This window comes from Haliotis rubra, unplaced genomic scaffold, assembly GCF_003918875.1.
Source record: "Haliotis rubra isolate DU_JTF1 unplaced genomic scaffold, ASM391887v1 Scf481, whole genome shotgun sequence".
Taxonomy (NCBI): Eukaryota; Metazoa; Mollusca; class Gastropoda; order Lepetellida; family Haliotidae; genus Haliotis; species Haliotis rubra.
Window position 1 is genome coordinate 49,284 of NW_025767170.1, and position 288,358 is coordinate 337,641.

The 288,358-nt window shown below is 40.7% G+C and overlaps 6 protein-coding genes and 5 long non-coding RNA genes across 13 annotated transcripts; 6 read left to right on the forward strand and 5 right to left on the reverse strand.

Moving 5' to 3' along the window:
- Positions 1 to 8,943: 8,943 nt before the first annotated feature.
- On the reverse strand, positions 8,944 to 28,185 carry LOC124291098 (threonine synthase-like 1). Its single transcript, XM_046727997.1, has 10 exons — positions 28,060 to 28,185; positions 26,269 to 26,409; positions 22,224 to 22,998; positions 18,540 to 18,644; positions 15,936 to 16,040; positions 15,015 to 15,117; positions 14,754 to 14,919; positions 14,090 to 14,341; positions 10,909 to 10,999; positions 8,944 to 10,043 (listed from the first exon to the last, which is right to left on the reverse strand). Exons 1-10 carry the CDS (start codon positions 28,183 to 28,185, stop codon positions 9,715 to 9,717), a joined length of 2,193 nt encoding a protein of 730 aa, XP_046583953.1. The 3' UTR covers positions 8,944 to 9,714.
- An 11,949-nt stretch (positions 28,186 to 40,134) lies between these two features.
- Positions 40,135 to 51,432, reverse strand: LOC124291103 (DNA/RNA-binding protein KIN17-like). Of its 2 annotated transcripts, none has more exons than XM_046728003.1 (11): positions 51,353 to 51,432; positions 50,163 to 50,299; positions 49,891 to 49,985; positions 48,360 to 48,526; positions 46,954 to 47,187; positions 46,417 to 46,468; positions 45,558 to 45,702; positions 43,993 to 44,115; positions 42,256 to 42,355; positions 41,204 to 41,304; positions 40,135 to 40,799 (listed from the first exon to the last, which is right to left on the reverse strand). In XM_046728003.1, exons 2-11 carry the CDS (start codon positions 50,280 to 50,282, stop codon positions 40,734 to 40,736), a joined length of 1,203 nt encoding a protein of 400 aa, XP_046583959.1. In that variant the 5' UTR covers positions 50,283 to 50,299; positions 51,353 to 51,432; the 3' UTR covers positions 40,135 to 40,733. The 2 variants fall into 2 exon arrangements, with proteins under 2 accessions (XP_046583959.1, XP_046583960.1); XM_046728004.1 differs by lacking the exon at positions 51,353 to 51,432 and adding an exon at positions 51,316 to 51,334.
- A 213-nt stretch (positions 51,433 to 51,645) lies between these two features.
- Positions 51,646 to 63,141, forward strand: LOC124291102 (gem-associated protein 2-like). The gene is made up of 8 exons (XM_046728002.1): positions 51,646 to 51,839; positions 53,239 to 53,326; positions 54,404 to 54,493; positions 55,425 to 55,487; positions 57,235 to 57,447; positions 58,291 to 58,359; positions 60,377 to 60,487; positions 61,676 to 63,141. The coding sequence occupies exons 1-8, from the start codon at positions 51,712 to 51,714 to the stop codon at positions 61,760 to 61,762; spliced, it is 849 nt and encodes a 282-aa protein (XP_046583958.1). The 5' UTR covers positions 51,646 to 51,711; the 3' UTR covers positions 61,763 to 63,141.
- A 1,115-nt stretch (positions 63,142 to 64,256) lies between these two features.
- Positions 64,257 to 81,311, forward strand: LOC124291093. Its single transcript, XR_006902140.1, has 3 exons — positions 64,257 to 64,326; positions 80,224 to 80,398; positions 80,854 to 81,311. It is a non-coding gene; the product is annotated as an uncharacterized LOC124291093 (long non-coding RNA).
- Positions 72,840 to 204,305, reverse strand: LOC124291092 (TBC1 domain family member 30-like). The gene is given in 12 exon segments (XM_046727994.1): positions 72,840 to 78,745; positions 79,602 to 79,617; positions 79,619 to 79,791; positions 80,239 to 80,464; positions 80,877 to 80,982; positions 81,393 to 81,564; positions 81,944 to 82,112; positions 82,833 to 83,018; positions 87,460 to 87,585; positions 98,273 to 98,400; positions 161,354 to 161,518; positions 203,792 to 204,305. Coding segments are annotated over 12 exon segments (3,045 nt in total). The 5' UTR covers positions 204,213 to 204,305; the 3' UTR covers positions 72,840 to 77,588.
- Positions 169,032 to 185,573, reverse strand: LOC124291094. Its single transcript, XR_006902141.1, has 3 exons — positions 185,481 to 185,573; positions 179,816 to 179,821; positions 169,032 to 169,042 (listed from the first exon to the last, which is right to left on the reverse strand). It is a non-coding gene; the product is annotated as an uncharacterized LOC124291094 (long non-coding RNA).
- A 14,637-nt stretch (positions 204,306 to 218,942) lies between the features above and the next one.
- Positions 218,943 to 226,351, forward strand: LOC124291099. The gene is made up of 7 exons (XM_046727999.1): positions 218,943 to 218,979; positions 219,458 to 219,634; positions 220,140 to 220,319; positions 221,410 to 221,626; positions 223,160 to 223,581; positions 224,906 to 225,269; positions 225,902 to 226,351. Exons 1-7 carry the CDS (start codon positions 218,943 to 218,945, stop codon positions 226,323 to 226,325), a joined length of 1,821 nt encoding a protein of 606 aa, XP_046583955.1. The 3' UTR covers positions 226,326 to 226,351.
- A 9,802-nt stretch (positions 226,352 to 236,153) lies between these two features.
- Positions 236,154 to 239,089, reverse strand: LOC124291104. The gene is made up of 2 exons (XR_006902142.1): positions 237,858 to 239,089; positions 236,154 to 236,590 (listed from the first exon to the last, which is right to left on the reverse strand). It is a non-coding gene; the product is annotated as an uncharacterized LOC124291104 (long non-coding RNA).
- Positions 239,090 to 240,177: 1,088 nt separating this feature from the next.
- LOC124291106 lies at positions 240,178 to 267,764 on the forward strand. 2 transcript variants are annotated; one of them, XR_006902143.1, is made up of 8 exons: positions 240,178 to 240,360; positions 240,611 to 240,643; positions 241,240 to 241,297; positions 241,956 to 242,106; positions 266,452 to 266,538; positions 266,776 to 266,907; positions 267,092 to 267,173; positions 267,323 to 267,764. XR_006902143.1 is itself a non-coding variant. In XM_046728010.1 (5 exons), exons 1-3 carry the CDS (start codon positions 265,949 to 265,951, stop codon positions 266,844 to 266,846), a joined length of 579 nt encoding a protein of 192 aa, XP_046583966.1. In that variant the 5' UTR covers positions 265,940 to 265,948; the 3' UTR covers positions 266,847 to 266,907; positions 267,092 to 267,173; positions 267,323 to 267,764. The 2 variants fall into 2 exon arrangements, 1 of the variants encoding a protein (XP_046583966.1); XM_046728010.1 differs by lacking the exons at positions 240,178 to 240,360; positions 240,611 to 240,643; positions 241,240 to 241,297; positions 241,956 to 242,106 and adding an exon at positions 265,940 to 266,358 and having other exon boundaries at positions 266,441 to 266,538.
- Positions 258,004 to 278,960, forward strand: LOC124291108. The gene is made up of 3 exons (XR_006902145.1): positions 258,004 to 258,014; positions 270,648 to 270,652; positions 278,884 to 278,960. It is a non-coding gene; the product is annotated as an uncharacterized LOC124291108 (long non-coding RNA).
- LOC124291107 lies at positions 276,932 to 278,610 on the forward strand. Its single transcript, XR_006902144.1, has 3 exons — positions 276,932 to 277,677; positions 277,782 to 277,991; positions 278,106 to 278,610. It is a non-coding gene; the product is annotated as an uncharacterized LOC124291107 (long non-coding RNA).
- Positions 278,961 to 288,358: the final 9,398 nt, after the last annotated feature.

Sequence of the window (288,358 nt, forward strand, 5' to 3'; positions counted from 1 at the left end):
GCAACCTAAAACTATTAGATTCTGTCCAACACCAAGGTCTAAGACTTTTAAAAAATATATTTTTATTCATTTTAGTGAGGCATATACAGAAATATACTCATGCCAATAATGGTTGTCACCCCCTCCCCTACCCCAACCCCACACAAACTCCACACCCCACCACACCTCTCCAATTAAAAAAATTGAAGGGGTGACAACCATTATTGGCATGAGTATATATAAATATGATACAATGGAATGGATCTGTTGAGATAATATACAATATAATATAATGTAACGAATACAATAAGTAGTGCATGGTACACATATAAGAAAAAACATGGTCAAGCTAAGGGTATGACTTCAATTCCTTGGGCCATTTCTTATGGAACTTTGCTATGTTGTTATTTTTCCTGGCTAGGTATCTTTCGACTGATATAAGATTTTAAGCCCATTTAGGAAATTGTCGACAGTCGGTTTTCTGTTGATAATACTGGATAGGTATATAAACCTTTTTTCCAGCAAGAATAATACTGTTTATAAAAGGGTAGCCAGTGTTGATTCCCAACAATATTGGAAAGTCCGTAAATGTGATACTAATATTTATATTGACAGTATTATTAAAGGAGAATACGAGACAACTGCAATAATTTGCTGGGTGAAAGATAAAGTCATCAGAAACATGTATCCCGAGTGTTATTTCAAAAATACGCTTTATTATGTTTTTATCGCGAAAACAGTTTCTGTTATATATTCCGCTGGAACTCACGTGACCTTTCCGCTAGTGTCGTCATATGTGACAAGCGTCCGCCATGTTGCCAAAGAACAAGCTCTACAGTAATACAAATCATGTTGTTTCTGTCGTTTTTGTAAATGGTACAATGGTGTATTTCGTTGCCAGGGATGCACGGAATCATCGAACAATGGAAAGAGCCACCATTTCTTCCGTTTTCCAAGTACAGAGACAGATTTAGGCAGGAGAAATGCTCCGATCATTGCGAGTCGGACGCATATGAAAGAGACATGGGATATGGAAGTTTCCAAAGCTAGGCTGAAGAAGGAAGAAGTACCCACGAGATTCATTTATACTCCATCATTCACCGTTACAACTTACTGTCAGTTGTATTTTTTAACAAAAATTAGATGGAAGTCCGATTTCCAGTCCAAATGCCCCCGCTACAATTGCCCCAACAAATTTAGTCAAATTGCCCCGAAGTTTTGGTCAAATTGCCCCAGAGGATAGTCAAAATGCCCCAGGGGGTAGTCAAAATGCCCCAATTTATTTAAATGATTAAAAATAGGCCATAAATGCATAAATTTGTCAACTTTGATATTATGTTCTTCATATAAAAGTATATACATAGTTAAAAGTTTACTAATGGAACATTTATCAGAAATATTACTTCCTAATTACTTTTATATGAAGAATATAATATCAAAGTTGACAAAAACTATGCATTTACGGCATATATTAAATCATTTTAAATAAATTTGACCAAATTAGAATGAATAACTAAATTTGCTAGGGCATTTCGTACAACTGGTACCCAGATATATATTATCAAAATTAGTGAGAAATTTCACATGAGCTTGAAAATGTTTCGCTATAACGTTCTTTTCGGTTTGGAGCCCTAAATGTGCAGTCTATCTGAAACATTGCCGAATACAACGGCAAATCATGAAGTACTTGTTGCTTCCATTGTTTTCCGTTTTGTCCAATTACGTCGGCATCAGACTCGCTATTTGTCAGTAGTGTGTGCCGTGAAAGTTGTTCTGTATTCTCATTGGCTGACAAGATGTTATTCTAAGGCTATGACCGAGTACCATAACTATTGCCATAACCAAACACTGGGGAAACATACATCGTCCTGACTAGTATTTTTTATAATTCACCAGTTTTCGGGGAATAACCTATCTGCGTCGCGAATATTATCTCTGCTCGACCAGGCTTGGATCTTGTTTGGAGACTTGATACGTTATTAATGAGAACTAGGATCCTAATTTTTTTTCAGCAAAATATTTCCAGAGTTATTTTTGTAGCAACTAATTTCTCTTTTCCCCCGTCTGAAGGATACTTATTTTGTTTTTAAATCCCTGACACTGGGAACTGCGATCACATTTCAACAAAATATAATTCTTCGGGACTGGTCATATATTTATAGGGGTGGGTTTGCTGGTTGGAAATGTATCACATTTTGCTGACAAATAGTATTCTTTTTAAATGATATGGTCTATTTTTAAATTTATTTTGACCTCGAGCGGTGCCTCCGTTTCGCTTGATTTTTTCTTCTTCATCTTTACTGGAAGATTGTCTTGCAAGATGTAAATCTGATTGTATTGATACGGTCTAACATCCATTTCAGAAATGACATAAGAAACATCTTTTACTGCTTCAGAATCCATGGACACTGTTAAGTTGTGAGGCAAAATCAAAGAGGAAGCCATCAGCAACAGGCACATATGACGTTATGTCACGTGATATCCCGTCTGTTCATTAACTGTCGGGTGTTTCCGTAATAGGCGGAAATACGAGTACGTTTTTGTGTGTTTATAGTGCTATTTTACAAACTCTTTGCTCAATTTTAATCACGGAAGATGACTTTTAGAATATCCTTTTCAACATATCAAAAGTTTTGTGTTCGTTCGTATTCTCCTTTAATATATAATCTTAAATCGTTCCAAAATGTCTGAATGTCACATGAAGTATACACATGTACAATATTTTCTGATTCATTTTCACAGAATGTACAAAGGTCATTGTCGATTATTTTCATCTTCATTAGTTCTCTTCTTGTGTAAACAACTTTGTGAATAAATCTGTGCCTGAAGTCTAAGAGTTTGATGTCATTCGTACACTTTCTATAATTTAAGAAAATAGTATCCCAAGGTAAAGTAATATTTGTCAAAATTTCCCATTTTCTGCAGACTTCATGTAAAATATCGGTTTTGATCGGTTTATCATAGAATATTCTATAACCTTTAGAGGGTGTGGGAAGTAGTAATATCGCTTCGTTAATACCAAGATTTTGATTTTCAAGGTTATGATTACTTATGGTATCTTTCCAAGAGATGGGGATAGTACTCAAAATTCAAAATCTAAAAATGTACTTTTAACTGAGTATCTAGTTTAAAATTCATTAAATGATATTCCGCCAGGGTTACATATATCTTTAATCTCAGTCACACCCTTATTGAACCAGTCATGGAGAAATTGGGTCCCCTTGACGAAAGCCTCTTGAATAAGGGGGGAAATCTGATAAATGGCCATTTTGAATGACACATGAAGTGGCATTACTTGTTCAGAGAGAAATCCATTTTAACATATATGACCCGAATCCAAACTTTTTCATAACAGAATAAATAAATGGTTTTGAAACAGTATCAAAGGCCTTTTCAAAGTCAATTAATAGCAGGAGTCCTTTAATATTTTGTTTTCTTGTTTCAAAATGATGCCATAAAGAAGTCTAATGTTTTCACTAATCTCCCTGGGATAAAACCAACTAAGATTTTGTCTTGGATCTTTTAGAACTTCTGTTGACAGTCTTTACGTCGAGGCAGATGAGCCATCTCGTACACAACGCCGTATAAAATTATCCTTACAATATATTACAAAACTATACTGTAACGAATCTAACCCTGCACTTAACTGTGTCTTCAATCCCCTCTATGAGGATTTATACTATAAGAAACCTTCTCTTGTTCCGCCTCTTGGGCTCAGAATTAAACATTCATTTCTGCTGCCGGCATTGAGCTGGAAAATATAGCTCCTTCCCGTCTTCTTTCTTATCTTCAATTAGTGAGGCCAGAAGTTGCCACAATGACCTAACACTGACAACATTTAAAAATCAGATACTAATAAATTACAATATAAACAGGAATATAATGAATTAAAAAGTAACTATAATACATACAAATCCTTTACATATGGATCCAAGGATGGTGGCGCAGTGGCTTCTGCCACTGTGGTTGGACCCAGAACGATCTCTGATTTTCACAGCAGAAACCAATGCTATATAAAAGCGTTTAAATATATTAAAAAACATCCTAAATATGAGCAATATATAATATTTTCAGACTCTCTTTCTTGTCTTCAGGCTATAAAAATCTCTCTGCAAACATCAATTATTAATCGATATAATTGAATTATATAATGAGGTTGCTACTGGCCAATACGACACCGTCCTCTGTTGGTTACCCAGCCATGTTGGAATCTTTGGTAACACAGTGGCCGATTCGGCTGCTAAGGCAGCACTCAACAAATCTGTGACGCCTCTTCTTATTCCATACTCCGATTACAAAGCAACCATTAGATCGTACATCCGTGATCTGATGCAGAAGTGGGACACTCAAGTAGCTATAACTAAACTACATGAAATAAAACCGTTTATTAGTTACACCTACTTTGGTTGTCAGTCCAGATTTGAAGAGGTCATTAAGCGACGATGTCGTTTTGGCCATACTAGATATACTCAGGAATACCTGTTAAAAGGTGAAGATCCTCCGTTGTATCCCTTGTGATGAAAGAATCACGGTCTAGCACGTCCTGCTTGACTGTTGTTTTTTCCATCACAAGAGATAAATATTTCAGTGCCAAAACAATTAGGGGTTTTAAATAATGTTGATTATCATTTAATAATTGAATTTTAAAGGAAATAGAATTATTAGATAAATTTTGAATAAAATGTTGTAAAAATAGATAAATGGTATTTCAAACATGGTAGTATAAATTAGCAACTGCAATTGTTAGGGGCTGTATCCTCAAAGGGGGTTAAAGTATCGTAAAATTATTGTCCTCCTGAGAGGGTACGTAAGTCCCAAACTTTCAAAGCTAAATTTAAGCTTATTAGATTTTTAAACGTAGTATTTTTGTTCTTTTAAACTTCGGCTAAATGTTTCCTACAATCGCCCGCGGCCGAAGGGATGGCGTAAATCCAACTAGGGTCCATGCAGGTAGCAAAGGCACTGTAAGTCGTCATGGTCCCTAATATGGTGATCTACCTTCAGTTGTTGGTGATCTATAGCCCATTTATACTGTCTTGTCCTAATTTGAAATCCAATTTTAGAGAGAGATGCTAATTTTATTTCTTGATACTGTGATATTCTAGTTGGTTTTACTGTCCTTCGTTGACAGGTTTGCTGTTTGGATAGTTTAAGTGGCAGTTTTTACTAATTTATCCGAATATGATCTGATCTGGTCAATATCATAAATAGAACTGTCAAAAGAATAATTCATCATGACACTGTATTAAAGATCTGCCTGTCAACCTTTGTCAGCTTTATCATTTGCATCAATGGGTAGGGTGTCCTCGTGCACAGCCATGGGTGACACTTTCGTGCTTGTGAATATTTCGCTCATATGATGGTGCATGCGTGTGTATGTTGTACCGGCTGTTGTACCACAACTTAAGTCATCGTGCACCGACCATGAGAACCCATCAAGTAATGGATCAGCAATGGATAAATCCAGAGCAGAGGGGACGTACCATTTGTCTTTTGGTTTGACGCGGTCGGGGATCAACCCGCGACCTTCCGCTCTCCGGGCGGACGCTCTAACCACTACACCACGGAGGCGGTCACAGACCAAGAGAACTCATCAAGTAATGGATCAGCAATGGATAAATCCAGAGCAGAGAACGTACCATTTGCTGGGTGCCAATACATGTTGGTACCATTAAATGGTGAGGCTGGGTAGCCAAATGGTTAAAGCGCTCGCACGTCACGCCGAAGACCCGGGTCGATTCAATACATGGGTACATTGCGTGAAGCCCATTTCTGGTGTCCCCGCCGCGATATTGCTGGAATATTGCTAAAAGCGGCGTAAAACCCAACTCACTCGCTCACTCACTCACCAGCATTAATTAGACACAGATTATGTCTATGATGCAGATCATCCGGAACTTTGCCTTTGTGATTTTGATCAACTGCACACAATATGTGTTGTGACCATAAAGATCTGCCATGCGCAAGAACGACTAAGGATATTGAGTGATAAGATCATCTTAATCCTTTTCTGAGGTGCAGTTGATAGTGGATTATAAAGAAAACGCATTGTGATAGTAATGTGTAAAGATTTGCCTACTGCACCCACTGATTGGTATTTAGAGCGACAGCCTTATCTATCGTCACTTGCTATCATAGAATGCTGGCACCTGTGCTTTTAGTATATTGTGCGTGTGAATTAAACATGTTATACTGACGGAAGTTAGGTATAGTTTTCTGAAGACTAAAGCGAGGTGATTAAATTCCTGTGATGAAAGTTTCACTTCATCAAAATTATTTCGACAATTCCATTGTAAGGTTGCGGTATTGGCCACCATGGAGCAATAACCGTTCCTTCCTTGGCGAATGGCTCCTGGAGCGTGGTCTTGTGGAGTAGACACCTCCATGTCCTCAAATACACCAGACCTTTTTTAACCTAGAAATAGGATCTTTAGGACCCTTAGTGAGATGACCTGATCTGATTTTTTTTTTAGATTTTTCCTTTTAGCTGGTTTTGGAGTAGCTGCGAGCTTGTGGTTTCTAATGCAGTTGCCGAATCAGCAGATGGTGAAATTACAGGTGAATCGATTGTGGTCCAGGTAAAACCGTTATACAGGACACAGGTTGGAGAACAGGTCGTAGAAGTGGTCGTGAAACACCTGCAGAGCAAGATCTGAGAGCTATATATGAGATGTTTCGTTCATGTTTTAGTTTTACGATTTTAGATTCGCCTTTCCAAGTAGGACAGTCTTTGGAAGATGAAACATGGTTACCACCACAATTCACACAACAAGGAGCCATTTCTGACTCATCACTGTCTGTACAGTTCCCGACCCGTCAAGGTCCGGGTTAGAATGAACCTTCACTAACCCATGCTTGTCTCCCGTGAAGATCCGGGTTAGAATGAACCTTCAGTAACCCATGCTTGTCTCCCGTGAAGATCCGGGGTAGAATGAACCTTCAGTAACCCATGCTTGTCTCCCGTGAAGATCCGGGTTAGAATGAACCTTCAGTAACCCATGCTTGTCGTACGAGGCGATTAACGGGATCGGGTGTTCAGGTTCACTGGCTTGGTTGACACATGTCATCGGTTCCCAATAGCGCAGATCGATGCTTATGCTGTTGATCACTGGTATGTCTGGTCCAGACTCGATTATTTACAGACCGCCGCCATATAGCTGGAATATTGCTGAGTGCGGCGTAAAACTAAACCCACTCACTCACTGTACAATTCACACCACAAGGATGACAAGAAACCTGCTTATCACATGCTCTCGAGACACAACCTCAACACTGCCACCTGTAGCATCTCAGTCGATTAGGGATGTACTTATCAACCTTGATGCTATAATATCCAAAAGATTGATTCAGGAAGTTTTGGGAGGTCTGTTTATTACAATGAGGCCTAGTCATGAAAACAAACGGTTACATGCAGGGCTGAAAGGAATCATGGAATGATAGAGGACATAAAATGTGGAAGGTAAAAATGTTGCACAGAACCACATCCCTCATTCTAAATGACCATTCACGTGGTTGGTCAGCGCAAGCTGTGGCAGGATCCAGTGTATATTTCATAACCGAGTGAAATATCTAGCTCTGCAAAACCAGATATGTTTTGTTTGTGACTTATATATACAGCAACTGATGAACACAAGGGTTTAATTCATTATTCCCAGGTTTTCGCCCACAGTGCATGCGAAGAAAGATGGAAATGACTAAGGGAACACTTGTACTTTTCTGTGTTCCCAAGCTTGTTCCCACAGTACGTGTATACCAGGCCTATGAGCACCACCCCCCACGCCCAGCCCCAGCCCCACACTATCAGGTGGTCGGTCACTAAAACAGATAAAAGTCGTCTTGAAACACTTACGGGTTTTCCTGCTGTTCCGTGTATGTAAACTGCCACGTGCTGGATGACAAAGACAACTGAGCATGGTCAACATCACGATTTGATTTTTATGAATAAAATTTTGATATGATCATGGCAAACACCTCACGACTTACGGATGTGACATAAAAGGGGCCACATTTGTCATTTACTTGTAATCGAGCTGCTGTATCTAGTTTCATTGACTTGAAAGGTAGGAAGTAAGTATTGATCAAGGTTCTCAGAGAACATATTGATCGAGCAGTTTCAATAATGAGTTTGAAATCTATTCTTTTGGATAATTCGGATACATTTAGTTTTGTGCAAATAAAATAGACTTGTTGCGATTGAATGATACAATATCACACTGATGTTCAGATATGTATTTATACATTTCATGAAATTTTCAATATGTTACCAAATTTTCAATATGTTATGTTCGTAAAATAGAAAGTCATAAACATGTAAGGAAATGGAATGTAGTGTTCTTAGTGTGCCATTCGTAATCATAGCCCTGTATCACAAACGATTCCGTATTTGGTTTCTTAATTCTCAACCATTCACCCAGCCACTCACTCACTAGCCAACCTACCGAAAATCCATTCGCCAATGCGACAACCCACCCACACATCCACCTACCCGACCCGACAACCCACCAACTTAATCGCCCGATAACCCAACCTACCAATCCCTCACTCACACCAACCCACAAACTCAATCACCTACCCGATAACCCACCCATTCCCCACCAATCCCTCACTCATTCACCCGATAACCGTCAAACCACCCACTCATCCACCTACCCGACAACCCACCCATTCCCCACTTATCCACCCGACAACCCACCCACTCAATCACTCATTCGCCCGATAACCCAACCCACCCATCCCTCACTCACTCATCAACCCACCCACTCATCCACCTACCCGACAACCCACCCATTTCCCTTATCCAGACAGACAACCCACCCACTCATTCGCCCGATAACCCAACCCGTCAACCCACCCACTCATCCACCTACCCGACAACCTACCCATCCCTCACTCACCCACCCGGCAACCGACCCATCCCTCACTGATCCACCCGATACGACCCACCCACTCCTCACTCATCCACCCGACAACAAACCCACTCATTCATTAAACCTGATTACCACATCCGTTCGTCGTCCACAATCAGTATTTTTATTTTGCCCATACAGGGGTACGTATCGTCCCCTCAGGGAACGTTCCAAAGTCTGACTTCCCCATTCCCCACGATAACCAATAAAACTTCAAACGGCACCAAATTTCCATTGACCGTGGCACCAATAGCATAACACCAGAGCATTCAAGAGTCAAACATTAAAGTGATTATCCACATATACTTAGTGGTCATTTGAACCATTCTGGTAAGTGCCAAACCGATATTTGGATATCACAAAATACAAACGGTATAGCACGTGTGAGCACGCGATGGTGGGTCAGTCCATCCGATACACTACCCACGATGTCCTCACTTACTACGGAAGTGTCATTCCGAATCCGTCTTGCCCGTTCATTAACCATATTCCCTGGAGCTTCCAGCATAGACTAGATCCCCCGCAACCTATACCTGTCGTAAAGTCGACACAACTATTCGGTTGGTCAAACAAACAGTGAGTGAGAATAGTTTTACGCCGCTTTTAGCAATATTCCAGCAATATCACGGCAGGGGACACAATAAATGGGCTTCACATATTGTACCCATATGGGGAATCGAACCCGGGTCTTCTGCGTGACAAGCGAACGCTTTAACCACTAGGCTACCCAATCGATCCCCGCCAAGCTGGTACAATGCTAAACACCACCCCCTCAAACAGAAGGTAATGCTGAACATCACATGGTGCGTAGGCAACGTCCTAATATGGATTAGCTCTTTAAATGTTCTATAAAATTCCTGATGTGCCTTTTGACACTTTCATAATCAGCTGAAGACGTTTCCCTGTGGACAACAGGTTTTGTTGTCATGTCTTCCAAGTCCCGATGCATGGCAGGCCTTGGTTTCAACTCAAGTGACTTCCGAATAAGTCCCGACACTGATGCATCCTCTGATGACGTCATCTGTCCTATGAAAGGGAGAACGCTGTCAGCGAACTTGGCATAGTGGGCTGTTCCCGAGATGAGCACGGGACAAGATCTGTCCCCGAGTCTATCTGCCACCGACTTGGCCACTGCCGTGTGGGGGTCGAGGAGATACCCTGAAATAGATATAGGTAGTGTTTGGTAGACCAGGCAAACCTGTTTTACGTTTAATAACACAGGGAATAATTAATGTTTAACGTTTTGACAGCTAGGGCATGTTAGATGTATAAGGTCCAAACTCGGACAGCGTTGAAGGCTAACTCACTCAACCAACCAACCAACCAACCACCCACCCACACATCCAATCACCTTGTCACTCTTATTGATAGCGGACAGTCGTTTCAACTACAGCTTGTTCAGCTTGGCCTGAGCAACTCTACATATGCATGACCCGGGAGGTCAAATGGCACAAACGGCAGGTCGAGTTAACTTCATTAAGTAGGGGAGCAGAGAATGTTACTAACGTCGCTGCTGCTGCTCGATGCCTATAAGTACGAATCGGAAACATTAAACCATCTGTAGCTTCTTTTTAAAAGAAAGTTAAGACATTGCTGACGATTTCTCGACACATGTGATGTCAAACGGCGACCTTGTCTCGGCTGTTCGGACATGTTGACAATCAACTTACAAAGGTGCACCCCTTCACAATAATAGACTCAACCAGTTGTGACACGGCCACGCAATACATTAGTATTCACTTGATCAGGTCAAGCTGAACAAGCTGTATGAAGCTTCCAATGCTCACCGTGCGTCGTGTCAATTTCAAGCACATGTATTTCGTGCAGCACGTGCACTACAGTCGCTCCGCCTCACGGTGGACGGGACAGCCTATGATGAAGCGGCATTAGCCAGGTTATAAAAGTTGGTCCGACAGTAGAGCTCGCAGGTGGGTACACCTCAGTATCATAAACGGTGATTCAAATGTTGCACTTACTCACTCACTCACTCACTCACCATGGCTCCCTCAATTTCAAAACGTACCTGTGTCTTTGTATGTTTTTAGTACCGTTTGTTGGCAAGTCTGTTCATCACAGGAACCTGCAACGAAGGAGCTCTGAATACGTCTAAGAACCTGAAACATATGACAACCTGTGCTTTAACATGTAAAAAGAATAAACAGAGTCCATCGACATTCTGTCCAGAAACGTTATGACTAAAAATATTACAGTGTAAATTGTAGACGTTAAAATTAATATCTGTCCTGAATAACTAAAACAACAATTATGCTCCCTAGCTATTTACCGCTGTCATATAGTTGGAATACTGCCGAGTACGGCGTTGAACAACAAACAAACAAACAAAAACATACAATTATCCTCCCTACGCGATTACTATCTTATAACTAGTTGTGGTGGAGTAGTATGTGGTTAGAGTATTCGCTCGTCCGACGCCGACGACCCGTGTTTGATTGCCCCATGACAGACATATTTTATTCATCAGTAATAACTGGCCCATGTTACAATTGTTGTTACAACATTTTTGTTGTCACGCGGTAAGAAAATAGAAAATTATATTTAAACATGGGTACAATGTGATAGTCCATTTCTAGTGCCCCTCACTGTGATATTGCTGGAATATTGCTAAAAACGATGTAATGCCATACTTACTTACTCACTCATCTTTAAACACGAAATTTCAGTTCTTTAATCAGCGATTATGTATGAGCATATGTCTAATTTAAAAATGAGAGAATGTTGTGTAACGCCGCAGGCAACATTCCACTAACTAGTCCGTCTTCACAGAAGAAGATACAAGTAACATCCCGGATAAAGGCACCAGTACCTACACATCAATGCCTGGCATTGTAGTGAACGAAGCGGGAGTGATAAAACTGCTACTTGGTTTGAACACACACAAAGCGACAGGCCCCGATTCTATCCCGTCATTCATCCTGAAGGCAACAGCTACTGCCCCAATCTTAACATCGATATGCCAGTACTCTCTTGACACAGGCGAAGTTACACCAGACTGGCGCGATGTCTGGGTAGCCCCCATATTCAAGAAAGGTGAAAAGCACAAAGCAGAAAATTACAGGCCAGTCTCATTAGTGGTGAGTGAGTGAGTGAGTTCAGTTTTACGCCGCTTTTTAGCAATATCCAGTAATATCACGGCGGGGGACACCGGAAATAGGCTTCACACATTGTACCCGTGACGAGCGAACGCTTTAACCACTAACCACTAGGCTACCCACCGCCCCACCAGTCTCATTAACATCAATCAGCATAATGAAACACATCGACAGTCTTAATATGCTAAAAGACAATCAACATGGCGTCAGAAACAAACGCTCATGTGAGACTCAGCTAATTGAAACCACACAAGGAATAACAAGCAGCTTAGCAAAGGGAAAACAAGTAGATGTTATCCTAGTGGAGCTCGCGAAGGCGTTCGAATAAAGTAACACACAAGAGACTACTATACAAACTAAGATACTACGGGTGAGAGATAGAACCAACACCCGGATCCAATCATTCCTCGGAGGGAGGAAGCAGAAGGTCATCCTTGAAAGTGCCAAATCCAACCAGGCACGGGTGATATCTGGAGTACCTCAAGGGACAGTCCTGGGACCTCTCCTTTTCCTCGCATTCATAAACGACCACCCGGAATCATGAAAACACACTGACGCTCGCCTATTCGCCGACGATAGTCAAATCAACAGCACTAAGAACAGCAGGAAACTACAAGAAGATCTATCAGCCCTGGAAGAATGAGAGAATGCCTGGCAGATGAGCTTCAACGCCTCCTAGTGCTCCGTATTACACATACGACCAAACAACAGAAAACGACTTGTACCTTTCGACTACCAGCTACATGGAGTCACACTTGCCACAGACACATCAAGCAAGTACTTGGGCGTCACAGTATCAAACGACCTAAAATGGTAAGAGCACATCTCCAAGACCATCAGCAAAGGAAACAGGACTATTGGTTTCCTCCACAGGAACTTCCGAGACTGCAACAAGGCAGTTAAAGCGGCAACCTACACCACCATTGTCAGACCAGCCCTGGAATATGCGTCCACTGTATGGGATCCCTACTGCCTCAATGAAATCAATTCACTAGAAGCAGTCCAGAAGAGGGCAGCAGGATATGTCTTCAATGACTACCACAGCAAGACACCTGGCTGTGTCACCCAAATGTTAAGGGACATACACTGGGATAGCCTCCAGCACCGACAATATATATACAGCCTCTGTATGCTATACAAGATCCAGCATGGTCAAATCGGTATCAACAAAGGCCTGTACCTGAGACGAAATGACTCCAGGACGAGAGGCGTGAACAGGTTATACCAAGAAAGATCAACACACTGTATACCACAACTCATTCTTCCCAAGAACAACCAGTACAGTTGACAGAAGCAGAGACCATCACCAAGGTCCAGTCTGGCCTCACGAGTGCCAGCAAGGAGCTGGTCCAGCCATGATCTCTAATACACCTATACATGTACATAGTTTTAACCCAACTGCCTATTGACTGACTTTCTTAACTTGTTTTTAAACTTACGATGGACAGTTGGGTCATCCAAAGCGCACACTAAATCGCAGAACCAATTACGTTCTATGAAGAACCCGGTTCTTACCTTGGAAGAAGAAGAGGAAGAAGAACTAAGTTTTGACCAGGGTAACCACAGAGTGTAATAATTAATATCGGTCCACGCCGTCGGATTTTAGGACAAACTGTACCTTATATTATTTCGTATACGGAATATTGGTATGACAGATACAGAGTTACTGAGTAAGATATTCTTCCGCTCTCAGTAACATTCCAACAATACCATTCCGAGGAACATCAGAAGATGGCCTGCCATATGTGGAATCAAACTAGAGTTTTCAGTCCTAACCACTAGACTTTCTCTTAATGCCTCAACAGACAGACTTCCACATTTTACTTTTGTTTGTTTGTTATTTAACGCCGCACTCTGCAATATACCAGCTATATGACGGCGGTCTGTATATATTGGACCAAACAACCCAGTGATCAACAACAAGAGCATCGATCTCCGTAACTGGGATACAATTACATGTGTCAACCATGTCAGCGAGCCCGACCACCCGATCCCGTTAGTCGCCTCTTACGACATGCATGGGTTGGTGGAGACCAATTCTAACACAAATCTTCACGGGTTACTTATTTTACTTCCCAGGGAGTGTTTACCTACCTCGTCTGACACTGAAAACCTCCCCTGCCTGTCAAGATCTGCATAGAGCTGGCTCACAGCAGCGCCATCGTTGTCGTGTGCGTGGTACAGGAGGCGCTCAAGGTTAGACGACTTCAGAATGTCGATAGCTGGGGATGCTGTGCGGAGAAGTGTTCGTGATGTCAGATCGTAGTTGCCTGTGTTTAGGAAGTCGGTGAGGACGTTGTTGCTGTTGGAGGCGCAGATGAGGCGTCGAACTGGAACTCCCATTTCCTGAAATATGTCATGATGTTGATCACTGGATGGTCTGGTCCCGACTGTATTATTTACAGGCCGCCACCATATAGCTGGAATATTGCTGAGGGTGGCGCTACACAAACAAAACAAAACATTTGACTATTCCTAAACTTGAGGGAACTGTATACTCTCTATAACTATTAGAACGTTCATTTAATTTCGATTAGATATAGCGGGTTTGTCCCAAGGCGAAAAAATCCAAACGTTAAAGGATTACTTACCAACACCATATTACGTCCTGAATTGACTATTTATACAGGAAAAAAATGTAAGATCTTAGTTCCTCACATTTTGTCCTTTCGGAATGAAATTTCAGCAAACTGAGATTTACGTCTCCAAAGGTGAAACTGCAACTGCATTGAACTGTGAATATGTAGCCCTGCCTTACCTTGGCGTAATAGGCTGCGAGAATATTCCCAAAGTTCCCCGTTGGGATACAGACATCGATTTCATCACCAAGGGAGATTACTCTCATTTTGACAAGGTCGAGGTAACCGGAGATGTGATATACGATTTGAGGAAGCAGGCGACCCCAGTTCAAACTGTTGGCGGCACTGAAACATATTTCATCGTTTAATTTGTATTAAGGGAACTCTGGATTCTGTTGATAACTGTTAAACATGCAGGCCACCACAAAGAAAGTACCAACCTCAGTTTGCAAGAATGGTCACGTTGCAGCGCATCTGCGAATTCTTCATCCTGAAAGATCTGTTTAACTGTTGTCTGGCAGAAGTCGAAGTCACTGTCAACTCCTTTGGAAATACAATACGGATTTTTAGATTCCTTTCAAAGTTCTTAAACGCATCTGCTTATGCCCGCATGGTATAAATGACATATGGCACTATGATGAATACCAAGCGATGTTTTTGCGAACAGTACTCCACAACAAATATAATGTACATTTTTGTATCTCTCGACCCTTTCCATTGAATCTTCATCTCTTAAACTCATACTACTAAATTAATCTGATGATTGTCTTATCCTATATTATGACGTATTCTTAGCTAAGGTCTACAAATGAAGAACCGGCAAAATACGTGATGTATTGAAAAACATTATTACACTCTGAATTGTAGCATGCTAAATTATTCGCATTATAATTTTGGTCCGGTCACCTGCTACTAGCTACATTTTATGTTGGAACACATCTAATGCATTTTTGAAAATATAGAATAGCTCGTAAGACATGATTCTGCTTGATACATTTGTGTTTACACTTTTAAGCCGCCAAACAGATCCACTTTCTGAAAGGCAATGTACATTAAAAGATTCTCCTTCTTGACTGACTGACTGAGTTTGGTTTTACGCCGCTTTTAGCAATATTCCAGCAACATCACGGCGGGGGACACCAGAAATGGGCTTCACACATTATACCCATGTGGGGATTCGAACCCGGGTCTTCGGCGTGACGAGCCAACGCTTTAACCACTAGGCTACCCCACCGCCCCTCTCCTTTTTGAAAGATGGGTATCATGACTGCACATGATTGCTGTTCAAGTCACAATATGACAGAAATATTGCCTGTGCGTAGTTAAACTATTACTCTCATCCCAACGTATGTACCGTGTACCTATCACTCTGAGGTTGTCTCCCGCCATGGTGGTCATCTGGTGTTGCTGAAGTTGGCTGATTCCACGGGAAGGGTACATGACAACCACGCCCACTCCAGACCCACCTGTCATAAGAACAACAAAAATGGTTCTCTTTAATAAAACTTAGTACGTTCACAGATTTGGGAACCAACCAGGCCAAAAGTGTAGGTCGCTGCGGTTTGTCATACAACTGCACAACACGAACAACCAACCGTTGTCGTTTATTGCGAAACGAATGTATGCTGCAATATGATTGGTTGAAAAACGTTCTATCCATAGAACTCTCCCCGTTGTTCATCACACCAACTTCTAAATGCCACTCAAAGAAGAAACTATATGGACAGACAAATAACGTTGATATCAGACACCGATCTGGCCAACCAAATAGAAGCGACAAAACCCTCTCCACATTCATATTTAAGAAAATCTCTGCCAAAAGCAGAGCCGATTATACAATTGTGACTATATAATGAGCAGATATTTGTTTCAGCAGTATTACAGCTGTATGATGTTGGAGGTGAGCTTCATAGAGTTACAGATGTTAGAGTATATTTGTTTCAGCAGTATTACAGCTGTATGATGTTGGAGGTGAGCTTCATAGAGTTACAGATGTTAGAGTATATTTGTTTCAGCAGTATTACAGCTGTATGATGTTGGAGGTGAGCTTCGTAGAGTTACAGATGTTAGAGTATATTTGTTTCAGCAGTTACAGCTGTATGATGTGTATTACAGCTGTATGATGTTGGAGCTGAGCTTCATAGAGTTACAGATGTTAGAGTATATTTGTTTCAGCAGTATTACAGCTGTATGATGTTGGAGGTGAGCTTCATAGAGTTACAGATGTTAGAGTATATTTGTTTCAGCAGTATTACAGCTGTATTAGCTTCATAGAGTTACAGCTGAGATATTTGTTTCAGCATGATGAGTTACAGATGTTAGAGCTATTTGTTTCAGAGTGTATGATGTATTACAGCTGGATGTTGGAGATGTTAGAGTATATTTGTTTCAGCAGTATTACAGCTGTATGATGTTGGAGGTGAGCTTCATAGAGTTACAGATGTTAGAGGTAGTGGACAGACGATGCGTAATCGGTTACACAGATGGAACCTGCATGGAACAAGGAACCCAACGTCCCCATGTTACCCCAACGTTGGGCCATTGGCATTAGGCAAACTTTGTTGTCCTTTATTGGATCAGTGTATGCCTGACTTGACAGGTGCAACTGAGTGTGGCGTGGGCGGAAAGAGCGTTTTCAAGCCGTGCATGTTAGCCAGGACGATCTTTCTTAGGGTGGCTCAATAATGGTGTTGGGTGGGATCGCTGTGACTGGCAGAATACCTTTACATGTTATACACGGACATGTCACTTGGGCTGTACCACCGTATATATTGGTACTGAGTACCTCTAATAGGAGCACCTTAGTATGGCCAACAGTCAGACCAGACTTGTCGCCCAACGAACATGGCTCAAAGAATATGCTGACCTGCAATATTCCAGCCATATCACTGCGGGGGACTCTAGAAATGGGTTTCACACACTGTACCCATGTGGGGGTTCGAATCCGGGTCTTCGGCGCGACGAGCCAACGCCTTATCCACTAGGCTACCCCAATGACCCGCCATGCAGGAAGAATGAGATGGGTTGAACCACTAGGCTACCTCAATGACCCACCATGCAGGAAGAATGAGATGGGATGAACCACTAGGCTACCCCAATGACCCGCCATGCAGGAAGAATGAGATGGGATGAACCACTAGGCTACCCCAATGACCCGCCATGCAGGAAGAATGAGATGGGAACCGCTAGGCTACCACTGAGATGGGATGAACCACTAGGCTACCCCAATGACCCACCATGCAGGAAGAATGAATTGGGATGAACCACTCAATGACCCAGCCATGCAGGAAGAATGAGATGGGATGAACCACTAGGCTACCCCAATGACCCGCCATGCAGGAAGAATGAGACGGGATGAACCACTAGGCTACCCCAATGACCCGCCATGCAGGAAGAATGAGATGGGATGAACCACTAGGCTACCCCAATGACCCGCCATGCAGGAAGAATGAGATGGGATGAACCACTAGGCTACCCCAATGACCCGCCATGCAGGAAGAATGAGATGGGATGAACCACTAGGCTACCCCAATGACCCGCCATGCAATGGAAGAATGACCCGTCATGCAGGATGAACCACTAGGCTACCCCAATGACCCGCCATGCAGGAAGAATGAGATGGGATGGGATGAACCACTAGGCTGAACCAAGCTGACATCGGACGTTTGATTAGAACTGTCTCGTCGAATTAGGGATTGTCTTGAGAACAGAGGCGAATTCATGCGACATTAATGAGTTTGGTGTTTCATTCAAATTGATGTGATGGACAGTGGGAGATTTGGCCAATCATCTTACAAACTCTATGGTCATCTGACGTTCACCGGCTAATGCAAATCTGAAAGTCCCTGATACACCGTTCAATTATTTAACGCATTAAAGATATAAAATATTAGTAATTGTGTCACTATATATTGAACATCCAGTACATTAATAAAGAACTTTAGTACGTTATAGAGTGTACTCACCAGCATGTCTACTGAATCCGTCCAACACCGCACCCCCTGTGTCCCCCGAGGTTGCCACCACGATCAGGTAACTGCAATAAAAATGTGTGTCTGAGGTTCTATTTACTCTTTATCTTGATTTAAAAATATCAATAATTCTTTTCGTGCTTTCTAAAATGTTTTTGACTACCTCAATAAATAGATTTATTATTTATTATTATAATAAATGTATAGATATTCCAAAATGTAGTTTCATCGATGTCATATTTTTTATTTGAACACATCTACAAAACATTTGACATTATCATTTCGCAGTTTAGATATCATTAAATATGGTATAAAATGTCAGGAATTACATTTCAGGTAACACAAATTCATGTACTGATATCAAACAAACGCTTACCCAATAAACAAGTTACATTAAAATTCTTTTTGCAATAACTATTCCTCGTTCATATTCGTTTTCGAGAGACGGAAATTAGATATGTTTGGGTGAATGCTTCGTACGCTGTACCCATATTTTAAGCCTTGAATCTGAGTAACTTATTGCAAAGTTCACCTGAGGCGACCTTCTTCTGGACATGTCTACAGATCATAATTTTAATAAGACTGAACAAATCAAAAGTAACACCGTGTAACCAAGATGCCACTTGCAGGTAGCGGATGCTGCTATGTATCGAAAGGTCAAGGTCATTTACATCAAGATAGATACAAACATTGAAACCCTTTGTTTGTGTCTCCCATTGAAACCCATTTTTACACAATGTGTCTCTCATCTTCACCTAGAGTGAGACGACTGACTTTGTGTGCTGGCGAGTAGGTGCCTGACTCTGAGGGCGTGGGTTCGAATCCCAGATGAGACTCAACCCAACAAAGTACTATAATCTGTACTTTACTAAGAGAGTATAATACCAATTATAACATATGTTACATTTCACGCTGACTTGACGGATGGGTCTCCAACAACAAACTGTATTGTGTATAGAAACAAATATGTGTTAAACATAGCTAGAGATATGGATTATAAGCACTGTTTTCTAATATAACATTGACGGAAAGTATCAAAAGCAATTTTGAGGTCATCATATCCTGACATTTTCATTTCTGATTGTTATGTAACCAAGCGGACATCAATAATTACAATGCCTGAGCTTTTCACTCGTTAATTATTCTGTGTACATGTGTTGAGAGGTTTGTGTTCACGAAGCTAATACAAAAAAGTACGTTTATAACGAACACGTATATTTTATAGTCGAAACGCGTATAGACCCGTGAAGATCCGGGTTAGAATTGATCTTCAGTAACCCATGCTTGTCGTAAGAGACGACTAACGGGATCGGTTGATCAGGCTCGCTGCCTTGGTTGACACATGTCATCGTATCCCAATTGCGTAGATCGATGCTCATGCTGTTGATCACTGGATTGTCTGGTCCAGACTTGATTATTTACAGACCGCTGCCATATAGCTGGAATATTGCTGAGTGCGGAGTAAAACTAAACTCACTCACGAAACGCGTATTACCGTTACAGTACACTAAAATTAGTGCTACTTTAGAGATCGTTATAACCGTAGTTTATTGTATATTATATCTTAAGCCACGTGCCGCCATATAGCTGGGTTATTGCTGAGTGCGGCATAAAACTCCAACGTTGCTCATGAAATCAATCATTGGTTTCGTTCGTTAATTTTTACAACACGATATTTAAAACTTTTGTGTTTTGAAAATGCGAACTAAGAGTACTATTATTTCAACCGCATCTGCTGCATATTGAAAGAATCAAGTACAAATTCGGCCATGCATGTTGTTAGTTATTGTGGAATATCACCTCAGTTCACCTCATTCAGGTGAGTGAGTGAGTAAATGAGTTTTAGTTTTACGCCGCTTTTAGCAATATCACGGTGGGCACACCATAAATGGGCTTCACACATTGTAGTCATTTGGTGAATCGAACCAGGGTCTTGCGTGACGGGCGAACGCTTTAACCGCTAGGCTACCCCTCCGCCCCGTTTCCTTCAAGATGACGTAAAGTGGGTGAGTATGGTTTTCTACGGGTTTTAGTCTTACACTTGCCGTATCATTTCTGGGTACACCAGTAATGGGATCATATAAAGTACCCGAGTTGGGATTCAAACTCGGGTCACAGCTTCTTTGCACTTACAAAAACTGTTTCCAACACGAAATTCCTTTTCAGATGCGGCGTTCAGCAAAACTCACTCACTCGCAGATTGAGGAGGGAACGCTTTAACATCTAGGCTAACCCATCGGAATTCTAGGTGTTTGGAAGGTGCAGGGTAACTTCCTTTTGTATATCCCGATAGACATGAAACTGTAACCTGCACCGAGCAAACCCAAGACCTCGACCCATTTAATTGTGTTTATATACATGGTTACGATAATCGATAGTCTTAGTTTTGTTTGACAAATGTTTACATATGTACACAAAGACATCCGATCACTGATCAATCAAAGATCCATACTGTCATATTTTCTCATATATTTCGGTCATTAACAAAAGTAAAACAACAGTTTTTCTAATGCAAAGAGATTGTTGTGATTGTCATTGTTGTGTTGTACTTTAGAGCAAACTTTTGAGCAATGTGCTATTACTATTTTAGGGTATTGATGTATTCTATCTGATATTATTTGTGTACTTTCCGTATAACATTGATATTCTAGCTCACGTATGCTTCTACATTTTGACACGCTGGCGTTAAATAACCCCTTAGCTTAAAGGTACAGTGTAGCTGAAAGTGTGGCAAGGTCACGTTAAATAAAACCCCATTCACTAATACAAGATACAGTTTCGCTGAAAGTCTCACAAGGTCACGTTAAATAAAACCCCATTCACTAACACAAAGCTACAGTTTGGCTGAAAGTCTCACAAGGTCACGTTAAATAAAACCCTATTCACTAACACAAAGCTACAGTTTGGCTGAAAGTCTCACAAGGTCACGTTAAATAAAACCCCATTCACTAACACAAAGCTACAGTTTGGCTGAAAGTCTTACAAGGTCACGTTAAATAAAACCCCATTCACTAACACAAAGCTACAGTTTGGCTGAAAGTCTCACAAGGTCACGTTAAATAAAACCCCATTCACTAACACAAAGCTACAGTTTGGCTGAAAGTCTTACAAGGTCACGTTAAATAAAACTCCATTCACTAACACAAAGCTACAGTTTGGCTGAAAGTCTTACAAGGTCACGTTAAATAAAATCCCATTCACTAACACAAAGCTACAGTTTGGTGAAAGTCTCACAAGGTCACGTTAAATAAAACTCCATTCACTAACACAAAGCTACAGTTTGGCGGAAAGTCTCACAAGATCACGTTAAATAAAACCCCATTCACTAACACAAGCTACAGTGTAGCTGAAAGTCTCACAAGGTCACGTTAAATAAAAACCCATTCACTAACACAAAGCTACAGTTTGGCTGAAAGTCTTACAAGGTCACGTTAAATAAAACCCCATTCACTAACACAAAGCTACAGTTTGGTTGAGAGTCTCACAAGGTGACATAAAGTAATAACTCACTCCTCATTCACTCACTCAAACATAAATATTGTAGCTCACTCACTCACTCACTCAAAGATAAATATTGCAGCTCACTCACTAACTCAAAGATAAATATTGTAGCTCACTCACTAACTCAGAGGTACAGGTCGAGTACTCACGTGTTGCGTTCACCGAAACGTCTTTCACTCTCCATGGCTGCTGTGAAGAACATCGGCATGAGCTGTAGAGCACCATCTTTAAAAGATCCCGTAGGCCCATGAAACAGTTCCAGAATGTACTGATTCCCCGTTAGGTGGCGCACTGGGAAAATATCCTCGGAAGCAAAGGATTCGCAATGGTAAGCATCATTTACGAAATTCTGTAGTAACCTTGGCGAGAGATCAAAAGGATGAATGAGTTGTTCAAGGATACCTAGCGCCCTCTCTCTGTAGTCGCAATGCACCAATCTGTCAAGCTGGCCATTTGTAAATCTTGGCAAGTCTCCCGCCATTGTGTAGAGGCCGCCATCTTCCGCTAGCCCTTTGAGAACCGTGTGGAAAAACGGAACACGGGGTTTGGTGGTGGAGCCTCTGGTCGACACGTAGCCTTTGTCGTAGACAAAACTATTATACTTGGTTTTTATTTTGTTAGCAATGCTTTCTGGGGTCTCTCCTTCCTCGCAAACAACCCTGACGTCATAATGTTTTTCATAGAATTGACGTCGGTATTTGAGTATTTCCTCCATACTAGCACCGTCACCTTGACCTACGATTCTGTTGACCTTCATCATGTTTAACCTGTTGATGATTTCCTTATTTGAGCAGTCAAGGAAGAATACTGTCCCTGATTTGGCTATATGTGTCATGGCGTCAGCATGCATGGGGTTCGAACCTGTGAGGGAGACGATCTGGCCCTTACCGTCGAACTTCAACAACGCTTTACCTTCTTCTTCCAGAAACCTATCACCTCCAACCTTGGACAGCTAGATATGCAAGTTGAAAAAACATACTTACAAACTTCATTCATACTGTTTGAATTTTAAAAGTTTATGGTGCTATTTGTTTGTTTGTTTGTTTGTTTGACGCTGCATTCATCTACGTTCCAGCTATATGACGGAGGTCTGTAAATAGTCGTGGTTGGATCCAGTGCTTGAAGTCATGAGGATCAATTGACGCTACTGGGTGAGTGAGTGAGTTTAGTTTTACGCCGCTTTTAGCAATATTCCAGCAATATCACGGCAGGGGACGACGCTACTGGGATTCGATGACAACGCCAACCAAGTCAGCGAGTTTGAACACCCGATAGTTTTAGCCGCCTCCTGTGACAAGCACCGGTTGCATAGACAAATCCCATAGCTTCTTATGGGGGTATATTAGTGTTAGATACATAAGAACAGCAATTCTTTGGACTTCCCCCTAACATAAAGAAGGCATGCCGGGATTAAACTGAAATAGTGTTCAGAACCCCGCACCCAAAATCCACATCACATCTGACTCCCTCAAGCAGGTCATCCATGATATAACGGAGATAAGTTGAACTTGACTAACTTGGGGTAGACTAGTGGTTAAAACATTCGACTCCTCACATGGGTACAAATTGTGAAGCCTATTTCTGGTGCCCCCGCCGTGATATTGCTAGAATATTGCTAACAGCGGCGAAACACTAAACTCACTCACTCAACTCAACTCAGTAGCCGACATGAGTTATCAGCGTTTTACTGACTACTCTGGGCATCATTTCAGTCATATCACGGGAATTCAGCTTTATGTGAAATGAAATCCCGAAGGGACGTTTGCATAGAGTCTTTTGACATTTTGATGAACTCCCTGAGCATGAATGTAATCTAATGTCTAATTCGTACGCACGATAAGCGAATTCCACCTGCGACAACTGGGGCATCCGTGCCGGGATTACAGTCTTATCTGTGATAGAACATGCATACAGGTATTGGTGACAAGGTGGCTAGACGCCGTTCAGAAGGGCAGATTCAGCCGTGGTTGTCGTCGCATGCTACAACATCGCCAATCGATGCGAAGTCAAATATTAACTCACTAACACATTTGGAAAATTGTGATATATTTTAAATTGTGGTTATAACCATAGCAGTAGATAAAAAATGAACAATAAAAAGACGCCGGATTGTGATGACGTCATCATATCACATAGAACGTTATAGGAACGAGATTATAATTTGTGAGTGAGTGAGTGAGTTAACATTTAAAGTTACATAGGCAGTATTTCCGCGTGACTATCTAATTTGTAAGCATGCCTACTGTTTCTTAGCTGGTCCAGATCGTTAAACTGATTGAACCTGCTAGGACTGAAAACGTTGCCTGGGATTTTTTCTCGTAACTTTAACTGTGGTTTAGGAACACAGTGATTCTCTGACCTACTTAGCATTACCTGTCTCTAAGTATTTAAAGGCGCAATCTCACACCACACACAAAGCCATTTCTCTCAATAATACTATCAGCCGTCGGGGAAGCTACCATATCATTTATTCCAAAACAAATAACGTATTTAGATTACAATATTAAATTAAAAAGTTTGAATGAATTAAATCGACTCTCGCCCCCTCTACCGGCCGAACATTATTTCAAGCGAACCCCATAGAGTTATGTCCCTTAGAGCGCTCTTTACGAACGCACAACTTGTGATTGAAGGTTCCACTACACTAAATTAGAATCACATGCTCCCTGAGCGAGCACCGTATGTAAACAACTGAAGAGACAGAGACATGAGACAGCTGTGATTGGATGAAATAGTGTGAGATGTTTATGCTTTTTAAAAGCACATCCATCCAGTAATTAAAACTGACCACAATTTTAGGAATTTAGTGCTGTCATTTTTTTTTTCACCATCACTTATGCTTATTGTGTGTACAGATATTTTCCAGTAGGTGACATTTGGTGCGGAACTGGGGTTGATGTGTTCCGCTTCCTGTGCTGGGAAAATGAGCCGGACAATTTGACCAGAAATTGTGTTTTATTGTAGTTTAAAGGCCTGACTGTACCCATGTATACCTAGAATGGCTGTTGATAGCCTGGATAATTTAAAAAAAATAAAAGGTTAGTATAGAAGTCTATGGGAAAACATTTGGTGTTGTGTAACCTGTAACCAGTTCGGCAAAACACCGACAACACCGCGTGCGAGATTTTTCGATGTACGGAGCAGTTGGTTACATACCATATATGGCAAGTGTCCTCTGTTTGGAAGCTAGAAGTTTCAATTATCGATTTCGGCAATTAAAGGATAATGAGTCTTTTATTGCATCAATAGGAAGCTACTAAACTGAGTGCATATGCCCCAATATAAATCATATAGGCCACAATATTGTCGAAAATGTGTGACACTGTGCCTTTAAAGTGGAAGGTAAGGGGCAGTCGTGGCCAATTTGGTATAGCTCATTCAGCCTACGTGGCCTGCTATCTCGAGTCGTGTTGTCTATATCACACAAACAGGTCATGATTTCCTAAATTACATAGAGATCGTGTCTCGACTTAAAACATGTAGAGAATGAGTCCCAACTAGTTTCGCTACAATCTCGTGAAGATCCGGGTTAAAACTGGTATTCAGTAACCCAGGCTTGTCGTAAGAGGCGACTAACGGGGTCGGGTGGTCATGCTCGCTGACTTGGTTGACACATGTCATCGTACCCCAATTGCGTAGATCGATACTCATGATATTGATCACTGAAATATTCCAGCTATATGCCGGCGGTCTGAAAATAATCGAGTCTGGACTAGACAATCCAGTGATCAACATCATGAGCATCGATCTACGCAATTGGGATACGATGACATGTGTGAACCAGTCATCGAGCCTGACCACGATCCCGCCTCGTCGCCTCTTATAAGGCCCATTTGACTTCCGTGCGCTGTACACGTGTTCAGTTCAAAATCAGGATTAAACAAAACAGTGCACCTTAGCCCATTGTATTCACGGTGGAAAGGGGAACTTTGTGTATAACTGACTGAGTTTGGTTTTACGCCGCTTTTAGCAATATTCAAGCAACATCACGGCGGGGGACACCAGAAATGGGCTTCACACATTGTACCTATGTGGGGATTCGAACCCGGGTCTTCGGCGTGAACTTTGTGTATAAGAAGTCGTGAAGTACACATGATGTAGAAATGAGATCGCAGGCCTATTTCCCCAAACCTGTCTCAAGGCTGCAACTATAGTAAGTCTATGTTAAAGTATTAGATCGTCCTAGATCGCTTCGTGAAATCAACGGGACCCTGAGACTCACCTTGTCTGCCACCGTCATGTTCCAGTAGGGTTCTAAGTGGTCATCGTCAATGTCCACCACTGGACGGTTCATCATGGCGCCGAGCAGCCGGGCCACAGTTGTCTTCCCTGATCCAGGACTCCCAATAAGGAGCACGTTGGTCTGTCCAGAGAAAGGAGAGAGTGAGTGAGTGAGTGAGTGAGTGAGTGAGTGAGTGAGTGAGTGAGTGAGTGAGTGAGTGAGTGAGTGAGTGAGTGAGTGAGTGAGTGAGTGAGTGAGTGAGTGCATGTGGGAATTGAACCCGGGTCTTCGGCGTGACGAGTGATCGCTTTAAACACTAGTTTACCCCACCGCCCCGAGGCTATAAGAGAGAAGATCTGATTCAGATGGAATCACATAATAGTTTATTTGTTTTTGCTTGTTTGTTGTTTAACGCCACACTGCACATTATTCAGTTCGAATAATTCCGTTAATATTCGTCTTCATTCTGTGATTGCATTCATTTAAGATGCAGAAATGTGTGTGCGGTTGAGCCCTGCGAAAATGTTCACAATTGTGTATCGGTCCCTGTGGTGATCTAATTGCATTTTGTCTTTTTCACACTGAATATCAGTTCAAGCTCGTTCTGCTTAAATTCATGCAGAAATAATGATCTGAAGAGACCGATCTGTACTCAGACAATGACAATCGATATTTTCAACGATAGCGCTTATTCAGTATACATATACGATACTGTGTACAGAATCTCCTGTACCCACTGCAGCCAACTCACAGCTGGGTTTTATGAGCGTATTGATAATCAATGTTTCCTAACGCGAAATCTAGCATAATATTTGCGTGATGGATTTGTGAAAAGCCTGTGATTGAATGAAGGAGCGTGGGGTAAAACCGTGTTGGAAGGCTTGCCGGTTGTTTCTGAGCGCGTCAGCTTAAAGTTTGAGCAAAATGACCAATCCCCTTCGGATTCAGGGTTAAAGGCGGCCCCCTGTAACCCATGCTGGTCATGACAGACAACAAAAAGGTTCGGATGGTCAGGCTTGCCGACTTGGTTGATTGCGTGCTGTTCGCATCGTAACGATGAGGCCATGCTCATTATGTCAACCTCTGGTTTGTCTGGTTCGTCCTCAATTGACGACAGGCACCGGTCTAACTAGTATACGCAGACTGATTAGAACAGGTCTGTAGTTTCTCGGGGCGGTGGGGTAGCTTAGTGGTTAAAGTGTTCGCTCGTCACGCCGAGCACCCGGGTTCGATTCCCCACATGGGCACAATTTATTAAACCCATTTCTGGTGTCCCCTGCCGTTATATTGCTAAAAGCGGCGTAAAACTAAACTCACTCACGCACTGTAGTTTCTGGAGGAGAGTTGTACCAAAGTCAAAGTCAATCGACTACAATCCATGAGTCAATAGCGCACATACAGCCCACCAACACAGATACTAGAAGGGTTTGCCCAAATAACATACATCATAATTTTATTTTACTGTTTCTAATTTGATAAACAAAAGTTTACAAAAAAAATCTCAATAATCGTTGGTTTGATTGTTTTGTTTCCAGCTGACGGGGATGTGAAAATAATCGAGCCGGGATCACACACTGCAGTATCGTGCTCAGCCAATTGGGGCAATATTTGTTCTCAATGTTATTATAAAGCATATCTAAGTTCCGCGAGTCCAAGCAAAGACACGTTATTTACAGGAATGGGACGTCAATATAACATTAACATAGATTTCCTCATCCCATGCGTAAAGCTAATAAAACTTAATAAAAGTCGTTTTTATATTCTCTATGATCTCGATACAACACTACTCACAGTCGAGTTGACAAATTCTCCATTCTTCCAATCGACGTCAGTTTGCAAGTGTCGACACACGTTACTCCTGATATGCCATGATGATCTGTATCGAAGCAGAGCCTTTGTCAGACGTGATATTATCATGATATGATCCTGAATTTGTAGAAATTAAAACACTACGACAGAAGGGTCAGTGTAAACAGACTAACACAGTGTGACGTTGTGAAGGTCAACTTGCTGTATACTAGAAACAGCTGTCACCTTCTGGTCACGTGATACGTGACAGCAGGACATATTTAAGACGGCGGTGAGCACGTGTGCGGGATGACTAAATGCGATAATAGCTGAAAGTGAAGAATTTATTATTCATTGATGAGATTAACTGACTTTGTGTCAGGTAGACCTGTATAAGATTCCTGGGATATGTACTACAGTACTCAAAAGGTTAGTTAAACAAGTGAGGGGACGCAACTACACATACCTTTTAGGGGTGACTATTGAGGGGGACGCAACTACTGCGATAGCGATAGTCTATTGCAACATACTATTACGATAGCTATAGCCTATTGCGACCAACTATTGCAATACTATTGCAATAGTTTTTTCTCTCCTTGAATTGTTTCATTTAAAGTCATTTCCCAAATGAATGTATAGTTTATATGAAATAAAAACAAGTTGAAGTAGTTTCAGTCTCTATTAATAGCTGACTAGAAACTCGAAACCCAGATCAAGTAAACAGTTAAAACACTCAATAAAGCTGCAAGTCTGCACCCAAACATCCTTTATCAGCGGAAGTCAATTACCAAACTATCGATAGTCACACATGCTATCGATGCATCGATAGTTTTTTCGTTTCTACCATCAATTAATTGCTATCGGAGACTCAGCAATTGCAATACATCGATAGTTCGATGCATCGTTACCAGGCGAGTAGCAAGCCATTTCTTTTCGTGTAAGCCCATAGGTTGCAAAGCTTTATATTTAGATAGTATTGAGGGCTTGCCCAATGTTCATTTTGTATGGCGTTTGATGATTTCAATAACTTCAAAGTTTTGCAGGTATTTGTTGGCAAGAATTAGAAGAAATTTTTCGTGTGCAAAAATCATGTGTAAGCCCGGGCTTTATTTTAAAATGGTAGCTACGCTCCTGGTTACAGCCCTAATTCCTTTACATATGACTGAAGTCAATCTCAGGTGTCCTTTGACGTGTTTTGCTATTCAGTATCATTGTAGGCCCTGGGATGTTTTTCTATATACAGGAAACCTGAATTAATTATTTGTTTATACTGCTTCACAACTCAAGTCTGCTTTCTAAAGCGGATGGGCAGAATAATTATATATGATGTTCATGGAGAATGGTCAGCAAATATTTTTGCTCGATTTTTGTTGTTTTTGTTACTATTGTTGTTTTGACAGTATTTCCATGAACATTTTCTAGAATATTAGTATCTGTATATTATTTTTGTACCGCAAAGGTTTTCTATTTGTAAGCTTGAGGGTGAGGCTATAAAAGCTGGCATAAAGTACCTCTGTAAGGTGCAGGCTTTACACCATCTTTTATCTTCTGGCGAGTGTATATATACATGGCTGGGTGACTTATTGGCACTCTGCCTGAATGGCGGGATGATAAATTATAGCTTCCGGACTAGTTCATGTCTCTGCTGTATAATTACATCACGCTCTCATACTGTAATCTCAGCTTGTAGCAGCCGTCAATTGTGTTAATGTCTACCAGAAATTCATTACTCATAACATTCATAGCCAATATAATAGTCCTTGGTAGTTGACCTTCACACCACTGCGTCCCTGATCCAAGACAACACCACTACCTCTGCGTCCCTTCATTGTTATCCATTTCTATAATTTATATTCTACCAACAAAAATATGGAAATAATGGTAACGATAATAAAGGTGTAACGACAAATGTCTATAGAATTCATTTCGTGCGTGTAGATCAATATCACCATGTGTACGCCATGTTGCGTGATACATGCACGACACCGTGATTGCACGCCGTTGATTAAATTGTGAACGGTTGTCCTCTGTATTGATGCATTTTTCAAAACGTGAAAAACGTAGTTGTCGGACATTGGTCCAAATGCACTTGCATGATTGTGTCATAAATACCAATGTCAGACAGAGCAAGCATGCAGTAACCAAAAAGTCACCATGAATATGCCAAGACTTACGCAAGTGCAACGAGACAGCGCAATCGGTATGATCAATATAGGGGCTTCACAACGTCAGCTGGCAAGAAGCTTCAACTACAGCCAGGCCGCCACCAGCAAACTGATAAACCGCTACCAGCAAACAGGCCAGACCCAAGATCGCCAAGATCGGGAAGACCAAGTCACGACGCCGGCCGAAGACCGCTACATCCGGCAGATCCACTTCCGGAATAGATTCGTCAACTGCGGCGACAGCACTAGGATACGCCATCAACAGTCGAACAGTCCTTCGACGACTTGGTATGGCTGGTATACGAGCCTACCGCCCCTTCCATGGAATGGCATTGACCCGTCTACACCGTCCACGCAGACTGCAATGGGCACGAACTGTACGTCGATGGCAGGGACGTGACTGGGAGAGAGAGCTCTTTACAGATGAAAGTCGGTTCAGAAACGATGGCAGAGTTCGAGTTTTTTCGACGTAGAGGAGAGCGACTGGCGCCAAACTGCGTTCAAGAAGTTCATCCCTTCGATGGAGAAAGCGTCATGGTATGGGGCGTCATTTGTGGCCACAGATCAACAAGACTGGTTATCATCCGAAGAAATCTGAATGCCCAGCCATACAGGGATGAAGTGTTGAGACCTTTTGTGGTGCCCTTTATTCCACAACAGCCAAGACGAGTCATATTGCCGCACGACAACGCAAGGCTTCGCACCGCCCGAATTGTTCGAGAATACCTGCACAAGGTTAGCGTCAACGTATTGCCTTGGTCAGCACGTTCTAGAGACATGAATCCCACTGAACATTTCTGGGATCATCTTGATCGTCAGCTGAGACAGCGTGTATCTCCTCCAGCGAACCGACAGGAAGTTGAACAGACTCTTGGACTTATGGAACAGGATTCCTACTGACGTCATCGGCCGACTGACGACGTCAATGAGGTGACGTGAGTTGGCGTGTATGGGTGCTCAACGTGGTCACACTCGCTATTGATGACTCCTGTTATCATAAATCTCACATACGTCTTTGCTTCTAATTTTTTGATCAAGTAAAATCGGGGATAACTTTCTTTAGCCTGGTAGGTTACGTGTGATACAGCCTCACACTATGTTGTTTGGCCCCACTGACCAGAACTTCCAACAGCTGGCACAAGCACTGAGTGGTTGAACATTGTCCATGATTAGTTCCATGGGGCGACGATGCCCATTTCTCGCGTGTGCATGCATTGACAGTGATTTGTGCAGGTAGAATAAAGTACGGGAAGCGTGGGTGAAGATTCCTCCAGTCCAAATTGGCAGTTCTGGACTCTCATCGGGGCCATAGAAGATATTAAGAACAGTTGACCATCGTCTTAACATTCGATCAATTCTAGTGTGCCAGGATGAACAATGACCTGTGCCAAGTGTGAACAATGTAGTATGATCTGTTGACTATTTGCATAGTGCATAAGGGGCGGTAGGGTAGCCTAGTGGTTAAAGCGTTCGCTAGTCACGCCGAAAACCCGGGTTCGAATCCCCACATGGGTACAATGTGTGAAGCCCTTTTCTGGTGTCCCCCGCCGTGATGTTGCTGGAATATTGCTAAAAGCGGCGTAAAACCAAAGTCAGTCAGTATAATGCATAAAGTATATAACCACTTTCGCGTTTCTTTTTTTCGCTATTTCTTTTATGTATTTATTTTTGTCTTGCGAAGTATAGTTTAATACATACTGTGGCGTGACGTGTATTAGGGGATTGTTTAATTTATGCACATAACTTCACATGCCCACAAAGTCAGTAGGCAATCAAAGCAAAGCATCAAAACGATCTTCACGGGAACTGCCAATCGCGGTAAGAAGCGAGACCACAACACTGTAACAGTACTAGAGACTGTAACAAACAGGAACAGGGTTAGTTTGTTGTTTTATTACCCACGTGGTCAACGTATGGGTAGTTGCATACTAATCTCTTATTACCCGCGTGGTCAACGTATTGGTAGTTGCATACTAATCTCGTACGTCACACGAGGGTCGTATCGCGTTGACCTGTGTCGTAACGACTTGACCTGAGATTCTAACGATTTGATTGGATAACCGATGACCTCTCAATTAGGTCATATTCTGACGTAACTATTTTTTCATCCATGACAAACACGTGAATTCATTCATTCTACAACTTAAATGCATTGTGGGAATGTAAACATTGCGAACGTTGCCGTGTCGCTGTTTAATTGTGAGTCGAACTGAGACATTATATCCGTCGAAAAACATAAACGCAATGTTTCCACCAGTGATGTTAGCCGAATGAAGCAACTGCAAACCAAGAAACGGGGTGCTACGGAGTAGTTTACTGTAGGAGGCTGTACGAGGCGATGACAACTGACATGCATCGTGACGTCGGTTACCAAGGCAGTGACGTCATTACAGTGACGTCATGCAAATATTGTACTACAGTACAAAACTCTTCCGCAACCTCTTAATGAAACCGGTTTCGGTTTGAAACCAAAATATTAACAAAAATACGCTATTTTGTCAGTTTAATGCATGTAATACGTGGGTAATAAATAAAATACCACACTCGGTCTCATTACATACGAATTATACGAAACGAGTGTCCTTCCTATTTACATACGAATTATACGAAACTCGTGACCTTCCTATGTTATCTGACCTCGCTTTCGCTCGGTCAGATACCATAGGAAGGACACTCGTTTCGTATAATTCGTATGTAATGAGACCTCGTGTAGTATTCTCTATTTACGCCGCACTCAGCAATATTCCAGCTATATGACAGCGGTCTGTAAATAATCGAGTCTGGACCACACAATCCAGTGATCAACAGCATAAACATTGATCTGCGCAATTGGGATACGATGACATGTGTCAACCAAGTCAGGAGCCTGACCACCCGATCCCGTCAGTCGCCTCTTACGACAAGCATGGGTTGTTGAAGATCAATTCTGACCCGGATCTTCACGGGGTTTATTTACATAGAAAACTTTAATAGATTTCAAGCGATACAATGTCGATTTTTTGCGGAAACCAGACTGAATGGCGTAATGGCATCAAAGAATAAGAATTCTAAAATACTGATCCATTGTTTGCCATACGTGCTTCAAGCCCATGGGCTTACAAACAAAGTAAGTGATATCGACCTGTTAGCGCAAAGATCGTTTTAATCCCGGCCTTGTGTAGGTCTAGGAACTTGTTTACCAAGACGATGAGAAGCGACATGACGTTTTTCCTTGGTATTGGGTTACGTTCCATAAGTGAGTTATGGTCTTTCAAATCCACCATTGTGACAGAGCGTTTTACAGGTGAATATTTAATGCACTATCGAACAGCAGATGGGGTGTATACATGCAGCACAAAGTAAGACAATGTGTTAAGGGCTGACAATGGAATTGTCTTTTTACGAATAAGCACTATTACATGTTCGACAGAAAAACCCTAAATACCTACTGTGGTGTGACGTATATCAGGTGGTCGTATTATTTATGTACGTAACTTGACACACACACTCACGCACACGCACGCACACACACACACACACACACAGAGCCAATCAACAGAGTGTAGTATCAAAACAAACTTCACAGGACCTGAAAATCGCGGTAAGAGTGAGTGAGTTTAGTTTTACGCCGCACTCAGCAATATTCCAGCTATATGGCGGCGGTCTGTAAATTATCGAGTCTGGAGCAGATAATCTAGTGATCACCATCATGAGAATCAATCAATGACATGGGTCAACCAAGTCAGCGAGCCTGACCACCTGATCCCGTTAGTCGCCTCTTACGACAAGCATAGTCGCCTTTTGTGGCAAGCATGGGTTGCTGAAGACCTATTCTACCCCGGATCTTCACGGGTCGTAGGTTTAAGTAATAATAACATAACAAAAACAAAACAGTAATCATAAAACCAAGAACTTGGAAGGAAAAAGTGTTATCAATTAAGTTGTTTAAATATACTGTTCCGAGAAGACCCCCTTACTGGCTGATTTCTTTTCTTAAAAATTCATATTTTTCGGAACAGTTTTCTTGTCTTTAGCTGGTGGATGACATTTTGAATTACTTCAGTAGATATCGTAGCTTCAAGTACAAATGTCACGACTGTATATGTCTTCATCTCAAAAGATCTAAGAAATGGCTTTACAAATTGGACTTTATTAAAAGGTGTGATAACGGCATCTTCTTTCTTCCCGACCGATTTAGCAGGACGGATGATAACTTATCTTGTCTTGCAAGACCGAAACATGAGTCTCATTAACCTATTCAGACAATGACCTACTTTTCAGCCAATCCGAATTTTCTCGTGTGAACGTGAAAAGAGGCACCACAAACACCTGTGGTTACACTGAATTTCAATTCCTTGTTTCATAAGAAAATGGTATTTACAAGTTAATTTTAATTTTAAACTTCAATAACATCGTATTTCTATATGTTATGGCGAGGTGTAGACAGCATGACCTTAATTAAGACGTCACAGACTGCCCCTGTTTGATGAGGTCGTAAAATTATTCACAAGTCATCTGGCTCATACGTGTTCTTTGCGCTTATTCAGTGTGGTTTTGTAACGCACAATGTGAATGATATAATATTAAGTCCGTACGAGACCGCCAAACGTTTCTGGCGGCAGAGCCTCATTTTGAGATGTACACGATTTCCAGAATTCCGTTTGTCAGAGCACGCTGTACCACAGAGCACGCTGCACGACGTGTTTGCAAGGATTATAAGCAGCGTAGTGTTGCAATATACAAGTGCTTAGATGTATCAAATAATACTGAATAATATTTATGTATCCAGTGAATTGGTCTAAAAATTCTGGACTGGTTATTGTACTAAGTTGCGCAATAGGACGGAACCCAGTCGACAGGAAACGAGACTGTTGTGTAATCCTTGTTTTGACTTGGTTGCATAACGTAGCCATGTGGTTTAGACATATGGCATTGTTCTTTATTTCTCTCGGAAGGACAGTTTCTGTTGGTTTATGGTGATCTACAATGCAGATGAATGTTTGCCGACCACACGTCATCGATTACGTGACGTCACAATCAAATGACATCACTAATCTCTCTGCCATTGAAGCCCATTACTGCACGTCTCGCACTCAAGATGCAGACAATAACTGTTTTAATAACAAAACAAAAATTGGAAGAATGATTTTTGATGATAAATGGAAACTTATCCTTGTGTCATTTGATATCGGTAAAGCTTAAATATGTTGATTTGACCCGAGTGTCTGTTGATCCATTGTCGTAAGAGCCGATTGATCGGTTGGTGAGACTCGCTGACCTTGTTGACACATGTCATCGTATCCCACTTGCGTAGATCGATGTTCCTGCTGTTGATCACTAGATTGTCTGGCCCAGACTCGAGTACTATGTACAAACCGCCCCCATAGAGTTGGAAAATTGCTGAGTACGGAGTTAAACAACAAACAAACAATTAAACAAGTGTTTGCCACTAACATGGCAATGTTCTCCGTCGCTAAAGAAAAATGAAATATAACATATTTACTACTTTTTATCTTTTTGCCTCATAGAAGATTACCTTTTGTGTGATGTAGTTTTTTAGTGATGGTCAACTTGGTAGATATTTCAGGAATATAGTAGATTTGAATGTATAGATGCAGATGCACACGCCACTGTCAGTATCAGTGTGTATAAGGGCTGGGACAGGCCCAAATTGATTCATAGTTTCTACCCGGGTACCCCACCCCCTATTACCCTACCCTACCCCGATACCTGTTATGTTAATTCCTGACATCAAATTTGTAAGAAATGGCAATATATTCCTCAACTCGGAGGCTAAAATTGGGTGCAACATTTTATGAGATATCGCATTTACATGATTTTGAAAAGGGGTCAAAGTGTCATGGTGACCTTGAAGATAGGGTCAAAGTCACCCACGTCGACTGGTGTCTGCGTAATCCCCCAATGTGGACTCACCAAATTTGAAGACATTGGGTACAACATTGCATGAGATATCTCGTTAAGTCCCCAGTCGCGGCGGGGGACAACAAACAGAACAGAAATATTTGGAATGGGGCAAAATTGTCTTACTGGCTGCCATTGGATGTCGTACACATTTATTTGTCGTTTGACAATTACGGTCTCCATATTTGTGCCGGGAGATTCAACACTGCTCACGTACTCACTTGCAGCTGCTTCACTATGATTTACGTCAGATTTACACTATAACTTACGTTAATGGTCAAATATTATTCTGCAGGCACATATATTAGTACGACATATGTGAATATAAAACGATCATGTGGTATTATATATTATTATTATAATTTTGTATTTATATAGCGCCGATCTCCAGCTTGGCTGCTCACAGGCGCTTTGTTTTTCCCTCGATCACCGGATGTCAATCTCAACGGCACTTCGTATTAGGGCATCATGTTTTTTTTATGTTTCGCGTACCCACCAAATTCTGAACATGGGTCGGTCGGTCGAGGGAAAAAAACAAAAACCAACAAACTAAAGACAAAATTATCCGAATAATGTTCTTGATTCTCATTTATTGTAATTCTTATTACAATTTCTCGCGTACTCTGGACTTGTGGCAGCGACTGATTAAAACATTTTAGTTAAGCATTTTATATGACGAGGCGACACGTTTTAGGTTGGAGTCGGCGGTGTTGGAATGGAAAAAAAAGTTGTTTTTTTTTTTGCTTGGTTGTTTTATTGTTTATTTATTTTTTATTTTATTTTTTGGGTGTGTTTGGGGTTTGGGGTTTTTTGTGTTTTTTGTTTTGTTTTGTTTGTTTTTATTTGGGGGGCTTGTCTGGCAATAATATTAGAAGGGTCGGTCCGACGATGAGAAACACAAAAAATGAAAATGCTGCCCTTATCAATCTCAATTCCCGGGGAGCATACAACTCTTGCAGCCACTAACCGGATTAACTTAATGTGGCTTTCCCATCCTTACAAGGTACCCATTCGCAGTTGGGTGGACTGGGACACATAGTCACAGTACTTTGTCCAAGTTTACTGCATGTTGCTGTACTGGGTGTTTGCACGTATTCATGTGGTCACCATCTGGTCATTTACCAACGGATTCGTGGGTTCTTTTAAGTGCACAGGGTTGTGTACTGTACAGTAGGGGTTGTGACAACACTGAAAGAGTCTGCACACAACGCTGACGCCAAGGTTTTTACACAGGTGGGCTCGATCCCGGCACCTCAAGCTCGCTGGATTACTAGCCCGGCGCCTTAGACAGCTCGCCCACCAGGCCAAATGTTAAAATGAAGGAGGGTGCCTTTTTCAGCCTGTGTTAATGTCCAGCACTAAATACTTCAAAACTGCATGATTTAGATCACAAGGGTGAATTGGAGTCTAACATTGTATACTAGGCACATAAAGAAACTGTGCATACAAAAATTTAAAATCTAAATTTATCAAACCTGTGTAGACACATAAGGATTTAAACTCAGAGATTAGTGACATGTATCCAACATGTATGCACGTGCCATGTTCCGTGACGTCAGTGGGTTCGTCCTTGAGACGTGCAATACGTTGTTGCACGTGCATTCGGGAAAGAGAAACAGAGCAAATGAATGCCACACAATACTGTCACTTTGGAAAGCTCAACCCCTGCCCTTGCGATCGTTCAAAAAATTAAACGGCTATTGAAACGCATAGCATGGCAAGGCTCACGTCTGCACAACGTCATGAGGCCATTGGGATGGTCCGTGGGGGAATGTCTCAACGACAAGTGGCTGCACATGTCCACTGCCACCGGAACACCATTTCTGCACTGGTAAGACGCTACCACAACACAAATGACGTCATCGATCGGCCACGTTCTGGACGCCCACGTGTAACAACGCCGTGACAGGACATATTGATAAGGGTGACCCATCTTCGCCACAGGTTTCAGACTGCAGTGATGACTGCCCGAACCATCCCAGGACTTCGCCGTATCCACCCCAACACAGTTCGACAACGTTTACGTCATCACGGGACCAGACCACGACGTCCCGCCATACGGCCTATCCTGACACAACGTCATCGACAAGCTCGCCGAATGTGGTGCCGAAATCATGTCCGCAGACCCTTGTTTTGGTGGAGAAATGTTATTTTTACAGATGAGTCCAGGTTTAACATTTCCCATAGTGATGGACGTCAACGTGCCTATAGACGCGTGGGAGAACGTTATGCACAGGCCTGTGTCTTGAGAGGGAATCGCTTTGGTGGTGGTTCCGTGATGATTTGGGGTGGAATAACAGCACGCCAAAGAACTCCTTTGGTGATTGTTCAGGGCAACTTAACTGGTGTGGGCTACAGGGAACAGATTCTTCGACCTGTGGCAATTCCTTTTTCTGCAACGTCCTGGCCCTGGGTTAACATTCCAACAGGACAATGCCCGCCCTCATACGGCAAGGGTTGCTATGGATTTCTTGCAACACCACAACGTTGCCTTACTGCCTTGGCCTGCAAATTCACCGGATCTCTCTCCGATAGAGCATGTTTGGGACGAGATGGATCGACGTCTACGCCGTCTTCCTCATCCGCCAGATAACGTCCTTGACCTTGCAACAGAACTTGAGAGAAGGGCGTGACATCCCACAAGCCTTCCTTGCACGTTTGATCGGCTCTGTGCATCGTCGATGCACTGCTGTTCTCAATGCCGATGGTGATACCCGTTATTGAGCTTGTGACATGGTCGTATGTCCCCTGTCCCGCTTGTGGACTCGTGACGTCATTGTGATTGACTTTTCAACTGAAATTCTCCCGACTTGTTATGGTCTCATGATCCCTCCATTAAAGTTTATATGTACCTTTGACATTGTTATCGTACTTATCAACTGGGATAATATTCTGACAATGCACAGTTTCTTTATGTGCCTAGTATATTTAAGAATATTTCGCTCATATGACGTGTGTGTATGTGGTGCTGCTTGTACTAGGCCAGACTGAAGCTGGTTTTATAGTGCTAGCCCACTGAGATACCATGCCGCAGTTAAGCATGAATACCCCACTCAGACACATTATACTGACTCCGAGCCGACCAGTCCTCGTTTTACCCATTAATGCCGAGCGCCAGGCAGGGAACAACAAGTACCATATTTTGACATCTTTTGGCATGATGTGGCAAGGGATTGAACCGTGACCTTTCTCTGGGCAGATGCTCTAAACACCACACCACGGGAGGCGGTTTTGATCATAGAGGAGAGGATGTAGGAATCAGAATTGTGTAAGTGATTGTGTAAAACGCTATTAGCCTGTTTGTGGGTAGGGAATTCACAGGCTTTGATCCCTTCATCCAAAACCCCAGTTGTCCTACTGACAAAATAAAGAAACATACATTCATAGGATTGAAACATACCTGCAGGGTGAAAAATGTAATAATGCTCGAAATAAAGTTCCATAAAACATATGCACTCTGAAATTAAACAAAGCAATACTGGAGACTACTGGAACATTGTCTTTATTCCTCATCTTTAACCCCCCACCCCCAACTCCTCTTTATACTCTCACACAGAATCACATATCTCCATATTTACAGCTAAATGATGTTCTATAGCAATCTGATACAAGGTATGAAGTCATAGAGGAATAAATATGGACAAATATTGTGACAGGCACTATGAACTCTTTCACAGAAAGTCTCCACTGGAATAGTGACATTGACCAACACATGCCATTGAGTACCGTATATTACCGTTTATAAGCCGACCCCATGGATAAGACGACCCCCAAACTTGACCCTTAAAATCAGTGTCAAAATGGTGTTTCGTGCATAAGCCGATCCCCTGCGATGGGGTCCTAATCGCGGCAAACACAGACCACAGACAACTGGCAGTTACCAATAATTATAACTTTGGTCCACATTATTCAAAGAATTCACAATCATATATATTGCATCTACTCACGGATCGAAACGACAGTTGACAGAAAATGCATAATATATTTTGTTTCTCTAAATATGATATTTATTGTAGCAACTTTTTATACACAATTGTCCAGTAAACTGCTGTACAGTTTATCTTTCAATCACAATCTTCTTTTCCTCCAGGAAATACTCACATGCCTCGTTCAACATGTTAAAGTCATCAACACTTAGCCATGATGATGACTTATGTTTTAGTAGATGTAAAATGATTTTACTCCTCTTCCAACATTTCAATACAATTACAAGGAAATGTTGAGAGAGGAAGATAGAGATAAAACTGTTGAATATCCTGAATCCCGCTTGTCCTGTCAGAATTCCAGATACTCTTGTGCCAGCACAGGTATGTTGTTCTGGTATTTTTCTTTGAATGTGTCAAAGGGCTGATAAGTATGTCAGCAATGTTATCCAAAGTTTGCTGGATACAGATACCCAACAGCCTATGGCACTAAGATTAGTCTCCCTTTGGACAGTGCACGGAGGGATCAGATCAGAGATGTTCAAGATCCCTGCCACTGTGAATCAAGCTGTCACTCAGAAACTGTCGACCTTGACCTCTAGATCAGCAATTTCTGAACATCCAAACCAAGACACTGATCTTTGGGATTCCTTCTTTCCCAGCTACAAAGCAACGGATGAGCCTATGGTCACGTGTGTAACTTGCTTATGTCTTCATACTGTACGCCTTCAACAACACGACCTGTTATCAAGCCCTGAAACCATGGAAACAGAGGGGTTACGTATGATTACAGGTTCCTACATATCAATATCACACACATGCACAGCTGACCAGGACAATATCAACCGCCATGTCATGAAAATATCGCCTGCAACTAAATTACCCATGTAAATATGCTACTAAACATATACCACTTAAAGGGCATCTGATTTTTTCATAGGATTACAGCTAATCTTTCATGGCTGGTGGGTACTTCAATCTGCATGATTTAGATTATGTTTACGATAATGTTGCAAGTATATAGCCAAGGCACAAAATCACAATTGTGAATCAGTCATTCAACCCTTGATCTGGAACATCTAAAGGATGCTGTCACATAGTCAACCTAAAGCTTCCCCAAATCAACCTTCAAATGGTGTGATAGGTGTGTCAACTTACTGAGTTTATTTTGATGGTGCAACAGAATTTCTTGGTATCAATGTCTTCCAGTACCGCCCTCTCTCCTCGGTATGCTCCATTCACAACCATCACTTCTTTGCCTGAATCACAGCCGATAATGATGCACTTTCAGTCAAAGTCAAGAGATGAAAAGGTCAAGGTCAATAGATGATGCTTCATAGATTATCAGCTCATTGAATAAGAACTAATTTCAGAAGATGCAATGTGTGAAGCCCCTTGTTACTGTCAGAATAGTGAGTGAGTGAGTTTAGTTTTACGCTGCACTTAGCAATATTCCAGCTACATGGAGGTGTTCTGTAAATAATCGAGTCTGGACCAGACAATCCAGTGATCAACAGCACGAGCATCGATCTGTGCAATTGGGAACCGATGACATGTGTCAACCAAGTCAGTGAGCCTGACCACCCGATCCTGTTAGTCGCCTCTTACTGAAAAGCAAGCCTAATCCAGATCTTCACGGGACAATTTCTAGAGTATGTTTTAAAACCTTACTCAATTACTCCTAAACTTAATATCATTTTCAGTAAAGTTGAGTATTATCACATATAAAACTATTATAAGCTAGGTTTACCTGACAGAACAGAATGTTACTACACTTAACCTCATAGACAAGTGGATAAAGACCGGTATAACTGCCTTTACATGGATGATGAGGACATATCCTGCCCTAGAATAACCTTCGAAGAGAACACTATTTAGGGGAACAATTACATTACCTGTAGCAGGTATGACTGTCTCAGGAGAACACTTTTAGAGTTAACTACATTACCTATAGCAGGTATGACTGTCTCAGGAGAACACTTTTAGAGTTAACGACATTACCTATAGCAGGTATGACTGTCTCAGGAGAACACTTTTAGAGTTAACGACATTACCTATAGCAGGTATGACTGTCTCAGGAGAACACTTTTAGAGTTAACGACATTACCTATAGCAGGTATGACTGTCTCAGGAGAACACTTTTAGAGTTAACGTTACCTATAGCAGGTATGACTGTCTCAGGAGAACACTTTTAGAGTTAACGACATTACCTATAGCAGGTATGACTGTTTCAACATGGGTCTGGTCCACCTTGATGGTGTCACCTGAATCCAGTGTCTTGACGATCCCTGTGTACAAGTCCTTTACTTCCTGGAACATTAAAAATCAACATTGGATGGTACTGACATTTCAAAGAAACGCAAGTCTAGCTTTTTGCCAAATTTTTCAATAGAAGACAACCAAAATTATGTTCAGTCATTTATTCTATAGAAAACACTGTCAATTTAACTGCTGAAAGTTGCTGTTGACATTGACTTGCAATAAGTTCAAATTGATCACAGTCCTTCAAATGGATATACCCTTGAACGCGAAAAGTGACAGTCTCTTTAGTAGCGTGTATAGCCACCTTTAGCTTGCACACAGGCCGTGCAACGTCACCTCATTGAGTTCACTAGAGTCTGAAAGAATGCCTGAGGCAAGTGGTTCCACTCAAACACCAATCCCTATTCCAATTGTGCAAGTGTGAGTGGCTGTCTACCTGCAGCAATCCTCCGTCCAATTTCGTTCCCAGAATGTTCAATGGGAGCCATATCCAGGGAAAGAGATGGCCATGGAAGAACGTTAATGTTGTTCTGAGACAGATAATCCATCGACACCCTTGCTGTGTGAGGGCTGTAAACGTAGCTGGCGTTGTTGACAGGTCAAACTTGGCCCCACATATGGCCGTCGGCAGTGGATTCCAGCAGCCCGAAGACGACGCCTAATTGTATCGCTGGACACTGCTCCCCTTGACCCATGAACTAAGGCTGCTGTAACTGTTGCTGCTTCAGTTCGGTTCCTTAGATGAGTGACCCGGATGAACCGATCTTGCGCATAAATTGCAACTTGTGGCTGTCCAGTACGGGGACAATCAGCAGCAACCCGGTTTGCTGATTACGTTGAGCAAGCCGTGTAATGTGGTAAGATGACAGCCCAATTGTCTAGCTACAGCGGTTGCAGAGCTACCTCCGTGCAACTTTCCAATGGCCATTCCCCTCTGCTCAGTCGTTGGTCTACGCATCGTTTGTGTGGCGTGTACACCTCTTAGCGTCAATACTGAACTTTTTTTTACACAAACCTTTATAAAGGATACCTCAGAGTGAAATGCATGATTTCCATCCAGAACCGTAAATGCACGTGCTAAAATTATGGTTTTGCTGCACTGTGGGTGTGTTTGTGCGATTGTCTCATATGGACGTCAAATTGCATGACATCATCTCATCTGGGTTCATTCACGTCACTTTACCATGAACGTTCCATAGACATGAACGCTTACTTTTATGAGATTTCATTTTTTCGAAAGTTGCGTTTCTTTTGCTGTTCAGTATATTTCATCAAATTCTGACTGGCTTCAAAAAGGAGCACGAGCACTGAAAACGAACCGCTTGCTGGTTAAATTTTGTGAAAAAAACATACATTATCCCTCAGCTACAAGCTACTGAAGTTATACAGCTGTTGCACAACTGACTGACTGAACGCCGCTCAATATTCCAAACATCTTAAATAAAAATGGCATTGTTGCAGCAAAAGATAGGAAATGGTTTGTGCAGATACAGTTTATTATCCCTCAGCTACAAGTCTTTAACGGCTGATGTTATACATCACGCTGTTCCTGAAGTGGTTTAGTTTTACATTGAGTAATAAAGGATTTTTTCACCGCAGTTATTTTCTAGATGTCATTTATGTCAAAATACTGTTCAGCATACAAGATGTATTCTATCAGCAGCAAACTAAAACACTTCTCTTACTTTTACATAAGCCTTCTTCTTGTAGAACTTGTCCCCCAGTTTCTTGGACACAATTTTGACAACAATACCCTTCTGGAGCCAGTAGTCCTTCCGGTTGACCTTCTCCTTCTTCTTCTCCTCGAACTGGGGACAAAACAGACACAACTTCAACATCTGAGGCTAGAGTTATCAAAAACTAGGTCCCCTGTGGTATTTACACATATCTCACTACCTTGAGTTTGTTTGTTTGTGTTTTTGTTTGTTTTAACTAGTGTTGGGAATTGGTTAAAATCTCATAATTGATGATTGGTTCATTACTACCGTTTAATCATCGAAAATAATTAGTTAGTGTCATTTATTAGCACATTAAAATAAGGGGTTTCTTCTGGGGGTCCAAAATTTCACATCTTTAGGATGACTAATGTTAGAAACATAAATTTCTGGAATCTTTAAGATAAATTCAATCATGACTTGAATATTGCTAAAAGCGTTAAAATGAAAACCATCCATGTGAAAATATTGTCAATGAAACCAAGTGTTCCAGAATTGTTTGTGTTCGACATTTTATGATTTGCTTTTAAGTCACTACGACCAATCTTCTTCCACTCAGCAATAGTTCAAGCAATATGAAAGCAATATGATGGCAGTAAATGTTCGAGTCTGGATCAGACCATCCAGTGATTAACATCATGAGCATTGAAATATACATCTGATATACAATGACATGCATTACCCAAGACAACAAGCCTAATCCTCTACTTTCATTAACTGCTTTAAACCAATTCTAGATAAATCTTCACTTGTGACCACGTAAGTATTGCAATCTAATTACATATGTTCAGATATCAGGAAAACAGAACTTGTAAAACATCAGGTAAAGTTAAAATATATCGCTTAATATGATGCAGTGACCAAAATGTTAGGCAAGCAATAACAGTAGTGTTCACTGAAGCTTAAAAGCTTGTTACCATTTTCATTTCGGTGATCAAAATTACCTGCTTTTGATTTAAATTCTGGAACAAAGTCCACATGTGATAGGTACTGGTAATTTATTATAGGAAGGGGAGGCCAGTGAGATTAAGGGGACTATGAAAAAACAATACATTTTCACCATTTATTTATTATATACAGGTGGTCTGTGTCTGGGTGGGGTTGATGTTGAACAATTGTAATCTAAACGGGAGGACGGTTGAGAAAAACACAGTCCTTAGACTAATCTCATGGCACTGTCGTCACTCTAAGAAATTACTAGTCCCTTGGGTTATTATGGTTGTGAGTGCATTTCCAGCTAAACAAAACATGTCTGTTGTGTACCGGTTGGTCGGTTGGTTGGTTTGTTGTTTAACCCCACACTCAGCAATATTCCAGCTATATGGCGGCAGTCTGTAAATAATTGTGCCTGGGACAGACAATCCAATGATCAACATAATGAGTATTGATCTACGCAACTGGGATATGATGACATGTGTCTACCAAGTCAGCGAGCCCGACCATCCGATCCCGCTAATGGCCTTGTATGACTATCATGGGTTGCTGAAGATCGATTCTGGCCCGGATCTTCACGGATCTGTTGTGTACTGACTGACCTCCATGATTTCACCCAGTGCACTTTTCCGCTTCTGTCCCCTCATCTCTGCCCCCGTGTCAATCTTCCCCTCCCGCCGAGAACTCTCCCCCTTCTCAAACACTGACTTGCTGTCCACTTTCTTCAGAGGGTTATCCTGGGGCTTCCTGAATCACAGAACCAACACCAACATCAGGACATGACAAATCATTAGGGGCTCTAAATGAGCTTCACACATTGTACCCATGAGGTGAATCGAACCCGGGTTTCAGTGTGATGTGAGAATGCTGTAACCTAGGCTACCCCACTGCCCTGCATGCAAACGGTACCTGATATACATATCGGAGGAACAACGACCACTTCTGCATTATTTACAGGTCACCACGTAGCAGTGATTGATATCATAAGCTATAGCCGAAGCCGCCGGTGCACAACGAAACAACCAAAATCTTTAATAAAAGGCATTATTCCAGTAAACAAATGTGACAAAATGTGCAATATCAAGAAATCTTCAATATGAAATTTGGCATTATTCCAGGACAAAAACATGTAGTTCTTTTGGGGTGTTTTGGCAAAATGTGACTTTAAAATGTAGCAGAACATACAGTTGAATCTTTAACATTTGTCTTTGAATCAAGCTTGTAGGGACTCTTACCCAAAACTGTGAACATATTGTTAATGAAAACAAGATTCCAACTTGTTATCAAGAGAAATCGAGATTGCAATTTTACCAACCAATCTCTGATTGCATTAATCGGATCACCACTACTGAGAACCAGTTATTTTCATCTTACAACTCCTCATGATGGTGTGACTAAATTTTATGATGATGCCCGAATACCTAGGAGATTCCACCAGTCATACGAACATAGTGAACTTACTTGAACATTGCCTCTTCTTTCTTCTTAGCTCCGGAGTCGAGACAGAAAGTAACTGAAGTGAAACAAACAGCCATGTTTATCAAATCTGCTACTTTCGGTAGATAGACAGTCTGTAACTTCAGCTACTGGAAGGACTGTTATGTTTCACCTGCGTATTCAGTGAATCAATCAGCATCCATGTATGAATATTCTTGAATATTTTAAAATGGAGTGTTTGTACTTGAGTTCGGGTGTAATTATCAAACTAAGATATACAAAAAGCCCAATTCACTGGTGTTCCCCATCGTATTATTGCTGGAATATTGCTAAAAGCGACATAAAACAGAACTCACTCACTCACTCATTCTAACATGTCCCTGGGGACATATTATGGTGAATATGGTAAGAGTTTAAAAAAGTATTTATAATGCTAGTGTTGATTGAGAATTCAGATATGACATATGTAAGTCACAGGTTACTTTGGGTCTTCTAGTCTTTGGGTATTGCTTGATGTCTACCTTTAAACAGCTCGGATATCCAAGTGACACAGTAACCTACCCTTTTCTTCTTCGTCCTCTCGTTTCAGTTCCGTGAACTCAGGATTGTGGGACTTGGTCTCCGACTGAGATGCTCTTGAAATCTGTTGCTGGATAAATCTGGCCGTTCTTTCCTCATCGTCCATGTCCATCTTTTCCTTTGCCTTGACTGATTCCTGCCGCTTGATGGTCTCAGGGTCTCGGTCAATGTACTGGACAAACCAGCCCTTCTCTGTGTAGTCCACCACACACTCACCTACAACAGACAGGGCAGAGGTAGAAACTCACACTAGTCCTAAAGTACTTGCCAGACTGACCCATAGTTGACAAATCATGAATACTAGTAGAAACTGGCCATTTTAAGGGTTTTACAGTGTCATTATTATAATAGTTGGTTGGTCGTTGTGTAATGTCGCGCTCAGCAATATTCCAGCTACTAGTATATGGCAGTGGTCTGCAAATATTGGAGTCTGGACCAAAACATCTAGTGATCAACAGCATGAGCATCAATCTATGCAATTGGGAATACGATAACATGTGTCCCGATCCAGTTAGTCCCCTCTTACGAAACACATGGGTTGCTGAAGATCAATTCTAACCCAGATCTTCACGGGTTCATACTTGTAGTAATATTTCCAATCTTCAGTGTAATCATCAGATAAATTTCTTCTCCATCAGTTTTATGTTTTACCTATATCTCCAAAAAGAATTCAGTAATAAGCATTGATTTATGGCTCGTGCCCCCAAGTTCGGTCTCTGTCTCATGATGTAATTACACAGACAGGCAGGTGTGATACTTGTACACATGACATGTTATGATTTCTGTTGATTGCAAAATGTTATTCACAAAACAATGAGCATGTATTTTCAAAACCCAACATCTCTATATAAACACACACAATGAGCCGTGAGGGCATCGGCAAAATGAACCAGCCAATGAAAGACTTTGTTACACTTGAGTGCACACCCACCGATTCTGACTGAGTTCGGTATCCCGGGTGCTTTGTTTCGAGGGAAGTAAACCCAAGTACAAAATATTGCACTTTTGATTTGCGATTATACGCTTATAATCTTGTTTATATGTTTTTTCATAATCAGCAATGTATATTATATGTCATGAATAAGTGATAATTGTGTTTTAATTATGTTTGATTTTTTGGTTGCATGTGACCTTTAAGGGAATGGAAGGGATTCAAGTTTCCACTTAACTGTTCAGAAGAGAAGAATGAGTAAGCAAAAAAGCATGAGTCAGGATAAGGAAAAATAATGTCATAAACACAAACCAAAAAGTAAACATATTAATGATATACAAAGCTGGTTCTACTGGTTTAAAAGATTTAGACTGATTGGTATATAGTGGCATATCAACATGATCAATGTAGAATTTAGGTCCAAATACTCAGATATACAGAAAGGAAGGAGACTCACCTTCTTTCCCCAACCACTTGACAAACTCGGTGAGGGTTTCCCACATCGTGGAGTTCATATGGACATGTTCCCGATCTGCGATGTATTCCTGGTACACTATATTAGCATGGACTCGCTTGGTTCCAAATCTCCGCCGCAATAATTCCAAGTACCCATCCTGAAAATCTCTGGAAGAAAAATAACATACATGAAAATAGGATGGCACTAACCAGGATCCTATCAGTACAGAAACCTCACCTTATTTAAGGAAATTTATCAAAACTTTATTCTGTTACACCAAAATTAAAATCCACCCACATATTTTTAGTGAATTTCATGAAAATGTAGTGGTGTAACAATACAACAATACAGTATTGTTTGGCGATACAAGGTTTACAATTTAATACAATATTTACAGCTCCTGCATCACAATACATTACGTTACAAGTTATACTGACATGAAAACATGAAAACTACCGTAACACAAGCTATTCAAGATTATGTTTATACCGATTTCTAGTATTTTCCCATAAGCTATAAAAAGCAGAATCTGCATGAGAGCCCCAATGTAATATGTTTCACCCCTTTAACATTGTTTAACATCCAATTTTCGCTGTTGGAAATTTATAAATGAATTGTTTGGGCTTGAGATTCAACTGCGAAAATGGAGAGAAGTTTTGATCCAAATATACTGTATCAGGATAGAAACTGTGTTGCTCCCATATTACTAGGATACATATAGTATTGTGACCTTACAGCCCTGGTAAAACGACTCTCAGAAATAGAAAGTTGTAACAAGTAATATAATATTCAAAATAGCCATCTGACAAAACCTACTTTAACAATAATAAACAGATAATCAAAAGCACTTTATATTTGTGAATGTAATTTTCATTGCACACTACATATAGCAACCAATCACCATGTTTTAATAGTGTAGGAAGTCAGCAGGCAGTAAAACTCTATACATATCTTTTGATGGTTACCTTTCTTAATACAGATGAAAATATAAATACCGGTAACTAATGAATGTATTGTTATGCAAAAACTTGATTTAATTTGAACATAACACTGGACCATACGGCAAGTAAAACATTGGTCCCATGTAATTTGTGTCTAGTTTCAGACCTCAGACCCAGAGTTTTACATGGACGCAAGATTCCTGCGTATTGGACGCAGAAATTTGGTGAAGTACCCCCAAACTAAAATCCTGTGTGTCCTTGTGGACGCAATATAATTTTTTTCTGGGAAAGAACTTTCTGAGTTTGTAATGATATCCCATATTAAAATATAAACATTCTATTTACAAGCATTATTCTAATGACATTGAAAGTAACACATATCTTAACATAATCATTATCAAATGGGAAGCATTCATTATCACTGATTTAATGCAAATTGATGGATCCCCAATTTTGGAAATGGACTCTCAAAAAACTATGCCCTGAGTCCCAAGGACTCCCAGTTTCGAAGAGCTATGTAAAACCCTGCAGACCTGTGGAACTGTCTGCCTCAGTACTGACTTGAGTACTTAATGTGTGTGTGAACTTACTTTGAAAATGTATCAAGGTATTTGTCTGGGTTCTCAGCAAACAACAGCAGCTGTCTCTGATGGGACTCGGACATCATGTGGCACTTAAAGCCATTCTGGAATGAAAGTGTACAAAACATAGAATCCACACTGACAAAGTTATAACATCGAGACTGAGTATGCTCAATCCACTTAGGAGAGAGTAATCATGAATAACAAATATAAACAAACACAAAGAACCTGGCATAATCTAGTGATTAAATAAAGTGACGAACAACAGCATGTCATCTCACCTCATCACGGCACTGTTTCTGACACATCTGGCAATACCATCGCAGTTTCTGAAGTCCTTTGGCTTTGATACGATTGGCTATTGCTTTGGGAGTTAAAAAACCTCCTTTCTCCTTCCCCATTCTGCTTGATTATATTTCTGGAACAAAATAACATCAATAACATTATGTCAGTTATTATGATTATATAAATATATCTTAGAAAACTCTATCTTTGAACTGTTAACATGGTTAATTTGGTTGGTTTGTTGTTTCACGCCACACTCAGCAATATTCCAGCTACATGGCAGCGGGCTGTAAATAATCGAGTCTGGACCAGACAATCAATCAGTCATCAGCATCATGAGGGATAGGGTGACATGTGTCGATCTGATCCCATTGTTAATTGGGATGAAGACCAATTCCAAACCAGATCTGCACAGGTGACATGTAAGTCAATATACCCGTCATGATCACACAACAGAGAGCCTGCTTCACAACCCTGATCCCATTGTTACAGATGGTGGCCAAGCATGGGTTACTGAAACTTGACAAAGTACTGTGACTATTCCCAACCAGATCTGTACAGGGAATGCCACACTAACTCGGGTGCTAACATGGCTCCCAGGGAGGTGATGACATTGATATTGACATCCAGTGAACGAGGGAAAACAAAGCGGGATGATCACATATCAACAGATGTTAGTATGTATGTATGTATGTAGACTTCATGCTATATGTATGTAGATAAATGTATGTATGATGATGTATGCCACTGTATCAGATCTGTTCACAGCACTTGAATGATGAAACCTGTTTTCAGCCACTTGATTTCCATGAATGAATAAACCAGTGTGGTACAAAATATTAACTTTTTTCGTGCATCTTGGCATTAAAACTCCAAAAGTAGATAATCGAAACTCAATTCATAACACAACTTAAATGGGATGTGATGAATTCGTGGACAACAACCAGAGGCCAGGTTTTTTATAAGTAAATGACAAAGTGACGGGGACACTGATGAAAACTGATTATCGTATCACAGTGATCATGGTGATTCACACCATTGGATCAGCGAAATGTTCTGGAGGATAGATCGCAAAGATTTCCTATATAGTATCTATACCAGTGTAATTGAAGATTTATTTAGTAAGTGTGTTCAGAAAGTTCAAACTACCTTTCGTGGTCATTCACTTTCACATCAGTATACTTACAAAGTGGCAAAATAATCAAACAAATGTAACTTTATATCGCTTTCTGTTCTCTTTACACCGGAAATACTTTTTCCGGAAGCGTTTGAACGAAGTACAAAAGATACACTGGGTTGTTCCTACGAACTGCAACGCAACACAATTAACAGCAGTATTTCTCGTTAAACCTGATTGTTTTCAATTATTCTTTGTGTCTTAAAGAGAGCTGTGATAAACTGATAATTGTCTACCTTCATTACCGTCTACGTTGTACCATTTATATGAAACACGTTTTCGAGTGCGAGTTCAACTTTTTGAAACCGGAACACGTTTTCTGGACGGACGAAAATTGAAATTTGGTAGACCCAGACATAGATGTGAAGATGCAGACAGAGAGTGATATTGCCGACAATGACATCATTCCGCAAGCGTTTACCGTTGATGATAATGATGACAATTTTGATTTGAACATACCCCCAACTACGGGAAACGAATATCTCAGACGGGTCAGGTAAGATTTAACACCAAATTTTCTTCTCTGCTGTTGTGTGTTAATCCAATTATCAGAATAATTTGCCCCGCAATCATTTGCAGGACCAACATTTCCTGTTCCAATTCTGGAACAAGGCCACAAGGGATGTGTTTTTGAACAAATAGTGCTCCATGACGGTTTTTTTGCAATAGAGCTCACTCTAATATTCTAAACTGTGATTACAGGGACTGTAAACATGGTAAACGTGGTAAAGAAAACCCTAGACACATGATTTATACACAGTGGGATACACTATCAGCTCTGAGGCAACTAGACAAACTTCTTGTTCCCCAAGTTAGTATTTAGTTAGGTCTTCACACAAGAAGCGTAAATAGAGACGGGCAACAGAGAGAAAAATGACTGGTCAGTCTTCCTATATGCGAAGCGAGCAATTGTGGGCAATGTACATCCCTCGCCTCAGTTTGAAAAAATATTTTTAATGTCAAAATAAAATATCGCCACCATGAAAGATAGACACCCATTTCCTCACAGGGTTGTGCTTTAAGATTTCCAACCTCATACTGATAATTAATCATGTTAAATGTATTTCATTCAACATTTTAAGCACCACTCATGGCATATCAAATCGTCCTTTGCCTCCATTACCCCTACCAGCTTCTGGTTCAACGTAATATTGCGCATAAATGAACCATTCCAGGACTTCAATGTTACTGGGGCAGTGGTGTAGTCTAGTGGTTAAAGCATCCGCTGATCACGCTGAAGACCAGGTTTGATTCCCCACATGTGTTCCCCGGTGTGATATTGCTGGAATATTGCTAAAAGCAGCGTAAAACTAAACTCACACACTCACTGATATACAGTATACTACAGTTACAACAAACTCAAAGTTTTAGTTTGTTATCACTGCAGTTTGTCATGTGCATTTGAACATGTAAAACATGTGGTCCAAATATCAACTTGTTGAATATGTCAGTTCATTATGAGCGTGTTTGTTATAAACATAGTTTATTGTATATTACATGTGCACAATGGATCAGGCTCAAATCACATTTGGATTATGAGGATATTTTTCAGATGTACAAGTAATTAATGCGTTTATACACACACCACAAGTAACTAGCAGTGTTTGTTAAGTTTCAATGTTTGACTGACTGACTGACTGACTGAGTTTGGTTTTACGCCGCTTTTAGCAATATTCCAGCAACATCACGGCGGGGGACACCAGAAATGGGCTTCACACATTGTACCCATGTGTTCAATGTTTGGATATCTGGTTAGTGACTGATACTGGCTTTTAAGTGACAGTATTATTGTATCTGGTTCAGTTTTATCCATGAATCAGTTTTGGCAAAATCAGGCCTATTACCATAATTACAATGAGTATGTCATGTTCATGTGTATAAAACCTATTTTTCAGACAAGAGGCTCGGGAATGTTCCCAAGTGGTAGTGGCCCCTATTGATGGCAAGGCATTTAGCAGTAAACAGACAGTCAAGTATAAAGAGGTAAATCACATGATTTCTTTTGCTTGAAGCAGACATACCCTGTAGAAGACACATCTCTGCTGTCTCTTGTGACTGTAACATTTTACATGTGGGATTACACTTTCTCAGTAAAGTACAGATTATCCCATCCAGGATTCGAACCCACACTATCAGCCAGACACCTAATAACCAGTGTTTTAATCCACTCTGCCACTGCCGCTTCCACCAAAATGGAGGCCTGAAAACCGGCAGTCTAGGTCCCATACTTTGTGTACCCTTCTGACAAGTGTCAATTGGCATGTGACTAGTATCCCTTGGTGAGTGAGTGAGTGAGTATGGTTTTACGCTGCTTTTAGCAATATTCCAGCAATATCACTTCAGGAAACACCAGAAATGGGTTTCACACATTGTACCCATGTGGGGATCGAACCTGTGTCTTTGGCATGATGAGCAAACGCTTTAACCACTAGGCTACCGCTCAGCCTCCGTCATCCCTTGGTGCTGAGTGAAGCACTTGACACTATTTCAATCAATCTGATGGCATATTTGAAACATTGTGAGACTCAAACATTTTTGCCCAAGTTTTAATGTTAGTGTATCTGAAACTGGAAGTAGTCTTATTCTGCACACTCCTAGGAAATGTAATCGGAGGAATCACAGGTTGCCCTGTGTGTGTGAGGCAGAGCTCTTTACCGTAGTCATTTCCAGGAATGTATGGTCAAGGGTTTAAAGTCCAGACACACCCTCAATATGTGTAATAATGGTAACCAGTTGGTTTGTTTCAGACTTTCCTCGCATGCCCGGACAAACCTTGTTATAAATAACTGAAATATGTTTCCAGAGCTTAAGTCAAAGACCATTCAATATTTCTTTATCAATTTTGTACAGATATCAGCCTAGCCTAGTCCCTTTTGCCATTTGGGTGTTTTTTGCAGATCATGCTTATCAGATTTGTTTCTGGTGTCCATGACAAAAATTTGGATAGTTTGAGATGAAAGTAGAGCTGTTCAATATTTGTTTGCCCAGATATTAGTCTAGCTAGAGCTGTCTGCTGTTGATGAAGTTCTTAATGTGTTTGATATTTGCTCCGGTTCCCAGCCATCCAGCTGTATCCCTGCTCCTCGGGGACTGGCACCCTCACCAGCCTGGGAGAAGATGCAAGTTGCTGACTTTGCAGAACTGAGACAGGTGAGGTAGCCCTTCATATGTCAGATCAAACTGTATACACTACGCACAAAATAATCACTGTTTCTATGGATATATCAGGACCTCAGACAGTGTATGAAATAAGCCAAAACCCCAGCCAAACATCAGGGCTGGTAACTTCAAAATGTTACCAGTCCAAAATGGATTTAACCAGACCAGACACCAAGATATGACTCAGATGTATATAACATCTAAATTTTTACCAGACCATTGGGCTGGCTAGCAAGAGCAAATCTAGACCTCACTTTTCATGCTCCGTCTGGGGTTACCAGTCCAAAATGGATTTAACCAGACCAGACACTATATTTCATACACTGCCTCAGAGGCTGACATTTGGAACCTTGTCAACAAATTTTTGTAAAAGTTCCAAGTTTGAATAAGACAGTTCACATTCATGCTGTTATAGTTCAACTACTGTCATGTCTTTGTGGAGGTGATTTGTATTTAAGATGAGGATGAGGCTTCAGTTCAATGTCTTACATTCCTTAATTAAAGTTCAATGTTACAATATCTCTGAAATTAAGACAATAAGAACTTTTTATCTGACATCCAAGCCTGAAATAAATAATGTCCTTTCTTCATATTTTGGGTTCCATGATGTCCACCACTGGTTTGTGTGATCCAGGGGCATGGGGTAGCCTAGTGGTTAAAGCGCCACTTGTCATGCTGAAGACCCGGGTTCGATTCCCACATGGGTACAATGTGTGAAGCCCATTCTTGGCACCACCTGCTGGAATATTGCTGAAACCAGCGTAAAACCATACTCACTCACTCACTCTTTGTTCCAGATTTGATTATTTTCAGGCTGCGATCCAACAGCAGGATTATTGTTGTCTGCTTTGATCAACATTAATCAGCTCAACTTATTGATTGCTCAACTTTTATGGAAGTATTCTTGTATTTTCTCTTCCAGAAATTGCTTAGATTCCGAGCTATGTTAAATTCCGGAGAATTAAATGTGAAGAAACCAACCCTGGTAAGTTTAGATAAAATGTAGTGTTAGGAATCGGAAACCAAATCCACTATCGATTATCAGAGTACTTGTGGTGAACGATTATTGATTATAATCGAAATATATACATTATTTTAGTATTCACCCACGAGTTATCACTGTGGGAGGAGCGAATGTGCCTCACTCTCACCTTCTTAGGTAGTGGAAGTGAAGAATACCTTCCCCACTATATCCTTTAGTTATTTTAGTTAGTTACCTATAGACATCTATAGAGGTTTAGCTTATCCTTCATTATATATTATTGATATTTAGTGCGTTTTTCTACAGTTTATTCACGGGGCCCCGTGTTTGTTTCACACTCCGCCTTTAATATGATTATGCAGCCATGTTTATTATATTCACATTAGTTCGCGGTACTAATTTATCCAATTCTACCTTTTATTAATATTTGCTTTCGTTTAGCTTGCTTTACAGCGAATGGAGTCGATGCGTATGCAGAGTGTAATGATACGGAACCCTAAAAGAGTGGTGGAGAGGTGTGGGGCAATAAAGACATCCATCGTGGTTAACAATTTCCCGCCGAGAAGTTACAGTCATCATACGGATGTATCAAAGATTGACACAGCTTTACCAGCGCAGATATCGCGATGTTGAGCCAACACTCCAGCAGGCGTCGCGCACCCAGGGCTGGCGTGACCTCTTCAGTTACTAGGACTTTCTCAGCGAATTGTTCCAGCCCGATATTCTCATCAAATCATCCCGGCGTCAATGGCAGAGATACCATGCGGCGCATATCTACACTGATGTCGGGACCCGATTTTCCGGTGGACCCTCCATTAACACCGCAGATGATTTCCAGTAGAAGACATGATCAAAACAATGGAGGACCAATATCGCTGAAGGCTCCAAGCGTGAACTCAGCGTAGCAGCCGGGGCGATGTCAATCAACCACCTTGGCCAGAAGGACCTAGATGTACAGCGGCAACCAGGCGAAAAGGACCCTAGATGTACAGCCCGGCAGCGGAAAGAATTGAAAAATTCAGATGTACAGCCAGCGAAGGACTTAGATAATCATATATACATTTTTTATGTAATCACCAATTTTAAGGGTTTTCCCCAGTTTTTTTCTAATTAATGTTTTATTATAACTAATTCTGTCATGCAATGAAATGCATGCATGCAAGTAAGACACTGGAATTGTAATTAAACAATAAAAGTGGTTACAATTTTACAGTGTGCACAGCTTTACCCTGTTGAGCGCATGTTTGTTCTTGAATATTCATCAAATTAAATGGTTAGTATGCTTGTTTTACAAAACAACAAAATTCCGATTAATCAAAAATATATTTTCACAATCGATAATCATTTTTCATCCTTCTTTCGGTCGATTTTCGTGTTTTTTTTCGATCATCGGAACACCACTAATAAATATTCTGCTGTTGTTGGTAATTGTGATTCTTACTGTGGCAGTAAGTGAACCTTTGCACACAGTGGACCAATGAAGATCTGGGTTAGAATTGATCTTCAGTAACCCATGCTTGTCAGAAGAGGTGACTGACAGGATTGTATGGTCAGGCTTGCTGACTTGGTTGACACATGTCATCATATCCCAATAACATAGATCGATGCTCATGTCGTTGATCACTGGATTGTGTGGTCCAGACTCAATTATTTCAGACAGCCACCATAGAGCTGGATTATTGCTGAGTGTGGTGTTAAGCTTAACTCACTCACTGTGCATATTTATCTTATATGAAGGTCCTTCTTGCAGCCCTCATCTAATGATGCAGAGAGCTGGTGCCGCTTGTGTTTCGATCGACTGAAAATCAGATCAGTTTTGAGTAGCAGCCAGGAGGAGGGCATGGAAGCCATGGTTGAAGGAGAGATGCCAGCGGGAGTCTACAAGGACCAGCCTGCAGCACCATCGCAGACCTCTATGCAAGGGACACCACCCTTGCTCAGCATCGTCCTCTACATGGATCAGGTGAGGTCATGTTATTTTTTTCCAAACAAATTTTTATGATCTTGTGAAACAACTGAAAGACACTAGGCCTTGAAGCAAAACCTTGCAATAGGGCCTGTAAGTATCGAGAGGCACTACTTTCGGTACTACGCTGGTTCCCGACTCCCTTTACGAGGCCAATTTGCGATATGCGAGACGGGGACCAGCTTACTTCCGGTTCCAGATTCCTGGTGACAAGCATATATTCAAGAACCCGTTTTCATTTTTTATATATTTTTTGGGTGTGATACCGCTGAACTGAGGCCTGTCATAATGTCAGCCTTTGTTGTGATCAGGTCATTTGCTAACAAAAGCACATTCCCTGGTGTGAAAGGGGATTAAGGATATGTTTCGTTTTGTTTATTGTTTTACGCAGAACTTAAATATTCCAGCTATATGGCAGCAGTCTGTAAATAATTGAATCTGAACCAGACAATCCTGTGATCAACAGCATGAGCATCGATCTATGCATTGAGTGGTTTAAGGAACATGATGAATTTGCCCTCTGTCCCTCAATATCAGTTCTCAAAGTCTCATTAAAGTCTGGCATTAAAGAAATCTTACATAACGATATGCAAACATTGGAGTGAGTGAGTTTAGTTTTACGCCGCACTCAGCAATATTCCAGCTATATGGCGGCAGGTAAACATAACAAATTCAGGAGGGTAAATGTGATCTGGTATTGACAGAGATCCAGATATATCAGAGACAAATTCCGATGTACTAATGAATTTAAAATTCTGATGTATCTCAATTCATTGACTTGGTGTTCATTGCTTGGCTCACCATGTTGACTCACCATGTTGACTCACCTTGCTGTTTCAGACCACGGTGATCAAAGTATTAGAATTCCATGTGAACTGGCTTGAGGCTACCGGCTTCACCACACACCAGGTATGTGTGCACTTCTTACATGAGTAAATATGGCTTTATACCATTATAATTTTAGCAATATTCCAGCAATATCACGGTAAGGGACACAAGAAATGGGCTTTTACCTTCATTCATCCCATACAGGAATCAAACACAGGTATTAAAGAGTGAGTGAGTTAGTTTTACGCCGCACTCAGCAATATTCCAGCTATATGGCCGCGGTCTGTAAATAATCGAGTCTGGACCAGACAATCCAGTGATCAAGAGCATGAGCATTAGTGGTGGTCCGATTAATTGAAATAATTGAAGATTGGTCGCAGTGACTATACGACCAAGCAATCGATCATGTTTTCTCATAATCGAACACAAACAATTCTGGAACACTTGTTTTCATAAACAATATATTTCATAAGGTTGGTTTTGTCTGTTACATTTCATAAGCACTACAAGCTCGTTCCAAGTTATGATTGAATATATCTTAAAGACTCTAAGAAATGTATGTTCCTTACATACTTGTCATCCTTTAAAGATATGACATTTTGCACCAAAAAAACCCAAAGAACTACTTGTTTTTCTCCTTATTTGAGCATTAACAAAAATAACCAGGAACATTTCATAAATGACGCTAACCAATTATTTTCAATCATTGATCAGTTGTAATGAACCAATCATCAATTATGAGATTTTAACCAATTCCCAACACTAATGAGCATCGATCTGTGCAATTGGAAACCGATGACATGTGTCAACCAAGCCAGCAAGCGGGACCACCCGATCTCTTACGACAAGCATGGGTTACTGAAGGTTCATTCTAACCCGGACCTTCACGGGTCACGGGTCTTAAGAGCGACGAATGAACACTTTAACCACTACTCCATATGTACCTACCCACAGTCTGTTTCTTGTCATATGAGATCAACTCTATGCTCAAGAAGCTCTTAAATAAATACATAAATATTGTGTAGTTCTATTCTACATTTATGTCCTGGAAAGAGGAAAACACTTTATATCCTGATACTTCTTGTTACACTGCATGGCTGTCTTCATTATGTGGATGGAAGTGCATGCATGTCCCAATCAGTAATCTTTAACATGTTGTTAAGCCCCCATTTAACTCACCCCACTCCTCGTAAAAGCTGACTTGTCAGATGTATTGCTGGCTTTCCCAATGGTGTGGTACGTCGTCATAATGTCAACCACTGGTTGAAAGGTTAAGACTGATGACTAAACCTTTATAAAGATTTGAACTATTGGGAACTTGATAGAGGGGACAAAAGTATTTGTATTCAGTTAGGGAAAACAGTTTGATGCATGGTAATTTGGACCTTCCAATCAATCTTAAAAAGAAATTTCAATTAAGGCCAAACCAATTTTATTTCTTGATTTACGGATCCCTAGTTGTATTTTTTCACGAATAAGAAAAAAAATAAATTAATTTTCCCTGCACAAAAAAATAAAATCCTCATCTCTGTATTGGCCAAAATTGTTCACATACCCCCAAAAAAATTTGATTGTTTTTTTTCTGCCCCATACACACTTCATAAATTGCCAAAAATAAAATACTTTTAGTATTTAAAAGGAATATTACTTTGACTGGTGATTTTTATTGTTATTTTTTTCCCTCCTGCCTTTAGGTTTTCTGAGGACAAAAATCCGTAAAACAAGAAATAAAATTGGTCTGGCCTAATCAGATCAAAGTGACGATGCATTAATGTTGAGACACAATCAAGCATGCCCTTTTTGTCAGGATTTCAAAGAGCATCATGGTAGGTGGTGTAGCATAGTGCTTCAAGTGTTCGCTCACCATACCGAAGTCCCAGGTTCTATTCCCCACATTGGTACAATTTTTGAAGCCCATTTTCTAGTGTCCCCTGCCGAGATATTGTTGGAATATTACTAAAAGTGGCATAAAATTCACTCACTTTCTGGTATATTATATAGTCAGGTGAGCTGCAGAACCTTGTGGCTCTTTTCAATAATTACTCTGATGTTCCCACCTATATTATATTCACCACACAGCTGTAACATACTGTTCCAGGGTCGATGGTTCTACGCCTTGCTGGCTAGTCTACAGAAGCCCTTGCTGCCCGAGGCGTGCTCTGTCATCAGGGACTTGGCTCGGCTCTGCTCCAACCTCAGAGCTACTCTGGTATGTATTTTGTAAACCAGTGGATGTTTTGGGTAGGGCTGTAACGATGCAATTGTTGAGTCTGGGTTTCCAGTTTCTTGTCAGTTATTAAATGAGATTTAAACTACTTTAACTTGTTTTTATTTCATGTACACTATACATTAATTTGGGAAATGACTTCAAATGAGACATGTCAAGGAGAAAAGAAATTATTGTAATAGTCACAATAGGCTATTGCAATAGTCACAATAGGCTATCACATTAGTATGTTGCAATAGACTTTCGCTATCACAATAGTTGTTTCCCCCTCAATAGTCACCCGTAGTTTCGGGTCAATACAGATCCTTCTGGTCTTCTGAAGAGCTGATTAATTTCTGTGACATCGTACCCATTGATCTACTGCAATCGATCTTTGTCATAAGAGGCGACTAAAGCGGAGATGCCAACCACTCTGATTTTGGAGGAGTTACTCTGATTTTCCAATACAAAATCCACTCTCCGATTTGTCTATAAAAACCTCCGATTTTTAGAAAATACAGATATGTTTATAAATTTAGAATGTTTGAAAGAATTTTAGTAAAAAGCCATTTAAATATGTTCATTTGAGTTCAGTATTATCTGGTTAAGTATGCCCAGAAATTGCATATTTCCAAGCTAAATCTAAAGATTTTCATAGGGGAAGACCCCCAGACCCCCACTGTCAAAAGGGGGTCCAAGCCCATTCTCATGCTTACCCCCAACTCGCACCTTCAGGGCTCAGGAGTTGCTTTTAGTAAGGCATGACTCCAGTCATTTGATTCAAGGTTGGCATCTCTGCTAACAGGATAGGGAGGTATGGCTCACTAGCTTGGTTGATGCATGTCATCCCAACTGTGTCGATCCATGCTTGTGAGTGAGTGATTGAGTATTGTTTAGTTTTTAGCAATATTCCAGCTAAAATGATCATTTTTATGGAGAAGCATGTACAATGTGAATGATCTCCCTAAACTTTATGTACAAACTGAAGGAAACAACACACACAATACCCCAACCCCTGCGTGTTATGTACAAAATTAACGACTCCAATTGCTTAGATCAATGTTCATGATGTTAATCACTGGATTGTCTGGTCCAGACTTGTCGATTGTCATCATATTGCATGAATATTGCTTATTCTTGCTTACCTACAATGTTCAACCAGTCACTTACTCTCTAATTTTTCATTTTCAGGTCAGTCAAGAAGACCCAAAGTTGCTGGAACTTAATTTGCTGATATGTCTTGTGGCCAAATACTTCGAACAAAATGACCTGGCATAGACTGTCGAATACTGAACTGGACAGGAGTACCATATTTACTACAAGGTTGACATAACGACCTACCAGAGACTGTTTTTGTTGAAACTAAACAGAACTAAAAGTATATTTACAACATCCTTGACAAAACGTTGACAAAATGAGTATTTTTGTTGAAACTGGACACAAGTACAACTATATTTACTTCATGGTTGACGAAACAACCCACCAGAGGTTGTTTTGTTGAATTTTGACATTAGTAAATGTATGTTTACAACATCTTTGACAAACGACCTACCAGAGACAGATTCTGTGTAACCTGGACGGACATATACACGTTTACAAGATGGTTGTATGCTGGTTTGAACGCCCATTGCTGTCAGTGATGACTGAGATGAGCAAATCGAAGTAATGTAATATAGATCTTTAAGATCATAGGCCTTATGTTACCTTTTTGAAGTGCCATAATGGATACCTTGATTCAGAGGTTAATTTTGTGTTGTATCTCAGCTGACCATCGCTGTACACTTGTGTTCACGTCCATGTTATATCATTTACTGGAGGTTATTGTGTAACTGTAGTGTTTCAGCTTTAAGGATGCCCACTGGTCCATAATAGGAAGGCATGACGTCGTATCCCAGTTGTGTATATCCATGCTCATGCTGTTGATCACTGGATTGTCTTGTCCAGACTCAATTATTTACTGACCACCACCATATAGCTAGAATATTGCTGAGTGCCGCGTTAAACAAATCAACCTCAATATTGCTGAGAAAATATTAAAATTGTTATGATTTATTTGAGTTTCCAAATGGAAAAGTTTGCGTGCATTTTGTTAAGTTTCACACTTTTTAATTCATGCATAAGATTCACAATGTTCTATCCTGGCATACAAGCACCAGTCTCATTATGACAGGTGGACTTCAGCTGGACTTCAGCTGTCATTAGAAAACTCCCATACATAATTGTTTCCAATCCAAATTGAGAGTGTCTAATGTCATTGATTGTCCAATCAAATTCAAGTATTTCATGTAGTCATGGTAGAATTCCTCCCTGGTACAATTCCCCCAGCGGACATCCCAGAGCAACACTCAGTCACAGAGAATCATTGGTTAAAAAAGATCCAGGTTGAATTACTTTTTGTTGTTGTTTTTTTACCTTATCAAATAAGGACTTAAGAAGTAGTTGCTGTAGATGTGCTTAAATGTTGATGTCAAATGTTGATCATGATGTCAGCTATTTTCATAATAACCATTGTACAAGGCAGACACTGTATTTCATGTGTTTGGTTATCTGGTGCATAAAGAGTTGCTTCCCTTTACTATGTACGGGGCCTGGCCTTGAGCGAGATGTGGAGCATTTCAAATTGTTGTGTCTGTTTTTGAATAAAGTGCTCAGATATATTGTTTGTCTGGAGTTTCCTTGTAGGGTTAGAGTGAACCTCAACAATTGATAGTGGTCGGAAAAGTTGACCATGTGGATGACGTGGTGACTGACTGACTCGTCTTTGTACCCTGACCTCATTGTTCAGTCACTTGATTGTCTGGTCCACACTTTGTTTTCAGACACTCGTTGTATAACTGGAATATTGCCGACTGTGGTGTCACCCTAGCGCCTCTGCCAAAGCACATCACGATGTATCGATTCTTCCTGTAATATGCAGATCATTCAACAAAATATTTTTGTTTTGTCCATTTCACTTGAAACTATCTACACATTAGATACAGCAGAGACGATATAATAAATGATAATAATATAACCTATATAAAATAATGTCATTTAACTGTTAAGTTTCCTCTAGGAAATGTAATAAAACGGGGGGAAACTATTTGCATTCGTGGGATGGGGGTGTTATTCCTGCTCGACTCGGTCATACCATAATAGAAGCATAGCCATGTTGCTTTGTACTTAACATATGGGACATGCTGCTTCTGCAACCGAATCATTTTCCCCCGCTTTAAATCGTCTGACTACAATTTTCTTCTAAGGGACCGTTCATAATTTATGGTGTGTGTTATGTATGTATGATTTTAGGGGGGTGTCACCCATTTTGTTCTTGGGGAAATCAACAATTTTGTACACGTGTACTGGGGGGTTGTGGCTGTCATCAATTTTGTACATATATTTATTTAAAAATTAGGCATACAAAATATGGGAAGCTGGGGGAGGGGGGTCATTGATTTTGTACATGACATGCAGAGAGGACTCACTTACTTTGTACATAAATTTTAGGGGGGTCAATCACATTGTACATGCTTCTCCATAAAAATCATCACTCCCCCCAAACCATAAATTATGAACGGTCCCTAAACAGTATTTGGCAGTCCAGAACCCCATCATTTAACGATGTTTCTATGTGGTGGTATTTCTTCCACATAGTTACTATGCTTCCATGATTCCAACGATGCCAATGTCCCTTTTAAATCCAGTTACCGAGCTAAGACGTTAACATAAAAAAGACGTGGTCCTATAATGGCAGCCACGGGCGGGTAGCACGGACCTTCCGTGCACGGCGTGACGTCACACATCCGGTAGCTGTACGCCTCTCCAGATGGAAGAAATCACAGTACACAAGTCAGGCTGTCATCGTGAGTTTGGAATGCTATTGTTTTAATGTTTGATATTTCAGTAATGTAATGTAAATGTCCATTTCCTGTCCGTTGGGCTCAGGGAACATAAACAAACATAGAGGGTCCCATGTCCCCCTCGTGACCAGTGAACTGTTTGAAAAATGGCGATTTTGTAAGGGCTGCTATCAGATGTACAGCAACACACTGACACGTATTTGCGGTATAACTGTAAATGTCACGTGCACATCATGTAAAACTATTGCACTAAATTAATAACAGGTTGTGATTTGAATAATCATTTTCTAAATCCATGTACAATATATTTGTTCCCAATCCCAAATATCATCACACCAAGTAAATGTGAGTCCTAATTGGTCAGGCGATTTGGAAGGCCATGGAATCACTGTTTTCTGCAGATACTGAATAGCGGCTTCTGCTCTGTGAGACATTGTTACTTTCTCTGGCAGTCAATGCTCGGAAGTGAAACCTTAACCTTTCGTCTCTGTATACATAGTTTTGTTAATTAATCAGAGGTAATGAAATGAACTTTTCCACACATGAAATCGCCAAAAGACATTAGCTGATTTTTTTAAGGTAAAAAATGACTTTTACAGTTTTACCCAATTCTCTTCCAACAGAGGTTACTCAAGTCATATCTTCCCTCCTCTGTGGGTTGAGAATGAGTTTTACCATGTTTCAATTTTCTCGTACTTGGCTGGTTTCTCTGATGTCAAAACAAATGTATAACTAAAGTTCATGAATGGTGACTTTAAAAAGCTTATGAAAAGGCCACGATCATTCTTTCCCTCTTATCATATAGGCCGCCTCCGTGGTGTAGTGGTTAGAGCGTCCGCCCGGAGAGCGGAAGGTCGTGGGTTCGATCCCCGACCGCGTCATACCAAAAGACGTTAAAATATGGTACTTGTTGGTCCCTGCCCGGCGCTCGTCATTAATGGGTACAACAAGGACTGATCGGTTCGGAGTCAGTATAATGTGTCTGAGTGGGGTATTCATGCTTTACTGCGGCATGGTATCTCAGTGGGCTAGCACTATAAAACCAGCTTAAGACTGGGCTAGTACAAGCAGCCGCACATACACATACACACGCATGCACGTCGTCATATGAGCAAAATATTCTCAAGCACGACGTTAAACCCAATTTCACCTCACCTCTTATCATATAAAGTTTGTCGTCACCTACGATGTCCAGTCTCAATGTCCGATCCTGAAAAACACGCTGTTTTTGAATACTTTTCTTGCTGAGTTTCTCTTTTAACAATATATAATACGCCATTTTGTTTTTGACTTACGACATTAAAGCTCATTTACGGGTGCAAATACTTACCGTACTTTTTATTGTAAATTAAAGGTATCGTAAGACTACGAAAGTTTCGTGAAACGCCCATAAAATCGTAAGATTGTGCTGCGAGAAAAGTTATATTTATGAGATCTTAGGCTGGGCCCCTTTTCACAAAGCTCTCGTAAGCCTAAGACCTCGTAACTTTTCTCGTAGCATTCGTACCTCCTATAGCCTACTGTAACATTGACTTAGGACAGCCCAAAGACGTATATATACGTCTTTGGACAGTCGTAGCGCTACGATAGATTTGTGAAACGGGGCCCTGACTGGTTTGTCTTGGCGGCGTGACGTCATATCTGGCGATGCTGACGTCATAGTCTCTGTCCCCGACCTTGGCCAGTGTACTTGCACCTGCTGTTGTTGACACGAGGAAAGCAACTTGTTTACAGACATCAGCTTGGAGCGGCTGAAAGAGTTGAGAAACGATGTATATGAAGTAAGATCGTTTCCATATCCAAATGCATTCTCTCTGCAGTCCTGTAATTGTAATAGTCATCTTGCTGTGTTTATATTTCCACTGTCATCGGTTCCCAACTGCGCAGATCGATGCTCATGCTGTTGATCAATGGATTGTCTGGTCAAGACTCGATTATTTACAGACCGGCGCCATATAGCTGGAATATTGCTGGGTGCAGCGTAAAACTAAACTCACTCACTCACTCACTCACTTTCCACTGAAATCCCGTATGCACACATTTATATTTGTATTTGCCTGATTTAACCTTGATCACGTGACCTTTGCCATGCCGCTAGGTTGCGGGCTCGGCAGCTGAAGAGAGTCTGGACCAGACAATCTAGTGACTGACATCACTATTTGCTGTCCTGGTAATGTGAAATGTGATCACACTTGCGCTGATTAATATATTTTAGTTTATTGTGCAAATACTATGCGTAATATACAACTGAATAATTGATATAAAACCTTAGCGATCACAGCTAAAAATCTATCTGCGTGGGTTGCCTCGATCAAGTTGCATGTACACGCATGCAGACTTACATTTGAGGGGAGATTATGATATTAAAAATTATCTTCGCCAAAGAAACCGCAAGCATACATGTTTATTTTAAGGGTCAAAAGTTGCTTTTATATTTGCGCTTTTTTTTTAAATTTTCGCGCCATTTCTCGTATGTGGCTGAATGCTGGAGCTAGTGTCGCACTGAATGCATATCGTAGGTTAATATTTTCATTTCTCAAAGCGACACATAACACATGATATTCGAGTGCCTTTAAGTAGATTGCTGCTTTCGTGATAACAAGATTATGCGCAGATGACATATTTAGAAAGTGTATACAATTTTTATTGTGAATATGATAATACTCACAATACAAGCAAAGAAGTTCCAAGGAACGAACGTTGTTTTTAAGGATTGAATATGGATTTTACATTTTCACAAAATATAAATGTTCACGCCTTCTGTCGAACGGGCCGGTCTTCTCTGATGTAACATCGAATGCATAGTGTTGATTTGATTTAAACATATTTTATTCACAAATGTGAAAGGGATTGGGGACAAGTTATCCAACTTAAAATACCCGCTCCCTAATATTTACATACATGCATTTTCAATTATATACATAGTGTATAGTGTTTATTCTTAATTTTTCAAATTAACAGTAATTTACGTAATATTATGTAGATTACTGATGTCTGGATTAGGATTAGGAGATTACACCTATACAACACTACACAACACCTATACAACATGTTTACAAAGTGCTCAGGGGCGGTGGGGTAGCCTAGAGGTTAAAGCATTCGCTCGTCACGCCGAAGACCCGGGTTCGATTCCCCACATGGGTACAATGTGTGACGCCCATTTCTGGTGTCCCCGCCGTGATATTGCTGGAATATTGCTAAAAGCGGCGTAAAACTAAACTCACTCACTCACTACAAAGTGCTTAGCAATGATGTTTGGAGGAATGTTCCATTTCCCCTATCTTTAGACCCCTTTGATTTGGTTGCTCTTGTGTAAACGTTCTCACCAAGTGTACGACAAAAGGTAGCGTTGGACACACTTAGCTCAACCTGTACTCGACTCAAATCTTTGGATGGTTTGTTTTCTGAATTGGAAACACCAACATGATGCACTTTAACATGGATATTAGACGCCTGGATTGAGAACCGAAAACAAAACTGACTTATAGAGTTAAAGTACTGTCGGAAATAGAAAAAACTTTTTTTTTTCACATTTATATCTACAAGTTAGGTAGTGAATATGTGAAAGTGTGAAATATCTGTTAATCTAAGTTCGGCCCAACTACAGTCTCAGTGGTAGGGAGATAGGAAACGTTAAAACAGGATTTTACTGAGGAGATATTAGTGCAGACCGTTTCCATACCCAAATGAATTCTCTGAGTAGTCCCAGAGGCCAAGATAAGCTGCGTATCCGGGTAAATTACGCATAGAAAATTTCCAGTTACGCATTGAAAAAATAACTTGTTAGCAATAGATGTCTTTTTCATTACGCAAGCGATTTTTATAAATATATTCCGTACGCATTTGTTTTAAACTTTTTGCGTATCTAACATTTTAAATGCGTAATTGGTACGCAACAATTATTTTTCAATGCGTAATTGGAATTTTTTTATGCGTATTTTACCCGGATACGCAGCTTATCTGGGCCTCTGTCAGCAGCTTGATGATGAAACCTGTGTCTACATTCACATTTCGTGCTAGTGAATTATTTTGTGGGCAAGTAACTATCAGGGATAGCTAGCCCGACTGGCTAGCAAAATTTGTCAACTATTTCGCACACTGCTATGATAGACAGTATTTATGTTTGCATAATATAATTTTGTGATCACGTGACCTCCACCACGCTGTTATCAGGCAGGCTCGTTTTCTTGTTTGTTGTTTAGGCCACTCACAACAATATTCCAGATCTATATGAAGTAATTCTGTATATGTTACTATTGGAGAGGGAGTCTCGGCCAGACAATCCAGTGATTGACATCACTAGTTTCAGTCGTGGCAATGTGAGATGTTATGACACTTACGATGATTTATGCATTGCAGTTTATTGTGCAGATAATAATTTCCGCAATTCAACTGAAGAAGGGTCCCAGAAATACACCTAGGATCTAAAAACTGTTTTAAACATCTCGACCTAATTTCTTGAAATTCCTTGTATTTCTCCCAATTTTGAGATTCCTATGGTTGACTGCTCTATCTGCTGATACAATATCTAAACCTGTGTTCAGAAGAATTCTGGATTACGAGATTATACCTATATGACATATCTACAAAGTGCATAACATGTCCCCAGTTAACACTCAGAAACTACCACTAGTACAGAGCCTTTAAAGATACGTCATTTGCACGCATGCATGTATTATATTTATTTGCAGAAGTCTTGCAGTTTCTCCAAAATTTCAAGTTTCACGCCCTTTCTCGTTCGGGGAGGCCTCCTCTGGTATGTATGTTGTAGGTTTGATCTTAATTTCTTATTATTGACATGATATTCGAATGTGTAAATAGATAACTGCCTTCTGAACTACAAAATACTGTGCGTATAAAATATATATAAGTGTATTGAACAATCTGCAATTAACAGTCGGAAAACATATAGAGGGCTCTTAAAATACGTTCGATGTACGGAAGTGCTTATGTATATTTACATATATTTGTTCATTAAGCAGAGGTAGTGAAGTGAACGTTTCCACAAATAAAATCGCCATGAGACATAAGCTGAATTTAAGGGTAATTTTAAAAACTATTTTACCATGTTTCAGTTTTCGGGCGTTTTCTCGCACTTGGCTGGCTGCATTAGTGTCACAACAAATCATGTTGCAAGTTTCATGGACGGTGACCTTAAAACAAGAATATCAGCATAAAATGAATTTTAAAAGCCACGCCCATCCTTTCCCTCTCCCTGAGCAACTCTCTCAGTTGAAGACCGCTTGCCAGACTGGTTTAATAGCGATTTGAAACTATAGTTTAACAACTTGCATCCTAAGTTGAATAAAATTCTGAGATTTAAATGTTCGATTGGCAAGGTAAAATTATGAAGATTCGCAATCTTAATTTTACTTAATCCGACTTACTTTTGCGTTTAAAGTGAAATTCATCGGTACGTTTTCACTGCAAACTATAAATAGTCTGGCTGCACTGAACACGTCGTATGTATGTACGCATGCGTATTTACTTTTTTGTGGGGTTTGTAATACTAGGCACATGAGAAGAAAACATCGTATGTGTCTGGCCGCAGATAGCGTTCCATTCAATACGTTTTGCAAGTATAGATTTACTTTTTTTTCCTCAAATTACACAAAAGTACACTATATGTGAATGTCCAAAGTAGATAACTGTCTTGTTAATAAGATTAAGCCTATATGACACGTTTAGAAAGTTTATAAAACGTCTACATGGGCGGATTTGGGGTGGGGTGGGGGTGGTGGTTTTGACACACACACACACACCCGCCATCGCTCAAAAATCTTCATTGATCTTCAATGTGGACTTAAGTCATTTTTAAGGAGGGACTCCTGAACCCTACCCCACCCCCACCCCGATCCGCCAATGGTCTATAGTTAATGAAAAATATCACTGAGAGAGCCCTCAAAATAGGTCGTTTGTGCACAAACTATAATTTATTAAAAATAGTTCATTTTGAACATGATCAAACAATACAAAAAGAACGCGCTGTGATTGATATTATGAATAAAGCTCACACAATAGGGATACGGCGACATAGAATTAATCAGGTCACTGACGTTGACCTCCGATCAAGTAGATCCCCTCATATGCGACCAGCAATGGTTGCTAGGGGCTGAATGTAACCTTGGATCTCCACAGCGCTCTTACCTTGTGAACCACGACACGACTGGCAAGGAGTCGTGGAACCCTAATGGCGTGGATATCTGCTCCGTGACGTTCAGACGTTATTACGCTTTATAATAGCGGGAATATATAATGATTGCGGCGTAAAATAGCATCCCCTTCCCCGGTATTTGCTACATGTTCTCTAGGGACGGTGTGGTAGCCCAGTGGTTAAAGCATTCACTCTTCACGCCCTGGGTTCGAGTCCCTGTGTGAACAATGTGTGAAACCCATTTCTGGTGTCCCCCGCTGTGCTTTGCAGGAATATTGCTAAAAGTGGCATACAACCATACTCAGGCATTGAAGACAAAGTTGTGTTAATCGTGTTTTAATATTTTGATGTTTTGTTTAGTGTGCCTGGTCATGAAGATGCATGTGTCTGCTTGAAACAAGGAGTGATACTTTTGTATTTCTGAAATATTAAAATTCATAAAAGTTAGAAAATATTTATCACCTCCGAAACCCCATCCAGAGAATCGATGTCTTTGTGTGACAGATGATGGCAATTGCCTCCAGTTTGTTTCCAGCATCGTTACCGATTCCAGCTCCCGCTACTGAACACAATGTTTTAAAACAAATATTTCTCCGACACCTCTAGAGAGCCGTGTGATTGATTGAGTTGAAACCCTTTGTACTTCCTGGCAATTAAGCGGCAAACGTTTGTCAAAGACCGTGAACTTGAAACTTCAGGTTATTTGATAAATGAAATTGAATTTCAAACTGATTTTTTCGGAAACCGGAAGCAATCTCAAGGGGTTTCCTGCAGCATCTCATGTTTTGAAACGTATCTGTTTCAGATGCTGACGCAAAGAATGGTTTTGTAAATGTATTTAACTGAGAATCCTTGTAGTCCCGGAGAATATAGCTGGCAACAGGAATTAAGAACAAGGTCATGAACACCTCAACACACCATGTTCTCGCTGCTCGTAATGATTTAGAATTTATATACACTAAACACCCCACACCCCACTCACCCACCCTGAACAAAATATATCAACGAGTGATTGACTGACTAGCGGCTTACTGACTATAGATTGACAAGCCTTTGCATTTGTTTATGACGGGTGCCACCGGTGGGACAACATACGCTCACCTTTTCGCGTAATTTGAGTGATTCATAAACGTGCTGGGTATCTAGTCTGAATTATATAATCGACTCTGTTTTTCGCAAATATGTTTTCAGCATGAGGAAAGAGTTCTGTCGCTTCCATCTATTTGAACAGTGTTCCAGTCAAATCAGGTCGTGTCTGTTCAATGTGGGAGGAAATCCCGTAGTAATGCAGGTCAGACATTTACCACTTTAGTGAAACCCCCAAGCATGGGTATGCTGATAAAGACACATGCTCACCAGGAATCCTCACCAATATTGACCAGACACACCATGATCAAATAAACAGTGTTCAAGGTCGTGTTGGCGCGCAGGCCTATCTTTACCACCTCGAAACCGATGAAGGTCCGGGTTAGAATATTGATCTTCAGTAACCCATGCTTGTCGTAAGAGGCGACTAACGGGATCGGGTGGTCAGGCTCGCTGATTTGGTTGACACATGTCATCGGTTCCCAATTGCGCAGATCGATAATCATGCTGTCGATCACTGGATTGTCTGGTCCAGACTGGATTATTTACAGACCGCCGCCATATAGCTGGAATATTGCTGAGTGCGGCGTAAAACTAAACTCACTGACTTATTACCACCTCGATTCAGAGACTTAAACAGCTTTTCTTTTGCTAGGGTCAAAGCACATATATATCATTGAAACTTACCGCTTGAATGAAAGGGGACGGCGGGGTAGCCCAGTGGTTAAGCGCGTTCGCTCGTCACTTCGAAGAACGGGTTCCATTACCCACAAGGGTACAATGTGTGAAGCCCATTTCTGGTGTCTTCTGTAGTGATATTGCTACAAGCGGCGTAAAACCATACTCGCTCACTCTTCAAGCATGGGTCTAACCGTCTGATTTGGCGCTATATTTATTTACGGGCTGCCATGATGTGTGTTTGTATATTGTCTAGCAAGAGATGCGAGGGTGAACCAGCTTCTGTGGCAAAGAGATTTGTAGTCTGCAAAGTATTGATAGTATGTCATCTTTCCAAAACGATATCACCTGTCAGGAAGCCGATTTGGGGTGATATAGAGAGATTCATATAAACAAGCGAGTGTGAGTGAGTTTAAAAAAAATATTTCCCAACCCAGGGCCAGGAGATATTGATTTTTCTGACAGTCTTTAAGAGTATTCGGTTTTGTTACGCCCATATTGATTAATAAAGCGTTTTACTGCTGAGTGTTGCATATAGACACATTCATTCGCCTAACTGAGTTGTACAAACCCTTTGAATAGAATAAAAACAAGTAAAGAGATTCAGTAAGATTTTATTTATCAAACGAATGCTGGCAGAAATTAAAGCATTGATTTGCAAAATAGATTAACCTTGATTTTGCAGGATGAATCCAAGACAGATGAATGATTCCAGAGGTGAGATCCCACAGTACCCTAATGTTACATGTAGTAGCAGGACAACCCCTCTACCAATATGATGTCCCTTTAAGTAACAAAGCACAAAATGAATATTTTGATAATCGGCAAGGAATTTCCATAATTATACAATGTGTTTTGTGAAATAATTAACTCTTGAATTATCTGAGCTATTTTAGTATTTTTAAACTGTTCAAAGTATCTGTAAGATTGTGTCATACGGTAGTCGATTTCATCAAACCAATTCAATTCAATTCTATGTATGGCTGAGCGTTTGGGATGAAAATCTAGTAATTATTATGGCTTGTGTTGAATCAACATTTAACCAAAATAAGAATGAAACACATTTGAATACCCTTGTCTCAAACTCTGTCCGGGGATTCCACACACACTTTACTACTCACTATTATAAAGTGGATGTCAGGAACTCAATAGTCCTAACTTTAATAAAAAAATCTGTTTCAAATTTACCGAAAAACCAAATTTGGCCTTAAACAGGTAAGAAATCTAATTACCTGACTTCCATAACAAACAAGCCCAGGTTAATGCCACACTCCAATATTCCAGCTTTATGGCAACAGTCCGATGAATGATAAAGCCTGGGCCAGAAAATCCAGTGATTGATATCTCAGCACTGGTCTGCGCATCCATGATCACCAGGTTCGTAATCTCTTATAAGGACAGCTTGCTGATGACCTTGTCTACTAAGGGATTGGTCAAAGTTGATCTATTTATTGGCCCCGGGAGTTTGAGACAGGCATAGACTGTTCTTATTGTGATACTGGTTCTGTAGATGCAGGAGAGAGTAGTGACTAGATCATGTACCAGTTACACATCAACACAGATTGGATGTCATACATAACCATCTTAATGATCTGTCATACTTACAGGCTACTCCAAGTGTAGGCATATGAATTATGCTAAACTGCTCTACCTCACGTAAGGTAACATTATTTGTCAAGAAAGAATCACTTATTACAATCGTACACAACCAGATGAATATTTCCAGGACTGAAGTGACCAAACTTAGTTCTAATGTCAGTGAAACTAAAAACAATTGATAATACCAACTTGGCTGCTTTGTAGAAAGAAAATCTGAGTAATTTCGATTTATTCCCATTCCATCTGAAAGGTCTGGTGCTCAGTACACCACCTTATCAACTACAGCCAAGCCAACACTATCCACTGTAAGATTTTTGTTGTACAGTTCACTTACCACAGATTTCATGTGTCTTGTATATAAACTAGTCTTACTGATGTATCAACTTTTAAAAAAATGCACCAAAACAAATATTCTGAAATTATATTTGATTGTCTTACTACATTATGTAATGAGATAAGTAAATTGTGACATTTTCTTCGCAAAAGACAGATCTGAATCCAGAAATGAGATTTCCATTCACTATGTAACCTGTTAGGCCATGAAAAGAACAGAAAATGTTTTACATCATCCATCTTGAAAGAGTCTGAGATAAATTTTTATCAATGTTCTTGTCCAGTATAAATATGTCATTCACATTTTAAAGCCTGCATTTGAACATGCATTAACAGATTTCTGATGAGAATTATTTCCCTTTTTTTCCATGGCCTTAGATATAGGTATCATATGCATGAACTTCAAGGACACTCTATTCTTTCATATTGGTACAGTTATTGTCATGGCCTGACTAGATTAAATACAGTAGTTTGCAAGAATCGCATATCCTTAACTTTCTCCGAGTAGTATAGATCAAACTGTCATGGGAACCAATACTAGAGAATATTATATTGTGCACCATAAACAACAAAATATATTAACAAAGAAATAGAAATGTTAGGATTGTATGTTTCAAACCAAACATGGTTTTGCTCAACCTTTATGCATACTGTTTTAACAATAACAGGGTATATGTTTCAGACACCTTGAGCAACATTATGATTACAGTGGAAATATTTATAATAAATGAACATAATACTGTGTTAATGTCATGGTAAACCTTGCTAAGTCTCAGCCTGTGCTACAAAAGTCAAGTCTTTTTACTCTCATACCTCTCTGCATGAGTGGGGCGGTGGGGTAGCCTAGTGGTTAAAGCGTTCGCTATTCACGCCGAAGGCCCGGGTTCGATTCCCCACATGGGCACATTGTGTGAAGCCCATTTCTGGTGTCCCCCGCCGTGATATTGCTGGAATATTGCTAAAAGCGGCGTAAAACCCAACTCACTCTGCAGGAGTGGAGTTTTATGCTGCTTTTAGCAACATTACAGCGAGGCACACCAGAAATGGGCTTCACACATTGCTCCGAGGACTGGGTTCAATGCATGGGTACAAACGCTTGAACCACTACGCTACCTACCTAAGCATTCTCTCTCTGGATGAAGATTCCAGGATACAGTCACTAATATGGCTCTCGTCAGATGTTCATGCACAGAGGATCATATCAGAGTTAAAATCTGATTTAAATGATTTTCATATCTAATACTGCAATATCTAAGTTGTTTCACAAGCTGGTACTGGTATCAACTTTTCGTTAACGGCAAAATGACTGTTTATCACGACAGGCTGAGGTGAAAACAACTTATTGCACAATTTAAACATAAAAAATTATTACTGAAACAAAGTATGTATTTTACATTTTGTAATTTTATCTCAACAAATATATAATATCTACATAAACTCAACAAAACTTCGTAATATGCAGATGTGATGGTCACGGTAGATACTTGTGCATGTTATACATTAAACAGTTCTACATATAAACCTACATACGCACTTATCAAGTATATGTAGTCAGGACACTTGAACAGATTTTCTAAACTTACTTTGAAATACTAATGAATTTTTATTAAACAAATCCTTCATAGTTCACAGGATACATACTTTTTCCATCAGTGGTTTATACAAATTATGAAATACCATTAGAGAGAAAGAAAACATTGTAGGAAGATATTTTGAAGATTTTTTCCAGATATAAATATTTTTCTTACCAACCTTGTTGCTTGAAGTGGTGTGGCAAATGACAAGCCAAAGAGTTACTTCCCTTTGATCAAATTCGAAGTTTTGTTGTCAGAATCTTCCATATATAATAAAGTTCAGACTAAAGTGATATATACCAAAAGAAATTAGCTGGAATGGTAGGTACATTGACAAAAGATTACAAAGTTAGCAGAGTTTGAATAACAAGACACACTTATACATGTTTGAAACACTATGTATATTTCCATTTGCCATGGACAATCATATTCATCCATTCATCAAAACTGATATATGTTATTGCCATATTCATTCCTGATGTTGATATATCACATCAATGATTCACCTCTCACACCTTAGGAAAATAAATGCTTTCAACTGGCTCTGCAATTTCATTTATACATGTGTATTATGTACACTTTCATTGTTAGACGTTATCACGAAGTGTTTGCATCATAAAGAGGATACAACTAGTTACAGTTTAACATTCCTTCATTTCATGCAAAACAATGAAACTGTATAAAAGTGTGCAAAACTCAAGGAAATATAAAGACATTTTTCCAGATGACAAAATTTGATTTCAACATACGCAGAGATTATTGAGCTTTTACCAAAACAAAACATGATCTAGAATTGTTTAAAGGCTATTTCTTTTGGAAATTCTCTTAAACTAAGATTCATTCGCCCATCGTGTTTTTCTGGTTAAGCATTTATGAAGAGATTCTGTATACAACAATATACGGTATAAGATTTGCTCAAGTATATCATTCTTACTTGACCATCATCCTTCAAATTATTTCACCTCTAAAATCTTTCATAGTGATGAGATTAATATTCCATATTCACTTTTATCTCTTTCTTGCATTTCAACTTTTAAATCTTTAATACAGGGTAAATAACTCTTGTCGCCACTAATATCAATCTCCCTGTACCAAGACGAACAATCATTCTTTTGATATCATATTTCTCTTAAAGAGAGGCCAGGTGATTATCATGATTATAATGTGTCTGAAAATTCAGACCCTCCGCACATATAAATTAATGATAATGGAAAATGGATGACTGATACTCAAGGATCCTAATGTGAATGAGCGTCAAAACACGAGTCTCTCTATAAGCAGACGATACCAAGAACATGAACTGTATGACATGCAGAAATTCCCTGATTGTCCCAAATGTAAGCTGAAATTTTGGCCTGTGGATTTCATATGGATTAAGCACTGTTACATTCAGTGGATCATATTTACAAAGTCCTAACTCAAATATACAAATTGCCCAATCCCTGAAATGAAATGAAAACCAGATGATAGAATAAACTGAAAAGCATTAATACAACCTTGATTTATTTTGCTGTTTACCGAGTTTTCCAGTAATCTTTCATCTCCACACACACTAATCACAACGCCACCTTCAAACTTCCTGAAATATCCAATATGGCCGCAAGCAATATCGCCCATAACAGCACTCTCTCTCTCTCCAAAACAGTTTGCAATCGAAAATATTTACACAATGACATACGATCGTCAACATAACTTTCAGCCATAGCATCATTTATACATTATATACTACTCAAAAAAAGTTAAGGATCCCCATATTGTTTCATTGTACTAATATGAATGGGTGGTCCTTTACATCCTTTGAGTAGAATACGATTCTAGACATGTTCTGTTATTCCATTGCATCATGAAGCATTCTTGACTTTGAAGAAAGACCCCTGAGATCGCTTCCCCTGTTTCTCCAGCTGCTGTAGGGTGGAGCTTGTGTACAACCCCAGTTTTAGTCCATTTTTGGCTCGGTTCGAGTTCAGCTGTTTCATTGGGAAAGGCTTGAAAGGTTTGGTTGGGGATGAGGGCTTGACTGAATTGGATCCATCTGGATTGGTAGGCGTGGTTGACTGTGACGATGAAGACGACGATCTTGAGCTTTTTGTTTTGTTATTGTGCTGTTTACTGGCAATATAAACAAATTTTGTGAGCATGTCCGTGTGCATCTGATTAGGACTTGGACCAGTATCAGACTCAGATGTACTTGAATTCCTTGGAGTGAAATTTAACCTAAGATCTGGTTTAGGTCGGGAGTATTTGTCCATTTTCAAATTTTCCTTATAAGAATTTAATTGATACCTGGTTCCTGGGTAATCTTCTGTCATTGAATCACTCATTCCTCCTCGGTCAAAACTCAGTGAATCCTTTCTCACATCACTAACTGTCACGTCTGGCTGAGAACAAAGCGTTTCATTGGACCCTGAAACGACATCTGCTCCATTTGACAATGCGTCTGCACCAGATGACACAGCGTCTGCATCAGCAGGTATCACTGCATCTTCATGACAGATGTCTGCCACCATCCTCCCGTCCATAGAATCACTAGAAACTGGTCCTGCATCACTGACCATATCAACACTGGCATTATTATTGACATTTTCCTCAGTTTTATCTTCGAGGCTCCCTGAAGTATCAAACTGGGACAAGTCCAGATCCTCTCCTTGCATAATATCTGGACTCGACAATGGCATCTCTCCTTCGCTACCTTCCCTGTCGCGACTCACACCCTCGCTCATGTCCTCCAGTGTCCCACAACTACTGAAGCTCTCACGTTTAGGTTCAGATTTGGCAGAACTGGCAGAACCGGAACGTTTTTCCCTCCTGTTCGGGCCTCCCAGTTGAGGATATTTCTCGCAGTGGTTGAACACAGAGACAATCTTGGGTCCTTCGGCTACCAGTCTGTTGCGGCCTCCAGCATGTTTTCCTATGAACAGATGGTTCATGGCCAGCGGACTCTCGATCTTCGGGACCAAGACGGTTGCTTTTGGCTTTGGTGTCTGTCTTGCAGAGGCAGCTGGTGAAGAAAATGACAAAATAGTTTTTTATTTTGAAGTTTGAAGTACATGAATATATAGTGTTTTTGCTTGAATTGATTCAGGGGCAAGAGGTAGCCCTGTTACATTTTACAGTTCAAGTGTCATACACAAAAAGTCTTCATTCATGTCATACAACACACAGGACCAAAAAAGGAGCCTGTAGAAAGGGGTCGCTTATCTACAGGTTACACTTTAGTCAAACTTTTTTCTGGTGGTAAAAAAACATTGTATCACTTTGCATGAACGACCAAGAGAGTGAGTGAGTTTAGTTTTATGCCGCACTTAGCAATATTCCAGCTGTATGGCGGCGGTCTGTAAATAATAGAGTCTGGACCAGACAATCCAGTGATCAAAAGCATGAGCATCGATCTGCGCAATTGGGAACCAATGACGTGTCAACCAAGTCAGCGAGCCTGACCAACCGATCCCGTTAGTCGCCTCTTGCGACAAGCATGGGTTACTGAAGGCCAATATTCTAACCCGGACCTTCACGGGTATGACCAAGAGAAAACGACTTTGCAATAAAACATCATTAAACAAGATTTACCTTTTCAGTTCTAATTTGTTTTCGCTTGGCATTGTATATTCTATGGTAAATATATGGTATTTATTCATGGGCTGCATCTGAATTTTGTTTACAACTCTGGTTAACTATTTGTTGGTTAATTATGCATAAATATGTCGCCACTCACCACTGGCTGAGGGATGTGAAGTATGTTGATTTCCCTCAGTCTTTCTTGCAATTTTGGGTCTAAAGTTACTTCTGATATTTATTGATAATAGATTACTATTTGGTTAAGAAGGTTCACTTGTAAACATCATTACCAGCCTCACCTGATATAATGATGTGGCGCCTGTCTCTGTCGAAGTCGGAGCTTCTCGTACTGTTTCTTCAGACTGCCAATGTCTGTACACATTCTCTCCATGTAGACTGGTCCAGCACCCTGGGCGTCAGGGTGAATACCATAGGCTCCTGGGCCTAGGGCCGAGATGTCGGCCGACCCAGAACCCAATTCGCCATCACCTGAAACAGTACAGAGACCAAGTGATTAAGGCTTTCAGCAATATTCCAGGGGACACTACAACGCCTCATTGTCTGTGATGGAATATATGGAATATATTATCTATGATGGAATATATCTAACATTTTAGATTGAACATATTGTCTATGATGGAATATAATTGTCTGTAATGGAATATATCTAACATTTTAGATTGAACATATTGTCTGTGATGGAATATTTAGAATATATTGTCTGTGATGGAATATATTGTCTGTGATGGAATATGTGGAACATTTTAGATTGAACATATTGTCTATGATGGAATATATCTGCTACCTAGAGGTGTTACCTCTGGGGTCATGATATGATACATATCCTGATACTACTGGCATGGTACAATTTGTATACTTATACAATACTGAATATTTCATAAGTCAGTATCATTCTTTCAGTCTGCAGACACATACCCCGTCCTTTCATGCCCTGAGGCACGAAGCCCTGGAAGCAGGTGATGGCCTCGATGTCTTCATCGTCCAGGTCGTCCTCGTCACTGTAGAGAACATTCTTGGCCACACGAGAGCCACTCTTCTTGCTGGTATTGGCGGTGTTGGTGAAGGGGCGGATGTTGTACGTGTACTTCTCACGTAACTCACTCAGCTGGGGGAAGGGGAACGGGGACAGGGAGTAGATGGACTGAAAGAGAACATCAGAGACCAAGTTAATTTGTACCCACAAGAGAAGTAACTGAGTTATGCTCCAAATCACCATTCTTCTTTGTCATCATTAGAAACCATATATATAGTGTAGGAAAAATGACAGAGACAAGGCTCTGCAGCTCACCATACTTCTGAAGAAATAATATATCGAAGTAATTATTGCAACACTTCAACTTCATCTTGGGACAAACATCTATAAGGAGATAAATAGAAATAAAAGATTCTATATATGATCAAAATCATATATTTGCAACAAAGTTTACAACAACAATACTGAGTGTGATTTGTGATGTTTGAACAAACTTGGTTCAGGTCACTTACATTTTTGCATTAACTTAATGTTCACACCAATTTCATGATTTACAGCATCAGAAAAGAAGCCCTCTTACTTTAATGAAGTCATCAGCATTGAAGATAGTTCCCTGGATCATGTCTGCCGCCAGGTCGCCCATCAGGGTGTAGAACTCGTCTGCACTAGCCACGGACTTGATTCTCCTGCAGGAAATCACACAAGTTGTCAACCATAATGTTCAACTTTACTCCATACTTAAAACCATGGACAAGTTTCTTTCCAATTCACTTTTTGTTAGGTTTGTTGTTGTTTTTAGTAAGCTGAGAAGTCAAAAATTGTTATGGTAATCTGTGGTAAGGGACAGGAAGTGCCTTGTTCAAGGGCATGGTTGGAAAAGTTAATGGTATAGCTACCATCAACCATGACTTCTGTTCTGGGAATTCCAAGATACCCAATTTGAAATAATCAAACTTGTCAAAATGCATCCCAGAGACCAGATTATTTCCGAAATAAAAGTCTTGGAGAAGAAAAATTTGATTTATTGACATAGAATTCGAGTTACTAGGGTTCTTGATGTGTACTCAAGTATGTCAAAAGATTCCAAGTTCCTCACCTTGCCAGTTTGCCCCATATGGTGAGGGCGGTGCGCAGCAGGATCTCCGAGCCCTCCAGAAGGATGGAGTCCCACACCCGTAGGACGATGGACTTTGGAAGACAGGTCGCGAACAGAGTCAGGAACCACTGCATGGTGAACACGTTCGTCAAGGGAGGCTCGTAGCAGGCACCTGAACAGCAAAACAACATGACGAGCAAACATTCCAAGCATGCATGTTTGTAGTACCTCAGTGGCTAGAAGTATTTTTTAATGGAAGAGGCAATGACATCATATCCATAATCGTGTGTACAATTCAGCTTCTTGAATAATCTGCAGCTTTACAGGTATGTCAACTGTATGATACCAATACTGCTTACATGACCTAGAAACATCACAGACAGCTTCTGCTGGTATTCGTTGTCTACCTGTGGTAATACCTTGAGCAGCGTTCTGCTGGTAATTGTTCTGCCTACCTGTGGTGATATCTTCAGCAGCGTTTTGCTGGTAATTGTTCTGCCTACCTGTGGTAATATCTTGAGCAGCGTTCTGCTGGTAATTGTTCTGCCTACCTGTGGTAATATCTTGAGCAGCATTCTGCAGGTGGTTAAGGTGTTTGGCCAGGTGTGGGTAGGTGAAGCGGAGCAGATCGCGGAACACAGCCATATCTACAGACAAGGCACGCAGGTTGTTGGCGAAGTAGCTCTCGGGAAGCACATGATCAATCAGGTAAATCATCACCTGTAAAATATCAACGGTTTACAGTGAATTAAAATGCTGCTTTTATCGTAGCATGTTTTCATACTGCTTTGTGCCTTAATATTCAAGTGGCTTATTGACAATGGAAATAATAAAAATCTAGACCAAATTAGCATGATGTTATGCCTGACTGACTGAGTTTGGTTGTACGCCACTTTTAGCAATATTCCAGCAACATCACGGCAGGGGACACCAGAAATGGACTTCACACATTGTACCCATGTGGGGATTCGAACTCGGGTCTTCAGAGTGACGAGCCAGCGCTTTAACCACTGGGATACCCCACCACCCCTTTATGCCTGAAGTTACACTCAAATATTACTCACTATATTAAGCATATTTCATACGATATTGAGGATGATATTACTATTATGCATGATATCAAACCTACTATTACACAGCGATATTAATGATTATATTATACACGACATTACTATTATGCATGATATCAAACCTACTATTACATATTAAAGATAATATTATATACTATTGTGCATGATATAAACCTACTATTACAGTTGATGATATTACTATTATGCATGATATTACACATGATACTAAGGATGATATTACTAGCAATATATCCGTTGATTCTGAAGCATGATATTACAGACAATATAACACTTGATATAATGCACACTATTACTTACAATATGACCCAATATTATGAGCAACACTCCATGCTATTATTGGAAAGCTCACCATGAGAGCGTCGTCCTCCTTCCTGTCCATGACGTCCAGCAGCAGGGCAGCTATGACGTTGAACCCCTGGCAGTAGCCGACCCGCTTGTTCCATCTGGCATAGGCCAGGAGAACCCGCTTTAACACCGCCCGGTCCTGCTCGTTGTCCTGGCCACTGTAGCTGCTGCACCCGGTACGATGTAGGTCCTGACAACCCCAACCAATGAGTGAGTGAGTTTAGTTTTACGCCGCAATATTCCAGCTATATGGCGGAAGTCTGTAAATAATCGAGTCTGGACCAGACAATCCAGTGATCAACAGCATGAGCATCGATCTGTGCAATTGGGAACCGATGACATGTGTCAACCAAGTCAGCGAGCCTGACCACCCGATCCCGTTAGTCGCCTCTTACGACAAGCATGGGTTACTGAAGGTTCATTCTAACCCGGACCTTCACGGATAGACAACCACAACCAATGTCGTACACAAGTCGTACAGTCTAAATCCTCCATCTTACACATCCTATTAGGGCCACGGAATCCTATTATCCTCAAACTGCTTGAATTTTTCAACTTAATATCTTTATTTTCAACTTAATATCTAATAGGCTTCCGTAGATACAGCAAAATCCCTCAGGAAATCTAAATTAAGACTGGGCTTTCACAATATTTCAAATTAAAGTCTCACTGCTACACTGTTAGACAGGAAGCAAGGTAACCTAGTTGGTTCGCTTATCACTCCGAAGACCCAGGTTCAATTCCCCACATGGGTACAATGTGTGAAGCTGTGACATTGCTGGATTATAGCTAAAAGCAGAGTAAAACCACTCACTCACTCACTCACTCACTGTCAGTACTCAAGGTTTGTACACACAGTGTTCCTCTAGCCTGTGAGTGAGTTTAATTTTACGCCTCTTCCAACAATATCACGGCGGGGAACAAAGAAATGGGCTTCACACATTATACCCATGTAGGGAATCGAACCAGGGTCTTCACCGAGACAAAGAACACTTTAATCACTAGGCCACCCCACCTCCCCTCCTGCAAGAGTGAAACCAGTCAGGGCCTATATTAATGTATTGGAGTTAGGTACTGGAGTTACCATACAACAAAGAGTTACATGGAACAAGAGCCTGTTGTAAAGCGGCCAATTAGATTTGCTAACACAGAATTAGAAATGCTAACATAGTTCTCAGTGAATCCTGATTAATTAACTCTCAACAAAGGTACTCTGCGGCCAGCATCACGATTTTAAAGCATGATTATTGATACTTTCAATTAAACTCCACATCATTCAGGAAGCATTGTATATCCCTACATTCCTGACTCATATTTACATAACTAACACAGATTATTTCTCACTCCAAGGACATAAACACAACACCAAAATAACCCTATAACACACTTGTAAGGTCTGGCTGTGTGCCCCTAGCAGAGACAGAGTAATCCAGGAGCTGTCCAATCAAACCTTGACCTACTCGTCTGAGTACAGTCTGAGTGTTAACCCACTCCTGGAGGCTTGACACGACCAGAAGCAGTCAGCCGCTACATTCTGTATCTGGCCACGGGAATACCATGGGCTTCACCAAGCTGTTTTCTGTTTGTGTGATCTTGGTTTGCCATACTCAGCAATATTACAGGGTGCTGTTGTACAGACTATGGTATGCGAGTTATGACCACCTTAGCACTAAGATCATTCTGTACAATATCATAGTATACAAGGATCTTAGCTAAGGTGATCGTAACTCACATACCTTACTACTGTCTTAGCACTGAGGATATTACGATTCCCTGCTCTAGTCTCACCCTGGCAATCCAGTGATTGACATCATGAACAATCATGTTTAACAAGTCACCAAGTCTGACCACCAATTCATTAAGTCTCCTCATAGAATCAGGATGGGTTGCTGGGTCTAATTCAAACCAGAATCCAACAGTGTCAAACCATTTACTACCAAATTACTGATCATTCATCCTTTACATGATATCAGTTAGTCTAACTAGTTTGTATTCTATCTAGGAATTGTAATCTTGGCCCTATTATCATAATGTGAGTGTGTTTGGTTTTAATGCCACTTTTAGCAATATCATGGCAGGGGACACCAGAAATATGGCTTCATGCATTGTACCTTTGTGGGAAATCGAACATGGGTCTTCAGCGTGATGAGCGAATATCATAATTAGATATATTATTGACATCATAAATGGAATTACACATATAAACTGGATTATACGATGTCAAATTACATTACATTGACTATAATATTTTCATTAAATGAAATCAATTTCTAGATCAGCAAATTATTAAAGAATTTTACACTATTGATTTCAATAATCAACAATATGATTACATCAGTGATACAATTATCAGTATTTTATTACTAATATGATGAACAGACTCATCAATATCAGCGATCAGATAAGAGATGTTAGACATAATTATATATATACATCGTTAAACTGTACTCAGATTCAGAGTACTACCATAAAAGTCTGTTACACAGATGCAGTCGGAAGAATAGATTCAGTGTTAAAACAAGAAAATCATGTTTTAAAAGAAACAACTAACATCTCACAGGAAGTGTCTTTTTCCAGACACTCCCAACAGCTCCGATTCCATCGCCAAACTAAACAAATCTATAATAGTGTAACGAGAAGGGATTGATTTTCATGTGTGCTGATCCTGAAGAAACAACTCCACGCATTTCCAGCTGGGCCGATACAATGTTCCCATCTCCTGGGACCCTGTGGCCAGGTTATATCAGGCGCCACAATTTGCTGTGCAGAGTTGTGGCACTTAGGCGTGAAGGGAAGGAATCCTATGATCTTTGGCCTGTGCATCCTATAATTGCCTTGATTTTAATTCTTAGTCAGCCTGCACATCTTTCAGTTTGACCAAAGTTTTCACTTCTAAGCTATGAATAACTACATAACAAATTATGTGACAGAAAACGTTTTTTTCACAGTCCTATTTCAAATCCAATGTGTGTGGGTTGCAGTAAGAATTATGATTAAAGTTATTTCCCTTTGGTTTAAGTAGCGACTGGTAGGAAAATGGCCAGTAAATTGTTGGCAATACGTTATTCACTTTTATAACATTGATCAATATAATCATGTATTAAAGTTGGTAAAATGCCATCGCAATATGATTGCTATAGTGGATGATTTTTCCAACACTACTGCAATAATGGATGATTATTGCACTGCTACTGCAATAATATGAAGTACAACTTCAATATTATGGCAATGGTGAAAATAGCACCAATGGTCACCCTGATGTTCAAGTGTTGCCCAGGGCTCTGTTACAATCTCCTCAACACTAAGACTGACTGACTGACTGAGTTTTAGTTTTACGCGGCTTTTAGCAATATTCCAGCAATATCACGGAGGGGGACACCAGAAATGGGCTTAACACATTGTGCCCATGTGGGGAATCGAACCCGGGTCTTCGGCGTGACGAGCAAACGCTTTAACCACTAGGCTACCTCACCGCCCCTCAACACTAAGAAAACTTTGTGCAACTCCCATACTCTAACATAGGCTTACGATGGTCGTAACGCTAAGATTGGTTGGAGCAGGAGTCCCAGGCAGACGAGTTGTTAACAGTGTGCTTATTAGTGTTGGGAATTGGTTAAAATCTCATAACTGATGATTGGTCTATTACAACCGATCAATCATCAAAAATAATTGGTTAGCATCATTTATCAAATGTTCCTGTTGTCTTTGTAAAAATAAAGAAAAAACATGTAGTAATTTGGTGTTGTTTTGGCAAACAAAATCCATTTGCAAATTTTGCATATTTAAAGGATTATTAGTATGTTAGGAACACAGATTTCCTGGATTCTTTAAGATAAATTCAATCATGACTTGGAACGAGCTTGTTTTGCTTATGAAATGTAAATTTAATGACACAGACAAAAGCAACCTTGTGAAAAATATTGTTGATGCCAACAAGTGTTGCGTTCGATTATGAGAAAACATGTTCGATTGCTTGGTCGTTTAGTCACTACGAGCAATCTTCAATTATTTCAATTAATCGGACCACAACTAGTGCTTATCACACACAAATTGAATCTTTTCTAGAAATCAGTGGTTAACAAACAGAATTTCTAAAATGTGATTGGCAATTATATATCCCCTCTTTGCCAGTTTCTGTAAATAAATATGTAATAAATACAAGAAAATATGAACTGTCATGTACTTCTTCAGTATTTGTTAGGAGCACTTTTAAACTACATGTACTTGACGACTGGCAAAAAAGTTGGTCAAGGGGACAGTCATGCAGCAGGGTATTACAATATATAACATCAAATCCAACTTTTTAGGGTGAAAGATCAGTGAAGCAGGATGTAGACGATTACCAATATAGCGAAAACATGACAATGACCAACCAAATGGTTTCATGCCACTTTTAGCAATATTCCAGCAACATCACATCAACAGACACCAGAAATGGACTTCACACATTGTATCCATATGCTGCACTCAACCCGGGTCAATCGTGTGGCACCCGAACACTTTAACCCATAGGCTACCCCATTACCCCAGCAAACCAAGAATCATGCCCAAAATAAATCTTGAGGTCAAACCCAAGACCAGGCACCTCTTGCACACATCTGGTATGCATCTGGGAAGACAGTCATCAATACCTTCACTATCTGTAGTCCCAGTTTGTCGTCATCTGGGTTGCTTCTTTCATTGAAGGCGAATCTCACGGTTTTCTCCCAGTCAATCTTCAAGTCTTTGATGTAGTGATTAGCCAGACTGAGCCAGACCTGCAGCAAAACAGACACGCTTTTAAGTCAGATCCTGCACTTCCCACTAATCATCTGTGTCATCCTCCGAGACATCGGCCATTTTCTATAATTTGTAACAGAAATCAAGTATCCATCTTTGTTAAAGTTACCAAATTGAAAGCGCATGGAAGTGCACACTCCAACTGCTGTTTGATCCTGAGACTTCTAAACAACTAGTCATTTGTCTCACATTTATTTTTTTCTATTTCAGCAAATGAAATTAGTTTCTGAAACCCAAAAACTGTTTCCTGAAGGGCAAATAATGTCCATCTTCTACTTCAAGAAACTTTCACAAACAAGATATGAAATGAAAATGATGAAAACGGTAGAATGTAAAACTAGAAGCTCAAAAATGTATTTTTATTTGCAGTGAAATGAAATTGCCAGCAGACTAACAAAATGTCAATTATATCAGATTGCTTGTTGCTGATGTAAAACCAACATTGGAGTGAAACTGGGGTTATTAGTTTGATACTTTGGCTCTTTTATTTGTCTTTGTTGTTTAATGACCCAACCAGAAATATCCTATAAAACCACTGTCTATATTTAAAATCAAGTCTGGACAAGACAATCAGGTGATTGAATCAAGGTCCATGAGCATCAAAGCAAGGCTAAGATAATTAAGTTAATGCCTGGCCACTTAGGCTTCAAGAGAAGATTAAAATCTAGATCTAGATCTATCTTGCCTCTTATGACAAGCATGTGTTGTTGAAGACCAAGCCTAACCCTGGGCTTCATGGGTGAGGTGAGGTGAAATTGGGTTTAACGTCGTGGCTTGAGAATTATATGTGTATGCGGCTGCTTGTACTAGCCCAGACTGAAGCTGGTTTTATAGTGCTAGCCCACTGAGATACCATGCCGCAGTGAAGCATGAATACCCCACTCAGACACATTATACTGACTCGAACCGACCAGTCCTTGTTGTACCCATTAATGCCGAAGCGCCAGGCAGCAGGGACCAACTAGATCTATATTTTAACGTTTTTGGTAGGGCCAGCGTTCGGGGATCGAACCCGCACCTTCCGCTCTCCGGCAGACGCTCTAACCACTACACCACGGAGGCGGCTTCTTCATGGGACAGTATCTTGAAGCATTAATGTCGCCTGAATCATAGCACAATAGCACCATCTTGACAAAAGAGGTTTATGTTGAGTGAAATATTTGGGTTGAAGGTAATTTTGAACAAACTTTGGTTATGTATGACTTAAGTTGTGATGTACAGATATATTCCTCTCAAAAGTTGATTGCTAAATATGCTGGAACAGCATAATGTTTAAGACAGGTTGTAAATGTTTTACAGTTTAGTGAAACTCGAGGAAAATATTTATAAACATATGGTGTAGATAAACCAAGAATCAAAATCTTGGATTTGAACCCACAACTTCTTAAGTAGAAATAAGGGATACAACTTGAAAAAATAATTATGGCACCAACAGTGCACCATAGTTCTGTTAAAGATATACTAGCATTCCTATCAAAATTTGATTACTAAATATGCAGTGTCAATATAATGTTCGAGACAGGTTGTAAATGTTTTACAGTTTAGAGATAACCAAGAATGTAATTATTAAGGTATGGTGTACACAAACCAAAATCATAATCTGGGATCTGAACCTACAACTTCTTTAAGTAGAAATAAGGGGTACAACTGGAAACAACTAAATGTGGCACCCACAGCGCACCATACTTCTGTTAAAGATCACAAGTACTGAATAATGGACACCACTGAATGAATGGCCTGGAGGTGAACACAGACCGTACTTCATCAACTGTCAAGGAGATCCTTCCTCTTGTCACTTTTGGAAGTAGAGAATTAATCTAATTAGACATTAATGGTAACATCGACAGTTGAGGCAAGAAGAATAAATACACCCTCAAACCCTCAAGGCTCAAATGTGAACTTTATATGTCTGGGATGAGTTTTTAATGGTATTTGAATGACAGTGTTCTGTAGAAGATCGCAGCTGGGGATTTAGCTGTAATTTCAGACTAAGAGCCTGTGTAATGCTGTCTTGTGCTACACATCTAGGTATTGCTTTTAATAGTTATGTGAAATACAAGTCACATTTGAAAATGTAAAACATTCATTAAAATGATAAATAAATTTGCTGAACTCAGCAATATTCCAGCCATATGTTCAGGACCAGACAATCCAGTGACTGATATCAGGAACAACAATTCAAAGCAAGGGGACACCAAGTGTGAGCACCTGATCCACTCGGTAGCTTCTTTCCACCAGCTGGGAGCAATATTCCGAGCGAGTGATGAGTGAGTGAGTGGCTAAGAACATTATTTCAGTTATATCACTGTGTGTCAGCTTAACATGAGAAGTGAGCCCAAACTGATACCAGTATCTTGTTTACCATGTTGACACCCACAAGCATGGCTATGGTTACAGTGAGTGAGTGAGTTAGTTTTAAAGCAGCTTTTAGCAATATTTCAGCAATATCACTGCGGGAGACACCAGAAATTGGCTTCACACATTGTACCATGGACTACAGCTATTCATGATACTTTCATAATATTATATACTACTCACACTTTGCTAAGGATCACAAAAATTCCCAACTTTACTTAAACATAGATTTATAATTTGAAATTGTATCCATTTAAAACTGGATGAATAATAATACGGTGACCCCTCTTTAGGCAAACAGTCACTTTAATCTAACCTTATGCACTTGATACATAAGTAACCATAAAAATGGTTTTCATGGCACCAATCAATCATTTTGCAAATCATGGAACGAGTCATTGACAAGTACACAACGGCTGTCAATAGCAGGAATGGGATCCACATGATGCACTGACATACTGAAACCTAGGATCCATGCTTACAATATGCTTAGATATTTAAACCAAATTTGACCCCACATCATAGTTTTCTGTTGAATCCATGATTTGATCCTTAGTAAAGTGTGAATAGTATAGTAGCGGACCCAGGAATGAGCTTTTAGTGTGCCAAACTGGGAATCAAACCCGGTCATATGGCATGAAGACCTAACGCTTCAACCTCTTGCCCGCTCTACCCTCCTTCCACTACCAACCAGAAGAGGTTAATCAACAGTTAATAATCCAACCTATTTCAGTCTCCTTGTAAATCTGGTCATGTTTGAAATCCTTCTTTCATGTACAAGACTTTCTGATATTAATTAACCCTGACTTTTGATCATGTTTCAATCCCATTTCATTTTGACGTCAAACTCTGGTACAGACTAAAGACACCATACAGAGTGTGTCAATCAAGATTTCCTCTCGAAGCAGTTTTTCACTTGAGAGATCATATATATATATGTCAGGGTAGAGACTGCGATCTGGTAGAATCGGAGATTCTACCAGTAGAGATTGCGATCGGAGTCTCTACCAGTAGAGATTGTGATCGGAGTCTCTACTGGTAGAATCTCCGATCCTACTAGTAGAGATTGCAATCGTAGTCTCTACTGGTAGAGACTACGATTATATGGAATAACCTATGCAAGCAAGTGCAAGCTTATGCAAGCAAGTATAATAAGTTGGGATAATGTTTTCCTATTATTTGCCAGTTATAATTGAACTTATTTATTGTTATCTTGTTAACTTTATTTGTTAAGTCTGTTTTGGAGTAAGGTATTTTGTTTTTTTTTTGAGTGGAGTCCAAATTTGGCAGCTTGGTCTCATGATGTAAATACAGTGTTACAAACCATTTTTAGGTGGGGAAATGACCAGGTGGGGATATGGCAGATGGGGTAATGACCTGGTGGGGAATTGCCCTACACCTATCCTCCCAAAATGCCGACATGCCAAGACACCTAAAACTACTAAGTTTAATGTTTGCCAGTTAACTGCTCAGTGCTGATTAAATACCTGACCTGCCTTACTTGGACCTGTTGTTATTAAACAATAACAGTTGATCTCTTGATGAAAGAAGTTGACTCCCAAAAACATGTCCATGACTCCCTCTCATGACACCAGGGAGTCATGATGACTCCTAAATTTTTATGCCTAGGACAAACACTGATTATGCAATTGATCTTGCTTGTAATCAGTTTTGTAATATATGTATATATTGTAATATGATCTCTCAAGTCACATTTGTATTTTTAGTCCTTAATATATCTGTAGAAGTGGAAACAGTCTAGTGTTATATCTGAATAAAATGCATAGTACTGTTCAGAAAAAGTGTCTGTTGTTTACCCACAGATCACTCAGAGTTTCTACCAGTTGAAGACGATTGCAGCCTCTAGTAGTAGGATCGGAGTTTCTACCAGTTGAATTGGAAAATGTACTGGTAGAATCTCCGATTCAACCAGTAGAGACTACGATTACAATCTCTACTAGTAGGATCGGAGATTCTACCAGTAGAGACTCCGATCGCAGTCTCTACTGGTAGAGACTCCGATCGCAATCTCTACTGGTAGAATCTCCTCCGATTCTACCAGATCGCAGTCTCTACCCTGAAAGGTTATAATCATTATATATATGTCATTGGTTTGCTAAAATTGACCCGACATGAGGACGGACTAGATATTTGGGACGGGCTATCTTTCCTACACTGGTTGTAGTCACTGCTAAAGTGAAGGAGTTATACTTAGCTTTACACTACGATTGCTTTTGAAATGAAAGCAGAAGCTTTTAACATGACTTGCTAATGTCTGCTAATGACAATATGCAATACACAACTTCGATCACTGACCACATGCAATTTGAACTTGAAACGTATCAGGCTATACACCATAAACAAAACGCATTGATTTATGGTTCGTGCACCTGAGTTTTGTCTCTGTCACATTATGTAATTACAGAGACAGGCAGGTGTGATACTTGTACACATGACGTTATGGTGTCTGTTGATTGCTAAATGTTATACACAAAAAATGAGCATGTTTGTTTTTTTGGTTGCATGTGACCTTTAAGTTGTCTATCAACAAACATATGTAATTATGTTCTTTACATTTGCTCTTCATCAATATGGTTAAAATTATGTAGTAAATATTTCCAGGAAAATATCTGAAAAATAGTTTGTCTGCACACAAGCTTTCAACCAGCTTTCAACCAGCCTGAACTTGCTGAACACTAAGTTATTTCCACATTCCTGGAATATATCGTCATTTCAATTTTGCCTTTCACATTCAAATGGGGACAATCAAGACTAGTTATTTTTAAGTTAACTAACTTTGAAAATCAAAACAACCAGAGCTTCTGATTATATGAGTTTTTAGCAAGATGGCCTCACTTTTGTTGTCGATGGCCAGCAACCTGTGTCTTAAATAGTGATAATAAATTATTGTTAAGGGCATGCCACAATGTGCAAATTATGTATAACTGGTATTATACGTTACATATTCATAAACACTGGAAGTGATTCTGCGGCATTTGATTGGTCGACTAGGTAAAACATAAAGGCCACCTCCATTGACAGACTTCAGATTTGCTTTTAACAGATGGAGGGTGTCACTGATCTTGTTTCTTTGACTACAGTTTTGTGTAGTAATGACGAAATAAACAGTCTGTGAAGTGATTTATTAAATAATTAACTGACTCTAACATGTTTTCGCAATTATGGGGTTATTAATGTAAAGTGAACATTTTGCCTAAATCCCCTGATTTACAGAATGCGTTGGAGGTTTTTATGTTTACACCTACCAAGCAAAAGCAAATTAACACTGAATCGGTCAATTATCTTGTCTAGAGATATTTAATCGCAAATTTGACGTCTTTACTAACAAAGTCGTCTTCTCTTGTTTGTTTGTTCAAATGAAGCGATACGATGGTGTTTTCTTACGCACTGGAAAAAAGTTTGACGAATGTATAACCCATAGATAAGCTGACCCCCTGAAAAATATTGAAGTCGATTACTAAATGAACTGCTTTCAATCATTTCTGTTTAGTTAGTCAATAGCAGCCTGATGACGGCCACTGTCAGGCTGTCTATAATGAATGTTGATAATAAGTTATAATAAGTTACAGATTAATGGAGCACATCTTACCCAGTGACTCATTGTTCAAGAATAGGTGAGGTGAGGTGAAATTGGGTTTAACGTCATGCTTGAGAATATTTCGCTCATATGACGACGTGCATGCGTGTGTATGTGTATGTGCGGCTGCTTATACTAGCCCAGGCTTAAGCTGGTTTTATAGTGCTAGCCCACTGAGATACCATGCCGCAGTGAAGCATGAATACCCCACTCAGACACAGTATACTGACTCCGAGCCGACCAGTCCTTGTTGTACCCATTCATGCCAAACGCCAGGCAGAGACCAACAAGTACCATATTTTAACGTCTTTTGGTATGGCGCTCTCTTCCGCTCTCAGGGCGGACGCTCTAACCACTACACCACGGAGGCGGTCTCATTGTACAAGATGTGTTTAAGTTTAAAGTTTAAAGTGATTTACAATAAACATTTCCACTCTCCACTTCTGAACTATCAAGTTTACTATGGGAACCTTTATCTCCTCAAGAATCATCGTCATATTATCTCATCATCTCAATGCCTAAAGTACATCAGCTTTTAGGATTTTCAACTGTTAGACTGTTACAAAAACCTGAAATTCTGTGGAAAAGAGTATTAACAGAATTTCTGCAAAGGTAAAATGTGCATAACATTGACATTTCCGTGGGCCCTGTTGATAGTGAGGTTTTCTTGAAGACAAAAATTAAATGAATAATTACTCTTTACAAATTTCATCCCCTGGCATTACCAGATCGGTCTTTTTTTGTGAAATGACATTTATGGTAGATTTACAACGCCATAGAAATACAGCACATGGACAGCCTTCTGTTAATACAAAAAATCTTTGAATTTCCTTAGTTAAGAATCCAAACACGAGAGATAAATGTGACAGGAATCTGCTATAATTGTACCATTCAGCCCAGAAAACAGCAATAAATCTGTCCACCAAATCCATGCATGAAAAGCAAAATCTAATGCGTCTCCTACGGAGGGAAATTGGCACATTTCTTTGACATTTTCAAGATCGATACAGACACACTGTGTACACGGCAGGAAAGTTTTGGAGACAAAACATCTAAGTGATCGATTTAGAGCAATTGGGAACTCGACAGAATGTGCTATGAAAGTGCCATTAGTTGAAAGGAATACAAGTATCATTGATTAATCACCGTCCAAGGAGGTTGAAACATGACAGAATCACATGGTAAATGACGTTGAAAATGCTTAATCCCAATTTTTGTTTTCATAAATTTTGTTTAAAACTGAAATCACTTTTATTTGAACATCACTTTTGCTGAACATAAGGTACAAGTACAAATGCAGAATGGTCTTAAATATGTTACATTGTGAGTCATAGGGCCCAAATTAAGTTTAGTTGTTTCTACAAACCAATAAAAAAGTATTGTTGGTTGCATGTTTCATATCAGGGACATTTTTGTTCCAGTACATGGTTAGCACACAGCCTGGATATGTTTTTTTTAAAAGCAAAATAATATTTTTGCAATCCCATCAGTTGTGAAAACCTGAATGCTTTCTACCAAATTTCTGTACTAAAATCTCTGTTTGAAAGTACATTAGAGAACCACAGGGGTGGAAATAACCCATTGCCCGACGTCCGAGTCCAGTGTTTTTTCTGTTGGGCAAGCAAATTTGTACATCACACTGTACCGGTGTCCAGTTGATATTCCAATGTTAATTATGTTGTTTATTTAAAAAATCAGCAAGAAAATGGTCGGTATAGTGGGAAAATTATCTAGCACTTATGTAGGGCTAGATTCAATCGGCAGCCTATCATTCCATCGGTCTAAAACTTATTGCAACATCTGCAAATCATTTCCTCAACAGTAAGCAGGCATTTTCTCCAAAACCATCGGGTAATCATACACACTTGTCGGGTCATAGATGGCCTTGACATTCAAGTGACCTGAGCAGTAAATTTGTAAGAATAATTTTAGAAGTTAAATATTTATAAATATAATTTCCTAAAATGAATCAATATCGAATGCATTTTACAACCTCTAAAACTATTCTTAACAATTTACTGTTCCGCATATTAATCAAAAATATAGGATTATTGCAAAGTTCATATTTCGCTACATTAGCAAACAGTCAAAATCTTACAGTATATTATATTTTCCACCAATCGGATGGCCCAATTTCGCTTTCTGCGAATCCGGCCAGATCACTTGAACGTCATACTATCTATGGCCGACAAGTGAAGTATGATTGCCGATGGTTTTGGAGAAAATGCCTGCTTACTGTCGAGGAAATGATTTGTAGATGTTGCAATAAGTTTTAGACCTGTGGAATGGCGCTGCCGATCGAATCTAGCCCTACATAGGTGCTGTCAACGTGGCTGGAATTAATAAACGAATTTAAACGGTGAGTTTCGCTGTCTCGGGTGATCCAATGATTTTGGCTTGGAATTGGCGGAGGTTGCTGTTTTCGGTGAGTCGTGGCGATATAACTTTGAAATAATGATCCGATTGTGACCATTTATAGCTCATTTTGTAGGGAAATCATCTTGCTTTTGATCCGTAGGCCTCGACAGGGCCTTAAAAATAGTTTACGTGGTGAAATCTAACTTAGATTGAGGAAGGGGTGGTTCCGTCGTTACATCCCTTTCCTTTTATATAGTACTAGGGTAGGGTCTATATACCTATATGTCTTCTGACGCTGTTTCTAAGCATGACACGCCTCTGTGGGTGAGGTGAGGTGAAATTGGGGTTTAACGTCGTGCTGTGTGTATGTGTATGTGCGGCTGCTTGTAGTAGCCCAGACTGAAGCTGGTTTAAAAATGCTAGCCCACTGAGATACCATTCCGCAGTGAAGCATGAATACCCCACTCAGACACATTATACTGACTCCGAGCCGACCAGTCCTTGTTGTACCCATTAATACCGAGTGCCAGGCTGGGACCAACAACTACCATATTTTAACGTCTTTTGGTATGACACGGTTGGGGATCAAACCCACGACCTTCCGCTCTCCGGGTGGACGCTCTAACCACTACACCACTGAGGCGGTCAGTTGTCTTTGGTATGTACTGTAAGACAATAGAGATATACGACCCTTGATAATTAAGGACAGAAACAAGAATCTTATGAGCTTCATCTGAAGGCGGACACCCACACCAACAGGTTCTTTATGAGTTTCAAATACTTCCCCTGAGACAGGACAGTCTGCAAACATTCGACACAAAGCCGTAATCTACACTGAGACCATTTGGAATATGACACAAGGGTATCAGCTTCATAATTCTGATACGTGATATATATACCTTTAACATTTACATATATATGCCTTTAACCTACTAGGAAAATGTCTTTCTCTAAAAATTCTATCAGTTTAATTTTTTTTTCTTCTGTAATTTTATCATCATCAAAACTCAAATCCACAAAAGTTTTCTTTAACTTTTTTATGAGAATATTTTTAATGGCTATGTTGTTTGATCGACATGCTTTGAGTGAGTGACTGAGTACTGTTTTACTCCGCTTTTAGCAATATTCCAGGAATATCACGGCAGGGGACACCAGAAATGGGCTTCACACATTGTACCCATGTGGGTCTAGATTTCCTCAGGTTCTGAAATCCCTAGGGCTCCTTTTCAACCAGGGTGTTCGAGACTAAGCCTTAGTCTTATTGTACCCCATGCAAACGTGACGAGCGAACACTTTAACCACTAGGCTACCCCACCACCCCAACAACATGCTTTGAAATATATACACCTCACCAATAAAGTTGCAGAACACTAAATTCTTTCAAACTATTACACAATTATAGACGAGGTCAGTACCTGATAATACCAGGTATTGACCAAATTCACCAGTCCATAATTGTTTTATTATGTAGTTACCAAAAAAAAAAGCTTCTAAAAACCAAAACATGTCCATTTAGTCTAGAAAAGTAATTTTATTTTCCCTACAAACCAACAACGTTATGTCGACAACACTGTGACACTTAAACAATAGAATGACATCATAGCTTGACGTCAAAATCTATTTTTAGTAACACAAGTCAATATGACTTTTGGTCGGACCTGGGTTGGAGTCAATATGCTGTCTGTCGATGGTCATGTGACCGCCTCTAGACCAATCAGGTAGCCGGAAAAATATGCTTACATAATCACATAATATATAAGCGAGTGAGTGGGTTTAGTTTTACACTACTTTTAGCAATATTCCAGGAATATCTCGGCGGGGGACACCAGTAATGGGCTTCACACATTGTACCCATGTGGGGAATCAAACCATGACAAGCGAACGCTTTAACCACTGGACTACTGCACCTCTCCTATAATATACGATGCCACATGAGACTGACTATAGCAACAACACAGAATCCAGTGTTCGATAACTTCTTTTTATCTTTAATGCAGTAGTTCAAAGTCTTATTATTTTGAGTATCAAAAGGTGTCAGTAACTAAATTGATCTTAAATCATTCTGTGAAATATTTAAGAGAATATTTCAAGAACCAGTACTTTTGAGTCACTGAATATTACTCGCATTTAATAATTCTCTTTGAGCATTTCATTGTTTTGGGGTGTATGAATATACTTTTATTTCCATTCTAGGTCCATTTGGAAATTAGAAAAATGTCGACATTTTAAACAATAATTTCAGATGAAACACCAGCAACAGCAATGAATAATGAACCAACTTACCAAAAAATGATAAAATGACAAAGATAAAGTTCAAACAAACATCCCAGGCATAAAATAGGTCCAAAAAATACCTTTTTCCTGAATTCTTGTGGTATTCCCAATGGTAACCTAGCAACAGCCTTCATGGCATCCTTCCACTGCTCAAAGGCGCTCTCACCAGGGGGAGGCTGAATTGAGAACCGCATCCTAGTATCGATTTCTGAAAAAATAAAAACGTCCAAATGTAATCCATGTCTATTACATATGCATTGGATTCAGTCAGGTACCAGTATCTTCAAACTGGATTCTGAAAAAATTGACCAAAATTAATGTGATCTGACAATGGAGATCAGGAGTATAATCACCCAGTGTCAGTTGGATTCAATTTTCAGGGTCTCTTTTTAACCTGGATCTATTATCTGGGCGATGAAATAAATATCAATGGCACAATGCATTAGACACTACCACAATAGGACTCGAGAGCTGTTATTAGGAACAACGGACAAGAAACAACGCAAGTGGTCCTCGCAGACTGATTTCCATACACTTAAACAGAATGCAGCGTATGAAGGATTTCTCGTTTGTATTATGCAACGAAACTGCATCAACATCTGAGACAAAAATGTGTCTGGCGTTCGAGATACTCAATCTTCTCCTCAAGGTATTAAACAAATTCCTTAAATTGTATCTTGGCATGTTAAAATTGGTTGTTTTTCAACCACTCGTTGGAAGTAATAGAATTTATTTCTGAAGTGTCAGTTTAGCTGATTTGACAAACATGAGTTTGTGCTTTTCCTGAATTCAATAATGCTGATTTAAAGAGTTTCATCGTAAAAAACTAACACAGAATTTGAGGATTTGGTCATGAATCCAGTTAATTATTATCATGTTTAACTTTCGGCTAAAAACACATTTTTTTAAATCACCTCCATTTCCTAAACATTTGCAACCTGATAAAGAACAGAAAGTAGCATCCAAAACAGTTCCACGGCCGTGAGATGTGGTTTCTGTTTCAAGACTAATCATACTCTCTGCCGTTTCTCAAGACATGTATTGGTGTTGGATAACAGTGAAAGACATAAACTTGTTCTGACTTCAATTTCGGTTTCATCTCCAACTGTCCAAAAGTGGAGTAAAAACTAATTGAAATAATTAATTTTTACTCCTCTTTTGGACAGTTAGAGATAAATTTAGTTGAAATAAATTACTAAACAAGTTTAAATATAACATTGAAGATAAAATGACATTAAAAACAGATTAAAGTGATGTAATATAAATTTTAAATACATACTATTCTGAACTCAAAAGAATGCATGCCATTACAAATCAACAATAGTTGTCCTTGTGTTATCTGTTTAAGGACACTTAAGAACATCTATTATTTTCTCGAATATTGTCGTACAAGAGTAAAACATTTCACCAACTCATTAAAGACAATTCTATCTTAAACACAAGCCAGTATACAAATGACGTAACCAATCTTGTCAAAGCAAGAGGAAATAAACCCTGCTGTCTGAAAACATATAATGTGACGTACAAGAATTAGGTGATCCTTAACTTGTTTCGAGTAGTATAAAAAGCAATACACTACATGCACAACTAATGACCACCCAAGTTATCATTTTCTACCTTGAAATATTTCAACCAGACTCTAAAATACTTCATTTTGAGATTCAGAAAATCAAAGTGGCAAAAACTATCTGGACCTATATAATTTGACTGACTGACTGACTGACTGAGTTTGGTTTTACGCCGCTTTTAGCAATATTCCAGCAACATCACGGCGGGGGACACCAGAAATGGGCTTCACACATTGTGCCCATGTGGGGATTCGAACCCGGGTCTTCGGCGTGACGAGCCAACGCTTTAACCATTAGGCTACCCCACCGCCCCCTATATAATTTGATACATTACATTAGAATAAACCTTGATTTTTTAAAATTTAAAAGACAAGTGACGAACATGCCACCATATTCAGATAGATTTCTGAACAACACAAAGAATCCAAACTGTTTTGATAAACACAACAACAAAAGTATAATACCAGTTCTTCTACTGTTCAACAACAACCTGTGATGTGTGTGTGTGTCTTCACATTTGATCAATGTCGTGCTGTCAGGTTAGTGAAGCTAATCTCATCACCTACAAGATGGGTGTGCATGGAGCTTGGCATCTCGTCCATATCAACAATTAGGAAGATATTAAAACCTCCTGACATAAGGCTTCCATTGCACAATCCCTGGAGGCCATTGTAGACAGAAGGTGTCCGTACATTAAGGAACCAATTGTGTTGGCTTGAGCCCAGCCTTAGGGCATGTGTTGGTGAGAGCTTTTAGGGAGTGGATTTAGGAAGATTTATGATAAGGGCACGGACAAAAACTGCTCATCATGTTTAACAATTCAGTGTATAGTGTTTACACAGTGTTTCGTCTTTATTATATCTATAAAACATATCCCTATGAAAATTGAAAACAAACACTATAACTATGAGATGTAATTATGATACATAATTAATGTACATATTGGTTCTGTTAATATTTTTGTAGTGAGTGAGTTTAGTTTTATGCCGCTTTTAGCAACATTCCAGCAATATCATGGCGGGGGACACAAGAAATAGGCTTCACACATTGTACCCATGTAGGGAATCGAACCCAGGTCGTCAGCGTGACGAGTGAACGCTTTAACCACTTGTCTATCCGACTGCCTCCAATATTTTTGTAGGCAAATGTACCTGTAATGATATACAGAAAGCAACAAAACTCTTTCTATAATCATACAAAATCTCTGCAAAAAAGAAGAATCTGTTGTTTGATTTTCTTCTATATCACAATATAAAATTATATAAGTGTACTGATAATTAATACAAATTATGATAGGGACTATATGGTTTAACAAATCGTTTAACTAATCTTTTAACTGTTCACACCACAAGGTAGACAAGGAAGACCAAGGTAGCCATCAGCTGTAAATCAGTCTCTAGGGGATTATGGCTGATGTAAACAGTTGATTTATGTGCCATGAGTGGGTGTGTCTTAAACAGGTATACTTTGGTCCAGATTAATAACAATAAGCCACTTTGTTCATTTTTACATATTTTGGGGGGAAAAAGGCAGATGAAAAATTACAACTTAGATTTACTCCCACTTTTGTTCTGTTTTATTTAGAAAATATTGAAAGTATTTGGAGAATGTCATCTTACGTTATTAATTTGAGGTACAACATTGTGGTTGCTATGTTGCAAATGTAATGTCAACAGTTTTGATACAAATTTAATCAGGGAATATATGTACCTGAAAGCAGGACAGGTTGAAAATAATACGACGACTCTCAACCAATCAGAATCAGGCATTCAAGTGTGAGATAAAGTCTATATTTATATGCACCCTTGGGTATAACAGAATTGTCATTCCTTTGCTCCAACAAACAATAAAAATCTTTAAATAGAAATAACCAGATATGTCACAATAACCTGTACAGAGCATACAACATTTATTTGGTTATGTTATTCCAAACACGACCAAAATATAAATAATACCTATTCTTAAAAGCCAACATTTAAGTAAAATAGATTTACCATTTCTATTTGTGTTTCAAGCTGAAAATACAATTCCCTGAATATCGGAATCTTAATGAGTATAGAAACTTTACATGATATTTTTAGGATTATAATCACTGATTTGAGTGGCATTATAGTAGTTGTCATTCGTGCTTGACAACGGTACAAGAATCTGTATTGAAACGTGACACCCACAAATAAAAGAAGTTGTTATTCATAAAGTTTGCCAACATAGACTTGAATAAATACTTTAACGAAAACCTTTGTTGTTAATACATCAAAACGTCTTGGGCATCAAAGGTCACTGTCTATATTCTCCCCATTCAAAAAACAGTACTAAAAAACACACGTTACTTCGTAACTTTGATATATAGGATCTACCTATGTTTTGTAAACTGCATGAATCCTTCTTGGTATCATCTGGTATTACAACTCAGGTTAATCCTTCTTGGTATCATCTGGTATTACAACTCAGGTTAATCCTTCTTGGTATCATCTGGTATATTACACCTCAGGTTAATCCTTCTTGGTATCATCTGGTATTACACCTCAGGTTAATCCATCTTGGTATCATCTGGTATTACACCTCAGGTTAATCATTCTTGGTATCATCTATTATTACACCTCAGGTTAATCCTTCTTGGTATCATCTATTATTACACCTCAGGCAGGTTAATCCTTCTTGGTATCATCTGGTATTACACCTCAGGTTAATCCTTCTTGGTATCATCTGGTATTACACCTCAGGTTAATCCTTCTTGGTATCATCTGGTATTACACCTCAGGTTAATCCTTCTTGGTATCATCTATTATTACACCTCAGGCAGGTTAATCCTTCTTGGTATCATCTGGTATTACACCTCAGGCAGGTTAATCCTTCTTGGTATCATCTGGTATTACACCTCAGGTTAATCCTTCTTGGTATCATCTATTATTACACTTCAGGTTAATCCTTCTTGGTATCATCTATTATTACACTTCAGGTTAATCCTTCTTGGTATCATCTGGTATTACACCTCAGGTTAATCCTTCTGGTATCATCTATTATTACACTCCTCAGGTTAATCCTTCTTGGTATCATCTATTATTACACTTCAGGTTAATCCTTCTTGGTATCATCTATTATTACACCTCAGGCAGGTTAATCCTTCTTGGTATCATCTGGTATTACACCTCAGGTTAATCCTTCTTGGTATCATCTGTTATTACACCTCAGGCAGGTTAATCCTTCTTGGTATCATCTATTATTACACCTCAGGCAGGTTAATCCATCTTGGTATCATCTGGTATTACACCTAGGTTATTACTTGGTATCCTCTGGCAGGTTAATCCTTCTTGGTATCATCTGGTATTACACCTCAGGTTAATCCTTCTTGGTATCATCTGGTATTACACCTCAGGCAGGTTAATCCTTCTTGGTATCATCTATTATTACACCTCAGGCAGGTTAATCCTTCTTGGTATCATCTGGTATTACACCTCAGGTTAATCCTTCTTGGTATCATCTATTATTACACCTCAGGCAGGTTAATCCTTCTTGGTATCAACTCAGGTAGGTTAATCCTTCTTGGTATCATCTGCTATTACACTTCAGGCAGGTTAATCCTACTTGGTAGCAACTCAGGTAGGTTAATCCTTCTTGGTATCATCTATTATTACACCTCAGGCAGGTTAATCCTTCTTGGTATCAACTCAGGTAGGTTAATCCTTCTGGTATCATCTGCTATTACAACTTAGTTAATCCTTCTGGTATCGTCTGGTATATTATAACTCAGGTAGGTTAACCCATTCAAGAAAATCAATGTCTTTAAGACATAAATTTGCAGACTGTTGCCGAACAAGTTGGCATGAAGTGGCACTGTAGACACCATTGCGTGACAGCGCCCCATACACAGACACCTAGAGCTGGCTTGGCTTCAATGTGCATGTCACTGCTGCTTCTGTAAGCCAGTTATTGGATTCCGTCCACAGATCTTGCTCAGCAGGTCCTCAACAGAAACTTCATCCAATGTGATTAATGTATACTACTCAAAATAATTAAAGAACACTGAATTCTTTTCATATGTTGTTACTCTGTCATGGAGTTTATTTTCATGCAACTTTCAGTATTATTCCAGCAATATCACGGCAGCGGTCACCAGAAAAGTGCTTCACACATTGTACCCATGTGGGGAATCAAACCCAAGTCTTCGGAATGAAGAGCAAATGCTTTAACCATTAGGCTACCTCACCGCCCAACATTCAATGTTACATACATGACGTCACAAAACATCGTTACGTCAGATCTTCAGATGCTTTATGGGGTAAAAAAATATGATTTCATTTGAGACTGGCACTAACCATTCCCTCTGAAATTTTGAACGTAGTTATTGATCATCCTAGTAAGACATCACAGTTCCACATGTGGCACTATCAAGACATCTTACCACAGGTACCACATTGGGCATTACTCAAATGCTTTAATGTTGGACGATTGCTAAAAGTGCTACAGAAATGAACACAGCTGAAGAAATCAGCTTCCTAAAGAATTCACTGATGATGAAAGGAATCAAAGAATCATTTCATGACCATAAAAGAGAATTTTGTAACTGATAACATTCAGACCTTTATGGCTGCTGCCAAGAAAAGGAAGATCGCAAGAAAAGCGGTGATGGGAATCCGGCCATCTTTGATAATATTTCACATTTAAGGAGGCAAATCTACAGAATTTAGAAATTTGAGATGATGGCGCTTTAGAACATATCTTTCATGAATTATTTATAGTTTGGCTATTGATGTATTTATACGCCTTTTCTTCTGAGAAAAGGCTAATTTAAAGGTATCAACTTTCCTCATTTTAACCAATCAGAATTAAACATCTTTGAATATCGTGGTAGAATATATAACAGCAAAACCCAGAGGTCACAGAGAATGCAGAACCTTTCCAGCTTTTTATATGATTAAAGATTACAGTTTGATATTAAAATCGTCAGATGCAAAATGTTTACCTTAGAATGTTTGCTGTTACTTTAATGCTATACTTGGTGTATAAAAGCAGCCTGTAGGTAACGTCTAGATACGACAAACCAGTGGTTGATATTGTGAACAAAGTTCCATGGGGTCATTGTGACACACAGTAACCAGTTCACTGACCTGAACACCATAAAGCCACCTATTTGACATGGACCCGTGAAGGTCCGGGTAAGAATTGATCTTCAGTAATCCATGCTTGTCGTAAGAGGCAACTAACAGGATCGGGTGGTCAGGCTCGCTGACTTGGTTGACACATATCATTGCATCCCAATTGCACAGATCGATGCTAGCACAGGATTGTCTGGTCCAGACTCAATTATTTAGAGACCGCCACCATTTAGATGGAATATTGCTGAGTGCAGCGTTAAACTAAACTCACTTACTCACTATTTGACATGTGAGTGAGTGAGTTAAGATTTTAAGTCACATTGGCAATTTGGCATGTGGGACAGCGGGTTAACTTAGCTGTTAAAGCATTCGGTTATCACAACATGATATTGCTGGAATATTGCTCAAATCGGCAAAAAAACTGATTCTCTCACTCACTCATGCAAAGAGATATGGCAGACTCACTAACTCACAATCACTCACTCAGCATACCTCACTGCATGAGTATGTTGACTCACTTTTGACCTGCATACATTGTGGGAGAGCTGGGTGCCGTTGTACAAAACAACCATAGCTCTAAGGTGATCTTAACTCTGATACCTTAACATAGACCCACGACAGTCTTAGCGTCAAAGTTGTTTTGTACAACGGTACCTTGTCTTCATCCCCACCACCCACAAGGGGCGTACAAGCAGTTTGAATTGACAAAGTCATTATTTTATTCGGAATTTACCATATATCTCGACATGGCAAGAAACGAAATATTGCCTCTAGGATCAAACATTCAAACTTATATACATACTTACTAAATAATGCATTTATTCAAATGACAGCACACAACTTAGTATTTATAAATACAGACACAAAAACATTTCAAAAGGATTCAAGTATAATTATTCTTATCTGTGTGCTCAGGGAATATCTATACATTTTCTTATACTTGACCGAATATTTTGGACATATTATTCAAAATATGCTTCCCAGAAATGACTACCTCCAGACAATCGGAATGACGATCGGAATAATGACCGACTCATCCATGTGTCATCCATCAAAGAATTCAATAGTGGATATATAACAGGGTGTTATCATCTATAACATCTGTACGAAAACACTCAGTAGTTTAGACATGTAAAACAGTGACAAATGTATGTATCTGCCCAAATCCTTCCACTAGACTTAGCAAATACATTCATCGTACATCTTCGTATAGTCGTGAAGATAAGTTGATAGGTAAACAGCATGCCTGCACGGAGAATTGGGCAAGTGGGACGTTTACAGAGTTGATCGTAGATATGAGTAATGCTTTCAACATCACAGGATTTCAGTTAGAATTTGTTTCAAGCAGCTTAAGCTCCATCTTTAAAATGACTTAAGGGATCGGGTGGTCAGGCCTGCTTGTGAGTGTATTGTGATGTACAAAAGATTTGAGTTATTGAGTTAGTAAGGTTTTACACCATTCAACCAATATCACTAAAGGGCCACCAAAAATAGGCTTCATACATCATACCTATGTGGGGAATCGAACCCAGGTCTTTGACGTTACGAGCAAACGGTTCAACCACTAGGCTACCTCACCATGACGGAATGTACTGGGGCTCGATGACCTGATGAAGCATCTTCAATCAGCTGCAACAGTCGGACTCCTTCACCCCTAGTATCCCCACTGGGGGAGGGTTCAGTATCCGTCTCGGCAGGACTACTTATCTGACCTCCAAGCTATCTCTAATTCATTACAGCAAGCCACAGAGACCTGGATCACTAACTGGCACCTAATGAAAGTTTAATCAGCTTTCAGTATTATTTCTACCTTCATTAAGACTCACCAGTTAACAATCAATTTGGTTTCTGTCTATTGAAATGAGTCAATACATTCCTGTCATGATTAAAGATTTTGTTTTGTTTAACGCCGCACTCAGCAATATTCCAGTTGCATAGCGGCGGTCTGTAAATAATCAAGTCTGGACCAGACAATCCAGTGATCAATATCATGAGCATCAATCTACGCAATTGGGATACAATGATGTGTCATAATGAAATGGGGCAGAATGACAACGCATACTCAGGGATGCCAACCCTAATTTAGCCCAATTAGTATTTTGGCAAAAAACTGATGCAAAAATTAGTATTAACCCAGGGCTCCAGATAATTTTTGAACACCAGGAGTACGTACTCCTTATTTGTTCAATATAGGAGTACTCGAAAACCTTAAGCCTGCATTAAGAGTACTGAATGGAATTTAATGGAGTATCAGTAATCTTGTGTTTCGTTTCATATATGCACCACAACATTGCTACTCTTGTGTAAACAGGTCAATATACAATAAAACAATACTTTTCAGATAAATACGTCTGTAAATGATTCTAAGACCGTACACCATTGCCGTGGTGCGTATCTGCTACGTTTTATAAATTATTTCCTACCGTATCGAGCAAATTTTTTATCCGTACATACACTGATACAGCCCTTATCTGGAGCCCTGTTAACCTTTTCAAAGAATTTTCATATTTAACACAGAGTATATAGATATTCTAAGAACTTGTTATTAACATTGAATTCACCTAAATCAGTAGTAAGTATCCACATATTGCTTGATACTGAATAAAATGTGGTTGCAATTTATTGTGTATGGTACATATGCTATTGATAATTTAATTCAATGTATTTTTTTTTTAAAATCGTATATTTTTACTGCTATCGTAGTCGCGTATTTTTAAGTGGTTTTTCATCACCGAATCACGATAAAATCGTTATGAGTTGGCATCTCTGCATAAAATCAGGGATGACAGGACAGTACTACAGGACAGTCTACAAGACATACTACAGGACAGGGACTACAGGACAGTACTACAAGACAGTACTACAAGACAGTACTACAGGACAGTACTACAGGACAGTACTACAAGACAGTACTACAGGACAGTACTACAGGACAGTACTACAAGACAGTACTACAGGACAGTACTACAAGACAGTACTACAGGACAGTACTACAGGACAGTACTACAGGACAGTACTACAAGACAGTATACCAAATTCAATAGTTATGCTAATAGTTGTGCTGATTCCTGGCAATGCTGGTCCATATTTGAGGTGAGGTGAGGAGAAATTGGGTTTTACGTCGTGCTTGAGAATATTTCGCTCATATGACGACGTGCATGCATGTGTATGTGTATGTGCGTCTGCTTGTACTAGCCCAGACTTAAGCTGGTTTTATAGTCCAACCCACTGAGATACCATGCCGCAGTGAAGCATGAATACACATTATACTGACTCCGAGCCGACCAGTCCTTGTTGTACCCATTAATGCCGAGCGCCATGCAGGGACCAACAAGTACCATATTTTAACGTCTTTTGGTATGACGCTGTCGGGGATCAAACCCGCGACCTTCTGCTCTCCGGTCGGATGCTCTAACCACTACACCACGGAGGCGGTCTGGTCCATATTTGTATATTTAAGACAGCAACATAGTACTGGTATCTCACTAACTCTGGCAGTATAAGATTACCTGAATGCGATAGTAAACCACACATCTCGGCTTTTCCTGATACAATCAGAGATATGTACATGACATGAAAGGTCGTGTATGCACGATTGGGTAGGGTGCTGCAGAGGAGTTGGGAAATTGATGCGAGTGATGCGAGTGCCTGATAAACACATGCATCGCTTATCTGAGCCATGGCCAGTTATTGATTAATTATCTCAAATGTTCAGTTTTCATACCATGCCTGATAAGAGTGAGTTTAGTTTTCACATGCATCGCTATATCACTGAGCCATGGCCAGTTATTGATCAATTATCTCAAATGTTCAGTTTTTCACTACGACAAGCACCTTTTATGGCAAAATCTTTCTTTGGAGGGTCTCTTTCTTTGGGCGAATGAGTGATTTTAGTTTTACACCACACTCAACAATATTCCAGCTATATGGCGGCAATCCCATGATAAACAGCATGAGCATTGATCTACGCAATTGGTGAGGTGAGGTGAGGTGAAATTGGGTTTTACGTCATGCTTGAGAATATTTCGCTCATATGAGGACGTGCATGCGTGTGTATGTGTATGTGCAGCTATTTGTACTAGCCCAGACTGAAGCTGGTTTTATAGTGCTAGCCCACTGAGATACCATGCCGCAGTGAAGCATGAATACCCCACTCACCATGAATACCCCACCGAGCCGACCAGTCCTTGTTGTACCCATTAATGCCGAGCGCCAGGCTGGGAACAACAAGTACCATATTTTAACGTCGTGTGGTATGACCCTCAACCTTCCGCTCTCGGGCGGACGCTCTAACCACTACACCACGGAGGCAGTCCTCTATGCAATTGGTGGCTGTTTGGATCTTGTATTGATTGTTATGTTACACGGAGTGTTTCCTTGGTCATAGCCATCAAGCACCATCACTTGACGCCCTTGCATTTCTGTAATCACCATATAATTCAAACATCCTTTAATCTTTGGGGAGTATTTCTTTAGTTTCCTCTTGATATCATTGTAATATCTATGATCAATGTTTAGGACTGGGAAGGATTAGATTGTGGTGTTACACCACACAGCAATTTTCTAGCTATATGATGGTGGTCTGTAGATAATCAAGTCTGGTCCAGATAATCCAGGGGTTGAAGTCATGAGCTTCAATCTACGGAACTGGGATACAGTAAGTGAGTGAGTGAGTGAGTGAGTGAGTGAGTGAGTTTGATTTTACGCTGCTTTTAGCAATATTCCAGCAATATCATGGCGGGGGACACCAGAAATGAGCTTCACACATTGTACCCATGTGGGGAAGGGATACAGTGACATGACATGACCTTCATCACCCAAGTCTGCAAGTCTGACCACTCGATCCAATCCCATTGGTCGCCTCTTATGACAAGCATGGTTTCTTGAAGACCAATTGTAACCCGATCTTCAGTGGTCACCTGGTTAGGGAATACAAGCACACTTCTATATCCTATCAGTCCTCATTAACAGCTAAAGGCAGATTCAATGGGGATGTAGTGAAATCTTTATGAATGGATTACTGAAAGCCAGTAACAACACCAGGTGTTCATCAAGCAGTAGAGGCAGCCAGGTGGCCTAGAGCATTCACTCATGCCAATGAGCCATGTTTGATTCTCTACATGGGTACAATGTGTGATGTCCCATGCTGTTTTTGCTAAAATATTGCTAAAAGCATTATAAAATCCAACTCACCCACTCATTTCATTTCCAAAGCCACTCCAACAATAAAACTAACTGTTGGAAAATTTCTAATGAAAAACTAATTCCTACTCTATCAAGTGTATAAACTTGCATGTTGTTCTTTCAAGTAAACCATTCAAGTGATACATTATTGTAGCTTTGATCATTGTTTAACACCACACTCCTTAATCTTCCAGCTATACACATGATACAACAGTGTCTGTAAATAATCAAGTCTGGACCCAACAATCCATTAATTCCCATTATTTTGGGATACAATAACATACATCAAACAAGGGCTTGCCTGTTAATACAAACATTTATGGAGACCATTCAGGATCTTCAAGGGTAATTTTTATTGTCCAGTACCAAATCTTAACATGCATTTATAAAATGTCATTGATTCTAAATTCTGTTCTTGAAAGGCATTTAGAAGTTTGACGAACATGAATACATAATACCTTCTTTTAATGGATAACTTCTTTTTATCTTTTATACCACCTTTCAGAGCTAATTCTTGCTCCATCATCAGGTGAAGAGGTGCAAGAATTAGCTTTGAAACATAAAGAATAAATAAGCAATAAGTTGTTTTCCATAAAAACGTGTCATGTATTCAGATTGTAAATTCAGTTTAACAGAAAACATAACTTAAAATTGGTAGGAAAGAGGTGCACATCCTGCTCCTTGAATGACCTCCAGCAAACCTGAAATACTTGTCCAAATGGCCACCTAAATACAAAATATATCACCCACCCCAATCAGCGACCTGGTAGATACTTGATCTGCTGGTATGTTACAGGTACACCTAAATTCAGCCAAGCCAGCCACAAGTCACAGATTATCTCGACTGTATTTAGATCTGGTCATAAACTGGTCCTAATCCGCTCATGGTGGGCGATTGATTTGCTGGTCTAGTCATCAAGGGAGCAGCAAGATGTTGCTTAAATGGGGTCGGAGAGGGCTGCACCGAGAGACGCTATCGATCCCAGATATGAAGGCACATTAATAACCACGTCAGGTTTGTATTATGACATTCTGTAATAACAAAGAATAAAATAGAAGCTTTGCGCCTCAGATGTTCTTCCACTCCACCAGTCGCCTACCCCTTGAAGAATCGTTACCATCATGACAACGGAACCCTGTATGTAACGGCACACCCATCTTGTACAACCGACGACCATGCATCATTTATAGATCATCCATAAACACAACTAAAAGGAAATCGTTAATAACCCAAACTAGATATACACCCAGCGACCATGCATCATTTATAGACCATCTATGAACACAACTAAAAGGAAATCGTTAATAACCCAAACTAGATATACACCCAGCGACCATGCATCATTTATAGACCATCTATGAACACAACTAAAAGGAAATCGTTAATGACCCAAACTAGAAATTAAATCCCAGACCACATGATGCGTCTGAGTAGATACAATAAAACCCGGACCTCGTCGATCAGTCGTGAATTCTCCATGCAACGTGCGGTTATATTCAGAGCAGGCAGGAATTACTGACACGTTTTCATTCCGATCTTATCACTAATTGAAATAAAACAGACCAATTCCTTTTCCCAAAACGATAGGTGCCGTGAATGGGGGATAAGGAGTAAGATTGGCAAAATAGAAATCGCGTACTATCTGAAGCGATCTTGCCATTGTATCTTAAAACGTTGCAACAAAACTTCAAAAACACACAGCTACATAAAAAAATCACTATCCGAGCTCGGTCTCCATCTACAAGTTTCGTCAACAACGCTTGGCACCGAGTCGCTAGGGAAAATACAAACGTCTTTTGTGTCCAGTAATTTCCGGGTGAGAATTCCTGTTGCGGTAGGCATATATATCACTACATGACGGTATAGCTTAGCTGACGATACTCACAAAAACATCGTTAAAACACGAAAGTGAATATCTTCCATGTGTACAGTACTGTTTGAATTGTATTCCGGTTGACCAACACAACAACTGACAGGCGGCGGTTATGACACTATTTCACACCACCAAGAGTCGTGAAAAACATAGCAGTGGGTATCGAAGCCATTTTGCAAAGTTGACCAATTTTACAAAACCTGAGAGCCGAGAGAATATTACAAAATACCATCGATGCTATATTTTCACACTGACAGTCGCATCAGAATCAAATCACAAATCCTGCGCCGTATATTTCAATATTACTTGTTTTCAATTACCTGAACGGTCAATCCGCCTGGGAGAATGCAACTGGGAGTCGCTGCCCGTCCGTTTACCATGCGCACTTCGTGAACGCACGTGCGAGCCGTTGGGAAGCTGAACATGTTTCGGAGAAGCCCTCATTCCACTACACATTCTCACGGTCTGTTGATAAATGAGCGAGGTCCAAACAATCAATAGCGATTGGCCCGGGGGCAGCACGCGCAAGACTGCTGCCAGGAACCGTCAACCGTCGTTCGTGACAGTGTAATCGTCTGCTCGCGTGAACCAACGTCCACCATTAATCAGTGATGTCATTTCGTCCCAGCACCCCGGGGAACCAGATGCACTTTCAGATCCGAGCCGTTACTTCATATCATCCTGCGACAACATTTAAGGGTTTCAGCTATAATGGAAAACCCAAATCTGTTGACAGCTAAGGTCCCTGGTGAAACATTTGGGGAAAAAACTCGTATGGAGATCCTGAGCGTTTTGTGTGATTTATCGAAGTTATAATTAAGTCTTCAACCATACGTGTCAGCGATGTAAAAACCCTCAGGCGTGTTTTCTAATAAATAACGATTTCTTCGTGAAAATACTGGCAGAACAGCAGAAAGAGTAAGTGCAATAGTATGCATGGGTGGAAGTCTATCCATCACTATCCCACTGGGGGCTATCCACGTCTGATTGATCGATACACATCTTAGTATTCATCTTATGAGCTGACTAAACAATCTTCAGACGTACTTGTTCTCTAATACAACTGATGCATTTCTGCCAATATCCTGGGAGTTCAACGTTGATTGGAACAGTATGTCTGTATTGTGACACGGCGTGTTGGGTGGCTGTGAGAGGAAAGCCCGAGGTTGTGAATGTCTGAGATTTCCACCGATTTCTTGAAATTCACGAGTATCGTCATTTTGCATACACAAAAAGCCGCGAAGATCCGGGTTAGAACTGATCATCAGCAACCATTGCTTCTTGTAAGAGGCGACTAACGGGATCGGGTGGTCAGGCTCGCTGACTTGGTTGACACATGTCATCGGTTCCCTAATGCGTAGATCGATGTTAATGCTGTTGATCACTGGATTGTCTGGTTCATACTCGATTATTTACAGACTGCCACCATATAGCTGGAATATTGCTGAGTGGGGAGCTGAACGACAAATGATTGTGTATTATATAATACCCATGGCCATGAGACTTGGGTACCATTCAAGGGACGCAACTCTGCACAGAAGCCTGCGGTGCTTGAGGCAACAACCTGGGCCATCCGTGTTTCTATCGTATTGTGATAAAAAATCTGACGTCACTATTGATTTTTGCATGACCTTCCAACAATTCGCCGGGCTAGTGTCAAGATAATGTCCCTATTTTATAGGTATGTCATACTACAACATACGTAAGTGTGAAAACATGAAAACTGGTGCTCAATACAACGTATCGCGTCGTCCCATTGTGCCTTAAGCCAGACTGACTGACTGAATTTGGTTTTACGCCGCTTATAGCAATATTCCAGCAACATCACGGCGGAGGACACCAGAAATGGGCTTCACAAATTGTACCCATGTGGGGATTCGAACCCGGGTCTTCGGCGTGACGAGCCAACGCTTTAACCACTGGGCTACCCCACCGCCCCTTAAACCAGTCAGCCAATTGTTGTAGCGTTTCTATACACGGTACTATCCCCTATCAACACTGGTGTTTTGCCTATAAATGTCGGTCAGGTACAACTTATCCTCGTGACACCGCGTCCTTGACCTCGAGTCCTGATACTGTCAGGGTGGCTGTACTGACGGTGGGGTAGCCTAATGGTTAAAGAGTTCGTTCCTCACGCCGAAGACCCGGGTTCGATTCCCCACATGGATACAATGTGTGACGCCCATTTCTGGTGTCCCCCCGCCTTGATATTGCTAAAAGCAGCGTAAATCCAAACTCACTCACTTATTAACACACGTGTACGAGTTCCAAGTAGCCTTGAGGGACAGACTGAGTTTGGTTTTACGCCGCTTTTAGCAATATTCCAGCAACATCACGGCGGGGGACACCAGAAATGGGCTTTACTCATTGTACCCATGTGAGGATTCGAACCCGGGGCTTCGGCGTGACGAGCCAACGCTTTAACCACTAGACTACCCTACCGCCCCAGCCTGGAGGGAATGACGGTTAATACACAGATGCTTCTCGTGTGATGTTCTAAATGGATTGGGTGGTCAGGCCCACTGACTTGCCTGATAGTGCGTCATTTTATCGCAATTGAGCGGATTGATGCTCATGATGTCAATCACTGGCTTGACTGGTCCAGGTTTCGGTTATTTATAGACCGTTGTAATACAGTCGTAATATTTAGAAGTGCGCCGTTTAAGAACAAAAACACCCAACGACCACACACCATATCGCCCATCACATCAGCATGCCTATTAAGGACAATACTGCCTACAATAACGCTTCAGCAGACCCATGAAGATCTGGGTTAGAATTGATCTTCAGTAACCCATGTTTGTCATAAAAGGCTGCTAATGGAATCGGGTGGTCAGGCTCGCTGACTTGGTTGACACGTCATCGATTATTTACAGACCGCCGTCACATAGCTGGAATACTTTTAGTGTGGCGTTTCAACAAAAAACAAACTGTTTTAGCATTCCGATATATGACAGTGTTGCTTTGTGACGCATCTTCTGTTTCAGCACTTCTCTATATAATAATATTGCTCAGTAACGTATCTTCGTGTTTCAGCACTCCTTTATATAACAGTGATGCCTAGTAACACATCTTCTGTTTCAGCACTCCTCTATATACCAGTGTTGCCTAGTAACGCATCTGTTTCAGCACTTCTCTATGGCAATGTTGCCTAGCAACGCATTTCCGTGTTCAGCATTTCAGTATATGACAATATCGCCTATCACCAGACTTCCAGGTCTCCGACCCATACACTCCTTCCAACGACCCTATCCATGACATTACCGCCTACCGCCAAATATCCACGAGTTCCAGCGTTCCTAAACATGACAACATTACTCCGACGACACAGATCCCTAACAAGATTTTGTCAAGATCCCGTGAGCTGTCAGCTTCCATACCAACTCGCCCTCTAGATACGCCGCTTCAGCGTTTCCTAGCCCGTCACCTCGAGACAGTAACGTTGGTAAATTGTCAGCTTCAACTACTGCTCAAACCTAATCATTTTGCACGCCTGCCAACCGAATATATATTGATGGGGACAATTATGCTTGAGGCCAGGATGCTATGAACTAACCAACAAGGCCACAGCGTCGTACTCTCTTATAGGCATTCTGACTGATAGACTGAGTTTGGTTTTACGCCGCTTTTAGCAATATTCCAGCAACATCACGGCGGGGGACACCAGAAATGGGCTTCACACATTGTACCCCTGTGGGGATTTGAACCCGGGATCTTCGGCGTGACGAGCCAACGCTTTAACCACTGGGCTACCCCACCACCCCTAAAGGCATTTGGAAAGGAGGCCGTTTGGGTTCTTCGTCGCTTTGAATAGTAATATAACGGAGTGTCGTCTTCTAATAGAAAAGCTTTAGATGGCAGACTGGTACTGAGGCGGTTTAACTCTATGGCGTAACTCAGGAGCAGGGGTATGGTGTTGACAAACGGAGACAAGTTGTCCAAAACATTGCTCTATTGAATGTACAGAATTCGTCTTCATTTTCAACAAAATTTAAAATATATTGTTGGAAATATTACTGCGATACAAAACGGACCGCTAATTATTGAACAGACCCGTGAAGATCCGGGTTAGAATTGGTCTTCCGTTCCCCATGCTTGTCGTAAGAGTGAGTGAGTGAGTATGATTTTAGCAATATTCCTGCAATATCACGGCGGGGACACCAGAAATGGGCTTCACACATTGTGCCCATGTGAGGAATCGAACCCGTGTCGTCAGCGTGACGAGCGACGCTTTAACCATCAGGCTACCCCACCGCCCCCTTGTCGTAAGAGGCGACTAACGGGATCGGGTGGTCAGGCTCGCTGACTTGGTTGACACATGTAATCGAATCCCAATTGCGTAGATCGATGTTCATACTGTTGATCACTGGATTGTGTGGTCCAGACCCGAATATTTACAGACCGCCGCCATATAGCTGGAATATTGCTGAGTGCGGCGTAAAACTAAACTCACTCACTCAATGATTGGACAGCTACCATTTCCGTGTTGTTAGTGAGTGGAAAGGGTTCTACGCTGCATATATTATCAATCAGGATATCGATGTACACAGTAACCTTAGCGCGACGCCAGTCGTAGGTCTCTGGGCCCCGTTCCTCAAAGCAATCGTAGCGCTACGACAGTCGTAAGTCTATGTAAAAGTATGGGATCGCTTTGAGGAACGGTGCCCAGTTCCGGTATGGCAGTTACGGTCACCTGGGCGCGATGATCCATTTGTACAAAGGCACTAAGGTGTTACCCTTACAACAACGCACATACAGATTCAAGTCAAAAACGTGCAATGATGAGTGGGGATAATGGTTTTGCACCGCTTTTAATACTAGTCCGGGTCCACGTTACGCGAAGCAATCTTTGTGCTAAGAAACTCAACGTAACGCCACTTGAGTGAGTGAGTGAGTTGGGTTTAACGCCGATTTTAGAAATATTCCAGCAACATCACGGCGGGGGACACCAGAAATGGGCTTCACACATTGTACCCATGTGGGAATCAAACCCGGGTCTTCGGCGTGACCTGCGAACGATTTAACCACTAGGTTACCCCACCGCCCCAATGCCGCTTTGAGCTATCTTCCATCAATATCACGGCGGGGGACACATTGAATCCATGTGGAGAATCGAACGAGACAAGCAACGCCTTTAACCACAAGGCTACCCAACGCCTCGCTGGCCTGCCTGGGAACAATCTGTGTATTTGTGAAACAAATCTGTCAAATATGACGTTTGTCAGCAACGAAAGAAATTATTTTTTCTGCTGAATTATTTTTTTCTGCTGAATCCATAAGCAATTCCGAAGCTCTTGTAATTACTGGCTAATTATTATTATTATTATACAATATTTATAAAGCGCACATATCCATTCATGCAACCATTGCTTGCTCAAGGCGCTGGTATTTTTTTCTCCCCCGATCATTGGATGTCAATCTCAACGTCACATCGTATTATCAATCTCAACTCCCTGGGGAGTATACAACTCTTGCAGCCACTAGGCGCACCGAGTTATTGTGGCTTTCTCATCCTAACGAGGATCCCCTTCACAGCTGGGTGGACTGGGACACATAGTCACAGTACTTTGTCCAAGTTCACTGCACGTTGCTGTACCCGCAACTAGGTGTTTGCACGTATTCATGTGGCCACCATCTGGTCATATACCAACGGATTCGTGGGTTCTTTTAAGTGCACAGGGTTGTGTACTGTACACTAGGGGTTGTGACAACAAGGAAAGAGTCTGCACACAAAGTTGACTCCAAGGTTTTTTACACCCGGTCACAGGTGGACTCGATCCCGACACCTTCAACCTCGCTGGATCACTATCCTGGCACTTTAGCCAGCTCGCCCACCGCGCCCCCATAATTCAATTTGGAGATGTATGATTTCTCATTTTACGATACCCAATCATGTTAAGGTGATGAACAGCCCGATTCGGTCCCAAAAAATAGACACAACCGAGATAGCAGCTGGCAAAATTCCTGCTCATGAGGATTTTCGCGTGGGTTCCACGCTGCTTTTGTTTCGGTTGTTTGTTTTACGCCGCACTCAGCAATATTCCAGCTATATGGCGGCAGACTGTAAAAAAAAAAGAGTCTGAACCAAACCATCCAGTGATCAACAAAATGAGCATAGTTCTATGCAATTGGAATACGGTGGCATGTGTCAACCAAGTCAGGGAGCCTGACCACCCGATTCCGTTAGTCGTCTCTTACGACAAGCATGGGTTACTGAAGACCAATTCTAACCCGGAGTGTGCAAAATAACCACTGGCCCGCTAGCCCTTGGCTAGTAAAAATCCAGTCGGGCCAGGAATTCTCCACAGTCACAGGCCCGACTGCCGAGTGAATTTTCATGGGGTCATTTTGTAAATATACCACTCTCTCCGACTTGTTAAGTTATAATACATCTTTAAAGCATTATGGCCTGATAAAAAAATGTTCATCATATTAGCAGCTTAATGATGAAACCCGTGTCTACATTCAAATTTCGGGCTAGTGAATTATTCGGCGGGCTAGTAACTGTGAGGCATAGCTAGCCCGACTGGCTAGCAAAAGTTGGAAACTATTTCGCAAACTGGTTACTGAAGATCAATTCCAACCCGGATCTTCACGGGTATCGCCTCTTACGACAAGCATGGGTTCCTGAAGACCACGCTGCTTTGAAAAGTTCTCCCGTTGTATCGTGGAGTGTCAGATTGGCGTGAGGGGAAAGCCTGAGTTTATCAAGTAGATTGTGTGAAACCCAAGAGAAAAGGTACAGTGACGACAAAGCAAGAAACGAAAGTGGGGCTGACTGGGATCCCTGACATGCAAAGGGGAACGCAACTCTGCACAGCGAAGTACGGCGCCGTGGAAGTACAGAGCCACCCGTGCTTACAGCATACTTTGGATGGAACTACATTTGAAAACGTATCCATGCATGTATATACTGAACAGTTAAACTAAAGATGCAACGTAGTACCAACAAGCAAGCAATAAAACAGTACGCTTAAATATTTCGCTACTTTCCTGAATAAATCTGATTTCAAACATCAAAACGTCTAAGTATATGCTTGAAAACACGGCTCGTGAAATTCAACATCTGTATTTTGTAGAACTTGGTCCCGTGCCCTCCCACAACCAGCTGATAATGTGAGAATTTCTGTGGTGGATGCCATCTCCTGATCCCTTTCAAGGGAGCCATCTTAATCCCATGAAACTGACCCTCAATTACTCCAAGACCGCATGGGATCATGACTTATCCCTAACTACTGTAAGTCTCTCCGAACTGGCTACCATGAGTATGGGAGTGAATTGGGCAGAACACAGGTTTGAATATCCTGTCACGTCTTTTACCTCAGTGTGTGAGGAATCTGTAACATTCACTGACGTTAGTGAAATGAACGTGCACGGGTACGAAGTTATAAAAGATCTCAAGGACTCGAACACAGGTTCATCGGATCATGGTATGTTTGAAGTTCGCAACCCATAGAACCACTGGAGTTTTGTTTCGCAGAGGGACACAGTCATCAATACTGGACACGTTTTAAGGATAACAACTTCTTTTTCTTTACATGACGTGCTAGAATGTATTCATGTTCGTCCAACTTGGAAATGCCTTTCAAGAACTGCTTCGCAGTAGTTTCTTCTTCAGTACCCAAGGCGAAACCATTGTTAAAAACAGGCCATCTGAGATCTGTTAAGTATACGTGTGACTTATTGATTTATTCAGTGATCACGAAAGGGCTCGATACGTTTCATGGTAGTCGAAAAAACCCCGTTAACAATAGCTAAATAAACCATAGCACTTGAGTCTGTCAATGATGACGTAACATGCACCGAACTGTATCAGAATGCCACAGGAGGCGACAACTGTTTGAGGGGTTGCTGGTTTCACGCCAAATATTCCAGCCATTCCAGCCATTTATTTATTTATTGTACAATAACGACGTTTCGGTATAGGCGCTTGAAAACGGTTTTAGTTTCTATACCGAAACGTCGCTATTGTACAATAAGGAAGTTGATCATCCATATAGACTTGTCATTCCTATTACTTACAACTTCTAAAATGCCTCTCAAACAGTTCATTCAATGCCTGTCATTATTTATTCACGTCGGGAGCAAACAACCCGGTGGGTGACATAATGAGCATCGACCTACGTCATAAGGATACGACATGCATCAATCTAGGTAGGAACCCGACCAGGGGTACACGATCCCGTAAGTCGCCTCTCACGACGGACAATTGACGCTGAAGACCAATCCTACGACGGACATCGGACGCTGAAGACCAATCCTACGACGGACATTGGACGCTGAAGACCAATCCTACGACGGACATCGGACGCTGAAGACCAATCCAACGATCGACATTGGACGCTGAAGGCCAATGCAACGACGGACATTGGACGCTGAAGACCAATCCAACGACGGACATTAGACGCTGAAGACCAATCCTACGACGGACATTGGACGCTGAAGACCAATCCTACGACGGACATTGGAAGCTAAAGACCAATCCTACGACGGACATTGGACGCTGAAGACCAATCCTACGACGGACATCGGACGCTGAAGACCAATCCAACGACGGACATTGGACGCGGAAGACAAATCCTAAACCTGATCTTCACGGCAGCGACAAGTGTGAATTCTATCACTCCAGACAGTCGTGAATGTTGCTTTGTCTGTGTATGTGATGCTTGTTAAACATGTACCATCGTTTCCTGGGGGAGCGAAGCCGGGTCTGGGGTGAATAGCTTCGTGTGTGATCAACGCAGATCGATAGAGTACAAGCTGGGCTGGAATCATCAGCAATGCCCCCGAGGCCGACATTTAAGTCTCCGCAAATATATAGTGTTGGGGAATTGTGTCAGTCGCGTGATGTCCCCACTGAAGAGTTTCTTCTGACTCACGTATATCACCACAGTACCACCACGAAGGGGTCTCAGTGCCACCTATATTACAGTATACAGGAGATATACAGATATATTAGAGACATACTGATATAATGAAGATATACGGGAGATATACCATTATATTGGAAATATACCTATATATTGGCGATAGACTGACATACTGGAGATATACCAATATATTGGAAATATCCCTATATATTGGAGATATACTGACATGCTGGAGACAAACCAATCTATTGGAAATATACTTATATATTGAGATATACTGACATGCTGGAGATATGCTAATATATTGGAGATATACTGATATATTGGAGATATACGGGCGATATACCAATATATTGGAAATGTTCTTATATATTGGAGATATACTGACATGCTGGAGACATACCAATATATTGGAAATATACTAATATATTGGAGATATACTGATATATTGGAGATGTACGGGCGATATACCAATATATTGGAAATATACTTATATATTGGAGATACTGACATGCTGGAGATATACTAATGTATTGGAGATATACTAATGTATTGGAGATATACTGATAGACTGAAAACACTTATTCAATGTTTTGTATGATCTGGCAAAATGGCCACAAAAATCACAGCAAGGCGTTCCAGATATTAAGGCATGAGATAATTTAACACAATGTCGTTGTACGGGTTTGAATCTCATTCAATGTCTGGAGATGGACTTGAGAAGAAAAAACATGTGTGCGTATGTGGTGACCGACAGCCGTCCGCCCAGTGGGAACTTGGCGACTTTTTCTGCATGACCATACGTGGTTGTCGTGTCGACTGTCTCTGTTCCGAAGTCCTATTCGTTGATGCTTGTAAAATTGGATTTGTATGGATGCAGGAGACAGGTTTCCGTCCCAAGGATCAACCCAGTTCATTCTAGCGTAACTAACCATGATACAACCACCATATTATTGTGAAACTTTTATTAAAAAAGGACGCGTCTTATGACACATAAATAACTTATCGTCTATATATTTGCCAAGGCAATGATATGCTGTAGTCGATCTGCAGTGCCGTTGCAATATTTCATAGTGTACGAGTGAGTTCAGTTTTAAGCCGCATTTAGCAATATTGAAGCAAAATCTCGGCCGGGAACAACAGAAGTTAGCTTCACACATTCTACTCATGTGGGGAATCGAACCTGGGTCTTTGATTTATCCACAAGGCTCCCCGACCGACCCCCTTCATATCATAGATCCCTTCCGTACTGAAGTATAGGTATTTACTTTGACATGTTGCTACGTACTTCAATTTATACAGACATCGACGCTACAGTATCGTAAGTCTTGAACGTATTGATACCTTCGGCTGCATTGACGCACTTCACAACAGACATCAGCACAAGGGTATCCTAAGTCTACGCTTACGTACCTTTACGTACCGCCGTGATTGCTTAATGAAGCTATACGTTCAGCTCTGTTCTCCCACCACTCCCGCTCCCATCCCTTACTTTATCGCCGTATATGTTTACAATTAACATATGTGGGGGACTGAACATTGTATTAACTTTCATACCGTCATGATTGTCCTAACTGTATAATTCATGATCTTCGCGAAACAAACACATGGCCGATACTGCGTGGGAGCATCACCCATATAATTCAGTTAAAACATATTAACCTGAATACCCAATAACACACCGAGATGGATGTGAGGCGTATATATTCGCCTACAGCAGGCACACAGTTAATGTGTTAAACAGACAGCCGTCAATGAACGATATACTACTTGGGGCAATAATCTGAAATTATAAGGTTCACATGTACGCAGAAGACCAAATATCAAACACACTGGGTACATTAAACATGACATCACTACTAAGGTCTTACACATACCACAACACCAAGGCAACAACACACTGTCCTACCAACTTACGTTCTCATCAATGTGGGAATATCCAGAATGTACTCCAACAGATAGCTGCCTTCCTTCTCACTTAAAATCTGTTCTGGTGGGGATCCTGGTAAACAAATCCAACTGTCTGAAAGGCAATCCGATTCACGAATGTACAATCTCACATATCCTGGAGGGTTCACTAACACAGGAACTCCCAGATCCTTTGCCGTTGATCAGCTGACTAATAACTGTCGTCTGCTGCGCTCGTGATACAGAAAACTCAATGAGCACCTCATTGGCCAAGGCTTCTGTGATGTTCACCTCTTTGTAAGACCGTAATGGGTTATGGTCGCTGCCTTAGGGGGTTCAATTCCTTTGAATGTGTTCTTTTACCCCCAAACCGCCGAGATCTTGATGTCGGCTGGCAGGCACCCGCACCCAGCCCGTTCCAAGCTTCTCGTCCACTCGTGGCGTGTGGATTTATCAATGAAAGCGCTTTTGTCCAATCACGATCGATAACTGGGGTGATTATCATAATTTATCTTCCAGGTCAGATTCATTAGCCTAGTGTATTCATCGCTGTGGGGAGACGACGCGATTCGGTTTCCACGTGAGGATTTGCGTCACATACGATCACACATAGCGACAGATCGATTGATTATTGGGTCTCACTGGCACGCTGCTAATTGCTGTTTCAGAAGCTCGATGATTAGAAGGTATATTGCTGTTGGTCGGTACACCTGTTTGCCCGATGTCATAATGGTATGTCCGCGTTAATTCTCATTTATTAGGCAGATCTACGGGCGTCACACCCTGCTCATATCTGACTGGTCATCAGCTTAACAACCCCGTGTTGTAAAACCCGACTACTTCTAAGTTAAGCCGATCTATAAATATCCACCTCCACCTTCAGCAAATATAGCTATTCCTTATCATAAAGCCCTTATCCTAGAGGGCAGTGAATCTTATTCTCGTCGTCAGTAAAGATGCCAGCCCAAACATCTCAAGCAAAACACATCGCGAACCACAAAGGGAGGTAAACGCTATGTAAGGGAAAACGTAACACTAGAACTTCCGATGACGGCATATGAAATGTATTGACATCCAAATATAGAAATTCCAACGTATGTGAAGACGTCAGCATTTGGTTGGCATGGAGCTGCATTCATGTATCCTGGTGCCAACAACAGTTATTAACAGGAAGCCAAACTAATACTGACTATTCACGGACTAAATGGTTCACAAAATATTTTTAGTAATTCAAAAAAGGCTTTTGATAAAGTAAAAACAGGTAAATCCTCGATGTTTATAAACCCAGTATGTTTTAGTAGTTCAAAACGACTTTGGATAAAATAGCTAAGTACAAAGTGGTTAAAGCACTGATTTTTCAAAAGTCGATATTCGTATGTTATTAAAAAGGACATTTAATAACCTAACAAATCGATCTTTTCAAAACCAATATTTTTTAGTTTTTCAAAAAAGACATTTCATAAACTCACGAGGCACTAATTGGTTAATTGATCGATCTTTTCAAAGGCCGATATTTTTAGAAGTATTTTAGCCACGGCTTTTAATAGCCTAACAGGGTACAAGCTCGATAATCAATCGATCATTTCCTATTGAGGTTTAAGAGGAAGTTTAAGAATCGATTAACCGTAAAAGAATATGTTACTACTTACTGGGAATTTAAATATATTGATTTTGACTGCTTGGATACTCCTTTGAAGAGTATGGGTTTACAGAAGGTCAAGAGGTATGTATCCACGTAAGCAGACTCATACTTTGTCTTTGAAAATATACAACTTGATAAAAACAGATAATTCCATTTTAATTGAAAAGGACCCCCAGTGAGATGGGAGATTCAGAACCTGAGGAAAATATTGACTTGTTCCATTTAGAGCTTTGGCCCTGAAGAAAGGTGATTGAGTGAGTTTAGTTTTACACTGCTATTAGAAATACATGTCCAGCGACTAAAATGGACTTCACACATTGTACCAATTTTAGGATTCAAACCCGGGTCTTCGGTGTGATGAGCGAACGCTTTAACCACTGGGCTACCCCACCGCTCCATTGCAGAAAGGGCTGAAGGGAAGGGAAAACAAGAAAAGCCTGTTAAAAGGCAACGTTGTAGGCACTAGGGCTGCGCAATATAACCGGTTTTATTAGGGAGTTGCTTCTATCAAATTTCATATCAAAGGTCTTTGTCATGTCTAACCATGTCTTGGAAATCAGTCCAGGGCTTAGACATGGTTTGGGCACACAATAAATTTCTAATTCTTGCCAACAAATACCTACATGCAAGTTGACAGAACAATTTAAAAACGGTAGTCTTTCTATGTATCATATTGACTCCAATATCCTTTGATAACAAAGCATTACCAAAACAGTCACCATGTACAGTAAACATGGTATTCTTCAGATCATATATTTGTCATTCATTCAGTGATGATTGTTTTTCCATCGACATGACAGTAGTACTGTTTTGTTACGGTATTCTATGTGAATCGTCACTGAAATGCTGGCATTTACAATCGCCCTTCTACGAAAACTTATGCGTTACTCTATTCTGTAGTCATTCTGCTGGCTTTTAGGTGGAAATCATCCAGAGTTTCAAAAGGCCCATCATTCCACAAAGGAACCTTTTTCATTCTAGTGATTGCTTTGTTTTGTGCTGGGTTGTCGTCACTTCTTAACTACTCAAGTTCTCCATCTTATGATTTCAAAATATTGATAAGATTACAACATTTTGAAGTTATTGAAATCATCAAACGTCATACAAAATGAACATTGGGCAAGCCTCAATACCATCTAAATATAAAGCTTAAACACGAAAAGAAATGGCTTGCTACGCGCCTGGACATGAACTACGGACGGAGGAAATATTGCTTCTATTTTATGGCAGATGGTAATGCGTCATCAAAAGATGACATATCCCCGCCCACGCCTATTTACAAAAGTCATGTGAATGCTACCCCTTCAAAGAAATTCACCAATCCCTGTACTGAGTCCAAATTCAATAAAATGTTCAGAAATCTGAAGATATCAAAAGGCATCACTTCAGAACTTGGGTAATGCACATGGCATGATGCAAAGTTTCAAAAAGACTGTTACTGAACACGCCTCTCGAACCGATTCCAGAAAACCAGTCGTCCCTTCGTTAAATTCCAGGAAAAGCTAATAGGTGCTACTAAAATGGAATGGATTTTCCGATTCTACAATTCGAAATTATGCACTGAACTAGTACAAGTGTGCTTTATTACGTGTAAAATTGTTTTGAATTGAAAGTGTATCAGTTTATTAACGTTTTTGATCAGTAAAAACACAGAATGTGTTTAAATTAGAGATTTATAGAAAACTCGATTTCAGTAAAGCCGGACAATTATTTCGGATTACCCACATGGTCACATGGCTCCTAATTTGCTACAGCAATGTTCATTGGTAATTTGGAATTGCCAAAATACAGAGAGACTAAGTATCATTGGCTGAAAGTTCATTTTCAATAATCCAGGTGTATAGTGTAGAGATAAATTTCGCAAGAGAGAAAAATTCAGCCTGATCAAATGGTTGGAGGCCTTTGCACATCCGACCTATAATGTGGTTCAGGGACTGTGAGACTAGGACGCAAGAGGCGATCGGTCCAGGTTGTCAGGCTTGACAGAGTGGTGGACTGCAGTTCAATATATTCAACAGGGATCGTTAGATCATTGTTTTGTGCTGCCAAAGACTCGATTAAAAGCAGCTCGCAAGCAAAAAGCTGGAATCTTATAGAGCGTTGCACTAAATAGAAAAGAAGGGGAACATTTCCATCGCAATTACTGCATTGTTTATACCAGTTAAAGAGTGAGGCCTGGTCAAGTGTCCATAGCCACGGTAGCTATAGGCGTTGGCCTCAATGCCACACCCTTGTAGGAATTGGTAGTTTCATGGTATGAACATATTTCTATGTCTACCCCATCGCCCCTGTTAGCACTGGAAACATCCAGCTGTCTGTTGATAATCGGGTCTGGACCAGACATTCCAGTGACTGATATCATGAGCATTGAACAACACAACACAACTGGGATGCGATGTGATGCTACAATAACGAGAGTGAGCAGGACCACCGATACGGTTAGTGTCTCTATTTTACACTGACTGACTGAGTTTGGTTTTACGCCGCTTTTAGCAATATTCCAGCAACATCACGGCGGGGGACACCAGAAATGGGCTTCACACATTGTACCCATGTGGGGATTCGAACCCGCGTCTTCGGCGTGACGAGCCAACGCTTTAACTATTAGGCTACCCAATCGCCCCCTCTATTTTACAAGATCGTATTGTGGAATGTGGACATGGGTTGGAATTCCTCAGCTAACACAATGTTTTTGCAATGTTGTGGGAAGGTTGTAGATTGGTAACGTCATGACACAACGTTGGTTTTACGTCATTTTATAACGTCATGATACAACGTTGGTTTTACGTCATTTTATAACGTCATGACACAACGCTGTCACAACGTTAGTATTACGTCATTTTATAACGTTATGTCACAACGTAATAACAACGTTGCAAATTTACGTTGAGAAGTTTTCTGTAAAACCTTTCACTTTGAGATTCTTTCTTCACTATTCAGCTACAGCTTCAGACGTAAATGGGAGTCCACAGTATAACGTTTTATCAACTAAAGCATAACGTCGTGACAACGTGAAATTGTTAGCTGGGTCCCAACACTGGGTGCAACCGCATTCCTCCTTTCCAAGCCCCACCCACCGACTGTGACACAAACGGCGCATGTGTGTATTTGAGTCTGTCTGTTTGTGCGCGCAAAGGTGGCAAGGCTTACTAACCTGAAATCCACGACATCGTTTGAAACCGTCATCGTGCCAGACCAATAATCACCAAGTTAAGTAAAAACTTCAGTGACAATGTCTTTAATAAATAATTGAACGTTATTCATGGCTTATCTACCGTGTTAATATAAACATTTTCATCATGACGTTTGTCAGCTCATGTCACTAAGGCAACGGGACACTGTCTCGGGCACGATTCCTTCTAACATTAGCTCAACTAAAATGTCAAACGGGCTCGTCTACAACAACCTGTCCAAATGCCAGGCTTTATTCCAGCGTGGGAGGCCGATTCCAGCCCCACCCACGCACCAAAACACAACTATCGATTTTTGACCACACACAATGTAAAGGCCGGATGTCGGCATTGTAACTGTCCACGACTTGACGGACCATGTAGTGATAACATAAACATTGTCCGTGTGGGGAGACAATTACCGTCATGGCGTCGTCAAGGTGATGCAAAGTCCAGGGATGGGGTTCGTGAATATTCTGTAGGAACGAAATACGGTTTTGTTCATTTGTTCTTCCCAAACAAGAACAGACGGGTGAAAATTGACCGTAATTCCAATAATGATTCTGGCGTTATGAAGTCATAGATCGCATATTGTATGAGCTAACTCTGCACAGAAAACACATCCTTTCTCAACTGCTTTCTTCCAGAATGCAATGTAAATGTATTTCATACATCAACGTCGGAGACTCACTGGCCGAGATTCATTCTATTTTTTCAGTATTTTTTTTTTTTGGTTACATGTAAGGGGTATTTCTTATGTCCGCAACTCAAGTTGCCGAACTGTTGACATTACATTTGTCTCACACCACCGGCAACTTTGTGTCTCGAATGAATTGCCTCAGACGCCATTTTCCCCGGATATAAACGATATTCTCGGAATGAAAAGATCAAAGGGAATAATTTGTTTCTATCGTTTGAATTGTTTGGGTAAGGGGAAAATGAACAAAGTCAAAAAAGGCCCAACTTGAATTCATACCGAGACACAAATGAAAATAAATCCCTGCAATATGATTTGGTGAGCGGTGTGAGGTTTGGTGTGTGGTGTGAGCTGAGGTGAAATGGGGTTTACGTCGTACTTATTTCGTAAGAATATTTCGCTCATATGACGACGTGCATGCGTGTGTATGTGTGGCTGCTTGTACTAGCCCAGACTTAAGATGGTATTATAGTGATTGCTCAATGATATACCATGTAGCCGTTAAGCATGAATGCCCCACTCAGACACATTATACTGATTCCGAGCCGACCAGTCCTTGTTTTACCCATTAATGCCGAGCGTCAGGCAGGGACCAACAAGTACCATATTTTAACGGTGTGTGGTGTGAGGTTTGGTGTGTTGTGGTGTGTACCCCATATCAGATATGTTCCCAGACAGACGAGGAAACACAGTTACATGGACATCAGCCAATGTCCCCCTCGGGATCTGTAGATAGGTGACAAGTTTCACTCAATGTCCATTAGTGATATGGGTGATCACCAGCACGATCACCAGCATCGGTTATGTAAACTGCTTCTCTGGTATGTGAGTGAGTGACTTTAGTTGTACGCCGTTTTAAGCAATATTCCATCAATATCACGGCGGGGGACCCCAGAAATGGGCTTCACACATTGTACCTATGTGGGGAATCGAACTCGGGTCTTCGGCGTGATGAGCGAACGCTTTAACCGCTAGTCTACGCAACCGCCCTAGTATAAACGCCGTTGGGCAGCGATCGAAATTAACGTTGGTCCTTAGGCCCAATGCCGACTGAAAACACTCCCAGCTTTTGGTTTCTGCAGGTGCTTATGGTCTTGTTTGCTGGGAATTACTTATATTGTAGCTAAAATATCATGCCTACACATTCTTATCAGGGCCCACAACCTTTTATGGTTCTGGGTCCTTAGGGCCTGCAGCTTTTCAGGGTTAAGGGCAAACACTGCCGTTGGGCACCTTATGATGGAAACTAGGCGACATATAAATGTTTGAATATAATCATTATTACCAAAGCGAAGGTAACAAAAGCTGTCTACACACTTGGAAACAACGTCGCACAACGGTCCCTAAAATGAACAAACGAACTCTTGAGTCAGAGCGTGGCGCCGGCTCTTCTACGGCCTGGTCACATAGGATTGAGAATATGAAGTTACTGTATATTCTCGGCACATCCAGGTACCTAATGAAACAGGCGATGCACGGCAACGTATTCTGAATTTGGTATCAGGTTTCCCTGTCTAAATTCACAAAAAATATCGATGGACTGAGAAATCCAGGGGGTGTTACTAAATGTGTCGATTAATTGCGGTTCTCCATGAGCTTGAGCAGACAGCACGGCTATAGAACCGGTAATTTACAGAACCAATAGAAAGAGGGCTTGCACTTGTCCGTACTAATGATGATGTTATAGTGCTAGACTATAACTGTTTTATATCCTTATGTCGAGTTTCAGAGAGGGCAACAACGAGTACCATCTGTTAACGTCTGTGTATGACGTGAACGGAATCGAACCAACGACCTTCTGGTCTCCAGGCAGGCGCACTATCCACAAGACCACAAGGAGGTTCACAAGGGATACCACGGCCAAAAACGACAAAGAATACATAAATTCAAAGTGTGTGTGATTTTACTTTTAAGCCGCACTTAGCATTATTTCAGCACTATCACGGCGGGGAACACCAGAAATGGGCTTCACATATTGTACATATGTGGGGAATCGAACCCGGGTCTTCGGCGTGACGAGCGACCGCATTACCCACTAGGCTACCCCACTGCCCCACATTCAATGTTACATACACGGCGTCACAAAACCTCACAGAATAAGGTAACATTCAATCCAAACTGACTTCATTAGGATTCCAGTTTACTTTTTTCAAAACGAATAAAATAGCAGATGCCTGGCAGCCACGAAGGATAGGAAGCAAACTGCGCAATTTCCTATTTCTAGTTTGAAGTTTCCTCAAATAGCAATGACACTGTACTCCAAGACGCTATGGACTTACATACCAGTACTGAGCACGGCGTTGTGAGAAGGGCAAAGCGTGCCACCCACACCATCTCACGAAGACTGTACTCTGGTCTGCAAACACAGCATCGAGCAGGGAATCGATCTGGACTGGAACTGATGGATCTAATAGAGTGTGGACATGGACACAGCGTCGATAACTTCACAAAGACCTTACAAGCAGCTGCACTGTGTGAGTCAAAGTGACGACAATCGTATTTTGGGTGACTGAAGCTGTGGTATGCGTAGTTGGTGCAGACGTCTGTGCGCAGGAAGTGTCTGTTACGTATTGTGGGAGAGAAGTGACTGAGCGAGTGTGGTCTTACGTCCGTTTTAGCAATATTCCATCCATATAACGCCAGGGGACACCAGGAATAGGCTTCACACAATTGATTCTCTGGTTTGTGAGTGAGTATGGTGTTACGCCGCGCTAAGCAACAGTCCAGAGGAATCAAAGCAGTGGGCACCAGAAATGAGTTTCACACATTGTAACCATGTGGAGGACCTTAGGCGTGACGAGCAAACGCTTTAACCGCTGGGCTATCCCACCACCCAAGAATATTGCTCAAAGCGTCGTAAAACTCCCTCACTCACTAATCTTTCTTGGAATGAAATGACGTTGTATCTGGTGCTCCACGTCGTCATCGTAATCTGTGACGTGTTATGTATAATGGGCAGGAGACGCTAACTCAAATACACATTCTCTCGCTCTCGTAACACGGTGATTTCACGGTCTATTGTATTGAGCTGCACTCAAAATATTCCAGATATAAGACGACCGTCTAGGAATAGTCAGTCGGGACAAGACAACCCAGTGATTGGCTCCAGGAACTTATTTTCAGGAAAAACATAAGATGATATGTCTCAACAAAGTCATCGAGTCTGACCACCTGGGGTCGCACCTTAGACAAACATTGGTTGCTGAAGACCAATCCTAACCAGGATCCTTACAGGGCTGTCCGACCAGTCCAGACGACGATCATGTAGTCTTGCTTATCTGCAATTACTTCCGATCTCTGGCCATGGCGGAGAGCCAGCTTACTTCAAGAAATGCCCCTGGCCGTTGGATCAGTCAACTTAATACAATGTGACCCAATGCAAATGTTGATTTGTGACTTGTACACATATATATTGTCAAACAGGTCAGAACAAAGGTGATACAAATTGAAAATACATTTGCATAGCAACAAAAAGTCTCCCGTAGCAGAGTTAACCACACGATTCCACCAGGAAGTTGTATTAGCGCAAAGGTTGTGTACTTTATCATTAATTGTTTCTGGGCAGAAAGAGTGCACAGGTCGTTACGAAAAGTGATTCAATGGTATATTTTCATTGATTGTTGAAAACGACATCAGTCATTATTGTTATACTACACATGACTGGTACTAAGATCATTGTGGAACAAGGCCCTGGGGTCTCTATATATTTACCAACAAAGGGCCTTTCCGTCCGAGGCGTGGTATATTACAAAAACACACTGTGGTAGAACGAACTTTTACATCTTTCTAAGATGCTAAATTTAATAATTTCTAAGGATAATTACGACAATTTAAGGCAGAAAACAAACACGGTGTCGGTGACCTAAATTAAGAATCCTCGTACAGGGCTAACTGGCGCTGTTCTATTGATGTGTCTGTCCCCCACGTTACATCGAACGTTACCAGAAAAAAAAAGAAGATGATAAATAGCTCTGATGACGGTTTACGTCTCGGATTAAATAGGGTTCTCCGAATTATTTTAATTACATCTGTCATTAACGTAAACCATATGGGGCAACGTCGCATTTCTCTACTACCAACGTAAGTTTAGATCAGTACATCCAGATGAGTAGTCAAGCGACACTCCAATGATTGCATTGTGGAATAAACATTGCGAACGTTACCGTGTCGCTGAAAACTCTGTGAGTCGAGTTGACACATTTTAACCGTCGCAAAAACATAAACGTAATGTTTCCACCAGTCAACTGCAAAACCAAGAAACGGGATGCAACGAAGTAGTTTACTGTAGTGGAGGCCGTATCGATGGCGATGACAACTGATTATGCATCGTGACGTCGCTTACATTGTGACGCAAATGTAAAAATGACTCGATTTTACGAGGGTCACACCTACCAGAAACGGCGCAGTGACGGATAGAACGTCATTCAATTGTTACGTCATCAAAAAACTATACCTTTATTGTCTGATAATGTAATTTTTTTCGATTGTTCTAACCGCCTAGGCATCTTAGAATTGTATATAGAATTACGTCTCAAGGGCGTGCCAGCAAACTCAGACCGACAGTCAGCATTATGATTGGTCGGTTAACGGCGGCTTCCTCCCACAATAATGACAACCAGTGATGCAACGGAAACAATGTACGGTACAAGGGGCGACCACACTCACTCACTCAAACAATATACCACCCAAGTATATCACGGCGAATGGACACCCCTGCCTTATTCCCCAGTCCGTGACCGTGTTGGATCCAGACGTTTGGTACATGGATATCTCCGCCCTTCCATATAACCCAGTCTGTGACAGTGTTGGATCCAGACGTTTAGTACATGGATATCTCCGCCCTTCCATATAACCCAGTCTGTGACAGTGTTGGATCCAGACGTTTAGTACATGGATATCTCCGCCCTTCCATATAACAGTGTTGGATCCAGTTCCTTAGTGGTCAGTCCTTCCATATAACAGTCAGTTGACAGTGTTGGATCCAGACGTTTATTACATGGATATCTCCCTTCATATAACCCATCTCCCTTCCATATAACCCAGTCTGTGACAGTGTTGGATCCAGACGTTTATTACATGGATATCTCCGCCCTTCCATATAACCCAGTCTGTGACAGTGTTGGATCCAGACGTTTATTACATGGATATCTCCGCCCTTCCATATAACCCAGTCTGTAACAGTGTTGATCCATGACGTTCCATATTAACATGGATATCTCCTCGCCCCATTCCATATAACCCAGTCTCCTCCGTGACAGTGTTGGATCCAGACGTTTATTACATGGATCTTCCGCCCTTCCATATGGATATCTCCGCCCTTCCATATAACCCAGTCTGTGACAGTGTTGGATCCAGACGTTTATTACATGGATATCTCCGCCCTTCCATATAACCCAGTTTGTAACAGTGTTGGATCCAGACGTTTATTATATGGATATCTCCGCCCTTCCATATAACGTAATCTGTCACAGTGTTGGATCCAGACGTTTATGACAGTGTTGTAACAGTGTTGGATCCAGACGTTTATTATATGGATATCTCCGCCCTTCCATATAACGTAATCTGTCACAGTGTTGGATCCAGACGTTTATTACATGGATATCTCCGCCCTTCCATATAACCCAGTTTGTAACAGTGTTGGATCCAGACGTTTATTATATGGATATCTCCGCCCTTCCATATAACGTAGTCTGTAACAGTGTTGGATCCAGACGTTTATTATATGGATATCTCCGCCCTTCCATATAACCCAGTCTGTGACAGTGTTGGATCCAGACGTTTATTATATGGATATCTCCGCCCTTCCATATAACCCAGTCTGTGACAGTGTTGGATCCAGACGTGTATTGCATGGATCCAAACGTACATGGATATCTCCGCCCTTCCATATAACCTATTTGTAACAGTGTTGATCCAGTATTATATGGATATCTCCTGCCCTTCCATATAACCCAGTGTGACAGTGTTGGATCAAGACGTGTATTACATGGATATCTCCTGCCCTTCCATCCAGTGTTGGATCCGGATGTTTATGATATCTCCGCCCTTCCATATAACCCAGTCCGTGACAGTGCTGGATCATGGGATATCTCCGCCCTTCCATATAACCCAGTCCGTGACAGTGTTGGATCCAGACGTTTATTACATGGATATCTCCGCCCTTCCATATAACCCAGTCCGTGACAGTGTTGGATCCAGACGTTTATTATATGGATATCTCCGCCCTTCCATATAACCCAGTCCGTGACAGTGCTGGATCCAAACGTGTATTACATGGATATATCTGCCCTTCTAAATCACACAGTTTGTGACAGTGTTGGATCCGGATGTTTATTATATGGATATCTCCGCCCTTCCATATAACCCAGTCCGTGACAGTGTTGGATCCAGACATTTATTACATGGATATCGCCACAATTCCATATAACCCAGTCTGTGACAGTGTTGGATCCAGACGTTTATTACATGGATATCTCCACCCTTCCATATAACGTAATCTGTGACAGTGTTGGATCCAGACGTTTATCATATGGATATCTCCACAATTCCATATAACCCAGTCTGTGACAGTGTTGGATCCAGACATTTATTACATGGATATCTCCACCCTTCCATATAACCCAGTCTGTGACAGTGTTGGATCCAGACGTTTAGTACATGGATATCTCCACCCTTCCATATAACCCAGTCTGTGACCGTGTTGGATCCAGACGTTTATTACATGGATATCTCCGCCCTTCCATATAACCCAGTTTGTGACAGTGTTGGATCCAACCGTTTATTATATGGATATCTCCGCCCTTCCATATAACCCAGCCTGTGACAGTGTTGGATCCAGACGTGTATTACATGGATATCTCCGCCCTTCCATATAACCCAGTCCGTGACAGTGTTGGATCCAGACGTTTATTATATGGATATCTCCACCCTTCCATAAAACCCAATCTGTGACAGTGTTGGATCCAGACATTTATTACATGGATATCTCCACCCTTCTATATAACCCAGTCTGTGACAGTGTTGGATCCAGACGTTTAGTACATGGATATCTCCACCCTTCCATATAACCCAGTTTGTGACAGTGTTGGATCCAGACGTTTATTATATGGATATCTCCGCCCTTCCATATAACCCAGTCTGAGACAGTGTTGGATCCAGACGTGTATTACATGGATATCTCCGCCCTTCCATATAACGTAGTTTGTGACAGTGTTGCATCCAGACATTTATTACATGGATATCTCCACCCTTCCATATAACGTAGTTTGTGACAATGTTGGATCCAGACGTGTATTACATGGATATCTCCACCCTTCCATATAACGTAGTCTGTGACAGTGTTGGATCCAGACGTTTATCATACGGATATCTCCACAATTCCATATAACCCAGTCTGTGACAGTGTTGGATCCAGACGTTTATTATATGGATATCTCCACCCTTCCATATAACGTAGTTTGTGACAGTGTTGGATCCAGATATTTATTACATGGATATCTCCGCCCTTCCATATAACCCAGTCTGTGACAGTGTTGGATCCAGACGTTTATTATATGGATATCTCCGCCCATCCATATAACCCAGTCTGTGACAGTGTTGGATCCAGACGTTTAGTACATGGATATCTCCACCCTTCCATATAACCCAGTCTGTGACAGTGTTGGATCCAGACGTTTATTACATGGATATCTCCGCCCATCCATATAACCCAGTCTGTGACAGTGTTGGATCCAGACGTTTAGTACATGGATATCTCCACCCTTCTATATAACCCAGTCTGTGACAGTGTTGGATCCAGACGTTTAGTACATGGATATCTCCACCCTTCCATATAACCCAGTCTGTGACAGTGTTGGATCCAGACATTTATTACATGGATATCTCTGCCCTTCTATATAACCCAGTCTGTGACAGTGTTGGATCCAGACGTTTAGTACATGGATATCTCCACCCTACCATATAACCCAGTCTGTGACAGTGTTGGATCCAGACATTTATTACATGGATATCTCCGCCCTTCTATATAACCCAGTCTGTGACAGTGTTGGATCCAGACGTTTATTACATGGATATCTCCGCCCTTCTATATAACCCAGTCTGTCACAGTGTTGGATCCAGACATTTATTACATGGATATCTCCGCCCTTCTATATAACCCAGTCTGTGACAGTGTTGGATCCAGACGTTTATTACATGAATATCTCCACCCTTCCATATAACCCAGTCTGTGACAGTGTTGGATCCAGACGTTTATTACATGGATATCTCCGCCCTTCTATATAACCCAGTCTGTGACAGTGTTGGATCCAGACATTTATTACATGGATATCTCCGCCCATCCATATAACCCAGTCTGTGACAGTGTTGGATCCAGACGTTTATTACATGGATATCTCCGCCCATCCATATAACCCAGTCTGTGACAGTGTTGGATCCAGACGTTTATTATATGGATATCTCCACCCTTCCATAAAACCCAGTCTGTGACAGTGTTGGATCCAGACATTTATTACATGGATATCTCCACCCTTCTATATAACCCAGTCTGTGACAGTGTTGGATCCAGACGTTTAGTACATGGATATCTCCACCCTTCCATATAACCCAGTTTGTGACAGTGTTGGATCCAGACGTTTATTATATGGATATCTCCGCCCTTCCATATAACCCAGTCTGTGACAGTGTTGGATCCAGACGTGTATTACATGGATATCTCCGCCCTTCCATATAACGTAGTTTGTGACAGTGTTGCATCCAGACATTTATTACATGGATATCTCCACCCTTCCATATAACGTAATCTGTGACAGTGTTGGATCCAGACGTGTATTACATGGATATCTCCACCCTTCCATATAACGTAATCTGTGACAGTGTTGGATCCAGACGTTTATCATATGGATATCTCCACAATTCCATATAACCCAGTCTGTGACAGTGTTGGATCCAGACGTTTATTATATGGATATCTCCACCCTTCCATATAACCCAGTCTGTGACAGTGTTGGATCCAGATATTTATTACATGGATATCTCCGCCCTTCCATATAACCCAGTGTGTGACAGTGTTGGATCCAGACGTTTATTATATGGATATCTCCGCCCATCCATATAACCCAGTCTGTGACAGTGTTGGATCCAGACGTTTAGTACATGGATATCTCCACCCTTCCATATAACCCAGTCTGTGACAGTGTTGGATCCAGACGTTTATTACATGGATATCTCCGCCCATCCATATAACCCAGTCCGTGACAGTGTTGGATCCAGACGTTTAGTACATGGATATCTCCACCCTTCTATATAACCCAGTCTGTGACAGTGTTGGATCCAGACGTTTAGTACATGGATATCTCCACCCTTCCATATAACCCAGTCTGTGACAGTGTTGGATCCAGACATTTATTACATGGATATCTCCTGCCCTTCTATATAACCCAGTCTGTGACAGTGTTGGATCCAGACGTTTAGTACATGGATATCTCCACCCTTACCATATAACCCAGTCTGTGACAGTGTTGGATCCAGACGTTTATTACATGGATATCTCCCTTCTATATAACCTTCTATATAACCCAGTCTGTATAACAGTGTTGGATCCAGACGTTTAGTACATGGATATCTCCGCCTTCTATATAACCCAGTCTGTGACAGTGTTGGATCCAGACGCTTATTACATGGATATCTCCACCCTTCCATATAACCCAGTCTGTGACAGTGTTGGATCCAGACGTTTATTACATGGATATCTCCGCCCTTCTATATAACCCAGTCTGTGACAGTGTTGGATCCAGACATTTATTACATGGATATCTCCGCCCATCCATATAACCCAGTCTGTGACAGTGTTGGATCCAGACGTTTATTACATGGATATCTCCGCCCTTCTATATAACCCAGTCTGTGACAGTGTTAGATCCAGACGTTTATTACATGGATATCTCCACCCTTCCATATAACCCAGTCTGTGACAGTGTTGGATCCAGACGTTTATTACATGGATATCTCCGCCCTTCTATATAACCCAGTCTGTGACAGTGTTGGATCCAGACGTTTATTACATGGATATCTCCGCCCTTCCATATAACCCAGTCTGTGACAGTGTTGGATCCAGACGTTTATTACATGGATATCTCCGCCCTTCCATATAACCCAGTCTGTGACAGTGTTGGATCCAGACGTTTATTACATGGATATCTCCGCCCATCCATATAACCCAGTCTGTGACAGTGTTGGATCCAGACGTTTATTACATGGATATCTCCACCCATCCATATAACCCAGTCTGTGACAGTGTTGGATCCAGACGTTTATTACATGGATATCTCCGCCCTTCCATACAACCCAGTGTGGATTCTCCTTACTTTCCACATAACTCTGCTCAAAGTCCCTGCTCTGATGTTTTGGAAGTCCCGCTCAATGTTAGCCTGGGCCTAGATTTTCGAAGCTCTCTTAGCGCTAAGATAGTCATAAGTTAATGTTAATGCATGGTACTTACGACTATCTTAGCTCTAAGAGAGCTTCGAAAATCTAGGCCCTGGCCCATAAAGTCAACAACTCTGATGGTTGCAGAATATTTGAGGATGACCTGCTCCAAGTTGGCCTGGCCCCTGGCATTGATCATTCTGGATGTATAAAATGTTTCAGAATTCATGCTGGTTGATGATATCTATCACTCTGGACGATTGTCAAATGTTTCAGCAAGTAAAGCTCAACAACTGGCTGATCAATAACGACTGGATGTTTGTCAAATGTCCACACATAGCAATGCGCTGTAATTCATAGAGCTCTTGATGTTTGTAAAATGAATAAGGAAGCCTTATCTCTGCAGACTTCAGCCTTTTTAGCAATGACTCGATTCCCCAATTACACACAGAACACATCTCATGACCACACGAGGCAGTAATTAGTTCATACATTACCATACAAAAAGAGGTGGCAAGCATATAACTCACTCTTTAAGGGGAACAACTCTCAGGTGGGCAGCAGACCCCCCTAAAGTTTCATGACATTCATGACATATACTGAAAACAATATGTTAGGTATCAATGATGTTTGGGGGGATATTTTCATGAAACTGTGTGCAAATATTCACTGCAAACGATATCCTAATAATCGTTCAGCGTTCTTGGTGCATAAATTGTTTGTTGAGTATATATCAATCCAGCTTCTACAGACTCATAAAATGTCATATTACTGTTAATTGACTACTGTACGTCAATATATTGCTTTTGAGACCAGAAAAACAAGACAACAGCAATGTGTAACTGTGTGTTGTAAAAGACATCATAGGTACAACGTGATTCAGACTCAAATTACCACTATGTCCAATTACAAAATGGACATTAACTGAAATTGAATCATAATTCTCCTTAATGTAATTACCAAACCTCAGGCAATCGTGTCTGGCTTAGGGGAACCGTGCCACGTCCAGCCATATTTCTAACCAATAGATCACCTGTGCGAACTGACATGACTTCAAAGGGAACTAGTAAATTGTAAAGTCTATACACGCAACTCTCTCAGACCCTTCATCTCATGTTCATGTCTGATAGATCAATTCAGATACATTGTAGGCTTTATGGCAGCCTGTGTCACTAAGTTGATGGACTAGGTTACACTGGCAAATAGACTTATGGCTATTGACAGGTACTTGTCAGGTGGAAGGTTCATCAATAACGAAACAGGCCCTTGATTACAGGTATTTTTAAGTCCTGAGAAAGGAAAGAGTAGAGGTTTCAAAGTGTGTAAATATCACACAGACATTTTGAGTTGAATGTTTACAGGTATTTTTAAGTCCTGAGAAAGGAAAGAGTAGAGGTTTCAAAGTGTGTAAATATCACACTGACATTTTGAGTTGAATGGTTGGCACATGTCACCTTATCCAAATTGGCCCGTGAAGATCCGGGGTAGAATAGGTCTTCAGCAACCCATGCTTGCCGTACAAGGCGACTATGCTTGTCGTAAGAGGCGCCTAACGGGATCAGGTGGTCAGGCTCACTGACTAGGTTGACACATGTCATCGGTTCCCAATTGCGCAGATCGATGCTCATGCTGTTGATCACTGGATTGTCTGGTCCAGACTCGATTATTTACAGACCGCCGCCATATAGCTGGAATATTGCTGAGTGTGGCGTAAAACTAAACTCACTAACTCACTCTTATCCTAATTGCATAGAACAATGTTCATGATGCTGGTCACTGTATTGTTTGGTACAGATTAAATTATTTACAGACCGCTGCCATGTAGCTGAAATATTGCTGAGCAGGGCTCGATTTAAGAGATGTTAACCTACTTGCACCAGGTGCAACCTAAGATAAAACCTAGTTGCACAGCCAAATTCCAGTTCCACTGCTTTTATTGCAATATTAAATGTAAGAAATATACTATTGAATTATTTAGATGTTTTATTCAGAGTTTACCTACTCAAAAATTGAGTTGCACCTGGTGCAAGTTAGACAAATAATTAGGTTGCACTTTGTAATATTGGGTTGCACCAGTGCAAGTAACAAAGCACTAAATCAAGCCCTGCTGGGTGTGGCATTAAAACAACAAATCAACAAAACCAACAACACAGTCACATCTAGGGATGCAAAGATGGATACAAAACATACTTGGCCCAACTTTGATGTGTCTCAGGCCATTATTGGGTTGCACCACTGCAGTGGGCAAATAATGTGAGATTCAAATCTACTTGCCCGTCACTTAAGATACAGTGTTTGTGGCAAAGCTAGGCATCCATTGACAAGGTGTTGGACACAATCATCAAATTCATTGTATAATCAACATTTTATATTTCAGATTTGATATGGCACTTGATTGACACTCTCTTCTGTACTGTTAAGCAGTGCAGAACCATCAACAAATTTAACATTGAGATAATGTCCAGCATCCTTGGAGGAATGTTTGTTTACATCGAACAAGTATCTGCAAAGTATACAATAAAATTCTGTCATGAAGAGCTGTTGTTCAGTGTTTAACTGCCATTTTGACAAAATGTTGACCTTGATTGAACTTTGCGTGATGTGACTGATTAGCCACAAACTATCAGGATTTGCTGTGCGTCCACTTCACATAATGGATTCGTTTAGCAAGCAAAGAATTGATGACTTTTTAATATCCAATGTTTGAACTCTCTTGACAAACACTACTCTTGTCAATCAATTATGACACAGCTGTTTCAAGTACATTAGCCTTATGCTTCGGGGAGGTACACAAATGGTGACAAAAACTCACTAGAACATACAGGTTAAATTAAAACAGTTAATTGGAAAATGTAAACATCAGTGAAACAAAATACTTCCAATAATAGTCACTACCAGTTCATATATTGCACTGCTGTTTTCTGTTAAAGAGTTAGTGAGTGAGTGAGTGAGTTGAGTTTTATGCTGCACCCAGCAATATTCCAGCTATATGGCAGCGGTCTGTAAATAATCGAGTCAGGACCAGACAATCCAGTGATCAACAACATGAGCATTGATCTACACAATCTGGAACCGATGACATGTGTCAACCAAGCCAGCGAGCCTGACCACCTGATCCCGTTAGTCGCCTCTTACGACAAGCATGGGTTACTGAAGGCCAATATTCTAACCTGGACCTTCACAGGTGAGTGTTGAGTGATTGAGTGAGTGAGACACTGGTTGAGAAACGAATCAGGGCTGCTGAACATGACAAATATAATAATCCTATTGAATGATGTCCATAAGACGTATCTGATACTTCTTTTCTTATAAGAAATACGATCAATTTTCGCTGTCTATTCAAAAACTCTTCACTCAGTCATTATGCTTGCTTAAAGTTATCCAATGTTCGACAAAACTACAAAACACTAAGCAACACGTGGGTTCCAAGCTTTTACTTTGCGACAACCATAAGTTCAGAGTTCAACACAATGGTGTTTGACTGTATTTTGTCCTTGGCATTATCATGACCATGTGTTTTCTCCTGTAATTATTTAAGGACCTGGCTAGCTATTCTCAAACATTCGTAGCCCTACGAACTTCTCAAGCCCATTCTTAATACATTGGCTATGATCAAAGATAAGAATTCTTGGGACTACAAACGTTTCAAGAATAAGGGCACTGGACCCACACATGAGACTAACACATACATTTTAACAACTTTGCAGTCCGGCAGTTTGTCAGATGTTGCTATGGTCACATTAGATACTGGTACAAAGTTGATAATTTCTTCATTTCATCATTTCAATTCCACTAGTCAACTTTGCCAACAAAATGAAACTATGCATGTATTTGAAAACCATGATATACCAGAAATACAAAATACAAAATACAAAATATACTCCTATCCTATTAGCTGATCAACTATATATCTGAAAAAATCAGGTTTTCTTCAGTTTCTTTCGAACAGCATATGTCTGTCTTCAAAGATTACAAAGTACTTAATCACAGATTACAAAGTACTTAATTTCAGCACTGAAATCAATCTCGTGTGACTATTCTCAAGCGGCAATCAAATAAATAGTTCTTTTTTTTAAATGTTCCAAACACCTGGGTCATCTGACAGGCTGGTGCACTGACTTGACAAATTGGTAACAATAAATTGACGACCTTCCAATATTAAACATTTCAACAAATCTTAGGAACTTGACAGGTACATATATTTTGATTTTAACACCAGACTTTAGAAAGTCTCTTTTGTGAGCCAAATGTGCCCAAAGAGACCCCCAGAGAGTTATTCTCTCAACCACTAAACTTTCTACACAGCACTTTCACAAAATGAAATTTGTTATTGTATCTAACTTTATTGCTGGATTTCACTTTAAAACACATTCACAACTTTTACAGACTTATCATAATCAGATCCAAGGTGAGGTGAGATGAAATTGGGTTTCATGTCGTGCTTGAGAATATTTCGCTCATATGACGACCTGCATGCGTGTGTATGTGTATGTGCAGCTGCTTGTACTAGCCCAGACTTAAGCTGGTTTTATAGTGCTAGCCCACTGAGATACCATGCCGCAGTGAAGCATGAATACCCCACTCAGACACATTATACTGACTCCGAGCCAACCAGTCCTTGTTGTACCCATTAATGCCGAACGCCAGGCAGGGACCAACAAGTACCATATTTCAACATCTTTTGGTATGACGCGGTCGGGGATCGAACCCGCGACCTTCCGCTCTCCGAGCATCAGATCCAAGGATTGATTATGATTTGTTAGTTTTTCAAACATCAAGTTAAAATAAGAGTATATGGTTTTACGTCACTTTTAGCAATATCACCTTTGGTGCCATGAGAAATGAGTTTAACAGTTTGTTAGGGGTGGGTATTGAAGATAAATTTCATATTGCGATATATTGCGATGTGAAAGCATAAATTGCGGTATGTATTGCAATATATTGCAAGAATTTTTTTAACGAAAAAACCTCCTTATAATCGAGTTAATGCTTGATTTATAAAGCAAAAACACAACAAAATCACTATGCTTGATAAAGCTTTAATATAAACCTTTAATCATGACAAAAATAAACATGTAAATAATATGTGGCACAAATGAACCAAGGAAAAGACCAATTTAACATCAACACAGTGGTGACTAATTGGAACTAGTTTCTCCACTCTCAAACATAGCCCAGAGATTTTAGACAGCAACTTGACCTGGTCAGGACATACAGTACAACCAGAAATTATTGAGAATTTAAAGATTGTAAATTTTTTATTTTTTTCACTCATTACTCACGTATTAAATGTGAATATTAGCAGAACATAACTCCAGATTCAAAGACAGGTGAACAGTTATAAATTAGTATTTTGTCAAGTCACCATGGGCAGCAATGCAGGCTTCAATGCGGCGGGGCATACTACTGATCAAAGAAAGCCGTGGTCCATGCTGTCCCAATATCGGACCACCTCTTCTTTCATTTAAGCAATATTTGTCAGATTTTTCTATTGACACTTTCCTTCATAAGTCCCCAAACATTTTCTATTGCATTTAGGTCAGGGCTATAGCTTGGCCAATCTAATAATGTCATATTTTGGGTCCGAAACCAGGCCTGTGAATGCTTTGAACGATGTTTTGGGTCGTTGTCCTGCTGGAAAATCCAAAAATTTCCATAGAACACGTGAGCAGATGGAAGTAAATGTCCCTCGAGAATATCTGTGTACCGCTCACTGTTCATATTCCCTTCAAATACATAGAGGGGCGTTGCCCCTAACACAGATATGCCACCCCACACATAAAATTTCGGACTGTACTTTGGGCGCTGATACAAAGGTTCTTCAGTTTGTTTGGTCCAGAATTTCAGTGTATTAGGAAACAGCCACACAGAACTTCTTATCTAAGAAAATCACATTGTCCCAGTTAAAATTCTATGCTGTAAGCACTAGTTCAACCTTCGCTCCTTTTGTTCAGGTTTCATGATCGGTGATGGAATTCCTCCACTTTTCTGCCAACCCCATTGCATGCAGCTCAGTTCTAATTGTCTCCTTACAGACAGCCACAGTTCATCTATCAATCATATCCAGCATTAAGTTTTCTAAACTCCTTCATTTGTTTTTAGACACAAGAATACCAAGCCGCCTCCTGTCACCGACAGTCAATTTTCTGGGCCTCCCTGCGCCTCCCTGATGCTCAATGCCATATCCATTTGCAATATATTTCAAAACGCGATAAACAGTGGACAAAGGGATGCCTGTTCTACTTGAACTCAATTCTAAAATCAACTTCCTCTTCTCTTAATCATCCATACTGAGGATCACTGAAAATGTCGTCTGCTAGCAAGTAAACAAAGGGGGATAACTCTTCACAAACTAATGAAAAGGATTAACGGAGTTGTCTCTCTTGAATGAAACCAAGCACTTGATAGCTGGTCAAGGTTGTTTATACTAGAAATCCAATTAAACATATTCCTAAAATTCTCAATATTTTCTGGTCATACTATATAAGATATCACTAGTCATTAATTGATAGGGGTCGCCATTTTACAATTAACGCAAGATTTCCGAGTGTTACGAGGTTTTCCGAATGCATGTCAAAATACCGGTTTTCAATCAGCGCCTTGCAATACTTATCATTTTCATGTCTGAACCGGTAAATACTGGTAAACCAGTTATATTGCGCAGCCCTACAGTTTGTATGCATGTAGGAATCAAAACCAAGTCTTGACATGAGAAGCAAACACTTCAACCACTAGGCTATCCTACCGCCCTTCATGTTAAAATAACAGTCCTACTGTGTATGAATAACAGCAAATGGACAGAAACAATACAAGGAATCAAGTTGTACACCGACAGACAAGTCTCATTTCCTACAAACATCAACCAACTCAATCACTGTATTTTCAGTCTTAGTATTGACAAAGGTTCCATATGTTTATATACAGAAGGGTTCACAATACATTACAAAACAGTTAAAAATGCAAAAAACAAGGCGACTCACCCTTCAACCTGGACATTGTTGGAGCTGCGATATATTCTCTGTCTGTACCTACGTCAGTTCATAACAATGTATGTTCAATCATATACAGAGAACAAAGCCTCCAGAATCTCATTATTCTCCCCGAGTGATATTGGATCTTGCAGAAACAATGTTTGATGCTGTATATGATACTTGTATTGCAAAAATAACAATAAACACCCTCTAGACATACATTGTAAATTTTTTGCTCGGAATTGTTTTGTGTAATTCAAACTGGGTAACTGTTTATGAAACAACTTTTTTCGTATTTCGTCCACTTTACAAATTGCAGGATGCTATAATATGAAAAACAATCAATATATAAAACTGGGTTTCATGCTCCAAATATCCCGATATTGTTTGCCTGTGATAAGATCCTATTTTGATTTAATGTGTCCCAGCTATTTCTAGATATTGATTCCTATTTGATTATCGTTCAGCGTAACATGTTTATGATCTTTATGACGTCAATGGAATACCAGATGTTCAGAGAACTTAAAATATACTTTGCTTATTTAGGATAGCCTGTGCTTTATGCATGACCTCTGTGGCTTAGATTTAATCATACCACTCATAAGAAATTAGGGATCTCATCACGTCATGACTATAGAGATACAAAAGAATTGGGTGTTCCTTTACTTTTTTTTAACAGTATATTGCACAAAATAAATAGAAAACAGAGCAGAGTGAAATAAAATATGAATGGCTCTATTCATTACCAAACTCTGTGTTTCAGTAAGCAGTCTTTTCAATAAGAGTGAGTGAGTCAGCGAGTGAGTTTATTTTACACAGTTTGTAGAAATATTGCAGCAATAGGGAGTTTGACCTCAGAGTCAGCTTTGCGTGCAGACTCTTTCAGTGTTGTCACAACCCCTAGTGTACAGTACACAACCCTGTGCACTTACAAGAACCCACGAATCCGTTATTATATGACCAGATGGTGGCCACATGAATATGTGCAAACACCTAGTTGCGGGTACAGCAACGTGCAGTAAAACTTGGACTGTGAATGGGTACCTCGTAAGGATGGGAAAGCCACATTAACTTGTATGGTCCCCAAGGAGTTGAGATTGAAATATGATGTGCCATTGAGATTGACATCCAAAGATCGAGGGAAAACAAAGCGCTTTTAGCATGCATGTAGATGGAACAGGACTATGGCGCTATATACATACCCATATAATAACAATAATATGATAGGGGACACCACAAATGGGCGTCACACATTGTACCCAGGTGGGGAATCGAACCCGGTTCTTTGGCTACTCCACCATACCCTTTTCATTAAGTACCACATGAAGCTGGTCATCATCATTATCATCATCATCATCATCATCATCATCAAAAGATTTATATAGCGCTAGTTCCAGTCCAATAGTACTGCTCAGTAGCGCTCTTCGAAAAATTGAGAATGAAGAGACACTGTATGTTTTCTTAAAAAGTTATGCCTCCAGTTTAGATTTGAAAATCTTCAGGTTGTTAACTGTCCTTAACTCAAGTGGAAGTTGATTCCAGAGGGTGGGTCCTGCCACCTGAAATGATCAACCCCCAAACCTAGTACTGGACCTAAAGTGTGGGACAACAAGAGGACCAAGATTTTCAGATCGGGGACTTTGGTTGGGCTGATATCTGGTGATCAGGTCAGACAGATACTTGGAGCTAGGTCATGACTTGTTAAACAGTTATTCTGCTAGTGAGGACTCCAAGTGAAGACCAATCTGATGCAACCTCCATGGTCAAACAAGGCAATGTGATGGATTCGATGGTAAGTGACCTAGGGGACCTGTGTCTCAAGCAGGAGTAACGTCTAACACAAACGTGCTCAGTGGTGCACACCTTTCTACAGCGCTGCTCTCCTATCAGCTGTATTTCACACATGCTGGGGCGATGGGGCAGCCTAATGGTTACAGCGTCTGCTCATCACACCAAAGGCCCTGGTTCGATTCCCAAAGTGAGCAAACTGTGTGAAGCCCATTTCAGGTGTCCCCTTCCATAACATAGCTGGAATATTGATAAAAGCATCATAAAACCATTCACTCATTCAAAACATACTTATCTGCCCTTCATTTGCATTTGCAAGGCTAGATATTAGGCCAGTATACCTTCCACTGCATACATGTTCCAGTCAATTATAACCATGGCTGTCAGTGTTTGAACAGCACAGACAAGGATGTTCATTAAAGTATTGTTATCTTTTCAGAAAGAAGAGGAGAGAGAAAGGAAGAGGGGCATACGCGTGCACACGCATGCACGCACGCATGCACGCATGCACGCAACCAATAATTTATTATTGGTTGTCAAGTCAACAAAAATGTCACCAGTTTGAAGTTGTTGCAGATAAGTACAGATCCTAACCATGGTCGGTCGTTTTAGAAATATAGAATGTCTGCACAAGAGAATACCCAATCTTGACTTGCCTCAGACACAAATTCCATTTACAGTCTGTTTGATTTCATTTGATACTGATGAATTGCTCCGTAACACAAAATCTAACAACTGCAACAAAACCATATTTTGCTCAGTGACATGAAATCGACAGATCAACTCTGATGTGTACTGAAAGTGTAGTGAAATTTCAATTTCACACATGCAACGCACACACCTGGCTGTTCTACCAGCAGGTGGTACCCCCCTCATAAAAATAGTGAGAAGTGACAACAAAATAATTATGGTTTGTTAAACAACTTTTGTATTCAGGTGTCCAAAAATTATGAGACAAGTCATCAGAGTTGGTCTGCCAACTTCATGTGACTGTGCAAAATTTGGTTTTGTTGCAATTATTAGGTATTGTGTTAATGAGCAATTCATCGGTCTCAAACGAAGTCAAACAGACTGTAGTGTAAAGAAGAAAAATAGCTGTGAAAATTATGTAATTGTGGTTCAGCAGGTGTTTGGAAAATAAGCATGTTCTGCCTAGCCAGTAGTACCCATCATTCACTTAAAAGAATGAGTGACTAGGTTTATAATCTTAAAGACATTATTTCTTCATGATTCTCACAAGTTTCCACTTCCAATGTCGTCTAATACTAACCTGTTACCCTTGTTATTATGAAAACCTAATGCACACCGATAAGCAATGATACTGACGATGTTCACTGGGCAATTGTCATAATTTTAACAAGAGTCTTTAGCACAATATTCATAACATGCTGCAGAGCAAATGTCATCATTATGATGGATATAATCTGAAAATATGTTTAAATAAAAAATATCAATTTAAAAAAATTTGTGGTTTAAGATTTGGCACCTCATGATTCTCATGAGGGGAAGGATTTTCTTAATATTGGGAGTGTTTAAATTACAAAGAAATGATATTCTGTAATTTTAGAAATTTAACAAACGTAGATTAATCGCCAAAGTAAAAGTTGGCATTTTCGTATTGTAATACACTCACTCACAAATCCTTTTGCATAAAACTTTTTTTAATGCATGTAACAGGAATAATGTCTTCTATAGCTTTCATAATCAAGTTGGATGTTCTGTATGAAAATGTGTTTGTGAATATGAATAAAATTTGTTGATATTCTCCTTTCACAGAAAACCGTAAAGCATTTTGAAGCACTGGCAGATACAAATCTGACCCGTGAAGGTCCGGGTTAGAATGAGCCTTCAGTAACCCATGCAATAAACAATATCAGATATTGCTAAAGGGATTGGAAGTCCGAGTGAGAAGAGAGAGGTTGATTGATGACTAGGGAACGAACTAACAGGGGAGCCATTATTAACTTATGTGTTGCAAGGATCTATGGTTATCCGATCCGATCCGATCCAGATATCAAGTGCTATATGAGATGAATGAATATACATAGAGATTTTTATGGATATATTTCTTTTTGTACATGTGATACCACATTTTCACTGACAGCAAGGCAGTGTCATGTTGTATATGAAGGCAGGTACCATATTATACGGTCTCTGGTGAAGGATTTGGTCCAAACAGTTGTGATTATTAGTTTTGCATGTGGACCTGGTTCAAGGCCGTGAGACCCATGAAGATCCGGGGTAGAATATGTCTTCACCAACCCATTCTTGTCATAAAAGGCGACTATGCTTGTTGTAAAAGGCGACTAACAGGATCGGGTGGTCAGGCTCGCTGACTTGGTTGACACAGGTCATCGTATCCCAGTTGCGTAGATCGATGCTCATGCTGTTGATCACTGGATTGTCTGGTCCAGACTTGATTATTTACAGACCGCCACCATATAGCTGGAATGTTGCTTGTTTTGAATGTACTGCATGCACTACAACATCTGCAGCTACTGTTTGTAACAATCTTTTCATTGCAATGTTTTGCAGCATGACCAACATGAAGTATGACGTGAATATCGGTTCCTTGATGACTGCAAGGGACAAGTAAGACATTTTCATCAAATGTTTTGACAGTCCCAGGTTTCAGCTGTTGAACAGTGACAGCTCCATCAGTAAGTGGTAACAGTTGGCACTTCTGATATTGCTGTAACACATGTTTCTATATGTGCCAACCAGTGCAAAAGCATCCATTTTCGGATAGGGATAGTGTCTGCTTTTCATGCTGATCAGGATCATTTCAATTTCCCCACGTGACTGATGCTTAATGTGCACTCTGATAAGGCCAAATAAAAAAAATGTTGTGGTTCCGATTACACCTCTTTAAAATTTAGGGTAGTAGGAAGGAATTTTTATTTTTACATATTTTTTTTAGACATAAAGTTCAAACTAATAACACATTTATCAATGTGTAATTGTTTATTTAATCAAGCTTGCAGCCTTCATGTCGACTTTCTCTATCAGAATGTTTGTCGGTGTCGGGAAAAAACAATGGTATCTGAAAGCTTATTTTATTCATACCACTTAAAACAAATAGGGTCGGCACCAGAATTCAAGGGTCGGTCGGGTAATTGGAACCACAACATTTTTTTAAGCCTAAGAGTTCTACGTCACTCTTCATTGTTTCCCTTTTTACTGCTTTGTTTTCATTAATCAAAGTTAAAATAATACATAAAAAACACATACTGTTACTCAGCTTTGTTCTGTTTACAAACTATCCTTTGTAAAGATCTCAAACTGCTCTTTTCCTTTGGGTCGCATTTTCACATGATGTGATGGTCCCGAGCAAAGTGGAGTATATATTTCAAAATTGCTGTATGAGTGCAACAATTTCCTGAAATGACTTAAGTCCACTTAAGAGGAACCTTGTGGCCTATGAGGAACCACGTGGCCACCAGGGAAGCAAAGTGTAATCCAGGTCCTGGCAGACAGGAACATCAATGACCATGATGATCGGGTCCAAATTCATCTGGCAAGACATCAGTATGATACACCATGCTGAAGAACTGCAATGGGGAGTCTGGGAGTCTCTCAGACTCTCCATCATTACCATCAGAAGAAGCCTGCAACGTCTGAGGGTACATCGTCCGATCAGACTTCCTTCCTCACAGATAGGAACAGGCAGAAACATCTGGTGTGGTACAAACTCCAAGAACTGCAACTGGAGATGGCGTAGGGTTCATTGGTCTCATGAAAGTCGCTTTCTTCTGCACGTTGCCCACGGCAATTGTAACGTATAGAAACGTTGTATCATCAGATGATCTATGCAGCTGAACCCATCAGTGATGGTGCTGGGTTGCATTTCATGTGTCTGCAAGTTGGATGTCATTACAGTACCTGGTAAACACAAAAGTGAACGTTTTTCGAAAGGAAGTACTGGATACAGCCATGGTGCCATATTTTGTTAACTTTGCCAATTGTCAGATATTCATGGATGACAACGCTGGGCCATCTTGTGCTGTCATCACCCTTTTTAGAGAACAATTCCATCGAAACGTTACCATGGCCCGCAAGGAGCCTTGATATAAACCTCATTGAACATCTTTTGGACTATGTTAGATGCCAAGTTCAGGCTGGACCTTATCCTGTTCAAAGTGAAGAATTGAGGCATATACTGTCAGGAATGGCAGAGAAATCAGATGCTAATAATACAATGTTTGATTGGCTGCAAGAGGAGGAGACTGGTAGATGTTATAAGTCTGAGGGATGGCTGCACATGATACTGGTGTGGTCGGCTCTAGTGGCTCATTCAATCAGAACATCAATTGTTTATAAACTGTGAGACGATCAGATTTGTGGAGTAGTCATGGTGACTATACTTTCCGGCACTGTTGATGTTCACGTTTTTGTGTATTCGTCTCTGATTCCAGTAATGTGTTACCATGCTTCAGTTTCAGTTTTGTTTTTGTTGAAATAAAGAGTAAAATATAGTTAAAAACTATCCAAAACTTTAACTTCTGTGAATTATTGTCCTATGGTTGTTTTGCCAAATATTATGTGCATTTTCAGTCAGTATTGATCAGATGAAACCAGAACATACTTATCTTTTGCCATGGAGCTCGAATAACTGTCTGATACGTGCCATTTTGGATGGCGGGAGTATTTATGTTTTGGGGATGTTATATATTAATGTAAATTAAGTATTTTTTCTCTTTTCCTGTACCTGTAAATCATTAATTATGAAATTAATGGTTTGTAATGATTGGCTATGCTGACTATGTCAGAGGAAACACTGAAAATAGTACGGTATTTTTTGTCTACTGCACATGCGCACACGGACAACAACAAAAATACGTGTGCAGATTCAGAAGCAGATTCAAAAGCTGTGGGGGCGGTGGGGTAGCCTAGTGGTTAAAGCGTTCGCTCGCCACGCCGAAGACCCGGGTTCGATTCCCCACATGGGAACAATGTGTGAAGCCCATTTCTGGTGTCCCCCGCCGTGATATTGCTGGAATATTGCTAAAAGCGGCATAAAACTAAACTCACTCACTCACAAAAGCAGTGTGCCCCCTTTTCATGTTTTCAAGAATGAACTTAGACATTACTACATGACAACTGTTCTGCAATATCAGAGCCTTTTACAAGTTTTGGTCTTCATGTCATAGATTATAATGTTTATATAATTTGTAAATCGTGTTTGTACGATTGTTACCGAAATGTTCATTGTAAAACGTTTTTTAAAAACAATAAAAATGACCCCAAAAACATTAAAATCGTGTGGCTCCATGTCTGAACATTTCAGAAATGTTCTTGAAAATGATGACCAACTTTTGTGCTTTTATCCTCAAATCCACATTTTAAATGGAAACTTGATCTTATTGGGAGCATAATATGACATATTGGGAGCTAAACTGTTTTACAGTCATTGATAATGATTGCACTACATGTATGCAGATACTATTTTCTACCTAGTAAAGTAATCATGGTCTCTCCACACCCTGATATTGCTGGAATATTGCTAAAAGCGGCGTAAAACCCAACTCTCACTCACTCACTCACAGTGTTACACCAGTAATACCAGGCACTTTACAAATGGTTTCTGTTCAGGGAACCATTATTTCCTGACTTCAAACAAAGACAGACATATGGTAGTTGCAACTGGTCACATGCCTTAATCATGAATGAGAGGCGATGGGGTAGCCTAAAATGCTGATGACCTGGGTTCAATTCCCCACATGGGTAAATGTGTGAAGCCTATTTCTGGTGTCCCATGCTGGAATATTGCTGGAATATTGCTATAAGCGGCGTAAAATTCATCCCATTCACTGACTCACTCACTGATGATGAGTCCAGTTGTCTGAACATTAAACAGAAGAACTTCAATAGTTTTAACTCATGTTTGCCTGCCAATACTTTGACTGTCCTGCAATAGATAGACATGTTTATGTAATTACTGATTCATCTTCAGCATATTTTCAGAGGTGAGGTGAGGTGAAATTGGGTTTAACATCGTGCTTGAGAATATTTCGCTCATATGACAATGTGCATGCTTGTGTATGTGGATGTGCGGCTGCTTGTATTAGCCCAGACTGAAGCTGGTTTTATAGTGCTAGCCCACTGAGATACCATGCCGCAGTGAAACATGAATACACCACTCAGACACATTATACTGACTCCGAGCCGACCAGTTCTTGTTGTACCCGTAAATGCCAAGCGCCAGGCAGGCACCAACAAGTACCACATTTTAACGTCTTTTGGTATGACGCGGCCGGGGATTGAACCCGCCACCTTCCGTACTCCCATATTTTCAGAGAAGAGGCACTATAACATATACATACTATTTGAGGATGTCATTCTAAATGCATATGATCACATAGATAAAAGCTCTCGTAACTCTTTTGGACTCATAGTGAGTGAGTGAGGTTTTACGCCGCTTTTAGCAATATTCCAGCAACATCACGTGGACACCGGAAATGGGCTTCGCACATAGTATCCATGTGGGGAATCGAAACCAGGTCTTCAACGTGACGAGCGAACGCTTTAACCACTAGGCTACCCCACCGTCCGCTTCGGACTCATGAAGAAAATAAACAATGATGCTCCAGTATCTGTGCAAGTGCATGTCAGGTCAACAACAGTTCAGCATGTATGTTGAATGGGACTCTGGTTAAAGGTTGGATATGGTCCTCAATACAATATAAGTCACGGCCTTGAGTGAGTGAGTGAGTGAGTTTAGTTTTACGTCGCACTCAGCAATATTCCAGCTATATGGCAGCGGTCTGTAAATAATCAAGTCTGGACCAGACAATCCAGTGATCAACAGCATGAGCATCGATCTGCGCAATTGGGAACCGATGACATGTGTCAACCAAGTCAGCGAGCCTGACCACCCGATCCCGTTAGTCGCCTTTTACGACAAGCATAGTCGCCTTTTATGACAAGAATGGGTTTCTGAAGACCTATTCTACCCCGGATCTTCACGGGTCTCACGGCTTTGAACCAGGTCCACATGCAAAACTAACAAGTGTTTGCCACTGATATGGCAATGTCCCCCGCCGCTAAAGAATGGAATATCTATATTTACTACTTTTTATTTTGGGGTCACATACAAGATGCCTGAAATGACTGGTGTCTGCATAATCACCCAATGTAGGCTGTCAACATACTTGAAACATTGGGTGCAATGGTTTATGAGATATCCGCTTTAAAAAGCGGTCAAAGTATCGTGGTGACCTTGAAGATAAGGTCAAGGTCACCCAAATAAACTGGTGTCTGCGTAATACTCCAATGTATGCTGTCACCAAATTTGAAGACATTGGGTACAACATTTCATGAAATATCGCGTTAACAAGAGTTAAAAGTGTGAAAAGTGTCGTGGTGACCTTGAAGATAAGGTCAAGGTCACCCAAAATCAACTGGTGTCTGCATAATACCCCAATGTATGCTGTCACCAAATTTGAAGACATTGGGTACAACAGTCCATAAGATGCCGTGTTAGTAAGAGTTTGAAAAGTGGTCAAAGTATCGTGGTGACCTTGAAGATAAGGTCAAGGTCACCAAAATAAACTGGTGTCTGTGTAATACTCCAATGTATGCTGTCACTAAATTTGAAGACATTGGGTACAACAGTCCATGAAATATCGCGTTAACAAGAGTTAAAAGAGTGCAAAGTGTCATGGTGACCTTGAAGATAAGGTCAAGGTCACCCAAATAAACTGGTGTCTGCGTAATCCCCCAATGTAGGCTGTCACCAAATTTGAAGACACTGGATACAACAGTCCATGAGATATCATGTTAACAGTTTGAAAAGCGGTCAGTGTCGTGGTGACCTTGAAAATAAGGTCAAGGTTACCCAAATCGACTGGTGTCTGCATAATCCCCTAATGTAGGCTGTCACCAAATTTCAAGATATTGGGTACAACAGTTCATGAGATATCACGCTAACAAGAGTTTGAAAAGTGGTCACCAAATTTGAAGACACTGGATACAACAGGTGACCTTGGAACAGTTTGAAAAGGTCAGTGTCACCTTGAAAATCGAGCTCAAGGTGTCGACTGGTGTCTGCATAATCCCCTAATGTAGGCTGTCACCAAATTTGAAGACATTGGGTACACCAGTTCATGAGATATCGCGTGAACAAGAGTTGGAAAAGTGGTCAAAGTGTCGTGGTGACCTTGAAAATAAGGTCAAGGTCACGCAAATCGACTGGTGTCTGTGTAATCCCCCAATGTAGGCTGACCCAAAATTTGAAGACATTGGGTACAACAGTTCATGAGATATCGCGTTAACAAGAATCGGGACGTACATACGGACGGACGGACGCTGCTGAATACATAGTCCCCGTTCTGCGCTGTGGCGAGGGACAATAATCACAACTGTTTGGACCAAATCCTTCACCAGAGACCGTATAGTATGGTATCTGCCTTCACATACAACATTGCGCTGCCTTGCTGTCAGTGAAAATGTGGTATCACATGTACAAAAAGGAATATATCCATTAAAAAACTGTATGTATATTCATTTATCTCATATAGCATTTGATATCTCGATTGGATCGGATCGGATCGGATAACCATAGATCCTTGCGACACAAAAATGAATAATGGCTCCCCTGTTAGTTCATTCCCTAGTCATCAATCAATCTCTCTCTTCTCACTCGGACTTCCAATCCCTTTAGCAATATCTGATATTGTTTAAAAATAAAATTCATTATTATCATGAAACTGTCAAAAATAAAAATTACTCAATAAACACATTGCATCAAATGATCACCCAGGCTTTTAGGGTCATGATACCTTTTAGCAATGTACACACAATCTGAATACTGAAGTAGGACTTTACCCAAGAGGGTAGTGTGATAGTGGGTGATAACTTCCAGATATCTTCACGTGTGAATTTTAGCGATTCTCAATGGTCATTGGGAGCGTATGCCAGTGCTTCACTGCGGAGAAAAATATAATATACTGAGGGAAACAAATAAGGGAACACCACTTCATGGTAGTGTTCCTTTATTTATTTTCAGATTTCCTCTGGTGATGAAAATTGGAATATATTAAAGCAACACTTGAATATTCCAGTGTTCGTTTATTTGTTTCTCTCAGTATATGATGTCATCATAGTCTGTGCCATCAAAAACTGATCACATGACATCATCTGAGAAACAGGGTTCGTACATCGAGTTGCTTTGTATGGCTGCTTTGGTCTTCCTGTTTCCACTTAACAGGTCAAAGGGTCATAGAGGGTTTTACATGACGCGTGATTCCTGCGTATTTGACGCAACAATTTTGTAAACGACTCTCAAAATATTATCATACGAGTCAAGCTTGACGCAAGTTTTATGAGTGGCCCTCAAAATTCAGTTCAATAAAATCAATTTGATAAGCAAAAGTTTGACTTTCACAGAGCTGTCAGATTGTTCCAGAGCGCTCAGAGGAGACAGTAATCCTAGCTGTTTGAATTGAACAATGCTGTAGTTTCATTTGGTGGTGTGACATACACAGTTACATACTGAGAATGATTAACACAAAGATTTCATGACTCCCAAATATTGAAAATGACTCCCCAAAATAAATATTGCGAGTCACCATGATTCTCATTTAAAAGTCTGTGTAAAACCGTGGTAATATACAGAATAAACTACTTAACCCTCACAGTTTAAATTGAATGAATGGTGTTAGTTCTGAGACGCAATAATTCCTCATATAGAGCAGTGGTATCTGGTGTCTCTAATCAGTGAACGAGTGAGTTCAGTTTTACGCCTCTTTTAGCACTATTCCAGCAATATTCACGTCGGGGAACACCAGAAATGGGCTTCACACATTGTACCCATATGGTCTGGTGTCTGTAACTAAAATATGTCTACTAGAGGTGTAGAAAGATGTGTTTGGTATCCTTAGAAAGCTTGTAATCTCTAGTTTTCCAAAACAAATGTCGCCAGACTTGAACCTGTCAGTGTGTCTTTCTGGGGTGTTGTAACCATGCTATTTTAGAAGGAACACTACTGTTATAAATGAAGGGTAAACCATCACTCAGAATAGATATTCTATCAGTTTTGAGAATACAGGGGTCGCTCCAAATCCTGATACACCGAACCAAACAACAAGGTCATGGCTAGCTGGAGATTTGCCACTCATTGGTTAATCTCTAACTCTCGTACATTAATATCTAGAAAAGCAATGGCTTAACATGACATAGTACACATCCTTGCCATGACAAAAATCCATTCTGATTATGGAAACAAACAAGAATGTTTGAACTACTGAAGGACCAATTGTTTTAAAAATATATGAATAGAACAAAGATGCAAAGATGCAATAAACAAGAAGTTGTCATCCATAAAGTTGTATCCTTCATTTTTGACTAGTTAAGTTATTCCACACCGTGTCAGCTTCCTGCAGCAAGATCACACACAGTGGGGCAGGTCTTGAAAGTATACCGCTTTGGTAAAACCCACAAGAAAGGTTATCGTGCTGACAAACTTTTGAACATTATAGGGAAAAGCAGTGATTTGAACACAGTTACAGGTTCCTGGCATGCCAAAGAGAGGTAACTCTAGAAGATAATTCTTAAGACATCTCAACCAGACATACCTGCACAACTGAACTGAATTTCAATGAAATATTGTAATGTTGTGTAGCTTTTTCCTCAGTCTAGTTATCACGACATGGCTGAAATGTTGCCGATGTGACTTAAAATCTTAACTCACTCACTCTCTTAGTTCAATCACCAACCAAGTGTCTCGACAGCCAGGAGCCAGGGATATCACTGGAATACATCTACATTTAGTAGTTTGACAGTTACACAGTTGACGTATGGACTTCAGATCATTTATGTTTCAGTAGTTCTTTCCGACCCAGCTGTCAATCATTACATGGTAAAAATACCAGCTGCTACACTGAGACATATGTATTTAAAGAATGATGAAGTCGAAGGGCATAAATCAATTCTGTTTTCACTGATACTTGAGTGTTCAAAAGATCAATCCATCTTTGTTCTATTCATACTTGTTTTAAAACAATTGGTCCTTCAGTAGTTCAAACATTCTTGTTTGTCTCTAAAATCAGAATGGGTTATGACCCCCAAGCAAAAGATTTTTCTAAATTTCCTTTTTTTCAAAGTCATTTTATTACTTATTTAAAACAAATGTGATGAGTGAGGAACACTTTTCCACTCTAGTGAGTGAGTATGGTTTTACCCAGCTTTTAGCAATGTTCCAGCAATACCACGGCGGAGGACACCAGAAAAGGGCTTCACACATTGCACCCATTGGGGGGAATCGAACATGGGTCTTCGGCGTGACAAGCGAACGTGTTAACCACTAGGCTACTCCACCACCCTTTTTCACTCGAACAAACACAAGCCTTTAATACAAAGTCAGTTGTCAAGCATGTCATTTTATGAACTGTAAACTATGCTCACATGTTTGACAAATGTTTTTTGTTTGTAATAAAAATGACTGATAAGCAGAATTTAAAATGAAACACCAATGCTCAAGCAACATGTTCTCTATTTTTAGTCTCAAAGAGGCTGTATATCATCTGTATATCATCTGTATATCAATGGGTATTGGTCAATGTCAATATTGGCTGACCCCAAACAGGACCCTTCAAATCACAGCCTAAATCACATGCCTGGAAACCTTTTTGCACATGATCATACTTCTAAGCTGTGTGGCTTACATCATACATATTCAGCAGTGGAAACTGTGCAAATTACCTCACTTCACAGATGGAGATTTGGAACATTAACAACAATGATAATAATTCTTAGAATATTACTCTAATGCCTGGTGGCCGTTTTTCTGAAAGTGGTTTCTGAAACCACAGGTTTAGCTTGAATGAAAATTTTAAAGCCAAGGTTTTGTGTTGTCTTTCTTACTAGTGGTCCTCCATGCACTCTACAAAGGAGTTGTCTCCCTAAACAGATGCAGGGTAAACCACATTATATTTCCTAAGGTGCACCTCCTGGAGGTTTATGGAGATCATAGAGTCTCTTACAGAGATAGTCTGTATGAGGTTCTGTATAGGCTGAGACTCCATCCCAAACTTGGTATTCCCGGGTAATCGATAATCATCGGTATCACGTTTTTCAGTCAAGACAGTATTCTATTCTGGGTAGATTCCCAGTCATGTTCACACCTCCATCACTGGCATGTGATACTGTGAATATGTTGCCATGGGAACACAATGTGTTAAAAATCTGATGAAATGTTTCCATGGAAACACAATGTGTTATACTTTGACGAAAAATACAGCTAAGGTCAAACTCCTGTTGAAATATATTTACTAATTCCACCTTGAACAAAACAGGTTTATGATTATACTCTATTAAATAACATTTGTATCGGGTAAACACCTCAATCTAGTGTTCAATACAGAATTGGAAGCATAATGGCTACCCTCAAGATAACAAGAGTAGTCCCCCTTGTCTCAGTAGCAACAGAGGATTTTATGTTGTATTATCACAGGTTCTGGAGGATTACAGACCTCTTTTGTAAGAGTTATAAGTGAGTTGAAATTGTCCTTGTAATTTTGCTGACTTCATTCTCCAAACAAATTACACCTGATGACAAACATCAATATGTTTAAGAACGGATACATCTCAATATTTTGTTTTACTTATCAAATGTTGATGGGTTAATAGGATTTGCTTTTGAATTTGTGAGTGATTTGGGGATTTTTTTCAGATAATATATTACAAAACATGTATGCATATTTAATCCAGTCACATATCATATTTATGGCATTTTGTACACAATCACAAAGACTTCCAACAATCTCATTTCACAAAAATATTGTTACAAAGTCTCCTTTTCTAGATTTCTTGATATGAGTTTTAATATGTATTAAATATAGACATCAATATTTACTGAGAACCACACCTTCAACTGATGAGACACTTGGTCCTCAGCAAACATAGTATAAGAAACACAAAAATACTATTCAAAAAGTATTTAGCATTTATTGGCTCTGGTATTTTTTTAACCATACATTCAGTTTATTCTGGTGTACAATTTCCTGGGCATTGTATATGTTTAGGACATATACCGGGAATTCCTGTATTTAGGCCCATGCGAAATTTAGCCCATGGGCTAAAATACGGGATTTTTTCCGTACTTAAGCCCATGGGCTTTAATTTGGATTTAATTCTTGGGTGTTTGGAGTGATTTTCCGTACACCTTTCAATGAACAGATGGTATCATCACATTTTGACAGTGAGCTGTATACACCTGTCAACAAAGTAGTACAATCAACTCTGCTTTTAAGCAGGGATTTCTTATTGATGTGGAAAGGGTTCTCTCGCTTCTATTAACACATTGAGTTACTTTGTGGTTATCACGTTGTCCATCTGAAACTTTCACCATGAAATGGATACATACATCTATATCCTCAATCACTGTGGTATAATAAAAGTGTTTAATTTAAAGCATTAGATGGAGGTTTGAAGCTTTCTAGAGTAGTAGTGATGGTTTTACTAATGATGAGCTGTGAATGTGAAAGGTTCTTTTGCAGATCACTTTTATCTAAAAAACATGTCAGCATGGGATTACAAGATGTTTGTGCACACACTGATATTTTCATGATATATAATGCACAAGTTTTAATTACATCATAAAGTTTATGGGTGAACATCTCAGAACACAAAAACTCATTTTGTGTCATGTTTTCAATGACAATAACACGACTACCAAATGTCCATTTGTTGGGGCTATCATGCTTGCATATGTTTACATACTACACAAAGAAGATAAGGAACACAGTTTCTTCATAATATTCAATGACTGATGACCTATAGTACTGGGTGTTTCTTAACTTCTTGTGAGCAGTGTATATTTGTTGAATGTGATCACCGTCTTTCGCTTCAAATGTGTGTCCCCAATGGAAACTTGTCTCTGTAATAAACCATCTGCAAATCTTTTATAACCTCAGTCTTTTATATAGCGCACAGTCAGGACAGTGCAATCCCATCACCATGGTTACTTACGTCTCTTCAGGGAGGCTGCCTGTAGAATGGCAGTGACAACATCACAGTTTCGATGGAGTTTCGCGATCCGCCGGTCTCGACATTTAAGCTGCCGCACCAGGCGGGTGGAAGACTGATTAATACTGCGTTGTATATCCCCAAACATCTTACGAAGCTGAGAAATATCTGAAAAATACAGCGAAAGGGAAATATATCAAATTCATATTCATATACATATATCTTGCCATTTTACCACCCTTAAACTCATACCACACCCATGAGGGGCATTAACTGACAGATCAAGGGCTGGCACAATGTGCAAGCTGTTTTTCATTGCATATGCATACATATCAGCAATAGTCCAGCTTTATAAGATTGATAAGTAAAATACCTGATAAGTAAACAATTTTTGGCGAGTCCCTTGACATTTTACTTATCAGGTTTCCACTGTATATGGCAGCGGACTGTAAATAATCGAGTCTGGACCGGACAATCCAGTATGAGCATCGATCTGCGCAATTGGGAACCGATGACATGTGTCAACCAAGTCAGCGAGCCTGACCACCCGATCCCGTTAGATGGCTCTTACGACAAGCATGGGTTACTGAAGATCAATATTCTAACCGGGACCTTCACGGGTTAGTAAGCCTATGATGAAGTATGGGCGAGTAAATGACTTTAGGTTTACACCACTTATAGCAATATTCCAGCAATATCACAGCAGGGGACACCAGAAATGGGCTTCACAAATTGTACCCATGTAGGGAATTGAATCCAGGTCTATGGCGTGACTAGTGAACACTTTAACCACCAGGCTACCCCAACACCCCTTTAAATTATGGGCGTTATGATCATCTTAGCTCAACGATAACTTTGTGCAAGGATTTTTATTCTTAACCAGAAAAATTCATGGACTATGGAGATATACATATAGGAGTATATATACGGGAGAGGGCTTTTCTAAGATGGTTAACTTGTGCCCAATCCTTTTCTTGAATGAATAAAATATGTTTAAAACATACACCTAGACCTTAGGTCTTTAGTTAATGAAACAATGGCTTGGAGACTAGAGAAAAATGAAATCAATGAATATTCAATGTCTACAAGACTCACTACAAATTTCCCCCAAACACTGTTTTCCACAAATTATAACAGCATGACATTTATAAATCTTATAATAACTGCTAAAAGTACTCACAGACTAACACTTAGTCACAGAAATAAAGTTGGCTAAGTAAGCTTAGTGTGTTAAACAACATACAACAAACTTCTCTTCAAGACTGAGATAGCAGTTGAAACACTCATAAAATCTGTTTGCATTCTGATTCTTTCACAAGAATCTTGGGTCATGAAACTGAACTTTACAGTTATCGTAGAGGTCAGCTCGGTTCATGTCAACATACAACTGATTAACATTCTGTTATCTTGGTTCCGTCACATTATTTCAGGAAAACTTTCAGCACGCTGAGAGCTCAGCAACATGACGTTTATGACTTCTTCATTCCTTCCATGTGGGAGACCGACCAAACATGAAAACTTCTTGAGATTAATTTTTCCACCTGTTGTGTCTTGGTACAAATATCTGGTCTTGGTTTGATCTAACACGCTAGTCATAGATTAATAGATATATAAGAATTGACTCTGTGGTAACTGACTGGCTAAACAATTCACTATAAAAGAGGGGTGATGGAGTAGCCTAGTGGTTAAAGCTTTCGCTCATCACGCCAAAGACCTAGGTTCAATTCCCCACATGGGTACATTGCGTGAAGCCTATTTCTGGTGTCCCCCACCGTGAAATTCATGGAATATTGCTAAAGGTGATGTAAAACTAACCCACCCACACACTCACTCACCGTTTCACCCACGAACCCATCCGCTCACTCACTACAAAAGAAGTGGAGCTGGCATTTTTTGAAGAGGCATTTGATAAAAAGACAAAATTTTCCCAAAAAATGTATCTTGTAAGCATTTATTGCAAGTGTGAATATACTCTTCAAAAATGTCCTAATTGATTTTTCCCTCACTGCACGCCATTAAATTTGTTTTTCCCTGATTCTCTGGAGATGTATCAGATGAACCAACTCCCAGCTTGGAACACGGAATTAATGCAGAAGTCTGAATTTTAACTGATTACACACATTGGCGGCAAAACATGTATAATATCAAGTTTTGCGTGGCGTGATATGGGAAACAATATGTTAAAAACTACTTTGTACACATAAAACACAAAATAGTCACAACTCCACATGTTGACAAGGTGAACCACTTGAAAAACAACACAACATGTAATTTTAGGGTGTAGAGTGAGGGAGTGAGTTTAGTTTTACGCCACACTCAGCAATATTCCAGCTGTATGGCGGCGGTCTGTAAACAATCGAGTCTGGACCAGACAATCCAGTGATCAACAACATGAGCATCGATCTGTGCAATTGGGAACCGATGACATGTGTCAACCAAGTCAGCGAGCCTGACCACCCGATCCCGTTAGTCGCCTCTTACGACAAGCATAGTCACCTTTTGTGGCAAGCAAGGGTTGCTGAAGACCTATTCTACCGCGGATCTTCACGGGTTGATCAATATTGTGAGCAAATCCACATCATCTGGATACAATGACAAGCAATCAGTCGATCAGACTCGCAGACATCTTTGGATGCATATCACATCAAACTTGCATAGATCGATACTCGTTATTCACTTAATAGTCTAGTCCAGACTTGATTATTTACAGACCACTTTTACATATAACATATATATTTGGCATTTCACTTTCTCAGTAAAGGAAAGATTCTAGTACTTTTGTTTGGTTGAGTCCCATCCTGGATTTGACTGACTGACTGACCGAGTTTGGTTTTACACCGCTTTTAGCAATATTCCAGCAACATCATGGCAGGGGACACCAGAAATGGGCTTCACACATTGTACCCATGTGGGGAATCGAACCCAGGTCTTCGGCGTGACGAGCCAACGCTCCACTCCCTCCCTGGACTTGAACTGAAAGCCTGAGAGTCTGGCACCTAATCGCCAGCACACAAAGTCAGCAGTTAAAGCCACTTGACTGAAAAAGTGTAATCCCAAATATATCACATGTTACATTTCACCACTTTCTAAATGGCATTGTGTATTCATACACTCAAAATGCTGGAAAAGTGCTGAGTGAAGCAGAAAACAAGAAGACATGGTCATCAATATCCACTGCCACAGTGTTCTGGTCCTGTTTGGTTCCTGTTTTTAACTCCGCCCTGAAAACACATTTGGTTCCTTATCTATAACGGTTTCTGAGAAAATCTGTCCCCATTGGGGATACCCTGCACTAAGTCAAGACACACATGACAAGGGCTATAACTCTGTAACAAATCGTAACATGGTTTCTGTGTTCGAACCTTCAAGCCATTCATGTCCTGAAAAGACATACCAAATTTGGTTTCCCTCTCTTTCAAGGTTTTTGAGAAAATCTGTCCCCATCTCGGACCGACGTACAAAACTCAAAATTATATCCCCGGGGAAAATAACAGACAGACAGACAGACAAAACACAAAAATCACCCTGGCTTTGTCACCATATACAGATCTGATACAACTGATTATATATGTCGTATGCCCCATTTTGGTTTTGCTGTTGTTGGACTTATAATAGAGGGGCATATCCAGATGTGTTCAGCTGCCTGTTACAAGGCAAAATTTCAGTAAAATTTCTCAACTTGGAATAAAACCAATTCCCAGTTCATGAAAAATTCCCAATTTTGAATAAAACCAACTCCCAGTTCATGTTCATAGTGCTATAACTTTTATAACATTATGGCTTTGTAAAGGTGACCTGTATATTGTAAATAACAGGATCAATACAGAGAAAGTGGCTTTTTGATTTGTTATACCATTGCACTGAGGTTAATGACAAAATACCATTAAAGTTCAGAAATGTTACAAATCCAAAATTTAAACAAAATCATTTTTTCAACTTTGCCAGCGAGGTGAGTTTATTCAGGAATCATTGATAAATCCCTGTAAAGAGTTGTGAGTTTGACAATTTTACTCTGCCTTTCCTAATTTAAGTGTGGCATCTATCGTTCCCAACTGGAGCTCCACAATAACATCTCAGCACAAGATAAAGTACATATTTATCTGCATCAACTCAGTATTTAAAAAAATAAGTATTAGACGGAGGTTTATAATGACAGTAATTTACACGAAAATTGCGATAATGAACACACTTATAACAAATGTAACAAATGCATAAGTTGAAGTTACACTCATTGTCATGCAATTATAATGCTCTGAAACAAAAATAACTTTTAAACTACAGTAGTTTCACATAATTGCTTATAAAGTCATAAATCTTTATTAATGATCTTACATATATTTGAGAGAATCACGTTTAGTTCACCGAAATACCATACAAAAAAAACCCAGAAATCAAGAACACTGACAGTAGCTCGAGCATATGATTAAAGATATTATTTAATTAAATTAATTAAAGATTCTATTAAATATGGCTGCTGCTCTGTATTCACTGACATCATAGTATTACAGCTTAGTTTAGAGAACCTGCAGGTATGCAGATCTTGAGTGAGTGAGTGAGTTGGATTTTATGATGCTTTTAGCAATATTCCAGCAATATCATGGCCGGGGATACCAGCAATGGTCTTCACAGTGCTGATGTTGAATTCTCGGGAGATACTTACCACTTTGATGAAGCCCACAAACATATTTTATATAATTTCTTATTTTGTTTTCTCTCATAGATACATTTCCAGTATGCACTTTTAAAAGACATGCTTTCAAAAAATGGACAAAGTGAGACAATTAAACAGTAGATGAAATGGAAACAAAAATTTGACTCAATATTGCTACATAATTTACAATGATATAATATTGATACAATTCCCACTGCAGGAACTGAAAGTATTCCTTATGTGATTAAGTGTGAATGAGTTTAGTTTTACGCTGCTTGTAGCAATATTCCAGCAATATCACGGCTTGTGACACCAGAAATGGGCTTCACACAATGTACCCATGTGGGGAATTGAACCCGGGTCTTTATGACAGGCAAACGCTTTAACCACTAGGCTACCCAGCTACTCCCACTCAGTGATTATTGGGGACATTCCTGCCCCAAACATGGGGTGTGCAGATTCAGAGCAGTGGGTCGCAGATCAAGAAATTTTGCTTTCAAACACTGTATATGCATTTTGAATTTTGCATTTGTACAAACATAAGCAACTAAAATGTACCTGAGTAATGTCCCTTTATTACACCAACATGCAAGTAATCTGGTGTTTTCTTCGTAAGGGTCACTATATAGCTGAAATATTGCCGAGGTGACGTTAAATCTTAACTCACTCACTCTTCGTAAGGGTCACTATATAGCTGAAATATTGCCGAGGTGACGTTAAATTTTAAGTTATTTAACTCACTCACTCTTCTTAAGGGTAACTTAATGGCTGAGATATTGCCGAGGCGACGTTAAATCTTAACTCACTCACTCTTCGTAAGGACAAGGCTAATGACTTCTGGACACAGTCACACAAAATCAAACAGGACAAATTATGTTTCTACTACATTTTACTGTTTTAAGTCGTTTGTTCTGACAAGCTGGTACCTTTTCTTTCAAGGGTATATATCAGCGCACCAGACAGACAAATTTATAACACTAGCAAGTTATTCAACACGACCCTGTTGCCGTATCACATGAACTCTAATCCTCAACAACAAAAACTGATAAACATTGTGTAACAACAATGTCAGGCAGCACAAGCCGACAGCAGTTTCCCCAACATTCCGTTTGACGAAATGTCACCCTCCATCTGATGAAGGTCGCCAGTCGATATATGCACAATCTATAACACACAGTGTGACACATCACTTCAGGGAATACCATGTCCTCTTTCAAGAATTTACAACCAAATTCCTGGCAACAGCTGCTAGAGAATGAATTAAAGGAATGCGTTATCGTGACAATTACCACTGCTGGCATTGACCGAGGATCATTGTTCCAGGATTGTTGTTCTATTGTTATGTATTAGAAATGTAGACATAGCTTTAAATATTCATGCTTTATGGGTTATGGGTCATAGGTCATAGGCTGTATGGAGTCATTCTGACCTTGTAGTAATCGGAATGCTTTTGAACATGATAGGGCTCAGAGAGCAGTACAATGAAAGTCAAGGCCATTATTGAAGCTCTTGCACATGAAACAAGTTACCAAAATATCTGTGATGAAATTACACTATCATAACATTACTCGAGTGAGTGAGTGAGTTTAGCTTTACGCCGTTTTTAACAATATTCCAGCAATATCAAGGCATGGGACAATAAAAATTGGCTTCAAGCATTGTGCCCATATGGGGAATCGAACCCGGGTCTTCAGTGTGAGGGGTGAACGCTTTAACCACTAGGCTACCCCATCGCCTCAACACTAATCAATGCAGCTTTGAAGGAATTGCTGGTAGAAATAGTACCAAGGAATCAAACTTTTCAGTTAATACAAGTTAAGGCCAGACCAATTTTATTTCTTGTTTTACGGATCCGCCAGTCGTATTTTGTCAAGATTAAGAAAAAATAAATAAATTAATTTTCCCTGCTCAAAAAATAAAATTTTAATATTTTTATTGGCCAAAACTGTAAATGTGCAAGAAAATGCCTTTAGATTGTTTTTCCCCCTATAAACTTCATAAATTGCCAGAAGTAAAATACTTTTAATATTTAGAAGGAATATTACTTTGACTGGACATATTTTATTTTATTTTTTTCCCACCTGCCTTTAGGTTTTCTGAGGACGAAAATCCATAAAACATAATAAACCTCCTCAAAAAACATCAATCGATAGCATGCACAATAACCTATTACCACATCTCAAATAGTTCTACTAATGCATTGTGATGTTAATTTTCCCAAGGAACTCACAAATGTTAAATAACTGGTAGGTCAGAGATAATCTGGAGAGATGAAAAAAATGGCATTCTTCAGGGAAAGGTCATGAAACTGGTACACATATTCTGGTAATGTCAGGAAAAATAGGACATAGTTAATAAAACATTAAGTGATTTTGCATTTTGTCTTTTCAGAAGTCATTCACAAGGTCATGGAGAAGGTCATCCATTTGGGAGAATGTTCATTATTTTTTGTTGGGGACCGTTTGTTAATAATTTATGGCTGGGGAGGGGGGGATGATGAATTTTATGGAGAAGCATGTACAATGTGAATGACCCCCCTAAATTTATGTACAAAGTAAGTGAACCCCCCTGCATGTCATGAACAAAATCAATGACCCCCCTCCACCTTCCCATAATTTTTAAGCATAATTTTAAAATATTTTTATGTACAAAATTGCTGATCCCCCAGTCCATGTGTACAAAATTGATGACCCTCCCATCTCCCAGAACAAATGGGTGACCCCCATCCCACCCCCTCTCCATCATCACCCACCCTAGCCATAAATTATGAACGGTCCCTTAATTTGTGCATCAAAAACCTATTTGAGCAGATGCTCTATCCACTACACAGGGGCAGTGGGGCAGCCTAGTGGTTAAAGCTTTCGCTTGTCATGCCAAACATGTTTTATTTCTGGTGTCCCCTGCAGTGATGTTGCTGGAGTATTGCTAAAAGTGGAGTAAAACCTCACTCACTCACTTGTTGGACTCATCTATATAAAAGGCCACTGTCATAAAGCTGTAATTAAGTTTCTGTTGTGTTCATTGTAATTCCTGCATTGTAACTGGCTGTACTGCTCACTGCTGTGTGGATTGATAGAGTTTGCACATAGGTTTTTCAATTCATACCTCACTGAATGGAAAACAATAAACAGTCAATCCTAAGTATTATTGCAGTGTGTGACGTAAAACAAACTTGTGTAAACTGAAAGATACATGGCAGAGGGCCTAAACTGATCAGTAAAGTTAACAACAGCTGGGGACAAGGATGAGTGAAATTAACGCTGTCAATCTCTAACACAAGGCTGTTGATGGGCCGATATACAGATGATAGCTGCAACATCCTGCAACTGATGAGAGCTGTTGTCCAATCAATACCTGGCAGCATGGCTTCCAATTAGAAGTGAAAATGTTGATGAGGACGTGCTTGTGTTGCTATTGAGAACTATTAATGATAATCCCATTAATCCTGGTTCTTCTCGAGAGATATTTAAACACATAATTTGGCTCTATCCTGCAACAGTTTTAGCATCGGAGATATTAAATAAAAGCTTCAAGGAATGAGTGAGAGAATGGGGCATTTTTGTAGACTGTAGGGATGAGATCATGAGATGGGCTCGGTGGATCAGAGTGGTGAGCTGCAGGGTGTAACGGAAGGGAGCGGTGAGCTGCAAGGTGGAAAGGAAGGGCACGGTGAGCTGCAAGGTGGAGAGGAAGGGCGCGGTGAGCTGCAGGCTGGAGAGAAAGAGCGTAGTGAGCTGCAAGGTGGAGAGGAAGGGCGTGGTGAGCTGCAGGGTGGAAAGGAAGGGTGCGATGAGCTGCAAGGTGGAGAGGAAGGGCATGGTGAGCTGCAAGGTGGAAAGGAAGGGCACGGTGAGCTGCAAGGTGGAGAGGAAGGGCGTGGTGAGCTGCAAGGTGGAGAGGAAGGGCATGGTGAGCTGCAAGGTGGAGAGGAAGGGCATGGTGAGCTGCAAGGTGGAGAGAAAGGGCATGGTGAGCTGCAGGGTGGAGGAAGAGGAAGGGAGGGCATGGTGAGCTGCAGGGTGGAGAGGGAAGGGCATGGTGAGCTGCAGGGTGGAGAGGAAAGAAGGGCGCGGTGAGCTGCAGGGTGGAGAGGAAGGGCGTGGTGAGCTGCAAGGTGGAGAAAGGGAAGGGAGCTGCAAGTGAGCTGCAAGGGTGGAGCTACAAGGTGGCGGGTCACGATGAGCTGGTGAGCTGCAAGGTGGAGAGGAAGGGCATGGTGGTGAGCTGCAAGGTGGAGAGGAAGGGCATGGTGAGCTGCAAGGTGGAGAGGAAGGGCATGGTGAGCTGCAAGGTGGAGAGGAAGGGCGTGGTGAGCTGCAGGGTGGAGAGGAAGGGCATGGTGAGCTGCAGGGTGGAGAGGAAGGGCGTGGTGAGCTGCAGGGTGGAGAGAAAGGGTGTGGTGAGCTGCAAGGTGGAGAAGAAGGGCGTGGTGAGCTACAGGGTTGAGAGGAAGGGCGTGGTGAGCAGCATGGTGAGCTGCAGGGTTGAGAGGAAGAAGCGGTGAGCTGCAGAGTGTGGTGGAGGGATTGATGAGCTGTAAAGAGGGGTGGAAGGGAGCAGTGAGCTGATAGAGTGGTGAAAGAAGCGGAGCTGCAGAGTGTGGTGGAAGAAGCAGTGAGCTGCAGAGTTGGGTGGAGGGATTCATGAGCTGTAAAGAGGAGCGGAAAAGGGCAGTGAGCTGCAGAGTGTGGTGGAAGAAGTGGTGAGCTGCAGAGCATGGTGGAAGAAGCGGTGAGCTGCAGAGTGTGGTGGAAGAAGCGGTGAGCTGCAGAGTGTGGTGGAAGAAGCGGTGAGCTGCAGAGTGTGGTGGAGGGATTGATGAGCTGTAAAGAGGGGTGGAAGGGAGCCGTGAGTTGCAGAGTGTGGAGAAAGCAAGCGGTGAGCTGCAGCACAGAGTGGAAGGGAGTGGTGAGCTGCAGGGTGGAGTGAAAGGGAGTGATGAGTTGCAGAGTATGGTGGAAGGGAGCAGTGAGCTGCAGGGTAGAGCGGAAGGGAATGGTGAACTGCAGGGTGTGGTGGAAGGGAAATGTGAGCTGGTGAGGGTGGTGAAAGGGAGCAATGAGTTGCAGAGCGTGGTGGAAGGGAGCGGTGAACTATAGAGGAGGTTTCTAAATATAACAAAAAACAACAGAAAACCACCTGGGTTTTTTCTTTATACTTATCTGCACTAACAACCGAAACAGAAAAATTTGTAAAATGACGCTAACCAAGTTTTTTGGATGATTGCTCGTTGGTATTGAACCAATCAACTATTGAGAGATTTCAACCAATTCCCAACACTAGTGATCAACAGCATGAGCATCGATCTATGGACTGACTGACTGAGTTTAGTTTTATGCCGCTTTTAGCAATATTCCTGCAATATCACGGTGGGGAACACCAGAAATGGGCTTCACACATTGTGCCCATGTGGGGAATCGAACCCGGGTCTTCGGCGTCGACGAGCCAACGCTTTAACCACTAGGCTACCCCACCGGCCCATCAATCTATGGAACTGGGATACAATGATACAGGTCAACCAAGTCAGGGTAATGACGCTCTAACAACTACACCACGGAGGCGGTACTGTCGGTAAATGAGTGAGGACCAAATATCCGAGTGAGTGACAGAAAGAGCACACTAAAGCCATGTCTCAGCTGTCAGGTTATCAGGTTGTGCCAACACACACTCTGCTAGCAACCAAGTCAGCAAGCCTGACCACCTGATCCCGTTCGTCAACTCTTTCGACAAGCATGGGGTGCTGAAGATCAGTTCTAACCTGGATCTTCCCAAGTTACTGCAGACCAATTCTAACCCTGATCTTCACTGGTTGCTGAAGATTAGTTCTAACCCGGATCAACAAAACGAGGACTGGTGAGCTTGTATACCATGTCTAAATGGGGTGTGTTCGTTAAACTGCAGCAGTGAGGTGAGGTGAGGTGAAATTGGGTTTAACGTCGTGCTTGAGAATATTTCGCTCATATGACGACATGCATGCTTCAGGCACACGTGTGTATATATGTATGTGCAGCTGCTTGTACTAGCCCAGACTTAAGCTGGTTTTATAGTGCTAGCCCACTGAGATACCATGCCGCAGTGAAGCATGAATACCCCACTCAGACACATTATACTGACTCCGAGCCGATCAGTCCTTGATGCACCCATTAATGCAGAGCGCCAGGCAGGGACCAACAAGTACCATATTTTAACGGCTTTTGGTATGACGTGGTTGGGGATCAAACCCGCGACCTTCCGCTCTCCAGGTGGACGCTCTAACCACTACACCACGGAGGCAGTCCCTGCAGCAGTGTATCTCAGAGGACTAGTACTATAACACCAGCAATAGTCCAAAATATAACAAACTCACGTGCACACACTGCAAACAAACACACTGCTATACCAGTGCATAGGACAAGATGCTTCTCTTTCGCATCATGTCAACCTAACGGTCTTCCCCTTGAACTCCATACTTCACTAACCTATTCCGGGGCGGTGGGGTAGCCTAGTGGTTAAAGTGTTCACTCGTCACACCGAAGACCCGGGCTCGATTCCCCACATAGGTTCAAGACGTAAAGCCCATTTCCAGTGTTCCTACCCGCAATATTACAGGAATATTGCTAAAAGCACCGTAAAACTAAAGTCACTCACTAACCTATTCCACCTTTAGAACTGCATTCAAGACCTATTTCTGTCATCAACCTTTTCGAAATTTTTACCCCTCACTGCGCTTTGAGCATGATATTCAGCAGGTAAAAGCACAATACAAACTGACTACTATTATTCTTCAAGCCTTCGTGCTTTCAGTATCGCATTGTGTGATGTGTAGCATATCATACAGTGTACTATAACTTAAGCATCCAGATACAATTTATCTTTACAGTCTTTACAAATAGTCATGGAATAGATATAAAATCTCTCCAGCAGCATCATTTTCCATGAATGGTAATTCCTACTTCTACACATGTATAGATCTTGACATGACTGCACAGTCGCTGTGCACAGTATTCACGATTACAAGCAATATGTCAATATAATGACTGAAATGTACATGACAAGGCACAACATGTGTCGCTACGGACGATCGTTTTGATGTGGTGTCTGTCCAGCCAACTGTCACACTGCATTGCAAATTTGATATTAGTCCAAAATTGATCATTTAATACACAGAATATCCGCTGAAGCAGAATACGGCATTCAAAGGTCATAGCTGTTACACATCAGAACATCAGTTTACTGTTACACCACTATAGTGTATATTTCAGAGTGTCACGTGGTGGTGTGTTCACCCTCGCTACCCTCAGATATGTAGGTTGTATCTCTATACTACTCTAATAATAGCAGCAATTGTAACTAGCCAATATTCACAATGTATCATTGTAACATGAGGCTTATGCTAGGGAGTGAATGATTTTGTGTATATTCATTGTTTAATAAGGGTTATGATATACCTTGACTATGTGGTATATTGGAGTTAGTGATATTGTTTTATCAATTGTCTATGATGGTAATATGTGGCAAGGGAATGTATTATATCAGTCAGTGAGTAATTTCATGTTTATCCATTGTTTATCATAGTAATATAAGACTTGGCAGTGTTAAAACTGAGAGTCGGTAGTTTTGTATTTATCCATTGTTTATTATAATAATATATGGCCTGGCAGTGTTATAACTAAAAGTCAGTAATTTTGTATTTATCCATTGTTTTTTACAGTAATATATGGCTTGGCAGTGTTAAAACTATGACTCGGTAATTTTGTATTTATCTATTGTTTATTATAATAATATATGGCTTGGCAGTGATACAACTGAAAGTCAGTAATTTTGTGTTTATCCATTGTTTATTATAGTAATATATGCTTGGCAGTGATACAACTGAAAGTCAGTATCCATTGTTTATTATAGTAATATATGGCATGGCAGTGTTAAAACTGAAAGTCAGTAATTTTATGTTTATTCATTGTTTATTATAGTAATATATGGCATGGCAGTGTTAAAACTGAAAGTCAGTAATTTTATGTTTATTCATTGTTTATTATAGTAATATATGGAATGGCAGTGTTAAAACTGAAAGTCAGTAATTTTATGTTTATTCATTGTTTATTATAGTAATATATGGCCTGGCAGTGTTATAACTGAACAATATGAACCGTTTTATTCATGTGAACCATTGAACGCAGTCTATCATGACTTCCACAGTCTGACAGTTTACAGGTAGAAACTAGTGTCAGTATCTACAAACAGGTTACCTATTTCCTTACTGTTTACTTACACCAATACTAACAAGTTTAATCACAATTTTAATTTTTACTTCTAAAATTGTTCAAATAACTTTCTTTCTACTAATTCCATGACATGGGGTACTCAACCTTGCATGCCTATCTCAACAGGGGATCCCAAAACATAATTTCCTTGTAAGGCCAGTACAACATGTCTACTAGAGACATCATCTGCTTAGGAAATGTAGAAATGAATAATAATATAAAAAAAATATTAATACATAAGTAAATATTATTTTGACATTTTAACTATGATAGGTTTCTCAGACTCCAAAGAATGGAGTGGAGCGGAATGGGGAATGGAGTGAGTGAGTGAGTGAGTGGGATTGGTAGAGCAGGTGGGTGGGTGAGTGAGTGAGTGTGTAAGTGGAGCAGGTGACTGGGTGAGTGAGTGGGGTGAGTGAGTGAGTAAGTGAGTGGGTGGAGCAGGTGACTGGGTGAGTGAGTGGGGTGAGTGAGTGAGTGAGTAGGTTTTTGACACCGCTTGAACAATATTCCAATTATATCGTGCTAGATGCATGTCAGCTAGACACGTACAGAATGCACTAAGTGACACAGGTCGGACATGTTTACTACTGTTGTGGCATGCATGACAACAAGTACAGTGCCAACTAACACACTGTTACCTTAAACCACAACCAGGTCGAACCTAATATACAACAAACAATAGACAGCTTTTGTTTTCTCAGTTGCCTGCAGTTCAATTTCATTCTGAATAATTTCATGCAACCCCACCATGTGTAAACAATAAAATTTTGTTTTGTAATTATTTCATCAAACAGAGATCAGTTGGTTTAAGTTTTCAACCATGTAATCATTAATGAACTCTCTGTTTACAAATACACACACGGTAATGCATTTGTTGGAGCTAATAAATTAACATGAGTTTGAACATGAATACAGCATTATCAAATCCGATAATTGACGAGTTTTCAAGGCTACTGTTGGAACCCAGTCTGCGAGACTGACCACCTGATCCTGTTAGTCACCTCTTATGACAAGAAGACCTTCACAGGTCGTAGACATGGACGATGGTATTACAAGTATATGGACCCATGACCGAACTGTTCAAAATTCATTGTTTGTTTGTTGTTTAAATCTGCACTCAGCAATATTCCAGCTATATGACGGCGGTCTGTAAATAATCAAGTCTGGACCAGACAAAATTTATTGCATTCAGTTGCTGATGACAGATCGGAAATCGTAACGACTTGGTTAAGGTAAGTTTTTGTTGCCCAAATGCATCAATAGTTAGAACTCCTCCAAAGGCCACATTTAAAATGTCCTCATGCAATACTTGGAAAACAAGCACAAGACAAATAACCTCCTGAACCTGAATTGTGAGCAAGAGTGCTTAGGTTTACGCCACTTTCAGCAATATTCCAGCAATACCACGGCGGGGGATGCCAGAAAATGGGCTTTACACATTGTACCCATGTGGGAATCGAACCCGGGCCTTCAGCATGACGGGCAAACACTTTAACCACTAGGCTACCCCACCGCCCTCTGAATTAGGAAGAAACAATCAAGGCTGTGTCAATATGTCTGTAAAACATTTTGTGTGCACAAGTTTACACACGCCCTAACAGGAATGATTAAATCAAAGATGGCGATTCCTGGCAAGAATGGTCCCAAGCAATCTTAATCTACAAAAATGGGTGTATGGTTAGGCTCAGTGAAAGGTGCTCTGTGCATTGTCATATTACAGGATAATCATTCCGTCAATCACTGGACTGTCTAATCCAGAAATGATTCTTAAAGACCACTGTCAAATTCTGCATTTTGCAGAAACTACTTTCCCTAAAGTTCCATACACTGATATGATGTATACTTGCTCAACCCACTTTGTAGAACTGATCTTCAGCAGCTCATGTTTGTTATAAGCGGCTCACAGACTTGGGTGATACATGTCATTGTGTCCTAGTTGTGCAGTTTGATGCTCTTGATATCAATCTCTGGACTTGATTACTTACAGACCAGGGCCCTGTTTCATAAAGCTATCGTAGCTCTATGACTGTCGGTCTATGCTACAGTATAGGAGGTACGATTGCTACGAGAAAAGTTACGAGATCTTAGGCTTACGAGAGCTTTGTGAAACGGGGCCCAGCGTCATACAGCTGTAATTCAATGACATCACAATGTGTAAAGAGCTTAATACCATTCTGGACCCGTGAAGATCTGGGTAAGAACTGATCTTCAGTAACACATGCTTGTCATAAGAGACGATTAACGGGATCAGGTGGTCAGACTCACTGACTGGGATGACACATATCATCGTATCCCAATTGCGTAGAACGATGCTCATGCTGTTGATCACGGGATTGTCTGGTCCAGACTCGATTATTTACAGACAGACGCCATATAGCTGGAATAGCCTGTGTCAACCAAGCCAGCGAGCCTGACCACCTGATCCCATTAGTCTCCTCTTACGACAAGCATGGGTTACTGAAGATTCATTCTAACCCGGATCTTCATGGGTCTATAAGGTATGAAAGGAAAGCTGACCCTGTAACAGCTGTGCCAGTAAAACTCAACGTGTAAATTACCAATGGATTGTCGTCTCTAACCAACACAGCAGTAAAGCAAAAAACAAAGTAAACACATCCCAGTAATATGAGAATGGTAGGTGGGAGTCCATACATCATTCTCTCTTAAAGTCGCACGATTTCAAATTATGTCGACGTTACACTACAGCAAATCAGACAACTACTTTTTGTAGGGCGACTTCGGTGCAGGCAGAATCAGCTGACGGCTGTGACTGAGAGATTTTGTGTAAATTTGTTGTGTTTTTTAAATGTACATCCATTAAGTGATTAAATCTGACCATATGTTTTATATTTAGTGTTGTCTTTTTAACACAATTACTCATGCTGAATGTGTGCAGAGATATTTTCAAGTAGGTATTTAATGGCTGATAATGACTTGGTTATGTTTTAAGACAATATAACGTTACTATTGAAGTCTATGGGAAAACATTTACTTTTGTGTAACATGTAAGTGCACTGAGCACAAAGACCAAAGTCACATGACTTTAATTTATGCATAAGTGTACTGTGCATACCCAATGCTGAGTGCAGCACTAAACAACAAAAATGGCAAGTCTGGAAACCTGGGAAATAGTCCAGTCAATCTAGCTCATCTACAGCTAAACCTAGAACAAATTGCAATAAAAGCTAACTCTTCTGTATTGTAATCCTCATAATATGTATTTTAAGATATCAAAAGTATAGGACTGTATAATGAACGAAAATTGTATTTGTCCCGCCAAAACGCACGTGCGTGTTAATTCGTCCCAAGAGCGATAGAATGACTACACTACGCAGAGATATGTCACGTAAAAGGGCATGTATCACATAAATTCAATTTTTAGTGCTCAACTTATTAATTCTATAGATGATTTGTAATTAAAAACATAAATTTACCATATTTAAAATAAATACAAGTAATTAGAATATAATTCTCTTTACAATTTACTAGTTTATAAATATATATAACAGCAGGTTGATCTAGTATCCGTTACCGAAGGATTTCCAACTATCATTTCATTGTATGTGTATGTTGAACACCAGACAGTATGAAAATAAACATTTATGTAAGTATTTACCGTATTTACCCTCTTACACGAACTTTAACTACTGTAATATGATTCTCAGAAAATGTAGTAGGTACACTCACGTAACATATTATTTGATAATAATTACTGAATGGAATGAAGTGTGTTTAAACAAACCTCAAATAATGCCATGAAACGTTTTGAATTACTGTCTGTAAACTCCATAAATAAACAGTGTTGTTAAAGGGACAATTCGAGTGGAAGATCGTCATTTTGTTAGGGGAGGTAACTCGTGTGTTTTGTGTGAAATATATTTTCACCAATTCTTCACATTATTTATAATAAAACATACATATTGTTAAAATAGCCTCATATGCAACAGTTAATTGTTCATTAGACTGTTCAGTCTTATCACGCCGTAGCAAGGGAGATTAAGTTGTAATAACAAGCTCATAGGGTGCTTTGGTAGAGTCTTTAGTTTGATTAATTCTTCATAGGAAAAGAAACGATACCAAGTCACAATCACTGATATTACAAAACAACAAACCACTATTATGAAAAAGGACAGTGAATTTTAATAACAGTTGTATGGGCAACATGCACTGTCATTTCCTTAATAACATTGAGTCACTGTTTAAATGAAGGAATGAAGTGTCCAGTATTCGATCACAGATGTAAACAAAATAACATAGGTGGTCAGTATCTGGTATGTCCACCGTAGACATAAATGCAAACCCTAACTTTACGACGTGCTGAGAACGTCAGACGCCGAATACCTTGGGCAGGGATCCTTCGCCATTCCTCTTGAAGGGCTTGGACAAGCTGACGTCGGTTTCCAGGAACAAGGGCTCTAGCACGAATCTGATGGTCCCACAAGTGTTCAATTGGTGACATGTCAGGTGACCTGGAGGGCCAAAGAAGCAAATTGGCGTTGTTTCTCTGTAGAAACTCCATGACAATATGTGCTGTATGAGGACGGGCGTTGTCTTGCTGGAACATGATCCGGTTACGGTGTTGACGTAGGATTAGCAGCACAACCGGACGCAGAATTTGATCAATGCATCATTGAGCAGTGAGATTTCCATCCACCACAACAAGATCTGTCTTCATATCGTCACATATGCCACCCCAAACGATAACACCGCCTCCACCAAACGGTTGACATTGATGTTGAAGCGTCAGACGTACACCACGGTAGGGCCTGAAGGCGCGGATACCGTATTGTCTGAGTCGTCGTGCTGCTGTTCGTCAACTGATAGGATGTCCAAGCCCAGTCGCTGCTGATGACGTCACAGGTAGGAAACGGTATCTCAGGTGCAGGATACGTAAGTAGCGGTTCTCGTTGGCGGGTGGTGACGCGAGGTCTTCCACTTCTGGGCCTGTCTACTGTCCGCCCTGTTTGCCTGTAGTGGGCCATTAGCCTCGTGATGGTTAGACGTGTACAGCCCAAGGTCGCTGCAACATGTGCATGAGTGGTACCCATCTGTACCATTCCAATGGCTCTCTCTCTCTCTGGATTCCTGCGATAATCGGGGCCTGCTCGATGAAGTTGACGAAGGTCTGATGTCGAGGAAGGTTTGTGTGCACTCTTATATAATTATACCCTAAAGATGCACGTGCTTCGTGCGAATCTGTTCACGAGATTTTCGTGCTTCACGACCTGTTGCAGTGATACTGTTCGCCCAAACACAACATTTTTCATGATAAATGTTAGGGAAGCGTTAGTAGCGTTTGTTTTAAGCTCATAACTACCTACAAAATTTGAGTTCGAGTCCAAATTATCAAATTAAATGTTGGTATCGTTTCTTTTGCCCGTTAGTTTATTATCACGTAAACATCTTTGTCCCGCAAGGACTCATCAGTGCAACTTGGCTTTCCATTAAACGTGAAACTGCAAACGTGAACATTATCAAATCATCAATTTCAATTATTAAATAACATTATTTATGTGACAGTGATGTAAAAATCATAATTAATGATCACTACAGTTTAATGTTTTACATAACAATTTACTAATAATCCTAAATAAAAAAGTGGGTATGAATTCACTCATCGTTTTGGGTACGAATACACCGCATTCAGCGCCAGATGAATGGCTTCACTGCTCGTTGTGTTTTCTTTTCCAATGTGCATAATTCACATCACATATAAAGTCATGAGATGGACTCATGTAACAATATCGTAGATGTGCAAACAGGAAGATCCCCTCGAATTTCGTTTCCACAAAAAATTACCCCACTCGACCTGTCCGTTTAACAGAAGTTACGTATTTTTTGTGGAAATATTCAAATGTGCCCTCAGTACTTTATAGTATTTCTGCTCATGCACTGAATAAAAAGAAATCGCATAAAACTGGTCTAAAAACAGATGAATTTGAGAAAATAATGGTCCTAATAGGCTTCCATAGGTTGAAAATTCAAACAGAGTAAGTCTGTGCTAATATTGGAGATTATACGGGATGTCTTGGTAATGAATAAAGCTTTTTTTCCCTTTCTAACAATTAGAAAGTAATAACATTTCAAATTATGTTTCACTGTTTGTTTTTGCATCGTTTTTAGTGAAATCTGTACTGTGTATCATGAACGTTGAATGGCGTCAACAGCTCGAAGCGAACTATCGTTCAGTATCCACACAGTCAATGATTCTCGGCAACTTATATGCAACTTATGTATATATTAGATATTAATAATGCCAGTTAACTTGTAAATGTGTGAAAACAATTACCCTGGTTGCGTTAAGCCGCCAGCGACGGTGCACTGATCGGCCATCTTGTTTACGTGATGCAATCTACGGAAACACAGCGAGCAACAGCGGCCATCTGTTTTTCCGTATCAGATGTACACGATTTGGCATTACAAAAAATAACTTTTTTCGAACAAATTTGTTCATGATACTTTTCTATACTTTTGACATGTTAAAAGTACACAACCTACTTACATGCTCCAGCAAAAATTGTTTTTATAGCAATTTGTTCTGCCCCTTTTGCTAGTATTACTGGACTAAATGTTCAAATAATATCAGAGAATATTTGTCTACAGTTTGCCAACATTAGTCATACACAAATATTGATTTAATGAACTAACCTATATTTGTTTTAAAAAGTCCCACATATTTTCCAAATGCATATACACAAATGTGTAATGGAAGGAAAATACTGCTTGACTAACAACTGATAATAATTCCCCATCCAGCCTCAATATATTATGCTTTTCAAGCTGAAACAACACAGTCTGTTTCCAATAACATGTCCAGTGAGGCGAATAAATATATCTCGTTGATCAGTACTTTATTGAAGCAATAATTTCATTGATAGACGAGAAAGTTATTTATTACGCTGTTGCTATATGCTGACATATTTAACTGAATTGTGCTGAGGGTATGTATAATGTTCAAGTGACAATAAAGAGCAATTCAAAGTCTCGTTTCAGTTAGACACACACCGATGCATGTCGAAGTCCTATTGAAATGATATGGTGATTGACCAACGTCTCGGTTCACATGGAGGGTGACAAAGTTGGGGCAAACCCTGTTCAACTCAATTAATGGTAGTTAGACTAGATAGTCTGGTGGATACTGTTGGTTAATAGGTGTAAAAAATATAAAATGTTTATTTTCAAATATATTTCTTCATTTCCTCAAAACGTTAAACAGGTACCATATACTAAAATTAAGAGTGGGTAGGATTTTTAACAATATATTTTTAACACATTTTAAAGACAGTATTTTAATTATTAAATTCATAAAAAAGCAATGTTGTTTCCACATTTCTCCTCGGTGTTATGAAAAACCTAATTTTAATTTTTTCTTCACATTTCAATTTTTCAGATTCTGCATGATTCATACACCAAGTATTTTATAAAAATCTGGTTCCAAATACAAAATGAAGGTCCCAAGTAACAAAATGGAAGCGCTAACCTACAAAATGAGAGATCCAAACTACCAAATCGGAGCCCTTAACTACAAAATGGAAATCCCAAGCTATGAAATGGAAGTCCCCATCCACAGTATTGGAGCCCTAGGCTACAATATGGAAGTCCCAATCTACAGTATTGGAGCCCTCGGCTACAATATGGAAGTCCCAATCTACAGTACTGGAGCCCTGGGCTACAATATGGAAGTCCCAATCTACAGTATTGGAGCCCTAGGCTACAATATGGAAGTCCCAATCTACAGTATTGGAGTCCCAATCCCACAGTATTGGAGCCCTAGGGCTACAATATGGAAGTCCCAATCTACACAGTATTGGAGCCCTAGGCTACAATATGGAAGTCCCAATCCACAGTATTGGAGCCCTAGGGCTACAATATGGAAGTCCCAATCTACACAGTAATCTGGAGCCCTAGGGCTACAATATGGAAGTCCCAATCTACAGTATTGGAGCCCTAGGCTACAATATAGGCTACAATATGGAAGTCCCAATCTACAGTATTGGAGCCCTAGGGCTACAATGGAAGTCCCAATCCCAATCTACAGTATTGGAGCCCTACAAGTCCCAATCCACAGTATTGGAGCCCTAGGCTACAATATGCAGTCCCATGGACAGTATTGGAGCCCTAGGCCCAATGGAAGTCCCACAGGTATTGGAGCCCTAGGCTACAATCCATGGAGCCCTAGGCTACAATCCCAATCTACAGTATTGGAGCCCTAGGCTACAATATGGAAGTCCCAATCTACAGTATTGGAGCCCTAGGCTACAATATGGAAGTCCCAATCTACAGTATTGGAGCCCTGGGCTACAATATGGAAGTCCCAATCTACAGTATTGGAGCCCTAGGCTACAATATGGAAGTCCCAATCTACAGTATTGGAGCCCTAGGCTACAATATGGAAGTCCCAATCCACAGTACTGGAGCCCTGGGCTACAATATGGAAGTCCCAATCTACATTGGGCCCTATTGGAGCCCAATAGGGAGCCCTAGGCAATATGGAAGTCCCAATCTACAGTATTGGAGCCCTAGGCTACAATATGGAAGTCCCAATCTACAGTATTGGAGCCCTAGGCTACAATATGGAAGTCCCAATCTACAGTATTGGAGCCCTTAGCTACAATATGGAAGTCCCAATCTACAGTATTGGAGCCCTTAGCTACAATATTGGAGATCCAAACTACGAAATGTGGGCTCCAAGCTACAAAATGCAGTTCAAGAGCTACCAAATGCAGTTCAAGAGCTACCTAAGGTACACATGAATAAACAGCACAGTACAGCACCCTAGCACAAGTGGCATAAGTCATTAATTCAAAATGAATCTGCAGCTCCCCAACAGTGTCTTGAATATTTAAATGATTCCACATGAAAATTAAAAGTGGAACTCAATCATGAGATGGCAGCATTTGTTCCTATCCATGCTTACAAGAGGAAGCATATTGGATATTTTGGCAACTTATTTCAAATTGTATTATACACAGGATAAGAGTGTTTGCATAGAATATATCCTTGGCAGTTTCCTGGACTGCCTATTGGTCCATTGTGAAAGTGGGTGAGTATAGTATCACGCCGCTTTTAGCACTATTCTGGCAATATCACAGCAGGTGACACCAGAAATGCCCTATTGTTTCAACCCAGGTTGAGTATGGTTTTACGCCGCTTTTAGCACTATTCTGGCAATATCACAGCAGGGGACACCAGAAATGCCCTTCACACATTGTACCCATGTGGGGAATCAACCCAGGTTGAGTATGGTTTTACGCCGCTTTTAGCACTATTCTAGTAATATCACAGCAGGGGACACCAGAAATGGGCTTCACACATTGTACCCATGTGGGGACTCAACCCAGGTTGAGTATGGTTTTACCGCAGATATGGGCTTCACACATTGTACCTATATGGGGAATCGAACCCGGGTCTTCGGCGTGACGAGCGAAAGCTATAACCACAAGGCTACCCCACTGCCCCACATTGTCAAAAGGATTGACATCTGTATCTGTCAGAAGACAAGGCAAGTCACAGTGGTTATATTTTATCACCTGCATGTCAGTGATATATGTAAGGAAATTTATATGTAATAATGACATCAATATTATGAGGATAAATTATCATCATTATTACAAATATCACATCTCGGTCTGGAAGAGCAATAAAATACACTGCAATATTGATATTACCTCAGCTATAAATCGTAACTACATTTCCACATATTGCAGGCATTGTGCCGTGTCTCCATCTGTATACAACCCTGTATGCAGTACATCTCTGATACATAGTGAGCATTATCAGAGAGTATTGATGCAAAGATAGATAGAAGTGTTATTAATGTATTAACAAACGGTTGGCCGAGTGACCAATTTAATGGTTATATCTGTGTCAAGGGGAGAATCACCTAATACTGGTGTTGTCTGTAAATGGTGAGGTGAGGTGAGGTAAAATGGGGTTTAATGTCGCGCTTGCATGCGTGTGTATGTGTATGTGTGGCTGCTTGTTGTACTAGCCCAGACTTAAGCTGGTTCTATAGTGCTAGCCCACTGAGATGCCATGCCGCAGTTAAGCAAGAATACCCCACTCAGACACATTATCCTGACTCCGAGCCAACCAGGGACCAACAAGTACCATATTGTCTTTTGGTATGACAGATCGAACCCGCAACCTTCCGCTCTCCATGTGGATGCTCTAACCACTACACCACGGAGGCGGTACTGTCGGTAAATGAGTGAGGACCAAATATCCGAGTGAGTGATAGAAAGAGCACACTAAAGCCAGGTCTCAGTTGTCAGGTTGTGCCGACACACACTCTGCTAGGTCACATGTCATTTTTATCGTAAGGTGCAGTCTCGGAGTGATGTAGTCTCAGTGCGTGAGCGAGTTTAGTTTTACGCCGCATTCAGCAATATTCCAGCTATATTACGGCGGTCTGTAAATCATCGAATCTGGACCAAACAATCCAGTGATCAACATCATGTGTCAACCAAGTTAGCAAGCCTGACCACCCGATCGCCTCTTATGACAAGCATGGGTTACTGAAGATCAATTCTAACCCGGATCTTCACGGGTCCAGAATGGTATTGAACTCTTCACACTTTGTGATGTGTTTATGCGACGTAGTCTCAGTGCGATATATCCCAGTACTATGGATGTGACACGATTTGTATCCCCATTACATTAGTTGTATATAGTGAGTTGATATTCTTTGTGTTTGTATAATAATCGCATTTTGGAATTGCTTATCTTAAATTTCAGAAGTTAAAGACGAATACTGCAGGGCAGGACCATTTAGGCTGTCCTGTGGAAAACTTACTGTGAATGTTACGCTATTCATAGCTTGCAATAAATGACTAGAAAATCTGTGTAATCTGTTGTACAGTTTCATGCAATGTAAAGCATCGGACGAATTGCGATACAGGGGATGTAAATCCATATATTGTGTCCTGGTCCAAAAAATGGGATGCCAACACACGGAGTTTTATTTTAATGTTCTCTTACCAGCATGGAGACATATGAGCCATTTATTATGGCCACGCAATTGTTATTCTAAGTTTTGCACATCTGTTCGTTTTTATCCCACTCATTCCATTTTGTATGCAAGGCCAGTGAAGAATCTAGTCTGTGTCAGACAATCCAGTGATCGGTTTTGTGTAGTGGTGTTTTCTGATGATTGAAAATAATTGAAAATCGATCAAAAGGATTAAAAATAATTATCAATTTCGATATATCGAAATTTTTGTTGTTTTAGTATAACACACTTGAATGAAGTAAACTAACCATTAAATTTGACGAATATTCACGAACAAACATGCGCTCAACTGCCTAAAGCTATGTGCATTGTTTTCATAGTTTCGTATTCACCACTACGATAAATATTACTGTAACCTGTCTATGAATAAATTTTACATCTTAGATGATCTATTGTGAACGTAATGAGATCAGATAAGGGCCGTATCAGCGTATGTACAGATATAAAATATGCACGATACGGTAGGAAATAATTTAGAAAATGTAGCAGATACGCACCACAGCAATGGTGTATGGTCTTAGAATCATTTACAGACATATTTATCTGAACAAGTATTGTTTCATTGTTCATTGACCTGTTTACACAAGAGTAGCAATGTTGTGGTGAATATATGAAACACAAGATTACTGATACTCCATTAAATTCCAATCAATACTCTAAATGTACTCTTAAGGTTTTCCAGTACTCCTATATTGAAAAAATAAGGAGTACGTACTCCTGATCATGAAAAATTATCTGGAGCCCTGAGATATACTGATAAATAGCTGTTGTATAGATAAACAAAATAATTACATTAACATTAATAAGAAAAAAAACTGGGAAAAAAATTAAACTTGGAGATTACAATAAATGAGTATGTGTTTCGATAATAATTGATAATCATTCACCATAAGTCCTCTGATAATCGATAGTGGATTTGGTTTCCGATTCCCAACACTAGTTTTGTGTACCAGAATCAAAGCCTTGGTTACAAGGACACACAATCACCCTGGTACCTTAGTGTGAGCGCCTGTGTCTCCTCACACCACCAGTACAGACCTAGGGCACCTACTCCAGACAAGAAACCCCACAGATGTAAGTACAGACGTACGTAAAGTCAATCAGGTGTGACGTACCTAACAATATTGTCACCTCTACTTCACCTCCCTGCAATCCCCAACCCAAATGAACACACTATCACCTATAGAGTTACTTCAAGGTCAAGGTTATGGTTCACTGGATGTATTGTTGTTTGAGAAATGCTACTCGTGAATTTAACACGAGACTGGCTGTAAAAGTACAGACCCCCGTAGCTCAAACATCATCAAAGTGTCAAATGTCCAAGGACAAACACCACTTTCAGCATTCATCACTAAGACTGACTGAATGAGTTTGGTTTTACGCCGCTTTTAGCAATATTCCAGCAACATCACAGCGGGGGACACCAGAAATGGGCTTCACACATTGTACCCATGTGGGGATTCGAACCCGGGTCTTCGGCGTGACGAGCCAACCCTTTGACCACTGGGCTACCCCGCCGCCCTCATCACTAAGAACTCTACCACACTTGTCTAACAGCAGTCTACAACTTAAGTCTAGGAAAATAATGTTTGGTCAAGTAACCTCACAAATATTAGTCCACTGAATAACAGTAAAAAATTGATTTAAATTGATGATGATGAAGTTAACAGCAAAGTTTGTAGCCTCAAAAGAGTTTGGCACAAACAGTTATTCACGAACTGTTAAAAGCATTCTTTCCCTTTCAACTTAACGTCATGAACAACTCAGGGGACAGAACTTGACGCATTTTGTCAGTCTCCAGTAAACCTGAGGGTGGTGAATAGCCTAGTGGTTAAAGCGTTCGCTCATCACACCAAAGACCTGGGTTCGATTCCCCTTATGGGTACAATGTGTGGAGCCAATTTCTGGTGTCCCCTGCCATGATATTGCGAGAATAGTAACTGCTAAAAGCGTGTAAAACTAATCTGTTCACTCACTCTCTCCTGTAAACCTGATAAATAATTCTGATGTGTCAGCACTACAGAGTCATGCAAATATTTGACAATCAGCAGCCATTATGTTGTCTTCACTTCCTGTACATCATGAACCCCCAGAGCACAGGTGACGACCCCTAAATTCATAACCTTCACCCTTGACCTTTGGTCGTGTTAATCGGTTTCCATTTTCCAAACTTAGCAACCAACAAGAAATGACAAGTGTTTCCTCCATGCCTGCCACACTGCCTGGCTGCATGGGTCAGAAATCATGTACCGGAAGTTTAGGAAAATAACACACGCAAAGGGACATTGGTAACTATATTTGGAACCAATCAGAAACATCAAATACCAGTTGGAAGTTGTATGTACCTTGTAGTTAATCGGACTAACTAACTGTTGGAATGCCTGCCTTGTCAGTTGGAATGGACGGCACTCTGCCTGCCTGCTTGTTTGTCCACTGGTCTTTCTGCTGGTATGGCTGTCATTTTTAATGCCAGTATGTTTACTGGAATGCCTGCCAGTTTGTCAAACAATCTGTCTGCTAGTCTGTCTGCCAGTCAGTCTGCTAGTATGCCAGTCAGTCTGCTAGTATGCCAGTCAGTCTGCTAGTATGCCAGTCAGTCTGCTAGTATGTCAGTCAGTCTGTTAGTATGTCAGTCAGTCTGCTAGTATGCCGGTCAGTCTGCTAGTATGCCGGTCAGTCTGCTAGTATGCCGGTCAGTCTGCTAGCTCGCTGGTCAGTCTGCTAGTATGCCAGTCAGTCTGCTAGTGTGCCAGTCCGTCTGCTAGTATGCCGGTCAGTCTGCTAGTATGTCAGTCAGTCTGTTAGTATGTCAGTCAGTCTGTTAGTATGCCGGTCAGTCTGCTAGTATGCCGGTCAGTCTGCTAGTATGCCGGTCAGTCTGCTAGTATGTCAGTCAGTCTGCTAGTATGCCAGTCAGTCTGCTAGTATGCCGGTCAGTCTGCTAGTGTGCCAGTCACTCTGCTAGTATGCCGGTCAGTCTGCTAGTATGCCAGTCAGTCTGCTAGTATGCCGGTCAGTCTGCTAGTATGCCGGTCAGTCTGCTAGTATGTCAGTCAGTCTGCTAGTATGCCAGTCAGTCTGCTAGTATGCCGGTCAGTCTGCTAGTATGCCGGTCAGTCTGCTAGTATGCCAGTCAGTCTGCTAGTATGCCAGTCAGTCTGCTAGTGTGCCAGTCAGTCTGTTCCTGTTATGCTTGTTGGTTTCAGTCTGCCTGAGTCTGTCTGCATGGAGGTCTGTCTTTGACTGCCACAGTGTCTGCCATATGCCTGAGACATAACCAATATCAGCATATGACTCAGTTCACAGTAACCATGGCAATTACACTATCTAGTTCAGCTTATAAACCTTTTTTCCACCTGAACAAGCTGCAAAATTTCTTCTCATAGACTGCAAAATTCCTTCTCACAGACTGGGCACATGCAGGGTGGTGAGATAACATGGATTACCAATCTGGTAACCTTGGCAACAACAGAGAACCAATGCTGAACTTCAAAACAATTTATCATTATCAATTACAGTAACATTTCAGGGACTTATATGTTGCTGTACTCCAGGTTCCACTGACTATGTTCTTAATTCATGATTAATTCTTCCAAATAGAATGTTATATTGTCATATCAGGACCTCAATGCTGCAAATCTTCCTCACATGAAAGGTTGGCAGTCGTAACATATACTACCCATCAAAAGTTTAGACTCGCTTAAATCAATCACTATACGTTATGTATGTACATACGGTTACAACGAAGATGAATTTCTCCACTAACTTCGGGGAAACATCTGCAAACCTTATGCAGATTAATTGCGTGAGGATCATGCATCAAATTGCTGAAAAGCATGTGCAAATATCGTGCATGTGAACAGCTGCGTTTTGGTGTAAAGCTTTGATAAAAAAATCGCTATTTTTCACAGAGTTTCATCATTTATTGAACACATGACAATAAACTTTTCAACGTCACGAATTTGTTTTACAATACATCAGCTCATGTATAAACAGTACGCGGTCATGGATCAAACCCGCGACCTTCCGCTCTCCAGGCGGACGCTCTTCCACTACACCACTGTTTGGAGGCTGTTCCAAACAATGAAAACAAGAAGTCCAAGTCATCAATATCCCCCGTAATGGCAAAATACTCTTCATGAATATGTCAGTTAGTTATGACTATGTCAAATGTTTTGGCATGTAATGATGTACATAGCAGTCAGTGAGTGAGTGAATGAGTGAATTTAGTTTTTTGCCACACTCAGCAATATTCCAGCAAAATGGCAGCGGCCTGTGAATGATAGAATCTGAACCAGATAATCCAGTGATCTAAAAGCATAAGCATCAATCTACACAATTGGGATACAATGATATGGCAATGTACATAATTGGGATACAATGATATGTGTCAACCAAGTCAGTGACTATATTGCAAAGTGGAAGGAGAGTGCTGAAAGGTTTTAAAGTTCTGTTGCCATGGAAATGCAAAATAGGTTTGATTCAGAAATGCAAAACTACCAAAAGGCACCAGTTCATCACCAGATCTATCTATGTGACAAGCTTGTAAAGAAATACTGAACGGTTTTAAAGTTCTGCTCCAGAAAAGACAAATGTACACGGACGGACAGAGTGCACTTTAATAACCCCTGCAAAACATGCTGCGGGGGATAATTAGGTCCAAACTGATGCAAGTCTACCACATAAGTGAAACCACTAACTCGATCAAATCTATGTGACATGTGGAGGATTAACAGAGGAATTGGAACAAAAATATATCGAATCAAATAAAATTAATTGTCTCAATTAATCTTAATTAATCATCACATCAATTGAAGTGACATTTGCACCAGCACACATGCAATTTATGAAGTCAGTTATTTCTAAAGCCATGGGTTAAAACACATCCTTCTCTTTAGAGTCCGAGCTGGAAATATAGGAGGAAGTGCCAATTTATTCTGATGCTGTTTCTATACTAATCACATAGCTCACTGACACATCCGGTAGTATGTACTCATTAATAACCTGTCATATATTATACGGTATTTTTCATCATACTTACTCCTGTAACCATGGTAACATTAGTAAGCATCATTAATACAGTTTGAATATGTCCTGTTTGGCTTTATATATCGCTGACATCATAGAGGTGGATCACATGTTGAGTGTGGGAGGCTTTATCTGCATAATAACGATTTATTACGCAGGCGAATTGATCTCAAAAAGCTTACTCACTTCACTGGACTGTTTGTGACAGCTGATTACTTTGAATGCTGATTTTTAAATTATGATTTTTCTTTCAACCACATCAACAAAAATAGACCACAAGATAGATTACATTTCAGTTAATCAGACTTAATCATTAAGGGACTGTTCACTTAATCATACATAACGTGCATTAACTGATTGTGTCAACATGACATCAACAATGGTGGTTAGGTTCCTTGACCTAGTTGTAGCATGTCATCATATCAGAACTTGACCATTGATAAGCATGACATCAATCACTAGATTATCAGGTCCAAACTCGATTACAGCTGGTATGTAAGTGAGCTGAGGTTTTACGCCTCTTTTAGCAATATTTCAGCAATAGACAGACACCTTGCACATTGTACCCATGTGGGGAATCGAACCCAGGCCTTCAGCGTGTTGAGTGAATGCTTTAACCACTAGGCTACCTAGGGCTGGGACGGGTAGGAAAAAATGGAATCGAGTACCCGAATCGGAATCGAGTACCCGGAAATGTAAGGAATACAGCGCTTCCTTCAACTGTCTAAATATTCAATCACGAGTTGACAGAGATTAGTATAGAAACTCGAATGGATGGTAATAAGACATTAAAACAGATCATAGGCTATTTAATTTCTATAATTACGTCTGTTAAACCAACATAAAGAGTAACGCCATTACTTACATTCGGTGTATTCCCAGAGTGGACCCCCTGTCTGATCCGTAACAACCAAATTCAGGGTCCACTCCGGGACAACTCGTCAAGAAGGTGTGAACGTGGGGGCATTCATCGTTAAAACACAGAACTTTTCATTCCCGCTGTTACTGTAATTTTCACTACTCACTACTCATGCGCAGATAAATTAGTCATTAATAATAACCGTCATTAACCGGACAATACCAATGATGTAAACGTGTGTTATGTCAATTATGTAAAAGACAAGTTAATATCTGCCCTTGTCATTACAGAGTTATCTCCCTTTCCTGGTACTCGGCAGGTTGCAAGTTCGCTTATGACGCCGGCTCACACGGGAAGTACATTGTCGTACTGTCACTTAAGCATTAACAACATGTTTGAATAAGAAACAAGGCAGTGTTTGAATGCACATTCATGTTTATTCATTCAAATAAAAATGTCTGAAAACACTTATTAAATGTGAAAATACTCTCGACAAGGGTACAGTGATATTGTTGATTGTTCAGAGCTTTCGAACGATACCCGCCATCAAACGATTCGCCTCGCATGTTATTCATACGAAGCTTCGAAAACGGAGGTACTTTCCGTTGTTGTGTCATGTTACTGAGAGGAAAGCCAGATATCGGGAAATAGGCGACCATACATATTATTTAAGAAATCTTTTTACAATAATTTTCTTCATAAACATAGGCTTCATCTATGACCTTAGAGTCTCTGGGAACTCGGTATCATGGCAGTAAATGCCTCTGGTTGACTGGTGTTGAAAGAGTTAATTATTCTATGTAAGTGACATGTACCACTCACTAATTAACAAGAAACTGATTGACACTTCCCGTTTCTGAATAATCTCGGGAGTAACCGCGAATTGTGTTGTTACATGATTTGGACCTAATTGCATCAAAGGGTTGCGCCGTCCTTCATGTGCCGTTTTTTAAAGATTTGTTTTCATAACAACTTGTTCATTGGGACTGAAAAGCAATGCCGATCTCCTGAGTAGACAGATGCCGATGTTTACAGATGTTTCTAAATGATAATTAAGTGCATTTCTGCCGGGACTGAAACTTTGCCGATGTAGACAGAGTGCCAGTGTTTACAGAGGCCGATATTGCCAGAGTCCACTGTAAATGAAATAACAGACAGTGACATCATCATCAACTTAAACTACATTGCATGAGCATTATAACTTGTTTAACTAAATAACTTATAAATATACTTCATGTCCTGGTTGAACTCAGACATTCGCTGAACCTTCATGTTCAGGCGTCTGGCCCAACATCACAAAAATGTCACAATCTTGCATAACGATAGCATTTCCCTAGCGACTATCAAGATCAATAATATGCAGGTGTCGGGAATGAAAATGTATTATTTTCAGCAGATATGCCTTAAACTTCACAATCCATGTATGTTTCTCATTACACTACTACATTAATACAAATCTATCAATATTGATTTATATTTACTGTTGTCATTGCTGGGAAGGTTATAGCTGAATTGTAAATATATGTTGCAGGAAAGCAGTATCATGTAATATCCCAGCAGGTGTCTTATAATTGCTGATCTAAGCATTAAATTTCCGCAGAACCACATTAGATTTTAAGCCATGGCAACTCTTACGTCACTGACCATTTTTAAGAATATTGATTGAAATATTCTAGAATGAAAAGGGAATATTTTTATTACAGTTAATAAAAGGAAAAATGATATTTGCTTTTACAACATGACATAACCCATAAATATTTCCCAGCATGTCTTGCCCACTCAAATGTAAAAAGGCTAGTTTCCACAGAATTTAAAAACCTATTTTTAAAACACTTCCTTTGATAAGTGGCTAAACAAAATACAAATTATCCATGAAGGACGCAGTCAAGTCTACCTGTTAGAAATGATCATACTGTCGCCTTTCAACATGTTCAAATTTTAAATTTGTGAAGACTTCGAAAATTGCTTAAAAGTTGATTTTTAAAAGTTATGTTTTATTAGAATATTTACAAACAACATATTTGGCTAAAAGAGAGCAAATCCTCTATTGGAGCTTACAGTGAGGGAGAATGAGGGTGGGGAAACGGATTTAGGCTGCTTTCAGCAATATTCCAGCAATATCACGGCAGGGGAAAGAGAGAGAGGGTTGTTTGTTAGGGGTTTTATTTTACAAGGGTGCACACACCCTTCTGTCCTGAAAGGTCTTTAAATGGCGATTAAAACACTCATGAAAATGAAGTGCGCATCACCCATCTCAAGAATGTGTGCAACCCCCTCCTCCTTCACTCACTCATTCACTTTCACACTCTCTCTCACACGCACACACACACACATATAAGAGGAAGAGGAAGCAGAGGAAGAGGAGGATGAAGAAGAGAGGAAGAAGAAAAAGAAGAAGAGGAATAAGATGAAGAAGAGGAAGAGAAATAGGAAGAGGTGGAAGAGGAAGAGGAAGGGGAAGAAAAGAGGAAGAGGTGGAAGAGGAAGACAAAGAGGAGGAAGACAAAGAAGAAGAGGAGGAAGGGGAAGAGGAAGAAGCAGAGAGGAAGAGGAGGAAGAAGAGGAATGTGACACGCATTCTATGCACTTGACCATGGAGTCAGTCACACAGACGACCGGCCATGTTGACCTTGACCTAGTTACACTTCATGAATTCTTTGAACGGCCAAGTAACACGTGTGGCTCAGCCAACAATGAGTCACCTGTATTACATATCAGTGACTAAGCCAAGCAAGTCCAAAAAAATACTATTATGGAAAGTTAATATTGAATCGGTATCAATAGGTATATTACCCTACATTCAATGTAAAACTGTAAAAGTGGAATTTATAGCCTCTTCCTTGATAATGGTCCCATAAGTAGTGACATAGAAGTAGGTGCCATAACATTAGAGTGATTGCTTGAGTTGAGATTGAGTGAGTGATAGTGAGTGAGTGAGTGAGTGAGTGAGTGAGTGAGTGAGTGAGTGAGTGAGTGAGTGAGTGAGTGAGTGAGTGAGTGAGTGAGTGAGTGAGTGAGTGAAGGGAATGAGTGAGTCAAGGAAATGAGTGAGTGAAGGGAACGAGTGAGTGAGTGAGTAAAATAAGTGAGTCAGTAGATGGGTGGATGGCAGTGTGCGAAATGGCCACTGGCCCGCTAGCCTGTAGCTAGTAAAAATCCAGTTGGGCCAGTAAATCTCTACAGTCACTGGCGCGACAGGCTAGTGAATTTTCAGGGGGCCATTTTGTAAATATATGACTCTCTCCGACTTGTTAAGTTCAATATACTTTTAAATCATGCAAGATTACGGTAGGATAAAAACGTTCATCATATTAGCAGCTTAATGATGACTTATTTGAGCATAAACAAAACATTTCAGACGTGTGTTTTCTTATTTGTTTTTGATAGTATTTTACCTTTTTGTATCTATACAACATATAAGTGGAATATTGCTGAGGACAGTGATTTAAACACAAACAATTCATATACAACATTCTATCCTCTACAATTATGCCTCATCCTTGTCATTGATCTTGTAATCAGTTAATAAAAGCAAATAAATTCTAAAAAGCCATAATATCAGTTTATAACTATATCAACATGAAAAGGAAAATAGTAGTTCCAACCTTGGAATTTCTACTGACATTTGCCGCAGACTTGGGACTGAATATTAGCCCCTCCAGAATTTCTAATAAAGCCTTGAACTAACATATCAAGTTTAAAATATTCAATTATGACTTAATATTGTCAAAAGTTACAAACATACATATTGATTTACACTTGAACATGTTGATTATCCCGTGTGCAGTATTTCATGACGACAAGCTATAAATATAGGTCGGCCTGTGTGTGTGATATGACATGTGTACAAGCAGGACAAATACATTATTTGTCGAAACATTCATCATGGCGGACTATAAAGAATGTCAATAGCAGTTAATACATTAATAAAGAAACTGAAGTCACAAAGACAAGGATTTTCAAAAACTACTTAACTGTTAATATTGATATTTGTTAATTAAGAGCAAGATGAAGCTGCTGTGTATGTTGGCAATACGTGCATTCAACCTTCAAATATGGTTGGATAAAGAATGTAGTGAGTGAGTGAGTGAGTGAAGAACCCATGCCCTTCAACATACGTAGGAACCTGAAGGTGAGATTTTTCAGAGGTGCGTGTACACAGTGCCAAAAGCCACACAAGCCCAAGCAGGGTTCTCAAAACTGACAATTTCATAATTTTTGCAAATTTTTATCTGATATTTCCTCTAAACATACAAAAGATCCTTACTAGAATTACAATATCTTCAGGAACTTCTTCAAGACACTAATCCAGCTTCCTAGACAATTCTGAGATAATAAACCCCGAGTGGTATTAGTGTTAAGCATCAAATACAATAGCGGCACAGTCTAAGTAAACTTAGGCTCAGTATTATTCATTACACTGCTATACTGAGCCTAACAAAACCTTGTGGAAGGTCGCGTCAGCTGACCTTTTCAATGGACCAATCAGAACACAGCTTACCAAATCGCGAAAGTTGACATTCGCACATACCTTTTGAACTTTTACCTCGAAAAAGTTTTGTACCCAAACGATTCCGAATGCTATTTTCCGTACGATAGCTTCCGAGTGATGCACATGGAGCACGCCAAAGAGCGAGAGTAAACAGTCGCTGAAAATAGCGTTTTGTCAGTATTCAAGGATGTCAGCTTTGAAAATATTTGCTAATGATAGCCATGTCAACAGAAACCCAAAAGCGTATATTCTGCAGGTCATATATCTGTGTTTTATGCGGGTTTTCATTTGTTATGAGATCAGTGTTGGCGACCGGGGAAGAGAAAATCCATTGTGTATGTCCCGCCAAGCCCTAAATAGTAGCCGTTGTCTGATTGGTTAAATCCGTTCGGCCGTCTCATGTTTGATTGGACGGTCATAGGTCGCTCAAAGGTCAGCTGACGCGACCTTCCACAAGGTTTTGTTAGACTCAGTATAGCAGTGTAACAAATAATACTGAGCCTAAGTTTACTTACACTGAGTAGCGGCATCATACAACTATTATTAACCGCACTGCCTAATATGTAAGAATCGGTCTCACACAGAATTTTTCAAATTGTCTGGCACAAAAACACAAAATGATTGGGCTGTTCAACAGTCCGCAGATCATGTTCCACATTTCATGGTGATGATGACGTGTATATTAAACCAGTCAAGTATATATAATATAACCAGACTCATTATTATATTTATACTACAGATGAATGTTGGATACAAATAACTTCTTGGCAAAATAATTAATCAATGCTAAAAATTCTCAGACACTCAAGAAAAATAACATAACATCACATATATTGGCAATTATTATGATTATGTCTGACAAAATGTCAAATGGTGTTTGTAAATGTTTTGTAGGACATTGTTAATTTGACTGCTGGATTGTTTGTTAATTTGTCTGTTGTTAAAAATACAGTCATCAGGGACAAGAAAGTCTGGGTCAAACAAACCAGTGGTTGATACTGTGAGCAATGTGGTCAGGTCAAGTTGACACAGTATCATCCCAAATCACCAAGTCTGACCACCATATCTACCAAATAAGGGGCCCGTGAAGATCCGGGTTAGAATTGATCTTCAGTAACCTATGATTGTCGTAAGAGGAGACTAACGGGATCGGGTGGTCAGGCTCGGTGACTTGGTTGACACATGTCATCGTATCCCAATTACGCAGATCGATGCTCATGCTGTTGATCACTGGATTGTCTGATCCAGACTCAATCATTTACAGACCGCCTTCATATAGCTGGAATATTGCTGAGTGCGGCGTAAAACTAAACTCACTCACTCACTCACCAAGTAAGGCATGATGTCAAGCAGAGTGACTTGGTACCTATATTTGGCTGCGGATGTTAGAGAGTATTTTACAATGACTAAGCATACAACACGTTTCTGCGAAAAGAGCATCTGAACAATTTTCTCCCAATTTTTTCATAATATCCATTATGTCCAGAAAATAATTTTGAGTCAAAAATGAATAAACACAAAATATTTTTCAGTATTTGTTTCTGATAAAAAATTCATTTTCCAAAAGTTTCCAAGCCCTAGAATATCAAATGCTCCGTTCATTAGCTATTCACTATAACCCAGCCCTGAACACTTGCTGTCGGTACACGATGTGTAATTAGCTCTGGCTAGACTGTTTCACCAGGTTCATATAAATGCCAGTTTGATGATATCCTGGTGTGGTGTTTGTACTGACACGATCAGCACTGACTGCAACTAGCACGACTAAACTATCAATGTGATAAATGTTTCTGTTTGTTTGTTTGTTTGTTTATTTTTATTAGCCACACTATATTCCAGCAATAAGACAGCAGACAGAAATAACCAAGAGCCTCAACCAGACAGATAAGTAGTGATTGGTTTTGTAAGAAACACTCCAAAAAATAGGGACGTCACTCACAACGGCAGAAATATGAAATATGAAAATGTGATATTTGAGTGAGTGAGTGAGTGAGTGAGTGAGAGTGAGTATGGTTTTACGCTGCTTTTAGCAATATTCCTGCAATATCACGGCGGGGTACACCAGATATGGGCTTCACACATTGTACCCATGAGGGGAATCGAACCCGTGTCTTCAGAGTGACAAGCGACGCTTTAACCACTAGGCTACCCCACCGCCCCAAACATGTGATAAATGACAATATTGTTTGTTTGTTTGGTTAGCTGGATGTTTGTTTTTCAATGCCACACTATACTCCAGCAACATGACAACAGCCTATTAATAACCAATAGTTTCGACCAGACCAACCAGTGATTGGAATAATGATCAACCATCCATTGAGTTGGGATATCAACAACTCACAGATCCTGTATAAAACATCCACCTAGTCATCTAGTACAAGCATGTTTCATGGGACAAGTTCTAACCTAAAACCCCTGGGGAGTAAATATCATTGAGAAAGTATTCCTTGAACCATCAATGGAAGTACAAAATATATTGTCCCTGCATCATGTAAACTCATAAACTTTGATACTGAATGATCTGTGGGTTGTTGTGCATGGTGGGCAATCAGATGGAAGGTTCTACACAGGTTCAGTTCATTGCTGCCTTGATTCAGACACAGAAACATTCCTTCAATGGTACAGTCTTGGTGTAGTTACAGCTCAGTTATATAACGTGTACACAACATAATGGTCTGGAGCTTCAGACATCATGTTTTCGGACAGCTGTGCTTACTCAATCTATAAAGTAGGAGTGTTGTGTCACACAGACATTCTTGAATGATGGATTGTGTTTGAATAAAATTGTGTTTTATAAGTTTGTGAGTGAGTGAGTCTAGTTTTACACCACACTCAGCAATATTCCAGATACATGGTGGCGGTCTGTAAATAATCAAGTCTGGACCAGACAATCCAGTGATCAACAGCATGAGCATCGATCTACGCAATTGGGATACAATGACACGTGTCAACCAAGTCAGCAAGCCTGACCACCCGATCCCGTTAGTCGTCTCTTATGACAAGCATGGGTTACTGAAGATCAATTCTTACCCGGATCTTCACAGGTCTTATAAGTTTGTGAGATGTTTGAAAGTCATAATTGTTCAAGTGATCAGAAAGGTAACAACTAATTTTTCTATGTCTCAAATTCCATAATACAAGGATATATGCTACATATTCCAGTTTTCACGCGAATTGAGATTTTAGAAGCGGTGACACTGACTGATAAGACATTTCCTCTAGCCTGACCGTAGACACGAGTGGAGGTGCGTCAGATCTCACACAGATAAAGCACAGGAGTAAAGATTTATTTTAATCAGTTTGTCGTGAAAATATAAAAACAAGTGACTTTATTCTGGTTTCACTGGTTCTGTTGGCTACTAGAAAAATGATCTTTTCCACTGAATGAGTGAGGTGAGGTGAAATTGAGTTTAACGTTGTGCTTGAGAATATTTCGCTCATATGACGACGTGCATGCGTGTGTATGTGTAAGTGCGGCTGCTTGTACTAGCCCAGACTTAAGCTGGTTTTAAGTGCTAGCCCACTAGCCCACTGAGATATTATATGCCGCAGTGAAGCATGAATACCATACTCAGACACAACCCACGACTGACTCCGGGCGGAGCCAACCAGTCCTCCAGATAAGTACCCATTAATGCCTGTATTGTAGCGCAATAATTATGTCAGATGCAGGTACCAACAAGTACCATATTTTAACATCTTTTGGTATGTACCCACTGTATTTTTTGGAGTGGGTATTATGAATGTCGGGGGTATCATTTTCCGAACCCACTACTTTCAAATATGCGCGTATTTCAGTCATTTTACTCACCTAAGTATTATGTCATTGAGTAAGTTTACTAAGCAGGTATGTTCATACCTAATCAAAACCAACTTAAATATAATGGAAATGATTTCATAAAAAATCCCTCATCCTATACTGACAGTACCACACTAGTCCTACATGTCATGTCATTGCTTTTTTATAAATATATTCCGTGACGCATTCAAGTGAATTGGTAATGCATTATTTTTCAGTTGGATGTTCTATGTATTTTACCCGGATACTTGACATGGGACAATGATAGACCAGGGGTCTAACATAACAAAAGGATTCCAGTTATGGTATGTCCCTGACACTGGGACCATCAACATAACATGGGTCCCTGTATGGTTTTGAGAACGAACGAAACAAAATCTTGTTAAACTGGGATCTGAACCCAATATCACAGATTTCTGGCACAGAAATGGGACACAACTTGCACAGCACATTTTGGGGAAATGCTGTAATTAATTATTTTATAGGCATTCTAGAAGTTGGTGAGCCAATAATTCAGCATACAACTTTTATGGATAACAACTTCTCCTTTATTGCATTGAGCGACGTTTCAGTGTAGATTGTTATAAGGCCAGAGTGATTATAAATACAACCAAGTGATGAGAAGTGTATTTATATGGTATGTTGCTGCAAACGTCAGATTAACATTAACAACAGCATGTAATTGAATAACGAGTGCTACATAATTGGATGAGGCCAGGTGGGGATTAATAAAACAAAATAACACGGGCCATGAAATGTAATTATACATGGAGAAAGTGACACCTGAACTGGTTCATTCGACTACCAAGTGAGGAAGTATACCCGATCACGATACAAATAACAAATATTCAACACATCAACAGGTGCCGCTGTACAGGAAATAACGTCCACATTGTATTTAGACACATATTTGCTGATTAACTCCTGCACAGCTGGTCCGTCATGCATTGAGAAGCAGAGAAACTTCCTCGTGTTCAGAGAGATGTCTGAATGTGGAGCAGGACACCATTCCACAAAGTGTGAGTGAGTTTGGTTTTATGCCGCTTTTAGCAATATTTCTGCAATAATATGGCAGGGGACACCAGAAATGGAATTCACACATTGTACCCATGTGGGGAATTGAACCCAAGTCTTCGGGGTGATGAGTGAACGCTTTAACCACTAGGCTACCAACCCCACCACCCCCATTTCACAAAGAGATCCTAGCACTCAGATTGTTAAAGAAAGGGAGTTATGATCGTCATTACACAATGACCACGTCATCAACGAGGCAAGATGTCTACACTGTAGTGTCATAAATACACAAGTAGCTACGCATGGAGTCATCCCACAGATGACTGAGTGAGTGAGTTTAGTTTTACACCACACTCAGCAATATTCCAGCTATATGGCAGCAGTCTGTAAATAATTGAGTCTGGACCAGACAATCCAGGGATCCCTACAGATGACAGATTTTCTCAAAATATATGTCATCCATTTGACAGTCATCCCGTCCCTAAGACATCTGAACAGAAAACACAGAAGACGAGGGAGTGCAACGGTTTGGCAACAGACGTAGATCTCTTGGTGAAAACACCATTCAGGAAATAATTATTGAGGTGTTCGAATATATTTGCTAAAACAATCTTGAAAACAAGAATCTGAAGATCTGAGACTGTTTTTAGCAATTTATACAGATAAAAAGATCTCTTGGTGAAAACATATTTTTTGAAAGCCATTCAGGGTGTTTGCAAATAATTATTGAGGTTAGTTTTTACGCTTTTCTCACAAAATACATTCTAATAACTGCTTTCTATCAGGATCTATACAAATATTTAAGGTTTATTGATAAGTTATAGGTACAGGAAGATATATTTGAAAAATGCATTGCGTCTAAGGAAAAATAAAACAATCTAGTGGGCAAATTGTTTAAAAGAATAGCTGAAGATCTGCATGACTGTTTTATTGTAGTCTGAGTGCTGGGGAATTTAAAAATTTGGGAAAATTAGTTTTAAGCAGTTCGATAATAACTGCTTTCTCATCAGTTTTACAAACTTAGACATCATTGGCGCTAAGGAAAAATTAAACTTTATAGGTGTTTTCTACACTTTCTAGTGGGCAATTGTTTTGAAAGGTATTCTTGTTTCAATAGCCTGAAATGATCAAATCTAATGTTACAGCTATACTTAAAGCATGAAAAAGACTTTTGAGATGGTATATTGTAGTCTGGGTGCTGGGGATTTTCACATGCCCTGACCCCCAAGAGAGGGGTAAAAAAATTTGGGAAAATCAGTTTTTTTTTTTTCACAAAAATACATTCTTATAACTGCCCTTTATCAGAACAATGAAAATATCTAACATACTATTATTTAGTTAGAGGCACAGGAAGACTTTCTTAAATTGGAAAAATGCATTGTGTCTAAGGGGAAATCAAATTTGAATGCTGTTTTTCTACACTGTCTAGTTGGCAGTTGGTTAAAAAAACGGTATTATTTCTTCACATTTGCTCTAAAATGATCAAAAATTAATGTTACAGCTATACTTAAAGTAGCATGGTGGTTTAATCTCACTTTGGCTTTTTATAACATTGAGTTACCATTACTTATATTTATGTACCTTTATGCCGAATCATCATAGATTGTGTCCATTAAGACAGCAATATTCCAGCAAAATGGCGGCAGCCCACACGTAATGCAGAGCAACACCAGGGGATTCTTGTCAGCTTGACCAAGATCAAGGGTGTGGTGATCGTGACGCTGTCTGTCCCTCCCTTGGGTTTAACTTCTTCATGAAGATTTGGTAGCTCATTTTATATTGTGTGTGATCTGACCATACATATGACCCTGACCTCAACAAGTCAGTAGCTATCTCATCAGAAAGTCCTATTTTGTCTGTAAATAATTGAGTCTGGACCAGACAATCCAGGGATCCCTACAGATGACAGATTTTTCCCTGGAATATATATATTTGCTGTGTCTCAAAAGTCTTTAAGTTATGAGATCTGTGACAAACTCCACTCTTCTTTCCTAATGTGCTTCCATCCCTTTGACAGTCATCCCGTCCTAAGACAATCTGAACAGAAAGCACAGAAGACGAGAGTGCAACGGTTTTGAGATCTCTTGGTGAAAACACCATTCAGGAAATAATTATTGAGGTGTCTGAAATATATTTGCTAAAACAATCTTGAAACAAGAATCTGAAGATCTGAGACTGTTTTTAGCAATTTACAGTTCGATAAGGTTTTCAAACTTAGACCTATGTTTCTTCTTTTCAATGCGAAAATGAATGAAGCTTTGATTGTATCTAACAAAATTACTACTAAAATTATTTTTGAAATAATAGATAAAACATATAATAATGTTAATAATGCATTTGCTTTTGACAGTTAGTTATAATGGAGAATTAAGAGGGTGAACCGTAACTAGTTTATTTTATTAAATATTAAAAATCTCTACCTTTCTTTATTCAGAATGATAAAACTTTAAATATACCAATAATATTAGGATAAGAGGTCATGCACCACGTTGTGTGGGATTTTGGACCTCATGGACTGATGGAATAGTCACCAGGTTAACCTTTTCAGTATAAATCTTTTAAAGTAATTATTTTTTTACAGTAAAAATATTTCAAAACCTCATTATTCATCTTTATATACTTTATAAGCTTAATAAGTGGATTACTGAAACAGGTTTAAGTAACAGTTACTTTTTGCATGGTATTACCATTATACTGACTGACTGAGTTTAGTTTTACGCCGCTTTTAGCAACATTCCTGCAATATCACAGCGAGGGACACCAGAAATGGGCTTCACACATTGTACCCATGTGGGGAATCGAACCCGGGTCTTCAGCGTAACGAACCAATGCTTTAACCCACCACCCTATTGCCATTATATTTTGTGTATACCCCAAACTGGTTTGGAAACCATTTTATGCAACAAGAGAGGCCTTTGGATAGCCTTCCTTTTTATTGGCTGTGAGTAGGGGATGTATTGATGCTAATGTCACTCAATCCAGTTCACTCCTAAAGTGAACTGTATTTGACACTCCAACTCTTATTATGTCCAGTGGTGCATATACTCTTAGTCTTACATTTCTTGATTATTCTGCATACAGGTACTGTAGCTTTTCAAATCAAAGCTTTACTAACATGATCTGAAACACAATCGAAAAGTGACACATTGTGCCCCGCCCACTCATAGGGAGCCTCACGTCAACTATACATTCAACAGCTTGCCAGCTAATATGGCAGTCTATCCGCAGGTTTAGAATGAAATATCGACTAAACATACATAGCACAACATGCATACCAAGACGAACTACTTTGTACTTCAATTCTAGCTAATGTCACGTTCTAAAACTTTCAAAATAAAACTTACTTTGGTTTTCGAGAAATGCCCTACTGAACTGTCTGGCATGTCGACGTTCGTATGGAGAATTCGTAGAGTCCCATCTTGAGAGAAACACCTCCGATGTACTGGAACATTCGGTGAATGTGTCACTGTCGAAGCTGTCCCTATAACTCCCATGCCACCGGTCGTATATTTCATGAAGCAAGCCATCAACGATGGAACCCTGCCTCGACAGTTTGTACCCGAAGCCATGTTTGTTTTCAACTTCGCTGTCCCAAACGCCACCTTCGTTATCCGACGACAAACTTCCACAACTGAGAAACTCTCTTCTTCGGGCCGACTCCAAAGTCACCAATTTGGACGTCGAGGTGGGGTTTGGTACAAACATGTCATCGTCTGAATCCGTCAGGGAGGCCCTTGCCCCCCTCGCGACCCCCATCTTCTTCATTTTACTGACATGACAAGCAACATGTGTGTGTTCGAGAGTCGCGTGTCGCGAGCTGTTCAAGTCCCGTGACTAAACAGGCCACGTTTTGCTGTCTCCGACTAAGCGCTCAAGGTAACAGGTTTTCGCTCATACGGACAACGGATAATCGATATTTTAATGGCTCTTGCAACAGCATACCTTGATTTTATATAACTTTTCTACAACTAATGTGACTGTTTTTCGTCACATGTTCCGCTGAAGTACGTCATGACGGATAAAAATCATTACTTTTATCACAAAAGTGTCGAATGGTCTAAAAATCCATTCACGGAACAGATCAAGCTATCGACTATTTATGTAAACATGTATCTATTTTAATACGCGCCGACCCGAAAATGTTTAAGTTGTGATTAAAAGCATGAAACATATGGTATAAAGAGATGTTTCCCTCAGAAATATTATGACAGTTTACGTAGGAATATGGAATATACATTACATACGATGGATCAATATATAACATATCTGTCAGACATTTCAATTTTTGCTGGACAATGCAATTTCCATTATATTTTATTTTGAAATGTGAAAAAACAACTGCTGTACAATTTAGGCGACTATTAATATGTGATTATGAAAAGTTTAGCTGTCTCCAACAATTAAGTGCATTGTACGATCAAGACATTGATTGACACATGTTGATTTCGCTCGGCAACAGGTGACCGTCAACAGGTGCGCGTTCCCGGTGTGGGCAGACATAGATAAGGCTACTTGACATTATGCAACAACACAATCTGACGGGATTCGTGTCAATGTCGTTCTACTAAAATATCTAACATGCAGTTTTTACATAAACGGTCTACTGGTGTGGTTGTTAGAGGCATGTCATTTCAACTGCCTATATCGATTCTTGTTTATAGGATATACTTTCTTAAATATTTTATAAGGCCTGCGTAAAGCCACCCTCGAATATCCAGGTATTTCTTTCAGTTCATCTTTGATCACATGTAGTGAGTGAGTTTAGTTTTAAGCCGCACTCAGCAGTATTAAATATATCGGCAGTCTGTAAATAATCGAGTCTGGACCAGACAAGCCAGTGATCAACAGCATGAGCATCGATCTACGCAACTGGGAAACGATGACATGTGTTAACTAAGTCGGCGAGCCTGACCACCCGATCCCGTTAGTCGCCACTTACGACAAGCATGGGTTACTGAAGATCAATTCTAACCCGGATCTTCACATGTTGATCATATCTTGTCGTAAGAGGCGACTAACGGGATCGGGAGGTCAGGCTCGCTGATTTGGTTGACACGTGTTATCGGATTCCAGTTGCGTAGATCGATGCCAATGCTGTTGATCACTGGATTGTCTGGTCCATATCGCTCAGCGTGGCCTTAAACAAACAAACGTTTACCAAACTGGAGAAACCCATGAGCAGGGGGATGGTTCTGACAAACCCGGATCCGGGCGAACTGGGATTCAAACCCATAACTCATACGTTCTTATGTCGAATGGACACAGCTCGAACTCTGTACCGTGAATAGCAGCGCTGTAGACTACTGGGACATCTGTGACCCATATTCTGCTTGAAGTTTCATTTCCATATTGCTTTAAAAAATAACAAACCTATATTTTAAGGTCACATATGATGGTCATGAAATATGTCGATTGGACCAGCAGACCAACAGTGTTAAATATGATAATATATTTAATCATTTTAATGTGAATGCATTAGAGAACATCTGCGCTCTCCACTACGACAAACAGGCCTGACAGCCTTAGCTATAGAATTACTCCCATACTGGACCTGAGTCTGAATTAATTTACATAAACAACTGGAAAAACACCCAAAACATAGTCTTATTTCAAATATACATTTTAGTTGGAATATGCGTTTGTGTGAAGTTAGCAGAAGTTCTGCATGACGTGAGATGAGATCTTTATCATTCAATGACGGGCATATTGACGATTCTCATGCATCTTGCTTATACTGACTGACTGAGTTTGGTTTTACGCCGCTTTTAGCAATATTCCAGCTACATCACGGCGGGGGAACACCAGAAATGGGTTTCAAACATTGTACCCATGTGGGGATTCGAACCCGGGTCTTCGGCGTGACGAGCCAACGCTTTAACCACTAGGCTACCCCACCGCCCCCATCTTGCTTATAGGGGGTGGTGGGATAGCCTAGTGGTTAAGGCGTCCTCTCGTCACGCTGAAGACCCTGGTTTGACTCCCTACACGGGTACAACGTGTGAAGCCCATTTCTGGTGTCCCATGCAGTGATATTACTGTAATATTGCTAAAGGCGGCGTAAACTTATACTCACTCACTCACTCACTCAGTCACTCCTCCATATAGTGAAGCAGATATATACAGACATACTTTAAAGAATGGCTCTAAAGAAAGGCTACTGCCTACACCCTCCCGCTACCCCTCAAAACTCACTAAACATGAGCCCAAAATGTTATTTTCGACACAATCAGCAATATTCCAGCTCTGGGAAGTATCTAAATATTTAGTTTGGTCATGCAGACAAACCAATGGTTGACAACAGTGATCAGGATCACACATTGCAGACTCCCAGTTCTCACTGGATGGATACCACAAGTATTCTACAGGATTTACTGAATACTAGTCTATCCCAGAATCCTCTATGCGCTTAAGGGATTCTACAGGGATTTACTGAATACTAGTCTATCCCAGAATCCTCTATGCGCTTAAGGGATTCTACAGGTGTGTGTGTGTGTTGTTGTTTCCCAGAATCTCTTGTGCGATTCTACAGTGTGTGTGTGTGTGTGTGTGTGTGTGTGTGTGTGTGTGTGTGTGTGTGTTTGAGGAGGAGGAGCCTTGTGGTTAAAGCGTTGGCTCGTCACGCCGAAGGCCCGGGTTCGATTCCCCACATGGGTACAATGTGTGAAGCCCATTTCTGGTGTCCCCCGCCGTGATATTGCAGGAACATTGCTAAAAGCGGCGTAAAACCCAACTCACTCACTCACTACAGGGATTTACGGAATACTATTCTACCCCGGAACCCTCTATGCGCTTAAGGGATTCTACAGGGATTTACTGAATACTATTCTACCCCGGAAACCCTCCATGCGCTTAAGGGATTCTACAGGGATTTACTGAATACTATTCTACCCCGGAACCCTCCATGCGCTTAAGGGATTCTACAGGGATTTACTGAATACTATTCTACCCCAGAACCCTCCATGCGCTTAAGGGACTCTACAGGGATTTACTGAATACTATTCTACCCCGGAACCCTCTATGCGCTTAAGGGATTCTACAGGGATAAACTGAATTCTACCCCGGAACCCTCCATGCGCTTAAAGGGATTCTACAGGGATAAACTGAATACTATTCTACCCCGGAACCCTCTATGCGCTTAAGGGATTCTACAAAAGCGGAATACTATTCTACCCGGAATCTCTCATGTGGCAAGGATTTTACAGGGATTTACTGAATACTATTCTACCCCGGAACCCTCTATGCGCTTAAGGGATTCTACAGGGATTTACTGAATACTATTCTACCCCGGAACCCTCTATGCGCTTAAGGGATTCTACAGGGATTTACTGAATACTATTCTACCCCGGAACCCTCTATGCGCTTAAGGGATTCTACAGGGATTTACTGAATACTATTCTACCCCGGAATCCCCTATGCGCTTAAGGGATTCTACAGGGATAAACGGAATACTATTCTACCCCGGAATCCCCTATGCGCTTAAGGGATTCTACAGGGATTTACTGAATACTATTCTACCCCGGAACCCTCTATGCCCTTAAGGAATTCTACAGGGATTTACTGAATCTAATTCTACCCCGGAACCCTCTATGCGCTTAATGGGATTCTACAGGGATTTACTGAATCTAATTCTACCCTGAAACCCTATATGCGCTTAAGGGATTCTACAGGGATAAACGGAATACTATTCTACCACGGAATCCCCTATGCGCTGGGCCAATCATAACAGAATAATAACATTATTGTATTTTTTCATCGAACGAAATGGTGTCGATAATGTGAGAGTTAATATCCGTCGCGTCAACAGTTTAGGGACAATATGACATGCAAACAGGTGCGTGTGCGACCGGGCAGGTGAACTTGTCAGTGCAGGTGTAGGGTGTCATATGCATGTGTAACCGTATATTCCACCACGGCAGACATCGATTCTCGATTCTGTCAATATCGGCCACAGATAAGGTTTGCCGGCCTAAACCCGACTGGCATTCGTTGACCGGTGCGATATAGCGGGGTACGACTATTATACTCACAGGGCGCGACTTCCATGTGGACTCCGGTTTGGAGTGAGTGAGTGAGTTAAGTTATACGCCGCTTTTAGCAACAATCCAGCACTATCACGTCGGGGGACACCAGAGACTGGGCCTCCGGTTTGGAATACGTCACTATACGCCACGACTAGTGAGTGAGTTTAGTTTTACGCCACACCTCAGAAACATTCCAGCTATATGGCGGCGGCTTGTAAATAATCGAGTCTGGACCAGACAATCCAGCGATCAACAGCATGAGCATCGATCTACGCAATTGGGATACGATGACATGTGTCAACCAAGCCAGCGAGTCTGACCACCCGATTCCGTTAGTCGCCTCTTACGACAAGCATGGGTTACAGAAGATCAATTTTAACCCGGATCTTCACGGGTTATCGACTAAAATGAATATCAGGTGGTTAGATTGTGTCAGTTTCCTGTTGTGGTTCAATGTACACTCGACGGTTAGAGTTGTTTGTCATGATATCAACCCCTGGTTTGTCTGGTCCAGATTTGATCATTTACACGCAGCTGTGATAAAGCTGAAATATAGCTCACAGCACCGTACAGTGGTTTTCATTCGCAGGATTTTGTGGCCAAGGCTACTTACAGTGAGTGAGTATTGCCGCTTTTTGGGGACACCAAAAACGGACTTCACAATATGGTGGACAATACAATATATTCTTTGTGTAATGATTCTGTTGAAACCTTATGCCATGTATATTGGGACTGTGATGAAACCAAAACTTTCTGGAAGAAACTTGAACAGTGGATTACGAAACGTATCCAAACACTTAATTTGACAAAATCTTTGATCTGGTTTGGCTTTTTAGGTAAGAACCCATTACTGAACCACATAATCTTATCTGCTAAGAGATATATTTACACTTGCTCTTTGAAAAAAACAATTCCAAAAGTTGATAATTACTTAAGGATATTGAAAGACATATTTACCACTGAATCATTCATCTCCAGAAGAAATAATAATGTTGAAAGCTTTTTAGCCAAATGGTTTCCTCTCATCCCTGAATTTAACCCTGAATGACTATTAAACAAAAAACATATCACTAATATTGATATTCAATGTACTTAGTGTACTATATCGCTATTGAGCCCACTAGCTTGTATGTGCACACATTCCTCTATATGCTTGTACTCATCATGTTTTTGTACTCATCACATTGGGAACAATAAAACAAAATTAACCCGACGTTAAACAGCAAACATTCACTCGCTCACCCATACGGAAGTATATCCCACTACTTAACTCCCACAAATAAATCCATATTTTAATTATTGATATTAATATGGGAGTAAGTATATAATTCACACATTTTGACTACTTAAAAACCTTCAAAACCCGGATTCAGCTAGTGGGTGAGTGAGTGAGTAGGGTTTCACGCCGCTTTTAGCAATATTCCAGCAATATCACGGCGGGGGACACCAGAAATGGGCTTCACACATTGTACCCATGTAGGGAATCGAACCCAGGTCTAACAACTATGCTACCCCACCGCCCCTGATTTAACTAGTCAAAGTTCTGAAAACAGTCAAACACGTCAGCAAACATTGATCTGCTGGCCTTATTCTTTCAAGCGTATTGAATTGTAAAAAATACAGTTCTAGTTCCCGAGTACCCCATGTATACCCTCAGTGGTGTCTCCGCTCTAGCGCCCAGGAAGGGATTACTGCCTGTAGTATTTCTCCGATGCAGTGAGCCCTTAATTACCTATAATGGGATCTCCATGTAGGCCCCCACGAACCCATGTGTACTGCAGACATTGTGTACACAGGTGAGTATACACTTACGTAAGATTATTATCCGACGTTGCCACGACTATAATTTGTTTTCATGATTTTCAAAATAAAACCTGTTTGGAAACCCAGGCTGTCTTGGGGTGAATGTCCCCAATAGCTTTGGCTGAATACTGAGTGAGTGAGTTGGGTTTTACGCCGCTTTCAGCAATATTCTATCAATATCACAGCGGGAGGAACCAGAAACGGGCTTCAAAGTTCACACGACCGAACACTTTGACCACTGGGCCACCCCACCGCCCCGAACAAAAAAGAAACAAAATTTACCCACAAGTTTGTAATGTCTAGACTCGATCACTGTATAGGTCGGTTTAATAAAACTCAATTGGCTGACGTGTTACTCACGGGTTGGTTGGTTTGTTGTTTAACGCCGCACTCAGCAATTTTCCAGCTATGTGACGGCAGTCTGTATACAATCGAGTCTGGACCGTACAATCTAGTGATAAACAGCATGAGCATCGATCCCGACAGTCGCCTCTTAGGACAAGCATGGGTTGCTGAAGGCCAATTCCAACCCGATCTTTACTGGTGCAGTCACTGAGGGGAGAGGTGACTAGTGGTAGCTATGTCTTTCTTGCATTATTACATTCTCCATTACTGGTGTTCTGATTTTTAGTATGCAGTGCATCGTCTTCTCGGGTAAGTATGCCTCGAGTGTAGAATCGAATTATATATAATCAAAATACGAATCTACTTGTTTAGAATATGCAATACCGTTCTATTTGTTATATGCGACTGTATTTTCTCGGCCTCCGTTGTATTTCCCCTTCATCGAATCCATAATCTCCACACAAAGTTTTCTAATTAACTTCATAGCTCAAGTTCGATAAGAATGGTATGTCTCAGTTCTGTGGGAGCGGATGGGTAGCCCAGTGGTTAAAGTGGTCGTTCGTCATGCCGACAACCAGGGTTCGATTACCCACAATGGGCACAACGTGTGAAGCCTTTAAGTGTGTCCCCTGCTGTGATATTGCTGGAATAGCGCACATAGCGGCGTAAAACTAAACTCACTCACTCATTAAAGTCCATGTGTAAACTGAACAGATTGTACTAACTTCTTTGAGTTGCATTTTAGAAGTTGGGACGTACATTATTGAACAAACGTTATGGATAACAACTTCTATTTCGTGAGTCCTTCTCTATAAACTACCCCCTTTTGAGTTGTACATCCCTGGCTCCCACGCCTTTCCTTTGTCAACTCACTTGCTTCATCAGCTTACTGCCTAGCCAATTATGTTAAGTATGTTATTTTCTTTGTTACATTCAGTATATATACATCCCCTTCTCTTCATGTTCCATTCCTGCTTGACAACGGTACAAGAATCGGTATCAAAACGTCGCTCTCACGAAATAAAAGAAGTTGTTATCCATAAAGTTTGTTCAAGATTATACGAAATAAAAAATAGTAGCGACCACCTCGAATGTACTTGAAGACAAGGGTTGGAAATGGACTTCAAGAACACAAAAAATGATTATTAACAGAGCACCGTCATATAGCTGGAATATATTAAATTACTGAATGCGGTATTAAACCACACCCAAACAAGATAATATTAGTCATTTGTACAAGGTTAAGAAACTAATCCTTTTACGGACGCTTCGTACACAGACTGTAGTCGTCTTTGACGTTCAAAGATATGAAACAGTAACAATACGTATATCGTACGTATATCCTTACCGATGTCTGATCGATCGCGAATACCCGAGAAGTTGGTGCTTATGGTTACAGAAACAATACGGATCTGGTCATGATATTGTTGGAGTTGGATCAGCTACCGTTTGGTTGACTCGTGTTACGTGCCCAAACTCAGGGAGCGGTTCAAAAGTTGTATGTATAATAAACGACTTGAGCCCAGTGTCCTTATCGGGCTGGTTGTTTTGTTTTCATGGCGTTATTTGTCGTTGTTTTGTGGGGTCTTTTTGTTTGGGGGATTGTTTTTGTAATTGGTGTTATATATTGACGCAAAATCAGAAAAAGGTACGCACATGGACTATTAAGGAGAAGCGTTATCGCAGCGCTACATGTTCCTGTATAAGGAGAGTCCAGTGGTTTCTCACTCACTCACACAGGGGCCGATGTTTTCTTGCTTGTTGTTTACTTTCATGTATTTTTCTAGCAAGCGCTTTTGTCTTACAATTATCACTCCGTCCTATAAGTGATAGAAAAGCTGAAGATATGCGGGACACATGAGTATGGTTTTACGCCGTTTTTAGCAATATTCCAGCAACATCAAGGCGGGGGACACCAGTATTGGGCTTCACACATTGTACTCATGTGTGGAATCGAACCCAGGCCTTCGGCGTGGCGAGCGAACGCTTTAACCACTGGGCTACCCCACCGCCCGTCGGGAAACATGAAGGAAATCCAAGGTCTCATTCTGAACAAAATATGTCTTCTTCAGCATTACGGACCTTTTGAAATGTTAAACATTCCTTTGACCAATCCTTTACGGTGAAACCACGTGGTGTTTTGTTGTTGTTATTTGTTGTTGTTGTTTTTTTCTTGGCAACAAACAAAGAAACCAAACATGGACGTATGTACGTACAGTGCGTAATCAGTGCACTCAAGACATAGGGATGAAATCTCAGCCTGTTAGCATCAATAAATGTGTGTTCAAAGCATGATACGGCGTTGGGGTCGCCTTCTGATAACGTGTTCGCTCGTCACGCCGAAGGCCCAGGTTCGATTCCCCACATGGGTACAATGTGTGAAGCCCATTTCTGGTGTCCCCCGCCGTGATATTGCTGGAATATTGATAAAAGCAGCGTTAAACTAAACTCACTCACTCATAGCATGATAGGCAGTTAAATAGATATCACATAATGATAGTGTCTTTGTTTCTTATGGCACGGGTGAAGCAGTGTATCGGACGTTCTTCTATGTACACGACATCAAGCAAATAGCGAGTGAGGAATATACATTTTGAACTATGTTTCAGGACAGCAATTCACGGTTGAGTATAATGCCTCACCTCAGTAATTCCACATCCACAAGAACCATTTTCGTTTTCCATTACAGAATCTCGTATCAGCTCTTTTATTTCATATACAAGAGTTACAGTAACATCGGGAGTACTTTACACATGCAGAAAAATCTGAAAAAATAACCACTTCGGTAGCCAGCGATGTATGGGCTATGCGCTTGATTTTGTGGTCCATCGATCACTTGTCAGGAGAACGGTTGTACGGCGCCAGGCAACATCCAAACATTTACATTTTTGAACCTGCGAAGATCCGGGTTAGAATTGGGCTTCAGCAACCCATGCTTGTCGTAAGAGGCGACTAACGGGATCGGGGGTTCAGGCTCGCTGACTTGGTTGACACATGTCATCGGTTCCCAATTGCGTAGATCGATGTTCAAAATTAATAATAAAAAGGTCGGTCCCTCATCTTGCAATTTGCGAAATGAATATTTTCTTACATTCTCCATTAATCACCACCCAAGTAAACTGTCATCGTGTTTGGTTAACGGAACCTCGTACACGCGACTGGACACAATCTGTGCAGTATACAAGTATAGTGGAGACCAGCAACAAAGTCTATTTGTAATGGCCTAAAAGGTTAACGGGCAAATTAGGCCATGATCAGTGAAGCATCATGTATTTCAACTGACATAGCTGAACATGGCTTCCCTGTGGATACTTGCCTTCTGCTTGGCTTTTACTAATGGCGGTGAGTAGATATTTGTAACATATGTTAGTCACTTATTTACTTTATAGTTTTACAATTTTACCGTATTTAAGTGTTTTTTGCATCATTCAGTTTCTAACGAAGAACTAGTTCCGTGTTTATACCACCCATAGAATTGCTCCTTAAAATGTGTACCAGAGTAAACATTGAATCACTTCAACATCGCGTTCTAGTATAAAAACATGTTTGAGTTTAATATACCGGTAAGTTCTGCAACTATTAGAGTACAGAGGTGGCACAGTCGTTTAGACGCCGAAATTCGTGGAAGGATTGTCCCTTGGTCCAGAAACCTAGTTTCGTAGACGCCCCGTTTCCATGTTGCTAGTTTTGTTAGTATCATACCCCTGCTTCAGTTCGAGCTTTCTTCACACGTTAATCCTACACGCCACGCCATGATATATAGAATCTGAATGCTCTTAAAAACAGTTTAAAGCACACGTACACACTGTAATTATTAATCATACGATTCCAAAACTGTTTTTTCATAAACCGTTGAAGGTCTGCGATTGTTGAACACTTGATTCAACGGTGGAAGTCTATTTACTTCCACGATCTTCCCCATTGCGTAGATCAATGCTCAGGATGTTGATCACTGGATTGTCTGGTCCAGACTCTAGTTTTACGACGCCGCCATATAGCTGGAATATTGCTAGAAAAAACTAAACCGGGGGACTCCAGATCTTATCGGCTTGTTAACGACTGCTGCCCAATGAAAGGCAACAAACCGACATCAATCGACACTATGTCAATGTCCGGGTCTTTAGGCGTGACAGTATTCCAGCCGGGGACGCTTTAACCATCTAGGCTGACCCCTGAGTTCGGTTTTACGCCGCTTTTACACTATTACCCCAGCGCCCCCGTAATATGTCAACGTCCGTTCATCGTTTGAATTCGTTAGTATGGTTCTACCTATTTTCAGCAATATTCCTGCCATGCCTAGAATGCGCTTCACCTATTGTACCATATGGGAATCGAACTGGGGTATTTGGTGAGACGGGCAGGGGTCTGAACTAATTGACTACCTAATCGCCTGATTCATCGATACAGAAACAGTTGAGTTACAACCATACATAACATACGACGAAGTACAAGATACGTTAAATCCATGAATCATTAAAATGTAATGTTTAAATTCTGTATTTTTAAAATTTAATGTTGCATGTTTAAACCCTGCAGAATGGTCAAGGCATAAGCGACTATTCGACAAACCCAAGGAACAGTCGAAGAGTGAAGGATGTCCAGTCAAAGGTATGGGCTTCCAATATTCAATTTCACTCCGGATATAACGATTTCGGATAGATCAAACAGTCGGCTACAACCTATTTTTTCTTAATGTTTAGCTTCGAAATATTCAGGTCATATGACGGCAGTCTGTAGATGTACAAGAACCTTAACTGATGTTATGACTGACTGATTGACTGAGTTTGGTTTTACGCCGCTTTTAGCAATATTCCAGCAACAATCACGTGGCGGGGACACCAGAAATGGGCTTCACACATTGTGCCCATGTGGGGATTCGAACCCGGGTTTTCGGCGTGACGAGCCAACGCTTTAACCATTAGGCTACCCCACCGTCCCCTGATGTTATGAGCATCTATTCACCCAACTGCAGTGGGATAACTTGACATGTAATCCACCGGCGAGGCTAGCCTCCCGATCCGTTAAGTAAATGAGTGAGTATGGTTTTACGCCGATTTTAGCAATATTCCTTCGGTGTGACGAGCAAACGCTTACCACCCCTCCTGGTCTGTTTACTTGCCTCCTGAGTTGCTGAGTACCAGGTGTAACCGGATCATCATGGAGTTGCAATATCGCACTCAACTGTCATTCTACAAGAGCCGATTACATAATGTGTACGGTGTACACAAAAAGAAACTTCACATTCTTTCTTCAGGGCACTATAAAAGAACAAGAGATGGTAAGATGGTTAAATTGTTATTATTTCATTGCTGAGATCTGTGTGATGTACTCGATACACTGACAGTGCCATAATCAGTTCCATTAGGCTACACCGCCGTTCCAAAACATGGGTATACAGAATGTCAAGTCACAAGAATAAAAATGCGAAATTTCTCAGTTCAATATCGTGTATGGCCGCCCCGCGCATTCACCACTGCCAAACACCGTCTCCTCATCGACTGCCTGATGCTTGTGAACACGTGGTTGGGGATTCTGCGCCATTGCTCTTGCAAGGCAGCGCCAAGTTCCTGCAAATTCTGAGGTTGGTTCCTAAGACCACGAAGCCTTCTCCCAAGTGCATCCCAAACGTGCTCCTATTGGATTAAGGTCAGGGGACCTCGATGGCCAGTCCATGACGTTGATTCCAGCGTTTTGAAGGAAATTTCGTGTCAACATCGCGGTATGCGGCCGAACATTATCATGCTGGGACTGTAGACCTGGGCCATGAGCCGCCATGAAAGGAACGAGTTCAGGGGTGAGCACCTGTAAGCAGCAGCTGTGAGGTTTCCACGGATGACCAGAAGTCGGGAACGGTTGTTCCCACAGAAAGCACCCCCACACCATGCAACTTCCGCCCCCGAATCTGTCGACCTCCTGTACACAACATTGGGCATACCGTTCACGACGTCGTCTCCAGACTCTATGCCTGCCGTCCGCGAATCTGAGGGTAAACCTGGATTCATCGCTAAAGACGACTCGATTCCAGTCTCTCTGGGTCCATCGGAGGTGACGTTGGGCCCACAGCAGACGTTGACGTTGATGAAACGGCGTCAATATTGGCCCACGATATGGACGTCGAGAATGGAGATTGGCAGCCCGCAACCGATTTCGAATGGTCTGCGAGGACAGTCGACCTCTAAACATCTCAGCCCTGGTTCGTGTAGCCGGCAGAAATCTGTCACGTAGGTGACGTAGGACGATTTGACGGTCTTCTGCTCGTGACGTCACACGTGGTCGACCCGACCTTGGGCGATCAGAAGTGGTGCCAGTTTGTTGTAGACGACCTCGCAAGTCATACACAGTACGACGGCTGCATCCCATTGCTCTTGCGACGTCAATAACTGATCTTCCCGCTTGCAACATGCCAACGGCACGTTCACGTTGCACATTTGACAATCGTGACATTTCAAGTACCGTTAGAACTGTGGTTTAAAAGTGTTTTTTCAATTCTTGAGGCCAATGCAAACACGTGCATATGAAGAAAACTTCGATGCGAAGATCACGTGATCGACTGCACGTGCAAAACCTGATTTGGCACTAACGTCATTTGCAAAGACGAATGGATGGGTTTGAGTGGGTTTTGCTAACGTTTTTCTAGACTCGAAAGATAGGGAGTCCATTTCGGATACATAGATGTATCATCAGAGAAAAATTATTCATTATTTTCAAATTACATTTTGTGAAGTTTCTTTTTGACTCAGTATATACAATGCCGAGCGTTCCTCCCCGATAGGTATCTGTGCGTGCGTGCGTGCGTGCGCTCGCGTACTTAATACTTATCCGGTCTAACCCGGTTTATAGTGTAAGCACACTGAGATATTATGTCAAAGTTGTAACACTGATTATATACTTATTCCGGGTTTTATCTCCTTTTCATCACATTTAACTCCAACATGGAAACAACAAATACCATATTTTAACGTCTTTTGGACCCGTGAAGATCCGGGTTAGAATTAGTCCTCAGCCACCCACGTTTTTCGTAAAGGGCGACAAACAGGATCGGGTGGTCAGGCTCCTGACTTGGTTGACACATGTCATCGTATCCAAATTGCGTAGATCGATTCCCTTGATGTCAGTCACCGTATTGCCTGGTCCAGACTCGATCACTGAAAGACCACAGTCACATAGTTGGAATATTGGCGAGTGCAGCGTTTAACAAGAAACAAAATATAATATCAAATATCGGATTGTCTGGTCCAGACTCCATATGTTACAGGCCGACGTCGTGTACCTTGAATATTGCCGAGTGGTGCGTCAAACAAGAAACAAATAAAAACATAGATGTGTTTACGTATATTGGGTATCAGACTGTAAGGTTAGGTTGTTTCTAATGAGACATGCTGATAAAGACGCCATACCTTGGGGCCACTTGACTTTGATCCTATCAGCTCAGCCAGTCTTGAGAACAGAGAGCTCACCTTCTCATGGGTCATGAATAAATGAAAACGATAAATAGATCATCTATACTCGGTGCCATTATTGAAAGGTCATGTGCCTTTTGCATTGCTAGGAATCAATTCCATATTATGACTACATCAGTAATGAGATGTCAATACTGTTAACATCCCGTTGACATAAGGCACCATAGAGGACATGTCTCAATGATTGAGAAGTAAAAGATATACAGTGTTTCAAAAACATTATCATTTTGATCAATTTTTTCCTTTCCGCGAACACTGTCAATGTCTGTATCGGGGAAACGCAGCATTTTGTCTTGTATTGCATTAGAAAGTGCGACTTCCCATACACAGATTTAGACTATAAATGTCAACTGTAGTCTCACCCTGACATCATGGTTTCTGATACGAAACGTTTCCTGACGGTAACGGAGGGGGGTCAAGCAATTGGTCTCATGCAAGCTGGTCACAGTTAACGACAAGCTGCAAATCACTTCAATGTGAGTCAAGGTGTCATTTGGAGACTGGCAAAGGTTTTAAGCCAGGGGATTGATGGAATATGTGAGAAGACCAGGTCGACCTAGAGTTACCACTGCAAGGCAAGACAGGCACTTGGTTAACGTCGCTTTACGTAACCGATCCGTGACCGCCGGTGACCTTCAGACTGAACATTACAATGTTCATGGTGTCAGAATAAGCAGGAACACCATTCGACGCCGATTACGTGCCAGTTGGCTCCGTTCAAGGCGACCAGCAGTCCGTCCACCACTTCTGCAACGTCACAGACATGCACGTTTAGCCTGGAGCTGACGTCATGGTCGTTGGAATCAACATCAATGGTCGACCGTGCTCTTTACAGATGAAAGCCGGTTTAATTTGTTTTTTTAATGATGGCCGTCGGAGAATATTCCGCAGAAGAGGTGAACGGTATGGTGGCTGATTAGGGCCATCGCTTTCTCGTCTTTAAATTCGGAGGCGAGAAAGCGAGAAAGCGATATCACGAGACGAGAAAGCGATAACACGAGACGAGAAAGCGATAAGCCCTAATCCGCCACCATAGGTTTGGTGGCGGATCAGTCATGGTTTGGGCCGGTATCATGGCTACAGGAAGAACCCAGCTTCACATTATTGATGGAAATTTGACTGATCAGCGGTATCGAGATGAAATCTTGACCCCCATTGCTATTCCCTTTTTTGCAAGCTATGCATGGATTTTATGGTCGTGATTCTCCTCTACAGGACGATAATGCCAGACCTCACACAGCCAGGATAGTCACTGATTATCTTCAGCAACAGAGTGTGGAACGGATGGACTGGTCGGCATGTTCAACAGATCTCAATCCAATCGAGCATGCATGTGCTGAACTTGGCAGACGTGTTTACAGACGTCACCTTGCTCCACAAGATCTACAGGGTCTTCGGAGAGCTCTTGTGCAAGAATGGGAGGCTATTCCACTGGCATTCTTCATGAACTTGATCAGAAGCATGAGATCTCGGTATAACTCTGTCCAGGACCAGAGAGGCGGCTACACCATGTACTGGTTGGTCATGGACTCCATTGTTGTGACTTTCCGTTTTGGGAGTATCCCTTTGTTTGATGTCCGTGTAGATACAGTCCTGATCCTTTGCTCACAGCTTAGCACCGAACACTCTCCTCAGTTAAAACACTATCTCTCCTTTCTATAATCTTGTCGCAGCGTACTTTATTTTGCATTATATTACCTTATTGCTACATGACCCTTCAATAATGGCACTGAGTATACATATATACTTGTATACGTAAGGTCTTGATTCCAAGGCAGACATTCGAAGTAACAGTGAGTGAATGCTGTTTTATCCAATCATTAATGTACTCGAGTCTGGACCAGACAAACCAATAAGCGGCAATCAGTCGTCACAGATAAATAATGTCCAATTATATTGGATCTTCCGACATTATGGGACCTTGGTGCAGCCTGATGGTTAAAGCGTCCTGGGTTTGATTCCACACGTGGGTACAATGTGTGGAGCCCATTTCCGGTGTCCCCGGCTAGAATATTGCTAAAAGCGGCATAAAACTACACTCACTCATTCTTCTCCTGTAACAGGACAGTTGGATTTTGCATCTCCCGTCACGACCGCTGCTATAGAGTCCGGGGCTGGTGACATCTCTCCTTCTGGACTCGCCTCGAGCAGGACACACCCAGGGATCCTCTACTTCGTCAACGGTGCTAGTGTCAGTGTGACTACCGTCTTCGCCGTCGATGCATCTTCTGGTCAGATTGTTGGTAGGTTTTCGTGGCCACAAAACAACTGCAATCATGTCTGTGCAATTCTGGGTGTTCTTCATGAACACCTCTCCCGTGATATATGTATGTAGTTTTCATAGCTATTTGTCTGTTGTGCCAGTTGGAATCGATGTGATAGTGGCTGGGTCCCGATCCACAAAGCGTTCGTAAGTTTACGACCTGTCGTAACTCTATAGTTTATCATAGGCTTACGAAAGTCGTGGCGCTACGAAGGCTTCGTCGATCGGGTCCCTCATCATTCTTTCTCTCATTTGTTAGGGTTTGGTTTGGTGGGTAACAATCTTAAAATAGTATAGTTGAGAAAACAGACATGGTGGTAGTGTTAAAGCATGACTTCTGTCCAGTGCCCGTTTCTTGTCTCGGTCTCGACATTATTGGAACTTGCCGCTGTGTATTTGGATAGCATAAACTGTAGGCAATATGGTGTAAGAACCATATTGACAAGAGTGTCATTCTACCAATGTTTAGTTCCCGTTTGAGAGTACATAGTACACAATGAAGGCGAGTGAATTTAGTTTTAAGCCGCAGTATTCCAGTTGAATCACGACGGTCTTAAGGGTTTACCAATGCTGAAATCCACGTGAACGGGTTTGATACTGACGAACTAGTCATAATCAGGGCAGTCTGGGATTCGAACCCTAGATCATAGTATCCTGACACGCACAAGGGATGCAACCATAAACAGCGAACTGCGTCGCTTTAGAACACCTGTGCCCTAACTTAAAAGCACGTTCAGTGATCACAGCGTATATTATCTGAGAGGACTGCCACATTACTGAGTCGAAAATTCTTGTGCAGAGAGAATGAGTTGAATGTTTAGAAATCCTTCAGCTGAGTTATATTTATGAGCATCATTCAGATAAATAGACCTGGGCCAACAGTTATAAACATTTTCAGAATTAAAAGTTACTTATATGCGTGGATGTCAGGGAATTTTAATTTGGTTTCTCTGAAGTAGGAGAATGTTTTTAACGAGCTAACATCATTCTATAATTGTTAGTGAGAATCTTTGTAACAAGCTCCTTCGTGTACAGTAGCGGAAATCACTGACACGTGTCTATTGTTTCAGGAAGCATTGACATCAACAACGCCACAAACGATCACTGGTCCGCCGTCGCAGTTGGAAAGTGTCCCCTCGACGTCGACACCGACTCCGACTGCATCTATGTGCACGACGCTGGAGACACGGCGACGCCAGCTAAGGTCGTCTACGTTGTGAAGGAACAAGCTGACCCTCGAACTGACGTCAGCATTGCCGCTGATAAAATAATAAGTTACACTGACCAGTGAGTAGTGGCATGGCAGTGTGAGTCGTAGTGGTAGCAGCAGTAGTAGTAGTAGTAGTAGCAGCAGCAGTATTCATCGTGAGAGTGGTAGTATCGTCGTAGTAGTAGTAGTAGTAGTAGGACTTAAATCACATTAGCAGTAGCAATAGTAGTAGCAGTGATAGTAGCAGTGGTAGTAGTAGTAGTAGTGTCGTTGTAGTAGTAGTGGTAGTAGTAGGACTTAAATCACATTAGTAGTAGTAGCAATAGTAGTAGCAGTGATAGTAGCAGTGGTAGTAGTAGTAGTAGTAGTGGAAGCATCATCATGATGTAGTTGTTATCCAAGTCGTTGTATTAGTAGTGGTTGTATACGTTGTAAAAACATTTTGGTAGTAGCTATAACAAAAGAAGTGGTAGTCGTAACGAAACTCTTGACAAAACAAAAACAAGACTTAATGATTACTTGTTTTTTCATATACATGTTTATACTTCGGTATCATTAGTGTGGAAACTATTTCACCGGAACTCCAACATCAGGAAGAGTTTTGGTGAAAGATGATCAGATCAGTTAACCGACATAAAAATGTAAAATACTGTAAAATAATTCCGGATACATATCCAGCACGTGGTTGCCAGTAACAGTACCGTGCACAAAAACGTCCATACTGTACCTACAATACGCCCGTATCTGCGATTCGAGCATTTTGTGTATACTGAACTTTTACAGAGACGTAATTTTACCTTAGGTAGGAGTGATGCCGACATTTTATCAAAATCAAAAGATGGTTTACAGATAAAAACCTCATAAGATGTCTGAACTCAAGACAGTTGTTTTATTCCTACACGGCAAATTGGTCACTGTGTAAATGCGAACTAAATATGTGTGAATTGAAAATTGAAATCTTCTCCAAAGACCCGTCGCACATCTTACAACAGCACGCTATGAGAAAGATACGTTTCGCACGTGACTCTGGAATTTGTAATGAGAAACAAGATGGTGGTGGAGATGCATACCTTTCACTGACACATTTCGAACAACCTAGAAATTGGCTACTTGCTTGGACGCCTGGTGACAGTGGCCTTTGTAACATTTTAAACCAATGTGCAGACAGTAAATATAGGCTACACCAGTTACTATATATGAAGTACATGTATTAGTTCCGAGGTACGACACAATGTACATTGGGCGTTGTGCAATAACGGTGCGGATAAAATTTGCCCGGATTATACCCTACAACTCAGTTTTACCGGACTACACCGTAAACACAACGCATAAGACGTTAATAAGTTCCATTGAGAATAGTTCCCGTAGCCATACCGGATCTGTAACGATATTGACTGTGGGGTTAATGTTAACATACCGTCAAAACGATACAGTAAAAGTGGCGTATCTGTAGGCCTACGGTAATTTTTCACAATGTACAGACAGTGTAGCCTTAATGTGATATCACAGGCAATTTCGCAACGTTTTGTTCATGTCATGGGTTCCACTGTATCCGATTTAGAGTCGGTGAAGGTTGATATCTCTGGATAATACAAAATTATTTTCTACAGACGAGGAGGATTGGGTAATTCAGACACCATATTTGTGGACGGCCACCGTGACATCTTCTTCTTTGACGCTGTGGAGGGTACCAGCGGGCGAGGAGCCATTCTGTACCGTATTGAAATCAAAAGCGGAGTCCCAACAGCGCGGGGTGTTCAGAAATTAGACCTCATTACTACCGGCACGACGGGGCAGAACGACGCTAGCCTGTCTGCGAACGGATGCGAGCTGCTGGTGAAGACACGTGACAGGATATACTACTTCCCCTTCCGGAATGGTCAGATCGAGGCTGAGCACCTCAGCATCCTGCCTCTATTTCCCAGACAAGGCTACAATGGTATAGCGTGGCAGGGCAATCAGACTGGGTTCTATATCGTAAATGGCGACGATCCTGCGGACCTTCAGTTCAGCGCCCGCGGGAAGGGCTACCGTAAGTATGACATGGTCAACAGTTGTTTGAACTTCATTTTCATGAAGCTTGTTTGTCGTCAGCGTCTCTCAGGGACAGAAGTAAACTGAAAAGCATTACTATCCCGGATGAAGATTAAATTAATAGGGAAATTGGATTAATGGAATACTAGCCCGCAACAATTTGTACTAGCCGCAGGCTAACGGGCTAGATAAAAGATCTAAGCCTGCCTCTTTCGGCAAGTATAAGACACTGAAGACTAATCATAACACAGGTATTGACCGTGGAAAATATGTTATGAGTGAGAATGACATCAGATAGGGGCTTCGCGAATTGTACCTATGAGTGCAATCGAACCGGAGTCTTTGGCGTGACGAGCGAACGCTGTAAACACAAGGCTACCTCTCTTACCTATCGGTTATAAAACTTGTCACCTTAACACACATGAAATGCTGATGAATACATCGGGTTTTAAAAATTGCAAACCATCAAGAACAAAAACAGCCCGTCTTGTTTTTTAACCCCTTAATACAAACACATCACTCCTATCCCGAAGGAACTTCCTGTACAGCAACGGGTCTGTTTTCAACCATGCTTTGCCTATAAATGTCGTTCACAAACAGTTCCACCATATTTGTCGGACCTTACGTTCCATCCTGATCTCTTCTTCCAGAGTCAGCCATGTTCCTTTATACCAAAATTTAAACTAAGCTTTGGACACATACCTCGCAGCATCAATGGGACTGTGTTCCCCTTGAGCCCCGTACTTCTCCAGGCTATTCCATCTTTAGAACTGATCTCAAGACCTATCGCATCCATCCTGGTTTAGATTGATCTTTTCTCCCCTGGTTGCGCTTTGATCATGATACCGAGCATGGAAAACGTACTACAAGTTAACAAAAATCGTTATAAATTAAGTAACTCGCGCTTTTAATCCACAAGAGGGGCCTTGGTCCTAGTGGTTCGTCATTCCGAAGAGTGAGTAAGTAGGGTTTTACGCCGCTTTTAGCAATTTTCAGCAATATCACGGCGGGCAGGGCGTAGCTACCATTATAAAAAAAAGTCCGGGCTTACACATGATTGTTGCTAAAAAGGTTGGACAAGCCCTCAATACTATCTAAATATAAAGCTTTGCAACCTATCGGGCTTACACGAATATTTGCTTGCTACGCGCCTGGCAGGGAACACCAGGAATGGGCGTCACACTCATGCCGAAGACCCGTGTTCGATTCCCCACCTGGGTGAAACGTATGAAGCCTATTTCTGGTGTCCCCCGCTGTTATATTGGTGGAATATTGCTAAAAGCGACGTACATTGTGTATACTCACTAACTCTTATCCACCAGGTGCAAAGTTTAACTACGGACAAGTAATTGGTATCAACCAAGGTGTGGACGGCATGGCAGCGAGCAGAGACCACGGAGGTTTTATCTATGTCATACGTCCTGGATCCTCCAAGATCTTCATCATGCAGGCAGTCCAGTTCCAGGAGGCTGGTGAGATAGACTTAGGAATGACATTCTCCAACAGACAGGGCATATCGACGGGGAAGTGTCCAGTGACACAGGGAAGTGGTAACTGTGTCTTCGTCCAAAACGGAGGAAGCAATAGTGGCGGACCAACGAACATCATCTTTGTCATCCCTGAACCCGCCGACCCGTTCTCTGTGATGACCGTCACGCTCGACGCCAGCAACGTCATCTCATACACGTAAGTATATGGCAGCGCTCTTTGGATGAGTGAGTGAGTAAGTATGGTTTTACGCTGCTTTTAGCAATATTCCAGCAACATCACGGCGGGGAACAGCAGAAATGGGCTGCACACATTGAACCCATGTGGAGAATCGAACCCGGGTAATCGGCGTAACGAGAGGAAGCTTTAACCACAAGGCCACCCCACCGCCCTCCTCACTGGATGAATTCACACGACAAACTTTATTGATGTTGTCAAACAGTTTAGTGAAGACATATCGTCTGGGTTCTCACAAATACTTTCGCCACAGGTTCTGAACTCGATTTAAGCAATCAATGTGATACTGCTTCATATTTATTTGTTGGCAAGGGGGGAAAAGAGGAAAGGGAATAAATAACGTATATTTGTATAACGCTAGGGGAACAGCTTGTATTTGCAAACTTGCGTCGCCTGTGTGATTTACCTCTTTGTCACGGTCAGGGGAACCTACTGAAACACCGGGAAAACATGCAGGTCAAACGGGATTCGAACCGTTTCTGTCTTGCCCAACGGACATGAAACCAATGGATCTCCCCTGAACATTAACATTCATTATTAACTAATAAAAGAAAGTATCGTATAATCACAAAATGGTGATAACTACTTTACAGATATCCAGGATCTGGTTCGGACGCTCTCATGGTCGACTGCAACGGCGACATCTACATCCTCGACAAGGGCACCGCCGGTGGCAACGCAGGCGTGTACAAACTGGACTCCGACAATGCAGGAGTACTCATTGGGCGGATACCGGTACAATCCTCGTTCGCCGGACCTGTGGGAGCTGACATATCCCCCTGCTGTGACGAGGTCGTTGTGAAGCTGGTGGAGAACGTCCTCCTGTACCCCATCCAAGGTGGCACCGTGGCCTCCGCCCTGGCAGCTGAACCCCTCATTCAGCCGTATGTGCAGGAGTTTGACGGGGCGAGTGTCACGTTTGCTGATGACTGCAAGTCGTATCTGACGGCTTCTGACACCTCTACCGGACAGTTGAGGCGCTATCGTCGCGTCAAGTGTTGTGATAAAAAGTACTGAAAATACATGCAATAAACGGTGTTACGGAAACTGTGGTGTCGTTTGTTAAACAATGTGGGGCAGTGGGGTAGATTAGGGGTTAAAGCGTTCGCTCGTCACGCCGATGACCTGGGTTCGATTTCAGATGTGGGTACAATGTGTGAAGCCCATTTCTGGTGTGCCCCGCCGTGATGTTGCTGGAATATTGCTGGAAGCGGCGTAAAAGAACACTGAAAAGTTTGTTTATTGTTTAACGAGGCAGTAATCCAGCTACGGCGGCAGTCTGTAAATATTCGGATCTGGACCAGACAATCCAGTGATCAACATCATGAGAATCGATCTACGTAATTGGGATACCATGACATGTCAACCAAGTCAGCGAGCCTGACCACCCAATCCCGTTTTTCGCTTCTTACGACGACAAACATGGGTTACTGGGTTACACCAATTCTAACCCAGATCTTCACCGATACAGATGGAAAATATCGCGAGTGATTCATGAACGTATGTTCATATGATATATAGTTGAATGGTTATAATAGACGATCTTGTGTAAGTATAGTTCTTACAAATAATCTAAATAATCCGTTTCTAATATTTCCACGGTTTAGTCTAACAGATTAGGGGGCGGTGGCGTGGCCCAGGGGTTAAAGCGTTCGCTCGTCACGCTGAAGACCCAGGTTCGATTCCCCACATAGGTACAATGTGTGAAGTCCATATCATTGCTAAGAGCGGCGTAAAACTAAAGTCACTCACTCTAACATATCATCTCCTTGTACCTCAGTCATTGTGATTCATAAACGCCTCATGTCACGTAGCAATATTACAGAGGGCGATTGTAGATAAATTTAGTTTTTCAGAACTAAATAATTACAAATAAAGATAATAAATAACTAAAATTACTCTAGAAATACGCTCGGTAAACCCATAGAAATAGAGATGATTACCGAGTGGAATCATGCATAGTTATAAATCAGCTATTTAGCTGCTAGACCCGGTTCTCCCCGCCATGATAAAGAAACCCGATATGTTTACATCCCTGCCCATATATTCCACATGGTGATAGAGGTAATGGGATTTCAAATTACATTGCCAGTATTCATGAAGAATAATTTGTATTAACATAAAATACATGTAAAGTAGGTCAGAAAAATTGTCATATTTCAAGAAGCGACATGCATGTAGCTAACCAGTGTAATGTATTAGTAATATGATCTGTCATAAAGAGTAGATATTCATGTCAGACAGTGCAAAGATAGAGAATGTACTTAATAGGGTTTAGTCCACTTACTGCACCTAGCAAATATTCCGGTAATATTACAGCGTTCAGTGAATAAACGAGTCAGGATATACAGATAAAACCATATAGCAGAGATGGGGTGGGGTCCGTTTTCTCATGTATTGGTGCGGTACGGTTACCCCAGTGGTTAAAGCGTTCATGCTGAAGACCCGGGTTCGATTCCCCACATGGGTACAATGTGTGAAGCCCGTTTCTGGTGTCCCTCGCCGTGATACACAAATCCGTGGGTGTATGTATAATCAGAATACAGTGCGTATAATCAGAATGTAGAGTGTATCAGAAAATATACAGGGCACCATATTCGCACCCAACACCTCCCCGACACATACAAAACCCAAATCCTATATATTGATGAACAGAATGACCTTAATTGCTATTTTCTGTTATATCTTTAATATAGACATTTTTCTACATATTCACAGAATGGAACTTCAAGCCTTTCCAGCTATAAAAATGTTGCCTAGTCTCCACTCATTGTGCCACCCGTACTGGTTTCAGAGCGTTAACAATAAATACGGATTTTAAAAAATATATTTGTAGAAAAGATATAAATAAGTAAGTAAAAACCTACAGGTTGTAAGATTTTCTGGCCAACTTGTGGCATCTGAAGTTTAACGCGTAAAAATGAACTCGTCCGCCCGCTCGTTTAGTCGAGACTGTTTGACCGATAAAATCCCAACCAGGGTGACAACTTCAATAAAGTATGTTTGTAGGACTAATGTTTTCCATGAAGAATCGAGTGTGCACCCCAGATATGGGATAAAGGCATGCAAGCATCTTGATCATGATCAGTGGTATTGTCTACTCACCGACACAGACGCTCGGCTGCCTCAGCGAATATTTGGCTGGCACCTCAAGATTTTGTGCAGCCCGTGCAAATGGAGATATTGAGCGGCGCTTCTGTCAAGTACAAGTGCTGGCGTTGCCTGACACATTTTGTGAAGCAGTTCGTATATATCACCGTCCGCCATCCATTACTTCATGCAGATACCATATTCGCCCTAAAAAGCTCTGGAATTGTTTACTGAATCACTGAATCCAGGGGCAAAATTACTATGGGAAAGTGGAATGAGTTCCTTCCGTTCCCCCCTAAACCTAATTCTAAACCTAACCCTAAACCTAACTCTAACTTAAATTTGGGACTTTTAGTCATTTTGTGAGTTCTCTAGTAATTGTTGTGTTAACTTTTGTTAATAAGTTTAGTATATTTATAAATATTATTTGGGGTGGGGGAACGGGAGGAAATCTTACCAATGGATTTTTTCTCCTTACCCGCCCTAAACACTTGGGTATCAGAACTGGGCATATATACATGTTGCATCTGTCAACTCGAAAAGAAAACGAGACCATATAATTATATCAAACAAAATATATGGCCGGTTATGATGATGCTGGAATGATAGGTTCAGTAGTCACAATGGTGGTGAAAAGAAGTGTAGCAGTGTACTATCACCAGATTGAACATAAAGTGTTAACTAATCAGTCACTCGAACTGTATTTAAACACGAAAGCACTAACCTCGTGACTACATTCATATGTGGTGTGTACTCAGTGCTCCTGGGGCGGTGATGTAGCCTAGTAGCGTTTGCTCGTCACGCCGAAGACCCGGGTTCGACACCCGACACGGGTACAATGTGTGAAGACCTGGGCCTAGATTTTCGAAGCTCTCTTAGCCCTAAGATAGTCGTAAGTTAATGTTAATGTATGGCACTTACGACTATCTTAGTGCAAAGAGGGCTTCGAAAATCTAGGCCCTGGTGTCCCCCGCCATGTTATTGCTGAAATATTGCTAAAGCACAATTCACTGCATCTTGAGCACCCAGTGCCTTAAGTATCAGGGTCATTGTCAGCAATAGTAATGGGTGGATCTGCAGGTAAAGGAAATGAGTTCCTGAAAGAAATGTACATTTTCTTAACAGGTACAAATTATTTTTGACAACATGATGGTAAATGTTATAATTCAAGAACTTGCGACAACCCATATCAAATGCTTAAATCACCGTCTGCATGGATGGATCCAGGAATTTTTTAAGGGGGTGGGGGGGTCCGAAGCCCCTGAACACACCCCCCTCCTCTGGATCCGCCAATGGTTTGTTCATTGTAAGGAATAATGTAACTGAAAGCCAGATTGTCACTGGATGTGGAGTTTTTCAATTTGTGATCTATTGTCACATAATGAGGATAATAAAGAAAATGGCATCGCTATCATTATTGTCATACAATCATGAACTGAGTTTACGATTTGGATTAATCCTATTTATGTTTGTTGTTTAACTCAGAAAATATTCCTGCTATATGATGGCAGTCTGTAAATAGTCTAGTCTGGACCAGACAATCCAGTGATCAACATTAGGAGCATCGATCTACGCACTTGGGATACAATGACATGTCAGCCATGTTAATGAGCATTTCCACCCAGCCTCATCATCAAGAAATGGAAGAGGTGAGGTGAGGTGAGTTGAGGTGAAATGGGGTTTAAACTCGTACTTCAGAATATTTCGCACATATGACGACTGCATGCATGTGTATGTGTGGCTGCTTGTACTAGCCCAGATCTAGACTTAAGCGGGTTTTATAGTGAACATAGAGATTTTTTCTGGGTTACATCTTTATTTTATTCTGAGTTTTATAGTGCTAGCACACCGTTAAGCGCCCGCAACAGAAGCTGGACCATTGCATGGTTACAGGATGGTGAATCCATAACAAGTGGTGCTCTCTGTCTTCAGGTGTCTCCCCTGTCATTCATAGACTGAGGGACAGGTTCAAGGCCACTGGTAGAATACAGGACAGACCTCGCTCTGGAATACACAGAAAAGCATCAAGGGCAGATGACCGATATGTTATGGTCCAAGCCCTTCGGACCGATTCACAACTGCCTGTGCCCAGTTGCCACAAGCTGCATGGGAAGTCTGTCTTCCACATGCACTAGGCTGTTGTGCTCGGGCGTTTGAATCAAACATGGTGCTGGTGTGTTTCAGCATCCTTGTTTTTCGCTGTTTTTTAACAATGTTTCATTTCACTCAAACTCAACGAATATTGAATCAGTTGCTTCACTGCATGTTCCAACATGTCGTTTAAAGTGCCCATTAAGCACACAAAAAGTTGCATTTACCTTAGAGTATAAATGACCTCACCACGTTTCAGTTTATATATGACTATCAAATTTTAGGGTGTTCCTGTCTGGATAAAAGATATTCATGAGAAGTCTACAGTGAAAAATTGGGCAGCGCTGGACACGTCGCATGTGAACATACGCACTTATATTTTTCTTATGCTAATTTATTAGAAAGATAATATACGAAATTGCAAATATATATGAAGTATCAAAAGGAACCTTTACATCTACAACACATGGATCTAGTTACATTACGCAGTCTTAGTGATTTGGCAGGCTCGGCAACAGAAAGTTTCATATTTTTATCGGTGGTTCAAAATTACATGAAAACAAATGAAAGTGTCATTTGGTTATTTCAATGTGATGATGTGTCTGTGTGTTTGTTCATTACGTCAAACAGCAATTTTCACATTATGAATTTATAAGAAGTTCGTCTGTATATATCTACAATTCGAATATAGACTAGACTATCCAGTGATTGAAGAGTTGCAAGCCCGACAATGGGAGATATCATGACTATTACAATGATTTATAATGTATTTCAGTTTATTGTGCAGATAATATACAAACTACAATTGAAATTTCCGAGAAACACACATATAATTTAACCATAAAAAACGGCTACATTCGTTTTCATATAAACTCTTTAAAAAAAGAAACGCAGAGGCCAAAATAAAGTTAACGTATTTAAGTGTACATGAGTCGATTAAACTTGAACATAGATGAAGGAGGAAATTCGACAGACGGATGAACTTATGTATCGTTGTTTTTTGTCAGCATTAATGAATTCACTCACTGCACATGTGTGGACACAAGGTGGCGTTCAGGTCAGTACCTCGTGACACCACCCCTTGCAGGCGTCACAGATCGGAGGAAGGAAGGGCTTGCATACGTCGTCAGATTTTTGCTTGGGGAATTCTTCGCCATTCCTCCTGCAACGCGTTGGCAAGTTCTGCAAGTGTCTGAGGACGATGGTTTACCGACGCGTCGATCTAGTTCGTCCCATAGATGCTCGATCGGGTTCAGATCAGGCCATTTGGAAGGCCAGGGAAGGACATTAACGTTTGTATTGGCGAGATAGGCACCTGCTATACGAGCTGTGTGGGGTCGAGCTTTGTCGTGTTGAAACAGCTCCTTCTGGCGGTTAAAATGTGTGAGGAGGTGAGGTCGCAGGATTTGGTCGATGTAGCTGTAAGCTGTAAGATTGCCTTGAACCACTACGAGCTCTGATCGACCCCTGTAGGACATGGCTCCCACGCCATGGCGCTTTCTTCACCAAATATGTCGACCAGCGGCTCAAAACCTTCGTGTCGACGTTGATAGACACGTTGTCTCCCATCCCGTCTTTGCAGGAGGAAACGCGATTCGCCGAACTAAACGCATCGCCAGTTTAACGGTACCCTCTTGCACCATTGGACACGTCGTTGTTGGTGTAGTCGTGTAAGGACAGGTCCAACTTTGGTCGATATGCTCGAATTTCCACTTCTCTCAGGCACCTGTCCTGCAGTGTCCGTTGTTGTAGCAAATCGGTGACGTAGATAAAACACCCGGATGAATCGGTCCTGAGCAGGAGAGGTCCCTCTTGGTCTTCCACTTCTGGGACGATCTTGGGTCGAATTGAAGCGGGTATGTCGATGCCATAATGGAGATATGGTGCTGTGGTGGACGTTGAAGCGACAGGCTTGGACTCCCCTGCTTCCAAACGTCAAATGGCGATATTTCGGTCAGTAGCATTCAATCTTGGCATTCTTTTGGCATTTACGTCATAAATTTCCTTATGAAATGATAAGTTTAGTTTGTCCTTTTACAGTCGATGTCTCTACTCATGTTTCAGACATGGAACTCTTTCTGCATGCACTTTTCATGTATCGTTTTCATTTTTTATGACAAACGTTTACAAACACTTTTTGGGGATGCGATTGCGCGCAATACACAACAGCCACGACATGATTAACGGGGTTCAAACACAGAAAGTGTCTTTTATGACGATTGCTGTCAAAATGTAACGACATGAACTGCTGAAAAAGCCTATGTGTTTTTTTAAGAGGGTATATAATCAGCATTGCTTCATTTCTTCTTTTCGCGAGATAACTTGACCAGGAAAGTTTAGGGTAGTTTAGTGATACTACAATGGCTTGCAGTGCAAACATTAAAGCAAACAATATCATTGAATAATTGTATTCTTCGTACGTGAGTTTGTCTGTGCAATTTCAATCGAAATTTGTTCGAATATCAAGACAGACACAAAATACTTTCTGTCTACAAACACGGATTACAATACTATTGTGCTTTGACAAACCGTGTCAGCAGAGCTCTAGATAAGCTTTTTCCAATCTGGGTATTTTACCTATGGTGGCTGTTATAAATAGGTACTACTGATCTTCAGTGGGTACTCAAATTTTTCGATACCCACCTTTTTTATAAAAAGTTGGGTATTTTCTATGTCAGTAATTTAAACATGTTAAAAAAGATAACGATAGCCAATTGTTTGTACCTCAGACCTTAACATGGTCGTTGTTTAAAGAGAAATAAAAAATGTGAAGTTTTAAGTTATTTTATTATTTGACTTGTGCAGTGACCACATTGAAATGCAAACATGTTAGCATGATAATCTACCCGATCTCGTAACGTTTGACAGTTAGCTACTTTCTGTTACGCATGGGGTTTTTTACCGGCAAGTCAGGGTACGCAAGTCATAATAACCAAAATTTCCTTTGCGTATTTGGGACGCTACAGATATATTTCGTGTTTTGGAAATTCGAATGAGTATTTTTACGCAGATGCGCATCTTATCTACACTTCTGGTGGCATAAATCGTTAAAATCGTTAACCTCAGCATTGTTTCTTTCTTCTTGAGACAATACCGAAACATAACCGGTTTCAATGACGATATTTGTGTTGGAATACTTCTTTATGAAATATACTGTCCTTAAATTCCCAGCAGTCCGACGTAGGCAATATAGTGACTGACATAAGGAACATAGATCCACGCAGCTGAGATACAAAATGACATGCGACTCGTGCACGACCACCTTATCTGTTCACTAACCTCACGAGCAAACATTGCTGGGGACCAAACTTCTATAGTTGAATTCACACGGGTTAAAGGGGCGGTGGAGTAGCCAAGTGGTTAAAGCGTCCGCTCGTCATGCGGAAGACCCGGGTTCGATTCCCCACATGAGCACAATGTGTGAAGCCCATTTCTGGTGTCCTCCGCCATGATATTGCTGGAATATTGCTAAAAGCGGCATAAAACTATACTGGCTCACTCACACGGGTTAAAACACAGTTCAAATGTAACAACTCGAGAAATTGTCTGCTGGTATATGACTGCACTTACCTTATCGTTACGTTCAACGGTTTCTGCAAAGGTTTAAGGCTCGTCAAATATATTGCCCATGTTTTGAATTCAGTTATCAAATATTCACCACGTCTGCTACCATTCGTGGTGTCTGGAATTAACACGCACGAGAAACTCGAGCAGCGGAAGTGACCCCCGATTGGTTTAGCTCGCAACCATGACGTCACGTGACAAAGCTGGCGAACACCTGTGTGAAATGTACAACGTTTCAAAATGGATTTGACATTTTTACATTTGTACTTGTATTTTGTCTACAAAGAAAACGGTTGATGTGAAAGAGACTCAACTTCTCCACGCCAAAGTGCTCACTTCCTGGCTTGTTCCAGACATCGTAATTAGCTCACGAGAACTATTGTATCTGCCTAATTAGAATTAATATAGTTTGTTATCATGATCATCATGTCTGAGATTATGTTGCTTATAGCAGATAAATGTTTCCACGTGTAAATATATGGTTGAAATGTTAAATAACACCCTTTCAAAAATGTAATTATTTTGCCCAGTATGATGTATGGGTGAAACTCAATATGACAGGGACCCATGAAGATACGGGTTAGAATTTATCTTCAGTAACCCGTGCTTGTAAGAGGCGACTAACGGGGATCGGGTGGTCACGCTCGCTGACTTGGTTGTCACATGTCAACGTATCCCGATTGCGCAGATTGATCACTGGATTGTCTGGTCTAGACACAATTATTTACAGACCGCCGCCATATAGCTAGAATATTGCTGAGTGCGGCATTAACAAACCAATCAACATGACTGATCAAGAGTGGTCAGCGGTACTTGCAAGTTCCTCTCCTTACAGGCGGTACCAATGTTAAATATACAGTAAGGGATAACATTAACATTGTACACTATCTAGTTAATGGCGGACAGTCAAGTGTAAAACACTGATAACAAACCATAAAAAGATAGAAAATGAATACCTTGGGCGTTTTCCGGTAAAAATGACACTGAAAACAAACAAGCAGAAGCATGGGAGATGCCATTTATAATTACATTATATTTACAATTAACGGAATCAAACTGTCGCTTAAAGTACAGATAGGAACAGATACCATGTGACTAGTCAGTGATAATTTGAAGAAAAGCTGGTAGTTTTCGAGATGACCCATAAAAAAGACATCTCTGTCAACTGTGCCAATGTCAAACTTGTTCCCATGGTAACAGGACAAAAATAAATAAATTCTAAACTATCCTAACTATTACAAGGCACAATTTGACAAGTTCTATGTGTGTGCAAAGTTTCGTGAATGAATACTTTGTTTTAGAAACACGGTCTGGACAAGGACAAACTTGTTGCCATGGAAACGGGAAAAAAAAAATTCTTGAAATCCATAAAAAGCAAAAGGCACCAATTGACATGTTCTGTGTGTGTGCAAGAGTTTTCGTGGATGAGTTTCTATTCGTTTTGGAAATATGGTCCGGATAAGAATGGACAAAGGACGGACAGACAGAAGAGCTGTTGATTACTATACCTAGGGAGCAAAGCTGTGAGTAAAAACTACAATGTTGCATTGTTAAACTGAGGTATCGTCGTCGTAGAGACTATTTCGTTCATATGACGACGTGCATGCGTGTGTATGTGTAGGGTGCGGCTGCTTGTACTACAACTTAAGCTGTTTTATAGTGCTAGCCATGAGCTACCATGCTAAACATGAATACCCCAGTGAACATTATACCGACCATTCCTTGTACCCAAATGCCGGCCAGGCAGGGACCAACCTGTTAAACTGAAGCCAGTGAACATTATTTCGGTCAATGGGTATACTGTGATGTCAGTGATGAATGCCTTTAAGCTCAAGAACTGAAAATGACTTGTGTCCAGGATTAGAAAAGGTGATGATTGTTTGAACAGTTGTTTCTTGGGTACTTCATGCGTGCAGAGATCATTTGGAATCAATGCAACATCAGAGGTACCCAGTGCACATGCAGTTGCCTTCAGGAGATGCTGCCTATTTCAGTAGGAGTTACTAGGTACTTTGTTGAGTTTAGGATGTGCCAGCACTGATATCAATCAACTGCATTTTGAACATCTGCATCCATCTTGAATCATCACAAAACAAGCTGTACATACAAAGCTTAGCTTTTATTTATCAAAAGCCATATGAACTTGTAAACATAAAAAACACAAGTAAAAATGTCACTTTGCTTTGATTACAAAGGTTGTATGAAACAAATTACATGTAAGCACTATAAAATAGCAAAATCAACTGACATGACAGTCATTCCACAAAATTACAAAGGTATCATCCATAGAAAAGGGATGATGTCTTCCAGCTCATGATATAGTTGATCCCTGAACAGTTTGTATGGCAATGTTCTGCATGGGAAGGTATTGTCCTAAATGAGCAAATCACAACTTGATCAACTACTATCAACATTGCTCAGAAGTGGTCACAATGTGGATATGTTCGATCGGATCGAGGCTTGTGCTCATCCTGAACAGTCTGGAATGTGGTCGGTCTTCTGGTGTCTCAGTCAAACATTTCTGCATCAGCTGGTACCTTGAATGAAAACAAATGTATTAACAAACCACCTTTTCTTCATAAACAGAATAGTGCTTAGAACCTTAGTACAAAGGGATAAAACAAGGACAGGACAACTCGAGTCTGTACACTGTCTCTGAGCCAGGCACACATTTCGAAACAGTGACATGGTGTCTCATTTGGCAAGCACTATACAAACATGCAAAACCATGGACTCACACACTTCCTCAAGGTCCTGCCCAACCCACTATATACCATGGTGCCGCTGTACAAGTGATCTTAGGGCTAAGGTGATCGTAACTCCCATACCTTAACATAGACTTGCGATTGTCGTAGTGCGAAGGTTGTTTTGTACATCGGCACCTAGGTCATTGCAATAATCTGTCACATTAAACAACATTTAATGGTTGTATGTGCTCCTATGCAAAGAGTTCATGTCACAAATCAGGTGAGGTTTTGGATGGGTGAGGTCTTGGATGGGTGAGGGTGTTTGGCAGCTTGACTCCTGAGAGTTTCTGGGACTTCAGTCCTGCCCCACAACCAAGCACATGGAATGCATGTGGTCTCAACAGTTTGTTTATGCATGTGACTATTAACCTTCTAGCGCCTCACAGGCAGCTTGAGGTATCTGGGGTAATAATAATCAGCTTGTTAGCGCTATAAACATTCACATAGAGAAGGGAGTTCAGCGCATTAAATATGCACCAAATATTATTAATCAACCTTACTTAATCTTATCTTTCCCTGAGTTCAGGTAGCAGTTCCTCATTAACCAGACCCGTGAAGATCTGGGTTAGAATTGATCTTCAGTAACCCATGCTTGTCGTAAGAGGCGACTAACGGGATCGGGTGGTCAGGCTCGCTGACTTGGTTCATACATGTCATCGGTTCCCAGTTGCGCAGATCAATGCTCATGCTGTTGATCACTGGATTGTCTGATCCAGACTCGATTATTTACAGAGCGCCGCCACATAGCTGGAATACTGCTGAGTGCGGCGTAAAACTAAATTCACTCCCTCACTCATTAACCACCTGCTAACTATTAATTTGCCAACATCTTGAGTGAGATGTCGTTACAAGGAACTTATCTGATAAATGGTAACCTACAAGCTTCGTTGATAAGTTTTCCTCTGTCCTGTTGACAGTAACTGCTAGGCTTAAGAAGACGATGTTGCAAAGTTTCCAGCTCCAATACATTCACTTGTAATGTTCCAAGTATAAATCAGATCCCCATGTTGAGGAGTAGCAATCAATAAAACAATGCAACCTATACACACATTCTTACCATCAGATCTGCATTAAGCTCCAGAGTTAGCCCCAAAACATTGCTCCTTGGGAACAATAACGGCAGTATCCACAAAACAACGCCACTCCAGACGATGTATTCTGATGTTTCATAGTTACGTTGGAAGTCATTTCTGAGTCAATTCCTTCCAGCTGTGCAGGAAATACTGGGCCCTGGACACCCACAGTCTCACCAGCTCACTCATGGTTGTGTTGCAACCTGCTTCCCATCTTGTCCAGTTACGGGCTGTCTTACGGTACGGGCTGTCTGGACATCCGTCGTTGATTCTGCATTTCACTCTGTTCAACATTGCCTTCATCTCTTGGTGTGATGTATCGACTGTGTACAGTGAAAAGTGAGAGAAGTTTGTGAAGACATTATAAAAGGATATTTCCAGCAGTTTACTTGGATCTTTAAGATGGCACTAGCACACGAAACATTTCTATCCTCATTAAATCGGAGGGCATTTCTTTAATTTTGGTGAAAGTGTTGGAGAATAAGTGGATGTTTTCAACAAACTAGCAAGGATAGTGATCATCTGACTGAAATATTTTTCTGTAAATATGAACAAAATTAGGTCAGTTCTCATGGACATATTCATAGAAATTTAGTCTCATCATTCTTGAAATCCTTTTGGTGATAATGTTTTGATAAAGACTTCCAATCTTATCATGATGGTCTCTTAGTCAGTTGGTGGAAAAATAGAGTGCGAGTTGAAGGTGTCATGTTAATCCCTTGCCAGCTGTCTCAATAACATACTGTAAAGTGCAAATGTAGGGGAGGTAATCGCTGACATTTCCTTTAAAAAATTATCGAGTTATCTTAAAGGGCTGAAACCTGGTGATCACACTGGTTAAAATCTGGTCTTCCAGGACTACAGTCCTTAGTAATACAGGATTTATTAGGACATTGAATTGGTGGTTTTAGAATATGGAGCCAAGATTGTGCAACTAACCTGTGTTCCTGTTCACTGGCCTCTTCTGTGCCTGGGGTCCTGATATTGTATTGGGAATTTGTTCTGGTATAGATGTGGATAAGATCAGGTGGTATTCGTAATTAACTTGTTTCGAAAAAGGTAAGCTACATTTATAAGGTGTGTCAATATGATGCATTTTTCAATTGCACTGGATGGTAAATACAATCATAGATTTAAAGTGCATGCGCATTATGGATGTTTGCTTCATAAAAGTCTTTGATGTTACATAGTTTTGAATATTTAGTATATGAAGGTATACTTCCATTGATATTGTACGACATCTTGTTAATAAATAGCTGAGATCAGTCACTCAGAATGACCAGGCTAGATTGTGCCTGGCCCTTCCACATCGCATACTCCTGTACCTGGCCCTTCCAAATCGCATGCTCCTGTACCTGGCCCTTCTACCTTTACACTCCTGTACCTGGCCCCTTCCACATCGCCCACCCATGTGCCTGGCCCTTCCAAAGCCCACATGCACGTGCCTATCCCCTCCACATCACACGATCATGTACATGGCCCCTTCACATCGCACATGTATGTACCTGGCCCCTCCACTTTGCACACAGCTGTTTCATACACATAACTCCTTGCTCCCCAGACCTTAAACTCACTTTACCTTTCCAAAGTCCTGACTCTTTCATCTGTTTTCTTCAGCTTTCTCTTCCCCAGGTGCTACATCCACTTCCTTCACTAACATAGATCACTTACATACTTTAAATACACCTTCCAGCTCTTCTGGCTTTCGTTCTGTTCTTTTGAGGAGTCACCATTGGGCTGAGGAAGAAATTCATCATGCTGTTCTTCTCGAGTCACCATTGGACTGTGGAAGAAATTCATCATGCTGTTCTTTTGAGGTCACCATTGGGCTGAGGAAGAAATTCATCATGCTGTTCTTTTGAGGTCACCATTGGACTGTGGAAGAAATTCATCATGTTGTTCTTTTGGAGTCACCATTGGACTGTGGAAGAAATTCATCATGTTGTTCTTTTGGAGTCACCATTGGACTGTGGAAGAAATTATCGTTCTTTTTAGGATCACCATTGCTTCATCATGCTGTTCTTTGAGGTCACCATTGGGCTGAGGAAGAAATTCATCATGCTGTTCTTTTGAGGTCACCATTGGACTGTGGAAGAAATTCATCATGCTGTTCTTTTGGGTTGAGGAAGTCACCATTGGACTGTGGAAGAAATTCATCATGCTGTTCTTTTGAGGTCACCATTGGGCTGAGGAAGAAATTCATCATGCTGTTCTTTTGAGAGTCACCATTGGACTGTGGAAGAAATTCATCATGTTGTTCTTTTGAGGTCACCATTGGACTGTGGAAGAAATTCATCATGCTGTTCTTTTGAGGTCACCATTGGGCTGAGGAAGAAATTCATCATGCTGTTCTTTTGAGGTCACCATTGGACTGTGGAAGAAATTCATCATGTTGTTCTTTTGAAACATTGTAACAGCATGAGGTTTGAACTTCAATACATCCACCAGACACTGAACTCTTTGGAGAGGGCGATAAAGGAACTCAAAGTATATATATATATAATGTGCAATTGTGTACAAATTGCTGTTCCCTTTATTATGATTCAAAATGATGTTTAGAGTAATGTTTAATTGCATCTCTTACATTGTACATTTGTTGGTAATTTACTGGAGCATTGTAAAATGTTTCATGTCAAAGTGGTAATAAGTAATAAAAGGTATTTAAAACAGTATCCCTGTGGCTGTTACCAGATGTTTTATATTGGTAATTTCAACTTGTGTATTTTGATATTTTCAGAACTCGAGGAACAATGAACAATCTGGAGACAGTGTGAGTGCTCTATCACTTTAAATTCCATAAATTTCATAATTTTACAGTAATATTTATTTTTTGGTTCTGATTTGAAGCAGAACAAATGTCACATAATACATGACATTTAATAATGCTTTGATGAAGGTTATATAATACATGCGGAAGGTTATATAATACATGCGGAAGGTTATATCATACATGCGGAAGGTTATATCATACATGTGGAAGGTTATATAATACATGCTGAAGGTTATATCATACATGCTGAAGGTTATATCATACATGCGGAAGGTTATATAATATATAATACATGTGGAAGGTTATATAATACATGTGGAATATGTCCACTGGAGCTAAGGACAATAAACAACCTGAAGATTTTCAAATCCAAACTGAAGACATACCTTTTTAAGAAAACATACAGTGTCTAACTTTTCTTCGAGCTGTTCGGAGAGCGCTACTGAGCAGTACTTTTGGACTGGAACTGGCGCTATATAAATGTTTTCATGATGATGATGATGAAGATCAGAAACTTGACAAAGATACTTCTGTTTGTTCTCTACTTTCAATGATGATGGTTTGAATATGTCAGTGAAAATAATATTTACTTTCAGATTACAGCAGAACATGAACAGAATGAGCATGAACCACAGAACTTGACCGGTTCTGGAGGTAAGCTGATATTTTTCTTTTATAAGATTTTCTAATATTTACACTTTTTCTTCGTTTTGTTTTTTACTTGCTTTACACATTGTTTACAGGAAAATACTTGTCACTAAAATGGTGGAAAAAATGAAAGCAATCCAATATTTGCTTTAGCTTTCTGGTATATTGCAGAATCATACCAGCTTCTAAATGCCACTTAAGATATTGCAGAATGTAGAAATGGTTTAATGTGGGACGAGAGTCTGTAACAGTTGTTGCTGTAGGCAACGCAAACCTTATGAATACAGTGGGAATACTGATCTGTATCTATTCCCCAACAGTTTCACTCCCATATCAAAACTTCAGCGAGTCCTTGTTGAGAAAATATTTTGGGTTGCAGTATGCTATCAGCTTATCAATGGGATAAAAAAAAGTTCTGAATAATATTTTTCCATTTCAGAAAAAGTTACTGTCAGTGGGTCCATACAGTGAGTGAGAGAGTTGGGTTTTACGCCGCTTTTAGCATTATTCCAACAATATCACGGCACTGGTCTATAGAGCAAGTTTTAAGAAATGAGTTCTTAGATGGAAGACATTATATTAAGAATGGTGTTGTGATTAAAATACCATTATTTTAAACAAGCTGAAACAATATTAATATTTATTACTGTACTGTTGTCTTCAGGAACAACTTGAAAGTCTCACCATGAGAAAGAAATCACCTGGCTTGGCAACTGGTCTTCTCTTTCGGAAGATGTTTTTACCGGAAGAGATAGTTGGGAGGAGTGCCTCTGGCACAAGAGGGAAGCTTGCCATAGATAAGGAGGCATTAGTTGGTGAGTGAATAAAAAAGAATGAAACCATAACTTCAATGTTATTACCAACTGATCAATAATGCAACAGTATGAACATGACGCTGAGTGGCCAACCATGATATGAAGGGTGGTTAGGGAGGAGTTTAAAAAAAACCTGTTGATACAGGTGTTATTTTGAAAAAAAAAGAGATTTTTGACACTTGACGCGTCGACCACAAGTTGGGGAGCCCACATGGCTCATTGGACTACTCACAGACCTTGGTCTCCTCACGACACCAAACATCACATCAATGTACTAGAGATGTTGGTGGTTATTTGTGTTCTGAATCGGTGGTGGCGTCAGATTCACCACAAATCTCTCATGCTTGCTGCGGACAATGCGACGGTCGTTGCCTACATCAACAAACAAGGGGGCACTCACTCCTCCATCTTGATGCACATGACTCATCTCCTTTATCAACTAGTAGATCTGTAGAAGTGTTCAATCCGTGCCCGACACATCCCCGGCAAGATAAATCTCCTGGCGGACTCCCTCTACAGGAGGGGGCAAACGTTACCGACCGAGTAGACCCTCCACTGCGATGCTTTTCGTCTCATCCGGGACAGATGGGAAACTCCCCACATCGATCTATTTGCCACCAGCAGGAATTCTCAGCTGCTGGTGTATGTCAGCCCGGTCCCCGATCCTTCCGCCTGGGCCGTCAACCCACTTTCCATTCTGTGGGACAACATGATTGCGTACGCTTTTCCTCCGATAAAACTGATTTCGGATGTTTTGGCGAAACTCCTATAACATCGATGTGTGCTTTATCTTGTGGCTCCGGATTGTCCGACTCGAACTTGGTATCCGTTACTGTTGGATCTTCTAGTGGACAAACCATTGATTCTACCTCCTTGGCGCAATCTACTGGCTCAACCGAGATCGTCAGTCTATAACAAGAAAATTCCGGCCCTAAATCGACGCGTGTGGAAGCTATCGGGTCTTCCTTGGAGAAACAGGGATTTGCCACATCTACAACGGACGCCATCTCTGTCTATTTGACCCTCGACAGCTCTGTTGTACAATTCGAGATGGAAACGGTTCTGTCAGTGGCGCCGACAGCGACAGCTCCTCCGAAATACATTTTCCATACCTATGATCTCTGACTTCCTCCTTTATCTCCGTGAACACAGGAAACTTAGGTCTGGAACTATTGAAGGTTATCGTTCAGCCATCGCCTCTGTTTGTAATCTGCAAGGTCTTGCTGTTGGTTTAGAGGTCTCTCTACATCAGTTGATTAGGTCGTTTCAGATTATGGATCTTACCACCGTCTGTGTTCCCTAAATGGGATCTCTGTTTGGTTCTTCCCGCACTCACCAAGGCTCCATCTGAATCACTGGAATCTGCCCCATTGACTTTCCTTTCTTACAAGACTGCGTTTTTGATGGCCTTTGCAACAGCAGGTCGTGTGTCTGAATGACATCCTCTTGATTTTACCTCCCTCCGCTACTCGGAGGGTTATTCAAATGTTACTTGTCAGGCTCTCCCTGAGTTTCTCGCAAAGAATCAGTCGGCTCATATCAGACCTTTGGGGATGCGAACTTATACCATACCTGCCTTGCCGTCTACCTCTCGCTCGTACAGGAATCGCCTTTAATGTCCCGTGAGGGCTCTCCGTTGGTATTCCAATCGTACAGACTCCTTTCGACATCAGCTTCGTATCTTTCTCCCATGCAAGTCAACTATCTCTACTGAAATACAAAAAAACACCATATCTGAGTGGCTCCGCAAGACAATTATGATGGCTTACCAACACTGTGACCAGGACTATGTTAATGTTTGTTTTTCTCCTCATGAGATTCGAGCTCTTGCTTCTTCGCTCACTGCATGGAAATAGATTCCCTTGGAACAGGTTCTTGCTTCATGCCAATGGAAGTCTTCCAACACTTTTTATCCACCGTTATCTTCGCAATGTCACTCCTGCCCTTGATGGATTGCATTCCCTTGGTCCTCAGGTGGCGGCTCAACATATCACACATGCTTGACCCTCCCCCTGGAAACAAAGTGGGGGGTGGGGTGCGTTGGTTCGGAACTCAATTTCAAGGTCATGATATCTCGACAATGCTTCAGATCAGGAGGTGAAATAGTTCGGAGTCATTGGTGTTGGTATGGTCATGGTACTGACATCTTCCAATTACTTCCTGTTGTGGGTCAGGTATAACATACTTATTATTTATCCCCAAGCACTGAAATTGACTTTATTCAAGTGAGGAAAAACGACATTTGTTTCAAGATTATAAAGGGGAAATATCTCAGAATCTTCAAATACCGGAAGTGACGTTACATGACCGGAAGCGACGTCATTCAACCGGAAGTGACGTAAATATTTATAAGGTTCATGTCTTTGACGACTAAACATAGATTTATACGTTCAGTCAGTCCTCATTCCTCATGTAGCCGTGTGCTAAAACAAAGTGTGGTATTTTGTATATAGTTTGGGCATATGTCAGTTCATATTTTATTTTATTAGAAAAGATAAAAAAAAGCATAAAGTAAATAAACCAAAAACAAACTACCTTGTTATAAAATATTGAACATTGAAATTACCTGAAGTGCCATGTGGGTGCTGTAATAGCAGTCATGTCATGTCATTGTCTGGTCTTGATTGTTTACTAACACTGGTCACCATCTTGGTTCCTCGGTTCTTCCAATTTTCATCCTCTTCTTTTTCTGAATTGGGAATCATCCCAATTCACTTCAATTCTTCTTTTTTATAAGTAGGCTCACCTTATTGCCACTTACCTGCCACTGATTGGGTTCTTGTGCCAAACAATTCTCTTCTTGGCTGTGATTGGCCCTATTGGTTTGCCATAGTTTTCTTGTTGCTCACCTGTAGATTGTTCCTCAGTGTGTACCTGTCCCTCACTGAGAGACCTTCTCATTCTTATATGCAGGTGAGTCAACTTTTCACAGTTTCAGTTGGAGATAAGTTAGGCATAGGTTTATTAAATTTATTAAACATGTTAAAACATTTATTACAATTATCAACTATTAACTATAACATACTTTAATTTAAATTAACATTTATATATCTAGTCAATTTATAAACTTAACAATGGCCATGTGCTTGTTAGCGTCGGCCATGACAGTTCTCCATTTTGGTTATGTAAAGTCATAATTGGCACATGTGTTGGTACAGTCACATACTGTGCATTGATGTAGTAATGTAATATTCATGCATTGTTGCTATGATTGTCCAAATTGTATTGTACTTGTTGTTAAATGTGAGAGTGTGTACCTGTCCCTCACTGAGAGACCTTCTCATTCTATATGCAGGCAGGTACACAGTCATTTTCATAGTTGGCCCTGGTGACTCTTGTCTGTACAGCATCGTTCAGAGACACGAGTATTATACCCTTGGACCACGGTCTCACTCACAAGAATCATAACTATCTCATCCTCACCAAATAATCTCTTCTCGGTGAAGTTATTGTCAATGAATGTGATTATGGATATTCTCTATGCATACATTGTTGTGAATCAAAGGTAGAATAATCACTTGTCTTTAGGTTTTTATTATGAGGCATCATGTGATTATTTGGGTTATCAAACATTCTCTCATGGGTTGTGGCTTCCGGTTATGCCCACCTACCTTATGTGGGATTCTGGCTAACACAACCCAGAGGGAATGTTTACGCTAATAAAAACGAACAAACAAGATGGTGTATGTAATTATTAGTAAACTTACCTCTGGGTTGTGCAGGGAACACCCTTCCCAGATATTCTATCTAACCTCCCCGCTATATAATTCCAGAAGCCAGATGTTTGGAAAATATGAAGAGTTCCTTCCGGAGGATTACGGGTAGAACAGATCAGGGGAGGTAACCGAGTACTTCCGGTTTACTTACAGGTAGGCAACGTACGATCTTTTGTCTTTAAAAAATATTTTTAACCTTAAGGACAGTCTGTAACACATCACCAGGTGAAGAGAAAATGGAATTTCCTACATAGGTTTGGAAGACTTCTGGAGAGACTACAGAATTAGACATAAATCCAACTTGGGGAAGATTGTAGGACTAGGAGCTGAAAACAAATAAAAAAATAAATAAATAAATAAATTCTTAACTGAAATGATCTAATCGGCTTGTAGAGCAAGCTGTTAGACCACTGCTAGTCCTTGTATATCCCAAATAGAAATGATTGCTGATCTGTAGTCCACCATAGATAAGGATAGAAATCCGCTAAGAAATCTGAATTCCCCTCAACATAAAATAGAGGATCGATATCAGAACAATGAAAAATATCCAGAGATTGGTGAAACAAATTCCTCATTGGATTGTTCTGGAAGATTCTTATCTCCAGTCAAGAGGTGAGATGGTACTATTGCTGCCGAATGGTCAACACAATCACTCAAGTGTGATTGGCATCGGAAAACTGCCTGAAAAATGACATCCAAAGAGGAGTGGGCAAGCATCCCTCGTGGGCTGACATGACCACCATGGTATCTTCATAAATTGCCATATAATCCTCAAAACCTGGGTGAGGAAGCTACCTGATTCCCAAGACAAGGCAACCGCCATATGAAAGGATATCTATCTAGTATGCATGGGCTAAAACCTAAAACTCCCTTGGACTAGGAGGAACGTGATTTAAATGTGAACGAAAGTTTGGGATAATTTCGAGGACAGGTGTGAGAAATCCCTATCAATTTTAAGCACTGGCAAGGAAAACACAACCCCATCTTATCAAGGTTGACATGGGCTTGTCTAACCATACCCTTAGCCGAGGATGCTAAGCCTTCGTATTTACAATAGTGTGACTGAATTGTCCAGCCACGTTGTACAGTGAACGCAGACACGAGATCACAGAATAATGTCCCACATGGTGCATAAAATTCTTACAGCGCATCTCCATTGGCGTGTCATATGTCTAAAGAAACGTACCTTCAAAGAAAAAGATATCACTAATCAATGCACCGTTGATTAAACCCATGATTAAACTCATGTCCGCTCGTAACATTCTACAACCTAACAACACGATGTTTACGGCGCCCACTTACAATGTATTAACTCTCGGCCAATCAGCGTCATTCAGTCTGCAGTAAATACTATTTATCAGCCAATGAAATAATTCGTTATATTGTAGCTTACACAAGGTCTAAGCTGGTTCCCAAGCTGGTTCCCGGCTCCCATTGTGCTCGCGAACTTGCGCCACATTGCGTATATTGCTATAAGCGAGACAGGGTCCAGCTTAACACAAGGTCGCAAAGCATGGCAGAAGTAGGTAGACCAACGGAAGCTGCCATTAGCGTGTCACGAAAAAAGGCCCTCAATAAATCAAAGAGTGACCGTTCGAAATTACATTTGGCCAAAAAACTCAGAAACAACTAATCAAGGCAGCAAAAAAGGAACACTAGAGAAAATTTTGCTCGACCCTGAGGCTAAACAAACTCCAGAAAAATGTGGAAAAAATTTAAAGCTATTCAGGGAAATTCCAAATCTATAATTCATCCAAACCTTCCGAACCTCCCCACAAATAAAGAAAAAGCTAATACAGTTGCTGCCCACTTTTCGAACACTAGTAGCTCCACCAACTACACAGCAAATTTCCAAAACATCATTAAAAACCAACCACCCTACTCACCTGAACCACCCCACTCACACCTACCCATAAACAAAAACATAAATATACACGAACTCAAGGCAGCTCTTAAACATAAAAAAACAGCCTCAGCCCCTGGTCCAGATAACATCACATACACCATACTCAACAAACTTCCACCAAACATGCTCAACTTAACACTTACACTATTTAACCAAATCTGAACCACAGGAAACATTCCATCTTCTTGGAAAACAGCTAAAGTGGTGCCAATCCTAAAGCCAGGGAAACCCATCAACTCCCCAGATTCATTTCGACCTATTTCACTCACTTCACATTTATGTAAAACACTAGAGTCCATAGTTAATAATAGACTAAAACATCAAATCCAAACCCACAACTTAATCAAACAGGACCAGAGTGGCTTCACTCCAAAACGGCAAACTTTAGATCACATTTTACATTTGGAACACGATATAAAGGTAGCCCAAGCACAAAAACATTACATCGACTTTAGCAAAGCTTTCGACATGATCTGGCACAACGGCCTCATCCAAAAACTACAAGAAAATGCCATACACAGGCGTATTTTAAATTTCATACAGGCATTCCTCAAAAATAGACAAATAATAGTCAAATCTCACAACACTGTCTCGGATCCTTTTCCACTAGAGAATAGAACCCCCCAGGGGAGCATAATTTCCCCAACACTATTCAACTTCATGATTAACGACATATTTCCGGACAAGTGGCCAGAAATTTCTACTGCAAAATTCGCTGATGACATTTCCTTTTGGACATCATCCACCTCAGGAAACCAAGCCACAATCAAAACTCAAAGAATGCTAAATCACATCCAAAACTGGGCCCATAAATGGGGGTTCCACATTAACGTAAAAAAACCTGTGGGCATCTTATTCAAAAGCAAAGAATGCAAAATTATACACCCAAACTCCATCTTAATAACCAAGAAATCAAGTTCGAAAAAGAGGCAAGATTCCTAGGTGTAACTTTTGACCAACACATGACATGGACACCCCACATTAATAATCTGGTCAACTCATGTCAAAAAGACTTAAATGCGAGTTATCAGTGGTACAAACTGGGGAGCCGACAAACACTTATTAACATATACAAAACTCTTATACAGTCTAGACTGGACTATGCTGCTCCGGTCCTCCACTCCATCTCCCCGTCCAACCTACACAAACTTAATTCTATCCAGTACAAAGCCCTTAAGCAAGCCCTAGGCACTAGGACTGGCACCTCCCACAACACTCTTCTCCTACTCACAGGCCCTTCAATCAAAACACGAATAAACCAAACTGCACTCAATTACTGGGCTGGGGCCCAACATAACCCAATGTACAAACTTATCTCAACTAAATACACCAACACTAAAAAATCCACTATTAAAAAAATTAAAAACAACCCTAACAAAGCCCCCCCCTACTCACTCACCTCAACAGTCTGCTATATATATTTAGACCAGGCTTCAAAACCTCATTTATCCATACTATTACTTTATCACCAACATAAGCCTACTCATTTAGACCTGGGAAACAAATTTTATTTATCCATAGTGTCTTATTTTTGCTACAACGTCCGGACCCTCTCTCAGCCAATCAGTAACCTCTAAAATGTAAACAACCAGCACAAGCTCTCCTGTATAAAGGTCACTGCCCCCCTACCAAGCCAGCTCACCCACAGCCTTACAACCACTGCCACGGCCTTTGCCTCATCGTCTCCTTCACCCCCACCCCATTGTTACAAACCCGTTTTCTTTCTTTATTAGGTCCCCTAGTATTAAATAGTACAGCTTAACTGCACCACTACAATTTAAGCCCCAACATGCTATACATTTACTTTATACCCACCCCACCCCCAACTTCATCTATCACATACTTATTCCAACTCCTCTTATTATTAACTGCTTTATTTTTGTCTCTCTTGTTATAATTTCAGCTTTTTATTTTATTAATATTATATTTATAACTATTTTATCCTAAAACTAGTTAAGCTTAATCCCCCATAATTTACTTTTTTTGGGTATGGTGGTTTATCCCTATTATTACATTATTAATTAATTATATATCAACCCCACCTACCCCGTCGGCGACATTGGCTATTCTAAAAGCCGACGTTAAACTTTAAATTTCGTTCGTTCGTCTGGCCATCATTCTAACAGATCTTACAAGCATCGAAATGGAAACTGCTCTCTTTGACCTAAACACTTGTCTGTACGAAACTGAGATTAAGTTTAAAACGGCCTGCGAACAAGTGGTCCTTCTCAATGACAAGCTGGAAGGTTTGGAGACTCGCTGCAAGCAGGCACGTCGAGCAAACCATCACTCCTTTAGATATAACCTAAGGCTCCGAATGGCAACAGTGGAAGGCATTCGGAATGCCTTCACCAAGTATGCCTTGGAAAAGGCTGAGAAAATTATAGAGCTCAAATTCAACATCGCTCAATTGGACATCACAGACACCAGCTCAGAACAAAGTGATTCTGACTTGATGGAAGATTGAAAACACACCACGAGTTTGACAACATACGCTCTCTAGCCCTTTTCAGGGCTGACAAATGAAACGTGTATATCTAAAAACTGTATTTAATACCAGGTCCCACACGTGACCCAGTTGTATTCTGTTTCTGTACAATAGGCCATGTGCCCAGAGTACTCATAAACTTGTTCTTGTAAATATCACGTGTGACATTTTTTAGCAATGTTTATAATGCGACATTTAAATAAAATACTATCTTATCTTATCTCATCTGTATATATTGCTCAGTCCTTTTGCACTGTCTGAGGGCACCCGTGAAGAGCAAGCTCCTCATGGTGGGTGCTGGATGATGCTAAAGTACTGTCGGAAATGCTAGAAAAATGCTTTTTAGCCTTAATATCTTTATAAAGGTGATAAATGTACTATGTTGTCAATATATCAACTCGTCTATTGTCTACCTAATATTTATTGCAAATGATTTAACATTCCCATGCATTTAAAGTGCAGTTTACAGGAGAGAATTTGGTACCAAAACAGCAACTTAAGATTTTTTTCAGAGTTCAACAACAGAAATCTGAAATAGTCTTTACATTTATGCTAATAATACAGGTGGTGTAAAATATGAATTACAGTCACTCAACTCAGAACAAAGTGCCATCTTCCATATGGTACGTCAATGGGCTCTTGAAAAAAGAAATGGTCTAGAACCAAAACCCTTCCATCTCTGTGTTCATGGCCCTGGTGGCACAGGCAAGTCTCTGCTCATCAAAGCCATAAGCTATGAATGTAACAGACTTCTGGCTAAATGCAGAGACAATCCAGATGACATATCTGTGTTACTTACTGCACCAACTGGGGTAGCTGCATTCAACATTGATTCCCAGACAATCCACAGTGCATTCTCAATTGGCATTAATGCATACTAGCCATACATTCCTCTTAGTGAAGAGAAGATCAATACCCTTCGTCATAAGTACCAGAGCGTTCAATTGCTGATTATTGATGAAATATCAATGGTGGACCACAAATTGTTGTCATACATTCATGGCCGACTCAAACAAATAAAACAAACTCCAAATGACGTGCCATTTGGCAATGTGTCCATTCTTGCTGTTGGTGATTTCTACCAGTTACCACCTGTTAAAGGTAGACAACTATTTGCAGAAAATGTTGGAGCAGATTATTGGAATGACATTTTTGTGAAAGCTGAGCTGACACAAATCATGCGTCAAAGAAACCTCATGTTTGCTGAAATGTTGAACAGACTTCGAGTTCATGATCGTGAAAATCCATTACATCCAGAAGACATTGAAACTCTAAAGGATCGAGAAACTGGAGAAGAAATGGATTGTATACACATCTTTCCCAGAAATAATCAAGATGACGAGTTCAATGAAGAAATGCTGAATGCCAAATGTCCTGACATTATTACCATTGAGGCTGAAGATGTTTTGAAACAACGTCAGACAAATGTGAAGCTGACAAAGAAAATGTGTGGTTCGTTTGATCTGCCCAAAAAAATCAAAATTGGCATAGGTGCCAGAGTAATGCTGACAAGAAATATTGACACAGCTGATGGTCTAGTCAATGGCGTGTTTGGTACTGTTTCCCATCTGTTAATGAGAGAAAATGCAGAAAAAACAATCAAAATTTTCATTGAATTTGATAATTGTAGGGTTGGTGCAGAATTGAGGAAAAGAACACATTTCCCAATGGACGTTTCAGTCCATAGCACGCCAATTGAGATGCAGGAAGAGACAGCAAGAAATGGTGCTGGGGTTAGACGGCAATTTTCGTTAAAACTTGCATGGGTGTGTACTGTACACAAAACGCAAGGTCTGACGTTTGATAAGATTTCAGTATCCTTTGATGGTATCAGAACTCCAGGACAGGCATATGTTGCGCTCAGCCGTGTAACCTCATTAGAAGGTTTGATCGTGCAAAAGTTTGATCCAAACAAAATTTACTGAAATGATCAAGTGACAAATGCATTGACAAAAATGAAAAGCTTTGATGCAGAAGTTTCCACGAACCAAAACAGCTCTGATTTCACTGTGATCATGCACAACATACAAGGTCTGGACGCTCATTTTCACTGTTTCCAAAATGACAAACGATTCATGAAAGGCGATGTCACATGCCTTACAGAAACATGGATAGCATCTCCAAATGTGTCCAAAGATGCTTTACCATCTTACAACTTTTACCATCAAAACAGGGAGTCTTCATACGACCATTCGAACACAATGTTTTCGAATTTCAAATCACAGACTCATGGTGGTGTAGGAGAGTTTGTGAAAGAAGATCTGAATGTTGAACTACTGAAACAAAAATGCAATTTAGAACATCTGTGCATGTACTTGCCTGCCATAGATATTGTTCTAGTTTTGATATACAGACCCCCAAACTATCAAATGGCAGAGTTCAAGAATAGTTTGAAGTATCTGATGGAAAGACTAAGTGAAACTTTCATTTGTGGGATGATGATCGTTAGTGACTTCAATGACAACATCAGAACGTCATCATCTATTGAAAATTTCCTCAGAGAATTTGGTTTTGTTCAGAACGTAACAGAAGCCACAACTGAAGACAATACCATAATAGACCATGTATACACGAGAGACATCCAAGATATTTCAGTTAAGATCCTACCAACGTACTTCAGTTACCACGAAGGGCTGGAAATAAAGGTATCCAAAGTTGGCTGAAGTTGATTGATCGCTGGACTGGCACTCGACTGTCTCTGTGCATTATTGTGCTCCTTTGGCAGCACAGTATATGCTACCTGTTTAAGTCAGCCCTGGCTGTCTTGATTGTTTTCCACTAAAGCGTTTAAAATGATTTGACCACGGGTCCCTGCGTATATGTATATACTGCATTTGTGAAACAGCCATGGACTTACGTGTATATGTTGCATGTGTGAAACAGCCATGGACTTATGTGTATATGTTGCATTTGTGAAACAGCCATGGACTTATGTGTATATGTTGCATTTGTGAAACAGCCATGGACTTATATGTATATCTTATGTGTGGATATGTTATATATTGCATTTGTGAAACAGCCATGAACGTATATGTATATATTGCATTTGTGAAACAGCCATGAACGTATATGTATATGTTGCATTTGTGAAACAGCCATGGACGTTATATGTATATATTGCATTTGTGAAACAGCCATGGACGTATATGTATATATTGCATTTGTGAAACAGCCATGGACGTATATATATATTGCATTTGTGAAACAGCCATGGACGATATGTATATGTATGTATATAATTTGTGAAACAGCCATTGACGTATATGTATATATTGCATTTGTGAAACAGCCATGGACGTATATGTATATATTGCATTTGTGAAACAGCCATGGACGTATATGTATAGGTTGCATTTGTGAAACAAATATAAACTTATGTGTCTAATGCTGCTGACACAAACGGAAAATTCACAAACTGCAGAAAAAAACACTGATTGTTTTGACTGTAGACTTAAGAACAACGGAGTTACGGCCTGTTAAAGAGGGAACTATTTCTGTGGGCACTTGAAACCCAGGAAGCGGCGATTGTGGCTAGATTTTACAGTCACTTCATTGTGAGGTGAGATAACTAACTGAAAGAAGCGACAGTAAAATCTAGCAACAATCGCCGCTTCCTTCAGTTAGTTTTCTCACAACTGACCAAATGCGAAAATCCTAATGTCCCTCCCTGTTCGTGGCGTAATTGTGGCGTAACTATTGACTTTTACATAATTATAATGTGAAGCAAAAATGTTCCACATTTCATTATCTACAGTTTGGTGTCTTCAAAAAGGAAATCCATTGTGTTTTCGCAGAGCTGTGACCCGTATAAAAATGCATTTTGCCAAAAATTGACCAACTTCCAGGGGCAATAACTCCCACACTATTCAAGATATCGACATGCCTTGAGCAAGCTAAGTAGTCCGGAGTGTGGGCTTTAAAACGATATATAGAACACTATTGTACTATTTGCTGTTCAGGAGCAGAAGATTGTTAAACACAGGCACCGTAAAAAAAAGTGCGGAAATGTGCAAAATCGCGAAGGCTGTGTTTGCGTTGTAATGGTGACTTTATTATTGATTTTTACATAACCATGATGTGAAGCAAAAATGTTTCCCATTCAATTACCTACAGGTGAATGCGTCTTAAAAAATTCACTGACTTCCAAGGGCGATAACTCTTAAATTATTCAAGATATCCATATGCCTTGAAATATTTAAGTAGTCCGGAGTGTGGGTTTTAAAATGATATATCGATTTATTGTACTATATGCCGTTCTGGAGAAGACAGGTTTTTAAAGACAGGCACCGTCAAAACAAGGAAACGGGCAAAAATTTCAGTTTTTTCAAAATTGCGGAAAATTTATTCTGCCGCGAAACTTCCGCTATGGGTTGAATCGATGGGGAATGATTTGGTCAATTTATCTCTTATAGTTTTTGAGTTATTCAGGTGTAAAGATTTCGACATCTTGGGTTGTCTGCCCTTACCGGAAGCCGGAAGTCGGGATTTTTTCGACTATGTATCAATTTCAGCACACAGGCTATCATCCCTGAAGGTTTCACAAACATCGACTCAGCGGTTAGGTCAGGAGAGCTGTCACAAAATTTGTACAAATAATAATAATAAGAAGAAGAATATTCGGATAATAACAGTAGGTCTTCCAGACTTTTGTCTGAAGACCTAATAATAATAAACTTTCTGTGGACTGTTCATTACATGAAGTTAATTGTTGTGTCTATGCTGCCGCTCGAACCTTGGAGGAACTTCACACAGTTTCCAAAGAAAACACAGCCAATACTAAGAACAATACACCAAAGAAAAACCGGTTTCAAGTGAAACTAACAGAAACTAGAAAATACATTTCCTGGATAGAGCTTTGCCTGAAGTTAAGATCATCAGGGAATCCTATATCTAAACGATAAAAGGCAATTTGGAGAAAACTAAAACTGAAATACAAAACAACGAAAGAAAAGATACTTCTCCAAATTGTCGATTCCCTGAAGGCAAAAATAAAGATTTGGACTGAAAGAAAAAAAAAAATGGGAAAAGAAAAATAAATTCATCAAACAAAATAAACTTTTTAAGAAATAATGAAAAACACTTCTACAAGCAACTCAAAACAAACGGTGATGGTGAGCATGATAAACGGCCTCCCATGCATGCCAATGAAAGGTTCTGGAAACAGTTGTGGTCTGTACCCGGTAACTGTAACCTGGAGGCACCATGGGTCCGTGATTATGACCATGCAATGCACGAGAAAGTAACTAGGTCGTTTGTCTGTTACATCTCACCAGATTGCCTGAAAAGTGTCATCAAAAAGTCCAAATCTAATACAGCTCCAGGGCCTGATGGCATTCGAAACTGTGTCCAAACACCATTACTTCACTGTTTCAATTGTCTTGTGGACACAGGTGATTTTTCTCCATGGTTCTGCAAAGGTCGCGCAATACTCCTTCCCAAAAAAGGAAACTTGACTGATCCCAAAAACTTCCGCCCTATCACATGTTTGAATACACAATACAAAATATTCACAGGGTGTTTGACAAACCTCGAGTCATTTTACTGCTCTTCCAATGATATAATTTACAGAGAGGAGAAAGGGATGTTGGGGGTGCAAGGATCAACTTCTTGTACAGAAAATGATTTTGGAAGAGGCTAAAACATATCACCGCAACCTCTCCATGTGCTGGATTGACTACAAGAAAGCATACGACTCTGTTCCTCTGGAATGGATTCTGAAGTCTCTTCACTGTATTGACCTCCCTGAGCGACTACTTGATTTACTCAAGTCTTTAATGAGTTGCTGGTCGACTCAACTTGAGATGTACTCACAAGGGCAGGTGCAGACTTTGGAATCTATTCCAATCAGAAGGGGGATTTTCCAAGGGGATTCCTTTAGTCCTTTGCTTTTTTGTCTGTCCTTAAATCCTTTGAGCTTTCTGCTCAATAAAGAGGAGGGTTACCATCCCGGACCTCCTCAGCACAGATCCCCAACACCTCTTACTCATCTCCTTTACATGGATGACATCAAGCTCCTTGCCAAATGAGATTCCAATTTGAAATAGCAGGTTCTCCTTGTCGAGTCCTTTTCTAATGATATTGGCATGACATTTGGACTCGACAAATGTAATACTCTTCATTTGAAACGTCGTAAGGTAACTAATGATGGATCGGTCAAGTTACAAGGGGGAGGAGTTATTGAGCATCTTGTGGAAGATCAGGCCTACACCTATCTTGGAATGCAAGTTCGAGACAAGCTCCAGAATGCCCAGATTCAAGAAAAACTTGGGCCGAGTACAAATCTCGTTTGAAGAAAATCTGGAGCTCAGAGCTAAATGCTCGAAACAAGGTCAAAGCCACCAATACTTTTGCTGTGCCAGTCCTTTCCTATTCCTTGGGAGTAGTTGATTGGACAAAACAAGACATCCAGAGTCTTGACCGTCTGACCAGAAGGATCATGTCTGATAACAGAGCCCACCACCCTCGTTCCTCTCTTAACCGTTTATACATGCCTTATCAATTCTGGAGGTCGGGGTTTGATTAATGTGGAGGCTCTTCATGATAGAATTTTATTGAGTACTTTTGCACATATTTATTTATCGGATGATCCTCTGGTGATGCATGTCAAGACTCATGATGAAAGCAAGGAATTCCACAGCTATTTTAAGCGTGCCAAGGTTGTTGGACAGAATCTGAAATTTGAAGTTGATTTTGCTGATGGTGATGTACTGCTGGACGGTACAGTGATGGGAGTAAACCAGGTGAAGACCTTCACCAAGTCTGCCCAGAGTCGGTCTTTTGTGGAGAAGCTTTCTGAGAAGCCATTGCATCGTGTGTACATGCAGTGTGTTGAACAGAATAGCAATCCCACCGACTCCTTCGCCTGGATGAAGTCGGCTGGTCTTAAATGTGAAACTGAGGGCTTTCTTTTTGCTGCTCAGGACCAGTCACTTCCCACTCGCAATCGCCTAAATGTGATTCTTAAAGAAAATATCAATATGAAATGTCGACTTTGCAACGAATTCACGGAGACTGTCCAATACCTTGTCAGTGGATGCCCTTCCTTGGCACAAACATCATATCTTAAACCACATGATAGCATGGCTCGTTGCTTTTACTACCGTCTCCGACATGCCTGTGGCTTTGACTCCGAGGTCCATCCATGGTACGACCCTGAACATATACAGCCTCAGAAGAATTCCAGCCAACAAACCTGATCTTGTCCTTTTTTGATAAAGCCAATGAATTTATTTATATCATAGAATTTTCTGTCCCTTTTGACAGAAACGTGATTGGCAAGATCAAGGAAAAGCATGATAAATATGCGGACCTCGCCTTTGAAATGTCTCGCTTGCATCCCAAGTACACCGTCGTCAGGCTCCCCATTGTTCTCGGTGCCCTTGGTTTGGTACCTCCTGATCTCTTGGCGCAGATGAAGAGAGTGCCCGGGTTCTCCACCGGGAGTACAGCCCTTCTGACACTCTGGGTAATGCAGAAGGCTGCAGTGTTGGGGAGCCTTCATATTCTCCGGAAAGTTCTTGGTGGGTTCGACTAGGCAGCGTTTCCTGGGAGAAGTCCCATTCGCTGTCTGGGCTGCGTGTAGAGGGGGCAAGGGCCCTGAGTTGATGATGAGCCTTACCAGCCTGACTGTGCCAGGATCACCCGAACCCTCTCTGCTGCATTTTCATCTTTAATCTGTAAAACATAATAATAATACTGAAAATTTACATATCGCGAAATTCAAGCACAAAGTGGATGCTCAAGTGCTACAAAGTGAGGTTTGAGTTTATAGTACAGTGAAAGAGATGCGTTGAAAGATGTGATCTGAACGCAAGTAAAACATGGAAACAGTTTATAGCAAGGAACAGACTATTCCACAGTGATGGCGTGCAACCACTGAAAGAGCACTCTCAATAAGAGGCCAAGGCAGTCTGTAAGAAGGAGTATTCAATAAGAATTGCTTCCAGATCACAGTAGTCTGGGTGGTTGAAGGGCAAGTCACTTAAACTATTAGATATTCTGGTGCTATGCCATTTAGACTCTTGTATGTGATACAGAGTACTTTAAACAACTGTACCGGGTTGTTTGGAAGCCGTGGCCACAGGTAGATTCCAAGGGAACGGGTGAATACCCTAAGTAGTAGACGAGTAATAGACTCAGATGAAGAAAAAATATATATCCATTTGTACCACGCCAAGTGGAACAGATTGTCCAGCGGAGACAAGAGCGACAACTCCCTGACTCAGAGTTTGTCGTAGGCATAAAAAATTAGGAGTCATAATGACTCTCTAGTGTCATATGAGGGAGGAGGCATGGACATGTTTTTGAGTCAACGTCAGTTTGGAACTGCCATTAAGACAACAAATGTTGATTGTTCAATAACGACAAACAAAACGAAGTAAGACAGGTCAGGTATATAAGCAGCACTGAGCAGTCAGCGCATAGAAACCAAGGTACATTATCTGAACTAAAGGCCCAGTAGCAATGTAACTGGTTAAGAGGAAAGTAGTAGACGAAGTAAGAAGCTCCGATGACGAAAATCTATAGCTACCTTATACAATGCCAAGCGTAACAGATTGTGGATGAGATCGACAAACCACACACCCCACCCGAGTCCCTTATACCAGGAGTTAAGGTGAGAATTGCAAATGCCATTAACCAGAGAAGGATGGCAAAGAGATGGCACGCAAGACCTGTCGACGTGTCGTAAAAAGGTGACTAATGGGATCGGGTGGTGAGGCTTGCCGATGTGGGGAAGATAATGTGACACCGTATCCAAAGTGCGTAGAAACCACCTCCGTAGTGTAGTGGTTAGAGCGTCCGCCCAGAGAGCGGAAGGTCGCAGGTTCAATCCCCGACCGCGTCATATCAAAAGACGTTAAAATATGGTAGTTGTTCGTCCCTGCCTGGCGCTCGGCATTAATGGATACAAGGACTAAGCCTCGGAGTCAGTAGAATGTGTCCCGAGTGGGGAATTCATGCTTCACTGGAGTATGGTATCTCAGTGGGCTTGCACTAGAAAACCAGCTTCAGTCTGGGCTAGTACAAGCATATTAAATTGATTTTTTCAGCTGAAAAATATTTTACAATTACAAAATTTGAAAAATGGAATAAAATTATATTTAAACTTATCCTATCTCATGACTTGCACCTCTCTCTCTTCATTTGACAATGAGTGGAAACGAATTCAACTTTGCTCTAGGCCTACCTTGTCCGTCCCCGAGCTGTGCATGCCTTCCTGCCTAAGACCTTTAAAGTACTGTCGAAAATAGAATAAAACCTTTTAGGCTGTTACTCTGTATCCCTAAAATTGACAAATAGCATATATCGAAATAACCCACATTGGCCTAACTGGGCATTCAGTGGGATGCATAATAGTAAATCCAGAAAAGCATGTTTACTCGTAAAATCGGGCAATACGAATAGCTGCTCAAAACAATAGATCAGACTATACTGACTGACTGAGTTTGGTTTTTCGCCGCTTTTAGCAATATTCCAGCAACATCATGGCAGGGGACACCAGAAATGAGATCAGACTATACATAGCAATTAGATCGCTCAGCCAGGTATGACGACGGACCATCGACTCACCTGGCATGAAATGCACGTCCTGCCTACATGCACAAGGGGTCATCTCAAATATGTTATGCTTTTTCATGTGTATTTAATATGTCTCATATATTGATCATAAACTTACGTAAAAGGATACGATACCCATGGAAAAGCTTAAATCATCCATCATATTAAATGTCTCAAAATATAGAGGTGGCATGACCACCCGAAGATCGACAGGACTGGATATTATTTGTAAATTGTTATGACATGCCGTTTGCTTCCCACTTTAATTCCCCTAAAGGATTATCGTATCTCAGCTTATATCTCTCCTATAGTGATAGTGAGACTCCATGGCAGCTACATCCTTCATAGTTTTAGTATTAAAGGTATTTTTTTACGTCAGCTATCGTTTATAATGAAGCATAGTTTAATTTCAAAGTGGACATTTTTTTTCTATATTTCCGACAGCACTTTAGTCCGTGACGCAGCATGTGGCATGCACAGTCCTCACCCACGTGATCACCTTGAATACTCATTCTCTTTCTTGTCGCTCGACAGAGTGGACGTGTGAATTTGTCTTGTCTGAGATTTGCTCATCATGGAAAAGCCTGTTCAGGCTAAGAAACGAAAGTTTTGTGCTCAAAGTAATAAAGCCTTTTCAGCTTGGGACCCACACACATCATGTTTTGATTGTGTGGGTTGTTGTGATTGGGACAAACATTGTTCGAAGTGTTCAGGACTATCAAATGGTGATTTCAAAGCTTATACCTAAATCTAGATACCTAAATCAATGAATTTGTGTAAATATGTTTTGTATCTCTCTGATTAGTCAATAGCTCTGCTGATGCAACACAAATTCCTGAAAAGGCATTAAAGTATTATTCTATTCTATTCTTCTATTCTATAAACGTGCTTGTGCCAGGCATTTGACAGACAGGGCCAGGAATGCTTCTGCGAGGATCTGGTGCTTCTCCCTCTAAAACATGTTTAAATCTCAATGGACACTTAATTTGTGAGGTAAAAATCAAGGAGGAAGCCATCAGCAACAGGCACATATGACGTCATGTCACGTGATACCCCCTCTGCTCATTAACTGTCCGGTGTTTCCATCATAGGCGGAAATATGAGTACATTTTTGTTTTTATTGCTATTTTACAAACTTTTTGTTCAGTTTTAATCACGGAAGGTGGCTTTTAGAATATCCTTTACAATATATCAAAAGTTTTGTTTTCGTTCGTATTCTCCTCTAAGGAGCTTAAGAGGGTGAAGGATGGTTTGTCAGCCCCGAGCTTCCAACCGATGGCGGCACATACTCATGGTATTGATCTGTGGTCAGCGGCACCCTTAGTTGATGATGACATTTAAATGGTGGCAAGCGTTCCAGTTCACCGTTGTGGAAGAAAAGGAATTGGCTCATCTAGATGTTGCGATTTGGCATTCCATCCCTTCCATTAGTTGTATTATTTCGGCTGTGGACGCTGTGGCGACGGCTGACAATCATGCCTATACGGATCAGGATGCGTACATTAGGGGAAGTATGGCTTCGATATTGGATCAATTTCAGGTGGTCTTTGGGAAACTTTCTCATTCCTTTGGTTATCTACTTGCCATACGGCGTCGGGGCCCTTTGAACTTGTCCTCATGGGAAGGCTGAACTGTTCACCAGCCGTGGTCGGGGGATACGGTTTTCCATTTGTCTATTGCGGAGGTGGCATCCAAAGTGGACCGCATCAATCAGTTTGAAGTGTCTGTAGATCTGTTGGAGTTGCAGAAAATTCAACTTTAAGATTCATGTGGCAACGTCGAACTCCGCACTTTACCCCTTCTAATCCAGACCTTCATGACTGTTTGAAAGACAAGGCGCCTTTCTCAACTTCGAGGCAGGGTTTGTGGTTCCTCGTCCCATCGTCCCTTTAGACCCAACACCGGAACCGGAAGTAAAAACGCCAAACAGTGACTCGCGGAAATCAGAGCACGGATTGCTTCTTCCGGCGCCGTTGGTTCCGGTGTTCGATTCCCCAGTAGAGTCTGTTTGCTCCTAACTGGGAGTTTCTAGACTATCCGTTCATCACAATGACTCATTCATGGCTATCGGATGCCGGTTATCAGGAAACACCATTCAACCTCTGCAACGAACGTATCCTCAGGATCAGTGTGCAGTCCTTTCGTCCACAATGTTGAGAAACATGCGGTAGATAGAACCCCTCGATCCGGGGTGCATAACTCCAGGGTTTTACTCCAATTTTTCTTGTACCAAAGAAAAACTCAAACAAGTTGCATCTCATATTCAACATGAAGGTGTTCAACGCTCGTTTTCTTTAACCGCCACCTCACTTTCGAATGGCATCTGTCAATCTTCTTCGTTCAATCCTGAAGAAAGGGGATTTCATCATATCCCTCGACCTTCAAGACCCACACCTTCACATTCCGATTCACCCAGATCATCTGAAGTACCTGAGGTTCACCTTCGTGGGTCATCACTTCCAAAGGAAAGTCCTTCCATTTGGAATTTCTACAGCCACGTGGCTTTTTACTTGGGTGACCAAACCCATAGGCAGTTTCCTTCAATGTCGGGGAGTGACCTTTAACGATTGTATTCAGGTTGCAACATGAAATGTTTTATGTAACCTGTTGTTTTTGACAAACTTATTTGGTTTACAGTGTAATATGGTAAGATGGCAGCATTTCTGTGACAATCACTCGCGGATTTTCTACTGTGAACACATGCGGTAAACTTGCATTTCTGTGGTTAACCCTTGCGGCAAATCAGCGTTAATTCATGCAGCATTTCTGCAGCAATCACTCACAGACTTTCAACATCAAACACATGCATTATTTCTGCGGAAAATCTGCAGCATTTTTGTGGTAGATTTGCGGCACCTGTTTATGCTTTTCTTTTGTTTTCAATTGCCACTAAAACACCACATCCCAATACTCCACATGTGTGGCAAAGTTGCAGCATTTGGTTGCAGTAAAACTGCTGATTGCCGCATGTGTTGTCGTATTCTCACATTGGGGCAGTATATTTTACTATAACAGGTCTACTGACATGATATTAATACAACAAAATAAATATCAGGACATAAATCAAAATGCTTGTACTGCGAGGAAACCCTTTTTAAAAGAAAATTATAACCACCACTTACTTGTGTCAGACAGCAAATCGAGTCACACCATGTGATCAACCTGTGCCTGCAGCGTTAGACAGCAGGGTAACCGCCATTCATGTCCCAACCATGTTATTTCGGGACAAACCGAATAGTGACAGTCCTGATACCCACCCCAATCTGTTATGCAAGGCGCATAAACTCCTTTTCTCAAGGACATCGCAGGCAACAAAGCCTTATCGGACTACAGTTAAACCTGTTCAATTTCATCCGCACAGCGCCTTCGCAGAATGTCCAGTCTGCATAGTCAAGCAGGGTCATCCAGCAAAAACGTCTCCACCTCCTGATATCCAATCACTACTTGAGGATATTTTGAGCCTTGACGAACAAACACGTCATCACTTTTACGACGGTCTTGTCAGGAGTATTTCCCCTGAGGACAGGAGTCAGATTGCCAGGTGTTTGGGGGCATGTATGAAGAAAGGCATTGAGAATGATGCTAGGTCCTTTGCCAATCAGTATAAAGATAGGGATTTTGGGGCAAATTTAAACACCCGGAAATGGATAGAAGATAGGAATCACTTTTAGAAACCGCGATGGAAGCAAACAAAACAAATTTATTTCTAACAGCAAGGGCAGTGGAACAAATATATAAACTTTATGTCCCCAATTTGATCTCCCTTCCTTCTTGCAAAATCTTACCATTTATATGGTAACAGGCAGTCGCCTTGCAGTGGATGTGATGGGCCATGGGGGTCCATCTGGTGCCCGATGGTCTCGTTAATGTATTTGACGAGCAGGTTATCGGACAAAAAACAGGATCGCTCCGAACCAAGCCACTCCCATATCCGTGATTATTAACAAGGGCTGTTTTAATAGATGCCCTGTCCAAAGTGAAGAACATTTAAAGCCCCTGCCGCCAAAACGCATATGCGAGTCTGGCTCGGCATCACACCCGAGTTGCACGATCAAAAACTCCATATGTTTATTGACAAAGCCATTAAAGTAGTGACACAGGAAAGCACAGGTAGTGGCGATGGGGATTTCATAGATGTAGCGTTGGGTAGGTTGTCAAAGAAGGATGTTGTTTGTGAATCATGTGGGGTTTCTAATTCTTAAAAAAACAACAGAAATGGGTTGGGTGCAGCGATAGAGAAGGGCTACGGAGGGGAAAGGAAACGGCAAGAAACGCTAGGGCCCCTTCAAACCATCAAGATAAAGGGCCTGTCGCCACGGAATTTTCTCTAAAATTTTCGGATTCTTCAATCCTTCCACGTCCCATCAGGCCACGACGGGAAACATGACATTGTTCTCACTGATCCGTTGTATGTTAACCCGAATAGTTCAGATACAGTCAAGGAGGTGTTGCGCCAGATAGGGAGGGAAAACAACCTGATGCGATATGGAGGTAGCACACGACATTGGACTGTCGTTTGTTGTGACGGATTGCCTTATTCAATCATTAAGAAATTGAAGGAAGAAGCACGTATCTGCCAGGCCTGTGATGAAACCTTTTCAAACCAAAAATCATTTGAATCTCACAAAAACCACTGTGTCGATGCAGTTTCGGAATTCGAATTTGATTGGGTGTATCTGAAAATCGGGTCTGGGCATTATGAAATTAATCTGATTAAAGCTTTTTCGAACTCAACTGGACACCCTTTCTAGAGTACTATAGTCATGCCATGGGCTTCCAGACTGACGCGGCCAAAAGGTCAGCGAAAAACGCAAGCGATCACCACAAGAGTTGGGCGCTGTTACTTGCATTTCATCTGGGCACTCTTCCTGAGCTCATCCGCGCCATATGTCGCGTCTCAGCCAGCACCCCATTCGGCCGAGGGTTCTTGATTTATGCCAAATCGAATTACACTTCCCCAAATGCTAGGTATCTTTTGGAACAGGTTTTTAGGTATTCCCAGGGGATCATTAATTTCAGGATGGCCGTACGTAGGAATCACTCCCCTCTCCTCCACAGTGCAAAATACATTACTAAGGAATTATTTCACGGTAGGAATCACCCAAAATATAGGGACATCGAGGTATTCGATGAATTTCAGTACATGGTTATGCCCCCTGAAGTACAAGATCTTTTCGATAGGTATGTTTCAATCACGACCAGTGGCCATCCATCTCTAGGGAGTGTTTTGATTTTGTGCTGGAAGAAAAACAAGCGTGTAAAAGATGTCATTCTGAAGGGATTCCCAAGTGATGAAATTTGGCTCTCGGCCTGGCGAAACGAGTTGGTGTTGACAGAAATTCGGCAAAAGACACTCTTAGAGCTTGGCATATCGAAGCCTGGTACTAGGCTGAGACCGCTCAACCTAGAGGACGCCATTGCGTCTTGGCGCCTACGCCTCAGGCAAACCAGGTACATCGAGGGCACTGATGTGCATGCCAGTATAACTGGATGCGCCCCGATCCCTGCCTGGTAGACTTTACTAAAGATGCCAACCTGAGGCGTCAATATTTCATCAAGGTGAAGGTTCTGGGAGAATATGAAGATATTCTCCCTCAGCTGAGACAGGCTGGCTTCATCACAGCTGAGGAAAGATCCCTCAACTCAGGCCCGGAATCATTAACGATAAGGGACCTTCAGAGAGAAATTACGCGATGGCTGCCTCGGCTGTCCCAGGCAGATCGCGAGGCCTTCACCATAAAATTCAAGGCCAGGGGTAAAAAAAAGTCGTACATTTCTCTTTACAATGAAATAAAGGTTTTATTGCAAGATTGAATGCTTTGTTTTGTTTTCAATAAATAAATACATCTGATTGTCCCTTGTCTCTTGTTTGTACAACTATGTAAATAACAACAATACTATGTAAATAGTTCAGCAATTTTAAACATGTCTATTGTGTTCATTGTAAATATTCCATGATTTTAGCCTGTCCCGATTTTAAAATGTACCGCCCTGCTATTTTGTTCACATGTAAATATTCCATGATTTTAGCCTGTCCCGATTTTAACATGTACTGCCCTGCTATTTTGTTCACATGTAAGTAAATATTCCCTGTTCTGATTTTAACTGGTTTTCATGGTCAGAACATGTTGCAAACAACTCATCATATCACATCTTCTCCCTCTTTAGATCAGGATGGAACATGCACGTGCCAAGCCGGGTATGAAGGTGGTTGTTGAAGATGAAACACGGATGGAGAAGAACGCCAAGAACGCACTGAAGCAACGGAAATGGCAGACAATGAGGGGCATGGTGCAACAAGCTGAGAAGTTGTCGAAGGAGGTGCCGACGATGGAGTTTCTGGTGGTGTTGTCGTTCGAGGGAGGGATCAAGTTCACCGGCACCGGGTCGCTTCTCGACCATTTCAAGAACGGTGAACCCTTGACCGACGTAAAGCCTCGTGGAGTGAGTTACACCAAGGACACACAGAATGACGTGGTCGACTGTTTTGAACCGCCATGCATAGAAGTGAGCACACCAGAGGGGAGCACCGCAGGATACCCGGACACAGAGTTGTCTGATCTCTATCAGAACGTCAGGCGACAGTAAGTGATTTTGATATGTCTGAACTGAAACACAGATAAAAGATTATGTTTGCCGGGTACTCTTCCATAATTTTACTTTCAGACTAATACCAGAGCAAATGGAGCCACCTACCCAAAACGCCAACGTCGAGCCTGAAGGTTGCAGTGACCAAGCAACATCACATAAAAGAGCCAGACAAGGTTGGTAATAGTATGTCTCACAGTCCCTACTGCCTAGCCCTCCCTGCAGTGCTAAAGCCCTAAATGGAGCAAGTCTAGATTTCCCCAGGTTCAGGTCTGAATCTCTGGTCTGCCTTGGGCTCCTTTTCAATATAAATTGGTTTATTTGTTACATTCAAAACTAATTTGGTATCTAGTGCGCCCTAGTCTGCGGAATGTACATAGCCAGGTACGAATGTCATCTCTTTTTCATTGTAGTAACTCACGCCGCAAATACCCTGGAAGAGGAAGAGGAAGAGGAACAGCCACGAAGCGTGCAGCCACCATGACAACCAGAAAAAAGGGTCCACACCAGGGAACTGCACCGCAAGAGAACCGATTAACCACGAGGTATTCACCAGGCGCAAAATGTTCCATAAATATAGGGCTGTGTTTATGACCAGTATACTGAATTGTTTGTTTTTTCAACCCATTCAACGATGTCTTAAATTACTGTCAAGGAACCATTATTCTTATTTATTAACTTTTCACCTAAATTACTGTTGATGTGTTACAAATTTGATATATGTTTCAGTGTTCTCAGTCTACAAGCAGGGACATGTGTGTATGTGGCCGTTCCTACCTCATCAAACCGGACGGTGCCATTTGTTGCTGAGGTTGGTTATGTTTGACCGTCACTAGGTTCTAAACTGTTAAAACGTGATGACAAATATCAACATAAGGGATTGAATTTCACTGTTGCGTTTGTGTTCTACACAGCTAAAAACCTCATGGTCTAAATGCACCTATTAATTTTCTTAGCCAGGTGACGCAGAGAGAACCGTTAAATGTGAAGTATCTTCATCCAAGTAAGACGAGGGGATCCTGGCATTTCCCTGACAAGGAAGACACAGGTGCAATCAATACAGAAGACATCATTACAGTGTTGGCGGCACTCCAAACTAGGATATCAGGGTCCCGTTTCTATGCGGAGTTCAGGGACCTGCCCTGAAGACCTGTCGCGTTTCTTCTGTGTGAGTGGTCTCATGGTTCTGTTGCCAGTGATATGCGTGCGTGCGTGTGTATGTTTCCAGTTGTAAATGTACATATGAGTGTGTACATATGATGTGTTTATTTCTAATACCTATATTTATTTATTGCGTGTGGTTTCTTTCATGGTTATATATTTCTATATTCGTGTGTGTGTGTGTGTGGTTTGTATATATTTGTATGACAGTGCTCATAATATATATAAAGATATAACTGAACATAGCTTTTGTGTTCATTCCTCGCCATGATAAATAAAGCGTCATCAAACGATGCTCGAATACTCGTGCGCGCAAATCCGATGGTGTCCCGCCCTCGTCTGGAAAATAAAGCTGTTATCGGTGACCATACCATCTAAGAAATCGGAAAGTTACATGTTCGAGAATACAATTATGTCGGCTTCTGCTCGCATGAGCTGTGTAATGGTATATTTAACATACCGTGTACGCATGCGCGAGACTTTGTCAGCCAATCAAATGGCGCGTGAAGCTCCTCTTTTGGTATCTTACAGTCTTTTCTTGAAAGGTAAGCAGATGGTTTTGCTGTGTTTTCTAGAATCATCAAGGAAGATTTCAGGAAATTTGTTGTGCTTCTTTAATGAAGAGGTCTCTGACTTAAGGTCATCAGTGAAAGAAGCATATATACTTGCCTCTTTGGAAGTTGATCAGCAAGCTGACGTGTAAGCAGAGTAAGTATGCTTTCACACACAACCTGTACAACATGTACGATGTAAGACGATCCCCATCACATGGGTGTATTAAGTTCCCTGTGGATGTTGTCATCTGCAACTGTTGTTTCAAATGGGGTTTTCTTTCCAGTCACAAAGTCCACTAATGTATTGTCACTTTTCACATTCTCACGGAATGTGCAGAGATCGAAATATTGCTTGTTTATTTTGAGGATGTGTAGACTTCGCCAAAGTGGAGCCGTTATCTGTTTTGATATGAGACCAAATGCATGACATCCTGCAAGACCAGACTTCAATCTTGACATCACTTACGATCTGTTGCATTAGCCTGTTGGTAACTCCAAGGACATTTTCAAGGAAACTGATAATTCTTTGCTGATGGTAACAAACAACTCCCCAAGCAAAAACAACATTAAATCGATTGTGCTCAAAAGGGAAACACAACACTTTCTCATTTTCACTTTGACATAAGTCTTCCATGATCCATGGACTCCACTTTCTACATCCGCACCTCTTCCAAACGCTTTGCTCATACATTGGATAAGCCTTACAGTGCCACTTTCTGATTTCAAATATTCGGGGTTGGCATCTTCCTCTTGGCTAGTACCTTGTTCTGGATGGTTGGTCTGAGGAATGCAGTTCAAATTTCTTGATGGCTAATGCGGACACATCTTCACATCCAACAAACAAATGCAGTCCACTAAAGAAATTATTCATTCGTGAACATGCACTTCTCTCTTCATCCGACATTTCATCCCATACTTCTACAATGTGCAAAAACAGTTCAAGTCCATATGACTCGAGTAATTCGTGAAATTTCCTTTCTGTTGCAGCACAACCACTCATTGTGTTTTTAATATTTGCCAATATCTTAAATACTATTTGATCAGGTTTTTCTCTTGCATATTTCTTTTAGACACACCTCTATCGTCACTTGTTGTATATCCTATGAGAAATAAACAAAGAGGCCATTTTGATAGGAACTTGACTAATAGTATAGTTAATCCATTTCCTCAAATACTAACCTACATTCAGTCATGCGTTACTGATTCACTTTGTTTCACAAATGTGCAGATGGTGAGAGTTACAAAGGCTTAGTCATTCACATCTCTTCAAAACTTAACACTTGCTAGAGTATATACTGACAAGCATCTAATTGAAAAAAAACTGCTTTGTCCTCCTTATTGTACAGAATATAATTGCATGGGTTGCCTGATGACCACCAAAATAAAAAAAGTGAGATGTAATTTGATGTAATTGAAAAAGTAATTGAAAAATTCAATTACATTGAGATATTAATTAATCAAATTACAAATTACATTCTGAACATTCAATTACAAATTACATGCAATTACATAGATTTTTGTACTTAATTACATTCAATTACAATTACAAATTACAATTACCCGATGTATGCATGGAATCACTTTCATGAGTGCCCCACCACTGCACGATCTTTGTCCGATTTAAGAGTTTGTGCCCCTAACCTAACATTTGTTGCCAAACATTTGCCTTTGTTGGACATTGAAATCGGCAATTTTGTAATAGATAAATTGCATATGCTACTTCACATCACTGATGTCTTGGAAATCAATATGATAAATCGAGCACGCAATTTAGATCAGTCCCAGACAAAAGGGAAAGGCTGTACAAAGTACACTGATAAACTTATCCAAGTCTTTCGGGAATGTGGGGTTGTGTTTTCGGTTTGGAAAGAAAAAAAACAGTAATGGAAATCTGAACTGGACGAGTTTATCAGGAATAGACAAGAGAAAGGTCTTGAATGAACTGCCGCAAAAACTTGAGGGTGTTTTATCCACTCCAACGGTTGAAACTATCACTTCAATTTGGACCGGTTTCCGAGAGGTGTTTCATGATCTTGTCTATGGTGGGGAAGGGGTAACTGGGGAAGCCATTTTCAACAAAGCTAAGGCATGGCTAAACCTGTTCTTGTCTTTGGGGGGAAAAGGAGATGGGATATGGCAAAGCCAATGTAACACCTTATATTCATTGCCTCGTTTACCATGCGCCTGTCATGTATGCCAAATTTGGACCTCAGTTTAGTTGCCAGGGCATTGAAAATATGAATGATGAAATCAAAGCATTCATCAAAGAAAATCCAACAAATGGGATGCAGCAACTGACGCCCTGATGACAAGACAACGTATGGTAGGGAATCAACACCATGCTAAGAGAGAACAGGCCTTACACAAAGCCAAAACTACAATTTTGGGAAGAGGATTTGTCTGCAATGAGAAAATCAAAACGACAGGCCATAAGGGACGAAATGGAAAACGTAGCTTTGCCTCCGCTTGGTGTCAATCAGGCCAGTGTGCCTGAATTGAGGGACTACTTAGAGTCCAAGGGATACAAAACAAAGGCAACGAAACGAGATGCTTCGTTGAAAATGGTAAAGAATATGTAATTGGCGCCAACTTTGTTCAACAATTAACTGAACACGCAGGATGTATTTGAAGGAATCATTGTTTTTCTTCCATGGGGATTGGCTGTACACTTATTTTATGTCACTATTTTTAAGTTTGATGAAATGTCTGTGAAATAAATATATCTCATGTTTCATTTTTGTTATTAGTCCACCGAGTGAGCAACTGAACTTTGAAAAAGAACCCATAAAATATTTGGCTAAAGCGGCTGAAGTGATGTAAATCTAGCATGAGTTACGTCCCTTGAATTTTTGCTGACTCATTCGTTTCCAGATATTTGTCCACTATTCTTGAGTATGTCATTAATCACACTTGAAGGTGATGTGACTGTAATGGTACATTCAGCACGTGTCCAGATCTGTTCTAGCAGATTTATACAATACATGCCTTTGTCCACGGCAAAATGTTTCCACTGGTGTAAGCCCTTCTCCCTGACAGAAGACAGACAACATACAACAGATTGTTCGAGGTCATCATAGAGAAAGCCCATTTGCTTAACATCCAACTCCAACCAGCAGAAATATTCATGGACTTTGCGGTAGCTGCTCACAATGCTGCACGGACAACCTTTCGATGCCAGTTGAAAGGTTGTATGTTCCATTTCAGACAAGCTATGTGGAAGGGTGCTCAACGTTATGGACTCCAGACAGCCCACCACAACAACTCTGACGTGAAGCAGTTTGTGCGGTGTGCTGCAGCCCTTCCCCTCATACGAATGTGTGACATGGATGACTTTTGGCTGAATGCTCTAGAAAATGTGGACATGGACATGCCTGGTGTTTCAGGTTTTGCCGATTATGTCACCGAGTTTTGGATCGAGGGAGGAGAGAGACTGATGTGGTACTACTTCAGTACCGTCGGCCCCAGAACCACCAATCATGTGGAAGGGTGGCATTCAAAACTCACCAACATCATCAAGGCAGAACAGTGCTACAGTGACGATTCTTCAGCTGGAGGCTGGTGGTTCCCTGAGATGAAACCAACGAAATACCGGAACCTTGAAAAAAGAATTGGCCATGAGAAACAAAGACTCTTGAACTGGCACCATCTCACCACTTGTTTATGGTGATGCCTTTTCCTATCTGGTGGGATTGTGAATGTATTTATGTATAATGCACAATGCACATAAATATTTATTTCTGGTGTGCCATTTAACGCCTATTTAAGTATTTGCTGATTTAAAATTTCATGATATATGTCAGGTAATTCATATTTTTAACTTACCTTACCATAGGTCTTATGCACATGACCTCAAGCTCCGCTTAAAAGAGATCAGACAGTCGTTGATTTGCCATTCTGTAGAATGGCTGCCTCAAGTATCGACGAGTGCACAGGAATGCAAGTGACGTGATCTCCCCTCCTGCTTCGCAAGCGCGGTCTATCCAAAAAGCACTTTTACTTCAAGCATACTGCGTGTCAGACGTTTTTTGATTTCGCTAGTTTGCTACTTACTGATACTTTCAGATATTAAAGTTCTTGTTTGTTTTTGGTATGTATGCTTTTTATATCCTATATTCTTCTCTGTGTGGGTGAAGAACATAAAGTAAACTTCACTTACCTGGCTGCCTCGTGTCTCACTTCGGTGTGGGGTGTGTTCCCACGTCGCGAATGTCGCTCCACTTGGCATGTTTGATGTATCTTTCACCATAATGTTCATGCTTGGGTTTGTGTATCTTGATATTATTGCCTAATTTGTGCTTGTTTCACGCTCTTCTCGGCTCAGTGGGGACAGCAATCTTGGTTGTTTACTTTACTGTTCCGCCTGCTTGGGCATGCCCATTCTTGCTGCAGGGGTGTTTCCATTTTCTCAGCAGGGGGGGGTTTCTGTGTGTTTACGTATTATATCTGCAAGGTGCAGAAGTCTGCCAAGGATCCCCACCTTGGTGAACAGATTGTGCTACAGTTGCCTGTTCACTTGCTGAGAGTTGTCATTTTTTTACTCCATTGTCCATCGCCGATTTTAAGGCTTATACCGCTGCCAAGAAGAAACGGTTGTCGCAACGTAAGAGGAAGATGTCTTCACCTGCTTCTTCTTTGGGGTCCCGATCTTCTCTTCCACGGACGCTCCTCTCCTTTAGCAGAACAGACGTCTACACCTGCACCGCGAGGCTGACGCCTGATGCCCAGCGCCCGTCTGACGCCTTCGTTGACTTATCTCATCCGGAGGTGCAGAAGCTTCTAAGGACGCTCCTCTTGCCTGCAGCAGTTGAAGCCCAAGCTAGCACCGTTCCAGCGCTGACACCCTCGTTACCTAGCGCTGTCCCAGCGCCGACTTCTGCGTTGCCTAGTGCAGTTCCAGCGCCGACAGCGGTGGTACCTAGCTCTGATGTTGCTGGATTGTTGCCTCAACCAGCGCCTCCCCCGACGCCGACGCTGTTGTCAGACTAACATATCCCCAAGAAGGCACCTGTGTCTACGTCGTCTCGAGAGGAGGATTTACAGCATTCAGTTATTGGAAGAGTGTTCCCGACGCCAGAAAGCTGAGCACTCCCGTCGTTCTGATACTAATCATCGCCATTGTCGGTCTGACACCAGGTCTCGCCTTCCCAGACGTTCATATGATAGGGAAAGGCGTTCAAGGTCACCGACTCGTGGGTGGCGCTACCGTCAAACCCGTTCTAGGTGCCTCCTTTTTGCCGCTCGCCACGACGACCACGTTCCCCTACAGTTACCTTTAGTGCTGTTTCTCAGCTGTCATCTGAGCGCCCGACGCCTGCTGCTTCTGACCAACGGTATAATGCTACTGCCATGTCCTGGAAGGACTCTGAGGAGCGCTATTTTTCTCCCGATTATAACGAGGAGATGTTACAAGAAGAAGATGATGGGGGTACTTACCTCCCCCTGTCTGCTGTGTTTGACTGAATTGTCGACAGACTGCCGGATTGTCCTTCTCCCTCTTCAGGCTCTGATGACCCGAGAGCTATTAGGTCTTCTCCCAAGTTACTCCTCCCCTCACCCGATGGTGGCTGATGCTGTGGCCTCCTTGGATGCCAACTCTGCTAAACTGTCTCTCAATACTACTATTAAGGCTCCTAAGTCGCGCAAAGGGGACTACAAAATACATAGCTTGGATTTCGCTGATGGAGGCGCAGCTCATGATGAATCCCTCAAACGTTTATCGGGTTCACCACAGTCTTCTTACTGAGTGCAGGACTCTAAGATGTTGGCTATTGATGCAGAGCTCAAGAGGATGTTGAAGCTTGTTTCGGCGTTTGCCTCTGCAACTTCGGCTGCAGCTTGGAACTTGACTGAAGACAACGCGTCGAGGACAGAACACCTTACCACCATGTTCCAATGGCAGGGTAAGGTGTTACATGATTTATTGGCACACCTCCAGACGGCGTTGGCCATGACGACTGTTGTTCGGCGGACGGGGTTCCTCGAGCCTTGCCCTTGGCAGGAAGAGTTCAAAAGAAAGCTGTTGAGAGCCCCTTTTGCGTCTCGCTTCCTCTTTGATGACCGGATTCCGGAGGTTTATAAGGAGCACACAGAGCTTACTAATTTGTCTCCTGGAGCAACTGGGGTGGGTTATCAACAGAGACAAGTCCCACCTGGAGCCATCCCAGGAACTGTCGTTCATAGGAGGCTTGTTCCCGACTCACTGCGACCTTGTGGATTCCTCAGGATCGCTGGAGGATTCCTCTACTGTCTTCGCTAGCCACTACCTGCAGGATTTGGCCGTTGAGGATGTGGAAGGTCTGCAATCCTTTGGTCCACTGGTGGTTGCCAAGCAACTCGCCCGTCCTACCGCCCATTAGGTAACTACTTCTCCTTACCTTCTGGTCCTAAGGATAACTTACGCCCTGGGTGTATTTGTTTTCCTTAGGGTTTCCTTGGGTTACTGTTTCTTGTTCCTTGCACTTCCTGCGACAGTCTGCTGATTCAGTTAGTTTTCCTTGGTTTCCCTTGGAATGTGGTCTTGTTTTTTCTTCATGGGACGGTCTGGAGCCCGACACCGCCGTCCTACTGTCGAATCCATATGCATAAGACCTATGGTAAGGTAAGTTAAAAATTTATTAATATCTAAATATTTTAGATATTTAAATACTTACCTTACCATAGGGCGCTAACTCCCTCCTAACGCTGGATGCTCCTCCCCTCTCCAGGCTCTTGGGACCTGGGGCTACTTTCACCAAGCAACCTTTACTAAGGTTAACCTTAACTCCCATTCTTTAACATTGCACTAAGGTTACCTTAGTGTCTTACGATCACCTTAGTGCTTCGTGAAAGGAGGCCCTGGTCAGTAAAAGTGATTTTTGGATAGGCCGCGCTTGCGCGGAGAGGGGATATCATGTCACTTCCGTTCCTGTACACTCGTCGATACTTGAGGCAGCCATTCTAGAGAATGGAGAATCAACGACTGTCTGATCTCTTTTAAGCGGAGCTTGAGGTAATATGCATAAGACCTATGGTAAGGTAAGTATCTAAATACCTAAAATATTTAGATTTTAATAATTTTGTATATTTGAATATTTTTGCACATAAATATTTTTTTCTAACGCTTATTTATGTATTTGCTGATAGTACATGGAATATTGTAAAATGTCACCATATTTTCAAATGACTCATATTCGTATATGTGCCGGCACACTTGTGATACAAGTGCTGGCATACTTGCATTTCTGCTATAGCTTTAATCCCCATTGTTGGAAGGATTAGTACAGTCCAGTAATTTTAATCCCTCAACAATACGTGCCGGCAAAAAGAGAACACCCCGTATGTCACTCGCTTGCTTTCTCTACCATTTGTACAAATTAGTGTGTGCCTAATTAGTTGTGTTTAATAGTACTTCAGCCAGTTTATTATATCAGTCGGAAACTATCGGAATAATACTCGGTAAATTGGAGTAGGCTCCCTTGAATGTTGTCACAACAAGCTGATTAAACTTCCTGTCACCGACTGATCTATGTGTGGATTAACGAGAGGATTTGAGGTGTTTTTACGCAGTTAGCATGAGTTGAGAAGGTAAGTTCATTTATGTTTTACTATATATTTTACAAAATTTGACATGAACGTAACGTTATGGCAAAGAACTGATTTAATTGATTGGGAAGATTTGGAGTTAGCAGACTTTTGGGGCGATTTCAGGAGCGACCTTGGTTCATCAGACAAAGAGGATGTTGAAGACGTGGTTGCAGAAGTTGCGGCTAATACAAGACATATCTGTGACAGTGAACAGACCGGCCCATTGTTCAAGTGTCCTTTATGTGTCAAGACCTACAAGTCTCAATCAGGTTTCAGAAGTCATGTACTGAAGAAGCGTAACAGGAAGGATTTGAAAGGTAAATTTACTTAAAATTTTAAAAACAGACCAAACAATATAAAACATGAAAGAAAAATAACCTGAAATTTAAAAAAACCAGTACAGCTTATTGTTGAATATCAATTCTAAATTCATATTGCTTTTGAATTCATTCAGTGCCATGCTGTTGCTGCTGCTGCTGCTGCTGCTGCTGCTGATACTGATGATGATTTAATAATGTAAATGATTTTGTCTTTACAGCAGCAGATCATCAACAGCCTACAGTAGACCATGATGTCTTCCCAAAAGAGAACACAACAAAGCAGCCTTAGAGAAGCGACCTCAGTCACCCTTACCAAGATGGTAAACAGCCTGTACCACATGATGCAAGAATTGGCCATCATATTGTTTTCATTGAAAAACAAATTAGTTGTCACTCAAGTGTACACACAGAGCCATTGTCAACCCAGTTTAGCTAAAGGAACATTTATCGACTTTGCTAAATCCAGATTCAACAGTTCTGAACGCGAGGCATTCTTCAAACAAGTACACAAACTGAAAATGAACCTTGATGTGCTAGCTTCTGTTGAAGGCAATATTAGTGACAGCATTGATCTTGGAAGTAATGAGACTTTTGTTCCTGTTTTCATTGATGGTGTTGTCAGTGCTATGATAAGCCTACTTTTGCAGAGATGTGAGGAAGACCAACAAAAGCAGAATTCCGAACTGAGCAAACAAGATCAGAGTATACTACATTTGATTGCAGGAATTTTTAGCTATTCTGTCAAGAAAAGTGCAAAAAAACACAAGGAGAAGAGACAGCAATGAGCAAGTTAGTAGAGAGTTCAGATTCCAAGAAGGAAAACTTTCTCGCCGATGTGAAGAAGTGGTCAAATAGAATTGACAGAGTCGGTCTCCAAAATCCCTGTGACTCTTTCTTCCTCATTGTTAGACTATTTCAGACAGAAGCTAGGAAGGTTCTACCAGTGGTTTAAACTGGCAAAATGGAAAACCAGTCCTTAAGAGAGGCCATCCTAACTAATGTTTTGGTGAATATTGGAACTCTCTTGTTGGAGACAACAGTAGTCAACTCTTGGAAGAGATCGTCCAAAGGTTCCTGAAGTATGATCACATGCGATGGCGAGAAAACTGGAGAGAGGGGCGAGTAGAGCTTTGAAAGCTATTACTGAGAGAGCACCAAGGAAGAAGTCAAGATCTCTTCGTGGTTCCCTCAAGGACAAAAACATGTCTTAGTGAGTGAGTGAGTGAGTGAGTGAGTTTTACGTCGCTTTTTTAGCAATATTACTACGAGTGTCCCGAGTGTAACAAAACATACAAAACTATTGTAGGTTTCCGAGGGCATATGAAGAAAAAACATAGCCTATCAGATATCAAAGGTATAGTATATATTTATTAATTTGTATTAGAAAATATATCTTGTTTTATGTCACAGTTGTAATTGGATTACTAATATTATAAACAAATTTCCAAACTACAAAACGGCTGCCACCGAAAGATTTATCCGAATATTACACAGAATATGAAACAAGAAAAATATAAAATTCAAACTAACCCAGCCAGGTAAGGCAGTTTTAACGTCCGTAGGTGAATTCGTAGGCCAGACTGGTTCGTAGACGTGGAAATCCGCTTTTTATCAGCTGCTGTCCGTCCATACGTTCCTTGTCTCCAGGTCGTCTATGAAGCAAGTTCCCCTTTTGTTCACATTGATGTCGCGGCGACAGACAGAAGACTAGGTGGCCGTAAGTAATTAACAAATTGTTATGTAATAGCTAATCTAATTACTGTACTTGCTGTAGAGTTTGTTCATTGTCATCAATTAATGATCTAATTATCTATTTAACAGGTCTTCAACGTGGTCAACGACCTCATTGACAACAAAGCTGTGGAAAAAAATGGTGACAGACTTTGAAGCTGCGATCTGGAGAGGTTTTCAGCGAGTCTTTCCAGCCGTCCAGATCAAAGGCTGCACCTTCCACATGAATCAGGCGATTTATAGGAAGGTGCAGAACTTGGGTCTGGCTACGGCTTATGAAGAGGAGGTGGGTACACACAGGTAAACGATTTTTTTCCTTCTGTTTACACTCTTTCAGATGATATTGTTAAAAAAAGTATTAGCATTTATTAGTATAATGATTATACATCACATTCTTTATAATTTGTATTCTAGAATCGTCAAGAAGCTGATGGGTTTACAATTCCTTGACGCAGCTCATATCAGGCCAGCCTTCATTAAGGTGAAACAGCAGGCTGTGACTGCAGATCTGGTCATCCTCTGCGACTATTTCGAAGCAACCTGGATCCAAAGCAGCGTGTGGACTGTGGCGAATTGAAGTGTTTTCGGGATGGCCATCCATACGAACAACGACCTTGAAAGTTGGCACAAACGCCTTAATCAGCTGTCCGGATGACGTCACTTACCCTTCTACAGGTTGTTCTCCCTCCTCTTTAAAGAAGCTGACCTTCTACCATTACAGATTCGTCTGGTGACAGACAGACAGCTGGACAGAAGACAACATGTTTCCCAGCGGGCTAAGTCCAACAAGTTCTTCAGGTTATGGGACGACTTCCAGGCCGCAAATCTCACCGTGTCCCAGCTGCTGAGGGAGGTGTCCAAGTTGAATGGACCCATGGTTACTGAGTGAATCAGTTTGTGAAACGTGCTGTTATCTGTTGTTACCTATTGTTGCTGTTCATAAATTACATTATCTCTCTTGCCATAACACTGTTGTCTGTCTTTTTACATTTTACAACGCTTCATGTTTTTACACGCAAAGTCACACAGTCACAGAGATCATGCTTTAAGACGTACGGAGACATTTGGGGTTTTTTCAAAGGGAAGCTACTCTGATATAGTAAAGCCCTGATGACGACTGACAATTTTCAAAAACGTCATTTTTCTCTGAGCCCATGAAATATTCATGTTATGGGCTGTACTACATTACCAGAGAGATGCCGACCCTATTTTGGGCCTAAATGTAATACTGGAGGTGAAAAAGTGTAACTTGGACCTAAAAAGCGTAATACTTAAACACTTAGTGAAAGGTGATAACTTAAGAAAATACTTTTAAAAAGGTTTATTCACATGAATAGGAAAGATTCTAGACAGAAATACACATGACCAATCATTATGAACTTCCATACATCGAAAATTGTTGGTCAGGCGACACAAATACTTAAATTCCTTACAAGTTAATTGGAATGAGCGCAATGCTAAGAGTAAGCGATTCCTATCGGTGTAAGGCCATTTCTGAACCCCAGCACCAGTGCGCTATGAAAAGATTCCCCTGTGAAATTTTATCCACTTTATTGATTTTCGCAAAACGAGTAGAATAGCATAATTTTCGCAGATTAAGTGTAATGGTGTAATTTAATGGTCAAAATCGTAATAATTATGCCCAAAGCGTAAGGGTTGGCATCTCTGCATTACCCAATCAATTTTAAAATTTCAGCATGCAAATGATGAGCGTTGCCAGGTAAAATGAACTGCATCAAACAGTCACAGTGTCAACTTTAACTTGGCAGGAAACTGCAACCAATAACATTAAAACACAACATCACAAATTCTGATATGTACATTATTTATTATAGAATAGGACCATAGATCTCTATGTATTACTAAATTCAACCATTTAGATATTTTTTCATTAAAACACAGTAAATATGAATGTTAACTGTTGTAAATAAACTCTATACTGAATTTGAAATTGAGATTAAGACTAAAGAATATACTAATTCATTAAAATATTAAAACATGATAACTTATAAACTTGGTGCAAAACAAACTGTATAGTTTTGTTGTCCATTTAGGATTTAGATTGTGACTGAATAACATACAATCATACAAATATGTACACAATCTTCAAAATAACTTCGTAAACTGATATTTTAAATATCCGTGAAGTGAATTATACATTTGATTTTAATTTCCATAATTTCATCTCATGTAATTTATGAATGTCAACTGTTGTAATGATACTATAAACTGAATTTGAAATTGCGACTCAGACCAAAGAATATACTAAGGTAATAAAATATTTAAACATGATAACTTATAAACTTGTGCAACACAAACTGCATAGTTATGTTGTCCATTTAGAATTGATTGTGAATGAAAATCATACAAATCTGTCCACAATCTTAAGTTAGTTAACAAAGTTATTTCAACAGATATTCTAAATATCCATTGAGTGAATTGTACATTGGATTTTAATTTCCATAATTTCTTCTCATGGAATGTAAATTATTGTTCAGTTATTAGATTTAGCTATCTGCCTTCTGATTTCAGCTTATGAGCACAGACAAAAGAGCACAACCACCAAGCCACACAGTTTCAAACCTGATGAAAAACAATCTTCAAAAGTCTTGCCTCTTGCAAGTGAAGCTCAAATGATGGACGCCTTCAAGGATGGGAGTACCAAAGGCACTGAAATTGATCATTTGCAACCCTATGATGGATGCATCTCTGTTAGGTTCAATAGTTGGTGAAGATCTGATCCAAATTGCAAAATCCCTCTGTGGAGATTTTGATGTCAAATGATTTTATAGTTATTGTGACACCAAAGTTACACCATGTGTTCAAGAAGTTTGGCCATGGGAGCTCATTATCAAAAGCGACCGAGAGGTAATTTGGAGCAGGTATCATCAGATGTGCATACAGGAAGATTGTATTTCAAGCATACACACCTGTATAGAAGAAGTCAGCAGCCATCACATCAGACTTATTCACATCTTCACCCAGTGTTTGCTAGACCACATCATTCAAACGCTCTTTCACTTTCTTTCGGAATCCATGAAGACAGCTGATGAGAAGCAAGCTAACCATATCAGTGGAAATGACCAAGCTGTGCTATTTTACATTTCTGGATATATTGTCCATGCTCTGCTAAAAATGAAGACAATAAGTGGCCAACACACTGAGGCTGTCATCGATAACCTTCATACAAGAGGCCAAAGAAAGCTACATTCGGACATTTCCCAGATGGACAGAAAACAATCAACAGAGGTGGTCTTACACTTCCTAGTAATTATTGCTTTCTCCTTGTGCGATCAAATTGAAACAGCAGTCAGGAGTCCAGTGGATCTGTCCTACCTTAGTTCCTACTCACTTCAATGTGACAAATTGAAAGAAACTATTCTGACGAACCCCATGGTCATCTTCTACAGGGACAAGTTAATTATGTTCGGAAGGAAAACTAAAATTAAAACTTTTAGAATTTCTAGTCACTTTGTTCCTTAACGTGCGTGGTGGGGCTGTGGCCAAGTTCGTCAAGCACCAACAGCAGAAAGAGAAAAAAAGTGAGAGAAAAACTAATGAAGGCCAGTCACTCAGGAAAATCTTGAAATCAAGACCTAATTTACTGTAATCATCAATGTGAGTGAGTGAGTGAGTATGGCTTAACGCCGCTTTTAGCAATATTCCAGCACTATCACGGCGGGGACATCAGAAATGGGCTTCACACATTGTACCCATGTGGGGAATCGAACCCAGGTCTGCGCCGTGACGAGCGAACGCTTTAACCAATAGGCCACCCCCACCGCCCCTCATCAATGTGAGAATAGTAACAGTCATTACAGTCTCCAACACATTGATGGACTATTTACTCTCTGTGATTAATTATAACTATAACTTATATGTATACATTTTGCATGCCCATGAAAATCTGGCTTAGAATAATTCATCAGCAACAAGTGAAAAAAATATGCTATAATGATCTGTATCTCTGAAGATTGGCCTCATAACATAACTCATAATTATACGTCATTAGGAAGAATAATGATAACAGAACAATATATTAATTGTAGTCATGATAAATAAGGACCTTTTCTAGAAACATAATCATCACAATGAACAATAATGGAAATATGTACAGTTTTTTCAACCGAATAGGTGATTGAGACTTTTTTAGAATGATTTAAATATATATTCAGGTCATATTAGCAAACAAAATCAATGTTATGTCGTCTGCTACGTGGTAATTGAAATGTTCAATATACAATGCAAATACGGGTTTAAGCCAAAATTCATAAACAATAAAATCCAGATCCTAGCCATATAAATTTGGTACCAAGGAAAAGAGGAAAACGCCGTGAATGTTGACATATTTATTTCAAAAATGCTAGTAGTAAACTATTCTTGTGAAAGTGTGTGAAAATCAAGTGTTGTGGAGTAAATATTTCAGAAAACATATTTCATCGCATTGGAGGAGTCAAAATAAGGAATTACGCGACTGCCTCAGACTTATATATGCCATTAAACCATTCTTTATCTTATCTGCTTTTATTACACCCCGATAACTAAGGATTTGTATTGAGAATTAGTTACCATTAATGAAAATCAAAATTGGGACTTTCGCCGATTTTACACCTCCGCCATTGTTCTCACAGAACAATGAGAACACATGACAATATTCATCAAATACAAAGACAAATATATGCTTTAGCACCACTAATAAACCTCAAGGGCACTGTTGCAAATATAAGTATATACATGAGAATAAATGGAAAAATATTAAATGTTACCTTTGCAATGAAAATACATGAAATTGATGACTGAAGTGAACACACGTTTTAGCCAGCTTCCGGATAGGCTGCGCAGTACAAGCCATAGCGCTGATGGTTTTGCCCATTGGCTTGAGGGCCGTCCCTCTATTATATGGTCTCTGTTGTAACAAAGGCATCTTTCTTCTCTTGAAAATCATTTTAGTTCTACAGTTCCAACCATTGATATCCAATCATCTGTAGTTGCATTTTATGAAAATCTACCCATAGGCATAGCTGCCATTCTTATAATTCTGTTAGCAATATCATTATACATGCTATGTAGAGGGAAGTCTCAGCCTACCATTTTAGACCCAGAGCTAACCACTCGTTCTCTTTGTACTATTGTTCCAATACCATCACTGTCATTATGTCCATCTCACTGGAACATTAGGGCCCCAACTTTCATAAACATGTAAGAGTCAAAGGTGTCCTTAAACCAAAACTTTACCTTCAATGGGAAGATTTCAGGGTATCAAATAATAGTAACACTTGTACTGTTACTATTCCAGAAGAGTAATCATTATCATTACCTAAGGCCCACTTGATTAGAAACATCCTCAGACAACCTCAGGAGGCACACATGCCCTGCAACTGTGGCCACCAATACATCAGAGAAACCCTCAGACCTCTCAACACTAGACTCAAAGAACACATATCCTCTGTTGACAAGCTAGACCTGAAATCCGCCATCTCTGAACACATCCTCAACAACCAGGATCATCACATCATGTGGGAAGCCACCAAAGTCCTGTCAACCAACAACAACTGGCGACAAAGAAAACTGCAAAAAGCCATAGACATTAGGGGACACCAGCCAGCCATGAACTGTGACCAGGGAACCCACCTGCCCAACAGTGTCTTCTCATGAAGTCACCAGAAGGGTGAACACTATTTGCACTAAAGTAATGCCGGAAATGCTTGGAAAATGCTTTTTGGCTTCAATATCAATATGATGAATTTGACACAAAATAAAAGCACATGATACATGTACGACTCTACCTAGTTGGATATTAAAGCTCAGATGAAAAAATGCACACTAGGGGTCACTTCACAGGAGGAAATTTTGACGTTTTAACAACATTCGTAATATATTTTAAGTACAAACTGTAGTTTGAATACAGACAATAATTATTCATATAGCCTCAACTAACTAAATTACATAAATGACTGGAAAAAGTTTGCGTTTTTTTTAACCTCTATATGTGAAAAAGATGGAACTCTTGTAGTAGTTATATTCAAAATAATTACGTAAAAACAGTAGATTAAAATCGCGTAGATAATCTTGTTGACCCCTAGAAGTTCCACTTTGTGTATGAGCATCGAAATGGCAACATGAGACTTGATAACTCTGCAGAACAATTAATTAAAAATGTATACCAGTATTTCATACTGGAGAAACAAAGGGGGAAACCTCTCGTCAGCTATGACAGGGTTTACTATAGAATGTGTAAAGCACTTAATTTGACATATAGTCAGGTTTACAAAGTTGTTAACAATTCAGTTACCTCAGGGGTAGTGTCAAAATCAAAACCAGGCAGTAAACGCAAACTGGATAGCTTTGATGAGGGTGTCATACGCCGTGCAGTTTATAATCTGTATAAACGCAAAATCCCACCGACATGTGGTAAAATACAAGATGAGATCAAAGAAACAATAAATGTCTCAAGAACACTTATTGTAGCTCTGGTAGAAATGGGGTTCAGGTACACAAAAAGGGGAGATTAAAGAACTGTGTTTAGAGAAAAGTACTCAATCCTATCCATGCGATCAGCTTATCTCAGAATAGTTGAAGAATATCGCAATTTGGGATTTCTAATGATATACCTTGATGAAACCTGGTGTAATAAAAATCACTCAACTGATCGGATGTGGCTTCATTCAGTTTTACGCCGCACTCAGCAATATTCCAGCGATATGGCAGCGGTCTGTTAATAATCGAGTCTGGACCAGACAATCCAGTGGTCAACAGCATGAACATCGATCTACGCAATTGGGAACCGATGACATGTGTCAACCAAGTTGGCGAGCCTGACCACCCGATCCCGTTAGTCGCCTTTACGACAAGCATAGTTGCCTTTTGTGGCAAGCATGGGTTGCTGAAGACCTATTCTACCCCAGATCTTCACGGGTCAGCTTCCTTCAGATTGTTCTAAGGCACAAGTGTTACCATCAGGCAAAGGTAGGCGCCTGATCATCTTGCATGCTGGTACCCATAGCAAGGGACTGATTGGGGGTTGTGACTTTGTTTTTGAGGCCAAGAAATCTGATGGTGATTACCATAGCAAAATGAATGGGCAGGTATTTTTGGATTGGTTCGAACATCAGCTTTTACTGCAGCTGGACGAACCAAGCATTATCATTTTGGATCACGCCATTTACCATAACGAGAAATCTCAAGGCTCAGTTGCAGGATTTCCTCACTTCCTGTAACGTGCCTTACAGGCAATCAGAAACAAGTCCCAGCTCATGGAAAAAATCCGGCAGCACAAAAAGCCAATCCAGTACATCCCCACATTCATGCTTTCACACGTTAAAGAGCTTGTGCATGCTCCAGAAGTGTGGCAAAAGCTTGCACCTGTTGTAATTCCACCAGCAGTGATACTGACACTTGATATTTTGAGACGGTCCCTGACACGCACTGCCCGTGCGTTACTTAACACTGTCACCCTGTCTGCCTGCCAGGTGTGCCACAGTAGTTTGTTTCTTAGAAGTGTTTCTACCACGGAATATTTTCTAAGTTTTTCAATATACCATATATGATCGTCTATAAGCCGAATTTTGAGGACCCAAAAAATATGTCCGTAGAAGGTGGTCGTCTTATCTATGAGAAAAGATTTCATGGAAATATTTTTTCAGCTCGCCAGTGCCCTGCCATGATGAGGTCACCGATATATATCTGCCAGGATGTTTGCCACGATTACAGCGTTTATGTTGTGAATGATGAATAAAATACATATTAACCTGTCTTAAGGGAAAGGACACATATTGCCCAGAAACTGCTGGACCAAGTCAGCACTAAAGTGAACTTTTTTCAAGCGTTTGTTATCAAGGAAAGAAAAGCTATCAACTATGATCTGTCACAGATAGGTAACATGGACGAAACACCACTAAGCTTTGATATGCCTGGATCAAAGACCGTCGACATTAAAGGGATAAAGACTGTCAGTAAAAACAACAGGGAACGAGAAGCAACACTTCACAGTCGTACTTACCTGTATGGCAGATGGCACGAAATTAAAACCGATGATTGTCTTTAAGCGTAAGACAATGCCGAAGGAAAAGTTTCCTACAGGTGTGGTAGTGGCAGTTCATCCCAAGGGATGGATGGACGAGACTCTCGTGAACAGATGGGTAGAGGATGTGTGGTCTGCGAGACCAGGTGGATTGAGAGGCTGCAACGCTCTACTAGTTTGGGATATGTTTAGGGCCCATTTGTGTCAGTCAGTGAAGAAAAGGTTGGTGGAAAAGAAGACACACCAGGCAGTTATTCCTGGTGGCTGCACATCTCTACTTCAACCACTGGATGTTTCCCTTAACAAGCCATTCAAGGTGAACGTCAGGGAAAAGTGGTCAGATTGGATGATAAACGGTGAACACACTTTCACGAAATCCAACGCCATGAGGAAGGCTCCACTTAACGAAGTAGCGAGATGGGTCAGGGACTCGTGGCACGAAATTCCAACAATCATGGTCAAGAATTCATTCTTGAAATGTGGCATTTCAAATGCGATGGACGGATCTGAAGACGATGCCTTGTTCGAGGAATTTCTAACGCCCGAAAACAGAAAGGAAGAAGAAGATGTGCTTGTGTGTGACAATCTTGATGATTATTATGATGATAGAACCAACGAGTTAGCGTGGACGGAACTGGCTGGCGAGGACAGTGACACTGAATTCGATGGGTTTACGGCCGATGACTTGTAAAGAAAATGTCAGAACTCTCTTGCAGAAATGTCAGTGTTTATTGTAAATGGACTATTTTTCTTATTGTTATATATATATATATATATATATAGATATAGATACATGCTTCATGAAATATGGACACTTAAATAATATGTTTTGAATCAAAAATTGACTTCAGTTTTTATTTACCGATGGTACTTTTTCTCTTGGGTTCACATTTCCATACTCAACCGATTTCACAAAATGGCGTCTCGTTGATGCAAGCAGTGATCGTTGGGATATAAAAAGGAAAACAAACACAGGTTTCCACAATACACCAGTAATCTTTATTATGTAATATTCTCGTAATGGCGCCTCGTCGTTGATGCAACATACTACTTACGGCACACAGTCCTGGTCTCTGTTGGTCAGCTACCATTGCAGGGGAAAAGGAGAGCAGCCCTATCTATGAGAGATATGATTTTGACACTGATTTTGAGGGTCAAGTTTGGGGTCGCCTTATAGACGGTCATATATATGGTATTATGATTATAATTAATCATTATGATGAGGGAATGGTACATCGTGATTACTCATATGCCCTATTAGGTCGAGGTGGTATGAATGATTATATATGAGTTTTGAATCTGAAATATCAACCATTATCAAATAATTGCCAAAAAGCATTTTCCAAGCATTTCTGGCCTTACTTTAGGTCACTGGCATTGTTGCTTTGAAGTTTCTAATCCAACCAGGATTAACGGATTAGGGATTAATGGATTAGTCAGTTGGTCACTCAAGCGAGAGTCTGTAAAGAACTGAACTGGTGGTTACTGCCTGTCACTGTAAATTAAATGACATTTATTAGTGAACTCTGTTCAACAATTTTATGACAATATAATTGTAACGTGTGTGTTTGTCTTTACAGATGGATTTTGAGACTGCTGTCAGGAACGCTGCCATGACAGTCTTCCCTGATGCAAGGTGGAAAGGCTGTTTGTTCCACTTTACACAGTGTGTGTGGAGGAAGACCCAGCATGTTGGCCTCCAGGTGGACTACGGCACCGACACGGAGGTGCCGTAGTTGAGCTGTGCTGCCCGTTGTCCCAATAAATGATGTACGCTTTCACCAAATTCCTTAAGATATTACTAATCAGAGATACACTTCTTTCATATCAGATTTTATTTATGAATGTTATTTTTTATCTTATTTTACACAATTTTGTTCTTATTTTTAGGTAGTAGACGTGTGGCTGGACACCATTGCAATGATGCCCGACGACAGACTCTGCATGCAGCTGGCAGACTACGTCACCACAACATGGATTGAGGGGGACTTCTCCCAAGCTGGCTGGAACCACTAAAAATGGGGGTATAAATGATAAATTATAGCAATAACAAATGGATTGTTCTCACCGTTATTTGCGGAAGCACGCGAGTCACAGCTATCACTGTGTGGTTTGGCATAACTTGCCATTTTGGCATGGCGATTGGCTACGCAAGAGGGAAGGTTCCATTTCAAAGGTGGGGGTTTGTTCCTCGCATAGTGGGTTAGGCCCGCTAGCGGGTATACAAGGAGTGCGCGACGGGTGTTTCATTGTCTGAGTTGGAGACAGTCTGGGATAGGTGAGCCCTTGTTTTGAGACGACAGTGTCCGCTTGCTTTGGGATAAAGCAATACACACTCCGAGATGGACCAGCCCTTGTTTCCCAATGAAACAGTCGACCTCCTCTCACTGTGAAGCACTTAGGTTAGGTTATTGATAGTTAATAAAAGAAATAGTAGGATAACTGTAGGTACGGGTGGATGGGTGGAATAAAGGATCTAGTTTTAGAGATTTACGTGATATCACAAGACGATAGAGATACTGTCATGACAGGCTACAACATGATGGCCAACTATGTTTCAGAGAAGGCGATGAGAAGATGTTTTGCAAACGACAATCCCTCATGACAGCTTTTGTGGAGTTGTAAGTAAGACTGACTGAAATATTTT

What these genes read in the sequence shown, in the direction of transcription:
- LOC124291098 (XM_046727997.1), bottom strand. Translation starts at nt 28,185, where the DNA reads ATGATAATATCACGTCTGACAAAGGCTCTGCTTCGATACAGATCATCA. An exon ending in TCGCAGCCTATTACGCCAAG is followed by an intron (nt 14,342 to 14,753) that starts GTAAGGCAGGGC and finishes GACATATTTCAG; the next exon opens with GAAATGGGAGTTCCAGTTCG. An exon ending in GGTTTTCAGTGTCAGACGAG is followed by an intron (nt 11,000 to 14,089) that starts GTAGGTAAACAC and finishes CATATGTTTCAG; the next exon opens with GTTCTTAGACGTATTCAGAG.
- LOC124291103 (XM_046728003.1), bottom strand. Translation starts at nt 50,282, where the DNA reads ATGGGGAAGGAGAAAGGAGGTTTTTTAACTCCCAAAGCAATAGCCAAT. An exon ending in TACCTTGATACATTTTCAAA is followed by an intron (nt 48,527 to 49,890) that starts GTAAGTTCACAC and finishes TTTTTCTTCCAG; the next exon opens with AGATTTTCAGGATGGGTACT. An exon ending in AACAGTCATACCTGCTATAG is followed by an intron (nt 41,305 to 42,255) that starts GTAATGTCGTTA and finishes GCTGTGATTCAG; the next exon opens with GCAAAGAAGTGATGGTTGTG.
- LOC124291102 (XM_046728002.1), top strand. Translation starts at nt 51,712, where the DNA reads ATGCAGACAGAGAGTGATATTGCCGACAATGACATCATTCCGCAAGCG. An exon ending in GAATATCTCAGACGGGTCAG is followed by an intron (nt 51,840 to 53,238) that starts GTAAGATTTAAC and finishes CCTATTTTTCAG; the next exon opens with ACAAGAGGCTCGGGAATGTT. An exon ending in ATGTGAAGAAACCAACCCTG is followed by an intron (nt 55,488 to 57,234) that starts GTAAGTTTAGAT and finishes TCCTTCTTGCAG; the next exon opens with CCCTCATCTAATGATGCAGA.
- LOC124291099 (XM_046727999.1), top strand. Translation starts at nt 218,943, where the DNA reads ATGGCCGTCGGAGAATATTCCGCAGAAGAGGTGAACG. An exon ending in ATCTTCTGGTCAGATTGTTG is followed by an intron (nt 220,320 to 221,409) that starts GTAGGTTTTCGT and finishes CTATTGTTTCAG; the next exon opens with GAAGCATTGACATCAACAAC. An exon ending in AGCAACGTCATCTCATACAC is followed by an intron (nt 225,270 to 225,901) that starts GTAAGTATATGG and finishes ACTACTTTACAG; the next exon opens with ATATCCAGGATCTGGTTCGG.
- LOC124291106 (XM_046728010.1), top strand. Translation starts at nt 265,949, where the DNA reads ATGGAACATGCACGTGCCAAGCCGGGTATGAAGGTGGTTGTTGAAGAT. An exon ending in TATCAGAACGTCAGGCGACA is followed by an intron (nt 266,359 to 266,440) that starts GTAAGTGATTTT and finishes TTTTACTTTCAG; the next exon opens with ACTAATACCAGAGCAAATGG. An exon ending in ACATAAAAGAGCCAGACAAG is followed by an intron (nt 266,539 to 266,775) that starts GTTGGTAATAGT and finishes TTTTCATTGTAG; the next exon opens with TAACTCACGCCGCAAATACC.